Source organism: Oncorhynchus mykiss, chromosome 11 (genome assembly GCF_057628025.1).
Source record: "Oncorhynchus mykiss isolate SJ-2025 chromosome 11, ASM5762802v1, whole genome shotgun sequence".
Lineage (NCBI taxonomy): Eukaryota > Metazoa > Chordata > Actinopteri > Salmoniformes > Salmonidae > Oncorhynchus > Oncorhynchus mykiss.
This window is the reverse complement of record NC_143032.1, coordinates 37,257,640-37,545,997: the sequence shown is the minus strand read 5'-3', so window position 1 is coordinate 37,545,997 and position 288,358 is coordinate 37,257,640. Positions and strand designations below refer to the sequence as shown.

General features: G+C 42.2%; 5 protein-coding genes across 23 annotated transcripts; 1 reads left to right on the top strand and 4 right to left on the bottom strand.

Annotated features, from left to right (window-relative positions):
• Positions 1-999: 999 nt before the first annotated feature.
• Positions 1,000-26,100, bottom strand: LOC110535654 (poly(U)-binding-splicing factor PUF60). Of its 8 annotated transcripts, none has more exons than XM_021620783.3 (12): positions 25,986-26,078; positions 22,553-22,637; positions 22,172-22,267; positions 21,950-22,039; positions 21,310-21,360; positions 15,707-15,868; positions 15,450-15,542; positions 13,717-13,930; positions 13,385-13,617; positions 8,565-8,730; positions 3,087-3,346; positions 1,000-1,689 (listed from the first exon to the last, which is right to left on the bottom strand). In XM_021620783.3, exons 3-12 carry the CDS (start codon positions 22,250-22,252, stop codon positions 1,390-1,392), a joined length of 1,650 nt encoding a protein of 549 aa, XP_021476458.1. In that variant the 5' UTR covers positions 22,253-22,267; positions 22,553-22,637; positions 25,986-26,078; the 3' UTR covers positions 1,000-1,389. The 8 variants fall into 8 exon arrangements, with proteins under 8 accessions (XP_021476458.1, XP_090046131.1, XP_021476457.1 ...); XM_090190005.1 differs by having other exon boundaries at positions 13,427-13,617; XM_021620782.3 differs by lacking the exon at positions 22,553-22,637 and having other exon boundaries at positions 25,986-26,100.
• An 804-nt stretch (positions 26,101-26,904) lies between these two features.
• Positions 26,905-106,514, bottom strand: LOC110535653 (nuclear receptor-binding protein 2). 2 transcript variants are annotated; one of them, XM_090190008.1, is made up of 17 exons: positions 106,374-106,514; positions 46,948-47,070; positions 44,741-44,842; positions 43,572-43,661; positions 40,732-40,772; positions 40,429-40,523; positions 40,129-40,152; positions 39,940-40,026; positions 39,710-39,765; positions 35,138-35,233; positions 34,586-34,718; positions 32,150-32,303; positions 31,834-31,969; positions 31,655-31,708; positions 31,401-31,464; positions 30,489-30,544; positions 26,905-30,388 (listed from the first exon to the last, which is right to left on the bottom strand). In XM_090190008.1, exons 1-17 carry the CDS (start codon positions 106,377-106,379, stop codon positions 30,308-30,310), a joined length of 1,398 nt encoding a protein of 465 aa, XP_090046134.1. In that variant the 5' UTR covers positions 106,380-106,514; the 3' UTR covers positions 26,905-30,307. The 2 variants fall into 2 exon arrangements, with proteins under 2 accessions (XP_090046134.1, XP_021476456.2); XM_021620781.3 differs by lacking the exon at positions 106,374-106,514 and adding an exon at positions 104,370-105,018.
• Positions 106,515-150,591: 44,077 nt separating this feature from the next.
• LOC110535652 (uncharacterized) lies at positions 150,592-153,099 on the bottom strand. Its single transcript, XM_021620780.3, has 4 exons — positions 151,786-153,099; positions 151,533-151,637; positions 151,280-151,381; positions 150,592-150,956 (listed from the first exon to the last, which is right to left on the bottom strand). The coding sequence occupies exons 1-4, from the start codon at positions 151,978-151,980 to the stop codon at positions 150,873-150,875; spliced, it is 486 nt and encodes a 161-aa protein (XP_021476455.1). The 5' UTR covers positions 151,981-153,099; the 3' UTR covers positions 150,592-150,872.
• A 402-nt stretch (positions 153,100-153,501) lies between these two features.
• Positions 153,502-258,969, bottom strand: LOC110535651 (anion exchange protein 2). 8 transcript variants are annotated; one of them, XM_090189979.1, is made up of 25 exons: positions 257,592-257,654; positions 235,332-235,414; positions 225,805-225,861; positions 206,592-206,782; positions 183,910-184,078; positions 182,268-182,503; positions 178,212-178,336; positions 177,041-177,240; positions 171,979-172,115; positions 169,869-170,049; positions 167,347-167,482; positions 166,778-166,979; positions 165,820-165,928; positions 165,310-165,494; positions 164,743-164,956; positions 164,348-164,554; positions 163,925-164,073; positions 162,996-163,190; positions 162,233-162,469; positions 161,765-161,854; positions 161,406-161,572; positions 160,916-161,169; positions 160,453-160,622; positions 158,899-159,072; positions 153,502-157,457 (listed from the first exon to the last, which is right to left on the bottom strand). In XM_090189979.1, exons 4-25 carry the CDS (start codon positions 206,649-206,651, stop codon positions 157,377-157,379), a joined length of 3,678 nt encoding a protein of 1,225 aa, XP_090046105.1. In that variant the 5' UTR covers positions 206,652-206,782; positions 225,805-225,861; positions 235,332-235,414; positions 257,592-257,654; the 3' UTR covers positions 153,502-157,376. The 8 variants fall into 8 exon arrangements, 7 of the variants coding, with proteins under 7 accessions (XP_090046105.1, XP_021476453.3, XP_021476449.3 ...); XR_016484463.1 differs by lacking the exon at positions 235,332-235,414 and having other exon boundaries at positions 163,925-164,065; positions 257,592-258,967; XM_021620778.3 differs by lacking the exon at positions 235,332-235,414 and having other exon boundaries at positions 158,883-159,072; positions 257,592-258,969.
• LOC110535650 (uncharacterized) lies at positions 242,401-287,829 on the top strand. 4 transcript variants are annotated; one of them, XM_090189984.1, is made up of 17 exons: positions 242,401-242,658; positions 266,045-266,151; positions 266,308-266,453; positions 269,228-269,385; positions 271,019-271,186; positions 271,380-271,833; positions 272,258-272,359; positions 273,465-273,546; positions 276,357-276,580; positions 276,835-277,077; positions 281,958-282,056; positions 282,598-282,791; positions 282,988-283,162; positions 285,441-285,597; positions 286,216-286,369; positions 286,520-286,631; positions 286,835-287,829. In XM_090189984.1, exons 2-17 carry the CDS (start codon positions 266,078-266,080, stop codon positions 287,005-287,007), a joined length of 2,715 nt encoding a protein of 904 aa, XP_090046110.1. In that variant the 5' UTR covers positions 242,401-242,658; positions 266,045-266,077; the 3' UTR covers positions 287,008-287,829. The 4 variants fall into 4 exon arrangements, with proteins under 4 accessions (XP_090046110.1, XP_090046109.1, XP_021476448.1 ...); XM_090189983.1 differs by lacking the exon at positions 242,401-242,658 and adding an exon at positions 263,974-264,419 and having other exon boundaries at positions 273,468-273,546; XM_021620773.3 differs by lacking the exon at positions 242,401-242,658 and adding an exon at positions 264,178-264,419.
• The last annotated feature ends 529 nt before the right edge of the window (positions 287,830-288,358 follow it).

The window sequence follows — 288,358 nt, the reverse complement described above, 5'->3', positions numbered from 1 at the left end:
TTGTGGACTACAGGAAAAGGAGCACCAGGCACGCCCCCATTCTCATCGACGGGGCTGTAGTGGAGCAGGTTGAGAGCTTCATGTTCCTTGGTGTCCACATCAACAACAAACTAGAATGGTCCAGACACACCAAGACAGTTGTGAAAAGGGCATGACAAAGCCTATTCCCCCTTAGGAAACTAAAAAGATTTGGCATGGGTCCTGAGATCCTCAAAAGATTCTACAGCTGCAACATCGAGAGCATCCTCCTGTCGGTTGCATCGCTGGCTGGAACGGCAATTGCTCGGCCTCCGACCGCAAGGCACTTTAGAGGGTAAAGCTGCCTGCCATCCAGGACCTCTACACCAGGCAGTGCCAGAGGAAGGCCCTAAAAATTGTCAAAGACCCCAGCCAGACTGTTCTCTCTACTACCGCATGGCAAGTGGTACCGGAGTTCCAAGTCTAGGACAAAAAGGCTTCTCAACAGTTTTTACCCCCAAGCCATAAGACTCCTGAACAGGTAACCAAATGGTTACCCAGACTATTTGCATTGTGTGCACCCCCCCTTTAAGCTGCTGCTACTCTCTGTTTATCTTATATGCATAGTCACTTTAACTATACATTCATGTACATACTACCTCAATTGTATATAGCCTTGCTACTCTTATTTTCAAATGTCTTATTACTGTCGTTTTTTTTTTTACTTACCTACACACACCTTTTTTTCACACTATTGGTTAAGCATTTCACTGTAAGGTCTACTACACCCGTTGTATTCGGCGCACGTGACAAATAAACTTTGATTTGATTTAATGCATTTCAATTGACTGCTATGAACTTTAACTCAGTAAATCCTTGAAATTGCTGCATGTTGCATTTATATTTTTGTTCAGTACAGTTAAGTGTTTGTTAATTGTTTCAACTGATATGATTTAATGTTCTATTGTAATGTCAAATATGGAATATTAGTATTTGAAAGGATTTTTCCATCCCAAACCCATAAGAAATTCACAACAGACATTTGCATAGTTGAAGAATTTATTTGTGTGAGGAAACTGGAACCAATGGCTCTAAAAACAATGTTTAAAGAGTCCTGACAATGTTAGAAGAGCAAACATTGGCAAACTTAAGAGGGTAAAACCTAATCATAACTTCTCACTTTGATTACAAAAAAGCTGCAAATAATACAAAAAGAAATCAAGTCTTCACAGTAGGTGAAAAGACTAAATCCAAGAGGTGCAAACATTCCTTTCTTAACCAATCCCTCAAAAGAGACCATTAATAATATTAACATCAATAAAAAAAAATACAAGTTAAAAAGAGTCTCAAATCTCTAGCAGCAGTGAGAGCGGCTGAAGTGAATTTGAGCAACGGGTATGGGAAGGGGGTTGGGCGACCATTTCAGACAGTTTATGCGGAGAGGTCGCTGCTGTTGAAGCGCTCTTGGTCGTAGACCTCTGCGATGACCTTGCGACCCCCGAACCAGCGGTCGTTGAGTGCCTGGATGGCCTTGTTCATCTCCGAGGCCATGGAGAACTCCACAAAGATCTTGACGATGATCTCGGCATCTTCCTCCTCGCCCTGCTTCTCCTGGTAGATGATGACTCGGTTGACGGCACCAAACTTGCCACACTCCTCAGTTACCTCACCCTCCAGGTCGTCATCGATGTCCTCTGGCCCCACCATGTTCCGTAACACCATCACCGTAGACTGGGGACGAGTACGACAACATGTCAATATGTATTCCAATCCAAATCACACTACAGCAAAAAAATATAAAATTTTCAGTGAAAGTACTGCACCTTTTGTGAAATTTATGCCACGAAACAAGGCAAATATCACAGAAGCAAACTGGTAAGGGCCCAAAAAGGTTACCTTTTTTTACCACAGAAACACATTTAAAATCGGTGAGAAGTACAAGAAAACATTTATTTGCGTCCTGTTTCCCTTTTCTATACGTTCTGCACATGTGCTACACAAAAAACTGTTTCTGATATTTACACCTCTACTCAATACAACAGATTGAATTTACCTTCAGTGTTCACTGTATAATAGAATAGGCTTCTGCAGAAAATGGCTGATTTGCTCATATCCAAAAGCCTACATGTGATTGGGCAGGCGGAATGTAGTAAGAAATATAAATGCATACTGTCATTGTGGCAGTAAGTGGAAAAAAACTATATGAAACCATATTTAGCCTACATTACTCCATAGACCAGGGGAGCAACTTTGGTTTTAGAAGTCGGGGGGACATAACACTCCAAACAGCCTACCAGATTGCTCGGAGGTGTCCGCATGGTCCTAAAGCACACCGTTGCCTCGTTTAGTATCACATTCCAATGATAAAACTGAGGGGGGCTAATATGCAATTTCAGAATGTGGGGAACACATGAACCCCCCCCGTCCCCAGTGAAAGTTGCGCCCCTGCCTTAGACCGTATATTACGCTCTCCCTCCCACACACACTGCTCCAAACTTTGAAAAGTTAGGAACAAAAAATATTTCTGATTAAGCTTAAAATTACATTGAGGTGGCCTCCCGGGTGACACAGTGGTCTAGATATAAAGGTGCAAGCATGGCTGTCACTGTTTTTCCTTTATGGCATTTCTCTATGACTACATGACAGCAAAGTCTAGTCAGGATGGTCTGTGCTCTTGGTTGTAACAGGCGAAATGAATAGACACAATTTGTCTACTTCACTTGCACTGCGACCCACTCCAATAATTAAACAAACAGAAAACCTATCAGTCTGCACACCCCAGCTTGTTATCACGGCTAAATTACATTTTAAAACGGATGGAGATGCGCAGAAAGAGCGGACGGAGACAGATGGATATTGGACGAAGCACTCATTCTGATGACTCTGATATTCACTTTGTAGAACCGGTAGGGATGCATTCTGTCCTCAGTCAATTATTTCGATATGAGAAGCATATTCCTCGGATCTACACAATTCACGTGGATGGCCTATAAGCCAGGTAGGTCGTCACTGTAAATAAGAATTTGTTCTTAACTGACTTGCCTAGTTAAATAAAGGTTAAATAAAAATAAATAAAAAGCAACAAGTTTGCATCCCTGAAATATCTTTATCTTCATGTCTGGTCTTACTTCTGATTTCCTCAGCAGTTTCTGCATGACCATGTGTCTGGCGCTGCTGCCTGAGATACTCATGTGTTCTTGGTCGCTCAACATCTCCTGGCCTGTTCCGTCCTGCAGCATCTCCTTCTCCTCCTGCTTCTTCTTCTGCAGTTCTTGCAGAGAGGGGTTGGGCTGGGCTGGGTTGGTGATCACAGGCGGTGAGGCCAGCACAGGGTTGACCAGGCCCACCTGGGGCAGCACTGGCAGGTTTGGACGCACTGGTGTCACACCTTCAGGGACATGAGAGGGACAATTACATGCGTCAGCCATACAAATATGCACAAGAGTACACCAAATATTAGGAACACATTCCTAATATTGGAGTTGCACCCCACTCCCCCCATTTACCCTCAGAACAGCCTCAATTCGTTGGGGCATGGACTTTACAATGGTTTGAAAGCATTCGACAGGGATGCTGGCCCATGTTGACTCCAATGCTTCCCACAGTTGTGTCAAGTTGGCTGGATGTCCTTTGGGTGGTGGACCATTCTTGATACACACAAGAAACTGTTAAGCGTGAAAAGCCCAGCAGCATTGCAGTTCTTGACAAAAACTGGTGCGCCTGGCACCTACTACCAAAGCCATACATACACAATCGATGGCTCAATTGTCTAAAGGCATAAAAATCCTTATTTAACCTGTCTCCTCCCCTTCAGCTACACTGATTTGAAGTGGATTTAACAAGTGACATCAATAAGGGATCATAGCTTTCACCTGGATTGACCTTTGTCAGTCTATGTCATGGAAACAGCAGGAGTTCTTAATATTTTGTATACTCAGTGTTAGGGCTGACCCCTTTTAGTTGACTTGGCGATTGTTTTGTCGATATGCTGTTGGTCAGCCAATAATTGTTTGTCCAGTTAAAATTAAAAATGTAATAATTATGGCACATCTTGATTGACGCCTGTCTCAGTGGACTAATCTATTACGGAGGCCGTTGGGACGACACACCAGTATCACCAGTAGTATATGTACTGTTAATTCCCATCATTTGTAATCTACAATGTTTGTTTGGTTACCGTAATTTCTGTTAATGCATTCAATATATTAATATCTTTTACAGTTCTCATTGTCAGAGTGGACACATTTGCAGAGCGCACAACCTATGCTACACTTGTGAGAAACAAGTTTTGGTGTATTTCATTCCATCTACGAGTTGTCAATTGATTCATTGTGTTTTGTTTTGAGCACTACTGTCAATGTTGATTAAGGACGCGCCCCTGATTATGGAATAGAAGTTGGCCTAGGCTACCTGGCCTGGGCGCAAATGTAGGCTTATAAATGGGCCCATTTGGAGATCTGATAGTTTTTCTGATTGTCTTAATTCACCACCACTACTGAGCCGTGGAGCTTCTCAGTGATATTTTCATCACCTAAAACAAAAAGTAAACTAAGTGTTTTTACATCCATTGAGAATGACAATAGTTCCTCAATGTAGCCCATTTGAAAAATATTTCCAGCTCTCCCCCTTTTGATAACCACTCAGTTTGAAAGGGGGAAAAAAACGTAATTCTCTGATCCGATGGAAACATCATAAAATAGGTCTACCTGATTACTTCTTATCCCTTGCACAAATATCCTACAGCTGTGTCTGTCTGGAGCTCACTGGAAACTGAGTGTCCAAAATATTTTATATAATGTTGCAAGTTTGTTAGTGCAAGCTTCAGGCTGGACCAAGTCGATAATTAACACAATGTTTCAAGTTCATTGCAGACAGGCCATGTGTAGCCAATGTGATCTATTTTTATCATATTTTCTACCTGCAGGCTGCAATGTTTTATTTGTTGGCTCTATGTAGACTGGCAACTATGTAAAAACAATGGCAATAAAAGTAATTTTTAGATTTGAATAGTTTTCATTTAGATATAATCTTTATTAATCACACAAGTGAATCTGAGATCTGACTTTATTATAAAATTAATGAAACTGTTGCATGAAAATCATAACTGGCACGCAGATCGGTAGAAATGGTAAGATAAATTGGCACTCCAAATGGAAAAGCTTACCAACCCCCTAGTTACTGGCAACTTCGGGATCGTAATAGCAGAATCTGCGAAGGCCAGCAGCAGCAGGTGATGGTTTGGGAACAGGTTTATTCCTTCTGGTTAGGCTTGATATCTGGCTCCCTCGAGTCATTTGTGTGTGTTCATTATTTTGTTTAAAACATCAGACAAGCTCAGTAGCCTACATATAGTTCATTTTATTAAAACGCATAGGGTGTGTCTATATATGGGAAAATACATGTTTGAACATTTCGTTGAGTCGTTTGGTCGAAAAAAAACAACTCATGATCGACCAATATTTTTTGGGGTCGGGGACAGCCCTACTCAGTGTACATCTCCATTGATATAGTTTCTATGAGACATAGTATGCATGAATTTCCCTTCATAAGAGTCAAATCTTCTGTTGCAATTCCCTTGTTTCTCTTATCGGTCTCATGTCAACCTATTTGTAGTCAAGATTTTACAACACAATTTAATGACCAGGTTCAGATGGAAAAAAACAGTAACCTGATTAACCAGATAATTCCCTCAACATTGTTACACTGAGTAGATAAAGGACACACTTTAAATCACTCAAACGATCCTCTTATTCTCTAAAACAGGTATTCCCAAACTGGGATACTCCTGCCATCGGGGGAACTCCAAATAAAACTGTGATTCACTTTTTTTCCTTTCACATTTTCAAACAGTCCATTTATATTTTCCAACAGGGGCTATACATTTGGGTGAGGTTTTGTTCTTGCCCAAGTAGCCTCATTTCACTGCCAAAAATAAAATGAAACCATCTAGTGTTCAGCGAAATAACAGCACAATGTCAAATACAGGTAGCCTAGTCAAATAATTAACATCTAATCACATTAACTGTTACTCACTCGCGGGAATTCCACTAACGGTCTGTATGTTGCCAAACGTAGCTGCTGCTCATTCTGTTTGCTCAAAAATGTATAAATAGTTAAAAAAGTAAGGCCCACGTCCATAGAGACACATACCAGCTCTACTGGTAGTATTGCTACTACCAGCAGTACTACACCTGCACCTGTCGACAACAGAAGTTGTTCTTTTTCCACGAGCACATCCAATGCTAGCATCAGTAATTCTACATTTGTTGTTAGCCCAGCTTGCATGGACACTGACAGTTGTGAATCTGATGCCGTCAAAGAGCTACTGCCCCCTTAACCAGGAAAGCACTGAACAGACAGGGACTTGGACCATTGAAGAGGCGCAAATATGATGAGAACTACATTGATTTGGGGTTCACTTATATTGGGAGTAGTGCCATTCCTCAGCCACAGTGTGTTATATGCGCAAAAGTACTAATCTGAACTCCATGAAACATTCACTCTTGCGCAGACATTCAGAAATGAAACATGCCAATTTGAAAAATATGCCACAGGAGTTTTTTTGAGCAAGAATTAAGACAACTTTTGAATAGTAAGACATACCATTAATAAGAAGGGGCTAGATGCGTTTTATAATGGTGAGCTACCGTGTGGCTAGGACAGGCAAGCCCCATACTATCGTGGAGGACTTAATTCTACCTGCTGCCGCGGATATGGCTGGGACAATGCTGGGGGAAAAGGCCCCAAAAAACTATACAGACAATGCCTTCATCAAACAACACTGTTTCACAACACACCAGTGACATGGCAGGAGATGTTTTGAAACCATTACTGCTTCACATACAAGCCAGTGAATTCTATGAGTTACAGCTGGATGTGTCAAAAGACGTGGCGGGCCTGGCACAGCTCCTGGTACATGTCCGTTACGTTTATGGGGGTCAATTAAGGAAGACATCCTCTTCTGCAAACCAATGGAAACCAGGACAACAGGAGAGGATATTTTTAAAGTACGGAACAGCTTTGTGACATCAAATGGACTTTGGTGGTCAAGATGTGTTGGTATCTGTACTGATGGCGCAAAAGCCATGACAGGGAGGCATAGTGGAGAAATAACACGCGTGCAAGCAGTTGCTCCTGACGCCACTTGGGTACACTGCAGCATTGTCCCAGCCATATCCGTGGCAGCAGGAATAATTAAGTCCTCCACGATAGTATGGGGCTTGCCTGTCCGAGCCACACGGTAGCTGACCATATAAAACGCAAACCCTTCTCACCGAGAGGCTCTTGCTGCCAAGGGAATGCCTTACAGCTTGAAAGACGTTTTGGACACTAGTGAAAATGGTTAACTTTTAAAGCAAGGCACCTGAACTCTCGTGTATTTTCTGCACTATGCAATGATATGTGCAGCGACCATGAAACGCTTTAACAACATACCGAAGTGTACTGGTTATCAAGGGGCAAAGTATTGACAAGTTTTTTTTAATTGAGTTCCGAGCTTAAGGTTTTCTCACTGACCATCATTTTCACTTGTCTGACCGATTGTATGATGACGAGTTTCTCACACAACTGGCCTATCTGGTTGATGTTTTTTCTTACCTGAATGATCTGAATCTAGGATTACAGGGACTCTCCTCAACTATATTCAATGTGCGGGACAAAATTGAGGCTATGATTAAGAAGTTAGCACTCTTTTCTGTCTGCATTAACAAGGACAACACACAGGTCTTTCCATCATTGTATGATTTTTTGTGTGCAAATGAAATCAAGCTTACGGACAATGTCAAATGTGATATAACGAAGTACCTGAGTGAATTGGGTGAGTAATTACACTGGTACTTTCCCGAAACAGATGACACAAACAACTGGATTCGTTATCCTTTTCATGCCCTGCCTCCAGTCCACTTACCGATATCTGAACAAGAGAGCCACATCGAAATTGCAATAAGCGGTTCTGTGAAAATTGAATTTAAATCAGAAGCCACTGCCAGATTTCTGGATTGGACTGCGCTCAGAGTATCCTGCCTTGGCAAATCGCGCTGTTAAGACACTGATGCCCTATGTGAGAGTGGATTCTCGGCCCTCACAAGCATGAAAACAAAATACAGGCAGACTGTGTGTGGAAAATGATTTAAGATTGAAACTCTCTCTAATACAACCCAACATTGCAGAGTTATCTACATCCTTTCAAGCACACCCTGCTCATTAACCTTATTCACAATTTTCGATGAAGATATAAAGTTTTATATCTAAGATGGCGAAATAAAAGAGCAAAATTATTGATTATTATAATATTATTATTTGTGCCCTGGTCCTATAAGAGCTCTTTGTTACGAGCCGGGTTGTGACAAAAACTCACACTCATTCCTATGTTTAATAAATGTATTGCATAGTGTGTGTGTGGCAGGCTTACAATGATGGGGGAACAAAACATTTGAGAGTGCGCCGACCCTGGTGCTAGAGGGGTACGCAGCTGGAGGTTGAATGTTTGAAGGGGCATGGGACTATAAAAGGTTTGGGAACCACTGCTCTAAAACATTCAAACAGACCTAAGTGAGTGTGTAAGTCAGTGGACAACACCCTTTGTACTGACACATCTCAATACACACCTGTGATCATTCCGGGGGCCTGGGCAGCCATGACTGCCTGAGGGATGCCCATTTGTCCCATCGAACCCATTTGTCCCATCGAGCCCATTTGTCCCATCGAACCCATTTGGCCCATCTGGTTTGCCCCAGCCATCGCCCCCAAGATGGACGCCCCGGTCACAGCCTCCTTGAGAGAGGGGCGGGACGCATTAGCAGGAAAACACAGTGAGGTGGCACAGTCAGACTTCATACAGCATGTATAGTGTTCTACTCTGCATCTCACCAGACAATATTCTATCAGTAAAAGTTGTTAATATGTTATAATATAAACATCCACTAAACTCCCAAGACTACTATTTATTACTAAACAAAACTATGACTAATGTCAGTGCCACTGCCAGATATAGCAATGGGACTGCATGCTTGAGCAGTGAGACTCCAGGGTGTAATTAGCTTACACGCCCAATTAGTTTACAGGAGGAGCTTTAGCATCTCAGTATTATCCTAGTACATTAAATGACAAAAGCAAGGGCCAGTCACAGGACATACTTTTTAAGAGATCTTTACCTTTCAATACGATTCGAATCTAGATACATGGGCTCCGATACGATATGTTTTAGTTTGAAATGATTCAATACAATTCGGTTTGTTTAGAGAACGAATTGGTTCACTAACGTTCGTTGCATAAACACTAGGGCCGGACAATACCAGTATCGCTATACTCGTTAGTATCCGGGCAAGGAAACAAAACAAAGTGGATTTAACTTCTTGAGGAAACCCCTAGTGTTAGGAGATCAATATGTTGTTGAGCAAAAGCACACAATATTTTACATACAGCAGGTTTTTAAAGGACCAAAGAATTTGGTCTGTTTCGTGTTTACATTTTTGCCATGGAAAAAAATACTGCGATACTGAGTGGCGCAGCGGTCTAAGGCACTGCATCTCAGTGCTAGAGGCGTCGTTAAAGACCCTGGTTCGATTCCACGTTGTATCACAACCGGCCGTGATTGGGAGTCCCATAGGGCAGCGCACAATTGGCCCAGCATCGTCTGGGTTAGGGTTGGCCGGGTTAGGCTGTCATTGGAAATAAGAATTTGTTCTCAACTGACTTGCCTAGTTAAATAAAGGTTAAATAACAATACATTTAAAAATTGCTAACTTCTGTGTGTGTGTTTGTCAGCGTTGCCGGTAATAGCCAGCTTTTGGCCGATAATAAAAAGTCAAAACATTTCATTGGCACTGGGAGAAGAAAAAAAATCGAATTGCAAAATAATGCTTTTTAGCCTATTAATTGATGGAAATACATTTGACTGGTCATGCTTATCAGTGTATAGGTTAGTTTGCATAATTGAGTAGAATTTAATTAGCGAGTGTGTGCAGTATATTCGTTATGTATCTTATTTATCTCGTATACAGCATTCAGAGCCTTTGAGCAGAAAATCTGTCAGGCAGCGTGAGCGTGCCTGCTACAGCATCTCAAACAGCAAATTCATAGTTGACGGAACGCAGGCTTCATCAGCTCGTCACACCACTTTGTAATTAGCTGGAGGCATTATGCATTTTGAAAACATAGTTAATGGTTTGAAACCTGAGCGTTTTACTACATATTATGAGGCATGTCTTACCTTGCTTCAAAGTAGCCTAGCCAAATTCAGATCATTTATTTTATATCAACTTTCTTTAATTGTCCAGTAGCCAAAGGCACAACCTTAGGTCATATAAGAAACCAAAATGAGTTGTTGCATATTAGATCTCCTCTCTTTCTAAATTTCAATAAATAAATGTAGAAAGTTATTCTAACATATTCAAAGTGGACACCAGAATTCAGTAAGAATCACCGCATATCGTTGCATCCTGGAATGGCACGTTCTGTTAATATGAATTACCTTAACCTAAATGTGATTTATGTTATTCTGAGCACCGTGTGTGGACGCCCAAATCAGGTTACGCACTCAAACCATATGGGTCATATTTCTCAAGTGTCCGGTAAATTAAAATGCTTCCGGTCAAATGTACAGCGCAACATTTTCCTAACAGAAACCCTGGTGTGTGTGTGTATAAATGATGTCTATAGTCCTGAAACTCAACTCTGGACCACGAAGCCAGTTCCACTGCTTTCTTTCATTGTTCCCCTCTAAATCAGTGACCGATTTAGGCCTGGAACCAGGGCATAAAATAAACACCCGCCACCTGCGGGTAGCTTTAGGTATTGGCAGGTAACGGGTAGCTTTAGGTATTGCTCAATTTGCAGGGCTGTAGAGTGCGAGCATTACGTTCGCAAATAAAAACAGTCAAAAGTCTGTATGAGCACATGTGCGAGTTGCGATTTATAGCAGAAAAATTCTGCAGTAGTTGTTTTCACATTTTGCTGTTGTTTTGTTTCATAGCTGCTAAATCCTCTGCCTGGCAGGGGAGCTGTGCGCACTGAGTAAAGTGCTGATAGAATTGTTTTTGGAGGTGCTGCCCACAGGCATAACAGTTGGTCTAATTTTCTTAAAAGTCTACAAAGTGAGACTTTGTCCACTTCTTTCTTGGCTATTTACATTTTGTTCACAAGCTCAGTTGTTTTCAACATTAGTTTGAGTCTGTTGCTTCACCTAATAGCAAAGATACCACCAAGTCAGATCCCAAATCTCAGACACATCTGACAAAACTCGAGTGGCCTGTTACCATGGTAACCCCCCGCCCTTAAAGAGGCAGCTGAACACGGTCTCATTTGGATTTTGGTTCGAAAAAAATTTCACTGCAAACCGGCGATTCGTAATGTTTGAATAGATGCATGCTATGTTGTTTGAATAGATGCATGCTATGTTTGGATCGTTTGGGGTCTGCGGACCGATGCACTTGTATCTTAATTAAACATCAGAATCAGGGACCGATGCAAATTGGTGAATCGTTACATCCCTAATACTTTTGCAACTAGGTTGAGCTCACATCACAACACAAGCAGATATGGCACAGCACATTTTGTTGTGCAAACACACAGCAGTAGAATACATTAGAATGCCCTGCAAGGGTTATGCATTATAAATTCATCAAATATTATATCAAATTCTAGAACTGCAGGATACATCAAAATAAACACGGTGTACAAAACATTAAGAGCACCTTCCTACATTGAGTTGGACCACCCCATTTTGCCCTCAGAAAATCCTAAATTCTTCAGGGCATGGACTCTACAAGGTGTCGAAAGCGTTTCACATGGATGCTGGCCCATGTTGACTACATTGTTTCCCACAGTTGTGTCAAGTTGGCTGGACCATTCTTGATTCCCGCAGGAAACTGTTGAGCAAGAAAAACCCAGCAGATTTGCAGCTCTTGACACAAACCGGTGCGCTTGGCACCTACTATATTTTGATGAAATACATTTTTTAAATATATAACTATCATGCCCGTTCAAAGGCACTTAAATATTTTGTCCATTCACCCACTGAATGGCACATACACAATCCATGTCTCAATTGTCTCTAGGCTTAAAAAGCCTTCTTTAACCTGTCTCGCCAGCAATAAGAGATCATAGCTTTCACCTGGATTCACCTGGTCAGTCCATGTCATGGAAAGAGTATTCTTAATATTTTGTACACTGAGTATGTTACTTAAAGCACACAGAAAATCAGAAAAGTAAGGTTTATACACAAATTACATGTATCTTTATTGTATTAAAACTTTACTGAGTACATTATTAATTATGGTTACACCTAGCTACCTACAGTACCAGTCAAAAGATTAGACACACCTACTCATTCAAGGGTTTTTCTTTATTTTTTACTATTTTCTATATTGTAGAATACTAGTGAAGACATCAAATCAATGCAATCACACACATGGAATCATGTAGTAACCAAAAAAAGTGTTAAACAAATCTAAATATATTTTATATTTGAGATTCTTCAAAGTTGCCACCCTTTGCCTTGATGACAGCTTTGCACACACTTGGCATTTTCTCAATCAGCTTCTTGAGGTAGTCACCTGGAATGCATTTCAATTAACAGGTGAGCCTTGTTAAAAGTTAATTGGTGGAATTTCTTTCCTTATTAATGCGTTTGAGCCAATCAGTTGTGTTGTGACAAGGTTGGGGTGGAAAACAGAATATATCCCTATTTGGTAAAAAACCAAGTCCATATTATGGCAAGAACAGCTCAAATAAGAAAAGAGAAACGACAGTCCATCATTACTTTAGGACATGAAGGTCAGTCAATCTGGAAAACTTCAAAAAGTGCAGTCGCAAAACCATCAAGCGCTATGATGAAATTGGCTTAGACTGGTGGAAATCTGTGAGTCGAGATTTGAGACCTCCATGTCTGTGAGACGCAGAGTAGGTGAACGGATGATCTCCACTTGTGGTTTTCATTGTGAAGCATGGAGGAGGTGGTGAGATGGTGTGGGGGTGCTTTGCTGGTGACAGTGTAGATGATTTCTTTAGAATTCAAGGCACACTTAACCAGCATGGCTACCACAGCATTCTGCAGCGATACGCCATCCCATCTGGTTTGCACTTAGTGGAACTGTCATTTGTTTTTCAACAGGACAATGACCAAACACACCAACAAGTGTTCAGAATATGTGAGAACTCCTTCAAGACTGTTGGAAAAGCATTTCAAGTGAAGCTGGTTAAGAGAATGCCAAGAGTGTGCAAAGCTGTCATCAAGGCAAAGGGTGGCTACTTTGAAAAATATAAAATATTTTTTGGTTACTACATGATTCCATATGCTTTATGTCATAGTTTTGATGTCTTCACTATTATTCTACAATGTAGAAAATAGTAAAAATAAAGAAAAACCCTTGAATGAGTAGGTTTGTCCAAACTTTTGACTGGTACTGTGCATCAGAAGTATATTTACCTGGAAGGCCAATAGATCCCTTTGGAAGGGAATCATACTTGCCTGGGCCGTTATCTTAGCGGTGGCTGCTGCAGCAGCCACGGCTGCAGCGGGGGGCAGGCCACCAGGCTGGGTGGGGGTCAACATGGGCATGGGAGGGGTCACAGCCTTGCCCACCCGCAGGTACTGGCCCCCCAGGTCAAACAGGTTCATGGAGGACACTGCGTCCAGGGACGACTGGGGCTTGTCATACTCTGCCAGGGAGAGAGGGGGGAGAGGAGTTAGGAGGAGGACAAATACACAGCAACAGCACATCCCGAGGGCCGCCACCCGCCAGGGGCCTCTCTGCTCACCGACGAAGCCAAAGCTCTTGTGTCTTCCTGTGGTGGGGTCCCTGGCTAACGTGCAGGACTTGATCCTCCCGAAGGCCTCAAAGACGCTCTTGATGTCCTCGTCTGAGAGGTCGGGGTGGACGGAGGCAACGTAGATCCGGTTGTAGGCGCGTGCCTCCTCTGCCAGCTGGTCGATGATGGGTTGCGCCTGACCAATGTTACCTGGCCGCCCCACCTACAGCACAGATACCAGCACAGGGCCAATGAGTGGGGTGTCACAGCCACTGACCAAGCAACGCAACACCCCGAGCTCCAAAACCACTTAACACCTTCAACTCAGGACAACGCAATTACACTGCTTTTCAAACTGTAACACCAGTGTTACACGAGTGTATACTCACTTATGTTATACTAGGGAATCTGGGCTGACAGTGAAGCATGTGAAGAGCAGAATTAACAACCTCTGCATAATCAAAACGGTTGCTTTGTGAGAAGTTGCTCAAGTTAGCCATTGTTATGCAAATGCCAGCTGAAAAGTACCAGTGGCCTGGCTGTAGGCCCGCGGGAGCCATGGCCCGGTAAGACATGGGTGCCAGCCCACATAGACGTAAACAGAAAAGTCTGAGCCTTTGGGGTCAATCCTGTATGGAAATGCTCTATTAGAGATCTAAAGGAGCCGCTTTCTCTTTGTAATTGCCGCCTAATGTATTCTTAGCCAAGTTCACACTAGCCGTGCTAAACTGCATCTGTCCACCAGGGCTAAGGTAATAAGAGTGATATGAAATGTGACAACCTGCACTAGTCTAGAGACAATGTCTTCTATCGACACACTATTTTCTTTAACTCTCACTCTTTCTAGACCATAACATACCAACAACTTATTCACTTCAAAATCATCAACTGAAACGTACAATAGAAATCATGAAACTAAAAGAAAAGTATAGCCTATCTGAAATTCATGAAGATAATTATACTGTAAAAGCTGCTACTATGACTTGTTCACTCACTCAGGCATGTTTGACCAACACTAAAAGAAAGGCCTGTTCAGATTGCCTTAAGCCGGAGCTGCAGCTGAGGATCAACTAGTGGAAATAGCTATAAATTAACAAGACCCGTGGCTGGCACTACACTGTCAGGGACTGACATGTCTCAGAGGTATCTCCTCTAACAACTGTCATCTATAGGTTAGTGTCTGAAGCGTCTCTTTGAGCGGCTATGTAGTATATGATCTGTGCTCCAGGTGGGGCGGCCAAGCAACACCAACCAGGCGCAGCCCATCATCAGCACATCTCGGACACAGAGCAACGCATCATCACACGTTGCCCGGGTATCCTAGAGGAACTGGTCACTAAAACAATGTGGTGATGACATCATGGAAGCAGACGACAGAGCATACGTTCACAAAAACACACACCCGCGCACACACAAACATGTGCGCACACACATGCAACCACACACACACCTTTAAATGAATGGACACACATACAAGCAAAGAAAGAAAATGAAATGAGTGGCTTTAAATACACAGAATTAGAGATACTACCAATTAGTGATTCACCCAGAAATAGTTCAGTTACACACAAGGAGATAAATGAGAAAAGGGGATGTCCGAACTGTCTCCATGCATCTTCGATAGAAAATATTAAAAAGTTGATAGCAGGAGCACCGCTCGTTCCAGGGGTATAGAGGGGGGGGGGGGTTCTGAGTGGTCCATTTCCACAGCGCAGGACAGGCTGCCTCTCCAGGCCACTCACCTTGATGTTCCTGCCCCCGAGCATGACCGAGTTCATCTGCTCCAGAGCCAGCTGTGCAGCCTCCGGGATCTCATACTCCACAAAGGCAAAGCCCTGCACGCACAGACAATAGACCCATGAGACAGTTACAAACACGAGCATGCCAAATTCTCCAGTTGTGAATCAAAAGTTTCATTCATATGATTAATGCAGTTCTAATTCTAACCCTATTGCAATTCTGTGTGGCGATGTAGTTTGAGCATGCTCTATAAACTGACCTTGTGCTTCATTGTAACTGAGTCCCATGACATGTCAATGCTCTTGATGGGGCCGAAGGGGGCAAAGGCCTGTCTGATGGTGTCCTCCCCGAGCTCATAGTATATGGAGCCCACATACACCCGGCACATGATGGCTAGAGCACGCTGCCGCTGAGCCGCCACCTGGTAACCACGGAGAAAAACACACCATGATGCTTAAGGGGCCAAAGAAAGAAAGAAAGAACACACAAAATCAAATCTAGATGTGTTTGGATAAACTGTATTTTTGTTATTTTATTTTTTACATTGAGGTCTCATTATGTAAATCACTGGGAATATTTAAAATTCTCTATTGTATTTGCTTTTCCCAACAATAGACATACAGGCCAATGTCAGGGATGGATGCAATCTGGGCATATGCAAAATAAAGAGTCCTGAAAAATGGATTTGTGACTATTGCTATCTCTACTGAACAAAAATATAAAACGCAACATGCAACCATTTCAACCATTTTACCGAGTTACAATTCATATAAGGATATCAGTCAATTTGAATGAATTCATTAGGCCCTAATCTAGGGATTTCACATGACTGGGCAGGGGCACAGCCTTGGGTGGGCATGGAATGGCATAGGTCCACCCACTTGGAAGCCAGGCCCAACCACCAGGGAGCCAGGCCCACCCAATCAGAGTGAGTTTTTCCAGAAATACTCCTGTTTTATCAGCTGGCCAGGTGGCTGGTCTCAGACAATCCAATCCCACAGGTGAAAAAGCCGGATGTGGGGGTCCTGGGCTGGCGTGGTTACACGTGGTCTGCGGTTGTGAGGCAGGTTGGACGTACTACCAAATTCTCTAAAACGACATTGGAGGCAGCTTCTGGTAGAGAAATTATCATTAAATTGTCTGGCAACAGCTCTGGTGGACATTCCTGCAGTAAGCATGCCGATTGCAAGCTCCCTCAAAACTTGAGACATCTGTGGCATTGTGTTGTGTGACAAAACTTCCCATTTTAGAGTGACCTTTTATTGTGTCCAGCACAAGGTGCACCTGTGTAATGATCATGCTTTTTAAATAAGCTTCTTGATATGCCACACCTGTCAGGTGGATCGATTATTTTAGCAAAGAAGAAATGCTCACTAAAATGGAAATAAACAACATTTGAAAGAAATAAGCTTTTTCTGCATTTCTAGGATATTTTATTTTAGCTCATGAAAGATGGGACCAACACTTTACATGTTGCGTTTATATTTTTGTTCAGATAAACAATTTTGTAAATGCAGATACAGCTACATAACTTTAAAAAATCTGTATCATTACTGTATTTATATGCGTGAAAGCAAAAGTGGTGATGGACATGCATGCCCCTCACTAACATTTAGCCCTTGAAACTGACCTGTAGTCCAGGGGTGTATATGAGATGACATTTCAACACGGACAACAAACTAAATCAACACCTACAGTGCCATGAAAAAGTATTTGCCCCCTTTCTGATTTTCTTTCTTTTTGCATATTTTTGATACTGAACTGTTATCAGATGTTCAACCAAAACCTAATATTAGATAAAGGGAACCTGAGTCTACAAATACTTAACTTTGTTTATGAAATATGTAATTGTTGTGTTATTTGTTCACTCAGGAACCCTTTATCTAATATTAGGATTTGGTTGAAGATCTGATAACATTCAGTATCAAAAATATGCAAAAGTTGAGAAAATTAGAAAGGGGGCAAATACTTTTTCACAACACTGTATATCAGTTGAAAAGCATCCATACAAAGATAAAAAGCCTGAGGAAAGCATTTCACACTTACGTCTCTAAGGGGAGGGAGGGATGGGTAACCACTGAAAGCAGTTTACTGGTTCCTTTTACTCAAGCATAGCTGCGTTATCACCCACAGGCGAACTAGGCGAACTAGTAACAGCCTAATCTATTGCATAAGAGAAAAGTGATTTCCTATTTTACAACATCAAATTTGAGATTGCCAAAAAGGTATTCCGGTTTGAGGTCTCTCATTTAAGTTATTGAAAGAGACTGCTAACCCTCTTTAGCCCCACACCAAAGCTGGCTTTCTCAGTGTCAATCAATGCAAAGTAACATCATATTTATAAAGAAGACATGAACTTCCCTGCATTGATATTTAAAACCACATTTGCATAACGATTTCAGGCTATAGAGCAAAAAGCCACAATAAATGTTCTGCTAACAATCCCCTAATAAAAGGTTTGTATTGTGCTCAAATATACTACATTGCCAAAAGTATGTGGACACCTGCTTGTCAAACATCTCATTCCAAAATCATGGGCATTAATATGGAGTTGGTCCCCCCCTTTGTTGCTATAACAGCCTCCACTCTTCTGGGAAGACTTTCCACTAAACGTTAGAATATTGCTGCAGGGACTTGCTTAACTCAACCACAAGAACATTGGTGAGGTCGGGCACTGATGTTGGGCGATTAGGCCAGGCTCGCGTTCCAATTCGTCCCAAAGGTGTTTGATGCGGTTGAGGTCAGGGCTCTGTGCAGGCCAGTCAAGTTCTTCCACACCGATCTCGACAAACCATTTCTGTATGGACCTCAAACTCGAAAGGGCCTTCCCCAAAATGTTGCCACAAAGTTGGAAGCACAGAATCATGTAGAATGTCAATGTACACTGTAGCGTTAATATTTCCATTCACTGGATTTAAGGGGACTAGCCCGAACCATGAGAAACAGCCCCAGAACATTATTCCTCCACCAAACTTTACAGTTGGCACTATGCATTCGGGCAGATAATGTTCCACTGGCATCCGCCAAACCCAAATTTGTCCATAGGACTGCCAGATGGTGAAACACGAACGGCTCCAGAGTCCAATGACGGCGAGCTTTACACCACTCCAGACGAAGCTTGGCATTGCGCATGGTGATCTTAGGCTTGTGTGCGGCTGCTCGACCATGGAAACCCATTTCAATGTCACTCCCGACAAACAGTTCTTGTGCGGACATTGCTTCCAGATGCAGTTTGGAACTCGGTAGTGAGTGTTGCAACTGAGGACAGACATTTTTACTCGCTTAAGCACTCAGCGGTCCCGTTTTCTGAGCTTGTGTGGCCTACCACTTTGCGGCTGAGCTGTTGTTGCTCCTAGACGTTTCCACTTCACAATAACAGCACTTACAGTTCACCGGGGAAACTCTAGCAGGGCAGAAATTTGTCAAATTGACTTGTTGTAAAGGTGGCATCCTATGACGGTGCCACATTGAAAGTCACTGAGCTCTTCAGTATTGGCCATTCTACTGCCAATGTTTGTATATGGCTGTGAGCTCGGTTTTATACACCTGTCAGCTACGGGTGTGGCTGAAATAGCCAAACCCACTCATTTGAAGGGGTCCCCTCATACTTTTCACCATGCAGTGTGTATGAATTCAAAACAAATCCCAAATTTCCATTATGAATCTCTTTCAGTTTAAAAAACATTGACTAACAGCTGTTGCCACTAGTGGAAGTACTTCAGGGCATTTCTTCTGAAATGGTGCAGTGGGCAGGGCATTAAAGGTGTAATATGCAGAACTCTACCTGCCATTTCCAGGTTGCAAAAATTCAAAAAGTTTGCCTAAATTTCAGCTTGTGAGACAAAACAAGCAATGTAAAGAGTAGTCGTTGTACCATTAAAACGCTGTGAAATATACACTGCTCAAAAAAATAAAGGGAACACTTAAACAACACAATGTAACTCCAAGTCAATCACACTTCTGTGAAATCAAACTGTCCACTTAGGAAGCAACACTGATTGACAATACATTTCACATGCTGTTGTGCAAATGGAATAGACAACAGGTGGAAATTATAGGCAATTAGCAAGGTGTTGACCACAGACCACAACTCAGTTCCTATGCTTCCTGGCTGATGTTTTGGTCACTTTTGAATGCTGGAAGTGCTTTCACTCTAGTGGTAGCATGAGACGGAGTCTACAACCCACACAAGTGGCTCAGGTAGTGCAGCTCATCCAGGATGGCACATCAATGCGAGCTGTGGCAAGAAGGTTTGCTGTGTCTGTCAGCGTAGTGTCCAGAGCATGGAGGCGCTACCAGGAGACAGGCCAGTACATCAGGAGACGTGGAGGAGGCCGGAGGAGGGCAACAACCCAGCAGCAGGACCGCTATCTCCGCCTTTGTGCAAGGAGGAGCAGAAGGAGCACTGCCAGAGCCCTGCAAAATGACCTCCAGCAGGCCACAAATGTGCATGTGTCTGCTCAAACGGTCAGAAACAGACTCCGTGAGGGTGGTATGAGGGCACGACGTCCACAGCCCAACACCGTACAGGACGTTTTTCATTTGCCAGAAAACACCAAGATTGGCAAATTCACCACTGGCACCCTGTGCTCTTCACAGATGAAAGCAGGTTCACACTGAGCACATGTGACAGACGTGACAGTCTGGAGACGCCGTGGATAACGGCTGCCGGCAACATCCTCCAGCATGACCGGTTTGGCGGTGGGTCAGTCATGGTGTGGGGTGGCATTTCTTTGGGGGGGCCGCACAGCCCTCCATGTGCTCGCCAGAGGTAGCCTGACTACCATTAGGTACCGAGATGAGATCCTCAGACCCCTTGTGAGACCATATGCTGGTGCGGTTGGCCCTGGGTTCCTCCTAATGCAAGACAATGCTAGACCTCATGTGGCTGGAGTGTGTCAGCAATTCCTGCAAGAGGAAGGCATTGATGCTATGAACTGGCCCGCCCGTTCCACAGACCTGAATCCAACTGAGCACATCTGGGACATCATGTCTCGCTCTATCCACCAACGCCATGTTGCACCACAGACTGTCCAGGAGTTGGCGGATGCTTTAGTCCAGGTCTGGGAGGAGATCCCTCAGGAGACCATCCGCCACCTCATCAGGAGCATGCCCAGGCGTTGTAGAGAGGTCATACAGGCACGTGGAGGCCACACACACTACTGAGCCTCATTTTGACTTGTTTTAAGGACATTACATCAAAGTTGGATCAGCCTGTAGTGTGGTTTTCCACTTTCATTTTGAGTGTGACTCCAAATCCAGACCGCCATGGGTTGATACATTTGATTTCCATTGATCATTTTTGTGTGATTTTGTTGTCAGCACATTCAACTATGTAAAGAAAATGTATTTAATAAGAATATTTTATTCATTCAGATCTAGGATGTGTTATTTTAGTGTTCCCTTTATTTTTTTGAGCAGTGTATTTTCAATAACCAAAAATATTATATTTTCAGTTGTTTGAAGCTGGTGTACAAAACCGAAAGTAAAAGATGCTAAAACTAAACTTAAGAATGGGAAGCATAGAAATAGTGCACATAGAACAGATCTACCGCTTCTTAGACTTGCTTTCAATGAGAATGACAGATGTATAACTCACACACACACACACACATATATATACACACATATATAAAGTTACATTTTGCAGATTTAACCAGACTGAATTAAGCAGACTCAGCACATCGTATAAGAACTTGTTCCTCATAATTATAATATTTATAAACATGTCTTCTTTTGAAATATTAGTTATTTGGTCAGCTGCAATGGCTAGGATGGAGCCCAGAGTGGCCGATCAAAAAAGGGTAACAGTCCTTTGTATCATGAAAGCGCACAGAGAAAAAAGTGTAATAGTCTATTGACCGATTGTAAAGGTGAGAGAGGATCTCCAAAGCCCATTGTCACTGCTGCCATCTGAAAGACAGTAAAGATGAAAAAGATACTGAAAAGTAGGTTAGATATATATTTAAGCTTTGCTTTTTCAAATGTTGTTCCTTTGCTATACATCAGCTTTTAGTGACATTACACACTCCCCATAAAAATCTTTCAGGACTGTTTGACTTTCCCTCTGCCACCCACTTCAAATCTTCCCCAAAACCATTTCACAACATCACCCCACAATCAAAACCCCTATGTGAAAACAAGTGCAAAGCATTCAACATGTTTAACAAAGTCTTCATGCTGATCTTCTCTAGCTGAAAAAAAAAGAGGCAGAAACAAGAGGACAAATATACCCACCCTATCATCGTAAGCAGACAAACATACTTTATAAGCTGTGCTATGTTTTGTGCTACTAAACAATAAAGTAATGTTTCATACCTACAAAGCTCCCAGGGCAGATAGTCATATCGAATTACTATGTAACAATCTTGCTAATGGTCCAAGTTACTCTTAGATATGAGCATTTAATTGAGTGGTTGGCGTTAAAGAGATAAGAACATATGGTCAACGACACGTAGAGTTAAGTTGCAGTTGTAAGAGTATAGAATTCTGCACGTCTCACCTGTAAGTTGGTAAGCTGTTGTTGCTGATGAGCAATGGTCTGCTTCACTAAGGCACTCTTAATGCTCTGCTCCATCGCATACTTCTTTGCCTGAAGAAAAGTCATTCAGCATGAAAGAAAAGGAAACGCGAGAGAATAATGCAACCGCAGGCAAACTGACTAATGGAAAGACATTGCATATACACCTGTATTTAGTCATGTACATGTAATAAGTAGGCTCACCCTTTGGAGTGCCTCCTGCTGCTCTGGGGTGAGAGGCGGCAGGCCAAGCTTCGCGCCTGTGCCCTGTCCATTCTCCATCATCAGAGCTGTCCCTCCCTGAAGAACCACAGCAGTGAAAAACATTAATATGCATATGAGCATCCTCAGGAGACATGAACACTTATTAATTGGAGAAATGAATGACACTTGCTGAGCACTGCAAATTTGGTAGGCTACATCTCTCTCCTACTATGATCATAATAAGGATCATTTATGTACAGATTGGGAATCATCACAGTGCATATTTCGTACTGGGGGGGGGTCAGATAATCTCAATATCAAAGACCAGTCATCAGTGATTGGGACGCTCAAGACAAGCGTGCATAGAGAAGAGCTCCTTACCTACAACCTGCTAAACGCTGGGACCTCAGAGGCAGGATAACCCAGGGGGAAGAGTGAATGGGAAGCCTTAACAATTCAAAAAAGTCTGAGAGAGAGAAAATGCCTTCAGACTAACATGATAGCAGCTGCAAGGCGGTAAGCTTGGAATCGTTTATTTGCACCAAGTATGAACTAAGCTAGCTAATTTTATACAAACTTAGCTAACTTGCAAACTAGATCGCTATGTAGCTAGTTAGTTACTAGTAGGGGTGTAACGGTACACGTATTCGTACTGAACCTTTCAGGTAACTCGGTTCGACCCGCACTGTGAACCCAAATAAAGACTTAAAAATGTATATATTTACAAAATGTAAAAAAAATATGCCTTGAGTAAATCTGAGCTAAAAAACAACATTGCAGGCTATATAATCACAATTCAAATCTTAATTGCTGCATTTCAAACTGCCCTTTTGTGAGGCGCAGCTGGGAACTAGTTCTGTACGATGGTGTGTGCGGGGTTGATAAACCAGAATTGGAGGATCCTCCATCATTGTTTAAATCTCAATTTTGGTTAAATGTTGGCTTCCCAGTAGATTCAAACACTGATGGAAGGAGAGTTGGATAAAACTTTAACCGTATGTCGCCACACTCAATGAGAATAGCCTATGCAGCTGTTGACACATTTAGGCTGATATCATCCCCGTATACCGGTACAAGAAAGAAATGCAAAGAAACACCACAACATCCCCTCCCCTCTGCATCCATGCAGACCTTCATGCAACCCAAGCACACCTCCCAAATAAATTGCACGAGCGATAAGTAAGCTATGTTTATTGTTTTTAGTTTATAGCCGCGGACATGCGCCCATTCTCCATGGTTGAGAATAGGGGGTTTCAGCACCATGTTAATAAACAATGATTCGGTTCAGAAAATGTGACTTTTGAATTTATCGGACATTTGAGAAATTTACCAGAACCCATATGCATTGGGTAAGTAACCTGATTAGGGAGTCCACCCACGGTGCTTAGAATAACAGAAATCACATTTAGATTATGGTAATTCATATTAACAGAACATGCAAGTCGAAGATGCGGTCCTTCTTACATAATTATCCGCATGTACTTTTTCTCAGCCAACAAGACGAGTAAGTAAACGAACAGCAAAATCACTAGCCTATGTCAATCTACTATCCCCCATAGTAGAGAAGTTTCCTTACTTATCTACAGCTTGTTGAGAAAGAAATAGCCTATTCCAAACCGACTGGGACAGCTGAGGGACACTAGATCCCAAACTCATACAACTAGCAGGCCTAGGCTACATAAAGCAAAACTTTAAACGCAATGAGTCTGATGCAACAAATCAGAATATTTAGCCTAAAATGTTGATAAACTATTATTTCTTCACATTATAAGCGCAGCAATATGCAGTAGGCTACGTGTGAATGTTTGTTCCACAATGCAATTAGCGGGAAAACACTTGTCAAAAGCGCACCACACATGCGAGCAGTTTCATGTGACAGATGAAAATATCTGTTAGAAATTTAGAAAGAGAGATCTAATATGCAACAACTAGCATGGGATGCTAATATGACGCCCTGGACAATGACAATGAAAGAAAGTTGATATAAAACAATTGCCTCCACGGATATGGTCTGAATTTGGCTAGGCTACTTTGAAGCAAGGTAAGACTTTGCTGTTTGAGATGCTGTAGCAGGCACTCTCACACTGTCTGACAGATTTTCTGCTCAAAGGCTCTGTATGCTGTACACGAGATAAATAAGATACATAACGAATATACTGTACACACACGCCCATTATGATTTTCAACCCATCACAAGACGCACAGCCAGGAAGGCTCTGTGACGGTGTCACTCGCGCCGTTACACACAGAGCTAGATATGTACAGTAGCCTAGGCATCTCTTTCGTGCCACATCTCCACCAGAGTGGAATAGGCTATTAGAAAATGTTTGGCTCCGCTAAATATATTTTGCCAATATCATAATGCCCCTCGTCCCTCGTCGTAGCACGCCAGCCAAATGCGCAGCGGTCCATTACATGGCCGCTTGGGGGCGATAACATCATCTATGTATGGAAAAGCACCGAAAATTATTTCAGACCTCTCCTTTGCACTTCACCAATTTTCAGTCACCCTTTTGGCTGATGGTGTTATGGACCTTTTTTGTTGTTGGAACAAGTGGCTTAAGCTTTCGGACAAGTAAAAAAAAATCTGTCTTGTCCCAAGAACAAATGGCTAAAAAAGTTAATATCAAGCCCTGCCGCATACTAAACATTGATAGCCCCTTTCCCATCACATTACCCCAGAGTGGGAGATGTACCTTGCTACAGATACCCCTTTACCCATCAACCCAGAGTGGTAGATGTACCTTGCTACAGACACAAGCCGTTTATGCGTCACGCATCTGGCACTGGTGCGTTCTCGAAGATGGAAGTGAGAATTTACCACATACAATTGGGAAAAAATGGACCTCCAACTAATTCCTATTGGGAAACGTGTCTATCATCCTGAGCACCCACCTCCCACATGGTGACCTCTGTCACCTACTAACGAAATGGCCTCCAACAGCATTTTCTGTAATTAAATGCAACGCAACATTATTTATAAAAAACAATTTATTAATGTGGTTTTTGAACTCTATAAATTGGTTACAATCATGAAAGTTGTACTTTTAGTTTATGGTGGCAAATTGACCATTTTCCAATGGACAATTCTCGATTTCAAATCACATGAATGCATCCAACTGGTAACGTTAAATTCCCACCTCCCACAGTTACAAACGCAGCATCAGAGTGGAAACCTGAGGCCCACATAACAACCCTGTCACAACAGACAATGGCAGGAACATTGTGGATGGCATTTAATTTTCCCGCTGTACCGAAACGTGATAACAAAAACGCAATAGTACGTACCCAACCGTGGGTTTGGTGAATCGTTACACCCCTAGTTACTAGAAAATGCGACGCGTAAGCAAGTAATACGCTTGCTTGTTAGCTAAATTGCTACACTTGAGTGGGTGGAGCTCAATCGTAAGTAACGTTAGGATAGTTGAGGCGAGCTAACGTAACTACCTAACTTGGTCGTTGCATCTTCTTTAACATAGCTACCTAGCATATCACTATTTTAAATCATGCATTGTAATTCCAACAAGGCAGTCTAACATACTAACATCTTTACCAGTGAGCTAGCAATTGCTTTATTTTATTTTTTTTTAGCTAGAAAGCATTAGTCTAGAGCCAATTGTCGCAGTAGTTAGCTAACTTAGCTTGCTAGTAGTTGATAAAGGCCGCATGCCTACATTCAGGTTTTGTGAATTAAACGTGGTTCACGGGAATAAACCAATAATTCCTACAATATATGTAGGTTCACAACTATGAGAAACAGGACGGGGACAACAATAACTGAGTTCATATTTAACTTATTTAGCAAGTTATTTACCGCAATCTCCGTCACCGCCATGAAGCACACCTACTTGAATAGGCCCTCCACCAGTTTGCGAGTACCGCGAGACTTGCAGGACAAACACTAAACCCGAGACCGGCGAAAGAACGTCGCGAGAGCTTGATTTCAGGTCTGTTCAGGCACAGTTCAGGGTTGCAAGGTTTGATTTGGTCGTTATTTTGCCCATTTGACTAAAGTAGACATGTGCTTCAAAGTACAATGTAGTGCTGATGTAGCCATACAATTGGTTTACATTCATAGATGTGTTTGTCATAGTCAGCAAAGGTTAAAGGGGCAATCTGCATATTCAAACAATAAGTCGCTACACCGCCCGTTTTGGTAAATGTGGGCCAAGCTGGGGCCAGTTACATTAATGTTATTGTTGTCATCGTTTTCTTCACTGCATTGCAGACATTAGCAGGAAAAATACCATGTTCATAATCATCATCGTTGCCACTGTCTAATAACGGATGTAAAAAAAAAAACGATAGTAAAAATTTATGTAAAAATTATTTCATACTCCACATTTAGGGGGGCCAAAAATCGTTGTCACAGGGGCACTTTTTACTGTTGTTTTTATATCTTTACTCAACTATTGTTCACCTAATACCTTATTTGCACTGTTGGTTAGAGCCTGTAAAGAAGCATTTCTACACCTGTTGTATTCGGTGCACGTGACAAATAAACTTTGATTTGATGAGGCAAGTTATATTCTCAAATAAAAAATGGATGTAGCAATCACAGATTGACCCTTTCAATAAAACTTCTTTCACTTGTGTGACCTCCCCCTGGTCACTGTCTGTCTGCTGTCAGGCCCCTCGAACTTATCTGTGTCTTAAAGTTGAAATGTTTGTCAGGACCCCAAGACCAATAATATATTGAAAAAAATAATAATAATCTTCAAACAGTCTCACCATGGTGTGACAAAACATTTTTTTATCGTCATTCATTGCAGTACAATAATTTACAGAAGGATAAGTAGAACACGTCCAGTACTATACAGAGCCTACATAAATTCAACAGAATCCAGACTGAGGAGAAAGTGATCACTACAGAAAAAGACTGATGGATGGATGAATGGGCATACATTTGTCTCGAGCAGGTCCCCCCCTGGAGTCAGTCAATGACTAAGGCAATCTTGGAAAAGCAAAGCCTGAACAGTTTCAGCTATTATTAATACATGCATTGCAGATTATGAGACCAGATAAGAGCAACAGTAGCACCACTAAGCATTCACACTTCTGTTCAAGGTAAACACATTTATCTACACAATATTCTACCGATAACTCTTCTCTCAGAAATGTTTCCCTCGAGACTAGCTGATAAAAGGCTGGACATTTTAAGAGAAATGAGCAGATTATACAGGACTGCAATTGTAATGGGGCCACAGCTTTACAGATGTACAAACACATGTAATATTGTTAACAGATGCAGACACTGAAGAACATATATTGTTCAAGATTGATTAAGAAAAGTTATGTTTTTCTCCTCCCTAAAAACACGGGCAACTTCTTAAAGCCATCCATAATTTACTAAATCCACTTAGACCAAAATCCCTTATTACTTGACTCTTGCTTTCTTTAAAAGGCATTGGAGATCTGTTAATCTCTTGTGGACAGTCTACTGGGTTAACTGAGATTAGGGATCAGTGGACATAAAGGCTAAATAGCACATATATTAACGCAGAATTCAGCTTCAACCTACTGTACATAAGTATATAACGCTTTCTTGTATTGTGTACTGTAGTTGTTATCTTAATTTGACCAGTTTTGTCACAGGAGTAAAATGATCCTGCAGCAGGATTTCATTAGGCTAATATATATATTTTTTCAAATAGGAAATTAGTTTTGATAGGCTATAGTTTAGGTGTAGCCTATGGCTACATTTCGAATACACTTGTATGTCGTAGTGGAGACCAATATCAAGTGTTATTAAGCTATTGAAAATTACGGTTGTTGATGTACATTAGAATACATGTACTACTGCGACATTCAATCTGGTGCTTTGGCATTTGAGCGAACGAGAGAAAAAGATAACCCGCAGTTTTCAGTGAATTTTTGTAAATCACAAGTCTCATTTGAATTTCCTGTGGTGCAGGAAGATTCTCAGCGACAACAGAATGATCAAATTAAGATACAGATATTGTATCATTCAATAAAACAGCAACTAATTGCTCCCAAATAATTGTATTATGGGCTTTATTTCTTCTGAACTATTTATGAAAACCCTCCATTTATATTCTTGTTCTAAAATGTCTCAATTGGAGTGGAGTATATTAAGTACACATTCTGTGTTTAGCTGCAATTCCTTTTCTAGAATGTATTTAAACAATTCTGCTGTGGCCCCTCTTCACATTCACAATCTGGTTTTCAGAATAAAGGAAAATAAAAGTATATCACTCTGTTGACATCAACACAATAGCCTGAATTGTTGACTGTCTGGAGGAGTTTTTCATCTTATTCTGAAGTCGCTTTATGTTGCTGTGTAATGTGTTATGGGTTTTGTACATGGTAGGTTGCCATCACAGGCACTTTGCAAGTCTTTGGCTTACAGAACACTTTCACAGGGAAAACCCTTAAGAGCACTACAGACTAAAAGAGAGGCATCATCTCATTGCTCATTACTACTAATGCATGGAGAGTCATTCAGGCTAGTAAACGATTGGTAGAATGCACTGCGAGTTTGTTTGAAGACCATTATACACCATTAAAACTTAAACAGAAAAAGAGGTCTGTGCAACGCCAATGCTGTTCATAGAACTAAGCAAACATAAATAAGTGTTAGCATGTTTAGCATTACCAGTGCATGTTGGACGGTTCTCATCTTTGTCATCAAAGTTACTCTCACTAGACATGTCTACAGTAGGTATTTCTGGGGCTTATAAAACTAGGGAGTCATTTTATAAAAAAATCTTATTTTTTAAGATTATTTTCTAAAAACAATGAACATTTCTGGAGTTATAAACTATTAATTAAAGTATTGTAAATTAACATGAAAACATAGCTGTTTTATTTGTTTGTATCGAATTAACTATGTCCATCCATCATTGGAAATGTCTCTACTGGCAGTACAGTAACAGTAGTGACATCATGGAGGAACAAAGTCATGAAGACATTTTAAGGCATTCCACTGCATTGTGGGATAGCTGAACATACAGTGCATTTGGGGAGTATTCAGACCCCTTGATTATCCCCCACATTTTTTTACGTTACAGCCTTATTATAAAATGTATTATAGTTTTTACCCCTCAATCTACACACAGTACCCCATAATGACAAAGTAAAAATAGGTTTTTAGAATCTTTTGCAAATGTATGAAAAAAACAAAAAACTAAAATATAACATCTACATAAGTATTCAGACCCTTTACTAAGTACTTTGCTGAAGCACCTTTGGCAGCGATTACAGCCTTGAGTATTTTGGGTATAACGCTACAAGCTTGGCACACCTGCATTTGGGGAGTTTCTCCCATTCTTCCCTGCAAATTCTCTCAAGCTCTGTCAGATTCGGTGGGGAGCGTCGGTTTGGCCGGGTAGCCAGTTTTAGGAAGAGTCTTGGTGGTACCAAACTTCTTCCATTTAAGAATGATGGATGCCACTGGGTTCTTGGGTACCTTCAATGCTGCAGAATTTATTTTGGTATCCTTCCCCAGATCTGACACAATCCTGTCTCGAAGCTCTACGGACAATTCCTTCGACCTCATGGTTTGGTTTTTGCTCTGACATGCACTGTCAACTGTGGAATCTTATATAAACAGGTATGTGCCTTTACAAATCATGTCCAATCAATTGAATTTACCACAGGTGGACTCTAATCAAGTTGTAGAAAAATCTCAAGGATGATCAATGGAAACAGGATGCACCTGAGCTCCATTTCGAGTCTCATCTCAAAGGGTCTGAATACTTATGTAAATAAGGTATCTGTTTTTTATTTTTAATACAAATAAATATTTTTAATGCTAATATTTCTTTAAACCTGTTTTCACTTTGTCATTATGGGTTATTGTGTGTAGGTTGTAGTTAAACAAAAAATCAATTTTAGAATAAGGCTGTAACGTTAAAAAAAACTTTCCGAATGCACTGTAGCCATGATGTCTTCCAACCAGAGATGCTTCCTGTCCCTCTCAATCCTGGCCTATCCTAGCCCTCTATGGGATGATCCCACCAATCATCAGCCCCAGTCCCAATCCCTCAAACCCTCACTGGACCTGACCCCTCTGATCCTGGCTGAGGGATCCTGCCTTCTGGCCCCTTTCTCTTTCTGTTCGAGTGGTCAATGCATGAGGCCCCTCTCTGAGCCAGTTTTCATAACGGACCCTTCTCACTGTGTGGTTCCAGAGGCTTTGCCCTTGTGTCTGGTGAGCGCATCCTCAAGGAACCCTGCCAGCTTCTCACAGTCCTCCTGCATGGGGTTACACAGGGTTAGCGGTCAGATCATTACAGGATATTGATTATAATGATTAAGGCCATTTGCAATAACATTACGCAAAAATAATACCTACCTCACTTATGAAAGCGTAGTGAACAAGTTCATTGGCAAGGTCTTTGGAGCTGTCATCTGAAAGATTCATTCAAAATGGTTGAGCCTCATTAAACAGTATGTAATAAACACTATTGGTGTGCATGGCCAAAGAGCTCTATTTTCATGTCATCCAACAAATGTAAACGCCTGGAGTTTACTAAATGGTATTGGCAACGGTGCTCTGGTCAGATGACATGAAAATTGAGCTATTTGTTCAAGCACACCAGTGGTGGGTTTGGTGTCCAAAATAAGAATGCCTATGCAGAAAATAACCCCATACCTACTGTTAAAATATGTTATGGGGCTATTTTGCTTCCACTGGTCCTGGGGCCCTGTGGTCAATGGCATAATGCCGTTAAGGTCAACGGCATTATGAAGTTTACCCATTACCAGGACAATGTAGCCCAAAACCCGATTGCCTCAAATGGATCTTCCAGCAAGACAATAACCCCAAGCACACATCAAAATCCTAAAGAAGTGATTCATTGACCACAAAATCCACATTTTGCAATGGCCATCTCAGTCTCCAGACTGGAACCCCATTGAAAACCTGTGGTTTGAATTGAAGAGGGCAGTCCATAAGCACAGATTAATCATATCAAGGGTCTGCAAAGATTTTGTATGGAGGATTGGTTTAAGATCCCACCCAATGTGTTCTCCAATCTCATAAAACATTTGAGGAAAAGGCTCAGTGCCGTTATCCTCGCAAGGTGAGGTATTGAAAAAAGGGGTGTAAACAAAATCTTGTTCTCTGAGCAATTGTGTATTATAATTGTCACATTTTTTTGAGCATACAATAGAGCTCAGTATTTGTATTTACTTTTTGCTCATCTTTATCAAGAGTGGCAATAAATTAACTGTATTAACAGATAAAGTGTCCATTAGAACTCACTTGGAAGGATGTCACAGCTGAGTTGTCGATGGAGCTTGTCATCCATCTTAAGAAACAGAGAGAGCTAAGGAGAGGAGAGAGGAATACATTTCATTAACACAGAATATGCTTATCCCCAAATGCAAATAGTTGTGGGGATCCAAGGACAGAAAAAATAAGTGGGGGGGGGGGTTTGTCATGTCAGTTATGGTAACTGCAAAAGACCGCCGTGAGATGGACGCCATTACTTAAAAGAAGATTATAATCAAACTCACATGAGTTTTGGTCCCTTCTTCATTTGACTCCAAGTTACAGTGCATCTGAATCACCTGCAACACACCATCAGACCGACATTGTATTAGAGTGATAAGCGTACTTTAACTTGCAACACTGTCTCTCTCACACAGACATAAACAAATAGAATGAGATACAGACATACACACACAGACCTCACCTTTCTGCTCTCTGTCTCTTGGGGCTCAGGGGTGGGGGTCTTTACCGACTCCACCTGTTCATGGGACAGGGAGAGGGCACGGGGGACGGGGTGGGGCCGCGATAACGCAAAGTTCATGAGGGGGTATATCCCATTCCTAAGGAGGGGGATTCAGAATGAAGTCAGGAGCCACAGGTGTGTATATAATATCCTTTACAATGAACCTTCACAATGAACAAGGCAGTCTTCTCAGGTTTTGTCCTAAATTGCACCTTATTCTCTATATAGTGTTCTACTTTTGAACTGAGCCCAATGGGTGAGTGGAATTAGCCCTTACTTGACGTCCTCCAGGAACTTGTCCAGCTCCAAAGGGGACACATGGGAGTACTTGAGCTGCACACCAGGCCGGTCGCCATGTTTGATCTCCGCCATGAGACCGTTGGGATCAAAGGACTTGGTCTTCTCCTCCACACAGTTCTCTGGGAGCAGGTCTGGGTAGAGAAGGGAAAGGGAGCTTTACATGGATTCCACACCAGGGTGTCTATTAGCAAATGAAATAGAAAAATGTTTCCACTTCCATTGTAACAAAAGATACATTCCACAAAATCTACATAATTTTTCAGCTGTCATGTGACAAACATGGAAACATTTTCTCTCTCCCACAGAAATGGCTAGCCTGGATACCACTCTGTTTGTGTCATCATGCCACTCCTTGTCATACCAAACAGACTGGTTCCCCCGGCCCAAAAAAAGTGATTCCTCATGAAACCCAGACCAAAAAAAGACCATGATTTGATGGATTTTCACAACATTTAATCCAAAGAACGGTCCTGTGGAGGAAGGAATGTTGACATATATTTGACAATTGTATCTAAAACCATAATTGAGAAATAATTCATAAAAATTGGCATATTTCTGACATTTTGGCCTTACCCAGGCCTTTTTTAAGACTCCATAATGTTTAATTTGTAAGAGCTACATAGCAGAATTTGGTGTCATATGAAGCTTTACCACTTTCGCTGTATTGTGAGTAGTATTTTGATTACGATAATTGTTTTTTTTCATTCATTTATGAATATTGAAAAAAAAACATTTTTGATCATCATTTTTCACTATATTGTTGAATATAATATACTCAGGGCCTCCCGGGTTAAGGGCGCTGTACTGCAGCGCCAGCTGTGCCATCAGAGTCCCTGGGTTCGCGCCCAGGCTCTGTCGTAACCGGCCGTGACCGGGAGGTCCGTGGGGCGACGCACAATTGGCCTAGCATCGTCCGGGTTAGGGAGGGCTTGGTCGGTAGCCCGACTCCTGTGGCGGGCTGGGCGCAGTGCGCGCTAACCAAGGTTGCCAGGTGCACGGTGTAGCCTCCGACACATTGGGTTGGATGCGCGCTGTGTTAAGAAGCAGTGCGGCTGGTTGGGTTGTGTATCGGAGGACGCATGACTTTCAACCTTCGTCTCTCCCGAGCCCGTACGGGAGTTGTAGCGATGAGACAAGATAGTAGCTACTACAACAATTGGATACCACGAAATTGGGGAGAAAAAGGGGGTAAAAATTAAAATAAAAAATAAAAAAAGAATATAATATACTCTACAGGCATATCAAATCAAATTGTATTTGTTTATTTGTCACATGTGCCGAATACAACAGTGAAATGCTTGCTTAAAGACCTTAACCAGGGTAATGACCAATGTAGTTTTAAGAAAAAAAAGTGTTAAAGTATTTACTAAAATAAACTTAAGTAAAAAAAACATTTAAAAAAAAATACAAATAATTAAGGAGCAACAATAAAATAACAGTAGCGAGGCTATATACAGGGGGTACCGGTACAGAGTCAATGTGCGGGGGCACAGGTTAGTCGAGGTAATTGAGGTAATGTGTACATGTAGGTAGAGGTAAAGTGATTATGCATGGATAATAAAGTTTTAGAGTGGGATCTCTGCTACTTTTATAGTTATGATCCAACTTGTAAGCATTACCAACAGAGTGAATATGAAAATGGATTCAAAATGTTCGCCCCCTACTGGCGATTTTCAGGATGTGCAATGATACAAGTAAAAGGAGGGTTGTGATTGGTTACATTACAATTTACAATACAATTTCATGTATAAAATGGGTCATAACTTTAAAACTAGCAGAGGTCCCACCCTGGAACTTTGATATGCCCGTAGAGCATATTATGTTCAACAATATAGTTAACAATTATTAAATAAAAACATTAGTTTTTTCAATATTCATATTTTTCGATATTCGTAAATTAATGTAGGAAAATGATTGAAATCAAAATACTACTCATATTATCGAACAAGCAGTAAAGCTTCATCTGACACCAATTTTGGTTTGTAGCACTTACAAATGAAACATTACGGCGTCTCAAAGGAGGCCAAAATGTAATAAATATGCCAAATTTGACAGTCCCCGATCGAGCAGGGGGTTCTAAATATAGAACGTTCATAGCTGTGTGATATAGATTGGGACCTACACACTTCCTTAAACCTAAAAAAGAAAATAAGTAATTTTGGGTGGAAGTCAAACTTTCTTTGTCGGAGACAGACACAAAACACATGAATACAACCAAGAAAAAGCGCCCAATTATGCTTTTCGATACAAATATCAAATCCTTCCTCCAATTCTATGGATGAAATGTCGTGAACATCCCCAAAATCATGGTATTTCTTTGTCTGGGTTTCGTGTGGAATCACTCAAATGGCAATTCCACATGTTGCATGCGGTGTGCTTTGGGGCTCCAGAGGAGGACTGAGGAAACACTCACACTGGTTGCTGATGAGGCAGTGGGCAGCCAGAAGCTTGAGGGAGTGGACCTCAAACAGCACGCGGTGGAATAGCAGGTCGTGAGCTGTGGGCCGCTGCTTGGCTTCATGACGTACACATGACTGGGTGAACTCCTATAAGAGGGAGTGGAGCCAAGTTAAAGCTATGTAGTGGTTAGGGTATGATAAATGTAAAGTATGTCAAAACTCTGTCTGGTTTCCTGGTCAGGTCACGTAGTCAAGTAAAACTCCTGTCCCTATTGACAGCGGCAGGTAGCCTAGTGGTTAGAGAATTGGGCCAGTAACCGAAAGGTTGCTGGATCGAATCCCCGAGTTGACAAGGTAAAAATCTGCCGTTCTGCCCCTGAACAAGGCAGTTAACCCACTGTTCCCCGGTAGGCTGTCATTGTAAAATAAGAATTTGTTCTCAACTAACTAACTAAATAAGTTTGTTTTAATCAGAGAAAGACGAATGTGGTCATGTGTTTTTGTGCATTTGCCCACTGTTGCTAGGCTATATTTGGACCATAAATGGAAACATGAGTGAAACTCACTCTCATGAGGGGATCCTCCAAAGACTGGCCTGCGTTGGTGATGGCCTCCTTGGACACAACAGCATCCCCATTAGCCTGGATTTCCAGGACAGCCATCTATAAATAAAGGAGATTATGTTAAGAATGGACATCAGAAGCGGTGCATGGGTAAAATCCCCAGGGAAGCCAAGGCAGGTTGTAATATGGCTTTTTTCCCCTATGTGTTGTGATACAGTTGAAGTCGGAAGTTTACATACACCTTAGCCAAATACATTTAAACTCAGTTTTTCACAATTCCTGACATTTAATCGTAGTAAAAAATTCCCTGTTTTAGGTCAGTTAGGATTACCACTTTATTTTAAGAATGTGAAATGTCAGAATAATAGTAGAGAGAATGATTTCTTTCAGCTTTTATTTCTTTCATCATATTCCCAGTTGGTCAGAAGTTTACATATCAAATACTAATTGAGTGTAGCATTGCCTTTAAATTGTTGAACTTGAGTCAAACGGTTTGGGTAGCCGACCACAAGCTTCCCACAATAAGTTAGGTGAATTTTGGCCCTTTCCTCCTGAAGCTGGTGTAACGGAGCCAGGTTCATAGGCCTCCTTGCTCGCACACGCTTTTTCAGTTCTGCCCTAACATTTTCTATAAGATTGAGGTCAGGTCTTTGTGATGGCCAACCAATACCTTGAGTACATTGTCCTTAAGCCATTTTGCCACAACTTTGGAAGTATGCTTGGGGTCATTGTCCACTTGGAAGACCCATTTGTGACCAAGCTTCGACTTCCTGACTGATTTGCTTCAATATATCCACATAATTTTACTTTCTCATGATGCCATCTATTTTGTGAAGTGCACCAGTCTCTCCTGCAGCAAAGCACCCCCACAACATGATGCTGCCACCCCTTCGCGGTTGGGATGGTGTTCTTCGGCTTGCAAGCATTTTTCCTCCAAACATAACGATGGTCATCATTGTTTGTACAGATGAACGTGGTACCTTCAGGCATTTGGAAATTGCTCCCAAGGATGAACCCGACTTGTGGAGGTCTGCAATTTTTTTTCTGAGGTCTTGGCTGATTTCTTTAGATTTTCCCATGATGTCAAGCAAAAAGGCAATGAGTTTGAAGGTAGGCCTTGAAATACATCCACAGGTACACCTCCAATTGACTCAAATTATGTCAATTAGCCTATCAGAAGCTTCTAAAGCCATAACATCATTTTCTGGAATTTTCCAAGCTGTTTAAAGGCACAGTCAACTTAGTGTATGTACACTTCTGACCCACTGGAATTGTGATACAACTGTAAACAATTGTTGGAAAAATGACTTGTGTCATGCACAAAGTAGATGTCCTAACCGACTTGCCAAAACTATAGTGTGTTAATAAGACATTTGTGGAGTGGTTGAAAAACTAGTTTTAATGACTCCACCATAAGTGTATGTAAACTTCCGACTTCAACTGTAATTGCGTTGTTTGCTCTATAACCTGCTAGTTCATATGTCTTGACACTGTGATATATAGGTCTAAGGCCGAGACAATAAGAAGACACAATGGCAGAATAAATTCAACCACACCTTTGTTTCATCACAAAACCAAAGAGCAACATCTGTCCGGTGAATGCGTAAAAATATATTGCATGTAGCAAACCGTTACATGACATACAGCAAGGTCAAGCAAGTTAAATCTTCCGACATTTTCGGACTACTAAACAACCATTGCTTTATAACCAAGGCGAGTTACCAAGTTGCAAAGAAAACAGGCGCTGCTCCCACTATTCCAGCACCATTTCAACATCATCTCATCACCTATGCTTAGTCTAATACAGTGACAACTAAAAGATACCAAAAACAATTTAGTCCAATCAACATAAGCTACATGATGTGGCTATCCATGGTAATGATTTATGTGTGTGTGAGACTCTACTTGCAGAGAAATGCCAATTACCATCCTCCTCATTTCATGTTGCCTAAACAGTCTATGACTCTGTGATACAAGCTTTTAGTTTTTGTTGTCCTAGGCCACCTGGCTAAAACGCTTGCTCGCTAGCCTAACTTCCCTTTCATGCGCAATGATGCGCCAGGCCAGCTAGTTAGCATTAGCCTAACATTTCTACATCTAGCTACATGTTGAACTTACATCCTCTCAGGCCAGGGGCACAATGTATGAATTTATGGTTTGATCAGAATCACCGTTATAATCATTGGCCAGTATGGAGAACTAAGTAATACCACCAAGTCCAAATCCCTATCTCCATCCATGACTAATTTAGGAAAGGGACAATTTTAGCTAGCTAGCTACCGGAGGATAACGACAACTTCTAATGTGATGTGATTGGTCTGAAGCTAAATCCAAACTGGCTTCCCTTGGCATTCATGAATACACACCACTGAGGGACATGAGCGTATATGTATGGTCTGTGTGTTGTGTTCTGTTATACACAGTGTCTGAAATATTAGGCAGAGCGAGGACATGTGTGCACTGTGCTTATGAACACAACTTGAAGACAATGCAACACATCTATATTATAATACACTAAGCAGGGTCTACTCCTACAATTTTGCACAGATGTTCTTAAAAGAAGCGCATCATCCTGTTACATGGTACTGGCAACTTAATATTCCGCAATGTTTTGTATTATTTACCCAAAATGCTCATTGACTTGACATTCCAAATGACCATTAAATAAAGCCCCGGGTGACTATTTATATCAAGCTTTATTGGGTTTGACAAAGATTTACATTTAAAAAATAAAAATGGCATTATGGCAATGCCATGATGACGCCATTTTGCTCCCAAGGCAAAGCCTGTAAAAGCATGGGTCCAGCCGCTCAGTGTGTATAACAATAATCATGCAACAGTAGGCTATTAAACTAACCTATTCTAAATTGATCACAGATCATGACATTTACCCGAAAGAATTTGGCTACATTTAGCCTAGATACACTACAGTTCAAAAGTTGTGTCACTTAGAAATGGCCTTGTTTTTGAAAGAAAGCAAATTTTTTGTCCATTAAAATAATATTCATATTGATCAGAAATACAGTGTAGACAATGAGTTGCAAAGAAAAAGCCATATCTCAGACTGGCCAATAAAAATAAAAGATTAAGATGGGCAAAAGAACACAGACACTGGACAGAGGAACTCTGCCTAGAAGGCCAGCATCCCGGAATCGCCTCTTCACTGTTGATGTTGAGACTGGTGTTTTGCGGGTACTATTTAATGAAGCTGCCAGTTGAGAACTTGTGAGACGTCTGTTTCTCAAACTAGACACTCTAATGTACTTGTCCTCTTGCTCAGTTGAGTGGGAAGCCCCAGGTGCACCTCTTTCTATTCTAGTTAGAGTCATTTTGCGCTGTTCTGTGAAGGGAGTAGCAGACAGCATTATAAGAGATCTTCAGTTTCTTAGTAATTTCTCGCATGGAATAGCCTTCATTTCTCAGAACAAGAATAGACTGACGAGTTTCAGAAGAAAGTTATTTGTTTCTGGCCATTTTGAGCCTGTAATTGAACCCACAAATGCTGATGCTCCAGATACTCAACTAGTCTAAAGGCCAGTTTTATTGCTTCTTTAAATCAGAACAACAGTTTTCAGCTGTGCTAACAATTACAAAAGGGTTTTCTAATGATCAATTAGCCTTTTAAAATTATAAACTTGGATTAGCTAACAACGTGCCATTAGAACACAGGAGAGATGGTTGCTGATAATGGACCTCTGTACGCCTATGTAGATATTCCAGCCGTTTCCAGTTACCGTAGTCATTTACAACATTAACAATGTCTACACTGTATTTCTGATCAATTTGATGTGATTTTAATGGACAGAATATGCTTTGAATGGCTTCTGTTAATTTTCATAACCATTGTCATTAATTCTATAATACTAATATTTATAATATCTATTTTTTTAAAGATTTTCCATTCACCCTTGAGAGGATTCTGTTTCCACTGCGTCGGTCATACTCAATGACAATTAATAATGCGTAAGGACAAAAATTTGACCAAGTCTGCATATACCTTCCTGCCCTAGTCTTCTCTCATGTGGCATTTTCCAGAGCTCGAACATTCAAATACTTATTTGTCATTCAAACAAACCTCAACCCAAGGTAAATTCCAAAGGAAATACATTACCCAAAATATTGTTTTGAAACATGCGCTGTAAAGCAGGTCTGTTGCAAGATGTGTGTTATGTTTGTGTGCCTGTTCATGGCAGGCACTTGGGTATCAGAAGCCACTACTGTAGTGGAATTCACAATGCTATAGGCCCTGTTACCTTACCACTGTAATGTACCCTTTTTCCTGTGTAAGTCTACATATGAAAAACTTTAAGAGAGCTATTAAAAAAAAATGAAGAGCAAACTCTCCATTTCCTGATGGTAATCTTTTCTGTGGCAAGGATTGTCAACAGGCCTACACATTTCAATAACTTAACAATACAATTGTTTTATAGACACAAAGTTCAGATTTGCTAGCAGTGCTTCACTGTCCTAAAAGACTAAATTCATTGATCAGAATTAAATAATTGTCTTATCGTCCGTAAGGACGGAGAGTAAGGTTTATAATACATGTATCAACTATTGCAGCTGGGTGCTCACCTCTAGAGCACAAATCCCGAAGGAGAAGATGTCAATGGCATAGTCATCCTCAGCCGCTAGACACAGAGAGAGAGAACATTTATTCTAAAATGACATGTATGATATTAACTGCCTAGTCACAGCGTCGTGGGAAACTCCGGAGTGAAACTGGCAACTAATAAAAGCATGAAGACCAGACATACAGTACATATACTGTATCAGAATCGAGGAAGGCTCAGTAAAACACTCACAGCCGTATTCAGGAGAGAAGAAGTGCAGGTTCCTCTGCTCGTCTCGGTGTGCACGGACTTTACCATGAACACTGGCCTCCGGAAACACTGAGAGGACAAGACAGACAGCTAGAAAAATATAATCCAGACCACACAGAATATTGTGACGTTCAGAGAATTAGATGTGCGGCACACTTATATGGTTCTTACCATTAACAAACAACCGGTGCCATACTGTGGATAGGAAAGAGCAGGGTATCCAGTATTAACTTCAGATGCATAGATAGAAGAACAATGATAATACATATTTGGGCAATTGTAGTACACACAATGCACAGTATAGGGGTTTGCTAGCATGCAATGCTAACTGTTACTGCTACCATTTATTCAGATGAAGCTCTCAAATCACAATTGAACTGTTCCTAATGCATGTTACCACAGGGTTAGGTTCAGGTTATAGCTAGGTTAGGGTTAGGATTAGGATTAGGTAGAAAGTCTGCGGTGTAAGACCTGAGCCAATCTTGATGAGGCCGTTGTGTTGGATGAAGATGGTGTCACAGGTCAGGTTGCCATGGATGATGGGCGGCTCACAGGAGTGCAGGTAACTGGGGGTAAATAAGATGGCAATTGAAGATCCATTCACTTGACTGAACACTTTGGCCCTGGAGAGCTGCTGGAACATGATCTGTAAAATCTGGTATGTTAGTGCTGGACTGGAACAAGAGTTAAAGACCCCAGTCCTGGATTACTAGTTCAGACTGCCATTGGATATAAATCGTGGGGATGAGAGAAAGAGAAAGTTATTGGTCTTACCTGAGGGCAGAGAGAATTTGGGTACACCATCTCTTCCAAGCCTGGAATGACAGAGTGAACAGCAGACACTTAAAAAGTACAATATGGTTTAAGTATGCGGGAACAGTAAACTTACAGTTATGACTGCAACTACTGTTTCCTGAAGGAGGGAAACGAGGTACAACACAGCTATGGGGAGTTGGCTCGCTAGCACCCTCTACTGAATAACATTAGAATCGCGCCTGACAAGGATTCATCCTTTCAATTCAGTACCCCACTTCAATGAACTAGGCAGCATGGGGCCGAACAGGTGTTGTACCTTGTTTCCCTCCTTCAGGGAACAGTAGTTATAGTCATAATGGAACATTCCATTTCAGTCGGTCAACTCGGTACAACACAGCTATGGGGATATGAAATCACGCCCCAAGTGGACACCCAAATGAAATGGCCTACCCAGAATTCCAACCCGACAGGAAAACCTGTGGTACTTGGGTATTGTGCAATCTGCCAATCTGCCCTGCCTAATGACCTTCTCATGCCCCAGTTGAAAGCACGATATGGGCTACACTGGGGGCAGTGACATCCAAGCGATAGAACTTCACAAAAGTGCGTGGTGATGCCCAACTCACCACAGCACAAATATCTCCTACAGGCAGCCCTTTAAACAACACCCCAGATGCCACCAGACCCCTGGTGTAGGTAATGATTGCCTTTATCTGTCATATGACAGAGCAATAGCCTCCATAATCCATTGGGAGAGACGCTGCTTAGAAAGTCCTCTACCACAAGCCGGATTACCAAAACAGACAGTTGGTCGCACAAACTGACACCCCTGGTCCGCTCAATATACCTGCGTAATGCCATTACCGGCCATAGGGCATGTAACTTTCGTTGCTCCTCAGAAGCAAACAGAGGAGGCAGGTATGGGAAAAAGTTCAAAAAGCTAGAGACCTGTAGGACATAGTCATGACCTTAGGGGTGAAGGCTGCATAAGGATGCAAGCAGGTTCGATCCAGGGCAGCCTGAGCATGCACCCAGCCGAGACATACAAGACAACTCTTGTGAGTATCATTCAAAGACATGGTGAAACCGCATGACTGTGGGCAAGGTTGTGACCGGCTTAACAGACTATGTCGACTCGTTCGTGCCAGTCATTTTACTTACAACCAGGGTTGGGGAGTTACATGTAATCTGATTCCCAACAAAACTGAATCTGTTATGTTACTAGTGATCAGATTACAGATACGTTTGAAAAATGTAATGATTATATCTTCAGAAAGGATGGTTGGGAGAAAAAAATACACTGACACCTGTTTTCTCAATGATATTCAATTCAGCATTGAAAATAGGCGCAAGTTTAAGTTTGTTACACCTGAGCGAGTTTAACCACAAGTCAGAGACCACTATGACGATGACACCAAATGCGTTTGATGGATCCTTTTTTGTCTTCTTCTAATGCCTTTTAAGAGGAAAGTTATCCAAAAGTAATGGAAACTAATCAGATTACATTACTGCTTTTGGGTAATCCAAAAATGACATTACTGATTCAAATTTTGAAAAGGTAACTAGCAAATGTAATGGACTACATTTAAAAAGTAACCTAACCAACCCTGATTACAACAAGTTAGCGAGGCTAAACAGGCAGAATAATAAACAACAAATTGAAAGGAAACTTCACAAAACTAGTTCCCAAACTTTAACAAACAATGTCCAGAAGGACGAGTGAGCCTGATAAATGTCACATTCCAATGTTTGTTTAAGAATTGCCTGTATTGTTCTGCTCAGCTCAAGGTGAAGAGCGGAAGAATTGAAGGAGTGAATCACGTTCATTGGCCTTGCCAAGCTTGATTCTAATGTTCTTCAGTAGAGGGCGCTAGTGCACAAACTCCCCCATTGCTGTGTTGTAAGGCAGAGTGGGCTACGTTTAACCATTTTTTACATTCGCATCTCTCCGTCAAGGGAAATATAGTGTTCTTTATAACAAAGATATTTACATATATTTCAGGATGTTGTGTATCACTGGAAATAATCAGAATTCATGTAAACATTACAGTTTTAAAAACATAGCTTGTCCCCAAATTGGCACAAACTTACCCTGGGTATGGGGTAAGTTGAGCAGCAGGACAGGGTAAGTTAATATTACCACTACCTTTTTAAAAACCACGTCTATTTTTATTTCCCAAACACAATTCAACACAACCACAATCGCTTTTTTGCCTTTAAATAATTGTAAGCATCTTTTAACACAGGCTTAACACCTAACAAACACTTAACATAGGCCAGGCCCTGTTGTTACCTCATATCCCAGCAACAATGCCTTGCATTACGCCTGGGAAGAAAACACTTCAATTTGCTCAACTTGCCATTGGCTCAACTTACCACATGGCCATTGGTTCAACTTATTCCAAGCATTCTGTCTATATTAGCCCACACAGCTACAAGGATGCACTTTCAATCTAGATTTAGGACTTCATATTGAAGCTTATAGAGACCCCAACTGATGTATTGAACAATCTTTAAATGATCTACTTTGGTTTAGATAAAAGCATCATGAAACCTCTAATATAATAAATACATTTGACTTGGTGAAAATCTATTTATTTGGACCTAACTTGCTTACCACTTTTTCCATACTGATCAGGCACGTGCTCAGTAGGGCACAAGGTAGAAAAACGTTTTCAAACGGAGAATGTAAATCTGTGTTCTTATTGGACAGTTCAGGTAGTACCTCCCCGTTTCAAATGTTTTCTCCCTACTGAACACAACCCAACTCATGGTACTGTGGGAATCAACAAGTATGTCATTAACTGACTAGTTTCACAGATGTCAAAGGGTATTTCCCCTATGGGAGAGACACTGACCTTGACATTCATGGTCTTGTGGTTTTTCTTGGTTTTCTTGAGAAACTGCTTTAGGCTTCCTGAGGACATGTACTCTGTGATAAAGATGACCTGTCCAACAGATTAGCAGAAAGAGATACTATCAGTTTGCAGACCAAACCAAGAGATGAAGGGAGAGAAACATTTCCCAAGAGTGAGTGAGAATGATCTATTATGAAAATAAATATAAACGCAACATGGAACAATTTCAAAGATTTTACTGAGTTAGAAGGAAATCAGTCAATTTAAATAAATCCATTAGGCCCTAATCTATGGATTTTACATGACTGAGCAGGGGTGCAGCCATGGCTGGACTGGGAGGGCATAGGCTCACCCACTTGGGAGCCAGGCCCAGCCAATCAGAATTCGTTTTTCTCCACAAAGGGGCTTTATTACGGACAGAAATGCTCCTCAGCACCCCTCTTTCCCTCCTCAGATGATCCCGCAGACGAAGAAGCCGGATGTGGAGGTCCTGGGCTGGTGTGGTCACACGTGGTCTGCGGTTGGAGGCCGGTTGGACGTACTACCAAGTTCACTAAAAACGACATTGGATGCGGCTTATGGTAGATAAATTAACATTAAATTCTCTGGCAACAGCTCTGGTGGATATTCCTGCAGTCAGCATGCCAATTGCATGCTCTGTCAAAACTGTGTTGTATGACAAAACTTCACATTTTAGAGTGGCCTTTTATTGTCCCCAGTGTAACAGTATAGCTTCCGTCCCTCTCCTTGCCCCTACCTGGGCTCGAACCAGGGACCCTCTGCACACATCGACAACAGCCACCCTCGAAACATCGTTATCCATTGCTCCACTAAAGCTGCGGCCCTTGCAGAGCAAGGGAAACAACTACTTCAAGGTCTCTAACTAGCTAGCCATTTCACACCAGTTACACCAGCACAAGATGCACCTGTGTAATGATCATGCTGTTTCATCAGCTTCTTGATATGCCACACCGGTCAGGATTATCTTGGAAAATGAGAAATCCTCACTAACAGGGATGTAAACACATTTATGCACAACATTTGAGATAAATAAGCTTTTTGTAAGTATGGAACATTTCTGGGATCTTTTATTTCAGCACATGAAACATGGGACCAACACTTTTATATGTTGCGTTTATGTTTTTGTTCAGTATAGATAGCAGACATACCCGAGCTTGACTCTCTCTCATGTCCAGCCAGTACTTATGGAACTTCACTATATTTGGGTGCTCAACCTGCATCAGGTTCTCAAACATCTCCTTTATCTTTTCCTGAAAAACAGATGGGGTGGGGAGAGGTTTGAGTACATACACTACCAGTCAAAAGTTTGGACACACCTACTCATTCAAGGGTTTTTATTTATTTTGTATTATTTTCTACATTGTAGATTAATAGTGAAGACATCAAAACTATGAAATAACACATATTTTTTTATTTATTTATTTCACATTTATTTAACCAGGTAGGCAAGTTGAGAACAAGTTCTCATTTACAATTGCGACCTGGCCGTGGGATATGGAATCATGTAGTAACCAAAAAAGTGTTGAACAAATCAAAATATATTTTATATTTGAGATTCTTCAAAATAGCCTCCCTTTGCCTTGATGACAGCTTTGCACACTCTTGGCATTCTCTCAACCAGCTTCATGAGTCACCTGGACGGCATTTCAATTAACAGATGTGCCTTGTTAAAAGTTAATTTGTGGAATTTCTTTCCTTCTTAATGTGTTTAAGCCAATAAGTTGTGTTGTAACAAGGTAAGGGTGGTATACAGAAGATAGCCTTACTTGGTAAAATACCAAGTCCATATTATGACAAGAACAGCACAAATAAGCAAAGAGAAATGACAGTCCATCATTACCTTAAGACATGAAGGTCAGTCAATAAGGAGAATTTCAAGAACTTTTAACAAGGCAGTCGCAAAAACAATCAAGCACTATGATGAAACTGGCTCTCATGAGGACCGCCACAGGAAAAAAAGACCCAGAGTTACCTCCTCTTCAGACGATATGTTCATTAGAGTTACCAGCCTCAGAAATTGCAACCCAAATAAATGCTTAATAGTTCAAGTAACAGACACATTTCAACATCAACTGTTCAGAAGAGACAGCGTGAATCAAGGCCTTCATGGCCGAATTGCTGCAAAGAAACCACTACTAAAGGACACCAATAAGAAGAGACTTGCTTGGGCCAAGAAACACAAGAAATTGACATTAGACCAGTGGAAATCTGTCCTTTGGTCTGATGAGTCCAAATTTGAGATTTTTGATTCCAACCACTGTGTCTTTGTGACGCAGAGTAGGTGAATGGATGACCTCCACATGTGTGGTTCCCACCGTGAAGCATGGAGGAGGAGGTATGATGGTGTTGGGGTGCTTTGCTGGTGACACTGTCCGTGATTTATTTAGAATTCAAGGCACACTTAACCAGCATGGCTACCACAGCATTCTGCAGCTATACGTCATCCCATCTGGTTTGCGCAAAGTGGGACTGTCATTTGTTTTTCAACGGGAGAATGACCCAACACACCTCCAGGCTGTGTAAGGGCTATTTGACAAAGAAGGAGAGTGATGGAGTGCTGCATCAGATGACCTGGCCTCCACAATCCCCCAACCTCAACCCAATTGAGATGGTTTGGGATGAGTTGGACCACAGTCTGAAGGAAAAGCAGCCAACAAGTGCTCAGCATTGTGCGAACTCCTTCAAGACTGTTGGAAAAGCATCCCAGGTGAAGCTGGTTGAGAGAATGCCAAGAGAGTGCAAAGTTGTCATCAAGGCAAAGGGTGGCTACTTTGAATAATCTCAAATATAAAATATATTTTGATTGATTTAATACTACATGATTCCATATGTGTTATTTAATAGTTTTGATGTCTTCTCTATTATTCTACAATGTAGAAAATAGTAAAAAAATTCAAGAAAAAACCCTTGAATAAGTAGGTGTCCAAGCTTTTGACTGGTACTGTATGTACAGTTATAGATGGTTCGCCAAAATATGCACTTATAATTCATTGACTTCTACTTCCATTGGTGAGCTTTCTCTGGAGAATGAAAGTACATAGAATGGAACCAGAGGAGGCTGGTGGGAGGTGCTATGGGAGGACGGACTCATTGTAATGGCTGGAATGAAATAAATGGAATGGTATCAAACTCATCGAACTATGGAAACCATGTTTGACCCCGTTCCATTGATTCAGCCATTACAATGAGCTCGTCCTCCCACCAGCCTCCTCTGAATGGAACATATAGCCATTGACAATCGAAACCCTGTCTGCATCCCAATTGGCACCCTATGCCCCATATAGTGTCCTATGAACCCTTGTCAAAAGTAGTGCACTATATAGGGAATAGGGTGCACAGCTTCTGTCTTACGTACCTCCTGTGCCTTGAAGACCTTCCTGTCATTGAAGAGCACCTCATTCCACACCACCTCCACTCCCTCCTCTGTGTCCATGGCCAGTGAAGCACTCTCGACACCTGGGACATTACCTTGACTGATCTACAGGGGGAGACAAACACACACAAGAGATCTCACAAGCGCTGCATATGCAATAACTGAGGAGGAACAAGCATAAATATAGCATGTGTCTTGTTCCAGCCATAACTTACTACATGTAGCCATTATCGTGAATCATGTAGATGTTTCGGAGCCAGCCATGCTCTCTATGGCTGCAAAACATCACAGGAGATTTAGAATGACCCTGCATGGGGAGGATTGCCAGCCGTTTTGCAAAGCTGTGCATCCCCATTTTAAATCCTGAATGGATACCGGTTTTCATTCATTAAATGGGCAGATATGGATCTTATGTAAACAAAAATTCTATAGCACTGATGTCCCATAACGTCTGACTGCTAAAAAACCTGCTGCCCCGACCATCTGTGTCATGGTGACGCAAAAAGACAAGGGGAGCGAGGATCAGAGATACTTCCGGAGTGAAGAGATGGATTCATGAAAAGGCGAGACAAGGGGGAGGGGGGATGGGACTGAGAACAAAAGAGAGATTGGGAGAGAGGGGATGAGAGAGAAATTGGGAGTGGGGGTGAGCAATAGGATGTGAGAAAGAAGGACAAAGCCAAATAGAGAGAGAAAGATTTGGGCGAGGGAGCCGACTGCCAGGGGCATGTGGTGCTATCAGACTTATGAGGACACTGAGTCAGGGAAAAGGCCAGACTGACTCCGAGCGGAGCAGCAGCACTGTTTGTGTCTGTGTTCCAGAGCCTGGCAGAGCAGACAGAGACAGACAAGCCCTGGGCTCCCATTCCTTCCGCCTCAGATGAACAGTGAGTATGCATTAACACAGCACAGATGACTGCTCAGCCCAGAATACAGCCAGCAAGAGAATAGTCAGTCACACATTGCAGCGCAGAGCTAAGCACATGAGATAGCTTATCCCAATCCCTTTTCCCCTGATGTACAGATAACACAAAAGCGGCAAAAGTAAGGCCCACAGTGGTCGAACCTGTTCTTGACAGATACAGGAGGGCTGCCCTTCCTGTCTCTATAGAGTCAGAAAAATGTTGAACAGTACAAAGATCAGCTGTTACCGTGAAACCCTTAGAAAACCTGACAGGTTCAACGGCTACACATCTACTGCAGTATTCAATTGTACGATGCACCCAAACCCATTCCACTTGTTAATACCCAGACGTCTCTTAATGATCCTGAGCAATAGGATGTGAGAGAGAAGGGCAGAGCCAAAGAGAGAGGAAGATTTGGGCGAGGGAGTCGACTGCTAGGGGCATGTGGTGCTACCAGACTTGAGGACACTGAGTCAGGGAAAAGGCCAGACTGACTCTGAACGGAGCAGCAGCAACACTGTTTGTGTCTGTGTTCCAGAGCAGCACTGATCTTTTACAGGATATGCTGTGTTATGCCTCGTGTAAGATTTACATTAAACTTAATAGCATTTACAGAATCGGCATAAACCATACTTGATCATCACCTCTTCTCAAGCCACCTTGTACAGGAGGAAAATAGTCCTGCTGCAGGAGGATTTGAATGGCTGAAGAAATATTTAGAATCGGTGCAAGTTGGCAGCTGAAAGTGGTGTTTGCATACAATGCAGCAGTTTGCCCTACAGCCAATTCTGTCGAATCAAAATAATTTGCAAAAAACAGTCCGATTTCAACAGAAATATGGCTGAGACGCAAAGAAAGTTCAAGGAGAGGGGCTACAAGAATGATCAGATTAATATTGCCATTGAGAAAATTCAAAACAAAACGAGACATGACCTTTTTCAAGGTCAGTCTCGCAAAAAGACGCATTCTTGCGTTCTAACTACCCGCTATTCAAAGTGCTCTGAACAAATTAAGGGACTTGTTCACAAACATTGGCACATCCTAAAATCCGATGATAGTCTCGGTAATGTGTTTTCGGACCTTCCCTTGGTCGTATTCTCGCTGGGTAGAAATCTCAGAGACCAATTGGTAAACTCTGATTTACCACCCCAAGATATTCCTGAACAACGTCTATTTGCGCCCCTACTGGATGGAAATTACAAGTGTAATGGCTGTGCTCAATGCAATGGCACTTATAAATGTAGATCCTTCAAAACACCCACAAACAGGGAAATCGATCCCAATAAAAGGTGTTATTATGTGCTCCACTAAGGCAGTTATTTATCTTATAACTTGTCCTTGTGGTAAAAATTATGTAGGTAAAACAAAGCGCGAATTAAAAGTACGTATCTCAGAGCATCGTAGCACCATTAGGTGTAAAAACTTTACTTATCCAGTTGCGGCCCACTTCTTGGAGGCAGGCCACTCGATTTCGTCTCTGCGTTATATTGGCATCGAACATGTCACCCTCCCTAGGAGAGGGGGTGACCATGATAATTTATTGTTAAAACGAGAGGCTGCCTGGATCTTTAATTTAAAGACCCTTGCTCCCTTCGGTCTCAATGTAGACTTTGATCTGAAGCCATTCTTGTGATTATTGTGACTTTGCCATTGTAATTGTGTGTAAACTTGTAGTCAAATTAATATATGATCGTATGCTATCCATTTGTTTGTATGCTGTTCTTTGTATGACATTTTGATATTTGATTATTGACCAATGATATTAGGCCACTCCTGGCCATGATTACAGACACCTGTGTCTTTTGACACTATATAAACGAGTCATCCCGCAGTGTTTGTGATTATACCCTGATGAAGATAGCTTGGCTGTCGAAACGTTGGTATTACATTTTTGCATCTGAGCTCCAAGAGTGTGCGGCTCTCTTTTATTTTATTTTCATGCATACAATGCAGTACCATACCTAGAAATAAGTTTTGTCCAAATCGGATTTTAGGTCCTATATATTTATTGACTATTATAGGAATCCTATTAATTCAAATGGCCAATTTGGGTGCAATCAATTAGCTTAATGTCTCAGAGATCACATTTTATCTCAATAAAATAATGTTGTGGGAATGCACATTTTCTGTTTCTAACAGAAACAATTTCAGAACAATCTTTTTCTTGTGCTTTTTGAGGTGGAATGCCCCAGTCTGTGCTCGTCAGCAAAACATGATAGGCTTGTATAATATAATGATCACAAAGGATAATGACAATATAGGCTAGGTCTAACAATATGCCATTTAGCAGTGGGAGGATTTTAACATTAACACATGGGTGTGGCAAAGTGCCAGATTATAATAATAATGAATTGAATAATAATGACCAAAACATTGTCGTTTGATTAAAGAGACAGGGTTGGCGCAAATGGTGAAATTAGCTGTTCAACAAACTGTTAAATTAGCTGTCAATCAACTGATGGCCCCAACTCTGCTCAGCCATGGAAACAAAAAGTAATCTATCGGTTTTCACACCTTTCATTATGTGTCAATGGATAGGCAAATGGGAGGCCTTCAGAATGTATTGGAATATAATAAAAATAACAAGTGGCCCATACCATCGATAGCACTAGATTATCGCCAGCTGATGTCTCGTTAATCCATCAACATGCTCTAAATTCAGGTGCACAGCTGATCTAAATAGTAACCATTATTGGTCACCTCATTACCAAATCTTATTTTATTGGTCACATACACATGGTTAGCAGATGTTATTGTGAGTGTAGTGAAACACTTCTAGATCCGACAGTGCAGCAGTATCTAACAGGTAATATCTAACAATTCTACAACAAAACCTAATACACACAATCTAATAAAGGAATGGGATGAGAATATATAAGTATAAAATATATGGATGAGCGGTGACAGAGGAACTAAGATGCAATAGATAGTAAAGAATAGATAGTGAAGGATACAGTATACAGTATATACATATGAGATGAGTAATGTGAGATATGTAAACATTATTAAAGTGACAAGTGTTCCATTTATTAAAGTGGCCAATGAAATCAAGTCTGTAGGTAGGCAGCCACCTCTCTGTGCTAGTGGTGGATGTTTAACAATCTGATGGACTTCAGATAGAAGCTGTTTTTCAGTCTCTCGGTCCCAGCTTTGATGCACCTGTACTGACCCCGCCTTCTGGATGATAGCGGGGTGAACAGGCAGTGGCTCGGGTGGTTGTTGTCCTTGATGATCTTTTTGGCCTTCCTGTGCCATCGGGTGCTGTAGGTGTCCTGGAGGGCAGGTAGTTTGTCCCTGGTGATGTGTTGTGCAGACCGCACCACCCTCTGGAGAGCCTTGCGGTTGTGGGCAGTACAGTTGCCGTACCAGGCAGTGATACAGCCCGACAGGATGCTCTCAATTGTGCACTTGTAAAAGTTAGTGGGTGTTTTTGGTGACAAGACACATTTTTTCAGCCTCCTGAGTTTGAAGAGGCGCTGTTGCGACTTCTTCACCACACTGTCTGTGTGGGTGGACCATTTCAGTTTGTCGATGATATGTACACAGAGAAACTTAAAAAACGTTCCACCTTCTCCGCTGCTGTCCTGCCGATGTGAATAGGGGGGTGCTCCTCCCTTTGTTGTTTCCTGAAGTCCACGATCATCTCTTTTGTTTTGCTGACATTGAGGTAACACCACACTCTGAAGGATATGGCACGTCGTTGTTGGTAACCAAGCCTACCAATGTTGTGTCGTCTGCAAACTTGATGATTGGCCATGCAGTCGTGAGTGAACAGGGAGTACAGGAGGGGTCTGAGAACGCACCCTTGTGAGGCCCCAGGTTTAGGATAAGTGGAGTGGAGATGTTGTTTCCTACCGTCACTACCTGGGGGCGGCCCGTCAGGAAGTCCAGGACCCAATTGCACAGGGTGGGGTTCAGACTAGAGGTCGACCGACTATGATTTTTCAACGCCGATACCGATACCGATTATTGGAGGACCAAAAAAGCCGATACCGTTTTTTTTTGTAATAATGACAATTACAACAATACTGAATGAACACTTTTATATTAACTTAATATAATACTTAAATAAAATCTATTTAGCCTCAAGTAAATAATGAAACATGTTCAATTTGGCTTAAATAATGCAAAAACAAAGTGTTGGAGAAGAAAGTAAAAGTGCAATATGTGCTATGTAAGAAAGCTAACGTTTCAGTTCCTTGCTCAGAACATGAGAACAAATGAAAGCTGGTGGTTCCTTTTAACATGAGTCTTCAATATTCCTAGGTAAGACGTTTTAGGTTGTAGTTATTATAAGACTATTTCCCTCTATACCATTTGTATTTCATTAATCTTTGACTATTGGATGTTCTTATAGGCACTTTAGTACTGCCAGTGTAACAGTATAGCTTCCGTCCCTCTCCTCGCTCCTCCCTGGGCTCGAACCAGCAACACAACGACAACAACAACCATCGAAGCAGCGTTACCCATGCAGAGCAAGGGGCACAACTACTAGAAGGCTCAGAGCGAGAGACGTTTGAAACGCTTTTAGCGTGCGCTAACTAGCTAGCCATTTCACTTCGGTTACACCAGCCTCATCTCGGGAGTTGATAGGCTTGAAGTCATAAACAGCGCAATGCTTGACGGACAACGAAGAGCTGCTGGGAAAACGCACGAAAGTGCTGTTTGAATGAATGTTTACGTGACTGCTTCTGCCTATCAGTCAGATACTTAGATACTTGTATGCTTGTATGCTCAGTCAGATTATATGCAACGCATATAGATAATATCTAGTAATATCATCAACCATGTGTAGTTAACTAGTGATTATGATTGATTGTTTGTTATAAGATAAGTTTAATGCTAGCTAGCAACTTACCTTGGCTTACTGCATTCGCGTAACAGGCAGTCAGTCTCCTTGTGGAGTGCAACGAGAGAGAGGCAGGTCGTTATTGAGTTGGACTAGTGCTGTAAGGTTGCAAGATTGGATCCCCGAGCTGACAAGATGAAAATCTTTCGTTCTGCCCCTGAACAAGGCAGTTAACCCACCTTTTCTAGGCCGTCATTTAAAATAAGAATGTGTTCTTAACTGACTTGCCTAGTTCAATAAAGGTATATAAAAAATACATTTGTTATGAAAACTCGAAATCGGCCCTAATTAATCGGCCATTCCGATTAATCGGTCGACCTCTAGTTCAGACCCAGGGCCTCAAGCTTAATGATGAGTTTGGAGGGTACTATGGTGTTGAATGCTGAGCTATAGTCAATGAACAGCATTCTTACATAGGTATTCCTCTTGTCCAGATGGGATAGGGCAGTGTGATGGCGATTGCATCGTCTGTGGACCTATTGGGGCGGTAAGCAAATTGAAGTAGGTCTTGGGTGACAGGTAGGGTGGAGGAGACATGATCCTTGACTAGTCTCTCAAAGCACCTCATGATGACAGAAGTCATGTAGTTCAGTTACCTTAGCTTTCTTGGGAACAGGAACAATGGTGGCCATCTTGAAGCATGTGGGGACAGCAGACTGGGATAGGCATTGTTGAATATACACCGCTCCCTAAAAGATGATGTTGGAGTATTCTTATTCCCGCTTGCAACCAAATTATTTTAAGATACCTTCGCCCTCTGTTTGGTATTATCATCAGAACTACTTTTTGAAAGACCAAGGTTGATTTATCTATTTGACAAGCATTACGTACAATTGAAATAAAGCATTTCCTTGTTTATCACAGCAAATCTACTGTGGCAATTTACCTGACACTTTGCATGAATGGAACTGTTATTATTTTATTTGTTTCCTATTTATGCTATCCATTAATCTAAAAGTCTAAGCCGTTGGGGGGAATTGTTTAAAGATGTCATACCATGGATCATTTAGCTATTGGATTTTGAATTTTAGCACCCCTTTAGGTATTCCAATAAAATATTAAATTAGGCTTTTACTACTATAGCTCATAGAAATGCATTTGAATAACTGGCTAAATAGAATATTTTTTTAAATCATAAGGAATAAGGTTTTGAAGTGACTGTCCTTATTCTAGGAGACATGAGAAAGGTAAGGAAATATTTGACACATATTTAACCCTATATTTTGGGGGGCAAAAAAACTACCTCAATACTTCCATTCGTTTGTATGGGTTACCTTCAGACGCTTCTGGGGGTCATAGAGCAAAGTGGAGAACACCACCGTGTTCGTGAGAGTCTCCCCTTTCCATAGAGTGGTCATAACAGGTTGTAGGCAAAACGTTAAGACGTTTCCGTGAGAATACCAATTTTTGTGATGTCTCATGGTCTGACAAACACCGCTGTAGCTCGGCACCTCCCGCAGCAGAAGGCCGACATTGGCAGATGCGGTGGATTGAGACGCAGTCAACGCAAATCTCTAGCTCTGATATATCTAGCTTAAACTGACTGATTTTATGGGGATTTTTTTATTATGTGTAACTAAAATCAGTCGATTGAGTTATTTGGGCCAGAATCCAATGCACACATACAGGGTAGGCTTATATGTGCATGCTGAAGGCAGTAGCCCTAACCGCTAGACTATCCCAGGCCACGATTGAACTACATTTTGACAGTTGATTTGTAACCTTAGGTTCACTAGAAACCTAGGTGTAGCCTATTGTTAGGCTGCATTTCCGAGAAACTTGACACTTGTATGTTGTAGTGGAGACCAATATCTATCTTGTGTTAGTTATTAAGCTACTGTATAGAAAACAACGTTTTCTGATGTGTTTGGATGCATTTCAGATACATTTGAATGTAGCAGATTTATTCATATTCTGTCCGCTGCTTTAGCGTTTGAGCGAGTAAGAGAGGGAGGGTGATTTTGATAGCTGGCGCTGGTCCAAATGACATCTCTATGTCTTCAATGAAAGTGTTAGAATTCTTTTGAAAGAGGGAATCTGAGGTAAAACGTTATGTCTAAACAGTGATGCGATGCTATTTCGTTTTGAGTGTCTACCATATGAAAGCTATTACTTAAGTGCTTACTGTGCAGCCGTATTCATCGACTTGGCCAAGGCTTTCGACTCTGTCAATCACCACATCCTCATCGGCAGACTCGACAGCCTTGGTTTCTCAAATGATTGCCTCGCCTGGTTCACCAACTACTTCTCTGATAAGAGTTCAGTGTGTCAAATCGGAGGGTCTGTTGTCCGGGCCTCTGGCAGTCTCTATGGGTGTGCCACATCAATGATGTCGCTCTTGCTGCTGGCGAGTCTCTGATCCACCTCTACGCAGACGACACCATTCTGTATACTTCTGGCACTTCTTTGGACACTGTGTTAACAACCCTCCAGACCTCCTTCCGTGGCCTCCAACTGCTCTTAAATACAAGTAAAACTAAATGCATGCTTTTCTACCGATCACTGCCTGCACCTGACCGCCCGTCCAGCATCACTACTCTGGACGGTTCTGACTTAGAATATGTGGACAACTACAAATACCTAGGTGTCTGGTTAGACAGTAAACTCTCCTTCCAGACCCACATGAAACATCTCCAATCCAAAGTTAAATCTAGAATTGGCTTCCTATTTCGCAACAAAGCATCCTTCACTCATGCTGCCAAACATACCCTCGTAAAACTGACCATCCTTCTGATCCTCGACTTCGGCGATGACATCTACAAAATAGCCTCCAATACCCTACTCAATAAATTGGATGCAGTCTATCACAGTGCCATCCGTTTTGTCACCAAAGCCCCATATACTACCCCCCACTGCGACCTGTACGCTCTCGTTGGCTGGCCCTCGCTTCATACTCGTCGCCAAACCCACTGGCTCCAGGTCATCTACAAGACCCTGCTAGGTAAAGTCCCCCCATATCTCAGCTCGCTGGTCACCATAGCAGCACCCACCTGTAGCACGCGCTACAGCAGGTATAGCTCTCTGGTCACCCCCAAAACCAATTCCTCTTTTGGCCACCTCTCCTTCCAGTTCTCTGCTGCCAATAAATGGAACGAGCTACAAAAATCTCTGAAACTGGAAACACTTTTCTCCCTCACTAGCTTTAAGCACCAGCTGTCAGAGCAGCTCACAGATTACTGCACCTGTACATAGCCCATCTATAATTTAGCCCAAACAACTACCTTTTACCCTACTGTATTTATTTATTTTGCTTCTTTACACCCCATTATTTATATTTCTACTTTGCACATTCTTCCACTGCAAATCTACCATTCCAGCATGCCACCATGGCCTTTTTTTTTGCCTTTACCTCCCTTCTCACCTCATTTGCTCACATTGTATATAGACTTATTTTTCTATCGTGTTATTGACTGTATGTTTGTTTTACTCCATGTGTAACTCTGTGTTGTTGTTCGTGTCGAACTGCTTTCCTTTATCTTGGCCAGGTCGCAGTTGTAAATGAGAACTTGTTCTCAACTTGCCAACCTGGTTAAATAAAGGTGAAATAAAAAATAAATAAATAAGCTTTCAAGTTATAATTGAATTTACTATTAATATCTTAAATAGTAATTACGTAGTAGTAGTAGTAGCAGCACAGTAGACATTTTCATAGGCACCTTCATAAAATGCAAGAGCTTACACATACTGTAGTTATAAACGCATTTAAAATGGCCTCTTTCACCACGGTGTTACCACATTGTTGATCAACAAGCCCACACCCAATCCACAGACCCACCCTGCTGTGCCCACTGCCATAAATATACAGCCCAGATGACTGCAGCCTGCCACATTGGCATCCTCCCAGGCTGCTTTGGCCCATACTCTGCCCACCTAGCGCTGCGTTCTACCCAAGGTGCGTAGGCGATTGGCATTGGCACATGATGACTTGACCGCATAGGCCTTACGTGAGGTCGCAACACAGTGTTGACCGCACAAGATGCTTTTAATATCACTGCTATGTCTGTAGAGAAAACCAATATCTGGGGTATAAACAGTATACAGCCTATCAATTTCATAGTTAAAATGTTCTTGTTAACACGGTTGGCTTTATCTATTACACAACTGAACCTGCAGTGTGGTTCCAATACTCTCCAACTTGAAGTACGGAGAGCCCTAGTCTAAAGGGGCTGCAGGGAGATTACATTATAAATAAGAGCGAAGTAAGAACACAATGCTCTGACATAGTGGCACTAATGGGGCGGCTGGCTGGCTTGGGGATTCCATGGTCTTTGAGCTACTATAAAGCATGTCTACTGGGGCTACACAGGGACTCATGTTTGGATGCTGTTGTTTATTTTCCCTCTGTTACGAAACAGTTAGCCCCCTGTGCTTGAGTGTGCTCCCTGGGGGTGTTTGTTGGGGTGGTGGAGTTTGGTGCTCAGTCATGGTAGGGTGAAACTAGTAAACAGGCTGTGATTGGTTGCTGAAGGGTGGTGGGTTAAGGTTGGGTTCAGGTCAAAAATACACAAACATTAATGTTGATGTTTTGGTGTTTAAAAAAATATGATCAGATAATGATAATAATTTCAGTAAATCTGTCTGTTGTTTGTAAAGTCTATTTAGTCCGATAGATATGGGCAATTCACAGTAACAGAATGACACTGAGACTATGATTTTTCACTTTAAAAGTATGTCAAACAAAAAACATTGATTGCAAATTTAAACAAACCATACAACTCTGTGCACAATGACTACTTTAAAAAATGTAAACAGAAAATGTTTGTCGGTTACGACGCCATACTGCAGTCAGGTCAAGACCCTGGAGAGGACGACACACAGATGAGCTTCCCTGAGACGGTTTCTGACAGTTTGTGCAGAAATGATTTGGTTGTGCAAACCAACAGTTTCATCAGCTGTCCAGGATGTCTGGTCTCAGACGATCCCGCAGGTGAAGCAGGATGTGGAGGTTCTCTAATACGACGTGGAAGGCGGCTTACTGTAGAGAAATTAACATTAAATTCAGCAACAGTGCTGGTGGACATTCCTGCAGTCAGCATGCAAATTACACGTTCCCTCAATACTTTGAGACATCTGTGGCATTCCCATGGTAGCCAATTCAGTTGCAATTATTCTGTTACAGATTTTGGGGTCATTCTGTTACTGATTTGGTAATAGAATAATGTGTTTTATTCACGTAATATATCATAAACCAAATTGTTATCAGTAAAACACTAACTAATTTACTTGTGAACTTTCATTAACCTTCCTCCTCATGAGGGATTTAAATTTGAAAATATCTTCAAGATATGTGGGTTTTTGGTAACAGAATGACACTAGGCATTATTTCTTAACTTACAGAAGGCACATCATTTCAACAAAATGAAATATAAATGTTGATATTAGTTGGCAGGGGTCTTAATATTAGTGTTTTTATGTATTTCTAATACCTTTTAAGACTTTTTCTGGTAGATGGTTTCTAAGCCCTTTTCGGTCTGTTTGACCTGAAATCAAAACATTTGTTTATTACAAATGTTTGGGATGGAGAATGGTAGAAACATTGCCGTAATTTCTCACAAATATAGACTCTTAGCTTTCATTTGTCACCAAATTTGATATGCTCCTATGAACTTCACATGTTAATGCTCATGGGGCTTTTTACATGGAAATACCCATATTCAAAATGCTTGTTTATTTATTTATTTTTGTCATTTAGGAAACGACTTATCCAGAGCGACTTACAGGTACAATTAGGGTTATACGCCTTGCTCAAAGGAACATCGACAGATTTTTCACCTAGTAACTCTTGGACTTGAACCTTAACCACTATGCTACCTGCTGCCCTATTTACATTCACTGTACCAGTCCATTTCCTAATACTAATAAACAAGTAAACTGGTCAGATACATTTTAGATAGCTTTGAGTTATATTAGTATGTCAAACAAATGTAATGATCAACAGTAAGCTGATTAAAAATGATGTTGTTGAATCCATAAGCAGTCAGCCACAGGTAATCCACAGACAGTCAGCCACAATCCTTTGGCCGGGGGCGCAACCTAGGCCGCAGGAGGGGGGGGGTGAGAATGGGGTCAAAAATGCATACTAAGCATTTCACACCAACTCCGGATACACTTATAGTAGGCATAAATTGGCTTGTGGATGTCCATCTCTGGCTCTGCTCCAAACCCTAACTGGAGGAAACCAGGGCTGAGTCGCAAATGGCACTCTATAGCCTATAGTGCACACTTTTGACCAGAACTCTATGGGACCTGGTCAAAAGTAGTGCACTATAAAGGGAATAGTTTGCCATTTGGGAGACAGCAAAAATGACTGAAGATCTGATCTCAGGCCTTCCTGAAAATAACCTGATTATAGATACACTGCCGGGAAACCCAACACTAGAGACAGCACCACTACACACTAGAGGTTGATCGATTATGATTTTTCAACGCCGATACCGATTATTGGAGGACAAAAAAAGCCGATGACGATTAATCGGACGATTTTTCAAATGTATTTTTAATAATGACAATTACAACAATACTGAATGAACACTTATGTTAACTTAATATAATACATCAATAAAATCAATTTAGCATCAAATAAATAATGAAACATGTTCAATTTGGTTTAAATAATGCAAAAACAAAGTGATGGAGAAGAAAGTAAATGTAAAAGTCTTCAATATTCCCTGATAAGAAGTTTGAGTTATTATAGGAATTATAGGACTATTCCTCTCTATACCATTTGTATTTCATTAACCTTTGACTATTGGATGTTCTTATAGGCACTTTAGTATTGCCAGTGTAACAGTATAGCTTCCGTACCTCTCCTCGGCCCTACCTGGGCTCGAACCAGGAACACATCGACAACAGCCACCCTCGAAGCAGCGTTACCCATGCAGAGCAAGGGGAACAACCACTCCAAGTCTCAGAGCGAGTGAAACGCTTTTAGCGCGCACCCCGCTAACTAGCCAGCCATTTCACATCGGTTACACCAGCCTAATCTCGGGAGTTGATAGGCTTGAAATCATAAACAGTGCAATGCTTGAAGTACAGCGACGAGCTGCTGGCAAACGCACGAAAGTGCTGTTTGAATGAATGTTTACGAGCTTGCTGGTTCCTACCATCGCTCAGTCAGACTGCTCTATCAAATCATAGACTTAGTTATAACATAACACACAGAAATACGAGCCTTAGGTCATTAATATGGTCGAATCCGGAAACTATCATCTCGAAAACAAGACGTTTATTCTTTCAATGAAATACGGAACCGTTCCGTACTCTATTTAACGGGTGGCATCCATAAGTCTAAATATTCCTGTTATGTTGCACAACCTTCAATGTTATGTCATAATTCCGTAAAATCCTGGCAAATTAGGCGGCCCAAACTGTTGCATATACACTGACTCTGCGTGCAATGAACGCAAGAGAAGTGACACAATTTCACCTGGTTAATATTGCCTGCTAACCTGGATTTCTTTTAGCTAAATATGCAGGGTTAAAAATATATACTTGTGTGTATTGATTTTAAGAAAGGCATTGATGTTCATGTTTAGGTACACATTGGAGCAATGATACACATCGATTATACGCAACGCAGGACACGCTAGATAATATCTAGTAATATCATCAACCATGTGTAGTTAACTAGTGATTATGATTGATTGTTTTTATAAGATAACTTTAATGCTAGCTAGCAACTTACCTTGGCTTACTGCATTCGCGTAACAGGCAGTCTCCTCGTGGAGTGCAATGAGAGGCAGGTGGTTAGAGCGTTGGACTAGTTAACTGTAAGGTTGCAAGATTGGATCCCCCAAGCTGACAAGGTGAAAATCTGTCGTTCTGCCCCTGAACAAGGCAGTTAACCCACCGTTCCTAGGCCGTCATTGAAAATAAGAATGTGTTCTTAACTGACTTGCCTAGTTAAATAAAGATGCAATAAAAGGTGTAAAAAAAAAAGAAGTAAAAAAATAAATAAATAAATCGGCCAAATCGGTGTCCAAAAATACCGATTTCCGATTGTAATGAAAAGTTTAAATCGGCCCCAATTAATCGTCCTTTCTGATTAATCAGTCGACCTCTACTTGTAACCCTGGTACTTGAAGAAGTACAACACACTGGACACAGCAGACAAAGAGAGAAGAGTAATCACGCTTTCATCTGGATCACAAATGGGAGGGGGGGAGTATTCCATTAATTCAAATGGTTGAATTAAGTGGCTCTATACTGTCAACGTCTCCCAAATCCCCAAACTGTTTTGTGTTTGGGAAATGATGAGGAATCTTGCCGTCTCCACTTCCCACTCAAGCTCGCAGGAGCAAAGGCAACACCAACAAGGCTTCCCAGTGTGTTTTGATTGTAATGTGTCCAACAGCTCTGTGTTATGGTACAGCTTTGTGTCTACTGACTCAGGGCTTAAGATCTTTCATCCTGCCTTGCTCTCGTACATTCCATCCTTGACATGGCCTTCAAGAAAATGATCAGGTGAAACTTGAGAGATTGTCTATCTATGGGTGAAGTTGACAGGGACAGAGTATTCTTTTTGGACAGGTTTAAAAATCAAATGGCCAGCCGTGCTGCCCTGTTCTGAGCCAACTGCAATTTCCGTAAGTCCCTCTGTGTGGCACCTGACCACATGACTGAACAGTAGTCCAGGTGCGGCAAAACTAGAGCCGGTAGGACCTGCCTTGTTGATAGTGTTGTTAAGATGGTAGAGCAGCACTTTATTATGGACAGACTTCTCCCCATCTTAGCTACTATTGTATCAATATGTTTTGACCATGATAGTTAGTCACCTCAACTTGGTCAATATTCACATGATTTATTACAATATTTAGTTGGTTTAGGGTTTAGTGAATGATTTTTCCCAAATACAATGCTTTAAGTTTTTGAAATATTCAGGACTAACTTATTCCTTGCCACCCATTCTGAAAGTAACTGCAGCTCTTTAAGTGTTGCAGTCATTTCAGTTGCTGTAGTAGCTGATGTGTATAGTGTTGAGTCCTCCGCATACATAGACACACTGGCTAATGTTTTGTACACTCAGTGTATTTATTGAATATGATCTGAATCCTATGAATAAAAAATTGCTTATTTGGGTGCAATCAATTAGCTTAATGTCTCAGAAATCGAATTATATTTCAACAAAATATTTCTTCAGGAATGCTAATCGTATCTGTTTCCAACTCCAGAAACGATTTCAGAAGTATCTTAGGTGTCGAAATCCTCCAGTTCTTCTAACAACATGCGGGATTAAACAGCCCAAAACACTAATAACTGAACAGGGGAGACCAAGACTGTGTGTTCTATAGGTTGCTTTTTATAATACTGTAGTGAACAGCGGGGTAGGGAAGCGAACCCGGCATGAAATGGAAACACCCTACGTATCAAGCCAACAGGGTTAAGCCACTTGGTGAGAAATGTCAAGCGGCTCATATAGCGAGGGTCGGTACAGTACTTAGTCGGGTTTCTTCCAATCTAGGGGGTGCTGTGTAGCCTGATAAGAGGTCATCCACCTGCTCAATTCATACCAGCATCTCAAAACAATGAGGTGAAGGGAATGTGTGTTTAAAAATGCATTATCCATTAACAATTGTTTGTTGAAAAGATTAGGGAGAGCTATATTTCAAACTGATTTCTGAGTTGCTAGGTCAAGCAATATGGAAATGAACTATCTATGCTCAGTTGGGGATGGTTATATAAAAATGTATATTGACAAACTGTTGATAAACTGTTTAATTTTGTAAAGAAAAATGTTAAATAAATCAATAGCCTGGTTAACTTTACCAAGTTGCAGGACATTTTAGCCCAAAACCTGTTTGTCCCTGCCAGGAGGCTGACACTTGGCCACAAGTGGATCTTCCAGCAAGACAATAACCCCAAGCACACATCAAAATACACAAAGAAATGGTTCATTGACCACAATATCAACATGTTGCAATGGCCATCTCAGTCTCCAGACTTGAACCCCATTGAAAACATGTGGTTTGAATTGAAGAGGGCAGTCCATACGCACAGACGAAGGATATCAAAGATCTGGAAAGATTCTGTCTGGAAGAATGGTCAAAGATCCCCCCCAATGTGTTCTCCAATCTCATAAAACATCTTATAAAAAGGCTCAGTCTCATTATCCTCGCAATGGTGCTGGAGTACTAAAACCAGGGGTGCCAATAATCTTGACCCATATCTTTTTTAGATTTTTTTTTTTTATTACTTCAGCAATTGTATTATTATAAAATAATATAATTGTTTTGAGCATGGAACATACAGTGGGGCAAAAAAATATTTAGTCAGACACCAATTGTGCAAGTTCTCCCACTTAAAAAGATGAGAGGCCTGTAATTTATCATAGCTACACTTCAACTATGACAGACAATGAAAAAAAAAAATCCAGAAAATCACATTGTAGGATTTTTTTATGAATTTATTTGCAGATTATGGTGGAATATAAGTATTAGAGATTTATGAAGATCAATGTGACTTTCATGCTCTGAGAGGCCAGGTACAACGCAATATTATGGAGATCATGTTCACTACATACCACTTTTAGCGGCATTTGCCAATCACCACTTAACGTGACGAACTAGATCTTTCTCTAATGCAGGCAACAACACTAAATCAAATGGGTGTTTATGCCTTCCAAGACCGTAAAATTTCATGAGAGAACCAGAAGCAGGGCCTTTATGATTATTACATTTGGGTGGAAGTCAGACACTGCTCTGCAGTTGGAGCCCTTTCAGGCTAAATATATTCATTTGCACCTCGACAATGCTGGCAGCAGCCAGTTGCAAGAATAAAATACAAAAATGGCAAGTTTACAAAACAAAGATGAATTGCTCAAAAATGTGTTATTATTTATGAACACAAACAGTCAAACTCCAGGAAGAATGATTAGAACTGGGTGAGACTTCTACACGGCCCAGTCAGTCGATCGGTCCGGCAGCCAGGCTAATGGGATGAGTGCTTGCTTTGACCTGAATCTGGCACCTGTCCCACTACTTAAAAACATCTGAGATTTACTTTGTTCCCGGAGAGGCTTATTAGAGCCTGGCAAAGTCCACCCATGTACTCAAGTTCTCCATAAAGAGGGGTAATTGCTGCCCACTGGATTATCCAATTCATGTTTGTAAAATTACACTTATTGCCTGTTTAAAAAGGCCACTACGGAGGAGGAGGAACAACAGGGTCTGAGTCTGAACCACTTGCAAAACCTCAGAGGCAAACCTCAGAAGTCAAACAAGTTCAGCACTGTGCCAGGAAGAGAAAGTAAGAGGTAACACGGGGTGAAAGCCTACAGCTTGGCTTGGCCAGTTTAGCAAAGACAAGTTTGCACTATTTGACACAGTGGCCAGTTACTGTAAGAAGAGCAGCTTGGACAGAGTTTTGGTGACGTGCAAGAAGTGAATGTTGGTCACATCCAACTGGCATTATCTCACACCCATCTTATCTTTCAAAATAAAGCAAGCACACGCCTAAAATCTGACAATATGTTACAGTCCATTAGAAACATAGACAATAATGTAAACGGTCTGCACAATATCTGATAAAGGAAGGAATGTGCTCCATTCTTATTCTCTTGTGAAAATTAATGAAAGCGTGCTTGGAGCCAACCATCGATCCCATAAAAAAAAAAAAAGATTTAAGCCAGGCACTCACTTGAATATTGTTTAAAATGTTCTTTCTCGTGTAAGCGGACTAAATAGAAAACACATATCTGAGTGCGTCTAGGTAAGTATTTAACTTTTTTTGTTATATGGTTGTAATTAGTTTAGTAACTCGTGTTGAGCTTGTTATGTTGATCCTCTGCAGAGAGAGATGGAGACACAAAGGGAGGGAGACGAGGGAGAAAAAAGAGACAGTTGAGGGAGTGAGTGTGTCCTTTGGCAGTGTAGTACTTGTGCTCATGATTGATGGGTATCCGTTGTATCCCTTACCCTGGGAGGCAGTGTGATGAAAGGGGATACCTAGTCAGTTGTACAGCTGAATGCCTTCAACTGAAATGTGTATTCCGCATTAAACCCAACCCCTCTGAATCAGAGACTGAGTAACACACTGGACTGACAGCTTGGAGTTTGACTGGCTGTTAGGCAACATTTTGACCGAAGAGCACTATGACTTCAGGTTGTGTGAGAGATGCTTAAAGTGTCCATTAATAAGTTTGCATAATTTTTACATTTACGTCATTTAGCAGATGCTCTTATCTCGAGCGACTTACAGGAGCAATTAGGGTTAAGTGCCTTGCTCAAGAGCACAGACAGAATTTTCACCCGGCTAGGTCGGGGATTCGAACCAGCGACATTTTGGTTACTGGCCCAACGCTCTTAACCGCTAGGCTAACTGACACTATGAAATGCAATGGAAGACAAAGCATGCTCAAAATGCCAAACAACTGCATGTTGGCCAAAGAGCACTATGATTTCAGATTGTGTGACAGAGGACTGTCCATTCAAATTAGCAGAATGAAAGGCAAAGCAGGATCAAAGTGTCTGTCCAAGCACGGGCCAAGGGGTGTACGCTACTACAATCAGTCTTTTATAAACATCCAATGCCAATTTCCCTGAGCTGTCCACTAAAGGAGCCTACTGCACTAGTAAAGTTATGTCTCACCAGTTCATAGCAGCAGGCCATTCACAGAAGCCAAAGCATGTTTAATTAACGAACAGTCGATTGGTGTTGAGTCACATTTTACTCTCTACTCTGGTCCCTGCATGCAAAAGACCTGCTTACTTCTCACCAGGCTGCAAGAACAAGACACACATTCAAATTAGAAAATGAAAACCTCTTATAATCCCTTGAGCATGGATCACAGGAGTTATTTATATTGAGGCGGTGGTTAGATTTGTGCCGCCATGGCAAAGATTATGGACAACAATGAGAGAGAGGATGAACTTGGAGGGCACTGAGGGACTACCAGGCAAATAATAAGGTTAGATGTTCATTGTTCATATCCCTGACCTGACAGTCTTCTGTTAGTTTCACATTTGCCTTGATTTGTGTTTAGGGTAGGAAACCTTATCAAAATAAGAGGTCAAAAACACCATTGGTTCTTGGGTTACAGTTGCATGGCATCTCTAGCTTTAAGAGAGTCTGGTTTTACTCCGGGGAAAAAAACATAGTTGAAGCAGGAATGTTAATGTGTTGTTGGCCTTGTGGACATTTTTGTTTGGTTTTGGAATGAATGACCCATGACCAACATGATAGATCCTACTGTGAACCAGGAATAGAATATCAAAGCCCCCAAGGCCACTGTGAGGAGGCAGAGTTCGAGACCTTGCCCCTTCTTGTAGACCCCTGAATCATCTCATGCTGTCGGTTGGGGAGGGTGATGAACTTTGGGTTCAATAATGAGACTGCAAGGCTGTTTTTCCTCTGACTTGTAATGGTTCTGAACCCGTTGCTATGCTTTGAAGCCTCTTGGCTATAATCTTTCACAGTGCTTTTCCTCTTCAGTCTATAGCTATCACTGAACACAGCGTATCCTAGGCTGTTTCACCCACCACTGTACCTAATACGCGACTGTGAGCTTCCAATGCAGCGAAGCAGAACACATTGAGCTCTTATCCCCGCATTTCCCTGACACCGTGAGTCATAACCTGAATTCTCAGAGTTTTGAAAGAGGGCCTCAGCTGTGAGTATATATTTTTAAACCTGCATATTTAGTTAACTTCTTAAGGTATAGGGGGCAGCATTTTCACTTTTGGATAAATAGCGTGCCCAATTTCAACTTCCTGCTACTCATGCCAAGAATATAAGATATGTATAGTATTAGTAGATTTGGATAGAAAACACTCAAGTTTCTAAAACTGTTTGAATCATGTCTGTGAGTATAACAGAACTTATGTAGCAGGCAAAACCCCGAGGACTAACCGCTCAGAACTTGTTTTCAGTTCCTACCGCTTCCACTGGATGTCACCAGTCTTTGGAATTTGGTTGAGGTTATTCCTTTGTGCAGTGAAGAAGTACGGCCATCTAGGAAATGGGTAACACTGTTGAGAGTTGAAAAGTAGCGTTAGTTCCCTCTCGTCCTCTATTGAAAACAGACAGACCCGTCTTCAATTTGATCGATTATTAACGTAAAAAAAATACCTAAAGTTGTATTACAAAAGTAGTTTGAAATGTTTTGGCAAGGTTTACAGGCAACTTTTGAGATATTATGTAGTGACGTTGCTGTTTTCTTCTGGATCAAGCACGCCAAATAAATTGACATTTTGGATATATATGGACGGAACTAATCGAACAAAAGGACCAATTGTGATGTTTATGGGACATATTGGAGTGCCAACAAAAGAAGCTCGCCAAAGGTAAGGCATGTTTTATATTTTATTTCTGCGTTTTGTGTAGCGCCTGCAGGGTTGAAATATGCTACTCTCTTTGTTTACTGTTGTGCTATCATCAGATAATAGCTTCTTATGCTTTCACCGAAAATCCTTTTAAAAATCTGACATGTTGGCTGGATTCACAACGAGTGTAGCTTTAATTTAGTATCTTACATGTGTGATTTAATGAAAGTTAGATTTTTATATAATTTTATTTGAATTTGCTGAGGAGCATTTTCCCTGGCTTTTGGCCAAGTGGGACGCAAGCGTCCCCTATACCATAATAAGTTTTAAAAGTAATTAATGTTAGCAGGCAATATTAACTAGGTAAATTGTATCACTTCTCTTGTGTTCATTGCACTCGGAGTCAGGGTATATGCAACAGTTTGGGCCGCATGGCTCGTTGCGAACTAATTTGCCAGAATTTTACATAATTATGACAAAACACTGAAGGTTAAGCAATGTAACAGCAATATTTAGACTTAGGGTTGCCACCCAGGACGGTTCCGTATTTCACTGAAAGAATAAACGTTTTGTTTTTGAAATTATAGTTTCCGGATTCGACCATATTAATGACCAAAGGTTCGTATTTCTGTGTTTATTATATTATAATTAAGTCTATGAGTTGATATTTGATAGAGCAGTCTGACTGAGCAGTGGAAAGCAGCAGCAGGCTTGTAAGCATTCATTCAAACTTTGCTGTATTTGCCAGCAACTCTTAACAATGCTTGAATCATAGCACTGATTATGATTTCAAGCCTATCAACTCCTGAGATTAGGCTGGCAATACTAAAGTGCCTATTAGAACATCCAATAGTCAAAGGTATATGAAATACAGATTATATAGAGAGAAAATCGACACGTCATAATTCCTATAATAACTACAACCTAAAATGTCTTAACTGGGAATATTGAAGAACTGGGAATATTGAACCACCAGCTTTCATGTGTTCTGACCAAGGAACTTAAACATTAGCTTTTTTACATGGCACATATTGTACTTTTACTCTCTTCTCCAACACTGTGTTTTTGTATTATTTAAACCAAATTGAACATGTTTCATTATTTATTTGAGACTAAATAGTATAATACATAAATAAAATCTAAGTTAAAATAAGTGTTTATTGTTCATTCAGTATTGTTGTAATTGTCATTATTACAAATATATATATAACAATTGTCCGATTTAATTGGTATCAGCTTTTTTGGGTCCTCCAATCATCAGTATTGGCGTTGAAAAATTATAATCGGTTGACCTCTCCAAAAGGAGACCCACTCCAAAAGGCTTTCGGAGCCATCATCGACTCAGTGGGTTTTGTCCAACATGTCTCCGGACCTACTCACTGCCACAGTCATACTCTGGATCTAATTTTGTCCCGTAGAATAAATATTGTGGATCTTAATGTTTTTCCTCATAATCCTGGACTATCAGACCACCATTTTATTACGTTTGCAATTGCAACAAATAATCTGCTCAGACCCCAATCAAGGATTATCAAAAGCCATGCTATAAATTCTCGGACAACCCAAAGATTCCTAGATGTCGTTCCAGACTCCCTCCACCTACCCAAGGACATCAGAGCACAAAAATTGGTTCACCACCTAACTGAGGAACTAAATTTAACCTTGTGTAATACCCTAGATGCAGTCGCACCCCTAAAAACAAAAAACATTTGTCGTAAGAAACTAGCTCCCTGATATACAGAAAATACAAAACAGAGATGCTAGTTCTAGGTTCTAGAATAAACTACTGCAATGCTCAACTTCCCAGCTACCTAGATAAAGCACTAAATAAACTTAGTTAGTGCTAAACAGGGCTGCTAGAATGTTGTCTAGAACCCCAAAATTTGATCATTTCACTCCAGTGCTAGCCTCTCTACACTGGCTTCCTGTTAAGGCTAGGACTGATTTCAAGGTTTTACTGCTAACCTACAAAGCATTAGATGGGCTTGCTCCTATCTTTCCGATTTGGTCCTGCCGTACATACCTACACGTACGCTACGTTCACAAGACGCAGACCTCCTTACTGTCCCTAGAATTTCTAAGCAAACAGCTAGAGGCAGGGTTTTCTCCTACAGAGCTCCATTTTTATGGAATGGTCTGCCTATCCATGTGAGAGACGCAGACTCGGACTCAACCTTTAAGTCTTTATTGAAGACTCATCTCTTCAGTAGGTCCTATGATTGAGTGTAGTCTGGCCCAGGGGTGTGAAAGTGAACGGAAAGGCACAGGAGCAACGAACCGCCCTTCCTGACTTCCTGCCTGGTCGGTTCCCCTCTCTCCACTGGGATTCTCTAACCCTATTACGGGGGCTCCCTAGGAGGGGTGCGTCACTTGAGTGGGTTGAGTCACTGATGTGAACTTCCTGTCCGGTTGGCACCCCCCTCGGGTTCGTGCCGTGGGAGAGATCTTCATGGGCTATACTCGGCCTTGTCTCATGGTAGTAGGTTGGTGGTTGACAATATCCGTCTAGTGGTGTGCTTTGGCAAAGTGGGTGGCGTTATATCCTGCCTGTTTGGCAGGGCCACAGTGTCTCCCGACCCCTCCTGTCTCAGCCTCCAGTATTTATGCTGCAATAGTTTGTGTCGGGGGGCTAGTGTCAGTCTGTTATTTCTGGAGTATTTCTCCTGTCTTATCTGGTGTCATGTGCAAATTTAAGTATGCTCCCTCTAATTATTTCTCTCTTGGAGGACCTGAGCCCTAGGACCATGCCTCAGGACTACCTGGCCTGATGACTCCTTGCTGTTCCCAGTCCACCTGGTCATGCTGCTGCTCCAGTTTGAACTGTTCTTCCTGCGGCTATGAAACCCTGACCTGTTCACTGGACGTGCTACCTTGTCCCGGACCTGCTGTTTTGGACTCTTTCTCTACCGCACCTGCTGTCTGGAACTCTGAATGCTCGGCTACGAAAAGCCAACTGACATTTACTCCTGAGGTGCTGACCTGCTGCACCCTCTACAACCACTGTGATTATTATTATCTGACCCTGCTGGTCATCTATGAATGTTTGAACATCTTGGCCAAGTTCTGTTATAATCTCCACCCGGCACAGCCAGAAGAGGACCGACCACCCCTCAGAGCATGATTCCTCTCTAGGTTTCTTCCGAGGTGCCGGCCTTTCTAGGGAGTTTTTCCTAGCCACCGTGCTTCTACAGCTGCATTGCTTGCTGTTTGCGGTTTTAGGCTGGGTTTCTGTACAGCACTTTGTGACATCGGCTGATGTAAAAAGGGCTTTATAAATACATTTGATTGATTGATGACTTTTGCTCTCTTAGTTGCGACACTGAGTATATTATTTGGAGCATATTTTAATGAGAGAAGCACCATTCCATTTGAATTGAACAAGATGGATGTCAACATTTAATAGGCTTAACCATTGCAGAGTAGAAAATTGGAGGCCCAGTGGGAAAGCTCTACTTCTCCTACCATTAATGAAAATTGGGAGATAAATAGATCAGTGGATGCACTATTCTTTAAGGGCCAGGTGCAGTCAAAAATGTGATTTCCTGTGTGTTACATATATTTCCACACTATGAGGTAGGAATAATACTGTGACATTTTGAAAAATATGATAATGTCGTTTTAGTGTAAGAGCTGTTTGAAAAGACCGCCTGAAATGTCAAACTGATTTGGTGGGATGGAGTTTTGACCAATGTTCTCTCAAAAACAAATTCAGCACTGAGCAAATTTCAGGTCTGCTGATCGCAAAATGAGACTTTTGAAAAAAACATGCAGGGCTTGACAATAACTGGTTAATCCACTTGTCCTTCAGACAAGGAGGTAATTGATAATGTTGTTGAGTTGTTTGATGCAAGAAACCACTTTACAAAATAAAATGCATTATTATTCCCATACCATTATTACAGACAATCAGACAAATTATGCTACCCTCTGCCTATTGGCTACTTAACTTATTCAAGCCTGTTATATAAAGGTTAAACCAATTAAATAAAAACACCTGTCTCTAAATAGAACACTGCCCCTTTAAGACAAAAAAAAGCTCTTTACCTGACTGTACATGTTGTGTGCTCTTGTAGGAAGCAATCACTCACCTATTGCTGACTACATGCAGCTCTTGCTTTGATCGCAAAACAAGTGCATCTACTCACGACCACAGCTATATAAACAGTCCAGTTCAAAGTAAATGGCACAGATCCATATATGGCGATGGTCTATTTGCATATAGGCCTACTGCAGCTCGGTTTGGCTATGCCGGACTGGTCTGTGTAGAGCATGGACCAGAGTATGTGAGCGGAGCGGAGCTGGAGCGAGGAGCGGAGCGTGCCCAATTTGAATGGAGCTTGGAGCGAGATTCCCAAAGGCTGACAAGGAGTGTCAGGCCAGTAGCACTCACTTCACGAGCTCAGGCCAGTAGCCCTCACTTCACGAGCTCAGGCCAGTAGCCCTCACTTCACGAGCTCAGGCCAGTAGCCCTCACTTCACGAGCTCAGGCCAGTAGCACTCACTTCACGAGCTCAGGCCAGTAGCACTCACTTCACGAGCTCAGGGCAGTAGCACTCACTTCACGAGCTCAGGGCAGTAGCACTCACTTCACGAGCTCAGGGCAGTAGCACTCACTTCACGAGCTCAGGGCAGTAGCACTCACTTCACGAGCTCAGGCCATTAGCACTCACTTCACGAGCTCAGGGCATGCCCAGCCCAGCATGCATTTCTAGTCTACTTGTGTGCTGCCATCTTTAGCCCCTTGCTTTAGATGCTGTCATGGAGTTAGCTAAATATTTTTTATAAAGAAACTAATAAAATACACAGGTGCTAAATCAAAATGACTTACAAACATGAGGACCAAGAGAGAGAGTGCAGTGATGTAGTGTCCACAACTAAATAATCATTGTGGAATCTGAAAATAGAAGTATCCCAAAAGCATGATGGTGTACTTACTATGCGCACATGCTAAAAGAAAGGAACGAGGTGGGTAGATAACTACCCACTGTAGGAAAAAGTGTATATATAAACTAAAAATCAGATCTCTTAAACGTTTTGTTAATTTTTGTTCAATTATCTATAAAATTATCTATATTATCTATACATACAGGCCCTAATTGATTTTGGCCCAATAGGCTTGGCATATTTCCACGTTCAAGGAGTTTTCTGTTTTGATTGGGTTATTTTGCCTAAAACCCTTTAGGCCTACCGATATCATTTCTAAAAGACAACTGCATCCTTGCCCAGCCTTGCAAGAGTGGCCTGAAGGGTGTTTAGCATCCCCAGTGGCTCTGCAAGTGTGCAGCTCTCCAGACACCAAACTCGTGTTTCTAAAAGTGAATTCAACGGCACTGAGCCTAATAAGGCATTTTTCAGTTTTATTTAATTAGTAAGTCACAGCCTATATGCGCAATTTATAGACTATAATGATTTAATACAATTAAATGTTGTTTAAATGCTGAGGTCTATGTCCCTACCAGCCTATTATGTCGCACTCGCAAATGGTTCACAAAGTATTTCTTTGTAGGCTATAGCCTTAGGCTCCCTGTCTGGCTCCTGACCTATATGCTGTTTAATATGACATGTAGCCTATTTGAAATGTTCGCATCTTACATTCACCTTTTCTTGTTTATACAAATACTTTTCATTGAAATCCAGGTGGTTTGGTTTCAATACTTCAAAACCAAATGGTAGGTCCAGGTAGTCACAAAAATAGATGGGTGTTGGTTAAATTGGGATTTTAATGAATGGGGCGAATTTGGAGTAGCATTTTTTCCCCCCTATTTTTTAGCAGAGTGGTAGGAAAGGACATGGAGAGCAGGAGCTTGCACACCGCTCTGAGCTGGATTCCAACCGGCTCAACTCTGCACACATACTCTGGTATGTGTCCTGCACAATAGAATTGTACTCCGATGCGTTCTGCCTTTAACAAAATATCGTGCATAGTTACATTTTGTTTCGGTATGTTGCATTGAAAGTGGCTAATATTGCGTTGATTCGATCACAATTCCCACAGTAAAGGGAAACGTTGATACTGTTAACTAACAGGGAAAACTCTAGAAAGTTGAGTTTAGTTCAATCTTGTGCTTCTCTCCTTGGGCTGGGGGGGAGCTGCGTGGCAGTCTCGGGCTACTGTGCGTGGGCGCACAGCTTATAGAGGGAACATTGATCGTGGCATCATTGGACCATTGGACTTTTAAATTAGGCAAATCGTAATGGCTCTGTCAGTAGTAATATGCACTTTCTAGATTTATCCCTACTCAAAGTTTACTTATCGGAATGAAGGAAGCGATCGGAAGAATATTAATCAATCGACATAACAAAACAGGGCTAAAATCAACGTTTCACCACTGAAACGAATTACACACCGGTGGCACCCTCAAACTGCCAAGTGACACTGTGACATGGATCCAAGGTGGCAGGGAAGTCATGGGATTTCGACAACAATGACATCTACAGAGGAACCTTGCAGAATGCTTGCGGCATGTCACCTATTCCTAAAGGGTCGTGTCTACACTTGACACTTACAGTGCATTCGGGAAAGTATTCAGACCCCTTGACTTTTTCCACATTTTGCTACATTACAGCCTTATTCTAAAATGAATTCAATAGTTTTCCCCCCCTTATCAATGTACACACAATACTCCATGACAATTCCAAAACACATTTACATAAGTATTCAGACCCTTTACTCAGTACTTTGTTGATGCACCTTTGGCAACAATTACAGCCTCGAGTCTTCTCGGGTATGACGCTACAAGCTTGGCACACCTGTATTTGAAGAGTTTCTCCCATTCTTCTCTGCAGATCCTCTAAAGCTCTGTCAGGTTGTATGGGGAGTGTCGCTGCACTGCTATTTTCAGGTCTCTCCAGAGATGTTTGATCGGGTTTAAGGCTGGGCTCTGGCTGGGCCACTCAAGGACATTCAGAGACTTGTCCCAAAGCCACTCCTGCGATGTCTTGGCTGTGTGCTTAGGGTCGTTTTCTGTTGGAAGGTGAACCTTCGCCCCAGTTTGAGGTAGGTTTTCATCAAGGATCTCTCTGTACTTTGCTCCATTCAACTTTTCTTTGATCCTGACTAGACTCCCAGTCCTTGATTGTGAAAAACATCCCCACAGCATGATGCCGCCACCACCATGCTTTACCGTAGAGACGGTGCCAGGTTTCCTCCAGACGTGACGCTTGGCATTCAGGCCAAATAGTTCAATCGTGGCTTCATCAGACCAGAAAATCTTGTTTCTCATGGTCTGAGTCCTTTAGGTGTTTTTTGGCAAACTCCAAGTGGACTGTCATGTGACTTTTACTGAGGAGTGGCTTCCGTCTGGCCACGCTAACATAAATGCCCGATTGGTGGAGTGCTGCAGAGATGGTTGTCCTTCTGGAAGTTTCTCCCCTCTCCACAGAGGAACTTTGGAGCTCTGTCAGAGTGACCATTGGGTTCTTGGTCACCTTCCTGACCAAGTCCCTTCTTCCCTGATTGCTCAGTTTGGCCGGGGGGGGGTCAGCTCTATGAAGAGTCTTGGTGGTTCTAAACTTCTTCCATTTATGACTGATGGAGGCCACTGTGTTCTTGGGGACCTCCAATGCTGCAGAAATCTTTTGGTACCCTTTTCCAGATCTGTGACTCGACACAATCCTGCCTCAGAGCTCTACGGATAATTCCTTCGACCTCATGGCTTGGTTTTTGCTCTGACATGCACTGTCAACTGTGGGACCTTATATAGACATGTGTGTGCCCTTCCAAATCATGTCCAATCAATTGAATTTACCACAGGTAGACTAAAATCAAGTTGTAGAAACATCTCAAGGATGATCAATGGAAACAGGATGCCCCTGAGCTCAATTTCGAGTCTCATAGCAAGGGGTCTGAATACTACAGTATCAGTTTTTTAAATTTGTTATACATTTATTAAATTGTCTAAAAAACTGTTTTTGCTTTGTCATTATGGGGTACAGTAATGTGTGTACATTGAGGATTTTTTTTAATCCATTTTAGAATAAGGCTGTAACGTAACAAAATGTAGGAAAAAGGCGTCTTGAGTACTTTCCGAATGCACTCTACATGTGACTTATGCAATCAGAATATGAAGATAGCATTGAGAAAACAGGTGTAGGCACACAAAAGTTACTTTGTTGTCTGATTGTGTTCAGATCTGGCTCACCACTTCAGTAAGGTGGTCAGGGATGCACTGTGTGCGGATTTCTCCTCCGTCTGGACGCAAATCAGGCTACCAAAAGCGCATACAATGGGCGACGTCATCAGCACTTCCACAAGACTCCAGGAAATGCGTGTTTTGGGACCGAGAGGCACCTTTTCATTATAACGTTGGAGGAAATACGTTACTAGCGTGTTAAGAACGTGTTTGCTCAACTCATAAATGCTAGCCAGCTAGCTATAATTTATAAAAGCTATTTTTTTCTTGGCTAGAGTTATGCTAATCCCTTTAGTGTTTCTTGCTAGATGCTGGCTAGCTAGAGGTTAGCGTCAGAAGTTTGCTAGTTATTGTTGCTTTGTTATTATCATATTTTGCCCATTCCACCGTCTGTAGAATGCATACTGGCATTTGAATATAGCGCAGGAAAAGGGAATCCAGACACACTGTGGACACGGTTGACACATTTAAATGTAGGTGTAGACCCATGACCTGTTCGGAATTCCATTACCAAAACTGTATGATCAGAATACTTAAAGCTGCATGAACTGTCAAGTTTAGACACAGCCAAGGTGTTCTTTTCATGCCAGCTCCCCTGTCGAAGGGGGGCGCGACAAGACTCAGGCGGCCCATTTCGTATGACCGTTTGGTATACAGTGACCCCAAAGGGTCTCATCAATGAATGCTCTCACATTTCAGAAATAGGTCACAAGTTCCATAGGGGCCATGTGGTCAATAGCCTAATCAACTCCTCTGTGACCATAACGTCCATGCTCATGACCTACCAGGGGAATATAGGCCTAATCGGTTCAGATATTACACTAGCACAAACGAGCTATCCGTTAGTTGACCATATAGTGTGCAATATATTAAACATTACAAGTCAAACCAATTTAAAGAACAGCAAAAAACCTGCTGCATTTGTCAAATAAGAGGAACACCACCCCTGTTAATGACAGACTCTAAGAGGTTGTGTTGGACACCATCTGGTCTGTTGTTTGCTTTGACGGAGCTCCTGCCTCGTTCAGATCTCAGCCCTATGACACTGAGGGATATGGAGTCACACCGTGTCCTGGCAACGGGATCTAGCCACACTAGTGCACCTGACAGACAATATTCTTAGCCAAGGCCAGGCCAGGAGGCCTGGAAACACCATGTGTTGTGCTGTGTGACAGTGTGACAGCCTATTGTAGACACTGACTGGCCATTGTTTGGATAGCAGCTTGTTTCAGCATAAGACCGTAATAGGCCACTTAGCAAGAATGATCACCAATGTCAGTTATTTTGTTCATTCTTTTTTTTTTATTGCGTTTATTAACACCATTGTGTTTGCTGGAGTATGAATGTGCATTTCAGCATATCTTCTGTATGTTTGCTGAAAGGCAAACACATCTGTAGTTTCATGAACGTTTGTGACAAAAAGCTGTTCTCTGAGAGAAACTAATTTATGTGGCAACAAGGTTTTATGAACTACTCTCATGTCTGACAGACCCATAAAAGGAGGGCCATAAAACATGTTTTCATACACTACAAAGGTCAATTACATTCGTACAGAAAGATAATGGTTAACGCATAGAACACACAAACTTCAGTACAGAGCTTCCTTATAAATGAAATGTGAGTGCCACTGAATGTTTGGTATAATCTTTTGTCAATACATTTTTGCTTTTGTAAAGTATGCCTTCTGTGTGGACTGTGGGGTATCAATTGAGGCGTACACTGCACAGGTTTGTCAAGGTGAGATGGGGGGAAGGCATTATTATATGTAAAGCGGCCATCATTCTAGATGAGAAAACCTGTCTACACACAGATAAGAATCTGAATTTGGTCAGCCCAGCAAAGACGAACCAACAGGTCTTGTGGTAACGGTAGCCAGACGAGCTACACTTTTAGTAATGTAGGTTGGCTCAGTGGGTTGTTATGATGGATCAGGTTTAACTGCAGTCTTACTCTAGATCACATATGTCAGAGTCAAGGCCCGCGGGCCACATCCGGCCCGCAAGAAGGTTTTTTACGGCCCCTGGGATGATCTTGATTTATTATTAGAACCGGCCCGCAGCAAGCCGGCAGCCCGCAGATCTTTTACACGCACCAATACTACATTTCCCACAATGCAAAGGTGACGCACCGAGCAGTAGGCTGCTTCATTTCAATATTTATTGGCACAGCAGTCGTCAGCATCACAGTAAAATTAACTTTCAGATACCCATCAAAAATGGCAAAACGGAAGGTGGATACTGAGAACCGGGGGTTTCAAACAAGGTGGGAGTCGGAGTATATGTTCACGAAGGTAGCTGGAAAACCTGTGTGTCTTCTGTGTGGAGAAAGTGTGGCGGTACTGAAAGAGTATAATCTGAGACGACATTATGAAACGAAACACGCGGACAAAAACAAGAATATGGACATGGAACAAAGGCTACAAAAGGCAGAGGAATTAAAACGAGGCCTCAAATCTCGACAGGCTCTGTTCAAAAAAGCCAAATCACAAGGCCAGGCTGCTGTCAAGGCCAGTTTTATTTTGGCAGAAGAGATCGCTAAATCAGCCCGGCCATTTACGGAGGGGGATTTCATCAAAAACTGCATGATTAAAGTTTGTGACGAAGTTTGCCCAGAAAAAAGGCAACTCTTTTTAAATGTGAGTCTGAGCAGAAACACCATTGCCGAGAGAGTAGACCAGTTGTCCATCAATCTAAAAGAGCAGCTTGTGAAAAAGGGAAAAGATTTTATTGCATATTCCTTGGCTGTGGATGAGAGCACCGACATTTCTGACATTGCCCAGTTGTCAATTTTCATCCGCGGAGTGGACTCCAACCTAAGCGTGACAGAGGAGTTTTTGGCTTTACGTCCTATGCATGGCACAACTACGGGGCATGATTTGTATGAAGAGGTGTCAAGATGTGTAAATGAGATGGAGCTGCCTTGGGAAAAACTCGTGGGTTTGACAACCGACGGAGCACCTGCGATGTGTGGACACAGGAGCGGACTGGTGGCGAAGATACGGGAAAAGATGCAAGAGGAAAACGCGACAGGTGAGCTGACAGCTTATCATTGTATCATACACCAGGAAGCGTTGTGCGGTAAAGCCTTGAAAATGGAGCATGTAATGAGCATCATCACGCGCACAGTTAACTTTATCAGAGCCAAAGGTTTGAATCACCGCCAGTTCAAGGCATTTCTGACGGAGTTAGAAACGGAGCATGGTGATTTGCCTTATCACACAGAGGTGCGATGGCTAAGCCAGGGAAAGGTGCTTCAAAGATGTTTCGAGCTTCGTGAGGAGATTTGTCTGTTCTTGGACAGCAAAGGGAAAGACACAACACAACTCCGAGACGAAATGTTTCTGTGTGAAATGGCTTTTCTGTGTGACATTACGAGTCATCTGAATGCAATAAACTTGCAGCTGCAGGGTCGGGATCGTGTCATCTCTGATATGTACAGTACAGTGAAGGCATTTAAAACCAAACTGACTCTGTGGGAGACGCAGATGCGGAAAGAAAATTTGAGCCACTTTCCCAGCTGCCAGACCATGAAAGAGAAGCTCTCTACCAGTGCGTTCCCGAGCACACAGTTGGCTGATAAAATAGGTATGCTTGCCGCTGACTTTCGACGCCGATTTGCTGACTTTGAAGCACAAAAAAGCAGGTTGGAACTGCTCGGTAACCCATTTGCTGTTGACGTGGAAAGCTCACCACCAAACCTCCAAATGGAGTTGATTGACCTCCAATGCAATGATGCACTGAGGGCAAAATATGCGGCAGTGGGTGCTGCGGAGTTCGCCCGTTTCCTCCCCGGCACAATGCCCCAGCTGCGCATCCAGGCTGCTCAAACGTTGTCTATGTTTGGCAGCACATACCTGTGTGAACAACTGGTTTCTTTGATGAACCTGAACAAAACATCACACAGAAGTCGACTTACTGCTGAACACCTCCACTCAATTCTGAGGATTTCTTCAGCTCAGAGCCTTACCCCGAACATTGATGAACTTGTGGAAAAGATGGGACACCACCAAGTATCACCCTCAACCTCAAACAAGTGAACATTACTGTGCAATCACATATTTAGAGTTTTTACTCAGTTCAAGTTTAAAAGTTAAAATTTAATATTTGTTTTCACTGCATGTTACTTCTCCTTAAACAAAGTGTTGTTTTTGATTAATAGATTTTTGCACTTTATTTTTTTGTATTTCAATCCAATTATATTTTAAAAATATTTCAGTTGAGTGGATGATAGAAAATTGCTATTATTGTTTTTTCTTTGAAGTAAATTTAGCCCACTTTTGCTAAAATAGAAAATATAGTCTACTGATGGTGCCTTGAATACCGGTTTCTTTCATTTAATGTTCATGTTATGGGGATATTTATATAAAGGAAATTTGTCTTTTGTGTCTGTTGAAAATTAAAGATTACTGACAGAGCCATAAGAAAATATTGCTTTATTTATCTGATCATATTGTAATATATTTGTTAGGTTTTCAGTAGGTTCAATTAGGTTCACTAGACTATATGCGTCATTTAAAAATGTTTCAATGAACATTCGAACAGTCCGGCCCTCGTCTTGTAGCTGATTTTTTTATTTGGCCCTCCGTCCATTTGACTTTGACACCCCTGCTCTAGATCTTCATTAAGTAGGAGGTCCTCCTTTAGAATTGTATCCAATAGGGCTAACCAGCCAGATGTATACAAGCAATTCTGGAGCATTAGGCCGATACTTTCAGCATTTTATATTGATGCTGGCCATTTCCACAGTAACAGAGTGATGCAAAGACTCAGATTGTTCCCTTTAAAATGTATGCCAAACAAAAACCAATGACTGCAAAGTTAAATAAACCTTACAACTCTATGCACAAGGACAACTTTTAAACAATTTCCACTGAACATTTTACAACAACAAAAAACACATTTACGTGAACAATCTGAGGGTGCACAAAGTACGTGAGGATAGCTGGGGGGGTGGTTGGAGAATTTAGCATTTTTCAAACACCTGAAACATCTTTTTCCTAGTCATTATGCTTAGTGGGATTTAGTTATTGCTTGCTTTTCTAAAGGTTAACTAAAGCCAGCTTCATAAAATTGATAGGTGGCTTGTAGTATTACAGAAAAAATAATAATAATTGAGGGGGCATGTGCCTCCTAAGGCATGATGCCCTTGAGTGCAGATGCAAAGTTTGGTAACAGAATGATGACACCAACAGCACAACTTTGCATCTGTACCGCTCTTCAAGTAAATGTGTTCTTGTAAAATGTTCTGTGTGTCACGCTCTGACCTTAGTTCTTTTGTTATGTCTTTGTTTTATTATGGTCAGGGTGTGAGTTGGGTGGGTAGTATATGTTCCTTTTCTTTGTTGTGGTTTTGTGTTTGGCCTGATATGGTTCTCAATCAGAGGCAGGTGTCGTTCGTTGTCTCTGATTGAGAATCATACTTAGGTAGCCTTTTCTCACCTGTGTTTTGTGGGTGATTGTTTTCTGTTGAGTGTTTGTATCTGCACCAGACAGAACTGTTTCATTCGTGCACTTTGTTGTTTTTGTTCAGTGTTCTATTACTTTATTAAAAATATGGACACTTACCACGCTGCGCATTGGTCCTCACCTCCTTCCACCGCCAACGGCCGTTACACTGTGGTAATTGTTCAAAGTAGTCAATGTACATAGATGTGTATGGTTTGTTTAACTTTGCAATCATTTATTTTAGTTTGACATTTTAAAGTGAAAAATCTGAGTCTCAGCATCACTCCGTTACTGTGGAATTGCCCCGATTGCTTTTCATTTTGTCTAAAATCCATGTGTTCCTCAACTCATGTCAGACAAAAGATAATCCAACAGACTCTCCCTGAAAGTGTACATGTAATTCAATCTGATTAAATATTTTTTCAGTTTAACAACCTGGAAAAATAACAATCAAATGGGCTCTGAATATGAGATGAGGGGGGGATTCATTTCTGTTATGTGCTTTTGCATAACAGTGAGTGTCTATTTAAGACATGACAGGGTTGACAAGAGAGAAACCCAACGGTCCTGTGCTGCTTTAGACAAAATGCAGCCATGTGAACAGGTGGAACCGCGGGTTGTGTCCCTCCAGGGGACATCGGCGTGGCTGTCATTCCACGTAGAGCAGCTGTTGCCCTGTCCAGGCGACAAAGTCGAGCGGGCGTTGTTGGATCATTAGGAAGTGGCGGTCATTAGAGAGATCCCTTAAAACAAGCCAGCTGGGACATGACAGGGGTTTACAAGGGCCAGCTACGCACGTGGCTCAGACTGAGCTGAGGGTTTGGTGGCCATTAGGATAATTGTTTGCTTGAGGACGTGTCAGTCACAGTTACCACATGAATGTGATCCACGTATAGTATTGTAATATATCACTTAGGCCTACTGTATGGTACGATAACTGTAAAGCACAGCTAAAGATGTTGCTGACAATACTAGTTTTTAAGAGACATCAACCTTGACAGGCATGTCAAGCATGCACCTTCTAATAAGTTGCCATGGAGAAGCAGTAATTTGCATAAAGCCGTTGGTGCACATTGTTGGCACCTATTCCCCCCTCTGTCTCAAAACAAAGACCTGCAACAGTGAGCAGTGACATCTGTACAAAACTATGCAAATATTAGTCCTTGTCAATCACCATTCTTACACAGTCTCTCAACAATCCACTGGGTCCTTCCGTCACTGCAGTCCCATCTTCACTGCTACCATTGATGTAATAATGGAAGCATGGGGTGACTGACAATCTGTCTCTCTCTTGGGAGGAATAATGCAAGCATGGGATGATGGACAATGTGTCTCTCTAGGAGGGATTATTTGGACAAAAATCCCGCTTCCTTCCGTCTCGCTCTCCAGCCCCCCTGGGGTTCAGTGGTGAAAGGGCTTTGGGCTGCAGGTGATAATCTGACCAGCTAGGCCACAAGTAAAAGGCCCCACACTTACAGGTCCAGGTAGAGTAGAGTTACTCCACCATTGTCCGTGAGCTCATTTAACCTCCATGGTGCAATGAAATGCCTAGTCTGCATCCATAAATGGCACCCCTTTCCCTATAGCATGCACTACTTTTACATAGGCCTCTGGAATGTAAACTCCTTTCAAATGGGATGATAAGAACGTGTTTTATCTTGAAAAGGGATGGGATTCTGTGATGACCTTCGCCATGTTTCTGAGGTCCATCTGGCTGTCCTCGTGTAAGGGCTACACAAACACCCAAATCAGACACTATGATTGCCCCATGTAAACAGAGTACCACGAAGCTTTGAAATCAAGCTGCCAAGTTGGCGACTACCTAGCTGGATGCCAGTCTGTTTCTGCTAGCTTGCTAACTTCTTATGGAATTGTCATGTTTAGCATGACAATGAATGAAAAGGAATTGGTTGGTAAGATAACAGACAGTTCTGGGACCAGGCTAGTGACTACCTCTAGGGGTTTGCAATGATGTAGAAATTGACAGCAAAAATGTAAGAGAAATTGCTAATAAAAACACGACACATAATTGACAAAGCGAAAACCAAGTGGGGGAAAAACAAAAATGGGTAAAAATATTACCTCAATAGCGTCTCTCTGCCTGCCACAGAATGACAATGTCTCTTAAGGGTCGTTCCATTTGAATTCAATACATTTTTGACCGCACGCCTTTTGAGTTGAACAAAACACTCCATACATATTTGCCCATGGTAAAATTGGTCAGAAAGTGACTTTTTCTACATAAAATGCCAAAACATTCAGAAGATAGAGGTGCTCAAAGTTTATGTCAATGTTTGGGCAAAATAAAGGCCGGTCCAGACGTCTGTGGACGTTGAAATCAAGGCTGGTTGAGACCGGACCAAAATGAGGTTGTCCAGACTTTTCAGACTATTTCTTTGACCACCAGACAACAGAAAGAAAACAGATTTCAACTGAACATAACAGTATGCCACTGGAATAGAGGACAGTAACAGACTCAACTGTGGTTTGTGACTACTATGATTTTCCTCATCCATTTTTCAGAAATTCTGTTAAAGATTTGGTAACAGAATTTTGCGTTTTAATCACTTAATAATTCATAAACATAATAGATATCTGTCAAACACTATAACTAATCAAACTTTTGTGAACTTTCATTATCCTCCCTCATGAAGGATAGAAATGAGAAAATATCTTAATGTGGATTTTTGGAAACTGAATTTCAAGGCACAAGACAAAGTTTCTTAAACCTACAGAAGGCATATTAGTTGGCAGGGGTCTTTGGGTCTACACCAAACTGGAAGTCTTCTGACTAGCTTGGAAAGACAGTACTGTGCAGTACCGAAGAGCCCTTACTGCTGCTCGATCATCCTATTTTTCTAACTTAATTGAGGAAAATAAGAACAATCCAATCCAATTTTTGATACTGTCGCAAAGCTAACTAAAAAGCAGCATTCCCCATGTGAGGATGACTTTCACTTTAGCAGTGATAAATTCATGAACTTCTTTGAGGAAAAGATTATGATTATTAGAAAGCAAATTACGGACTCCTCCTTAAATCTGCGTATTCATTCAAAGCTCATTTGTCCTGAGTCTACACAACTCTGCCAGGACCTAGGATCAAGAGAGACGCTCAAGTGTTTTAGTACTATATCTCTTGACACAATGATGAAAATAATCATGGCCTCTAAACCTTCAAGCTGCATACTGGACCCTATTCCAACTAAACTACTGAAAGAGCTGCTTCCTGTGCTTGGCCCTCCTATGTTGAACATAATAAACGGCTCTCTATCCACCGGATGTGTACCAAACTCACTAAAAGTGGCAGTAATAAAGCCTCTCTTGAAAAAGCCAAACCTTGACCCAGAAAATATAAACTATCGGCCTATATCGAATCTTCCATTACTCTCCAAATTTTTAGAAAAGGCTGTTGCGCAACAACTCACTGCCTTCCTGAAAACAAACAATGTATACAAAATGCTTCAGTCTGGTTTTAGACCCCATAATAGCACTGAGACGGCACTTGTGAAGGTGGTAAATTACATTTTAATGGCATCGGACCGAGGCTCTGCATCTGTCCTCGTGCTCATAGACCTTAGTGCTGCTTTTGATACCATCGATCACCACATTCTTTTGGAGAGATTGGAAACCCAAATTGGTCTACACGGACAAGTTCTGGCCTGGTTTATTTCTTATCTGTCGGAAAGATATCAGTTTGTCTCTGTGAATGGTTTGTCCTCTGACAAATCAACTGTAAATTTCGGTGTTCCTCAAGGTTCCGTTTTATTTTTTTTATTTTTTTATTTTATTTCACCTTTATTTAACCAGGTAGGCAAGTTGAGAACAAGTTCTCATTTACAATTGCGACCTGGCCAAGATAAAGCAAAGCAGTTCGACACATACAACGACACAGAGTTACACATGGAGTAAAACAAACATACAGTCAATAATACAGTATAAACAAGTCTATATACGATGTGAGCAAATGAGGTGAGATAAGGGAGGTAAAGGCAAAAAGGCCATGGTGGCAAAGTAGATACAATATAGCAAGTAAAACACTGGAATGGTAGATTTGCAATGGGAGAATGTGCAAAATAAAAATAATGGGGGTGCAAAGGAGCAAAATAAATAAATTAATTAAATACAGTAGGGAAAGAGGTAGTTGTTTGGGCTAAATTATAGGTGGGCTATGTACAGGTGCAGTAATCTGTGAGCTGCTCTGACAGTTGGTGCTTAAAGCTAGTGAGGGAGATAAGTGTTTCCAGTTTCAGAGATTTTTGTAGTTTGTTCCAGTCATTGGCAGCAGAGAACTGGAAGGAGAGGCGGCCAAAGAAAGTTTTAGGACCACTATTGTTTTCACTATATATTTTACCTCTTGGGGATGTTATTCGAAAACATAATGTTAACTTTCACTGCTATGCGGATGACGTACATTTCAATGAAACATGGTGAAGCCCCAAAATTGCCCTTGCTAGAAGCATGTGTTTCAGACATAAGGAAGTGGATGGCTGCAAACTTTCTACTTTTAAACTCAGACAAAACAGAGATGCTTGTTCTAGGTCCCAAGAAACAAAGAGATCTTCTGTTGAATCTGACAATTAATCTTAATGGTTGTACAGTCTCAAATAAAACTGTGAAGGACATCGGCGTTACTCTGGACCCTGATCTCTCTTTTGAAGAACATATCAAGACCATTTCAAGGACAGCTTTTTTCCATCTACGTAACATTGCAAAAATCAGAAACTTTCTGTCCAAAAATGATGCAGAAAAATTATTCCATGCTTTTGTCACTTCTAGGTTAGACTACTGCAATGCTCTACTTTCCGGCTACCCGGATAAAGCACTAAATAAACTTCAGTTAGTGCTAAATACGGCTGCTAGAATCCTGACTAGAACCAAAAAATTTGATCATATTACTCCAGTGCTAGCCTCTCTACACTGGCTTCCTGTCAAAGCAAGGGCTGATTTCAAGGTTTTACTGCTAACCTACAAAGCATTACATGGGCTTGCTCCTACCTATCTCTCTGATTTGGTCCTGCCGTACATACCTACACGTACGCTACGGTCACAAGACGCAGGCCTCCTAATTGTCCCTAGAATTTCTAAGCAAACAGCTGGAGGCAGGGCTTTCTCCTATAGAGCTCCATTTTTATGGAACGGTCTGCCTACCCATGTCAGAGACGCAAACTCGGTCTCAACCTTCCAAGTCTCTACTGAAGACTTATCTCTTCAGTGGGTCATATGATTGAGTGTAGTCTGGCCCAGGAGTGGGAAGGTGAATGGAAAGGCTCTGGAGCAACGAACCGCCCTTGCTGTCTCTGTCTGGCCGGTTCCCCTCTTTCCACTGGGATTCTCTGCCTCTAACCCTATTACAGGGGCTGAGTCACTGGCTTACTGGGGCTCTCTCATGCCGTCCCTGGAGGGGGTGCGTCACCTGAGTGGGTTGATTCACTGATGTGGTCATCCTGTCTGGGTTGGTTGGCGCCCCCCCGGGTTGTGCCGTGGCGGAGGTCTTTATGGGCTATACTCAGCCTTGTCTCAGGATGGTAAGTTGGTGGTTGAAGATATCCCTCTAGTGGTGTGGGGGCTGTGCTTTGGCAAAGTGGGTGGGGTTATATCCTTCCTGTTTGGCCCTGTCCGGGGGTGTCCTCGGATGGGGCCACAGTGTCTCCTGACCCATCCTGTCTCAGCCTCCAGTATTTATGCTGCAGTAGTTTATGTGTCGGGGGGCTAGGGTCAGTTTGTTATATCTGGAGTACTTCTCCTGTCCTATTCGGTGTCCTGTGTGAATCTAAGTGTGCGTTCTCTAATTCTCTCCTTCTCTCTTTCTTTCTCTCTCTCGGAGGACCTGAGCCCTAGGACCATGCCCCAGGACTACCTGACATGATGACTCCTTGCTGTCCCCAGTCCACCTGGCCGTGCTGCTGCTCCAGTTTTAACTGTTCTGCCTTATTATTATTCGACCATGCTGGTCATTTATGAACATTTGAACATCTTGGCCATGTTCTGTTATAATCTCCACCCGGCACAGCCAGAAGAGGACTGGCCACCCCACATAGCCTGGTTCCTCTCTAGGTTTCTTCCTAGGTTTTGGCCTTTCTAGTTTTTCCTAGCCACCGTGCTTCTACACCTGCATTGCTTGCTGTTTGGGGTTTTAGGCTGGGTTTCTGTACAGCACTTTGAGATATCAGCTGATGTACGAAGGGCTATATAAATAAATTTGATTTGATTCTTAATATTAGTGTTTTTATGTATTTTAGAATACCTTAAGACTTTCTGGTAGATGGTTTCTTGACCCCTTTTCCATCCATTTGACAAACATTCAAAGCCCTTGCTTATTCCTCATTTTTAGGATGGAAAATATTAGAAAGATTTATATATGCCTTAATTTAAGAAAAATGTTGACTTAGCTTTCATCTGACATGCTCCTATGAACTTCACATATTGCTGCTCATTTGTATTTTTTTACATGGAAATGACAGTAATCAATGAGTGGGAAAAACACTGGGGAAAATGGTGGGCCGTGGTGTGTGTTGTTGGCCAAACTTGTCTGTCATGTGAAGTATCCTGTGTCTGAGAGCGGGAGGGAGGTCAGGCATTTGTGTGAAGCACAGTGTACGGGCAGAGGAGGCAATTGCATCAATTGCACCATTAGGCAGAGGAGGCAATTGCATCAGGCCTCACATCATCAAGGGGCCTCGTGAGCTAGCTCGTTGATGATGTGCCATCAAGGGGCCTCATTCTGTCTTGCTTCAGCAGGTTGATTCAGCAGTAGCATAATCTGTGGGAAGCTTCAAAGTTGCAAAGGAAACAGGGAGGGATGGTTTGCCTGGCTACTGTACCCATGTTAATGAGGCCATGTTTTTTTCAAAAAATGAATTAATCCATACAGCAGAATAATAATGTATAATAGATGTTGGGTTGTCATTTGAAATACGTGCTACACCAGAAGTTAATGGTTATATGTAGGAGGAATGTATATGGTGGAGTCATGTATATGGTGGATATGAGCCATGGGCTTAGAGAGTTACTAAGTAAGGGAAAAGGCAATCAAATGGTTACAGTCACTGATAAGGGTGGATAGCTGTGGATTAGTGAGGAATGGGGGCCGAGGTCAGGTCACATGAAGAGAGAAGGAACCGTTTATTACCACATCACTTAACTTCCTGCCTAGGAACAAAGATGTAGTGTTTAGAGAAAAGGAGGAGACTCCGTCTAAAGGGCGTATAAATATATGCACTGGTGGAAACAGGTCTTTGTCTTTTCAGCTGTTTGACCCATTGGGTGAATAAACTTGGTTTGAGCTTTTCCTAGTTTTCTGTTAGTTTATTTAGAACCTAACATAGATCAATAATTTCTTAACATACATATATTTAATATCAATACCCTATAGATAAGGATTTCCTTTGACTACATATTCATAACTCATTCATTACACATCTATAAGCATTTAATGCTATGCGAGAGCTCATATTTTGGTATCTTAATAGATGCACCATTAAAAAAATATTGGCTGTGTCCTTCTGCCATACCAGTGATAATGATTATGCCTAAAGGCCAAACCACATTTAGAAAGTTATGCTGATATATAGACTTCACAATCCCATTTCCCATACCGGCCGGTATAGACCCCTGACTTACCATCTCACTGAGGTCAACAGTGCATGAAGATCACCACAGGGTTGAATACTCAGGGTAAATTTTACAGATCAAATCAGGTAGTTGAGGGTAACTCTTTTGTAACTCATTAACAGCCTTCCTCCATATCACAATTAAGTTAATGGTCTATAACACACACATGAAGCGGTCTATAACACACACATGAAGCGGTCTATAACGGTCTATAACACACACAGGAATGGTCTACAGTGTATGTATAAATTACATGCAGTCAAACTAAAGTCCAACCTTCTGTATTTTTCCATTCATAAAGCATTTACGGTTAACATTAAATTGTCTATGTATGAATTATACACAGTCAATGTACTGTCATTCCAATTTGACCATTCATAAAGAATGTATAAAGCATTTATAAACATGCCCCACTTATCAAAATTAATAGGACAGCACAGAATGTTAAAGGAAATATGAACATTATATTAACCTTTTCCAGACATAGAACAGAAAACAATGGAAAACAAATAATCCTACTATTAACATTTTTATGTTTGACTATTCTTAAATAGATTTAACAAATCAAAGAATTCAAATTCAATTCCCCATTTCAGAGTAAAAAGAACTAACACGGGGTGGTAAAGGAAGCTAGCATTTCCCTCTCATTCCTTAATGTAGCTAGCTAGCAAACAGCTAGCTAAGCCCCTGGCAATGTCAATACATTTTCCAACTAGGTCAATAAAACATTACAAAATCATCATAAAAGCTAATACAACCATCAAACATTTAGTTAAGAATGGTATCTATCTCACTATAAGAATTACATTGCACTTTTGCATATTACAAACTGGACAAATTAAGATCCAGAAACATCATGAATTTATTTTTCTTTTGGCTACACAGGATGTCACTTCCAGGGGATCTCTCGAATAGACAAAAAAACACACAAAAAATGTAACATTTAGATAAACTTTTTGTTATTTCATGACTGACATTTAGCTAAAATAGCAAAGATAGCAGCCAGAAGAACACTGGGCTGTCACCCGGAAGTGATTACACACTGGCATCTCATCTAATTCTCAGCAGTCCAAACAAAAGCAAATGGTTTCTGTCTCTTAATTTGTCTTGTTTTAAAAAAAACATTGTAATGTGTCAAAGACAATGTAAATAGTGAAATAACATTGTTAACTAAATGTTTCATGAATTTTATGATGATTAAAGTGTTGACATTCTGCCAGTGGCTTAGCAAGTTAGCTAGCAGCTAAATTAGTGAATAAGGGGGAAATGCTAGCTAGCTTTACCAGCCTGTGTCAGAATGTTTTACTAGAGTTGTGGACTCGAGTCACATGACTTGGACTCACGTCTGACTCAAGTCACAAATTTGATGATTTGAGACTTGACTTGTAGTCTCAAGACTCTGGATTCAACTTTGACTTGAGACTGATGATCAAGAATATGAACCGTTTACTTTGCAAGCTCACGAGCAAATGGGGCATCAAGCAACAATTACTAGCACTGGCCTTTTGGTATGTCCATTTTTGCTTGAAATGTATAATTTACTCATGAAGCTTGCATTTGGAATTTGTTGTTCATTTATTATTAACCCTACTGTGGCGATGATGCACCAAAGGCGCTTTGTTCTCTTGATGAAATGTTTGCTTGCACATGTTTAAATGTATATGTGGCAAATCTATATTCCATCTAATCCTACAATTATCGTTAGCATTTCATCCAGTACCGTTTATTGCAACACTTAGACATTTCTGTTTCATGTTTGATACATTTCCATTTCTTACCCTCTGAGTGGGTGCAATGTTTATAGCAAGACACATGAGGTAAAAGTTCAATGTATGGTTTCCATTGTTCATATTTCCCGAGTATGTCGGAGTGTGTCTGTGTCATTCTGGTTGTGCGTAATTGTGCGCATAGAAAAAGGCTACAGGGCCTGCATGCCACGCATAGGAGTCAGCACGTTGAAGAAAAAACTATTGTTCCATGTATGAATGGTGATTAAATATCATTAGGCTAACAATCATTAAGCTAAGTCTGATTAAGCCAATGTAACAATGCGTGTAGAAATTGCCTTTTACATTGTAGAACCAGTTTATTGATTGAAATTACCAATTGCCAAGATTAGATTGGTCAAATGGGAGCTCAAACAGGTACAGTTGAAGTCGGAAGTTTACATCCACTTAGGTTGGAGTCATTAAAACTTGTTTTTCAACCACACCACAAATTTCCTGTTAACAAATGTTACGTTCCCCAGTTTCTGTGTTGTGGTTTTGTATGTGTGTGTTTCAGGATGGCTTCCTGAAATTCCCCCAAGCAGGTGATTGGTCGGCCACATCGATGATTGGAGAGCTGACTCCGCACCTTCGTCAGGATAAAGCTGTATCCCATTAGACACCTTCTCCAGCTACATAAGCCAGTGCTCTGTTGCTTAGAAGAGAGCTGAGGGTTATATCATATGTTGGTTGTTTCTCAGAAAGAGATTTGATATGTACTATGTTAGTTGTTGCTGAGAGAGCTGATTGTTATGCCCTGAGTTTTATTATCAGTTTTTGTTGTGAAGTATATTGTATTTTTCTGTTTCATTTGTTCCCAGGGGGGAGGGGAAGGCACCTAGGGAGTGCTTAGGCATGAGGCTCGCGGGCATACATAACCCGTAGTATTCACTGTCTATGCGCACTAGGTAAGACCTGGGTGGACCACCCCCATGTATTTTGGTTAGTGCACCAGGTGGTGCTAAGTTAGGTAAGTAGTGGGTAAGCATTTACTTTCATTGCGTTGGTTCCGTCCAGCCCCTTTTCCCCATATTACCGTATGAAGGAAAAAGTAAATTCTCTGCTTTTTGTCATCCTTACTTGCACCTACAGTCCCATACATCTTTCACTCCACGAAGAGTTGAGTTTTAGCAGGTTTTTGCTTTCCCTCTTCCTAGAGGCGTACGTAACAACAAACTACTTTGTGCATGACACAAGTACTTTTTCCAACAATTGTTTACAGACAGATTATATCACTGTATCACAATTCCAGTGGGTCAGAAGTTTACATACATTAAGTTGACTGTGCCTCTAAACAGCTTGGAAAATTCTAAAAAATGATGTCATAGCTATAGAAGCTTCTGATAGGCTAATTGACATCATTTGAGTCAATTGGAGGTGTACCTGTGGATGTATTTCAAGGCCTACCTTCAAACTCAGTGTCCCTTTGCTTGACATCAAGGGAAAATCAAAAGAAATAAGCAGAGAAAAATAATTGTAGACCTCCACAAGCCTGGTTCGTCCTTCCGAGCAATATCCAAACGCCTAAAAGGTACCACGTTCATCTGTACAAACAATAGTACGCAAGGGAAAAAAACCTGGGACCACGCAGCCATCACCCTGCTCAGGAAGGAGATGCATTCTGTTTCCTAGAGATGAACGTACTTTGGTGCGAAAAGTGCAAATCATTCCCAGAACAACAGCAAAGGACCTTGTGAAGATGCTAGAGGAAACGGGTACAAAAGTATCTATAACCACAGTAAAACGAGTCCTATATAACCTGAAAGGCTGCTCAGCAAGGAAGAAGCCACTGATCCAAAACCTTAATAAAAAAGCCAGACAACGGTTTGCAACTGCACATGGGGACAAAGATCATACTTTTTGGAGAAATGTCCTCTGGTCTGATGAAACAAAAATAGAACTGTTTGGCCATAATGACCATCGTTATGATTGGAGGAAAAAGGGGGAGGTTTGAAAGCCAAAGAACACCATCACAACCGTGAAGCACAGGGGTGGCAGCATCATGTTGTGAGGGTGCTGAGGGTGCACTTCATAAAATAGATGGCATCATGAGATAATTTTCCTATCTCAAAGCTTGGTCGTAAATGGGTCTTCCAAATGGACAATGACCCCAAGCATACTTCCAAAGTTGTGGCAAAATGGCTTAAGGACAACAAAGTCAAGGTATTAGAGTGGCCATCACAAAGCCCTGACCTCAATCCTAAAGAAAATGTGTGGGCAGAACTGAAAAAGCGTGTGCGAGCAAGGAGGTACTACAAACCTACTCAGTTACTCCAGCTCTGTCAGGAGGAATGGGCCAAAATTCCCCCAACTTATTGTGGGAAGCTTGTGGAAGGCTACCCAAAACATTTGACCCAAGTTAAACAATTTATAAGCAATGCTACCAAATACTAATTGAGTATATGTAAACTTCTGACCCACTGGGAATGTGATGAAATAAATAAAAGCTGAAATAAATCACTACTATTATTCTGACATTGCACATTCTTAAAATAAAGTGGTGAACCTAACTGGCCTAAGACAGGGCATTTTTACTTGGATTAAATGTCAGGAATTGTGAAAAACTGAGTTTAAATGTATTTGGCTAAGGTGTATGTAAACTTCCGACTTCAACTGTACATATAAGCACTTGGCCCCTCCCAGGACCATACAATTATGGGAGACTGTGTAGTCTTGCCCTCCACAGTGCATTTGGAAAGTATTCAAACTCCTTCATTTTTTCCACATTTTTCCTTATTATAAAATGGATTAAATAAAACAATTCCTCATCAATTTACACACATTACCCAATAATGACAAAGCAAAAACAGGTTGTTAGAAATTGTTGCAAATTTATTCCAAATAAAAAACATACCTTATTTACAGTGCATTCGGAAAGTTACATTACATTTTGTTACGTTACAGCCTTATTCTAAAACGTATTTAACTGTTCCCCCCTCTTCAATCTACACACAATACCGCATAATGATTAAACAAAAACAGTTGTGTTGCAAATGTATTAAAAATAAAAAACTGAAATATCACATTTACAGAAGTATTCAGACCCTTCAGTCAGTACTCAGTACTGATGAAGCACCTTTGGCAGCGATTACAGCCTTGAGTCTTCTTGGGTATGACGCTACAGGCTTGGTACACCTGCATTTGGGGAGTTTCTCCCATTCTTCTCCACAGATCCTCTCAAGCTGTCAGGTTGCATGGGGAGTATCACTGTTGAGCTATTTCCAGGTCTCTCCAGAGATTTTCGATCGGGTTCAAGGCCGAGCTGTGCCTGGGCCACTCAAGGACATTCAGAGACTTGTCCTGAAGTCACTCCTGCGTTGTCTGCTTAGGGTCATAGTCCTGTTGGAAGGTGAACCGTCGCCCCAGTCTGAGGTCCAGAGCACTCTGGAGCAGGTTTTCATCAAGGATCTTTCTGTACTTTGCTCCGTTGATCTTTCCCTCGATCCTAACTATTCTCCCAGTCCATGCCGCTGAAAAACATCCCCACAGCATGATGCTGTCACCACCATGCTTCACCGTAGGGATGGTGCCAGGTTTCCTGCAGATGTGACGCTTGGCATTCAGGCCAAAGAGTTCAATCTTGGTTTCATCAGACCAGAGTCTTGTTTCTCATGGTCTGAGCGTCCTTTAGGTGCCTTTTGGCAAACTCCATGTGGGCTGTCATGTGCCTTTTACTGAAGAGTGGCTTCCGTCTGGCCACTCTACCATAAAGGCCTGATTGGTGGAGTGCTGCAGAGATGGTTGTCCTTCTGGAAGTTTCTCCCCTCTCCAGATTAACTCTGGAGCTCTGTCAGAGTGACCATTGGGTCACCTCCCTCACCAAAGTCCTTCTCCCTCGATTGCACAGTTTTGCCGGGCAGCCAGCTCTAGGAAAAGTCTTGGTGGTTCCAAACTTCTTCCATTTAAGAATGATGGGGGCCACTGTGTTCTTGGGGACCTTCAATACTACAGAAATGTTTCGGTACCCTTACCCCGATCTGTGCCTTGACACGGTCCTGTCTCGGGAGCTCTACGGACAATTCCTTCGATCTCATGGCTTGGTTTTTGCTCTGACATGCACCTTATATAAACAGGTGTGTGCATTTTCAAATCATGTCCAATAAATTTACCACAGGTGGACTCCAATCAAGTTGTAGAAACATCTGAAGGATGATCAATGGAAACAGGAAGCACCTGAGCTGAATTTCGAGTCTCATTGAAAAGGGTCTGAAAACGTAGGTATTATTAAGGTATTAGAAATTACATTAAATTGGCCTCCAGGTGGCACAGTGGTTAAGGGCGCTGTACTGCAGCGCCAGCTGTGCCATCAGAGTCCCTGGGTTCGCGCCCAGGCTCTGTCGTAACCGGCCGCGACCGGGAGGTCCGTGGGGCGACGCACAAAACCCGTCGTCCGGGTTAGGGAGGGATTGGTCGGTAGGGATCTCCTTGTCTCATCGCGCACCAGCGACTCCTGTGGCGGGCCGGGCGCAGTGTGCGCTAGCCAAGGTTGCCAGGTGCACGGTGTAGCCTCCGACACATTGGTGCGGCTGGCTTCCGGGTTGGATGCGCGCTGTGTTAAGAAGCAGTACGGCTGGTTGGGTTGTGTATCGGAGGACGCATGACATTCAGCCTTCGTCTCTTTCCTAGCCCGTACGGGAGTTGTACTACAACAATTGGATACCACGAAATTGGGGAGGAAAAAGGGGGAATTTTTTTTTTTTAAATACATTAAATTGACTGCATAGAATTCAGTTTGCATTATTAAAACATGCAAACTGCCACTGATCTATAATTACCATTAAATGCTTAGATATAAATGCTTTATGAATGGAAAAATAGATTACTTTCCTTTGAGTTCATAGAATTTATACATAGACCAGAGTTCAGGTGGGCCTTTTGCACTTCAGCCACCAAAGGGAAAGGAGGGGTGTTCAATAACAAAATTACTAAAATCATGAGAAGGGCTTACAAAGAAACACTTCCAAAAGGACTAATTCGAGGTAGAAAGGAGTTGGAGCACTCAACAACAAAAAAGCTGAGATGGATTAAAGTGAGCGAAAATAAATCAATTGTACAGGATGTGAATAGGCGACTGACGTTTCGACATCAAGCTGACATCTTCCTCAGAGTGACCTGACCATTGCACTTAGCTCTTGTTTATAGCCTAGTGGCCCATTGAGACACAACAATGTAAGAAAATAATCATTAGACACTCTGGATGCTAAGAGGCTAAACTCTGATTTTTCACTATCCTCATTTCTATAATGTTGTTGCGTAGATTTGACCTGTCTCTGGATTCAAAGATACCCAAATGTCACCTGAATATTTGGACATTGCCTATTTATTTGACCTTTATTTAACTAGGCAAGTCAGTTAAGAACAAATTCTTATATACAATGACGGCCTACCGGGGAACAGTGGGTTAACTGCCTTGTTCAGGGGCAGAACGACAGATACTTACCTTTACCCCTATTAACAAGACACACCATTTCTCTTATTATTAGCATTATTTTGTGCTGTAATTTGCCATTTACCTTGAACCATATTATCATTATTATCTTCTTAGATTCTAACATTTGTTTAACATTAATTTTCTTTAGTAGAGAAGTAGTGGTTTCCCAAACTCGGTCCTGGGGCCTGCCATAGATGCACGTTTTGGTTTTTGCCCCGGCACTACATAGCTCATTCAAATAATCAAAGCTTGATGAGATGGTTATTTGAACCAGCTATGTAGTGCTAGGGCTAATGCCTAAACGTGCACCCATGGGGGCCCCAGGATTGAGTTTGGGAAACCCTAAGAAGTAATTCAACCCCCTGTCAATGCATGTTAGAATCACCTTTGGCAGACACCTTTGGAATCACCTTTGGAAGTAAGTCTCTAAGAGCTTTCCACACTAGCATTGTTACCCATTATTCTTTTCAAAATTCTTCAAACTCTGTCAAATTTGTTGTTGATCATTGTTATTGAACCATTTTCAGGTCTTGCCATAGTTTTGACTTAAATATGCTATAAAATCTAACTCGGCCACTCAGGAACATTCACTGTCTTCTTGGTAAGCAACGCCACTGTAGATTTGGCCTTGTGTTTTAAGTTATTGTCCTGCTGAAAGGTGAATTCATCTCCCAGTGTCTGGTGGAACCAGGTTTTCCTCTAGGATTTTGTCTGTGCTTAGCTCCATTCCGATTCTTTTTTATCCTGAAGAACTCCCCAGTCCTTAACGATTACAAGCATACCCATAACATGATGCAGGCACCACTATGCTTAAAAATATGGAGAATGGTAGGCTTGGGTGGTATACTGTATATACCGGGGTATTTTGAAATAGCCACAGGATAGATTTTCAATGACGTCAATACCATTAAAACAATTTCTTTTAAGTTTTTCACAAAATGTTTATATTTGTAGCTACCTTTTAAGTAAATACCTGCAGTCAAATTGTGCAATACATTAGGAGATAAAGCAGATTGCATTCTTAATTTCACCGGTCACATTATTTCACATTATGAAGCATACCGTAGTTCCCCAGAACAGTTGTGAGCCAATCACGGGTTTGTTCGTAAATAGCACAACAGGAGAAAGCAGGAGCAGGTGAGTCCAGCTATGTATTGTCAGGGGTCACATTTTATATTGAGTCAACAGTGTTATTTGCTTCAATAAACTGATCAGGGACGTGCAACTATAGTTTTCCTTCACATAAATTACATTAGTGCAACACATTCGGCAGTAAGTTGCTTCATTTTCATCAGATGACAACAGAAGTGCAAAGCTATTTGGTTGTCAGCCTCACAACTAAATTAGTTTACAATGAAAAAGCAAGGTATTTTTTAGCAAAAACAATGCATGGCCATAATATTTCAAATGTTTGTCATTAAAAAAATGTGGCCAGTTACATTTCCTAATGTTTTGTTTAAGCTGGCATTTTACCTGAGAAAGGTAGGCTGGCACACTGATAAAAGCACCAGAGAAAAGTAGCTACACATCAGTCAGAGCACTGTCTGCTGATAGAATGCCCTTCGTGAATTATCATCCGAGTGGAAAAGTGCAAACGAAGCACAAAATTTGTCTGATGCTGAGCAGAAGTTACAATAAGAAGAATTTTAGTTCTGTGTAGATTTCCTGTGTGAAAAACGAAGAATTATGCATTAATGTGACCCCTAAGTTTAACTTGCTAGTTATCTAAGTAAGTGGCTGAATTAATAAGGTGACGGGGCATCGTATTGTGTTAACCTTCTGCTGTGTTGGAGAAGTCAAAGCCCTTTGGATGAGTTATCTGTACAGCTGCCACTGCTATCTTTTGATTTCCTTGTGTTTTTTCTCCTCTCTGTTCTCAGCCAGTCTGCTCCTCCCCCATCTTCTCCGGTGTACACGTCCACCATCTTCTCTGAGCAGAGCAGGCAGACCAAACTCAATACTCCACACAGTCAAAGCGAGTGTATACATGCTGCTGCAGAGCCAGTACTGTTCTTCCTTCAGACAAGCATACATCAAAACTTTGTTCATTTGCACAATGTCTCTCATTCACATCGCTTGTATATGTCCAAACTCACAGAACATGCCATTCAATAGCTCCTACCTGTATATGTATAACTTTATGAGCTTACCTGTCTTCGCAATTTGTTGATTTAAGTTAGCATATTTAGCTAGCAGCCTCCATGGAAATTCACTATTACTTGTGCTATTTTTGTTAGCATTCTGGTAAGACGCCCAATGGGCGTTTTTTGCGTAATACTGTAAATCCCAGGATGAGAGAAGGATGGTATGACAATATGCAAATCTGGCTACCGCCCAACCCTAGAGAGTGGTACTTAGTAATGTGTTGTATTGGATTTGCCTCAAACAAAACACGTTGTATTCAGGACACAAAGTGAATTGCTTTGACACATTTTATTGCAGTATTACGTTAGTGCCTTGTTGCAAACAGGATGCATGTTTCGGAATATTTTTATTATGTACAGGCTTCCTTATTTTCACCCTTGTCAATTAGGTTAGTATTGTGGAGTAAGAACAGTGTTGTTGATCCATCCTCGCTTTCTTCTATCACAGCCATTAAACTCTGTAACTGTATTAAAGTCACCATTGGACTCATGGTGAAATCCCTCAGTGGTCTCCTTCCTCTCTGGCAACTGAGTTAGGAAGGACGCCTGCATCTTTGTAGTGAATGGGTGTATAGATACACCATCCAGTGTAATTAATAACTTCACCATGCTCAAAGGGATATTCAAGGTCAAGTCACCTGTTCGCATCCTGTCCACTGGACTAAAGTGAGATAAAATAAACCAATCCCTACTTTGTTGTTGTGTGCTCTAACTTTCTACCTCAAATTAGTCATTTTGGAAGTTTTTCTTGGAAAGCCCTTCAAATACATAGACCCAACTTAGGCCTAATTGTGATGTGGCGGAGGGCTGTTAATGAGTTACGAATGAGTCGATGACCCTCAAACTACACAATTTTATTCAACAAAATGTACCCTGAGGATTCAACCCTGTGGTGATCTTCATGCACCATTGGCCTCAGATAGAAGAATAAGGTAAGTCATGGGCCTATACCGGCAGGTGGGGAGAATGGGGGTAATACAGGCCATATATCAGCATGATTTTCTAAATGTCATTCGGCCTTTTGGCATTTTTACTAACACTTCTATGGCAGAAGTACACTTGTGAGAACAGCCATAACGATGACACTACGCTCTCATTATAATGATGCATCTATTAAGATATCTAAATATGAGCTCTTGCATAGCATGACATGAAAGTGCTATAGATATGCTATGGATATTTTTCATTAACCTTTCATTATGCGGTTGGGACCTGTTAAACCACATTCATGAAATTCTTATAGATGTGTAATAAATGTGTTATATGATCCAAGTTTCTCATAATAGTAGAAATAAGTGTCATTAATCACCCACGGACTGGTTCACAATAATGGAATATTCCACCCTGACAGAGTTACCATGCATTGTTTCCCGCGATAGGATTGGAAACGTGACTTTTATTGAAATTAAGCTGCAGCAGTGAGGCGCTTTCAAAGCAGGGCAGAGAAAAGGACAAATAAACTAGACTTATTTTTAACTGAAAAATGTCCTAAGTCGATGCATTTTTTAGGAAAAAGACAGGTGCTGCTGATTATACTGCCATCGTCATTGAGGCAGAGGACATGTATGTGTAGCCCATGTATTTGATGCTGTCTGGCCAAAAAGAGTTTACTCCTCTTTTTGCCAGACAGCATCAGATACATGGCCTACATATAGTAAGACAGAGGTGTGCTGTTCCGTTCGCTCTGAAGTTTTTTCCGGAATTGAAGAAGAGTTGGCATTGAACTTTGAATTGAAGGAGAGTTGGTAGGTGCACAGTGCACAGATTATTATTGTCGCACCGGTCGCACCGGTCAGGATTGGGGTTGATTGATGCTCAATGTTCAATTAAAATCTCCCTACCATCATAACTAAGCCAATATGACAGCAATGTCAATGATAATTCACAAATCACCTTGATTGGAAGTACACAACACACTCCCTGCCTCTGTCATGAGCAGTCCGGCCGTTACCGAGAACTACATTAGCATTAGAAAAAAAAGAAAATGTCTTGCCCCAACCTGGCTCAATATCTACGTGTTGGATAAGAACAAGATTAAAGCGTCCATAAAGTGACCATTAGACTTGCCATCTTTCAGACTGCATACATTTGTGCAACAGCTTTAATTACACTTCTAATGTATCGCTCTCAAGTGCTCATTCCTGTCTATTAAGAACCAACGCTGTGGTAACTTTTGTAGCATTTCTGACAATGCTAACATCTTTTTTTAGCCGAAGCTCAGTTCTAAATCCGGGACCAGCAACTCAGTTGCTGCCCAACAGTACAGCTGTTTGCACCAGGCTGCCAGGCATAATAAGTGTATACGAACAAACCTAGGCTACTGTAGCTAGCTAGCTATATGGTGGTATTCAAGCTGAGGGTAATCAATAAATGCAAACAGATATTTTCATTAACTACGTAGGTAGCTCGATAATATGAGCTTGCTTGCCCAAAGTCCAGCAGCTAGCCTCTGTAGCTAGCTAACACCAGTCAGCTGAATGCTAGTTAGCTCATTTTCCCCCAACATCTGACACCCCCTAACTTCAGACACTCTCTAGTGGCTTGAGGGTGAAATCACCTCAAGCTCAACATTTAAATGAACTGGAAAATAACGGTAAGTTTGCAACTAAAGACACCCTTCAAGCTAGCTGACCACCAATTTTCATTGCATTTATATACAGTGACTTGCGAAAGTATTCGGCCCCCTTGAACTTTGCGACCTTTTGCCACATTTCAGGCTTCAAACATAAAGATATAAAACTGTATTTTTTTGTGAAGAATCAACAACAAGTGGGACACAATCATGAAGTGGAACGACATTTGTTGGATATTTCAAACTTTTTTAACAAATCAAAAACTGAAAAATTGGGCGTGCAAAATTATTCAGCCCCTTTACTTTCAGTGCAGCAAACTCTCTCCAGAAGTTCAGTGAGGATCTCTGAATGATCCAATGTTGACCTAAATGACTAATGATGATAAATACAATCCACCTGTGTGTAATCAAGTTTCCGTATAAATGCACCTGCACTGTGATAGTCTCAGAGGTCCGTTAAAAGCGCAGAGAGCATCATGAAGAACAAGGAACACACCAGGCAGGTCCGAGATACTGTTGTGAAGAAGTTTAAAGCCCGGATATGGATACAAAAAGATTTCCCAAGTTTTAAACATCCCAAGGAGCACTGTGCAAGCGATAATATTGAAATGGAAGGAGTATCAGACCACTGCAAATCTACCAAGACCTGGCCGTCCCTCTAAACTTTCAGCTCATACAAGGAGAAGACTGATCAGAGATGCAGCCAAGAGGCCCATGATCACTCTGGATGAACTGCAGAGATCTACAGCTGAGATGGGAGACTCTGTCCATAGGACAACAATCAGTCGTATATTGCGCAAATCTGGCCTTTATGGAAGAGTGGCAAGAAGAAAGCCATTTCTTAAAGATATCCATAAAAAGTGTTGTTTAAAGTTTGCCACAAGCCACCTGGGAGACACACCAAACATGTGGAAGAAGGTGCTCTGGTCAGATGAAACCAAAATTGAACTTTTTGGCAACAATGCAAAACGTTATGTTAGGCGTAAAAGCAACACAGCTTATCACCCTGAACACACCATCCCCACTGTCAAACATGGTGGTGGCAGCATCATGGTTTGGGCCTGCTTTTCTTCAGCAGGGACAGGGAAGATGGTTAAAATTGATGGGAAGATGGATGGAGCCAAATACAGGACCATTCTGGAAGAAAACCTGATGGAGTCTGCAAAACACCTGAGACTGGGACGGAGATTTGTCTTCCAACAAGACAATGATCCAAAACATAAAGCAAAATCTACAATGGAATGGTTCAAAAATAAACATATCCAGGTGTTAGAATGGCCAAGTCAAAGTCCAGACCTGAATCCAATCGAGAATCTGTGGAAAGATCTGAAAACTGCTGTTCACAAATGCTCTCCATCCAACCTCACTGAGCTCGAGCTGTTTTGCAAGGAGGAATGGGAAAACATTTCAGTCTCTCGATGTGCAAAACTGATAGAGACATACCCCAAGCGACTTACAGCTGTAATCGCAGCAAAAGGTGGCGCTACAAAGTATTAACTTAAGGGGGCTGAATAATTTTGCACGCCCAATTTTTCAGTTTTTGATTTGTTAAAAAAGTTTGAAATATCCAATAAATGTCGTTCCACTTCATGATTGTGTCCCACTTGTTGATTCTTCACAAAAAAATACAGTTTTATATCTTTATGTTTGAAGCCTGAAATGTGGCAAAAGGTTGCAAAGTTCAAGGGGGCCGAATACTTTCGCAAGGCACTGTATCTATATCTATATCTATATATATACACATACACGCACACATGTAATACACGTGTGTATATATAAATATACACACACACACACACACATTTTGTGGGACACGCTGTACTTTGGTCAAATTGTCACGCTGCTACCTTACAATGCATGCAATGGGCTTCTGCAAAACTAGACAGCTAGCTACTCCATAGTCCAAGCTATGGTAAGAGCTAGCCATATTTCACTGTCAGACAGAACACAACTCAAACTGCTGAGAAGACAAATTACTAGCTAAAGTTACATGTAAACAAACAGCACCTCTGCACTGAATCCTGTGTGAAGAGGTCGAAATAAAAGTTACAATAGCACTACCAATGACAGACTTCGGTTGCATTTTTTTAAAATCAGGCTTTGCATGTGGAAATGTTGTATAATACACCTTTAACTAGAGACTTCCCCTTAAAACCAACGAATCCCTTTAAAAACAGGCCTGTGGGGCATCAATTTGAGTCAGAAGCATTCATTCTAATGTCAATTGACTACAAGGTGTAAATAAGCTCATTTTGTTCATAAAGTCAGTCTTGTCTAAAACGGAGTTTGGAACATCAGTAAGTCACAACGAGTAAATGAAGGTTGGGTTTGGATTACGATTATGTCAAAAAAATCATGCCCCCCTTTGCCAAACTCCAAGTGCAAATCACCCCTTGTTTAATCGCCCCCAATGCAAAAGATCGCAGCCCTATAAGGATTGACCAACTATGGTTTGCATGCCCTGCCAAAAGACCCTATCATGCAGAACAGGTGTTTGGAGTTTGTTGGTCCCCAGTGCAGTGGTGGTAAGTATACAGGTAGCTAGACCGTAAACTGCTGGTTATGTATATTTGAAAAGTTGTATAAAGAAATACCAGGGATGATAAATTGGCCCAGCATCGCCTGGGTTAGGGGAGGGTTTGGCCGGCTGGGATGTCCTTGTCCCATCGCGCTCTAGTGACTCCTTGTGGCAGCCGGGCGCATGCACGCTGACTTCAGTAGGCAGCTGTACAGTGTTTCCTCCGACACATTGGTGCGGCTGGCCTCCCAGGTTAAGCGAGCAGTGTCAAGAAGCAGTGCAGCTTGGCAGGGTTGTGTTTCAGAGGATGCAAGGCTCTCGACCATCGCCTCTCCCAAGTCTGTACGAGAGTTGCAGCGATGGGACAAGACTTTAACTACCAATTGGATTTCATGAAATTGGGGGGAAAGGGGGCGGGGAAGTACCCAAAAAAATTGCATTCCTATTTTTCTTCTGTGTATGTGTATATTTCTACACACACAACACCTTCCTAATATTGAGTTGCACCCCCTTTTGCCCTCAGAACAGACTCAATTAGTCGGGACATAGATTTTTCATGGTTTCGAAAGTGTTCCCCAGGGATGCTGGCCCATGTTGGCTCCAATGCGTCCCACAGTTGTGTCAAGTTGGCTGGATGTCCTTTGGATGGTGGACCATTCTTTTTACACACGGGAAAACAGCAGCATTGCAGTACGAAACACACTCAAACTGGTGTGCCTGGCACCTACTACCATACCCCATTCAAAGACACTTAAATATTTTGTTTTGTCCATTCACACACTGAATGGCAAACATACACAACCCATGTCTCAAGGCTTAAAAATACTTATTGAACCTGTCTCCTCCCCTTCATCTACACTGATTGAAGTGGATTTAACAAGTGACATCAATAAGGGATCATATCTTTCACCTGGATTCATCTGATCAGTCTGTCATGGAAAGGTGTTCCTAATGTTATGTATACGGTGTATAGATCATTGTATGTATTTTTAGATATGGCCTACAGTAAATGTGTATTATTGTAGCGTCACCATCTTTACTGAAAAAATAAATACAAATACACACAATGTTAAGCTACATATTCATTTGAAGGCGTTAATGAGCTGCCCATTGATCAGCACAGCAATTAATAAAACAGGACTGTGTTTGCAAAACACGTCAATATTACACAGGTAAGCTAAAGGTGACAGAAATCAGGCAGACAGACCGTGTCTATAGTCCTCTATATAGGAGTGACTGTGTCCAACACACCGACACCTGGTGTTATGTTGGGCACCTACTGACCCAGGTTTGAATCCTAAGCAACCTGAATACACATTGTTTAAAGTACAATAGACCAACATACCTACAGTAGTTGGTTAAAGCTGTGTGCTGGAAATGGTTGGTTAACGCTGTGCGCTGGAAATCTTTGGTACAGCATGGGTGGAGTAGACTAGGCATTGTGGCTATGTTCTGGCCCCTGACCATCTATTACTACATAAAATAAGGCCGCAGCTGAATATAGTTGCCTACCACTACTATGGAATGCATCGGCTGTACCTGCTGCTACAATACAGAGTACAGACAGGAAGGCACCATCCGACAGGCATCACCATCCAACCCCAATGATTATTAGATTCGTTACGATGTAGACTATAGGCCTATCGGGGAATAATGTTCCAGGCAATCATGCTCCAAACAGAATTATGTTTTTCTTGTCTCCCCTTTAACTGTCAATATGTGTATCCCACAAGTTGAATCGCTGCCACCGGAGCAACCAAACAGATAGACCAACCTGCTCTTTTCGCTTTTGCCAGCGACCGCATGGGCTTTCCTCCAGGATTTCACTCTCATCTTCACTCTCCTCCTCCTTCCCCTCGGACCCTGAATTGCTCTCCGGGACAGACATAGTCATTGTATTCCGTTTTTATTGTTATTTCCCAGTTGGTTTCACTCGAATGTAGCGCAAATGTCTATGTAGTCTAGAATCCCGACGACACAGCTATAGTAAAGAGCTCAACACATCTTGCTGTGAGCACAGGGGTAAACCTTAGCAGTCAAAAATAAAGGTTTCATTAAAACACCTTCAAAATGTACGCCTGATAAAGTTCAAATAAAAAGCTTCAATAAATGATATAATAGTCGTGTTAATAGGTTAACCGAGGGGAAATATTATAGTCCAGTTTGGCGCGCTCAACTGCATGCAAAATAGATTGCGAAATGTTGCTCCTACTATCCGTATTCACAGATGAAGAGCTAAATCATGTGTATGGAAAAAATATGTAGGAAAAAAGTTGTTCTTCCGTTGCCTCCTTTTGTTTCGTTAATTATCTCTCCCATTGACCGTATAAAGTATATATTTTTTTACATCTCCTAACACCATGCGTCATTGTTGTTGTTGGTTAATTCGCTTCTTCTTCTGTGAATTTTATATGGCGGTTGGCAACCAACTTTAAGTGGAACTATCGCCACCAGCTGGACTGGAGTGTGGACCACAGACAGTGAAGGTCTAAATCCTACCCAATAATCAAATCTCCAGAAGAAAAGAAAATACATAATTAAATACTACAACTCCCGAAGATTTCCCCGGCAGTTCACTTAATCCTGGCTTTTCAACCCCGTTACTCCTCAAATCCAATAACAATCGCTCTCTTTCCCTCACATATTTCTGGCACTGAAATAGAACATGTTCCACTGTCTCCATCTTCTCCTGACAATGATCTTACGCAGGTGTCTTCCCTTTCTCTCCCTGTTCCACAACTCTTGCCATTTGTTTTTAACCACTGTTCTTATTAACCTCTTGGCTTCTACTTTACGGATGTATGATTCTATCTCAACATTAGGATGTTTAAGAGCCTGCTTGGCTATAACATACACATCCTCATTCCCCTCTACTCCCACATGAGCTGGTACCCAAATACCTCCACCTGTTTCACCCCATACAAGCACTGCAAAATCTCATACAATACATCCTGTCTGCTCTGAGACATACATTTATTTAAGATCATCTGTGCTGCACAAGAGTCAGAGCAGATTGAATCCAAGATGGCGTAGCAGTCAGACGTCTTTGTCCTGTCATGTCCCTTGTATATATCTTTTACACCTTTTTCTTCGCATATCTTTTTAAAATATTTTCCTAAACCTCAACTTCTAAATACTCTCCTGCAACCCACCTCACCCAATGTGGCGTGGATCTATTTTTTTCCCTAAAGTATTTCTATTTACTTCGGATCTGGAATCCCTCAACTGAAGCTAGCCAGCTAACTACCTACCAGCTATCAGTCAGCAAACCACTGCTAGCAGTCATCAGCTAACGGAAAGCATGGAAAGCTCTCGCCAGTTCGAACAACGTGACTCAAACAAGAGCATAACGGACCTATTGTTTGTTTTTTTCCCCATATCCCCGGATTCCTACTGCAAACTCTGAACATTTTCATCTGGATCTTCGCAACTAGCTAACCGCAATCCCGGGTGACTACTCCTGGCTAGCGTTTCGATCCCGGAGCAAGCACCAATTAGCCTGAAGAGGCTCCTGTGCTACCACCGAAGTCCACTCCTGGGCTACAATATCCGGACCCCTTCTACTGCCGGTACAAGGCACGGAACCCCGCTGATCCTCTACAACTGGAATACCGACATAATCTGTCCGAGGATTCCAACAGGTCCCTCAGGCGCGACGCCCGCCGAAGGCCCATTCTGCTAACTGCGGTCAACTAGCTACCTAGAGCTACTTGGAACCCTACTAATTCCACGACTGGTCTATCGACATCACCCCGCGAAGAGGCAAAAACAGACTTACCCCCATCGCGACGTCCCCCAAAGGCAAACTTCCTAGCACCGGTCTGTTAACTTCTAGAAGGCGTGCCCCGGTCTGCTAACTGTTAGCCCCGGTCTGCCATCTGCTTGCTTGCTAATCCGGTCTGCTAACTGCTAGCTTGTTTAGCCCCGGCCTACTAACTGTTAGCTTGTTAGCATCGGCCTGCTAACTGTCTGAATCGCCGTGTCCCCAGTCAGCCCAACCACTCACTGGACCCATATGTTCACTTGGCTACGCATGTCTCTCTCTAATATCAATATGCCTCGTCCATTACTGTCCTGGTTAGTAATCACTGTCTTATTTCACTGTAGAGCCTCTAGCCATGTTGTTCCACTTCCTACATATGCGATGACATCACCTGGTTTAAACGTCTCTAGAGACTATATCTCTCTCATCATTACTCAATGGTTAGGTTTACCGCCAATGTACTCACATCCTACCTTACCTTTGTCTGTGTGGGCATTCTAGTTTTCAATTTCTTTGTTGGCCGGGTATTGTTCCCAATCAGAGGCAGCTGTCTATCGTTGTCTCTGATTGGGAATCATACTTAGGCAGCCTGTTTCCACCCTAGTTTGTGGGATCTTGTCTTTGTATAGTTGCTGTTTAGCGCTACAGAGCTTTACGTTCAGTTCGTGTATTGTTGTTTTTTGGTGTCATTTGAAAATAAAATAAATGTAAGCCTACCACGCTGCACCTTGGTCTCCTTCTAACGACGGACTTAACAGAAGATCCCACCACCAATGGACCAAGCAGCGTGGTCAGGAGGAGAGGACACAATGGAAACCCGAGAGGCAGCCCCCCCAAAACATTTGGGGTGGGGCAGATGACGTGGGATTCGGTGCTGAGGGGTGAGTCCGAGACCGAGGAGGAATTCTTGGACGGTTTGAGCGAGGAGTGGTTGGCAGTGGAGCGGGACGAAAGAGTTTGGAGGGGTTGGAGTCGGGAGCAAGACAGTCACTTTGAGGAGCGTGTGACCCTTCAGGCACCATACTTTGCGGTTACACGTACTGTGTCTCCGGTACGCATCCACAGCCCAGTGCACTCTGTGCCGCATTTACCGTGCTAGAGTGGGCATTCAGCCAGGATGGATTGTGCCGGCTCAGCACTCCTGGTCTCCGGTGCGTCTCTTCGGCCCAGTGCATCCTGTGCCAGCGCCCCACAGTTACCGTCTAGGGTGAGCATCCAGCCAGGACGCGTTGTGCCAGCTCTACGCTCCAGATTTCCAGCCGCCTCCATGGCCCAGTATATCCTGCGGCAGCTCTACGCACTATGCCTCCAGTGCGTCTTCACAGCCCAGTGTGTCCTGTGCCAGCGCCCCGCACTTGCCGGGCTAAAGTGAGCATCCAGCCAGGACGGGTTGTGCCAGCACTGCGCTCCAAACCTCCGGTGCGTCTCCACGGCCCAGTATATCCTGGCCGGCTCCACGCACCAGGCCTCCAGTACGTCTCTCCAGCCCAGTGCGTTCTGTGCCAGCTCTACGCAACCGGCCTCCAGTGATGATCCATGGCACGAAGCCTCCAGTGATGATCCATTGCACGAAGCCTTCAGTGAAGATCCATGACACGAATCCTCCAGTGACGATTCATGGCCCGGAGCATCCAGTGACTATCCATGGCCCGGAGCCTCCAGCGACGGTCTGCAGTCCTGACACTCTGGCGACGGTCTGCAGTCCGGAGCCTCCGGCGACAATCCACGGTCCGGAGTCCCTGGCGACGATCTACAGTCTGATTCCTTCGGCGACGATATACGGTCCGGTTCCTCCGGCAATGATCTATGGTCCGGAGCCCCCGGCAACGATCCACGGTCCTTAGGGGCCTCCCGAGTGGCGCAGTGGTTAAGGACGCTGTACTGCAGCGCCAGCTGTGCCATCAGAGCGACGTTGGGCGACGCACAATTAGCCTAGCGTCGTCCGGGTTAGGGAGGGCTTGGTCGATAGGGATGTCCTTGTCTCATCGCACACCAGCGACTCCTGTGGCGGGCTGGGCGCAGTGCGCGCTAGCCAAGGTTGCCAGGTGCACAGTGTTTCCTCCGACACATTGGTGCGGCTGGCTTCCGGGTTGGATGCACGCTGTGTTAAGAAGCAGTGCGGCTAGATTGGGTTGTGTATCGGAGGACGCATGACTTTCAACCTTCGTCACTCCCGAGCCCGTACGGGAGTTGTAGCGATGAGACAAGATAGTAGCTACTACAACAATTGGACACTACGAAATTGGGGAGAAAAAGGGGTAAAATTCAACAACAAAAAAACACAAAAAAACGATCCACGGTCCGGTTCCACAGAAGCGGAGGGATCAGCAAGTGGAGAGGGGTCTACACCCCGAACCGGAGCCGCCACCGAGGCTAGATGCCCACCCGGACCCTCCCTCATAGAGTCAGGTTTTGCGGCTGGAGTCCACACCTTTGTCACGCCCTGACCTTAGAGAGCCTTTTTATTTCTCTATTTGGTTAGGTCAGGGTGTGATTTGGGTGGGCATTCTAGTTTTCAATTTCTTTGTTGGCCGGGTATGGTTCCCAATCAGAGGCAGCTGTCTATTGTTGTCTCTGATTGGGAATCATACTTAGGCAGCCTGTTTTCCACCCTAGTTTGTGGGATCTTGTCTTTGTATAGTTGTTGTTTAGCGCTACAGTGCTTTACGTTTGTTTCTTGTTGTTTTTTGGTGTCATTTGAAAATAAAGTAAAATGTACGCCTACCATGCTGCACCTTGGGCTCCTTCTAACGACGGACTTAACACACACCTACACATTCAAGGGTTTTTATTTATTTTATTTTTAGTATTTTCTACATTGTAGAATAATAGTAAAGACATCAGAACTATGAAATAACACATATGGTATCATGTAGTAACCAAAAAAGTGTCAAACCAATCAAAATATATTTTATATTTGAGATTCTTCAAAGTAGCCACACTTAAGCCACCCAAAGTAGCCACCCTGGTGCAATTGTTGAGTAAATGAGCTCATGGTTGTGTGGGGGTATGGGTAGAGTGTGTGTAGGTGTATGCGTGTATCCCACAACTGTTGCGAAGAAGTAAAAGATGTTAGGGACAATAGAGGATGATCCACAGCTATATATAATACAAATTGAGGTGAGGGCGATGGAAATGCATTTGGCAGTTAATCTACTTCAATTCGGTAAATGGCACTGTGTGCTCTTTTCAAAGGATGGATCCCAGTCGGTTATGGGTTATGGGATACAGGGGGTCGAGGGTGGTCTGCCGGGCATTGGAATGACAACCCAACTCAGGATGAGGAGGGCTTTTAGCAGGTGGAATAGTAGGGACCAATTGTTTACTTAGTAGACAGGCAAAGATCATGGTACAGCTATATAGACACTCAATCATCATGTTACTTTTTAATGGTACGTTTACAAACATATATTTTGACAAAAATAATTGAAAGTTGTGTCTCATTATGATAGGTGGTGAAATAAGTATAGCCAGTTGTAATGGCCTAGCAGATAATAAGAAAAGACAATCAGTATTTACCTGGCTAAAAGAGAAGGAATATAATATATATAACGTATGTTGTTTACAGGAAACCCATTCAACAGTTTTAGATGAAGTTTTGTGGAAAAAGAACTGGGGGGGCGAAATATACTTCTCCCATGGGCAAAGAAATTCAAAAGGGGTGATGGTTTTAATTAACAACAATTTTGATCCAAATGTGCAAATTGTCCAAACAGATTATCAAGGTAGATGGATTATTTTAAATATGTTATTGGACAATAAACAGATATGGCTTATTAACCTATACGGTCCGAATAATGATGATCCAAGCTTCTTTAAAAATATATATAAGAATCTATCAACTCTACAAGCAACACTAGACTCTATTATTATGGTGGGAGATTTTAATACGGTCTTAAATACCTCTATGGACCAGAAAGGAAATCACACTACAAACTATCACCCTCAGGCACTTAAGGAAATCATTAATGTCATGGATATATTGGAATTAAAAAGTGTTGATAAGGGACAGAATGCGGTTGGATCATCACATAATTGGCATATATATTACTCTTACAGAATTTCCACGTGGGCGAGGATATTGGAAATTTAATCAAAGCCTACTAGATGATACATTGTTTAGAACTAGGACAGAAGAATTTATAACTGACTTTTTCAGACATAACATAGGTACAGCAGATACCCTTACTGTATGGGACACTTTTAAATGTGCCTTTTGAGGCAATGCAATTCAGTACTCATCTATAAAACAAAAGCAATTTAGATCAAAAGAGTCCATATTAACAAAGGAAATTGAAGGACTAACAGTACAGTTAGATAGCAATAAAAACGGTACTATAGAGGCACAGAATAAGTTAGAGGAAAAACAAAAAGAAATGGAGGAACTTATTCAAGAAAGATCCAGTGTAATAGATTATAAAAATAAAGTGAACTGGATGGAATATGGGGAAAAATGCACCAAATTATTTTTCGATCTTCAATATAGAAATGCTACCAAAAAATGGATTAAAACTTGTAATAAATGATGGAGTCACGCATAATTCACCAAATTATATTTTGAAATAGGAAGTAAAGTACTTTAAGAATATGTTTTCATTTCAGACTCCTCCATCTCCACTAACTGAAACTAATTGTATGGATGTTTTCCCTAATAATAATGTAAAAGTAATATCTGTACAGAAAGACTTATGTGAAGGCCAAATTACAGAGGGGGAACTGCTTGAGGCAATTGGGGACTTTAAGGATGGGAAAACTCCAGGGCTGGATGGCATACCAGTGGAAGTATACAAAACCTTTTTTGGTATACTCAATGGACCATTATTGGCTTGTTTTAACCACTCCTATATAAATGGTAGATTATCAGACACGCATCAAGAAGGTCTGATATCATTATTACTGAAACAGGACCCAAGTGGTATATATAAAATATATATATATATATATAAAAAATTGGAGACTTCTTACACTTCAGTGTTGTGATACAAAAATTCTAGCAAAATGCTTGGCACATAGAATTAAAAAAGTATTGTCAGATATTATTCATCCTAATCAGACAGGTTTTTTACATGGACGATACATTGGAGATAATATAAGACAAGTACTAGAAACAATAGAACACTATGAAATATCGGGGACACCAGGCCTGGTTTTCATAGCTGATTTTGAAAAGGCTTTTGATAAAGTACGACTGGAGTTTATATATAACTGCCTAGAGTATTTCAATTTTGGGGAATCTCTTATGAAATGGGTTAAGGTTATGTATAGTAACCCTAGGTGTAAAATAGTAAATAATGGCTACATCTCAGAAAGTTTTAAACTATCTAGAGGAGTAAAACAAGGTTGTCCACTATCGGCATATCTATTTATTATTGCCATCGAAATGTTATCTGCAAAGATCAGTTCAAACAATAATATTAAGGGATTAGAAATCCGTGGCTTAAAAAATAAGGTGTCATTGTACGCTGATGATTCATGTTTTCTTTTAAAACCACAATTGGAGTATCTCCAGGGCCTCTTTAATCTCTGGATTAAAACCAAATTATGATAAATGTACCATATTACGCATTGGATCACAAAAAAATGCACATTTTACATTACCATGTAGTTTACCAATTAAATGGTCTGACGGAGATGTGGACATACTCGGTATACAAATCCCAAAAGAAAGAAATGATCTCACTCCAATAAATGTTTATAGAAAGTTAGCAAAAATAGATAAGATCTTGCTACCATGGAAAGGAAAATACCTGTCTATTTGTGGAAAAATCACCCTGATTGTCTCCTTAGTTATATCATAGTTTACCTATTTGCTTATGGTTTTGCCTACACCTAGTGACCTGCTTTATAAATTATATGAACAAAAAATATTATATTTTATTTGAAATGGCAAACCAGATAAAATTAAAAGGGCCTATTTCTATAACGAATATGAATTCGGTGGGCAGAAATGATTCAATATTAAAGCATTAGACCTCTCACTAAAGGCATCAGTCATACAAAAGTCATACTTAAATCCAAACTGGTTCTCTAGTCAATTGGTATAAACGTATCATCCTATATTCAGGAAGGGCCTTTTCCTCTTAATTCAGATTACACCTGCTCACCTTCGGTTGTTTGGAAAGGAAATAATCTCCAAAATGTCTTTATTTTTTAAACAAGCCTTAGAAAGTTGGTTGCAATTTCAGTCTAATCCACCTGAAAGGACGGAACAAATAGTACAACAAATATTGTGGTTAAATTCAAATATACTAATTGATAAAAAACTTAATTTAACTTAATTTATCGAAGAAATGTTTTAAAAAAGGTATAATTTTAGTGAATGATATCATAAATAGGACTGGTGGAGTTATGTCACACATGCAGCTAACACAGACATATGGAAATGTCTGCTCTATCCAAAATTACAACCAATTAATTCCAGCATTACCACAAAAATGGAAGAGGCAAGTAGAAGGGGAAAAAAGTAAGGAACTTGTATGTCGGCCCTGTATTAAAGAACATAAATGGTTAAAGAAAAGTGTGATGAATTAAAACATATACCAATTTCATTTAAGGACCAAAAAACTGACAGCTGTGCCATATAAATTGCAAAATAGTTGGGAAGAGAAACACAAGCAATGGACATTAGACTGGTGGAAATCTGTCCTTTGGTCTGATGAGTCCAAATTTGAGATTTTTGGTTCCAACCGCCGTGTCTTTGTGAGATGCAGAGTAGGTGAGCGGATGAGCTCCGCATGTGTGGTTCCCACCGTGAGGCAAGGAGGAGGAGGTGTGATGGTGTGGTGGTGCTTTGCTGGTGACACTGTCTGTGATTAATTTAGAATTCAAGGCACACTTAACCAGCATGGCTACCACAGCATTCTACAGTGATACACCATTCCATCTGGTTTGCGCTTAGTGGGACTATGATATGTTTTTCAACAGGACAACGACCCAATACACCTCCGGGCTGTGAAAGGGCTATTTGACCAAGAAGGAGAGTGATGGGGTGCTGCATCATATGACCTGGCCTCTACAATCACCCAACCTCAACACAATTGAGATGGTTTGGGATGAGTTGGACCGCAGACCGAAGCCAAAGCAGCCAACAAGTGCTCAGCATATGTGGGAACTCATTCAAGACTGTTGGAAAAGCATTCCAGGTGAAGCTGGTTGACAGAATGCCAAGACTGTGCAAAGCTGTCATCAAGGCAAAGGGTGGCAATTTTGAATAATCTCAAATATTTGCATATTTTGATTGTTTTACAATTTTTTTGGTTACTATATGATTCCATATGTGTTATTTCATAGTTTTGATGTCTTCACTATCATTATTCATTATTCTACAATGTAGAAAATAGTCGAAATAAAGAAAAAACCCTTGAATGAGTAGTGGTGTCCAAACTCTTGACTGGTGCTGTATATGACGCCCTTCTATCTGCCCTCCCACTCCATTCCTGACAAGCAACGCATCAATAGTCTTTCCTTTGACAACTACTCTGTTAATATGCTCCACCCATGTCATTCGAGTGTCAGACCTGACCCCCAGGAACCTAAACCCTCTCACTCTCTCCAGACACCTTCCATACAGCTTCAGGTATATTTCCTCCCTAGCCTTCCTTCTAGATAAAAGCAGTATTTTTTCTTAACAGAAAACTTGAAGCCCCACCTGAGGGACCACTGCTCAACTTCACTAATTGCTTCTTGAACTCTTCTGGCTGTATGGGCAATATGAAAATCGGTGGAGTGGTTCCTGGGAGAAGATTAATCCAACAGCCATATGGTCGCGGCGGTAGCAAAGTGGCCCAGGCCTTACTGAACACCTCCCGGAGGTCCTGGTACTCAGCAGGAATGGCGGAGAGGTCCGGGGCAACTTTCGAGCTCCCTGGAATATGTCCTGGGGCAGGCAGGCTGCGCTGACTTCATGCAATGAACGTGGCAGAACGGGCTCTAGCTCATGATGGCACCGGCAGACCAGTCAATGAGGGGATTGTGTCATTGGAGCCAGAAGAATCTCAATACCACGGGAACCTGAGGAGACTTAATGAGCAGGAATTGGATCGTCCCGCTGTGGTTCCCTGACACACGTAGGTTGATGGGGGTGGTATTGTGGGTGACCCAGCCTATAAAGCGCCCTTCCAGTGCTCTATTGCCCATGGGAATGGAGAGGGACTGAGTGGGGATATCTAGCTCGGAAGCCAGGGTAGCGTCCATAAAGCTGTCATCGGCCCCAGAGTTGTTGAGTACCTGGAGAGATTTCGACTGGTTCCCCCACAGCAACATGACATGAAAAGGGATGTGATTAAGGGGAGAGGAAAAGTTCTCTGTGTGGCCCACCAGAGTACTCGCTCTTACCGGTGAGCCTGGTCTTTTAGTGGACATGTGGAAACGAAATTACCAGTAGTCCCGCAATACAGGCAGCTCTTAGTGTGAAGCCTGTATAGCTGTTCAGCTGGAGACAGCCTAGCTCTGCCTAGTTGCATGGGCTCAGGAGGAGGTGGATCAGCAGTTTTTGGAGGCTCCCATGGGAACTCTGGTAGCCTTGGGTTCTCTCGGCAATGGAGCCGTTGGGGACTTCCGGGATACCTCAGAGGCGAGGTGGAATCCTTGGACGGGTGAGTGAAATCTCCTCTCCTATCCTTCCTTTGTTCCTGTAGTCAGCCATTGATCTGAATGGTCAAGGCGATGAGCAAGTTGAGATCCGTCGGTAGTTCCTGACCAGCAAGCTCGTCCTTTACTTCCCCTGAAACTCCATGCAGGAACATGTCGAACAGTGCTTCTGGGTTTCAGGCACTCTCAGCTGCCAACGTGCAGAAATCCACAGCGTAGTCTGCCACACTGCGGAGCCTTGCCAAAGCTAGAGTGACTTCCGGGCAGCCTCTCTCTCAGACAATGGAGCATCGAGAACCTTCTTTACCTCTGCCACAAACTCCTCTAGACTGAAGCATACAGGCGATGAGGTACGCTATCTTAGAGGGGTCCGAGATGAAGGAGGAGGACTGCAGCTCGATGATGAGTGAACACCAACAGGTGCCAGACTCTCCATCGAAGCACTCCGGGGAGGTACGAGGGGTTCCAGGGAAACCGGGGTGAACGGGAAGGCGGCGCTGCTAACAGCCGGGTTACTAAGGGGTTAAAAAGATACCGTTGTGGTAGACTGCATCGTAGACAACCCACGAAATTGATCCAGCAATGTGTTCAATGCTTGGTCGTGGCATTCGGCCAAGGTTTGGAACCCTTTCATAAGACCACGAAGCAACTCCTTGTGCCTTCCAATGGTGGCTCCTTGGAAGGAGAGGGCGTTGCAGAGCTGGTCCGAGTCTGCTGGGTCAGTCGTGGCCAGTTCGTTCTATCACGTTTCAGGTATGACCCAGATACAGACAGTGTCGAAGAAACAAAAGTTCATTTCTAATACAGGGGCAGGAAAACGACAGGTCAAAGGCAGGCAGGTGTCAGTTATCCAGAGAAGGTGCAAAGTGTCCAGAACCTGGCAGGCAGTCTCAGGGTCAGGGCAGGCAGGGGTCAATAATCCAGTGAGGTGGGGCAAGGTATAGGCAGGGCAGGCAGAGGGGTCAAAACCGGGAAGGACTAGGAAACAGGAGCAAGAAACAGACAGGAGCAGGGGAACAAACACTGGTAGGTTTTACAAACAAAATGAATTGGCAACAGACAAACAGAGAACACAGGTATAACTACACAGGGAATAATGGGGAAGATGGGCGACACCTGGAAGGGGGTGGAGACAAGCACAAAGACAGGTGAAACAGATCAGGGTGTGACACAAACAATAGTCAGGCAGGAGCCAAAACTCTTACTACAACTCATCAGATTAAATTGGACATGTCAGAAAACTGGTGTCACTATTAAAAGCATTGTCCCCCATCTAGTGGACATTTTGGCAGAATTTTGTAAAACATTTTTTTTACATAGATCCAATAAAAAATTAAGTGATTAATCTACTGGCAACAGGCACTGAGTCATGATCGATTTATTTCACATTAAGCCCAAAAGTAGAGAGTTAAATGTATGTTTGGTCGCAACACTTGACCTCATTTGATGTCTTCCACTGATCATTTGTTGAAGACCAAGAAGACCAATCATGTCTTATAAATATTCCCAGATATAAACCCATTCACCTCTATAATCACAGTCTTGCACTTTTTTTGGTGCACAATAGCTGAGGAGAGCCTTTGAGCCAGCACTCTGCCAAACCCTCTCATTGCTAATGAGATTTAGGCTACTCTTAGCACGAGAAACGACTGGGTGGGACAATGTGGTGTCTAGACGAGCCATGTGTCTGGCTCGTTAAGAACGGCACTTCAGAGAGGCCTGTGGTAACAAAGAGGAGGGGCTGCCAACAGAATGAACCTCGGCCTCTACATTTCAACAGAGCTATTCAACTGTTTTGTGCGCTATGCACTGTGCTAAAAATATCTGCTCATTGAAACAATTATTCATTATTCTTATCTGCCAGATTCTGATGTGTTCACAGCTCTCAGATTCCCCAATGTGCTCAATAGATGCCACATTGTTTTCTCCTCACATTCATGGCAAGAGGATACTTAAAAATTCTATGATAATTTCTGGTTGTTCCCATTTATGTTACCCCTATTCCTTTTCATTGACAGATAGATCAGGATAATGCAAGGAAAATACATTCAGAAGACAACATATATATTTTTTTACCATGCTCTTTATTGAACATAGGTCAAGGAAGACAGTCATACATCACAGATGGCAAGTGTGGCTATTATCAGCATGAACTTATCCCCGGTAGAGATGCAGGTGCTCTGCTGACTGCTTGAATCCCTTAGACTGAGCAGAGGACCACACCTCCTCTCCGTCTCTCTCCACCACCATGGTGCCATCATTACACAGCCATATGCGGCACATCATTACACAGCCACCGGACGCCGGGCACTTGGTCTGCCATATTATCTTGTTGTCCTTCTGGTACATTACAAAGTTGCAGTCGTCTTGCATGCACAGGCGATAAGGCGTCGCGCTGGCCAGCGGTGTCAGAGTTCCACATGGGCTTCCTGCCATAGATCCCAAAGTTGCCATCCTCCTATGTAGAGAAATATAATGAATACATTGATTTAACTCTCCAGTTCCAAAGCCATGGGCAGTGGTGGAAAAAGTATTCAATTGTCATACTTGAGGAAAAGTAAAGATACCTTAATAGAAAATGACTCAACTAAAAGTGAAAGTCACCCAGCAAAATACTATTTGAGTAAAAAGTCTAAGTATTTGGTTTTAAATATACTTAAGATCAAAAGTAAAAGTATAAATCATTTCTTATTCTGTATATTAAGCAGACCAGAGGGCACCATTTTCTAGTATTTTTTTTTTTTAACGGATATCCAGGGGCACACTCCAAAACTCAGACATAAGTTACAAACAAAGCATTTGTGATTAGAAGCAGTAGGGATGACCATGGATGTTCACTTGATAAGTGTGTATACTGGACCATTTTCCTGTCGTAATGTAACGAGTACTGAGTACTTTTGGGTGTCAGGGAAAATGTAAGGAGTAAAAAGTTTTTACAAATCTTTCGGAATGTAGTGAAGTAAAAGTAAAAGTTGCAAAAATATAAATAGTCAAGTAAAGCACAGATACCAAGAAAAACTATTTAAGTAGTACTTTCTGGTATTTTTACTTTAGTACTTTAGACAACTGGTCATGGGAAAAGTCTTCAATGGACTCCAAAAATAACATTTTCAAGTAGGCCCATAGTATTTTTCAAGTTCTAGACACATACATGGAAGCAAGCTTTCCACGTGTGGTTGTTGGACATAAGGTAGTCTCCCTTACGCATCTCGTCATACTTGGACATGTAGTTTCTGCTCATGACTCTGAAATTAGTCATTCGTTCAGCAGAGATTAAAAACAACCAGCTGGGCACAAACTAGTTAAATCAACGTTGTTTCAAAGTAATTTCTCAATTTATTGAGACGTGGAATCTACCTGGAAAATACATTGGATTTGAAAAAAGTCATAAAGTGTTGTTTTGTGGGCAACATTTCAATCGCAGGATATTGTCATAGTGCACTATTCACTTTTGCCATTGGCTGGAGTGTTGTGATGCTGTTGCGTCCGACTGATTTGCTTCTGCCAATTAAAGTGTGCCTGTTCACTCATCTCTGCTCTCCTGCACCTGACTCCAGTTGACCAGTTGCGCGCCCAGTCTGACATAAACCAATTTTCAACATGACAAACCTTGTTATAGATTATATCCACTATAAGAAAACAAAAACAATAGGCTGGGCAGCAGCATCTACTGGAGAGTTGATCTATCTACAGCTATCCATTCTGGATTTTAGCCAAACCCAATGCTGCTTAGCTTTGATATTTGTCACCGCACTAGCGCACTAGTCACACAAATAATGTACAACAATACAATAGCACGGGTTCAAAACAATACCCGGAAAAAAACAGCCTGCCGCGTCACACAATAAACGTAACGAACAATCACACACACAGACATGGGGGGAACAGAGGATAATATACACGTAGAGTAAGAATAATTGTTGAGAAATCTCCACTTAATAGATTCACTGTTGCTATCGAAGTCATTCCAACGGGTACTTTCAACAAATCAAATGAAATGTAACCATATTTTATCAGTAATATATCAGTCAAGCTTTGGTTGATTTCCTGTGGTGTAAAGTACTTAAGTAAAAATACTACTTAAGTACTACTTTACTTTACTCTTTATATTTGATATACTTTTACTTCACTACATTCCTAAAGAAAATTATGTACTTTTTACTCCATACATTTTCCCTGACACCCAAAAGTATTCATTACATGATGAATGCTTAGCAGGACAGGAAAATGGCCTAAATCACATACCTATCAAGAGAACATCCCTGGTCATCCCTTCTTCCTCTGATCTGGCGGACTCACTAACCACATGCTTCGTTTGTAAATTATGTTTGTGTGGGAGCGTGCCCCGGGCTATCCGTAAATTGAAAAAACAAGAAAATAGTGCTGTCTGGTTTGCTTAATATAAGGAATTTGAAATGATTTATGCCTTTACTTTTGATACTTATGTATATTTTAGCAGTTATATTTACTTCCGATACTTTAGTATATCTAAAACTAAATACTTTTTGAATTTTACTCAAGTAGGATTTTACTGGGTGACTTTCACTTAAGTCATTTTCTATGAAGGCACTTTTACTCAAGTATGACAATTGGGTACTTTTCCCACCATGGTTGATTTCAAATGGAATCTACAAGATAATAATGATATGTTGGAATCACATCTCAACTAAAAATAAAATGTAAATAATAGGATTAAATCAAGTCAAACTGCATATAAAGTGCATTTAAAGTTTGATTTGATTTAGTGCTATTCTTTTACTTAGATTTTTGGTTGAAATGGACACGTGAATCCAACACATCAGTTATACATTTGCAGACAAACTGGAATTAAAGCCAGACCTCAGTGGCACAGAAGGAGCTATCCAAGAAGAAGATCTCCTTGTTGATATATGGTTGCACTGACAACCAAACACAATTCAATTACTTCTGCAAGACAGTAAATAGCCTAATGTTAAAGATATCTTACAAACTTATGTAAAAGTATTTATTCAACCTTAAAATGAGTTACACATCCATCCATTGACACATTTTGAGGTTGCTGTAAAAATAAATGTGTTTTTATAATCATAGAAAGTGTGCATTTTCAGGGTCGCAGGTCAATGGAATTTTCACAATTGCTATAACAATCTGGTCCGAATCTCAACCAGCATTGATTACTTGCACCATGTACTTTAACGTAATCTCAACTACGATCAAGGTAATTTAGTTGTGTTGTGATGAAGCACAGTGATGACACATTAAGTTGTTGTATAAATAAACAACATATCTGACATTGTATTCCCATTTGAACTTTGTTGTGCTTTTAAATGGTTGAAAGCGCAGTGATAACACACATAGGTGAATAAAACGAAATAAAACATCTGACATTGATTTTCCATTGGAATTTGGTTGTGCTTTTAGATGATTGAAAGCACAGTTTGGAATATCATTGATCAACGCTTCTAAAATATTACCCAATTCTCAACGTTGACCCCTGTATACCACTCAGTACTTGTATGGGAGACTGCTGGGGGAAAGACCTTATGTACTGTATATGATGACCACATTACCTTGGTATAGTTGCTATAGGGACAACTTACTGTAAGTTCTGGATGTGATATTAAATCAAGGTTCTGACTTTCTATGGTCTAAAAAATAAATCCCATGGTGCTTATCGATGGAGTAGGAGTCCTCCTGGCTAAATTCCCAGTCTGACCCCTCACAACAATATAACCATAATGCCAAGCTTCACATTGGCCCAATCCCTCTTCACTGAAAGGCAATGTGTGATGAATACTCAGGTGCAAAATGGTAACCTGGAGGATGATGAAATTTGTTTGTACCTTTCTCAGAATTACACAATATAGTCTGAGTGGCATAAACCTGGCATAGCAAACAAGGACATGCTGATCCGACTTGTGTTGATCAGATATTAATCTCAGAGTGGCATAAGGGCTCCGGAGTGGCGCAGCGGTCTGAGGCACTGCATCAATTCCAGGCTGTATCACAACCAGCCGTGATTGGGAGTCCCATAAGGCGGCACACAATTGGCCCAGCGTCGTCCAGGTTTTGTCTGGGGTATTCCGTTGTTGGGGTAGGTTCCTTGTTCATTGTCGATCATTGGCTTATTGGTGCAATCAGACAACATCTTCTTTAAGTAAATCAATCAAACCTTTATTAATGCAATTGCAGGCAGAAGTTGACAACGGAAACACAGCACATATGTTTCAGAGTAAGTTCTGCAAAATAAAACAGGTCAAAGTTGCTTTAATATACTTGCAGTCAACCCCTAGTGGTTTAACTGCCTACGTCAACACCTTCTACTCATGAGACCAAGCCCATGCATATACAGTTATACAAACTTGCAGGAGAAAACAATAGTCCCGTGTTTTCTAAGGGCTCAGCAGTAATTTTCCACTCCCGTGTGGCTTACAGCGGCGTGTCTGACTTGTCTCTTATCTATTTACTCCCCTGCAGGGGTCTATGAATCTCTTTTAGCCTTGAGGCGCTTTCTCACAGACACCCTGTTTTAACTGCAATAACTCACACATCTCTCAGACTGTTTCTTATAAGAGGCAGAGACTAGAAAATAACTGTGGACCAGTATTAAACCTTATAATGCATATATTGCTAATCTGTGGTCCAGGATCCTATAAATGTAGTGGGGGAGGGGTCTTATAGCCCTTCCCCTTCTATTAATACAAGATAAGCATAATCAATTATTATAACACATCAATCATTTGGTGCAGAACCTAACATGACCCCAAGGTGACCCCGAATCACCATCATTGTAAATACGAATTTGTTGTTAACTGACTTGCCTGGTTAAATAAATAAATAAAAAGAAAGACCTCATTCATAGAATGCCCATAAATACATGAACACAGAGCCACTGTACAGATCTATTAGTGGAGTGAACTTTTAGCTCACTGTACTGTTTGTTTTAGAGGTTATTTCAAAATGTGACTCCTGTTGTAATAACATATTAAAACATGTAATGACGCATTCACGGACTGTTGTTAAACATACTGATAACCCATGAATATACACTGCTCCAAACCCTTTGGGATGGGCTACAAAGACACAGAACTCTGTCAAGAACCAATGTGATACAGACAACAGGCTGGAGAGGACTGTCTATCACCTACGAACAACCAACCAGGAGCCAGGACTACTAGAATCTACCTACGTCATTTCAATGTATAAATGTACTGCCCAAATATGTGTTACGCCCTCTTTTTCCGAAACCTCCCTAAGAGTGGACGATAGGAGCCGTGCTGCACGTTTGCCAGATATTACTATGCTAGATTAAAATGCCTCAAATATACCGTATCCGCCTTGTCCAGAGTCTCATCTTGGTCTCGTTTCTCCTATAACTAATCATTGACAAATTGGTAGCAGAGGATGGTTGAAATCCATGAATTCGGTCCATAGATTTGATGAGAGAAAAGACAAGTTGACGACAGATTCTAGAAGGACGGGCGACCTGTCTACAGGAGCCATCGGGGATTCAACTCGCCTCAGGAAACTGACCAAAGAGCTCGACATTATAAAGGTACGCAGAACCGGTTTAATCGAATTCTGCATATTATAGTATAATCAATATCCAAATTATGGTCAGAAGTACTGAGTGCGTGAGTATGAATTGCCGTTAAATTTATGAAAATTGTTTCGATAACCAAAGGCATTTGCATAATGATATCTGTGTAAATATATTGTTCAAATCTGATTCAAATAGTCCTGCAACAGTAATAAAATTACTGGGTGTCGTGGTGAGGAATTGGAGGACAGAATGTGATATGATGTGATATATTGTTTAAGATTTAATCCAAATAGGCTGGCAGTAGTTGATATGTAAATCGACTAGGTGTTACGGTGAAGGATTTGATAACAGAATTTGATGGAATGTGATGCACTGTTTTAATCGGGTCCAAATAGGCTGGCAATTTTCGATTTGGCAATCGTTTAGGTGTTACGGTGAGGGATTCGATAACTCAGTGAAATGAAATATGAATGAGATGATGAAATGTTTTGTTAATTGATCGAGACGTATATTTAAGACTGTAACTAGTGGAGTAGCATCCCACTAGGAGCAACAGTTAACAAGCTAAATAATTGGACTAGGAGTGAAGGAATTAAACCTGATCTCTCCAGATTGATGTCACTGATTCACCGTTCCATGAGACCGAGGGATACTGACCACCGGCTCTAAATTTGACCGCCGAGTCAAAAGTTTGGGCGGGGCTGTGCGGCCGCCGTGCCGTGTAACGAATTGATTTCTGTTCTCTTTGTGCTGTTGGGGTTGCCTAGAATTAATTTGACAAATATTATAGAAGGCATCTGAATGCATTGACATTGACCCAAAAGTAGGCGTTTGGGACACTAACATTTCGGCAGGCAGTAGAAATGTGTGAACCTGTAAAATTACTCCAGTAAAATACCCTAGACGCATAATTATCTCGCGAATATCCCTTTGCGATATTATAGTACAGCAATTCTACAAAACTCTGTGTGCACGAGGGTGAGACACGAGAGATAAGTCTGTGTGGGCACCAGGGATACATCGCTGGTTTCGACCAAGTGACGGGCTAAGTGCACATAGTTGCGGAGGGCCATAGTGCAATGTGCAACATTTAGTTGTTTTTAATTGTTTTACATAATTTTTTATCGGACCCAGACATAGTGAATCGTCAATATGGCCTCAATTACCGTTCCCAAACTCAAATTCAATGAATATTTAGATCAGAGAATACAGGAAAGGGCAGGAGGAAAACAGGAATATAAAACAATAAAGAAGATATGGGGGGAAATTAGGCTAAGAGAGTGAGGCAGAAAATAATAGCAGCCATTTTTTTTCAAGAAAAAAGGAACGAAGGAGAGAGAGAGAGTGGAGGCGGAGCTGAGAATAGGGACATGGGCAATAGAGGTGAAAAAAAGGACATGCCCACAAAAGAAACCTGATATGATGGGGGTGCTTGCTGGGGCCTCAGATGACGTCAGAGAAGGCACAAACAACAACCACAACACACCACCACCCACCGTGACCACCCCATCGGCCCCGCTCTCTCTATACCTGCCACTGCCACAGGAAGAGAAGACTGAAGTGCCACCTCCCTATTCACAAAATCCATTCGCATACCTCCCACACAACCCATTTAAAAACCCACACCACACCAGCAGCCATACAGGCCCCGGTCTTCATGGTGAAGGGAGGACAGCTAAAAGGGAACATGACTGTGGGGATTCAAGAAGGCCACCTCGTCTGTGAAGAAAGGCCCGATTGCTCAAGCCCCACAGCACTACAAGGCCCAGGTGGGTCCCTGCTGAACTACCCACAAGGAAGGGAAGGTGGATCTCAACCGGGCCTCCTAAAGAGAGAAGGCCACGATCTTATTCAGTTCTCCTCTACTCCAAACACAGACAATTAGCTGAAATCATAGGCTTGACACAAGCACTGAAAGGAGCAGGAAGGGGCCTACCAACTTCCCCTACGCCCAGCAGTTGATCCACGCTTCGTTGAGTGCCAGTCTGGGAAGACCGCTTTGATGGGACAGATGCCCAGCCTACATGGAGGAGCCTCTACATGGATACACTAACTGCAATGAAAATACTACTACCCAAAGCCACGAACACAGGATGAGGAGGAGGAGGAAGAGGACCCCCTCCTCTACAATACAACCACCCAGGGCCCAGCCACATGCAGCAGCAACAGCAAGATTACAACCAACCACAGTTTCAAGGTATGGCAGGGAACACCATGCCCTGGCCATAAAAGATGCCCACACTGTCTGAAACCCCAGAAGTGTACTGGCCAAAATGCCTACCCACAGGGCCTGCCACCCCTCACATCCAGTTTAAGTTCAACCAACTGAAAGCTCAAATCTACACTCTGCACCCATATAAGACTCCCCAAGCTGAGATCCATTGCACACTCAATGCAACAGAAACTGATGACTGCCTCTACACTGCAGACTGGGACGAAGACAGGATGCACCTGACCCCTCCTATCAGGTGTTGTACCATTGTGTGTGGCCCAGAGGGGGTGGCAGCACCGGTCATCCTACGATCAAGGAACCTCCATGCACCCCTGGCCTGGACGGCTGAAGCATCAACAGCCATAGCACTCCTGAAAACAGATCTATCAGCGGCAGCAGCTCTGACTGCACCTGACTACAAGAACAAGTTCCATTTGGATGTTTCTGAAAGGGAAGGATTCACCTCATCCGTCCTATTCCAGAAACAAGAGGGGGAGAGACGGGTCTTGATGCACTACTCTTCTAAACTTGACCACATTGAGGTAGAACAGACAACATGCTCCAGATACGTTGCTGCAGTAGCAAAAGCTATTGAAAAAACAGCTCACAGCCATCATCCCTCAACCAGCATCGGCCAAATTAGCTGAAATCATCGGATTGACGCAGGTCCTCATCAGAGGAAAAGGAAAGACTGTGAATATCTATAGAGACTCAGCCCATGCCCATGAAGCAGTCCACACTGATGGACCCAGAACTTTTATGAGAAGCACATGGCCCACACACACACGAAGGCAAACTAAAGACCCTCCAAAAGACCCTCACATAAAAAATATGACTGACTTATTTATTTTATGATTTATTTTGTGACGAATGCAATGTTGGTGACAGACACAACCCAAAGAAACCATATCAAACACCAATGGGCTCATACCCATTACCTAATGCATGATTTCAGGTTATTAGCATAGAATACACAGACATGGGGGCGGATAAGGTGGTTAATGGGAAACAATACCTATTAGTGATGGTGGATAGGTTTTCCAAATGGGTAGAGGCAATTCCAGCGGCGGGGGAGGATGCGAAGTCAGTTATAGGCCACAATCCCAAGATCTCATGGAACGCGCAAGTCAAACGTATGTGCCGGGTCGAAGTTGAAATGGGTCGAAGCCCTGCCCCTGGCGTTGATGGCCATGAGAGCCTCACCAGGATCAGGCACCCATCTCTCTCCTCATGAGATAATGACTGGTAGAGTCATGCCTGGCCCACCAAGGGAGGGAGGTCATATGCCCGCCCTTGATGTGCAATAAATTGTAATGTCTAATTATGTGAAAAAACTGACGGTTCTCTCTGCAGCACTCTCTACCCAGGTTCACAAGGTACCGGAGGGGGAGCTGCCGGGGGACACGCCACCACTGAAGGTAAAACTTGGAGACTGGGTAAGGGGAAAGGTCCACAAGAGAAAGTGTCTGGAACCCAGGTGGACTGGTCTGTACGAAGTGAAGGAGGTTACTTCACACTCAGTCCAGGTCAAAGGTAAATTGGGCGCACCTTGGCACCACCTCACACATTGTACACCAGCTCCAACCCCTTCCCGCACACTGACGGAAGTCAGAACCGACCTAAGTGGTCTACATTCGGCCCCAAATCTTGCACCTCCTTAGTCAGGGAAAATGGGAGGTTCAACCCCATATTCACTGACTAAGTCACACCGTACTCCTTGGGAACGGTTGGGGATCTCCGGACCACTGTTTGTTATTTTTCTTCTCATGGGAGGAGTCACTGTATGTACACTCACATGGCTTATAAACCAACAGATGCACCCACTACAGATGCACCCACTACAGACTCACACACTGAATTCTACTCTGCCAGGTGAAACTAACTCTCTCTCTTTTCCCTCTTATCTACCACAAGACCATACCGTTTCTAGGCGTGAGGTGGGAGTCACTAAGTGCACCCCCCAGGAGTTGAAGAGCACCACCTTGTGTTTGCCTTTCAATGCCACCACCACCGTTTACCTGCCTTGGGGCCTTTTGGGTCATGCGCAAAATAGTTTGGGGCTGCCTGCCTGGACCTATTCCAGTTTTAACTGGTATATAACCAAAGGGGGATATGGTGAGTGGTCTTGGAAAAACTTGGTGGCAGAAACGGGGCATGACTGGTCCAGCTATTCCGAGGGACGGGTTGTTCTTGCCTGGCGCAAACGGCTTACATTTTCACGCACTGGTTTTCAACTAAAGCTGATTGTACGACCTGGGACCACTATGGGGTGTCAGGTTTTTACGTTGGCCCCATATGTAGATACCGACAGGGCTGAAGTCCATTTCACACTATATATCTGTGTTACGCCAGAACCACAGCCTACTTCTGTGACGGTGCGTGACGATATGGCAAAGCCACATACCCTGCCCCAGCACAGGGATGGGTGGGGTTCTGCTGTTTTAGTGGTCACCACCCCTACCCCGGATGAGAACATTCGGGTTGCTACAGGTATCTCAGGTTTGTCTAACAATTGGCTATTATTGACCGAACAAGCAGCCAATACAACCCCCACTAGTTGTGTAGTTTGCATGGGTGCCCGACCATTGCTCCGCATTGTCCCGGCTACTGTCGAGATCGGATGTTTAATGCCCCTTATGGACCAAGACAATCCGACTGGTAATTGTTTCTTGTGGGATGCAGTTTACCCTGTTGTCTCCGCTACGGACAGGGCACCAGTATTTTCCTCTGATGTTGCCAGGGCCGAATTCTCCTGTATTAACATGACAGGGGGTATACTACAGTTAGGTTTGCTCCCTGTTGGTTGGTGTACAAATACTATCGTAGTAGTTGGTGTTTTTAAGCCAGTGATCAGGGCTGACATCTGGTGGTGGTGTGGGGGACCTCGGCTTTTTGACAGACCTCCCAATAAGGCTACGGGTACTTGTGCGCTTGTGACACTTCTACTGCCTATCTCTGTTTACCCTATAGGTGTGGGTGATTTGGTGACCCGGATACAGGCTGTGGACCCACAGTTTCTGCCTACCAGAACCAAGCGGGAAGCAGCCCTGACTGTTGGGGATCCCACATATATTGATGCTATAGGTGTTCCTCCCTGATGAGTACAAGCTGGTGGACCAGGTCGCCGCAGGTTTTCAATCATCTCTCTGCTGGTGGTGCACTGTGAATAAAAATGTTGACCGCATCAACTATATACATTTCAATGTCCAAAAATTAGGGAACTGGACTCAACAAGGTTTTGAGGCCGTACATGGTCAACTGGCGGCTACCTCCCTTATGGCTTTTCAAAATCGCATTGCCGTTGACATGTTGCTGGCTGAGAAGGGTGGTATATGTTTTATGTTTGGGGAGCAATGTTGCACATTTATCCCCAATAACACAGCCTCTGATGGCAGTCTCACTGTTGCGTTAGAAGGACTACGTACCCTGAATGGTAAAATGAAATCCCACTCTGGGGTTGATACCAGCAAGTGGGACTCCTGGATGGATGCATTTGGTAAATATAAGGTCCTGGTCTCTTCTATTCTGGTCTCTATCTCTGTGTTTGTTGCAATACTAACCCTCTGTGGCTGTTGTTGCATCCCATGTGCCCGCTCCCTGCTTTCTCGAGTCATTACTTCTGCTATTGCACCAAATAATGACCCTGCACTGATGTCCCCCCTCATACAGCAGGAGGATCCTCTGGTGGAGTTTGAAACATGCACATATGAGTAATTTTCACGTCTCTTTGGAGACGTGAAGAGGGGGACTACAAATTTCCTAAAATGTCCTATTCTATTTTTCTTACATTTAGTTTTTGTCACGTCTAGTAGACGTGAAGAGGGGGTGTTGTAATAACATATTAAAACATGTAATGACGCATTCACGGACTGTTGTTAAACATACTGATAACCCATGAATATACACTGCTCCAAACCCTTTGGGATGGGCTACAAAGACACAGAACTCTGTCAAGAACCAATGTGATACAGACAACAGGCTGGAGAGGACTGTCTATCACCTACGAACAACCAACCAGGAGCCAGGACTACTAGAATCTACCTACGTCATTTCAATGTATAAATGTACTGCCCAAATATGTGTTACGCCCTCTTTTTCCGAAACCTCCCTAAGAGTGGACGATAGGAGCCGTGCTGCACGTTTGCCAGATATTACTATGCTAGATTAAAATGCCTCAAATATACCGTATCCGCCTTGTCCAGAGTCTCATCTTGGTCTCGTTTCTCCTATAACTAATCATTGACACACCATGTTCACTCATTTACGCTAGACCTGAGTGGCTTTATGTGTAAAATGATGTAGAATATAGATGGATTATGCTGGTGTAAAGGCTACCAGGATGCTTGTTTAGCAAGTATCACTTCCTCCTGATATGGCTCCCACCAAGGCTCAAACCCAGCACCTCTGCTATCCTAGCACACGTGACCACCCTCCCAAAGCTTCTTACCAGTTGTGCCACATGAAAAGCTAGCTATTTGTCAGCGCAAGTGGGGAAATTTCAGGCTGAGGAGTAAGTTTCACACACCCACATGTGCTACATTCACCCCTCAAACTTATTCAACAGCGACCCCAGTGTGGAGCTGAGCGCAACTGTAGGCACTACTTTAAAGGACCCCACATGAAAAACCCACTACAGTTTACTATAGAATACTTTTGTACTTACTATAGAATTCTATTGTAAACTATAGTAGGGGAAAGGGGGGTATGTTGAGCCATTCTTATGCATTTAGCATACCTACATCAAGGGAACAAATATATCTACATATATTTCAGGTTGTGTAACCCTGGAAATTATCAAAGGAAAAGGGGTCTCTTGGTATGGGGTTAGTTGAGCATACCCAGTGCAGGGTAAGTTGAGCTGCCATGTGGTAAGTGGGTGATGGTGTCCTGTGACAGTGGTGGAGTGTGTGGGTAGGTACAAGTTTAAATCATAGAATGAGGGTGTAGTATATTGTATATCTTAATTGTATGCCTACATTCAGATATACAGTGCCTTGCGAAAGTATTCGGCCCCCTTGAACTTTGCGACCTTTTGCCACATTTCAGGCTTCAAACATAAAGATATAAAACTGTATTTTTTTGTGAAGAATCAACAACAAGTGGGACACAATCATGAAGTGGAACGACATTTATTGGATATTTCAAACTTTTTTAACAAATCAAAAACTGAAAAATTGGGCGTGCAAAATTATTCAGCCCCTTTACTTTCAGTGCAGCAAACTCTCTCCAGAAGTTCAGTGAGGATCTCTGAATGATCCAATGTTGACCTAAATGACTAATGATGATAAATACAATCCACCTGTGTGTAATCAAGTCTCCGTATAAATGCACCTGCACTGTGATAGTCTCAGAGGTCCGTTAAAAGCGCAGAGAGCATCATGAAGAACAAGGAACACACCAGGCAGGTCCGAGATACTGTTGTGAAGAAGTTTAAAGCCGGATTTGGATACAAAAAGATTTCCCAAGCTTTAAACATCCCAAGGAGCACTGTGCAAGCGATAATATTGAAATGGAAGGAGTATCAGACCACTGCAAATCTACCAAGACCTGGCCGTCCCTCTAAACTTTCAGTGAAGACTGATCAGAGATGCAGCCAAGAGGCCCATGATCACACTGGATGAACTGCAGAGATCTACAGCTGAGGTGGGAGACTCTGTCCATAGGACAACAATCAGTCGTATATTGCACAAATCTGGCCTTTATGGAAGAGTGGCAAGAAGAAAGCCATTTCTTAAAGATATCCATAAAAAGTGTTGTTTAAAGTTTGCCACAAGCCACCTGGGAGACACACCAAACATGTGGAAGAAGGTGCTCTGGTCAGATGAAACCAAAATTGAACTTTTTGGCAACAATGCAAAACGTTATGTTTGGCGTAAAAGCAACACAGCTTTTACTTGCTTTTCTTCAGCAGGGACAGGGAAGATGGTTAAAATTGATGGGAAGATGGATGGAGCCAAATACAGGACCATTCTGGAAGAAAACCTGATGGAGTCTGCAAAACACCTGAGACTGGGACGGAGATTTGTCTTCCAACAAGACAATGATCCAAAACATAAAGCAAAGTCTACAATGGAATGGTTCAAAAATAAACATATCCAGGTGTAAGAATGGCCAAGTCAAAGTCCAGACCTGAATCCAATCGAGAATCTGTGGAAAGAACTGAAAACTGCTGTTCACAAATGCTCTCCATCCAACCTCACTGAGCTCGAGCTGTTTTGCAAGGAGGAATGGGCAAAAATGTCAGTCTCTCGATGTGCAAAACTGATAGAGACATACCCCAAGCGACTTACAGCTGTAATCGCAGCAAAAGGTGGCGCTACAAAGTATTAACTTAAGGGGGCTGAATAATTTTGCTCGCCCAATTTTTCAGTTTTTGATTTGTTAAAAAAGTTTGAAATATCCAATAAATGTCGTTCCACTTCATGATTGTGTCCCACTTGTTGTTGATTCTTCACAAAAAAATACAGTTTTATATCTTTATGTTTGAAGCCTGAAATGTGGCAAAAGGTCGCAAAGTTCAAGGGGGCCGAATACTTTCGCAAGGCACTGTAAATACACAACGCAGAGGATGAGAGGACTAAAAACTAGAGTACTAATGGTCAATAGCGAATTGTAAATAGGAGTTGGGTTTCAGTTCAACATCTGTTCAGAATCTGTGGAATGTCACTCCTGAACGTGCGCTACGTGTGCCACGTTTTCATTGGTCTGTACATTGAGTTGGGGGCAGGATATTTGTTATTTGGCCATTGGTCAAGTTGTACTGCAAGGACTTCTGATTTATCAACCCCAGGCTAGAGTGGGGGGGTTATAAATGGCATCCTGTTGCTTTGTTTGGGGGGGGGGGGGGGGGAAGCTGAGGACAGGGGAGACTGAATACCTGAACGTCTACCTCCCAGCATAACATCTTGATTTGTCCCCTCTGAATAAACCTGTTTTTCTCCCCCTGATTTGCTTTGGAGTTTGTTTTATAGAAAAATAACATAAATTGCTAACATTAGTGTGACGTGACAAGTGAAGCTGAATCCCTTTGAGAAGTTTTGTCTGGACATCTGGGTGCTGAGATGATTGGAATCATCTTCTCAGTCATCGTAGCAATTAACATGTTTTTCACTTCAATAGTAACTGCAATTTCCGTTGAATCAACGTGGCTGCTTCTTCTTCTGTTTGGCTGGGAGGTGGACTGGAAAAATGCACAATAGTAGCCACTAAATATTCTTTCTCAGTTCATCTTTCCTTGACCCCCACCTTCTCCTCCAATTTGGTCGAGAAGGAGGCAATTAGATGCGAGAAAATGCGAGACACCACGGGAAGACAAATGGAGACTACTCATAGAAGATGCTACCGTAGTGACATAATAGAGAGTCAACGTACTCCTGCCTTGAAATCGACCCCACAGCTATTTCAATGACAATATGATTTAAACAAGATGTTAGTTTAAAGAGATTGGATGTGATCTTAAATATATTGAATTAGAATTTGTAACATCATACACATTTCAGGATATTTATTTTTTGATGTTGAGATGTTTTATTTCTTTTGCATGACGTAACATATCATAGGAGGGGTCCAGGTTGGCGCCCTCTCGGGTTCGTGCCATGGGGGAGATCTTCGTGGGCTATACTCGGACTTGTCTCAGGGTAGTAAGTTGGTGGTTTGCGGATATCCCTCTAGTGGTGTGGGGGCTGTGCTTTGGTGGGGTTGTATCCTGCCTGATTGGCCCTGTTCAGGGGTATTGTCGGACGGGGCCACAGTGTCTCCCGACCTCTTCTGTCTCAGCCTCCAGTATCTATGCTGCAATAGTCTATGTGCCGGGGGGCTAGGGTCAGTCTGATACATCTGGTGTTATTCTCCTGTCTTATCCGGTGTCCTGTGTGAATTTAAGTATGCTCCCTCTAATTCTCTCTCTCAGGACCTGAGCCCTAGGACCATGCCTCAGGACTACCTGGCCTCATGACCCCTTGTTGTCCCCAGTCTACCTGGTCATGCTGCTGCTCCAGTTTGAACTGTTCTTCCTGCGGCTATGAAACCCTGACCTGTTCACTGGACCTGGACCACTACCTTGTCCCGGACCTGCCGTTTTCGACTCTCGCTCTCTCTCTCTGCCGCACCTGCTTTCTCGAACTCTGAATGCTTGCCTATGAAAATCCAACTGACATTTACTCCTGAGGTTGCACATTCTACAACCACTGTGATTATTATTATCTGACCCTGCTGGTCATCTATGAACGTTTAAATATCTTGGCCATGTGCCGTTATAATCTCCACCCGGCACAGCCAGAAGAGGACTGGCAACCCCTCAGAGCCTGGTTCCACTCTAGGTTTCTTCCTTGGTTCATGCCTTTCTAGGGAGTTTTTCCTAGCCTCCATGCTTCTACATCGGCATTGCTTGCTGTTTGGGGTTTTAGGCTGGGATTCTGTATAGCACTTTGTGACATCGACTGATGTAAAATGGACTTCATAAATATATTTGATACATTTGATTGACTGTTTCAAGGTCTCAGCTTGGAGAGAAGAAGCTTTGTGAGGTATTGGTCAGTCACATGCATTAAGCAAAAGTTAATGATGAATTCATTATGAATAATGATACTGTAAATTATGCAAATATTGTTAGTTGTCTTTGGGAGGACGTAACATATAAGAAATTGATGAGGTTGTTCTAGGATTGCAAATGGAGGGTATATTACTGAAAACGTTTTAAGTTTACAAGTAAACTACTAGAATTTTGGTAGCTTTCGAATGTTTTATTTAATTTTAGAAGATGACATCTAGTAGCCTTTTTGGGTACTTCAGACTTTCACAGGCGTCTGTAATTATCTATGGCCATTTGTGTGGCTTTATCGCACGTAAAATATATAAAATAATCAAATAAGATGATTTTAAAATATAATTTTTATGACAAAGCTGTAAAAGATTATCCTAAATATAAAGCACCAACTTAGTGAATACCAGTGGTGTTTAATATGAGGGTTTCAGCATTAAATATCCTTCATATTTCTTTACACTTATTTTATTGTCAATGTCTTGGTTGTACATGTTTTGGCACCAAACTGGTGGCAGTTCTGAAAAAAGGCAATAGTTGGAAGAGTTGGCTATTTTCTCTTGAACGGTCTATCCACTAGAAACTCATGGACAATATGGACACTCAAAATTGCCATAGATTACCTGTTAATTACCAAAATTACAGAATACATTTCCGGTAGCTTTGCAACCAACCATACTCGTGAGCGGTCCTTTCAAAACTGCTGGCTGAAATTATACAAAAACTCCGCTGCATCACTTTTGTTGACAATCCAAAATGAACACAAAACAAATGGATTGTTTTATTGGTTCACAACACTGTATACACATTTTTACATTAAACGTTATGATTGCCCTATTCAGACACTATATGTAGGCCTACTGCAGTAGTGTAGCCCACACAAAAAAAAGCTTCAGTCTTTGTGATTCATTTATGTAATGCCGTGAGAGTCTTTTGAGCTCCAGATGTCAACCCCGTCCTTCTCCAGCACAAGGGTGTTGCTGTCTTTAAGGTGGATCAGGCACATCTTGCAGAGGTGTTGGTGTGCTAGATGGCGACGTCCTTCTCTGTGTACATCACCAGGTTGCAGTTGTCCTGCATGCACAGGCAGTGGGGGTTGGGGCTGGCTGTATCTGAAGACCACATGGGCTACCAGCCATAGGTCACAAAGTTGCCATCCTACTACAGAGATAGTACAGTAATGTTTTTTTTATTTTAATCTTTTTAAATTTCACCTTTATTTAACCAGGTAGGCAAGTTGAGAACAAGTTCTCATTTGCAATTGCGACCTGGCCAAGATAAAGCAAAGCAGTTCGACAGATACAACAACACAGAGTTACACATGGAATAAACAAACATACAGTAGAAAAAGTCTACATACAGTAATATTATAGTCCAGTTTGTGCGCTCAACTGCGTGCAAAATAGATTGTGAAATGTTGCTCCTACTGTCAGCATTCACAGATGAAGAGCAAAATCATGTGTATGGAATTTTTTTTATAGGAAAGAAGTTTTTCCGTTGCCTCCTTTTGTTTCGTTAATTATCTCTCCCTATGACGGAAAAAGTATATATATTTTTTTTACATCTCCTCCTGTTGTTGTTGTTGGTTAATTCACTTCTTCTTCTGTGAATTTTATATGGCGGTTGGCAACCAACTTTAAGTGGAACTATCGCCACCAGCTGGACTGGAGTGTGGACCACAGACAGTGAAGGTCTAAATCCTACCCAATAATCGAATCTCCAGAAGAAAAGAAAATACATAATTAAATACTACAACTCCCAAAGATTTCCCCGGCAGTTCACTTAATCCTGGCTTTTCAACCCCGTTACTCCTCAAATCTAATAACAATCGCTCTCTTTCCCTCACATATTTCTGGCACTGAAATATATTTACATTTTATTTTTATTTCACCTTTATTTAACCAGGTAGGCAAGTTGAGAACAAAGTTCTCATTTACAACTGCGCCCTGGCCAAGATAAAGCAAAGCAGTTCGACACATACAACAACACAGAGTTACACATGGAATAAACAAACATACAGTCAATAATACAGTAGAAAAAGTCTATATACAGTCTGTGCAAATGAGGTAGGATAAGGGAGGTAAGGCAATAAATAGGCCATGTTGGCGAAGTAATTACCATAAAGCAATTAAACACTGGAATGGTAGATGTGCAGAAGATAAATGTGCAAGTAGAGATACTGGGGTGAAAAGGAGCAAGATAAATAAATACATACAGTATAGGGATGAGGTAATTGGATGGGCTGTTTACAGATCGGCTATGTACAGGTGCAGTGATCTGTGAACTGCTCTGACAGCTGGTGCTTAAAGTTAGTGAGGGAGATATAAGTCTCCAGCTTCAGTGACTTTTGCAGTTCGTTCCAGTCATTGGCAGCAGAGAACTGGAAGGAATGCCGGCCAAAGGAAGAATTGGCTTTGAGGGTGACCAGTGAGATATACTTGCTGGAGCGTGTCCTACGGGTGGGTGCTGCTATGGTGACCAGTGTGCTGAGATAAGGCGGGGCTTTACCTAGCAGAGACTTGTAGATGACCTGGAGCCAGTGGGTTTGGCGGCGAGTATGAAGCGAGGGCCAGCCAACGAGAGCGTACAGGTCGCAGAGGCAGCTAGTATATGGGGCTTTGGTGACAAAACGGATGGCACTGTGATAGACGGCATCCAATTTGCTGAGCAGAGTGTTGGAGGCTATTTTGTAAATGACATCACCAAAGTCGAGGAGCGGAAGGATGGTCAATTTTACGAGAGTATGTTTGGCAGCATGAGTGAAGGATGCTTTGGGGCGAAATAGGAAGCTGATTCTAGATTTAATTTTGGATTGGAGATGCTTAATGTGAGTCTGGAAGGAGAGTTTACAGTCTAACCAGACACCCAAGTATTTGTAGTTGTCCACATATTCTAAGTCAGAACCGTCCAGAGTAATGATGCTAGTCGTGCGGGCAGCAATCGGTTGAAGAGCATGCTTTTAGTTTTATATGCATTTAAGAGCAGTTGGAGGCCACGGAAGGAGAGTTGTATGGCATTGAAGCTAGTCTGGAGGTTTGTTAACACAGTGTCCAAAGAGGGGCCAGAAGTATCCAGAATGGTGTCGTCTACGTAGAGGTGGATCAGAGAATCACCAGCAGCAAGAGCGACATCATTGATGTATACAGAGAAGAGAGTCGGCCCGAGAATTGAACCCTGTGGCACCCCCATAGAGACTGCCAGAGGTCCGGACAACAGGCCCTCCGATATGACACACTGAACTCTATCAGAGAAGTAGTTGGTGAACCAGGCAAGGCAATCATTTGAGAAACCAAGGCTGTCGAGTCTGCCGATAAGAATGTGTTGATTGACAGAGTCGAAAACCTTGGCCAGGTTGATGAATACGGCTGCACAGTAATGTGTCTTTCGATGGCGGTTATGATATCGTTTAGGACCTTGAGCGTGGCTGAGGTGCACCCATGACCAGCTCTGAAACCAGATTGCATAGCGGAGAAGGTACGGTGGGTTTCGAAATGGTCGGTAATCTGTTTGTTAACTTGGCTTTCAAAGACCTTAGAAAGGCAGGGTAGGATAGATATAGGTCTATAACAGTTTGGGTCTAGAGTGTCCCCCCCTTTGAAGAGGGGGATGACCGCGGCAGCTTTCCAATCTTTGGGAATCTCAGATGATACGAAAGAGAGTTTGAACAGGCTAGTAATGGGGGTTGCAACAATTTAGGCAGATCATTTTAGAAAGAGAGGGTCCAGATTGTCTAACCTGGCTGATTTGTAGGGGTCCAGATTTTGCAGCTCTTTCATAAAATCAGCTATCTGGATTTGGGTGAAGGAGAAATGGTGGAGGCTTGGGCGAGTTGCTGTGGGGGGTGGAGGGCTCTCGATCGGGGTAGGGGTATCCAGATGGAAAGCATGGACAGCCGTGGAAAAATGCTTATTTAAATGATCAATTATAGTGGATTTATCAGTGGTGACAGTGTTTCCTAGCCTCAGTGCAGTGGGCAGCTGGGAGGAGGTGCTCTTATTCTCCATGGACTTTACAGTGTCCCAGAACTTTTTTTTAGTTTGTTCTACAAGATGCAAATTTCTGCTTGAAAAAGCTAGCCTTAGCTTTCCTAGCTGCCTGTGTATATTGGTTCCTAACTTCCCTGAAAAGTTGTATTTCACGGGGGCTATTCCATGCTAATACAGAACGCCACAGGATGTTTTTGTCAAATCAGTCAGGGCAGTCAGGTGAGTCAGGTCTGGAGAGAACCAAGGGCAACATCTGCTCCTGGTTCTAAATTTGTTGAATGGGGCATGCTTATTTAAGAAGGTGAGGAAGGCACTTTTAAAGAATAACCAGGCATCCTCTACTGACGGGATGAGGTCAATATCCTTCCAGGATACCCAGGTCGACTGTATGTGTGTCTATCATAAACCAGCTATTTAACAACCTGCACCTGTCTTGATGTTCCCCAGAACCAAAGCCAATTGAATGTAGCCTACCTTATTTTGGGTACATACATTGATAAAATTTGAGTGCTAGACACCTGTCTAACTTTCACACTCATCATTACTCATGATCCATTCAGGGCTATCCGTAATCATGGTGGTATCCACATTAATGAAGAAGTGCTTATAAACATATTATATTCTTATTTACAATAAAAGTGACTTCAAAATGACACAAAACATTCTTTACCATTAATTTCTATTGGGTACAAAATAATCTGAAACACAACCAAAACACACAGCAAATGCATCCAACAAGTTTGAGTCACTAGCTTGATGTATTCATTGTGTGCTAGGAATATTGGACCAAATACTAAACCTTTGACTACTTTAATACACATACAGTACCAGTCAAAAGTTTGGACACCTACTCATTCAAGGGTTTTTCTATATTTTTTACATTGTAGAATAATAGTGAAGACGTCAAAACTATGAAATAACACATATGGAATCATGTAGTAACCAAAAAAGTATTAAACAAATTCTTCAAAGTAGCCACCCTTTGCCTCGATAACAGCTTTGCATAATTGTCTGTAGAAAATAGTAAAAATAAAGAAAAACCTTTCAATGAGTAGGTGTGTCCAAACTTTTGACTGGTCTTTGTGGTTAAATCTGTGTTTGCAATTCACTGCTGGAGTGAAGGATGTTACAGATAATTGTACTGTATGTGTGATGTACAGAGATGCCATAGTCATAAAACAATCATGTTAAACACTATTATTTTACATGGAGTGAGTCAATGCAACTTATTATGTGACTCGTTAAGCACATTTTTATTTCTAAACTTAGGCTTGACATCACAAAGGGTCAAATACTTATTGACAAGACATATCAGGGTAAAATGTGTAAAAAATGTGTAAAAAAAAAAAAATACAATCAAAAAAGTTCACTTTGACATTATGGAATATCGTGTGTAGTAGGCCAGTAAATCTCCATTTAATCCATTTTAAATACAGGCTGTAACACAACAAAATGTGAAAAAAGTAAAGGGGTATTAATATTTTCTGAAGGCACTGTATGTGAAGAAGTGTAGTATCACACATTCCAAAATGAACAGCATGACACACCATGGGTCAGTTCTAATTCTTTCCCTCTACTTTGTACTTTGAGTGAAACCCCTGTGGCAAATCAAGCTTGTCTAGAGCCTTGTTTACATCTGGCCCTAACGTGAGTTTCGTGATCTGATCAATATGAGTGGTGTTATTTTGGAGTCACTTATATTATAAATAAGAATATAATATGTTAATGTGAATGCTACCATGATTGCAGATGTTCCTGAATGAATCGTGAATAATAATGAGTGAGAAAAGTTACACAGGGTCAAAGTCAAAATCCTTCTTGAAAAATGGCCCCCGGAAAAGAAGGCAGATGTTTTACCTGCCCCCAACCGATTGTTCTTTTGTTTGTTTATTTGCGTTGTTAGTAAATTATATATTTTTTACTTATTTTGTACATAATGTTGCCGATACCATCTCTTACTCTGAAAATAACTTCGCATCAGGACTGTGATTACTCACCACGGACTGGCAGAATCCTTTTTTTCCTATAATGAGTCTGACGAGCCCGACGCGAACGATATACTGCTTTCTTGGGAGCAGGCCCAGATCCCCGTGATTTTTGTGAAGAGGCGGAGAAAAAGGGGTCGGAGGGGGGGCTGCCCTCTGAGAATTCGTAGGCGATCGAATAGACCCTCACTTCCTTCCGTTCTGCTAGCAAAGTGCAATTTTTGGACAATAAAATAGCTGACCTAAACAGAAAATTAAACTACCAATGGGACATTCAAAACTGTAATATCTTATGCATCACGGAGTCGTGGCTGAACGACGACACTATCAACATACAGCTGGCTTGTTATACACTGCACTGGCAGGTTAGAACAGCGGCGTCTGGTAAGAGAAGGGGAGGTGGACTACGTATTATTGCAAATAACAGCTGGTGCACGATATCTAAGGAAGTCTCAAGCTATTGGTTGCCTGAGGTAGAGTATCTCATGATAAGCTGGAGACCACACTATCTACCTAGAGAGTTTACCTTTATTTTTCGTAGCTGTTTACATACCACCACTGTCAGAGGTTGGCACTAAGACAGCATTGAATGAGCAGTTTTTCACCATAACCAAACAAGAAAACACTCACCCAGAGGCGGCACTGTTGTCCTCACAGTGACCGTACGTACATACCCCAACCAGAAGCCATGGATTACAGGCAACATCCATACTAAGCTAAAGGCTAGAGCTGCCACTTTCAAGGAGCGGGACTATAACCTGGAAGCTTATAAGAAATCCTGCTATGCCCTCCGACGAACTATCAAACAGGCAAAGCGTCAATGCAGGACTAAGATCGAATCATACATTGATGCTCGTCGAATGTGGCAGGTCTTGCAAATCATTACAGACTACAAAGGGAAGAACAGCCAAGAGCTGCCCAGTGACACGAGCCTACCAGACAAGCTAACCTACTTCTATGCTCGCTTCGAGGCAAAAAACACTGAAACATGCATGAGAGCACCAGCTGTTCCGGAAGACTGTGTGATCACGCTCTCCGAAGCCGATGTGAGTAAGACCATTAAACAGGTCAACATTCACAAGGCCAGCTTACCGGGTGGCGCAGTGGTCTAAGGCACCGCATCGCACCATAACAAACCTGCCACTGGGCAGCTCTTGGCTGTGCTTCCCTTTGTAGTCTGTAATGATTTGCAAGACCTGCCACATTCGACGAGCATCAGAGCCGGTGTTGTATGATTCGATCTTAGTCCTGTATTGACGCTTTGCCTGTTTGATAGTTCGTCGGAGGGCATAGCGGGATTTCTTATAAGCCACCAGAGATTCAGTTTTTCACAATTCCTGACATTTAATCCTAGTAAGAATTCCCTGTTTTAGGTCAGTTAGGATCAACACTTTTTTTAAAGAATGTGAAATGTCAGAATAATAGTAGAGAGATTTATTTATTTAAACTTTTATTTCTTTCATCACATTCCCAGTGGGTCAGAAGTTTACATACACTCAATTAGTATTTGGTAGCATTGCCTTTGTTTAACTTGGGTCAAACGTTTTGGGTAGCCTTCCACAAGCTTCCCACAATAAGTTGGGTGAATTTTGGCCAATTCCTCCACACAGAGCTGGTGTAACTGAGTCAGGTTTGTAAGGCCTCCTTGCTTGCACACGCTTTTTCTCATGATGCCATCTATTTTGTGAAGTGAACCAGTCTCTCCTGCAGCAAAGCACCCCCACAACATGATGCTGCCACCCCCATGCTTCACCTTTGGGATGGTGTTCTTCGGCTTGCAAGCCTCCCCCTTTTTCCTCCAAACATAACGATGTTCATTATGGCCAAACAGTTCTATTTTTGTTTCATCAGACAAGAGGACATTTCTCCAAAAAGTATGATCTTTGTCCCCATGTGCAGTTGCAGACCGTTGTCTGGCTTTTTTATGGAGTTTTTGGAGCAGTGGCTTCTTCCTTGCTGAGCGGCCTTTCAGGTTATGTCGATATAGATAATAGATATAGATAATTTTGTACTTATTTCCTCCAGCATCTTCACAAGGTCCTTTGCTGTTGTTCTGGGATTGATATGCACTTTTCGCACCAAAGTACGCTATCTAAAGGAGACAGAACGCGTCTCCTTCCTGAGCGGTATGAAGGCTGCGTGGTCCCATGGTGTTTATACTTGGGTACTTTTGTTTGTACAGATGAACGTGATTGCTCCCAAGGATGAACCAGACTTGTGGAGGTCGACAATTGTTTTTCTGAGGTCTTGGCTGATTTCTTTAGATGTTTCCATGATGTCAAGCAAAGAGGCACTGAGTTTGAACGTAGGCCTTGAAATACATCCACAGGTACACCTCCAATTGAACCAAATTAGCCTATCAAAAGCCATGACATCATTTTCTGGAATTTTCCAAGCTGTTTAAAGGCACAGTCAACTTAGTGTATGTAAACTTCTGACCCACTGGAATTGTGATACAGTGAATTATAATCGAAATAATCTGTCTGTAAACAATTGTTGGAAAATTGACGTGTTATGCACAAAGTAGATGTCCTAACCGACTTGCCAAAACCCTAGTTTGTTAGCAAGACATTTGTGGAGTGGTTGAAAAATGAGTTTTAATGACTCCAACCTCATTTGTATGTAAACTTCTGACTTCAACTGTATGTATTCACCTCTTGCTATGAAGCTCCAAAATAAGAACTGGTGCAACCAATTACCTTCATTAGTCACATAATTAATTAAATAAAGTCCACCTGTGTGCAATCTGTGTCACATGATCTGTCACGTGATCTCTGTATATATACACCTGTTCTGAAAGGCCCCAGAGTCTGCAACAACATTAAGCTAGGGCACCACCAAGCAGGCGGCACCATGAAGACGAAGGAGCACTCCAAACAGGTCAGGGACAAAGTTGTGGAGAAGTACAAATCAGGGTTGTGTTAAAAACAAAAAAAAAAACTTTGAACATCCCACGGAGCACCATTAAATCCATTATTAAAAAATGGAAAGAATATGGCACCATAATAAAACCTGCCAAGAGAGGGCTGCCCACCAAAACTCACAGACCAGGCAAGGAGGGCATTAATCAGAGAGGCAACAAAGAGACCAAAAATAACCCTGAAGGAGCTGCAAAGCTCCACAGTGGAGATTGGAGTATCTGTCCATAGGACCACTTTAAGCCATACATTCCACAGAGATGGGCTTTATGGAAGAGTGGCCAGAAAAAAAGCCATTGCTTCAAGAAAAAATTAAGCAAACACGTTTGGTGTTCTTCTAAAGGCATGTGGGAGACTCCCCAAACATATGGAAGAAGGTACTCGGGTCAGATGGAGCTAAAAGGGAGCTTTTTGGCCATCAAGGAAAAACCTGTGTCTGACGCAAACCCAACACCTCTCATCTCCCCGAGAACATCATCCTCACAGTGAAGCATGATGGTGGCAGCGTTATGCTGTGGGGATGTTTTTCATTGGCAGGGACTGGGAAACTGGGCAGAATTGAAGGATGACGCTAAATACAGGAACATTCTTGAGGGAAACCTGTTTCAGTCTTCCAGAGATTTGAGACTGGGACAGAGGTTCACCTTCCAGCAGGACAATAACCCTAAGCATACTGCTAAAGCAATACTTGAGTGGTTTAAGGGGAAACATTTAAATGTCTTGGAATGGTCTAGTCAAAGCCCAGACCTCAATCCAATTGAGAATCTGTGGTATGACTTAAAGATTGCTGTACACCAGCAGGAACCCATCCAACTTGAAGGAGCTGGAGGAGTTTTGCCTTGAAGAATGGGAAAAAGGCCTCCCGGGTGGCGCAGTGGTTAAGGGCGCTGTATTGCAACGTCAGCTGTGCCATCAGAGTCCCTGGGTTCGCGCCCAGGTTCTGTTGTAACCGGCCACGACCGGGAGGTCCGTGGGGCGACGCACAATTGGCCTAGCGTCGTCCGGGTTAGGGAGGGATTGGTCGGTAGGGATCTCATTGCGCACCAGTGACTCCTGTGGCGGGCCGGGCGCAGTGCGCGCTAGCCAAGGTTGCCAGGTGCACGGTGTAGCCTCCGACACATTGGTGCGGCTGGCTTCCGGGTTGGATGCGCGCTGTGTTAAGAAGCAGTACGGCTGGTTGGGTTGTGTATCGGAGGACGCATGACATTCAGCCTTCGTCTCTCTGGTCTTATTTCTTGTTTGTTTGGATCCTGGACTTGATGATTGGCTACCCCCAGGTGATAAGGGTCGTCGTTGTCGGTGATCAGGCCTACCACTGTTGTGTCATCGGAAAACGTATTGATGTTGTTGGAGTCATGCCTGGCTGTGCAGTCATGAGTGAACAGGGAGTATAGTAGGGGACTGAGCACAAACCGCTGAGGGGCCCCTGTATTGAGGATCAGGGTAGTGCCTGTATTGAGGATCAGCGTGGCAAACAACAACACATTTGCCACGCTGATCCTCAATACAGGGGCCCCTCAGCGGTTTGTGCTCAGTCCCCTACTATACTCCCTGTTCACTCATGACTGCACAGCCAGGCATGACTCCAACAACATCAATACGTTTTCCGATGACACAACAGTGGTAGGCCTGATCACCGACAACGACGAGACAGCCTTTAAGGGAGGAGGTCAGAGACCTGGCCGTGTGGTGCCAGGACAACAACCTCTCCCTCAACGTGATCAAGACAAAGAAGATGATTGTGGACTACAGGAAAAAGAGGACCGAGCACACCCCATTCTCATCCACGGAGCTGCAGTGGAGCAGGTTGAGAGCTTCAAGTTCCTACGAACATGGTCCATGCACACCAAGACAGTCATGAAGAGGGCATGAAAAAACCTATTCCCTCTCAGGAGACTGTAAAGATTTGGCATGGGTCCTCAGATCATCAAAAGGTTATATTCTACAGCTGCACCATTGAGAGCATCCTGACTGGTTGCACCACTGCCTGGTATGGCAACTGCAAGGCACTAAAGAGGGTAGTGCGAACGGCTCAGTACTTCACTGCGACCAAGCTTCCTGCCATCCAGGACCTCGATACCAGGCAGTGTCAGAGGAAGGCCCTAAAAATTGTCAAAGACTCTAGCCACCCTAGTCATAGACGTCTCTCTGCTATAGCACGGCAAGCGGTACCAGAGTACCAAGTCTATGTCCAAGAGGCTTCTAAACAGCTTCTACCCCCAAGCCATAAGACTCCTGAACACCTCATCAAATGGCTACCCAGACTATTTGCATTGCCCCCCTCTTTTACACTGCTGCTACTCTCTGTTGTTATCATCTATGCATAGTCACTTTAATAACTCTACCTTCATGTACATATTACCTCAACAAACCCAACAAATATTGACTCTGTAACAGTACCCCCCTGTATATAGTCTCGCTATTGTTATTTTACTGCTGCTCTTTAATTACTTGTTACTTTTATTTTTTATTCTTATATAAAACTTTTTTTTAACTGCATTGTTGGTTAGGGGATGTTAAGTATGCATTTCACTGTTGTATTCAGCGCATGATAGTTTGAACGTAGGCCTTGAAATACATCCACAGGTACACCTCCAATTGAACCAAATTAGCCTATCAAAAGCCATGACATCATTTTCTGGAATTTTCCAAGCTGTTTAAAGGCACAGTCAACTTAGTGTATGTAAACTTCTGACCCACTGGAATTGTGATACAGTGAATTATAATCGAAATAATCTGTCTGTAAACAATTGTTGGAAAATTGACGTGTTATGCACAAAGTAGATGTCCTAACCGACTTGCCAAAACCCTAGTTTGTTAGCAAGACATTTGTGGAGTGGTTGAAAAATGAGTTTTAATGACTCCAACCTCATTTGTATGTAAACTTCTGACTTCAACTGTATGTATTCACCTCTTGCTATGAAGCTCCAAAATAAGAACTGGTGCAACCAATTACCTTCATTAGTCACATAATTAATTAAATAAAGTCCACCTGTGTGCAATCTGTGTCACATGATCTGTCACGTGATCTCTGTATATATACACCTGTTCTGAAAGGCCCCAGAGTCTGCAACAACATTAAGCTAGGGCACCACCAAGCAGGCGGCACCATGAAGACGAAGGAGCACTCCAAACAGGTCAGGGACAAAGTTGTGGAGAAGTACAAATCAGGGTTGTGTTAAAAAAAAAAAAAAAACTTTGAACATCCCACGGAGCACCATTAAATCCATTATTAAAAAATGGAAAGAATATGGCACCATAATAAAACCTGCCAAGAGAGGGCTGCCCACCAAAACTCACAGACCAGGCAAGGAGGGCATTAATCAGAGAGGCAACAAAGAGACCAAAAATAACCCTGAAGGAGCTGCAAAGCTCCACAGTGGAGATTGGAGTATCTGTCCATAGGACCACTTTAAGCCATACATTCCACAGAGATGGGCTTTATGGAAGAGTGGCCAGAAAAAAAGCCATTGCTTCAAGAAAAAATTAAGCAAACACGTTTGGTGTTCTTCTAAAGGCATGTGGGAGACTCCCCAAACATATGGAAGAAGGTACTCGGGTCAGATGGAGCTAAAAGGGAGCTTTTTGGCCATCAAGGAAAAACCTGTGTCTGGCGCAAACCCAACACCTCTCATCTCCCCGAGAACATCATCCTCACAGTGAAGCATGATGGTGGCAGCGTTATGCTGTGGGGATGTTTTTCATTGGCAGGGACTGGGAAACTGGGCAGAATTGAAGGATGACGCTAAATACAGGAACATTCTTGAGGGAAACCTGTTTCAGTCTTCCAGAGATTTGAGACTGGGACAGAGGTTCACCTTCCAGCAGGACAATAACCCTAAGCATACTGCTAAAGCAATACTTGAGTGGTTTAAGGGGAAACATTTAAATGTCTTGGAATGGTCTAGTCAAAGCCCAGACCTCAATCCAATTGAGAATCTGTGGTATGACTTAAAGATTGCTGTACACCAGCAGGAACCCATCCAACTTGAAGGAGCTGGAGGAGTTTTGCCTTGAAGAATGGGAAAAAGGCCTCCCGGGTGGCGCAGTGGTTAAGGGCGCTGTATTGCAACGTCAGCTGTGCCATCAGAGTCCCTGGGTTCGCGCCCAGGTTCTGTTGTAACCGGCCACGACCGGGAGGTCCGTGGGGCGACGCACAATTGGCCTAGCGTCGTCCGGGTTAGGGAGGGATTGGTCGGTAGGGATCTCATTGCGCACCAGTGACTCCTGTGGCGGGCCGGGCGCAGTGCGCGCTAGCCAAGGTTGCCAGGTGCACGGTGTAGCCTCCGACACATTGGTGCGGCTGGCTTCCGGGTTGGATGCGCGCTGTGTTAAGAAGCAGTACGGCTGGTTGGGTTGTGTATCGGAGGACGCATGACATTCAGCCTTCGTCTCTCTGGTCTTATTTCTTGTTTGTTTGGATCCTGGACTTGATGATTGGCCACCCCCAGGTGATAAGGGTAGACAACAACACATTTGCCACGCTGATCCTCAATACAGGGGCCCCTCAGCGGTTTGTGCTCAGTCCCCTACTATACTCCCTGTTCACTCATGACTGCACAGCCAGGCATGACTCCAACAACATCAAAACGTTTTCCGATGACACAACAGTGGTAGGCCTGATCACCGACAACGACGAGACAGCCTTTAAGGGAGGAGGTCAGAGACCTGGCCGTGTGGTGCCAGGACAACAACCTCTCCCTCAACGTGATCAAGACAAAGAAGATGATTGTGGACTACAGGAAAAAGAGGACCGAGCACACCCCATTCTCATCCACGGAGCTGCAGTGGAGCAGGTTGAGAGCTTCAAGTTCCTACGAACATGGTCCATGCACACCAAGACAGTCATGAAGAGGGCATGAAAAAACCTATTCCCTCTCAGGAGACTGTAAAGATTTGGCATGGGTCCTCAGATCATCAAAAGGTTATATTCTACAGCTGCACCATTGAGAGCATCCTGACTGGTTGCACCACTGCCTGGTATGGCAACTGCAAGGCACTAAAGAGGGTAGTGCGAACGGCTCAGTACTTCACTGCGACCAAGCTTCCTGCCATCCAGGACCTCGATACCAGGCAGTGTCAGAGGAAGGCCCTAAAAATTGTCAAAGACTCTAGCCACCCTAGTCATAGACGTCTCTCTGCTATAGCACGGCAAGCGGTACCAGAGTACCAAGTCTATGTCCAAGAGGCTTCTAAACAGCTTCTACCCCCAAGCCATAAGACTCCTGAACACCTCATCAAATGGCTACCCAGACTATTTGCATTGCCCCCCTCTTTTACACTGCTGCTACTCTCTGTTGTTATCATCTATGCATAGTCACTTTAATAACTCTACCTTCATGTACATATTACCTCAACAAACCCAACAAATATTGACTCTGTAACAGTACCCCCCTGTATATAGTCTCGCTATTGTTATTTTACTGCTGCTCTTTAATTACTTGTTACTTTTATTTTTTATTCTTATATAAAACTTTTTTTTAACTGCATTGTTGGTTAGGGGATGTTAAGTATGCATTTCACTGTTGTATTCAGCGCATGAGACTAATAACATTTGATTTGATTCCAAGATCATACCCTCAAGACATGCTAACCATTACCAATAACAGGGGAGGTTAGCATGTCTTGGGGTATGATCTTTGGCACTCTGTAACTACCCAGATGGTGGTCCTCTGTAGCTCAGTTGGTAGAGCATGGCGCATGCAACTTTAAAATGGAGATAGCCTCAAAGGTGCTGCCAGTGCTGTGACACACACCATAATGGCACAGATAAAGTTGAGACCTCTATCTCTATGGTGTCAATTGTTTCGGTTTGGACAATATCGACTTGTTTTCTACCTTAATACATTCCCATTGCTAGCATATGGATAGGTAGCTTTCATTTGGACATCCCAGCAAACATATACTTGAATCCCAAAACTATCCTTTACTTATTTCTTTCAATATTATATGTTTGGTAGTGACACTTCTTAAAAATACATGAAGATATACCAACTCCCTCACACCAAAATGTTTGCAGACAGACTACTCACCATGTGGTCATGCTAGAGAGGATTGTGATCCCGTCATCTATAGTGATATTTGTATGGGTGTGGCTTAAAGCACATTCATTCTACAGTATTTTAATGTATGTTTCGGCAGTGACATAAAAAAAGTAGGACAGCATTTTTTTGGGGGGGGGGAAGATGTTTAAAAATAAACAAAACTACTAATTAGATAATAATAATATAACAACTTAAGATGTTCTATAGAAATAGCGTTAAAAACATTTCAATCTTGAATTGCTTTATTTTCAAACATGAAGTTCAGGAGTCAGTGTTTGGCACCGCCATCTCTCAATACAAATAGGTGTATAAACAATTACATTGTACTATATTAATGTAGCAGTATGTTTGTTATTGCTTTGGATTTGATTAGAACATATCATGCATGATGTAAACAAAATTAGTTGTAATTCTGTAATTCATGGGTAGAATTACCCATGTAAGCAGGAACCTAAACCAAGGCAACGGGACTGATCTTACAGCTGGGCTGAGAGTCAAAATGAGCCAATTTATTTCCCACGTCTTACTTTCCATACTTTTGTTGCATGTGAATGCCCACGGATTGAGCCCTGCATCCCTGGAGACTGTCATCTTCCTGCGGCTGCTCATCCCTGGAGACTGCCATCTTCCTGCGGCTGCTCATCCCTGGAGACTGTCATCTTCCTGCGGCTGCTCATCCCTGGAGACTGCCATCTTCCTGCGGCTGCTCATCCCTGGAGACTGCCATCTTCCTGCGGCTGCTCATCCCTGGAGACTGCCATCTTCTTGCGGCTGCTCATCCCTGGAGACTGCCATCTTCCTGCGGCTGCTCATCACCCGAATTCCATGTCGCAGTGACCTGCACAAACTCAAAGGGCAGTGTTTTTTTGCAGTATGGGCAGAGCATATCTTTGCAATGTCCTTGTTTGGAACTGGATCGGGGTAACAATAATATCTGTCCCTGGCATTGGGTCAGAGGGCCCCAAGGGCATGGTCTCTGGCCATGTGGACTTCATTACAACTGTTATGTACTGTAACTTACCACCACTAGAATTGCTTTTCTCAAATGAATAGTGTACAATGAATAGTGAGTGATGCAATGATATGTTCTAAATCTTCTATATATGCTATTACCTAGAAAACAAGGTCTCACAACACAACAGAGTCTAAAGGTTGATTCTCAGTAGTCAGCTAGCCTAGTAGTTAAGTTGTTTGTTTCAATTGGCAAAGGGAAGCATGAAATCAATATGGTAAAGGCTCACCACTTAGTTAACAGATTTCGGTCATTATTGTGTAATTTAAAAATAATTTCAGTGTAGCTGAGATACTAAATATTACACTATATACAGGTGTACATGTACATTTTGTAAGTTATTATTCAATATGTGTAAATGTTATCAGAATTTACTTAAAGGGCAATTCCACCACTTTTCAACCTGATATTCATTATCTCCAGCACCATACCAGTGTGTGAAAATGGCACATTTCTATGTTCTGTGGCTAAAAAAATAAGGCCCTAAATTCATAATGGCTGACATAATTGAGTAGGATTAAAAGTAACACACATTTCATGTCAGGGCGTGGGAATTTTCCCGCTCCCCGCGTCACAGCCAATCTCAGCGTTTTGAAAATCTGTGTTATTACATCTTTCATTTTGATGACATCAAATTGCTATTTTTAACTACTACAAAATGTACAATTGCGCCGTTTTCACACATGTCGACACTGGTTATGGGTTAGGGTTAGATTTTTTTTAATTGTGATCGTGGCACAAAATAGAAATAACACCAGTGGGTTGTAAATGCAGTTCATCTTCAATTCTGTCTTATTAACCATCTATTCTATGGTATTTCAATCTTGGTGACGGAGAGTAGAGGCTCCGCTGGTGTAGCTTATCTTGCGACAGTACTGTAGTCGTCATAGCATGACATGAAAAGGTCATCATTTCAAACACATTTAAACACTTGTCATTTAGAAATAAATAATTTACGGCTTGGGGGTGTTTCTCAATCTCTCCAGCAAATGTTATGTAGCAAACTCCAAAGTCCATCAGTGGCTGTTAGAATATGCACAACATATGGATTAACATTTCCCCTGGCACACTTGGTGGCTTTCAGGTAGAAGTTGTGCTAGATGTATTGCACCTTAAACTCAGAATGAAATAACATTTTATATTAAACAAATCTTGTCTGTGCTACATTGTTCAGTTAGTAACACCCTATGGACGATAGACACACTTCTTCCACCGGTATAAACATTAACGAGACTCAAAAACACATATTGCTCAGGCCTAAGGAATCACAAGTCCAAGCTTAAAACAGGCTATCAACCAACTGTCCTGATTGTTTTTCTTGGCCTTCCTATAGAGAAATGGGAGACACTGTAACATCTAGAGGAATTTCCCCTATCATGTCTACCTATGTGCTATTTGGAAAAGAGAACACCAACGACTTGAATTATTTTTTTCTGAATAAAACTTTATTGAACATAAATGTACCACATTCAACTGGGATATTTCAGAGGTAGAGGAATAGGAAACACGAACGTAGCATGCATGAAGTGAACACTTGGAGCTCAAGCCTAAGCGTGTTTAAAGTAATTAGAAATAGTATGAAGGTGAATACAGAATAATGAACACAGAATACAGACAAAATGAGGCTCTCTTTCCAGACTAAATCCAGATGTATTGTGCAATAGCATTATTTCGTCATGGCACAGAACTAACATGGCCCCTTTCACTTTAAGATTTTGAAGCCAGGAGAGTAGGGGCTCCACTGTGGTAACTCATTGTATTACAGTGTTCTACTCTTGTTGTCATCATATCCTGAAATTCACAAGGGGAAATAAACAGGTTAATATTCTGCTTTAATAACATTCACAATATATATTTGTCTTCAAAATCAACTTTTACTCAATAATGTGATGGAACAAATCCCTGCAATTACTGTCCGTTTCTGAATTAGATAAGAGTTCACCTCGTGATGTTGTCCTTAATCTTTATAGGAACTAGTTTATAGACAATTCTATAATTTTCTTCATGAAAATTCTAACATTTTCTTCATAATCATATTTAGTTATAGAATTTGACTGGTGAATGATTGAAACAGTTTAGTGTCGGGGGAAGGGACAACTAGCGATCCAACAAACCTCTGTAAGTGCTGGTTTGTGGACACAGTGGATATACGGTTTTGGATCCTTCTCAATCTCTCCAGCAAAGGTTTTGTAGCAGACTGAACAGTCTATCAATGGCTGTAGAAATACACACAATATGACAGCATTATATGTAGATTACAATTCCATGCTGTAGACTTAGATGTGTATAATTTATGGGATTTGTACGAAAGCCGTAAGGTTATTGATGATTCAGCTCAACTGTGCTGAGACAGTTCCAGGTACTCACTCGGTCATTCCTGAACTTGCATTGCGTGGAGTCAACCGTTCCCTTTGGGCACTTGGTGGCTTTCAGGTAGAAGCTGTGATAAATGTAGCTCACATCAAATCCAGACTAGAGGAAGAAAATGTATATCATTGAGTAGACTAAACAACCATAAACATTTACCAGGTCTACACAAAACGCAGTCTTGTCACAGTCCTCAGAAAAACAACCTTCCGGCAATAGAAACCTCAATGGTTTTCGGCACAAGGTTTTTTACCTCTATGTCGGACTTCAGGAGACTCTTGAAGAAGAGAAAATGGTGTTTGACTCCAGCGTGAGAGTTGAGTTGTTGCAGAGCCAGATCCACTCCTTTCCTGTAGTTATCGGGGAGTTTATTATAAGCCTCCTGAGCCTCAGTAGAAGACAGCAGGACTCCAGCACTAACCAACAACAGCAGTAGTAGAGCAGCCATCTTCCTCCCAGTGTGTGCGGAGCAGCCTGACTGAGGTTATTGTTCTGTATGAAGACCACCCACTCCACTACAGGGAGGAACACTAACTCAGACAAACAAAAGGGAAAGAGCCTCGAATGTGTTTTTGGAGAGGGATTGAGCAATCAAGGATAATGTGCAGGCCTGGGTCATGCGCTGTTTTTGACCTAGTTACAAGAAGGAAGTTGGTTTCAACATGAGAATCTGGAAGTTTCAATTTCTATATTTCAACATAAATCGTTTTGTATTAGCCACAGCATACATGAAGTGAACATGTATCTGCATGGTAAAAGGTATTTTATGTATTATCCTGTAACTTTTAACTGTACTCATCTTGTTATGAATAATACAGTGGGGCAAAGAAGTATTTAGTCAGCCACCAATTGTGCAAGTTCTCCCACTTAAAAAGATGAGGCCTGTAATTTTCATCATAGGTACACTTCAACTATGACAGACAAAATGAGAAAAAAAATCCAGAAAATCACATTGTAGGACTTATGAATTTATTTGCAAATTATGGTGGAAAATAAGTATTTGGTCAATAACAAAAGTTTCTCAATACTTTGTTATATACCCTTTGTTGGCATTCTTTGTCCTCAAACACGACGAGTTGAGTTTTTACTAAAAAGTTATATGTTGGTTTCATCTGACCATATGACATTCTCCCAATCTTCTTCTGGATCATCCAAATGCTCTCTAGCAAACTTCAGACGGGCCTGGACATATACTGGCTTAAGCAGGGGGACACGTCTGGCACTGCAGGATTTGAGGCCCTGGCGGCGTAGTGTGTTACTGATGGTAGGCTTTGTTACTTTGGTCCCAGCTCTCTGCAGGTCATTCACTAGGTCCCCCCGTGTGGTTCTGGGATTTTTGCTCACCGTTCTTGTGATCATTTTGACCCCACGAGGTGAGATCTTGCGTGGAGCCCCAGATCGAGGAAGATTATCAGTGGTCTTGTATGTCTTCCATTTCCTAATAATTGCTCCCACAGTTGATTTCTTCAAACCAAGCTGCTTACCTATTGCAGATTCAGTCTTCCCAGCCTGGTGCAGGTCTACAATTTTGTTTCTGGTGTCCTTTGACAGCTCTTTGGTCTTGGCCATAGTGGAGTTTGGAGTGTGACTGTTTGAGGTTGTGGACAGGTGTCTTTTATACTGATAACAAGTTCAAACAGGTGCCATTAATACAGGTAACGAGTGGAGGACAGAGGAGCCTCTTAAAGAAGAACTTACAGGTCTGTGAGAGCCAGAAATCTTGCTTGTTTGTAGGTGACCAAATACTTATTTTCCACCATAATTTGCAAATAAATTAATTACAAATCCTACAATGTGATTTTCTGGATTTTTTTTCTCATTTTGTCTGTCATAGTTGAAGTGTACCTATGATGAAAATTACAGGCCTCTCGTCTTTTTAAGTGGGAAAACTTGCACAGTTGGTGGCAGACTAAATACTTTTTTGCCCCACTCTATATTTTGGTTGAATTGTTAAAGAACACTACAGCAGTGATGTTTAATAGAAATTGACTTTATTGGTCATCAATATTTTAACTATTTACACTACCGGTCAAAAGTTTTAGAACACCCACTCAAGGTTTTTTCTTATTTTTATTTGACTAAACTATGAAATAACACATATGGAAGAATCATGTAGTAACCAAAAAAGTGTTACATCAAAATACATTTCTGCAGCAATACACCATCCCATCTGTTCTGGGCTTAGTGGGACTATCATTTGTTTTTCAACAGGGCAATGACCCAACACACTTCCAGGCTGTGTAAGGGCTATTTGACCAAGAAGGAGAGTGATGCATCAGATGACCTGGCCTCCACAATCCACCGACCTCAACCAAATTGAGATAGTTTGGGATGAGTCGGAGCACAGAGTGAATGGAAAAGCAGCCAACAAGTGCTCAGCTCGTGGGAACCCCTCCAAGACTGTTGGAAAGCATTCCAGGTATAGCTGGTTGAGAGAATGCCAAGAGTGTGTAAAGCTGTCATCAAGGCAAAGGGTGGCTATTTGACAAATCTTTTGCTTTGTTTAACACTTTTGGTTAGTATATGATTCCACGTGTTACTTCATAGTTTTGATGTCTTCGCTATAATTCTACAATGTAGAAAATACTGAAAATAAAGATAACTTGAAAGACACTTGAATGAGTAGGTGTTCTAAAACTTTTGACCGGTAGTGTATGTACACTGAACATAAGCAATGACCACCCAGAATGCTTTGTTTCTTTTAAAATGGAACTGCATTATAGCAATGTTTCCGTGGGCACTGACAATCATGTACAGAACATATTTCCTCCATCCATACTATTTTCCATAAAAATAAAAATAAACTTATTTTGCACCCCACCATTTTGTCCATGGTCATCAATTACTGCAACATATTTTAAAACATCTGCACAACACCCTTCAAACACTCAAGACAACACATTATGCCACATTACAATACATGAGGGATCAGGACCTGTATTCATGAAGAGTGAGTAGGAGTGCTAGGATCAGATCCCCTCTGTTCATATCTTATTCAGTAGGATCTAAAATGGAAATCTGATCCCATCATCACTTCTACTCTGAGACGTGTTGTGAATGCAGGCCTTGATCTATGGGCATTCTAAAAGTGAAAACAAATTGAACTTGAGTGACATACTGGAAAAAATATATATGACGGCTATGACGGAGTCAGGTGATAAATGTCACAATCACATATCGTATACATTCACGTGCAGCTGTAGATCAATTCAGACACAAATAAAGGACTTCGAATGCGTTTACACCGTCAGCCGGATTCTGATATCTTTTCCACTTATTGGTCTTTTGACCAATCAGATCAGCTCTTTTGCCAATAGTTGAACAAAAGATCAGAGTTGGGCTGCCTGTAGCCATAGACCGTGGGAATATGGAGCCAAGTATAGCTTAGCTGAGGTGCACAGAAAGAGACATTTCTGAACTTTTACTGTTGAAAGGCAATATCCCAAGTATAAATACAGTAAAGTACACACACTAAAGGATAAAAAAAAGGTTAAGGAGTTGGTCTGAAGGGGATTAGTGAGGTCTTCGGCCTCCCCCTTGCTAGAGAAACAATAAAGAGGCAAGAAAGAACAAAAGACAGACCTGAGGTCCAGTCTTCACAATCAATGACTGCATTTCAGGTAAAAAAAAAGTATATTCATAGGTCTAACTCCAGACATCCGTATATATTAGAAACATCTTTAAAAAGGCTTTAAGCCATTCCCCTGGCATTAATCTTAGTAAACCCAGAACTTAAGTCGTGCGTAATTGGTCAGATGTTCAATTAAGATCTGGGTCCATAAGTGTTAAGAGAAGAGATAGAACGAGGATCAGAACCAAAAACAAAAGAACTCTACCCTTTCTCTCTACAGGCAAGTATATGAGCCAAATGTCCCTGCTCCATCCAAAATATGCTAACGCCTGCAAAAATCAGGATTTGTCCAAATAACCATTGACAAAAAACCCAAGCACTGGAACTAATGCTGCAGATCTCACACATCCAGTTGTATCATGACAGATCTACAGTATGATTTATGTTTACGTAGTCTTTCCACAAGAGATTACCCTGGCATGGGTGATCTAAAAACTTTGGATAATTTTTATAATAATCACTAATACTACTTGAAATCAAAATCAAAATGAAAATGGAATGTTGTGAGAGAAATGGTCTTGACCCGCTGAACCACTTTGCCCACCTCGGAAACATCATAAACCTGGTGGCAAGTAACAGGTGCGATAACACCCACATTTGATAGTTCTGACCAAACTTGAAACATTTTAAATGGCCGAGATTTGGCAAGAAATAAAACCACTCACACACAGGAAAATACAAATAGATTAGTGCCCCCCCCTCAAAATACTGACTAGCTTTATGCTGGTAGGTAGACCACTTTAACATACACAGTGAGAATGCAAAAGGTGAAGGTGAACCCCATAGATGCACGTCGATAACTTTCAGAAAGGGATTCAGCAGGATATACTTTAGATGACCAAATATGTGAAACTAAACAGCTCCTTATTAGAACAATACTACAAGAAGTTTACTGTACTTGCCGAAAGTATCACGATGTTTAGTGTATATAGACAGTACTTAAGAAAGGTCTTGAGATTGTGTAGCACTTGAGAGATGTGATCCCATTTCAGCTTTTATGGAGGAAATGCTAACGAAAAATAAATAGTTGGGGAGTTATTTAACATTCAGTACAGTACTTTAAAATCATTTGGTACTACAATGTGTACTTTGGTTATATTTCGTCTCCCTCTGCTGGTAAACTTCAGCCACCACAATGGCAGCATAAACACTAGAGGAGGATGATGAATGGATGAAAGCAAATAAACTACACAATAACATAGATATGCACATCACGACTTCACAAGACTGCTGTGATTGCTGAGCAGTGTTGTAATGACTATTGGTAAAACAACCGGGCTAACACTACCTTAATATCAGTCTGAGGTTGGAGCAGTTTGTGTCCCCTTTGCAATCGTTTGGAAACATAAAATCACACGCCTTCCTTTTTAGCTAATGGAATTGCCGGGAGAGAAAAATCTAAGGAACCTTACATTTTTTTTTTACAAAAATACACAGCATAGTGTTTTGATAGACACTAAGTCAAATATAAAACATTCAATATTATGCCTTAAAAAGTGCAGAGGGCTTAGAGGTGCTCTTGAAGGAACAGCTGTTAAAAACAAAAGCAACATAATTAGGTTTCTCTGTCCAGCCATCATGTCCTTCATAAGGCGCTTAGTGAGCTAAAAGAGCTAAACATACAAAGTGAAAGCACAATATGTTAAATATATTGACTCAAGGAATGTATCCCATATATAATCCTCCGCACATTCAATGTGAATCAGCACAACCTGTCAGGGTTGAAAAACAAATAATTGTGTACTAAACTACCTACCATACACGGTCACTGGAATAAACCTTGAAAATACACATCTATAAAAACACAACTGGATTTGAACCCCTGAACCGCCCCAAAAAGGCAAATATGTTGAAATATTTTAAAACATGGATGATGAACAAAATAAATATGCTGAACCGATTGGACCTTTCAGTCTGTATTCATACCTAATGCCACAAAGTGCTCTCTGAAGGGTTACGACCCCTAACCCCTTCAGAGGACAGGAAGTTCCCCCTTATAATGTGTCTCCATTTCCAGCTGTGTGTCATCATGAGAACGCCTGAACGTTGAATCTACTTATGTCACCCAATTGAACTCTGTCCCAGTGAATGAGATTGACAGGGGGTTATGAGTGATCCTTTGGGCAGGCATTTCATTGGCTGGTTGATTGATTGGCAGAATGGTGTGGACACAGAGAAGAATACAGTGGTTGGTAGGTATATGATGGTGTGGGTCACACAGGCATGTGCATCTCTGAGTATTCATCATGGACCTCTCTCTCGTCAAAGACGGGCTCTGCGTCATCAGCATCGAGCTATGAGAGAGGAGAGCAGACTGTTAGAGCAAGGCAGTAGCTGTACCGTTAACCCCACCTCTGACGAGTACCTTAAACAACACTCACGGCGCCGCCCCCTCCCACCAGAAATGCCACATATCCTACTGCCACGGACTTTGCTGATAAATACTTTGTTGAGGGATAACGTACTTGATAGGATTGTGATATGTTGTCATCTCACCTAGCTATCTTAAGATGAATGCACTTATAGTAAAGTGCGCTGTATAAGAACGTCCGCTAAATTACTCAAATGTAACTATGATTGATTGTTTTAAAATGGGTAGATAGATATGCCTTTCGTCAATCAAATTTCACATGTACTGCGCTTTTTACAGGGTACTTATTCACAAAGTCAACCCAGTGCTAAAAACCACTGAAGAAGAACAAGCAGAGCAGACAGTCATGAAGGATAAGTTATTTTTTTACAACTAAATCAACATTTTTGATGCAAATGGCATATTATAGACACTTTTTTTGAGAAACATACCCCCAAACAACGAATCACTTCCTCATCCTTACTGTGCAGTATACGGGAGCTCTGAAAAAAACATGAATAAAGGCTCCAAAAAAACCCAAACACGTTATTTTAGAAACAGAAAACTTCCCGGTATAGTGATGCAGATCTTGTACACATGAAATTGTGTCATTCCGAACTTTAGTCAGAACTCTCTACTCCATTTTGTTGCGACTCGAACGATACCTGTACAATGGACGGAGAGGTGACTGCTAAAATGAAGGAAACACTTGAGTAAATGGGGGATACAAAATATATTAAAAGCCTGTGCTTCCACACAGGAAGTTCCAGACACTTGTTGAATCTATGCCAAAGCGCATTGAAGTTGTTCTGGCAGCTAGTGGTGGCCCAACACCCTACTAAGACACTATGTTGGTGTTCCCTTAATTTTGGCAGTTACCTGTAGCAGCAGGCTACGTGGAGAATCGAACAGCTGGATAAGGGAAACGTCTTGAGGCGCACAAAAAGGGAATATAACGTTGCGGATAAAGTTAGGAATGACAATTTCATGTGCACATCTAAAGACCTGCATCACTATACTAAGAGCATTGGCATATCTAAAAGGACATATTTGGGTGTTTTTGGAGCCTTTGTTCATGTTTTTTCAGGAACCCCATAGGTGTTTGGTGAAATCACAAAAAAGGTGTCTGGACTTTTCTATAACATGCCATTTACATCAAAAATAGAGATTTGGTTGTAAAAAAAAAACAACTTCTCCTTTAAGAGTAAACTCCATAAGTACTATGAGGACCTCTCCTGAAACATCCTCGGGGGAGAGAAAGGGGATACATCTCAAACGGCACCGTACTCCCTGCACTACGTTTGACCAGGGCTCATAGGGTGAATCCTAGTGAAAGGCCCTAAAGCTAGTGTATGGGCCTAGTGCGCACCTCTGGGCCAACTTACACACTGCATCTCACGGGTGGTGAAGATGCGCGACAACAGGAACATCTTGACGGGGACGGTGAGGATGAGGACGAAAGGGAAAGCCAGAGAGGCCACGGTTGACATGACGGCCCACAGCGCCGCCAGACACACCAGCTGGATCAGTGTATACAGGTGCATCCGCAGCGTTTTCACCTGGGGGACACAGTTACTATCAGTTAAGAAAGTGGATTACCGTAATACACTCGAAAGGGGACAATGAAAATCATGAGTATGTCATTCCTAATATTGAGTTGCACACCCTTGTGCCCTCAGAACGGCCTCTATTCGTTGGGGCATGGACTCTACAAGGTATCGAAAGCATTCCGAAGGGATGCTGGCCCATGTTGACTCCGATGCTTCCCACAGTTGAGTAAAGTTGGCTGGATGTCCTTTGGATGGTGGACCATTCTTGATACACACGGGAAACTGTTGGGCGTGAAAAACCCAGTAGAGCTGCAGTTCTTGACACACTCAAACCTGTGCGCCTGGCACCTACTACCATACCCTGTTCAAAGGCACTTAAATATTTTGTCTTGCCCATTCACCCTCAATCGATGTCTCAATTGTCTCAAGGCTTAAAAATCCTTCTTTAACCTATCTCCTCCCCTCATAGGTTTCACCTGGTCAGTCTATGTCATAGAAAGAGCAGGTGTTCCTAATGTTTGTATACTCAGTATATGTATACAAACTCTGGTACCCACTTGAGCAAAATAGCCTCTATGAGTTTATATAGTGCAGGGATGGGCACGGGTAAGCCCATGGATCAATTTCCGAAAAAATGTATTATAATAATCTTACGTCAGTCACTTAGTCAGTCATTTAGCCCATATCAGCTATTTTTGTATTGGTAAGTTAGTCTAGCCAGCTCTCTAAACTTGTAGTAATCATGGTTTATTTACCAAATCGCATTTGCTCAGGGGCCTTAACCTCCAGGGGGGCCCCATTGATTTTGTAGATATCATATTAACATGGCTTAAATCAGGGCAAAATGTGTAGAATGGCAGGAAATAAGCTTAAAAATGTCAAATATCTCTCTACCCTATGGCAAAATGTGTAGAATTACCTGAACTGAACTCTGAAATGTATTTCCCCCCCCCTCTGCTTTTAAGGGGAGGGGGGGGGGTAGCTAAAAATGTTTGCTCGCAAGGTGGTGGGCCCCCCAAAAACATTTCGGCTAGGGCTGGCTCTGACAGCATGTGTGGGTATGGATGTGGGTATGCAGACCCACATCCAGACCCACGGGTATGCAGACCCACGAGCCACTGCGTCTCATGATAAATTCCGATTTGTTTTGTGTCTCCCACCCCCATCAAAGTTTCCCATCCTTGATATAGTGGATTATACAGGAAAGGCTCTATTTGAAAGCCCTGTCCCATATCTGTTTGTGATGTTTTGACAACTCCTACTGTCATTTTTGACCATAGGAGTTTTCATTAGAGCACAAACTGATCTGGGACCAAGCTATCTATTAGACGGATTAGGGAACCAGAGCCACTGCTCTGTTTACTCTCTGTGACTCTGAGCTGTGGTCACCTTGCGGACGTAGGTGTGGTCGGGGTGGTACTTGGGGGGCATCAGCAGTAACATTAGGCGCTCGGTGAACTGGATTCCATTGAGTGACATCACGCCCATGTAGAGGAAGATGCCAAACAGCACAGCGATGGGGATCTGACGCAGCAGGTCTCCGATCACTATGGAAAGGCCTGGAAGACGAGGGAGTAAGAGTTAAGAGATATTACTGCAAACATGACTGCGTCTCAATACTCAATACTAATAGTTTCCTCTTCTAGTAGTCGGAGGTGAAATAACTACACAGGTGAAAGCAAAGTCACCATAAACAAAGTCACATATTCCCTTATATGTTTTGTTTTTATCCTGTGTCTTCAGATCACTGCAGAAGGGAAGGAGTCAAGTGGAGGAAGCTACGGTAAACTTTTGAGAAGCACCAAACATCTTCCAGTCTAGTCTATTCGACATCTATCCAAAAGACACTCACCTACTAAGATGGCCACCAGCAACCCTGTAACCCGCTGCTCCTTGACCTCCTGGATGCGGGGCTTGTCGCCGGGGGCGACCGCCTTACTCATGACGGTGAGGGCGTTGGCGTGCGTTACAGAGCGCACAGTGGCAGCGGCCATCCAGGGCAGGCCGAACAGGGCAGAGGTGCCTCCCAGCACTACAATCACCAGCAGGTCCAGGTGGAAGCCAGAACCCTTCACCAGCATCCGCTCCTTTTTACTCACTATCAGACTGAGTTAGGGAGGAAGACAGGTAGTAAGAGAGGAATGGAAGAAAGAAAGGCAGATGAGAAGTTGAGAATGAGTAAATCAACTTGCCAGGATAAAAACATACACAGTATATAATGTAATGTCTTCCATGATTTCCAGTATTTCCCGCAGTTCGTATCCAATTAATTTTGCTACTAAGGGGGAGCTCATGATGGAACACAGGGGTGCTGGGTACTGTAGTGTGACAGTGTGTCTCACGTGGTGATCTGTGTCTCCATGAAGATGAGGATGAAGACCAGCAGGGCGGGCAGCACACTGCCAAACATCATCCAGATGGGGAACGGGGTGTACATGCCTAGGGGGTTGATCACCCAGCCACGCTTCTCAGGACTGGTCACAGAGAAGCCACTGGGCACGCTCAGTTTCTACACAAGGTCAGGGGTCAGGGAAGTGATGTGTTTTAGAGGGTGATGACATAACATGCACTAATATGTCGTCAAAGTAACTAGTTCTTTATAATTTCTCAGTATGACAGTAGTTAAGCTTATTAATCTAGACAATACAATGAACAAACTAATAAAGGGCTTTGGAATTATATTAATTGCAGTACTACTCACCTGTGTGTAAGTGTCACGTATACTGTAGTCCACTAGGACCATGATGAGGATGGCTATGGGGACCCCGAAATCTCCAATAATCCTACGGAGCTGAACAACACAAAATAGTTAGGTGTAGGCAATGCATAACACACAGCCCATGATGGGACACTGGGGAGTAAAGTTCTGTGATTTTACAATAAACTATGTTCTAAATAATTAAAGTGATACTTCGGGAGTCTGGCAATGAGGGTAGTTGGCATTGGTTCACGAAACTACCTCAAATTCCTTCATACTGGACACAGAGACATACAAATGTTATCCACGAGTTCATCTGACTCTGGTGAAGTAGATAAAGGGCCTCATTGCCAAAATCCCAAATGATCCTTTAAGTTTGTATTGAATTGAAATACACCCTGATAACCCTATTGTGCTTAGAGTGAGGATGACATGAGCCCCTTCACCTCATAAAGTGTACCAGTGTCTTACCTTGCCAGGGAAGAAGGCACTGTTTTTGAACTTGCGCAGGTAGAATGCAATGAAGAAGGTTCCAGACATGAGTACAAGGGAGAGCAGTGCTGTGTTGGGTTCCCCTAGGACCTTCACCGACACCACCGAAATAGTGCTGTTGCCAAGCAATAGCTCCAGGGTGCTATTCTCCATCGTTGCGTTCTCCGCCGTGCTGTTGTCAAGGTAACAGCGCTGCAGTGGGTGCTCCATGAAAATCTGCCCGGCAACACAGGAAAAAATGGGTTCACATTAAAGCACCGCTTCACACACACACACACACACACACACACACACACACACACACACACACACACACAGAGATCACTTCAACACGGCTTCAGAGGGATTAAAATGTACATACCTGTAAGGTCCCAGCAAACAGATTAATCCAGACACAAATTATCCCTTGAAAGTCTTGTGTTCGACAAAGGTCTAAAAATAGTAACATTCCTGAAATCATAAGCCCAGATAAAAGTTGGGCTGTCTGTCCCTTTCACTTTGTTCTCGGATCAGGGCCACTCAACCACAAAAGATTTTCTTAAGAGTGTACCCGTTAGGAAAACATACTCGTTTTGACCCCATGTTTTGAGAACAGTCCAATCTAAAGTCAGTTCCATTTATTATCAGTAGTCAGATTGGATCCCCTCTCTACAACGTAAAGTGCTTTTAGCACTTACAAGGGCACTAAATCATTTCTATCAATTTCAATACTATAGTTAACGGAGTGTCAAGTGTACAGTACCTTGCCTATCTTGGAGAAGGTCTCGAAGATGAAGATGAGCGAGATGAGGAAGGAGAAGATCTCCTGGGTGAAACGTGAGACAAAGCGGACCAGGAAGCTACCTTCCAAGGCCACTGTCGTCACCACGATGATGATGAGCCAGAAGCCGATCCACACCCGGCCCGTCAGGTACTCTATCCCGTTCCCCTTACAGAACTATGGACACACACAGAGAGAGAATGGTAAGGAAGCAATTAAGACAAAACTGAGTATTGAGTTCTGACACTGATGGAAGAGTGGCCACGCATACAGGTCAACATCAACAGCAGGAAAATACAAAAGGGAGTCTTATGTAGGGCTGGGTGGTATACCGTATTTTACTATGCCGGTATTGATGCATGGACTGGTTTGGGGTTCTCTTTACCTTCTATAACGGTATTTGAATGTTTGGTTTGTTAAACGTGATACGTGGTGTGTAACGTCCAATTTTATAGTTTACTTTACTCTTTTAGTTTATCCCTCTCCGCTCTCTCCATGCTGCTTTCCACACAGACCTAGTCCCATCCCATCACTCAAGGAGCGCATGTTGTTGCTTGACCACGAGACACTTTTGTTCAGTCTGCATGGTCAATGCAGCACGTGCAACAATGTTGACTACGATGCTGTTTCCACTTTGATTTTAATATAAATCCACAAGCTTCTATAATTATACAATTAACTCGTGTTAGCCACTAATGCTAATCGATAGTTAGCTGGATAGCTGAGTCAGCAAAAGTACTGAGTCAACACAAACTGATATATATATATAGATCTAGAGATAGATGGATCTAGAGATAAGAGTAGGGCTGGGCGATATGGCCAATATATATATATATAGGCCATATCGCCCAGCCCTACTCTTACGAGGTAGTCAATAATGTAATCTCACATCTCAGTTTGAGGTAACTTACAGAGTAGAAGGCCTCTTCAAAGACGAGCAGGGGTCCGGAGAAGCCAACCACCAGGAGCGGCTGGGCCCCCAGGAGGCAGAAAAGAACACCCTGCACAGCTGTGGCCACGATCAGCTCAGACACACCAATCAGACCCTCAGTCTTCTCACCTACCACAAGGCACACAGTCAAGAACCCACACAGGCAACATTCAGAGAATGACCTAAGAAGGTTTTTTAAAAAGCTACGAAATCCATTCTCAGTACATATTCAATATAGCTCCAATGCCTACTTTAAACACATGCTAAGTGTCTGGTTGTGTGTTGATAGGGGTAGATGGGTAGTTGCGGTTAATGTTTCCGTCACTTTCTTAACTTACACAGGGACATTTCTGTAAATGTACCAGAATTTGCTAGCTGGCTGCATTTAACCCCTGGGACTCACCCAGGAGGCCTCCGAAGGTTATGGCGGGGGAGAGGGCAGCGAAGTAGATGAAGATGATGGCCGCAGCGCACTGGGCGTTCAGCGCGTCCTTGAAGTCACTCACGTACTTTGGGTAGCGGCGCTTCACGTCTCGGATTAAGCCTCCGAAGGGGCGTCCAGTACGCTGCAGGGGGTCGTCTCCCGGCTTCCCGGGGGAGAGGAGGGCCTCTGGAATACATAAACATAGACCGATTTCAAATACTGGACTAGAAAAGTGACGTTTCTTTGGAATCTTTTTTGCATTTAAAAAAAAGGAAACTTTCAAAATATTATCATCCGGCTCCATGTTACGGTCTGAGAAGCTAGGAAAGTTAGGACATCATTTTTCTGTGAACAAAATTGTGGGATTCCCCCACCTTTTTCCTTCTGGCTCTTGGGCTCCTTGGCCAGCAGGGCTCCTTGCTCCTCCCGCTTGCGAAGCATCTCCTTCTGGAAGCGTGCCACGGAGCGTAGCAGCTCCTCACCGCCCATCTCGGAGGGTGGCAGAACGATGCTGCAGTCCAGGAAGCCGTTGATGGCGTTGAGCAGGTCCTGGCGGTCGTCCGCCAGGTAGGCCGACTCATGGAAGTGCTGCGCGGGAGAACAGGAAAAACACTGGAGTTATACTCATTGTCCTACAGTATGTGAGCCTTCATAGAACAAAACAGGTTCACTCTGTGTTTGGATTTTCTTTTTTGCATTCAGAGTTGTGTGCGAAATTAAATAACCATAATATGTAGTATGACCATAGTAATAAAAACATATAGAGATGGTTTCCAGGACACAGATTAAGCCTAGTCCTGGACTAAAAAGCATTATCAATGCAGATTCTCATTGAAAGTGATTTTCATCTGTGGCCAGGAAACTCGGCCCACAGATGTTCTACTAAACCTAAATCAATTGACTCTTGCTCTCCTCTCGCCTTCACAGTACAGCGCACTGACCTTGTCAGACATGAGTGTGGAGATGGAGCGTCCGATTTGGTGGTAGTCCATGTTGGTGCTGGGGGGACCCAGCAGGACAAAGATGAACCTGACTGGCACTGGGACCTCCAGGACAGAGTCTAGCTCCTCCGCCTCCTGCAGCCGCACAAAGGCCATGGTGGGCTGCTCCAGGAAGTCCACGCTGCCTGGAGGAGAGGAAGGGGGGACAGAGGGTTATAGGGCATGCTGTTACACTGCACAGAGTGGGAATGCTTGATATTAGACTACTGTTTCAGATGTTATTTGACCCTGGCCGTGACCCCACTCACCGAGTGTGTATCAGGGAAATTTGGGACATGCAAACCCATCCCCAAAGAAAATAGAAAAAAAAAATAATAACGTGTCAAATAGGACAAATATAAGTACCCGAAGAAGAAGAGGTAGTAGTGGTAGTAGGTTATTTGAAAAAGGTAACAGGAGATGCTTTCTGGTACTTCTGGTTCTTAGATGAATTAAAAAAAGACCACTCACCCACAAGGACAACAGTGGCCTCAGCATTCTGTGGAATCTTCTCCAGCAGCTTGAGCTCATGCTTGGACTTCGACCTGTGTATGCCGATATTTGGAGTAGACTCCTTCTGCTGCAATACCAATCAGGACAGACTTAACCCAGGCCATGGTAACTCAATGTGACAGACTGCCCCCTCCACAAAAAATTATCCAATGAAGATACTTTTTACATGATAGCTCAATATCCCTGTGTACACAATTTGCGCACACACACACACACACACACACACTTACCTACACTCTTTAGCAGTAGAATAATCTGCCTAATACATTCCTCACTACGTATACACAGCACTGTTGAATACTTGTTTCTGATTGGCTAGAAGGGCATTTTAAAATGGACATTAAAACCAAATAACGGGACAGTTGGAAAAGCTATCGGGACACATTGCAAACATGATGAAATATGCACCCAAAGATGCAGACCACACTTGTTACAAATTACAGAAAGCTAAACCGACAACCACACAAACAGAAATGGGATACATTGTAAACACAGGTCCAATGAGGAAAAACTTAGCTAGCTAGTATTGATTTGTTTTTACAGACATTATGGATGTATCCAAATGAATGTCAATAGAAAAGAGCTTAAACAAAATGCTTTTATTCTGGATTCAAAGGATGTGACTTTGTTAGCCGTAGCTAGTTGGGTAGCTAGCAAGCAAGGGACAAGAATGTCGCCAGCGTGTATGGCAACTGAACATATAGAACGAACAACATAAATATCAACCAAAAGACTGGGGTGCTTCTCTAGCAACCAAAAGAGTAGAATTTTTTTTTTTTTTTTACTCTTAAATGTGCGCTGTATTTTTTATTTTTTTGGTATACACGGGATACATGCCTCAGTTCTGTACATTACCTTGGAAAAATAAACGTCAGCATTTACTCCTTACATAAAATCAACACTATACTGTAGCTACCTGCAGGTCGTTCTTCTCCATGTCGATACGTGTCTCCTGCTCCCCTGTGCTGGCCGAGCCCATGAGGGGGTCTGTGACGGAGGGCTCTGGATGGTGGATGTGGTTGGAGCTGTGTTGCTGGGGCAGCAGGTTGCCCAGGCTGGCCGCCGAGATGTTCCTGGGGAAGGGGTTGTGGCTGTGCTCCTTCTCATCGCTTGGGTGACTGCAGGGCGAGGGAGGTAAAGGCACATAGAGGTTGAGCAGGAGATGCATATGTCGCACCTTGCCCTCTCGCACGCTATCAAGCAAGCAGGCGGCGGGACCAGGCAGAGACATCGCAAGTTTAACATTGTGTAAATTGACATGCTGAACTAATAACGCTATTTCATCTGAGGTCAAAATGGTAGACAAACTACAGAGAGTTTTTATTATACTTTTCCTGTTGAAAAACAATATCCAGAGTTTAAAGTGTCCACACACTTAATTGACACAAGTATTCCGTACTTCCATACTTAGGTTACTAGATACTCAACAAGTATTTTCCACTGAGCTGTCCTGGTTGGTGTTTAGGTGTAGTGGTGGTGGCGTACCTGTGTTTGAGCAGCAGGGCTCGGAGCACGTTTGCGCGGTCCTCAGCCTTGATCTGGTCTGAGATGATCATCTGCTCTACCACCTGGTGGGCAATGCCAGGCAAAGTCTTCTGGTCCAGGTCCAACAACACCGCCCCTGGTGGCAGAGGGCACACATGACACTGAGGTCACAGCAGGGTGGGCACACACAGACACACTCACACAGACACACACTCCCACACACGTACACTGAGTGTTCAAAACATTAAGAACAGCTTCCTATTGAGTTGCACCCCCCCATTTTGTCCTCAGAACATCCTCAATTCATCGGGATATGGACTCTACAATTCCACAAGTATGCTGGCCCATGCTGACACCAATGCTTCCCACAGTTGTGTCAAGTTGGATGGATTTCCTTTGGGTGGTGGACTATTGTTGATACACACACAGGAAAGTGTTGAGCATGAAAAACCCAGCAGCGGTGCAGTTCTTGGCACAAACCGGTACACCTAGCACCTACTACCATACGCTGTTCAAAGGCACTTAAATACTTTGTCTCGCCCCAAAAAATACACTGCCTTTACAAAACATTACAGATTGGCCAGGTAAATCCAGGTGAAAGCTATGATCCCTTATTGATGTCACTTAAAATCAACTTCAATCAGTGTAGACGAAGGGGAGGAGACGGATTAAAGAAGGATTTTTAAGCCTGAAGACAATTGAGATATGGACTGTGCATGTGTGCCATTCAGAGGTGAATGGGAAAGACAAAATATTTAAGTGCCTTTGAACGGGGTATGGTAGTAGGTGCCAAGCGCACTGGTTTGAGTGTCAAGAATTGCAGCGCTGCTGTGTTTTTTATGCTCAACAGTTTCCTGTATCAAGAATAGTCCAGCACCCAAAGGACATCCAACCATCTTGGCACAGTTGTGGGAAGCATTGGAGTCAACATACATGTATACATACATAGTACCAGTCAAAAGTTTGGAGAATACCTACTCATTCAAGGGTTTTTCCTTATTTTTACTATGTTCTATATAGTAGAATAATAGTGAAGACATCAAAACTATGAAATAACACATGTGGAATTGCATAGTAACCAAAAAAAGACAAACAAATCAAAATATATTTTATATTTGAGATTCTTCAAAGTAGCCACCCTTTGCCTTGATGACAGCTTTGCACACTCTTGGCATTCTCTCAACCAGCTTCATGAGGAAGTCACCTGGAATATATTTCAATCAAAGGTTGTGCCTTGCTAATTTGTGGAATGTCTTTCCTTCTTAATACATTTGAGCCAATGAGTTGTGTTGTGACAAGGTATAGTTGGCATACATAAGATAGCCCTATTTGGTAAAAGACCAAATCCTTATTATGGCAAGAACAGCTCAAATAAGCAAACAGAAATGACAGACCATTACTTTAAGACATGAAGGCCAGGCAATGCGGAAAATGTCAAGAACTTTGAAAGTTTCTTCAAGTGCAATTGCAAAAACCATCAAGCACTGAGTTGAAACTGGCTCTCATGAGGACCGCCACAGGAAAGGAAGACCCAGCGTTACCTCTGCTGCAGAGGATAAGTTCATTAGTTACCAGCCTCAGAAATTGCAGCCCAAATAAATGCTTCAGAGTCCAAGTAACAGACACATCTCAACATCAACTGTTCAAAGGAGACAGCATGCATTCGGCCTTCATGGTCGAATTGCTGCAAAGAAACCACTACTAGACTTGCTTGGGCCAAGAAGCACGAGCAATGGACATTAGAACGGTGGAAATTTGTCCTTTGGTCTGGAGTCCAAATTTGAGATTTTTGGTTCCAACTGCCGAGTAGGTAAACAGATAATCTCCTCATGTGTGGTTCCCAACGTGAGCATGGAGGTGGTGGTGTGGGGTGCTTTGCTGGTGACACGGTCAGTGATTTATTTAGTATTCAAGGCACACTTAACCAGCATGGCTACCATAGCATTCTGCAGCAATACGAGATCACATCTGGCTTGCACTTAGCGGGGCTATCATTTGTTTTTCAACAGGACAATGACCCAACACACCTCCAGGCTGTGTATGGGCTATTTGACCAAAGAGGAGAGTGACGAGTGCTGCATCAGAGGACCTGGCCTCCATAATCACCTAACCTCAACACAATTGAGATGGTTTGGGATGAGTTGGACCGCAGATTGAATGAAAAGCAGCCAACAAGTGCTCAGCATATGTGGGAACTCCTTCAAGACTGTTTGGAAAGCATTCCAGGTGAAGCTGGTTGAGAGAATGCCAAGAGTGTTCAAATCTGTCAAAGCAAAGCAAAGGGTGGCTGCTTTGAAGAATCTAAAATGTTGGTTACTACATGATTTCATGTGTTATTTCATAGTTTTGATGTCTTCACTAATATTCTATAATATAGAAAATAGTAAAAAATAAAGAAAAACCCTTGAATGAGTAGGTGTGTACAAACTTTTGACTGGTACTGTATACATTTAATGGTGGCGGCAACGATTCATATAGGGGAAACACTGCACACAGTCTTCTCTCTCTAAACTCTCTCCTACCATGGGAGATGGTCTTGCGGAGCTCCAACAGGCTGCGGAAGGAGAGCGAGGCCACGTGGGGTTTGCCCCAGCGGTCCGTCTCCTCCTCCACGTCCTCCTCAAACTTGATCCAACGGGCCGTCTCCCGCCACTGCATCTCCTGGTTCTTATCTATGATAAGCTCGTTCAGCTCCACAAACACCTGAGGGGGACACAGGCTGAATTTAAAGGGATAGTGTACCCAAATAACATTGGTTTCTTCAACCCTCTTAATCACTCTATGGACAAGATAAGAGAGCAATCCATGCTTTATTTTTTTATATATTTTTTTATCTGGCCGGTGGCCACTTTCTCCAACGGTTAACTTTTAAAAAATCATGTTTGTCCAAAAACCAATGCAAGTCAATATTTTTCAGTGTATGCCCATGGACATCCAGGAGTCTGAATCGTAAATGTTCAAACCAGTATCTCCTTCCAACCAAGTTACCATTGAGCCAATCGGATTAGATTCAGTGAGGATCTGAATAACTGATCTTTCAGGGGAAATTGTTTTCAGTATGCTTAATGTGGCTGTATCCGCGTCGGATTGAATTCTTCTACAAATATTGCTTTAGAATTAACGCTAGCTCTTCTCAGGCTCATGCTGTTTCTTTAAAGACAGTCAAAAAGTATTCTAAGGATCAGAAAACACATCCAGAGAACTATATGTAATTGTATTCTAGTTTCACTTTCCAAAGTGTGAAGTGTGAAAGTAGTTCGCACTGGTCCTTGAACCTATTGACTTCTGAAAACCATGCAAGGTGCATCAGACCTGGATTCAAATGTTACTTGAAATCATTTAAAATACATGATCATCTGTGCTTGATTGAGCTTGCCTGGCTTAATGGACCAATAGAAAAGTCTCAAAACTGCAAACCCGTCCATCTGACATCAAACGCTCAAAGTATTTTAAAGATTTTAAATAGTACTTGTTCCCAAGTCTGCGCTGCATGTTGACGTCAAACAGAAACACACTCACCAGTGTTACTCGGTTATATTAAGAACAACTATGCAATGAAATTATCCACAATGCCAAAACACTTCTCAAATATAGGCAGTGGTAAATAGCCTAAGCAACAGGCGAATGCAACGTTTCAGTGAAAACCATTTTTCATGAGCTCAACAGATGCTCTGTTTAAATTTGTTTTTTTCTCACACATCACAAACTGTGATGAGTAAAAATACAGTATAAATACAGTAGATACTATCATCAGTAGAAACACAGTATTACACCCTACAGCCTTATCACTTCCCAAAAGTCTGGTTAAAGAGAAACCAATCTAACGCCATGCTCATGAGTTAGTGATACCCAACCAACCATTACCTGTTTCAGTACCAAGCCAACACAACTAATGATTATCGAGTAACCATACTGCACCTACTCTCATGTGGAGACACGTTGCTACATGCACACACTGCTGGAACATGCATTTGACCGACTGAGCCGCCTCACCTTGTGGGGCCGGGCCATTTGGCTGAAGTAGTCCAGTATGACCATGCCGTCTGGCTGGGAGGCAGAATGATAAGTTACAGAACCACTGGTGGTAACGACTGGAAGGAGCGAGAGGGTGGAGGTGGTGTGGGCTTAATACACTGACGACTAAACACAGACCCGTGCACAGAGCAGGGGACCCTTACATCTCCCCCCCACACACACAGTTTACCCTGAGAGGAACCTGTTGTTTACCTGCTGGGGACCTATGCGTGTGTGTTAATAGAACATGGCTCCCTCTCTCAGGGAGAACCCGGTGTCTCCTTACCTGAGCTCTTCTCTGCCCCTTTCTATTGGGTGTGTGAAAGGAAAGAACTCATTCATTAATTTTTTATTGTGTCCTGCCCACTCTCCCATCCACAAAATATACTGTAGCGGATTTTCCAGTTGATGTTCCAATTTTAGTTTTATTTATTTAAATATGGACCAAGAAGCAATTAACCATATTTACATTCAAACCATCCTTGCCAAAAACATCAGCAAATCCATGAAAACCATCTGATGAATAAAACTCAATCATATCTGAAACAAGGGATGTGACAATGTGTCCCAACATCAGCAAAGGAGTGGATACTACAGGTTGTATTTTCCGTCGCTCACCTCATGTGGGGTCCGGTCCTTTTTTTGGCTGCGTGTGCAGGGCTCCTTGTGGTCCTTGCCGACATGCACCACTTGGCCTTTGGTGCTCTTTCTGACCAGGTGTCTCCGTACCCCAGGGACATCCTCAAAACGATGGCCTAAGGAGAGAGAGGAGAGGTGAGTGAAAAATCATAGCCAGAGATACAGAATGAGCAATAGTGAGAGAGGGTGTGGTGGTGATTGTGATCCCAAACACTAATAACAGTGTCAACATTACATTATCAAGTATTACAACATTGTAGTGTTGCAGCTTTTTCCCAAGACAGTGGTCTGCCCAACACTGAGCTCTTGGCTCTGCAATGACCTCCACCATCCCGCTACTAGATCACATCTCAGAGACCCACAGTCACAGAACAGGCCGTTGCTTTTGTTCACCTGGCAATGCTGTGGGGTTGGGTTTAGGCTTTAATATTTTCGCAATATTTTACAAAAATGTTCCACCCCAAGATTTGTTAAAATTTCTCTCCCAGGTAACCCGGTATTTCCCGCCAAAACCACAAGTGTCATTCTAAACCATACACAGCATATGGATTTGATTCGTGTTTTGAGAGGCATGAACATTCAAGCCTGATGCTGCCTGAGACCTATATTAAATACATGTTATGAGCCCAATCCCAAAAAAAGGCCAAATTATTGTGCTGTTATCCAATACATAGGCTACCGTACATTACGCACGACAGAAAAACACAAAAGCCCATAGATGTATGCGGTCTAGGGTAAATAAATTAAACAAGCTCCACTAATCTTTGAGTGTGTACTGTAAACATGTATTGTATTATAATGTATCATATGGACTGGAATTTCTGGGTTAGATTTTTTTTCTCCAGACTACCTCATCTCATCTCTGTACCCCACACATACAATCATCTACAAGGTCCCTCAGTCGAACAGTGAATTTCAAAACAGAGTCAACCACAAAGACCAGGGAGGTTTCCCAATGCCTCGCAAAAGGAGGGCACCTATTGGTACAGTGCCTTCAGAAAGTATACATACCTCTTGACTGAAAAACCCAGTCCTTAACGATTACAAGCACACCCATAACATGATGCAGCCACCACTACGCTTAAAAAAAAATATGGAGAGCGGTACTCAGTAATGTGTTGTTCTGGATTTGCTCCAAACATAAGACTCAGGACAAAAAGTTTGTTTTATTCACGAACAAAAGCGTAATTAATAACTTCACAATGCTCAAAAGGCATATTCAAAGTCTAGTAAAACAGCAAAACAATCTCCAAATATGTGCACTTCTTCGCGAGACATTGGAGAACCTCCCAGGGTTATGATATTACTTCGCAAAGGCACAGAATATACAGTTTTATATTTTTTGGGTGACCGGACCAAATTCACTTAGAAATGGGTAATAGATCTGTCATTCTCATTGAAAGAAAGTCTAAGAAGCAGTAGGATCTGTTGTATGTGCGCTATTTCTATGCTTCCTGTTTTTTTATTTTTTTTTATTTTCAGTTTTGCACAACAGCTTCAAACAGTAGAAAAAAAACAATATTTTGGGTTATGGAAAATATATTTCACAGCTGTTTAGATGCTATAACGATTCTATACTTGCTTGCTTTGTCACAAATTAAGCAAAAATGTTAGCAACCAGGAAATGGTGAAGCTATTTCTGCATAGTCCATCTTTAAAGAATTCCCTATTTCATATAAAAAAAAATAAAAAAAGTGTTCTCCATACCGTGCTATTGGATTGTCATCAACGCAGAAATACTAATTACATTTTTGTAAACTTAAGTTTACAATATTATTTTGAAAATAAAGACACAGTTACACAGCCTTTGGCCAAGTTAACTGCAGACAAACACTTCTTGGAGCCATCAATGAGCTTGCTGCAACATTCTACTGGCAATTTGGCTCACTTTTCAGCAGCAAACTGCTCTAATTCTTTAATGTTTGCCCTCCAACTGCTGTTTTCACCTCTTGCCATAGGTTATAAATGTGATTCAGATCTGGACTCTTCGGTGGCAACTCCAGAACAGTCCAGTGTTTCTTCTTGAACAATTTCAGGGTGCTTTGATGTGTGTTTGGGGTTGTCCTGATGGATGATCCACAACCTTCATTAGACAAACGGTTGTTGGACTGATGCACTCCAAAAACACAGAAACCTTTTATATTTTATCCAACTCATTTGTTGGCTGTTATATTGGCCAAAGGCGGTGTAACCAAGTACCTGCTCCGGTGTGCCAATAATTTTGTCCATGCCAGTTGTCTTTATTTGCTAAATAAAAATTGTTAACTTAAGTTCACAAAAATAAAATGGGTTCTGCAATGGTCAAAACCCAATAAGGTGTGAATTTCAACTTGTATTTTTTTATTTCACCTTTATTTAACCAACTGTGACCTGACCAAGATAAAGCAAAGCAGTGCGACAAAAACAACAGAGTTACAAGTCAACAAACGTACAGTCAATAACTGTAAAGAACAGAAATAATAGAAAAATCTATGTACAGTGTGTGCAAATGTAGAAGAGTAGGGAGCTAGGCAATAAATAGGCCCTAGAGGCGAAAATAATTACAATTTAGCATGAATTGGAGTGATAGATGTGCAGATGATGTGCAAGTAGAGATTCTGGGGTGTAAAAGAGCAAGAGGGTAAGTAATTATATGGGGATGAGGTAGTCGGGTGTGCTATTTACAGATTGGCTGTGTACAGGTACAGGGTAAGCTGCTCTGACAGCTGATGCTTAAAGTTAGAGAGGGAGATATAAGACTCTAGCTTCAGAGATTTATGCAATTCATTCCAGTCATTGGCAGCAGAGCTTTAAGGAAAGGCGGCCAAAGGAAGTGTTGGCTTTGGGGATGACCAGTGCAATATACCTGCTGGAGCGATATTCGAGTGATAGGCTGTTTTAAAACTCTGCAGTAGCAATTTTTAAATAGGATCTTAATAAAAAATAAGGTGACCCCTGAAAGCCAGACAGATGTGTAAATGACATGCATATTCAGATATTAGTCCTAATATTACTGTAGCATAGGCTATGCTACAGTAAATGTACCTGTCACAAGAAAAAAAAGTTACCTGCTGATGAGATGATACATGCATTGTGAACTGCACTCCATATGAGATGCGCTGTCTGTCCCCACCCTGAGTGTTGATGATTGATCATGCAGATAGCAGAGCAGAGGAAGTCGTAAAGACAGATTTGGACATTGCATATAATTTAACAGTTCTATTTCACTTCAAGCTGTTCATATAAATAATTTATTATAATTTACCGGTTTCTCACAGTTATTTATCCCGGGAAACGGGAGTGGGTTTGGGCCGGAAACCTCAGTTACCTGGTTCCCGCTATTAAACCCTAGTTGGGTTACCAGGCTTGCCGCAAACCAAGGACAGTTTAGATAACAAGGCTGGATGAAAGCGAGCTGGTTGGCTACATCTCAGAGGGAATGCGGCAACGGGTGTGGATGATCCTCTGAGGTAGGAACCAACCTTACCTTTGTCAGTGGGCTCCTTCCCTGTTTGAGAAACACCCTGGTCGTTGAGCACCTTCATCAATTCATCACCTAAAACTGAGGGTGTATAAAAATGACAGCATTTCTCCTGAAGAACAAGTTGTCCTGTACGCCCTTCGAAAACTCGGCGAGTGAAACTGGAGAGGAACGAAGTATCATCTTCTGTCATTTGAGCCTCTTGTTCATTATCTGGGTTTCACTGTAAGGTACCTTGTCAGACCTTGGGGCTATGTCTACTGGAACCGTTCGTCCGCCTTAGAGGCTTCACAATGTGCCGGACTCCAGTTGTGCGTGTGTGGTTGTCTGGGAAGTCCTGGAGTGGGACTTGGCTCAGGCAAGGCTGGCACTCTTGAAGGAGAGGCGCTTGGTGGTGGGCATAGTGCTGGCATGGGAATGAGGAACCGTGACCTCTCCAATCTCAAGCACAAGTCTTTGCGTGTCCAGGAATGTAGTTAGGGGAAAAAAAGCATTCCTTGACCCTCACCTGACCTGGTTAGGGTAGAAAGTGTCCAAGCGCATTAACTAGCAGAGGTGCTAACAGGAGGGTTGAACAAAAGAGGAATGAGACAGTGATCTAATAATTCTGATCGTTGAGCAGCGGCCAGCCGCAGAGGCACTTTCCCAGGCTGCTTTGCAGTGCTGGGAAGCAGATAAAAGAGGATCCACCCGAGGAGACTCCTGATGCGGTCAGGGACCCTGACAAAGGCCACACCCTGTATGTCACGTAGCCCAATGTTGGCACTGGACCCACATCAAATCATCTTCATGCAATTCAGCGTCTCTCATGTTTTTTCCCCCAGACGACTTAGCTCTTCCACATTGTTTTATTGGCACTTATGACCCAGGGGTTGTGAACCAGAGGGGCAGCTTTCTCAATTAGCCACCGGGTTGACTCGGGCCTGGTTCCAGGGGCCTCAGCTTAGAGCGGGAACAGGCTAATTTAATTAGAGGACTTCGCTCCTATTTTGTCAGTGTCCACCACACTCTCTGATAAGCTGCCGCTGTCCGCTGAGGGGTCGACCCCCTGACGTAAATCACCCCGGTTGCCACTGGAGCTAGGGACGTCACAGGACTTTAATGTACCCCAGTGTGTTCCCTTCTTTCTTTCTGTTTAGGGCATTCTGACCTTCAGTGGAGCCAGACTCTTCTCTTCACACAAGCACACCACAAACAGGCGCAGATACACAAAGAGCAAGATATTAAGCACTTGAAGTAAAATGTAAAAATACATCTTTAAAAGTTAATCTGGCACAGTAGTCTGAGTGAACACGAAGGTCAGGGAGAGTTTAGATTCTTAGGTCAGGGAGAGGTTAGTTCAGAGTACCGGGGTTCTGAATAAATCTCCCAAATGACAAAACAGCCCTTAAAAATGTACAAGTACAAGAACTTTAAATATAACATGTTGTCTAAACAAAGAGAGAACCCGCATGTCGTCTTGGCTCTGAATTAAATTATACAAACAACCGTGGAATTACAGTAAGCACTAAAACATTGCTTCAGTGAGAACAAAAGCTCAACATGAAGTGACCGAGGTTGGCAATATTCCTCAAGACTCACTTTTGATCCCATCCAGGTCGGCGGAGGCCAGTGTCTGCGCCTCGCTCTCGTCCGTGGGGATGCGCTCGTACTTAGCCTGCTCGGTTCCAGTCATGTTGCCGGTGCACCGGCGCTCCTGCAGGTCGTAGCTGCGGCTGGCCACGCGGATAAGAGGGGTGGGGTCGGATGGGTCACTGCTGGACGAGGCCGGACAGGGCTTTCTGGGAGAGGAGAGAAAGAAATTAGAGTTAACATTAAGGTGAACAAAATATTAGACGTGAACCTGGAGTGAGCTACACAACATAACTTTTACATCTAGGAGACTGGGCCAGAAAATGACAAAAATGCACATTTTCTAAGCTACAAAAGGAGAATGGTTTGTCGGTCTCCCTCTACACTCCGTGGAACAAGCACATCAAACATACAGAAAAGCTCAATTCACAGGAGAAGAAAAAATACTTAATCAAATGAAACCCAAGTCTGAATGCTATCGATAAACTAAAAGATTGAAAACTCCTACTAAGAATTCATCAGTCCAGGCGGATCCTTCCGAAACCTGAAAAACACTCAAGGTCTCCAAAAAGCTGTTAGTTTCAGAAAGCAACTATATTCCAAAGATCCCTCTGCAGTCAGAATATTTCACTTGGGTGACACCTCTACCTTCCAATGTGTAGTGTGCAGTTTTAGAAGTAGTAGTAGGAAGTCCACAGAGTGATATTACAGCAGACTTGAGAAAGGAGATGAAAGGAGAGCCCACAAAGCTATATCCCAGACAAGACAAAGCACTAATGTGTCCTGAGACTAAATGCCATAGGTGGAGGGTTGAGAGGAGAGGTGTGTTAGTAGGAAGGGTCGGAATTCTCTATGGAAACAGACAGGTGAAATATGGCTCTTTGTTCTTGCTGGAGGAATCAGGCCCTATTAGATCAGAACCCTGCAGGCTGCCTGGATGCCTGGGACATGGTAACGTAAAGTGGGCGACACACACACACACACAAATCTCTCTCATCCAATCAGCGAAGGAGAACGCCTCAAAGCGAGCAGTATCAGGCTACGTGCTATAAAACAGTCCTTCCTGTGTTGTGCCGCAAAGGAGGATGAGACACTTCAACTGCCAAAGATTCTCACCCGATCACATCATTTTGGTAATAATGGAATGAAAATGGGGGTGGACTTAGAGAGGTGTACTCACTCCGTGGAGGTGGCATCTTCAGGGTCAGTGCTCACGGCAGACTGGGGAACAACCTCCAGCCATCGGGCAGGGCAGGGTATGTCTGTGGTAGGTGTGGCCAGGTGATCTTCATCTGACAGAAAAAACTATGAAGGAGAGAGGCGGCACACATGAGACCTTGGTGCAACTCAATCTTCTAAATTCCGGTAGTGTCTGAGTGGAGTAATATAGAGTGTGCAAAGCTGTCATCAAGGCAAAGGGTGGCTATATGAAGAATCTCAAATATAAATTATATTTTGATTTGTTTAACACTTTTTTGGTTACTAAACTCTAAAAAAGAAGTGTCCTCTCACTGTCAACTGCGTTTATTTTCAGAAAACATTTGTAAATATTTGTATGAACATAACAAGATTCAATAACTGGGACAAACTGAACAAGTTCCAAAGACACGTGACTAACAAATGGAATAATGTGTCCCTGAACAAGGGGGGGGGGGGTCATAATCAAAAGTAACAGCCAGTATCTTGTGTGGCCACCAGCTGTATTAACTACTGCAGTGCAGCTCCTCCTCAAGGACTGCACCATATTTGCCAGTTTTTGCTGTGCTGATGCTGTGACACACCGCCCCAGACCATGACGGATCCTCCACCTCCAAATCGATCCTGCTCCAGAGTACAGGCCTCAGTGTAATGCTCATTCCTTCGACAATAAACGCAAATCCTACCATCACCCCTGGTGAGACAAAACCGCGACTTGTCAGTGAAGAGCACTTTTTGCCAGTCCTGTCTGGTCCAGCGACAGTGGGTTTGTGCCCATAGGCGAAGTTGCTACCGATGATGTCTGGTGAGGACCTGCCTTACAACAGGCCTACAAGCCCTCAGTCCAGCCTCTCTCAGCCTATTGCGGACAGTCTGAGCACTGATTGAGGGATTGTGCATTCCTGTTGTAACCGGGGCAGTTGTTGCCATCCTGTACCTGTCCTGCAGGTGTGATGTTCGGATGTACCGATCCTGTGCAGGTGTTGTTTCATATTGTTGGTCACTAAGGACGATCAGCTGTCCGTCCTGTCTCCCTGTAGCACTGTCCTCGGCGTCTCACAGTACGGGCATTGCTATTTATTGCCCTGGCCACATCTACAGTCCTCACGTCTCCTTGCAGCATGCCTAAGGCACGTTCACGCAGATGAGCAGGGACCCTGGGCATCTTTCTTTTGGTGTTTTTCAGAGTCAGTAAGAAAGGCCTCTTTAGTGTCCTACGTTTTCAAAATTGTGACCTTAATTGCCCACCGTCTGTAAGCTGTGTCTTCACCGTTCCACAGGTGCAGGTTCATGGTTCATTGAACAAGCATGGGAAACAGTGTTTAAACCCTTTGATCTGAGAAGTTATTTGAATTTTTACTAATTATCTTTGAAAGACAGGGTCCTGAAAAAGAGACGTTTACATGTTTACATGATTCCATATGTGTTATTTTATAGTTTTGATGTCTTCACTATTATTCTCCAATGTAGAAAATAGTAACACCGGAGTAGGTGTTCTTAAAAACTTTTGACTTGTAGTGTATAGAAGGCTCTTTCTAGAGCTCCGACCTGAAGATCACCGACGTCATGATTCAACCTTGTTTTTTTTAATAGTTTCCAGTTGTCTTGAAAGCACCATAAATCCAGAGAATGCCAGACTTTGATGACAATTTGCCCACAATGAGCGCCACGCCATTTTCCTGAACAAGTGAGCATAGCACAACAATGTGAGTCCAGACATGTCTTGTATGCTGCTGCATAAATGATGTAATATGCCAGGGAGATATGTATACTGTAGCTAAGAAAGTAATACTAAGTCTATGTAGTGTAGTAAGCTGTTAGTAGCCCATGTGCCTCACCCTAATCATTTGGTCCCTTTCCCCCCTCATAACTTAGCTTGGCGGTGCACGTGAAGCCGATAACGTGTTTTAGAGAAACGTCATTGAATATTTTAAGGGTTTTCATTGTCTGCTTGTATGCCCCCTTTAGATATCCTATGGTTCTGACGGTGTACAGGGGGAATACTGTAAGAACGGCCAATGTTGCGAATTCTGTCACTGTACATTTCAAAAAGGCTGAACAAATAGTTATATTGAGTACATCAGTCTTAGCTCGCTCATTAATGTCGTCATCGAAATTACGGCTTGCCTGTTAAGCGCTCATCGTTCCCTTCTGCCATCAGTTGTCAGTAGAAACCACATTTGTTTAAGCAAGTAGCCATATCAGCTATGTTTTATAAAAAGGAAGTAAATGAGGCTGAATTAACTGTTTTGCTGCCAGACAAGGCTCCGCTAATAGCCAGGTGTAGCGTTGGTAAGGATTCACTCCATGGTGCTGAAAAGAAAGCTGCTGTTGGGACAGCTTTATGTAGGCCCTAACGGTTTGTGGGCATTGTTTAGTATTGTGTAGTGGCTTTGCTAGCATGCATAAAGAAATCAACATTTAGAGTTTGCCCCACCATGACTTACGTGTTAAAATTGACACTGCCTACAATACAATCCTCAAATGTGAATTGCCATTACATCTGGAGAGAAACATAACTGGGGCATGTATTCCAATGTGCTACAAATTTGCATGTTGGGAATGTTGTGGTAATATTAGATAAAAGTTATCTAAATGTTCTTGAAATAAGATCTCCAAAGGTAAAATGTTTATTGCATGAACTTCAACAGAATATTTTGTTAAACCTAAAACAAATATGCTATGAACGTCATAAAAACTGACTCATTACATTCTTACAACATTAAGGGAATGTCCTGTGCAACCCAACTTAAACATTGTATGAATGTCATCGCAACTGAGCATATTTTGTTTTTTGGGATCCTCTCTTCTAATGTACCCTCCCTCTTTCCACAACCGACACTGAACAAAAATATAGACAACATGTAAAGTGTTAGTCCCATGTTTCATGAGCTGAAATAAAAGATCCCAGAAATGTTCCATATACACAAATTTGTTTCCATCTGTTAGTGAGCATTTCTCCTTTGTCAAGATAATCCATCCACCAGACAGGCGTGGCATATCTCACTCACCAGACATGTCACCCATTGAGCATGTGGGACGCTCTAGATCACCAGTTACCGCCAATATCCAGCAACTGCGCACAGCCATTGAAGAGGAGTGGGACAAGATTCCACAGGCCACAATCAACATACTGACCAACTATGTAAAGGAGATGTGGTGAGCTGCATGAGTCAAATAGTGTTCACACCCGATACAGACTGGTTTTCTGATCCATGGCCGTACTTTTTTATTAAAAGGTATCAGATGCATATCTGTATTCCCAGTCGTGAAATCCACAGATTAGGGCCTAATGAATTTATTTCAATTTCCTTATATGAACTATAACTCAGTAAAGTCTTTGAAATTGTTGAATGTTACGTTTATGTGCACCCTGATACAAACAGTAGCCGAATGTCAACAACTGGACAGTTTTAGTGTTTTGGGAACCTATATGTTGTCATATCACCCACAATGTTCCCACAACCTTAATAAATGTTTTAGGAAATTGTATAACATAACACATGTGTTCTGGGCCTGTTCTTGCAACAGGCAAATGGTTTTGCAACCTAATATAAACATTGAAATAATCAGCACAACTGGGCAGTTTGTGTGTTTCGGGAACATACTGTATCTCTTGTCATGTCTACACAATGTTCCCACAATCAAATTAAACATTCTGGGAGCCTTTAAAGAACCGACCAAATGTGTTCTGGGAACATTCTCACAACATCATGCGAATGTTTTTTGCACCCTAAAATTAACATTGTAGAATCAACTGGAGTTTTTGTGCTTTGGGAACATGTGTTTTGTGATGTCCCCACAATGTTCTTACCAGACTGCTCCCACTACCTTATGAAACATTACGGGAACCTTTAAAGAAAATATGAAATGTGTTCTGAGCACGTTCTTGCAACATCAGGCAAATGTTTTATACAAACATTCTAGAATCAACACCACTGGACAGTTTTTGTGTTAAAAGAACATTTGCCATGACCTGACGAATGTTATGAAAACTTTGACAGAACCAGTTTTGATTTGCATAGGTGTCACTAATTACCTGCACATCTTCTTTGACGGTGTCACAATATGTCTCAGAGAGATGGGTGTGGCTCTCTCCACCCTCTTCCTCATTATCTTCCTCATCCTCTCCTTCCTCAATAGAGGTGCTGCTGGTGGGGCCTGAATTGTCCTTGCGGTCGCTTTCCTTTTTCTTCTTGCCGCTCTTTTTCCTCCTCCCTTCGAAGTGCAGCTTGGACAGGGGATGGTGCATGTGGTGTGAGGAGTGACGGTGGTCTGCAGAAAGATTCAGTGGTTATAAAGAGTGTGGTTTATGGAGTTAAAATAATTTGTGGTTTTCAGAGGGACTAATTTAAATCAAAGAATCAACTGTTTTAAATCTACGATTCACAATAATTATGGTATCCCCATCACAATTTCTGCAAAAGTGCACTATATGACCATAAGTATGTGGACACCTGCTCGTTGAACATCTCATTCCAAAATCAATGGCATTAATATTTAGTTGGTCCACCCTTTGCTGCTATAACAGCCTCCACTCTTCTTGGAAGGCTTTCCACTAGATGTTGGAACATTGCTGCGGGGACTTATTTCCTTTCAGCCACAAGAGCATTAGTGAGGTCGGATACGGATATTGGGCGATTAGGCCTGGTTCGCAGTCTGCGTTCCAATTAATCCCAAAGGTGTTCGATGGGGTTGAGGTCAGGGCTCTGTGCCGGTCAGTCAAGTTCTTCCACACCAATCTTGACAAATAATTTCTGTATGGACCTCGCTTTGTGCATGCTGAAACAGGAAAGGGCCTTCCCCAAACTGTTGCCACAAAGTTGGAAGCACAGAATCATCTAGAATGTCATTGTATGCTGTAGCGTTGAGATTTCCCTTCACTGGAACTAAGGGGCCTAGACCAAACCATTAAAAAAACAGCCCTCCTCCAACCAACTTTACAGTTGGCACTATGCATTGGGGCAGGCAGAGTTCTCCTGGCATTCACCAAACCCAGATTCATCCGTCAAACTGCCAGATGGTGAAACAGGATTCATCACTCCAGAGAATGCGTTTCCACTGCTCCAGATTCCAATGGCGATGAGCTTTACACCACTCTAGCCAATGTTTGGCATTGCGCCTGGTGATCTTTGGCTTGTTTGCAGCTGCTCTGCCATGGAAACCCAGTTCATGAAGATCCCGACGAACAGTTCTTGTGCTGAAGTTGCTTCCACAGGCAATTCGGTAGTGAATGTTGCAACCAAGGAGAGAACATTTTTACGTGCTGTGTTCTCCAGCACTCGGCGGTCCTGTTCTGTGAGCTTGTGTGGCTTACCACTTCGCGGCTGAGCCGTTGTTGCTCCTAGATGTTTGCACTTAACAATAACAGCACTTATAGTTGACATGGGCAACACTAGCAGGGCAGAAATTTGACAAAATTACTTGATGGAAAGGTGGCATCCTATGACAGTGCCACGTTGAAAGACACGGAGCTCTTCATTAAGGCCATTTTACTGCCAATGTTTGTCTATGGAGATTGCATGGCTGTATGCTCAATTTTATACACCTGTCAGTAACGAGTGAGGCTGAAATAGCGAAATCCACTAATTTGAAGAGGTGTCCACGTACTTTTGTATATAAAGTGTATATGAACCACCTAAGTGTGAATGTCCTGTGTGTACAAGTGTGTGCGTGTTTACACTCAAAGTCCTCCTCGCTGTAGGTGCGGTGCTGCTCGTCAGGGATCCTGGGGGCAGGGCTGATGATCTGCTGAAACCTCTGGACTCCCAGGGCTTTGTTCAGGTCCCCTTCATCCTCCTCATCCGCCTGCTGCGCCCCTTGCTGGGTTGAGGCTGGCGGCGCCTCCGGCTGAGAGAGGTAGAAAGGGAGGAGAGGGTCAGATTAGTCATGGGAGACATAGGGAATAAGATACTGGCTCCCTCTCGAGTCCTGTGATTTCTCGCATCCCATCTTCTAGTCTCTTTTCAATTGGAGAAGATCAAAAGGTTCCTCCCATCTTCTCCAATGGATTTTGAAAAGGTGAAAAGAGACAAATGAGAGGAATCAAGGAAAACATTTAATTGAGAAAGAGCCATGATATTATAGGCCCCATTCAGAAACAACACCTAGCCACTTGTGTAAATCTGGAAGGTTTGGATAGAGGTAACCAGCATGGCAGAAATTCCATCTAGTCTACCCCGTTAAGTTAAAGCTACTACTAAATTGCTAATACATATCAAATTCTTTCAGATCAACATGATGTGCGAAGGTTTTTTATGGACAGGAGAATTATCCATTTTAGCCTACCATGTTATTCAGGTTTGCTATATGGAGGTTGTTTGCTGACACCATTCATGCTTATGTCAAATCCATGTAACCTCACATCCCAACTGACACTAGAGGGAGTTCTAGTCATTCCAAATGTGTTAAAATCCACAAAAAAGACATGATTGTGGTCTTCTTGGGTTCCAAACAGTACAGTAGCTTTAAACTCAACATAGTGATTACCCTACAAGCTCTGTCCAATGACTTGGACAGGTTGGGGTCTATGGATGGTCGAGAGTAGTTAGTGGTATGATGGACAACCCGGGGAGTTAAGTCAGTACTTCCCAGCCCTCTCCTATGAGACCACCAGATGTTTCACACATTTGTTGTAGCCCTGCACTGACACACCGGTTTCGATTAGTTAACTAATAATCAAGCCCTTCACTAATTGAATAATGTGTGCCAGTTCTGGGCAACAACAGATATGTAAAACTTCTGGTAGTCTCCGAGGAGAAGGCTGGGAAACCCTGAGGTACTGTAAGTGATCTCTTTTCCCCAGCAGCAGGGTGCTAGATCATGCTGCAGACCTCATCTGCTGGGGGGGGGGGGGGGGGGGGGGGGTTGTGATAAGGACGGGATGCAGTGGAGCAGGTGAACTCAATCCCGACAAAAGAGGGGGATCCTCTCCTCTCTCCAGCTTTAAGGCAAAGCAGATGTTGCCGTGGCTACAGTAGAGATCGTGCAGCTCCTGACAGAGTGGAGTACGCTCCCTCCTGTGACACTGGACAAACAGTTGCGGCCCCATGCCTCATTTGACGCCCCTTCAAACCCTTTCTCAGGCCATTTAACACGTCATCGGTAGATCAAATTCTCTCCGGCACTCGAGGGGGACAGAAGAAATTCCACCTCATGCTCCTCATCCTCATGCTCCCTGTCGGTCTATATGACTGGAGTCTGGAAAATGGGGTTTTGCCTACACATCATTCCTAGACCAAAAGACACCTAGAAAAATATCACTCCATGGAGTGATAATGGCCATTTTCTACCTTTCATAAAAAAATGGTTAGCAATGGGGCTGCTGCATGTGTCAAATATAGGAATGAAAGAAATTCAATTTACAGCACTGGCTACTTTTTCACAGCACTGGCTACTATACTATGGAGTTACTGTGTGAACTACCTACAGTAGTAAATGCACACATACCACAAAAGGGTGTAAAAAAACAGACTCTCTTTGACAAATCTCTGACAGTGTCTGTGATAGAGTGTGAGGGGCCCCTTCACAAACATTCAATGTTGACCCAAGGTGACACTCCTCAACTGTCAGAAGGTCCATTCAGACCATTCCACAAGAATTTGCTCAGGTAGGCTGCATGGGCCTCACCCTTACCTTAGTCACCTCTGTCAAACACAGATCACCAGAGTCCTATTGTTCTTTAATGGAGTTCAAGTGCCGGTTTGAGAGCTGTTTTCTGTCAGTCTCCAGTTTTTGGACCTGAAAGATACAAATCTAAAATCTTGCAGTTTTTTCCAGTCTGTAGTCCTATCGAATGCATTCAATACCTGAATGCCAGTTGATGGGCAGTTCATCCAAGAATAAACAAAGTGCTGCCGATCTCATCCACGTGTTAAAATAAAGCATCCTCAGTATTTTACCCCTTTTTTCTCCTCAATTTCGTGGTATCCAATTGTTAGTAGTTACGGTGTTGTCTCATCGCTACAACTCCCGTACGGGCTCGGGAGAGACGAAGGTCGAGAATCATGCGTCCTCCGAAACACAACCCAACCAAGCCGCACTGCTTCTTAACACAGCGCGCATCCAACCCAGAAGCCAGCCGCACCAATGTGTCGGAGGAAACACCGTACACCTAGCGACCTGGTCAGAGTGCACTGCACCCGGCCCGCCACAGGAGTCGCTAGTGCGCTATGAGACAAGGATATCCCTACCGGCCAAACCCTCCCTAACCTGGACGACGCTAGGCCAATTGTGCGTCGCCCCATGGACCTCCCGGGCGCGGCCGGCCGCGACAGAGCGTGGGCTCGAACCTAGAATCTCTGGTGGCACTGCGATGCACCCGGGAGACCCATCAATCAGTGATCTTTTTAACAATCAAGTTCACCTGAAAAATAGATCCCCCACGCACTAGGAACTCCAGGAGAAGTGAAGACAGGTTTCACCAATTGCTGTACACTCTCACATCACTTCACAGTCAATCTCTAAAGCTGTAGAGGATGTGTGAGGGATTGCCAGAAGGGTGAAACTATTTTCCACAACCAAAAACCTGTGCATCAACAAACCCTGGACGGTCGGGCTAAACCACTGCAACACTGAGGAAAGGTGAGCCCAGCCAAGGCAAACCGAAATAAATAAAATCGTAACAAAAAACTCCTATGACAGCAAAAAAACAAACAACCCAGCAATAGAAAGACTAAAACAAAATTCTCTCTTTCGTCAGTTATTTGAGGGACTTACCTCACTCATGGTGCAATAGGAAGAGTTGAGGTATGAATAGAGTCAGGATTGGTGTTTCACAGACAAGTGGCAATGCCCTCGTCTATGGCAACACTGTTGCCCTCTGAATCTCAAAACCTCCATAAAACACATGTATGAGCAGAGAGCTGTCTCCCGTGCCCACCTTGGCCGCGTGATGCCCTAATCGTACGTACCCATATCTCCCAGCCTGGCACTAACCTATCTCCTATGATTGTGGCATAGTAGAATAAACAAGACTCTGCGTTCATTCTCTCTGAGGACAAACCAAATGCACTTAAAGGGCAAGCAGTGTTTGAATGGCACTCAGGTATACACTATATGACCAAAAGTATGTGGACACCTGCTCATCGAACATCCCATTCCAAAATCATGGGCATTAATACAGAGTTGGTCCCCCCTTTGCTGCTATAACAGCCTGCACTCTTCTGGGAAGTCTTTTCACTAGATGTTGGAACATTGCTGCGGGTATTTGCTTCCTCTGCGCAGGCCAGTCAAGTCCACACCGATCGACAAACCATTTCTAAATGGACCTTGATTTGTGCACGGGGCATTGTCGTGCTAAAACAGTTGCCACAAAGTGGGAAACAGAATCGTCTAGAACGTCATTGTATGTTGTAGCGTTAAGTTTCCTTCACTGGAAACAAGGGGCCTAGCCCAAACCATGAAAAATGCCCCAGACCATTATTCCAGACCACCAAACTTTACAGTTGGCACTATGCATTGGGGCGTTCTCCTGGCATCTGCCAAGCCCAGATTTGTCCGTCTGACTTCGATGATGAAGCTGATTCATCACTCCAGAGGAAACGCTTCCACTGCTCCAGAGTCCAATGACGGCGAGCTTTACACCAGCCGACGCTTGGCATTGTGCATGGTTATTTTAGAATTGTGTGTGGCTGCTCGGCCATGGAAAACCATTTCATGAAGCTCCCGAAAAAGTTATTGTGCTGACGTTGCTTCCAGAGGCAGTTTGGGACTCAGTAGCGAGTTTTGCAACCGAGGACAGAACATTTTTACGCTCTACGTGCTTCAGCACTCTGCGGTCCCATTCTGTGAGCTTGTATAACCTACCACTTCATGGCTGAGACGTTGTTGCTCCTAGACGTTTCCACTTCACAGTAACAGCACTTATAGTTGACCGGGGCAACACTAGCAGGGCAGAAATTTGACAAACTGACTTGTTGTAAAGGTGGCGTCCTATGACGGTGCCACGTTGAAAGTCACTGAGCTCTTCAGTAAGGCCTTCGACTGCCAATGTTTGTCTATTGCATGGCTGCATGCTCAAATCTACACACCGGTCAGCAACAGGTGTGGCTGAAATAGCCTAATCCACTCATTTGAATGGGTGTCCACATACTTTTGGTGATGTACTGTGTGTGTAAATATTGACCAATGTGCTTTAGAGCCTAAATCTCTGTCAGAGAGGCATTGGAGTGGGCGGGGGTTGCTAGGGCACGACAGTATGTGAACATCTAGAACATTGTAAATAAAACAGACTCCAACCGCAAGAGAAAGACAATTACAGAGAAGCAAGGAAACCATGTACATATAGGAGTGAAATGTTTGAACTTTTTTTTACACAAACTTCCTCTCAGCCTAGTACTGTAGAAAGAGAGGGCATGCATTGAACATGTGCCACATAGGCAATTGAATAAGCAATGTTTTTCCCCCACATGATTTACAGTCACATATTTACATGAAGCAACTTCATTTGTCCACAAATAGATCAGATAGAACACCTGAATGTCCTGAACTGGTGGCTTCCTGTAGGAGTTGTGGTACAACTAATAACTCATTACTCAGTGCTAATGTTTTGGGGTTAAACACTGGACATGTTCGGACCACATGGATTGTTAGAGGACAACACCACACAATGGCTCTGTGACATTGGGAGACTTGAAAGCGTCAAATTAAAGTGCATTGGCATGTGCATCTGCACTAAGCAAGGACTGCATCTCATGAGTCATCGCATTTGAAGGTACTGAGTGCTCAGATAGGAGGAAAACAGTCCTAATGTTGGAAACAAGCAGCGTTATGTTGTCATCCAGAATCACATGTTTCTTTTCCAAGCTATAGCACACAATATTTGTTAAACATGAGTTTTTTTTTTTAAAGATCAAAAAGTTGATCAAAAAGTCTGCTGTGTGTTTTCCTTTTTGCCATGTTTAATCAGATATTGTAGTATCGCGATACTGGTATCGTGACAATCCTACGATCGTAAAAGTGACCTCCACAAGTAAGGAACAAATAGAGGTTGGTGATACTGTAGATACCATGTACACTCACTGGCCTGTGGTTCTCATAGCATTATTATGGCTGTACTGGAGGTTTGGGGTAGCCTGCCCACAACCTGCCTTGGTTGTCATAAAAATATCATCAAAATAAACATTGAACCACACACACACACACACACACACACACACGTAAGAAGAGAAATCAAATCTGCCATGGTGGAAAATGTAAAAGATATATAGAGGAAGTGTTCTAATATCTAATTATGTGGTTACACCTTTACATTGCAGAAAACCGGGCCCTTGCAGAAAACCGGACATGGGCCCTTAAGTCCTCAAAATGTTATACATCTGCACCATTGACTTGCTGCATCACTGCTTGGCATGGCAACAGCACAGCCCTCAATCGCATGGCGCTACAGGGGGTGGTGCGGACAGCCCAGTACTTCCCTGGGGCCTAGCGCCCTGCCATCCAGGACCTCTATATAAGAGGGTGTGAAAGGAAAGCCCAGAAAAATCACTCCAGCCACTAGGGTTGCACATTTTGGGGAATATTCAGGTGGAAACCTTCCGTGGAAATTAACGGGAATATATGGGAATTAACAGAAATATATGGGAATTAATATTAATACCATTTAAATGTAGATGTTTTTTGCATTGGATACAGTGCCTTGCGAAAGTATTCGGCCCCCTTGAACTTTGCGACCTTTTGCCACATTTCAGGCTTCAAACAAAGATAAAACTGTATTTTTTTGTGAAGAATCAACAACAAGTGGGACACAATCATGAAGTGGAACGACATTTATTGGATATTTCAAACTTTTTTAATCAAAAACTGAAAAATTGGGCGTGCAAAATTATTCAGCCCCCTTAAGTTAATACTTTGTAGCGCCACCTTTTGCTGCGATTACAGCTGTAAGTCGCTTGGGGTATGTCTCTATCAGTTTTGCACATTGAGAGACTGACATTTTTTCCCATTCCTCCTTGCAAAAACAGCTCGAGCTCAGTGAGGTTGGATGGAGAGCATTTGTGAACAGCAGTTTTCAGTTCTTTCCACAGATTCTCGATTGGATTCAGGTCTGGACTTTGACTTGGCCATTCTAACACCTGGATATGTTTATTTTTGAACCATTCCATTGTAGATTTTGCTTTATGTTTTGGATCATTGTCTTGTTGGAAGACAAATCTCCGTCCCAGTCTCAGGTCTTTTGCAGACTCCATCAGGTTTTCTTCCAGAATGGTCCTGTATTTGGCTCCATCCATCTTCCCATCATGCTGATTCCCATGATGCTGCCACCACCATGTTTGACAGTGGGGATGGTGTGTTCAGCTGTGTTGCTTTTACGCCAAACATAACGTTTTGCATTGTTGCCAAAAAGTTCAATTTTGGTTTCATCTGACCAGAGCAACTTCTTCCACATGTTTGGTGTGTCTCCCAGGTGGCTTGTGGCAAACTTTAAACGACACTTTTTATGGATATCTTTAAGAAATGGCTTTCTTCTTGCCACTCTTCCATAAAGGCCAGATTTGTGCAATATACGACTGATTGTTGTCCTATGGACAGAGTCTCCCACCTCAGCTGTAGATCTCTGCAGTTCATCCAGAGTGATCATGGGCCTCTTGGCTGCATCTCTGATCAGTCTTCTCCTTGTATGAGCTGAAAGTTTACGGGACGGCCAGGTCTTGGTAGATTTGCAGTGGTCTGATACTCCTTCCATTTCAATATTATCGCTTGCACAGTGCTCCTTGGGATGTTTAAAGCTTGGGAAATCTTTTTGTATCCAAATCCGGCTTTAAACTTCTTCACAACAGTATCTCGGATCTGCCTGGTGTGTTCCTTGTTCTTCATGATGCTCTCTGCGCTTTTAACGGACCTCTGAGACTATCACAGTGCAGGTGCATTTATACGGAGACTTGATTACACACAAGTGGATTGTATTTATCATCATTAGTCATTTAGGTCAACATTGGATCATTCAGAGATCCTCACTGAACTTCTGGAGAGAGTTTGCTACACTGAAAGTAAAGGGGCTGAATAATTTTGCACGCCCAATTTTTCAGTTTTTGATTTGTTAAAAAAGTTTGAAATATCCAATAAATGTCGTTCCACTTCATGATTGTGTCCCACTTGTTGTTGATTCTTCACAAAAAAATACAGTTTTATATCTTTATGTTTGAAGCCTGAAATGTGGCAAAAGGTTGCAAAGTTCAAGGGGGCCGAATACTTTCGCAAGGCACTGTATTTTTACCATATCATATGGAGACAGAAACATAAACCTTTTACCTTATCATAAGTAGACATAATTGCAAATTATTAAATCCTTCCAATAGACATTTTAAAAAACTATTTGGTTACGAATTGAACTTTAAATGAGTTGACTCTTACCATGGGATGATTTCACTGTACAACAAAAGGGAATATTGAATGATCACCAATGATCCATCGAATCTCCCCAAAAAAGTTTTCAACATATATCTGTAAACCTAAAGCTTTGGTTGTCTTCCTCTCAGGCTTACATGTCTTCTCCCTGGACCTCCTCAATGTCCACCTCTTGAACATCAGACTTTGGCCTCATCTTCACTGTCACTTTCCAACTTTGCTGAGGATGGCTCCTTGTCAGGCTCAAAAAGCATAAAATTTGCCTGGATGGCCACCAAATTTTCAACCCTTGTATTGGTCAGCCTGTTGCGTGTGTGTTCCCAAACAAGGACCAGTTGCGCTCTGAGGCGGCTGATGTTTGTGGGATTTGGAGGATGATGGGCTCTTTCCCTTGTTGCCTCTCAGATACACAAAGTCCCTTCCACGAGGTGGCTGATGAGATATGTTGAAACGCCTGCAACATTGCATCTCCATTCCAAGACATTGCTTGGAAGTGTACTTCGCCAGAACCAAGAACCTTGCCCTCATCCAGGCCAAGGTGGCGAGACACGGTAGTGATTACACCATAGACCCTGTTGATCTCTGCACCAGAAAGGATGCTCTTGCCAGCATACTTGGGGTCCAACATGTTCGCTGCGGTGTGCATGGGCTTCCGGCAGAAGTCTTCACTACAGTTTCCTCTGCTTGGAGCAACAGTGAAGTGGGCAGGGCAGCACGGATTTCTTCTGAACATCAGACAGGATGCCATTGTCTCCCTCAATCCGTGCAATGGCTACTGCTATAGGTTTCAGGAGTTTTAGGCGGCTTACCACTCTCCCAAAATACATCATCCAGGAGGATCCTCTTGTTGGGGCTCTCCATATCAGCAGACTGTGATATGGCCATTTCTTGGAGACCCCTTCCCCCCCAGGAGACTGTCAAACATGATGACAACATCACCCCAACGGGTGTGGCTGGGCAGCTTCAATGTGATGCTCTTATTCTTCTCACTTTGCTACTATAACTTGATGACCCTTCACATAGCGAACCCTTTCCTTCGGCCTCTTGTAGAGTGTATCCATTGTTTTCAGTGCCATGATGTCCTTGAGGAGCAGATTCAATGCATGAGCAGCACAGCCAATGGGTGTGATGTGAGGGTAGGACTCCACTTTAGACCAAGCAGCCTTCATGTTCGCAGCATTGTCTGTCACCAGTGCAAAAACCTTATGTGGTCCAAGGTCATTGATAACTGCCTTCAGCACATCTGCAATGTAGAGACCTGTGTGTCTGTTGTCCCTTGTGTCTGTGCTCTTGTAGAATACTGGTTGAGGGGTGGAGATTTAGTTAATTATTTCTTGCCCACGAACATTCAACCACCCATCAGAGATGATTGCAATACAGTCTGCTTTCTCTATAATTTGCTTGACCTTCACTTGAACTCTGTTGATCTCTGCATCCAGCAAATGAGTAGATAAAGTATGTCTGGTTGGAGGGGTGTATGCTAGGCAAAGAACATCCAGAAATCTCTTCCAATACACATTGCCTGTGAGCATCAGAGGTTAACCAGTTGCATACACAGCTCAAGCAAGACATTCATCAGCATTTCTCTGACTGCGTCCCTCCATTGAGTCAAAACAACTGCCGAATCCAGGAGGACCATGAGGTGCTATCGATAAGGTGTCTCATTTTCACCTTGAATAGAAGTAGAGGGACTTTTGTCAGAAGTTGCTTGTTGTGAGCGCTGAGGGAACATTATGCACTTGCCCAGATGATTCTGCATCTTTGTTGCATTCCTTACAGTATTTGCAAATGTACACAGCTTTAACTTCTACATTAGCTGCAGTGAAATGTCTTGAAACATCCGATAGTGCCTGTGGCATTTTCCTGTAAAGATTAGAATGTTTAAAAAAAGAAAACAATTTAAAATAAAAAAAATACAATTCCATGTACAGATAAATAGTTAAGCAGTTAAAATGAAACATGTATGGAAACAGGTGAATTAACACTCCTCAGTTAGCAGGGTCAGGCAAGCTAAAACCCACATGGTAGCAAAAACTAACTAGCAGAAATTGTTAACAAGTTAGAAAGGATTTAAACACACTTTGCTGTAGGCTACTATTTATTAGTTAACAAAAAATTATGTTGTATAAAATATATTCACCCCACCCAGTATTGTAATCAAAACTTACCAGAAAGCATGTAGACCTTGGCTCAGACAGTGTAGTAGTGTGGGCTCAATAGCATCTCACTCGTGTGCAAGATCTTGAGATTCAGCTGTACATGTGATGGAAGAGTATACTGCACGTGATGGAAGAATGCACTGTGCATGCAGAGGGTTGCAATTCCATTGAATTGGGGATAGTTTAACCAAAATATGCCACACGACCTAGAATTGCCTTGTGTAACCCACATAAAAAGTTCACTGTTATAAGCTAACATTTTTGATGAATTTAAGCAAAATTCCCCAAATTCCCGGGGTTAACTTCGCATGGAAAATGTCGACCCTTTTCAGCCCTGTCAGCCACCCAAGCCATAGACTGTTCGCTCTGCTTCCGCACTGCAAGTCTTACACAAAGTCTGACACCGACAGGCTCATTAACAGCTTCTATCCCCAAGCCATAAGACTGCTAAATAGCTAACACAACAGCTACACAGACTGAGTTGACCCTTGTATGTTATTTTTGCACTTTGTATGCACACTTACAGGAATGTCCAAACTCGCGCACACTGACACTCCAACACACACGTATACTGACTCCACACACACACACAGCTGCTACTCTGTTTATCATATATCCTGATGCCTAGCGACCTCACCCCTATACACAGAGGTAGCTATCACTCCAGGATCCCTGCACATTGGAAAAATGGGATTGAAACTGACCCTGTATATACAGACTGTAGCTTCTCACTTATTTCTCGTGGGTTTTGTTCTAGATTATCTTATTTATAGTGATAAATCAATATTGCATTGCATACATCGATAACTGCATTGTTGGGAGCTTGCAAGAAAGGTATTTGAAGGTGCTTGTGCACATGCCACAAAAATGTGAAAATCAATCATTCAAAAAGTAAAGATCAATTTTACCAGAGGGAAAAAATATATATGTCTAACGCAGATTTGCGGGACACTCTTAAGGGGGTACCCACAAATTAAATCACCATGAGTAAGTAACTGAAATAAACCCCATTTCGTCTATGAAAACATTTGTCATGGAAAATGGATGCTATGCAGTATGTATCAGAAAAGAGGTCATTAACACTAAATAAATTCATAGGGACATGTTTGGTGTGCAGCATAATGCCACAGGTTGGGAACCACTGCAGTAAACCACAATAATACAAATAGTTTAGGCAAACTGAAATATTAATCTCAGTAATGCAATATACTATCTACAGTCTGTTAAATGTACACAGGTTTGTTACATGCAAAGTGTGTAGGCTAAATCAGTACTCAGCTGGCCACCTACACATAGGCTACAGAGAGGATTATAGGAGCCGAGAGGTGGCCCAAATCCCACACAGCCAGCAACACTCAGGCCTGTTGATTATTGAGTAATTTCATTCCTGTAGCAACAGGCCTGACAAGGATATCTAGGGAAGCTATGGAAGAGTAATGCCCTGAGTGTAAATATACAGTTGAAGTCGGAATACACATACACCTTAGCCAAATACATTTAAATTCAGTTTCACAGTTCCTGACATTTAATCCTAGTAAAAATGACCTGTTTTAGGTCAGTTAGGATATCACCACATTATTTTAAGAATGTGAAATGTCAGAATAATAGTAGAGAGAATGATTTATTTCAGCTTTTATTTCTTTCATCACAATCCTAGGGGGTCAGAAGGTTACATACACTCAATTAGTATTTGATAGCATTGCCTTTAAATTGTTAAACTTGGGTTAAACATTTCGGGTAGCCTTCCACAAGCTTCCCACAATAAGTTGGGTGAATTTTGGCCCATTCCTCCAGACAAAGCTGCGGTAACTGAGTCAGGTTTGTAGGCCTCCTTGCTCGCACACGCTTTTTCATTTCTGCCCACAAATATTTTATAGGATTGAGGTCAGGGCTTTGTGATGGCCACTCCAATACCTGGACTTTGTCCTTAAACTATTTTGCCACAACTTTGGAAGTATGCTTGGTGTCATTGTCCATTTGGAAGAGTCATTTGCAACCAAGCTTTAACTTCCTGACTGATGTCTTGAGATGTTGCTTCAATATATCCACATCAATTTGCTTCCTCATGATGCCATCTATTTTGTGAAGTGCACCAGTCCCTCCTGCAGTGAAGTACCCACACAACATGATACTGCCACCCCCGTGCTTCACGGTTGGGATGGTGTTCTTCGGCTTGCAAGCCTCTCCCTTTTTCCTCCAAACATAACAATGGTCATTATGGCCAAACTATTTTTGTTTCATCAGACCAGAGGACATTTCTCCAAAAAGTACAATCTTTGTCCCCATGTGCAGTTGCAAACTGTAGTCTGGCTTTTTATGGCGGTTTTGGAGAAGTGGCTTCTTCCTTGCTGAGTGGCCTTTCAGGTCGATATAGGACTCGTTTTACTGTGGATATGGATGCTTTTGTACCCGTTTCCTCCAGCATCTTTACAAGGTCCTTTGTTGTTGTTCTGGGATTGATTTTCAATTTTCGCACCAAAGTACGTTCATCTCTAGGAGACAGTACGCATCTCCTTCCTGAGATGTATGACGGCAGCCTGGTCCCATGGTGTTTATACTTGTGTACTATTGTTTGTACAGAATGTGGTACCTTCAGGCGTTTGGAAATCGCTCCCAAGGATGAATCAGACTCATGAAATAATCCATCTGTAAACAATTGTTGGAAAAATTACTTGTGTCATGCACAAAGTAAATGTCCTAACAGACTTGCCCAAACTATAGTTTGTTAACAAGAAATTTGTGGAGTCGTTGAAAAACGAGTTTTAATGACTCCAACTTAATTGTATGTAAACCTCCGACTTCAACGGTATATGACCACTCTTCTCAGTGGTATGACCAGGTAAACAGGCCAACATGAATTCCACAGTTGCTTTTCCTTCACCTGTTGGGCTTTGAAGTGGCTGATTAAACCCAACTGTCCTACGAACACTATTGGACAAGTTTAACAAATAAGCTTAAGTACAGACAACAAGGACAATACTGAGGTTACCCTACATACATCACATGTTATTGAGGGGTAGCCCATCAATGCTGAAGCTTCCCTTCCCACACGTATAATGCGATAGTGATGACGTAATACTGTGATATCCCTTGCATGATCTTGCTGATTATAGCCATAAGAGAGAGATAAGGCTGTGAGTGACATTGGATGAGTCATATATTGACATGAAGAGGAGGAAGGGGGTTGGGGTGCGGGGACTCTTAATTCTAATCCTTTTATGAGGGACAAAAACGAGGCTGATGTCATGCCAGACACCTTTCTTGAAATTTGTAGCCTCTCCGCGGTCACTTCTGGGGAAGTGTGACTCACCACATGATGGTGGCATCAATCCTCTTACTGTGTCCCAAATAGCACCCTATTCCCTACATAGCAGTGTACTATATAGGGAAGAGGGTGCAATTTGGGGACGATTCACATGCCACTTCTAGCTGTCCAACATTATTCACACAGAGTTAATGGTTTCCGATCTGCTGGCAGCCGAAGGGTAGCTATCAGTTACAGTGCCTTCAGAAATAATTCATACCCCTTAACTTATTCCACATTTGTGACCCGTTTCAGGAAACTGGGCGTTTGTCACGGGTCACTACTTTTTGGCAGAAATGCCTCTGGAACATGTGAACTTTCATGTGGCTTAATAACAAACTTGTATGCCATCTGTAAATACGGAATACAATTGTTAAATTACAAGACTAGTTGGTTTAGCCACAGACAGATACAGCAACCTTCCCGCTAGCCATGACTGGCTGAGGTGGGCTGGACATGGAGAGTTGAGTTCGGATTGGTCTGCCACATAGCACGCTTCTGTCTATTCGAGCTGGTTAGTATGTGTAGGTAATCCTGTATAATGCAGCTTATATATATATATATATATATATATATATATATATATATATATATATATATATATATATATATATATATATATATATATATATATATATATATATATATATATATATATATATATATATATATATATATATATATATAAAAAAACACACACACACACACACACTGAAAAAGCTTGTGCGAGCAAGGATTATATATAAATAAAATAAATAAATAAATAAAAGCCCGCACAAGCTTTTTCAGTATATACAGTGGGGCAAAAAAGTATTTAGTCAGCCACCAATTGATTGGGAGAATGTCATATGGTCAGATGAAACCAAAATATAACTTTTTGGTAAAAACTCAACTCGTCGTGTTTGGAGGACAAGGAATGCTGAGTTGCATCCAAAGAACACCATACCTACTGTGAAGCATGGGGGTGGAAACATCATGCTTTGGGGCTGTTTTTCTGCAAAGGGACCAGGACGACTGATCCGTGTAAAGGAAAGAATGAATGGGGCCATGTATCGTGAGATTTTGAGTTAAAACCTCCTTCCATCAGCAAGGGCATTGAAGATGAAACGTGGCTGGGTCTTTCAGCATGACAATGATCCCAAACACACCGCCCGGGCAACGAAAGAGTGGCTTCGTAAGAAGCATTTCAAGGTCCTGGAGTGGCCTAGCCAGTCTCCAGATCTCAACCCCATAGAAAATCTTTGGAGGGAGTTGAAAGTCCGTGTTGCCCAGCAACAGCCCCAAAACATCACTGCTCTAGAGGAGATCTGCATGGAGGAATGGGCCAAAATACCAGCAACGGTGTGTGAAAACCTTGTGAAGACTTACAGAAAACGTTTGACCTCTGATACCCTTTGTTGGCAATGACAATGTATTGAGATAAACTTTTGTTATTGACCAAATACTTATTTTCCACCATAATTTGCAAATAAATGCATAAAAAAATCCTACAATGTGATTTTCTGGATTTTCTTTCTCATTTTGTCTGTCATAGTTGAAGTGTACCTATGATGAAAGTACAGGCCTCATCTTTTTAAGTGGGAGAACTTGCACAATTGGTGGCTGACCAAATACTTTTTTGCCCCACTGTATATTTTATACGAGATTCTTCAAAGTAGCCACCCTTTGCTTTGATGACATCTGTGCACACTTGGCATTCTCTCAACCAGCTTCATGAGGTAGTCACCTGGAATGCCACTCCCAATCTAATTTAAGAGCTTGAGAAAAAAATCTCCAAGAAAAAAAAAAAAGGGAGAAAATTCCCAAATCCAGATGCGAAAAGCTAATACAGACATACCAAAGACGTAACTACCGCCAAAGTGGCTCCTACAAAGTTGACTCCGGGGGTGAATACTTATGTAAATTTTATATTTCTATATTTTATTTTCAATACATTTGAAAACATGTCTAAAAACATGCTTTCACTGTCATTATCGGGTATTGTGTGTAGATGGTTGAAAAAAAAATAATTGATCAATTAAATGTGGAATAAGTCAAGGGGTATGAATACTTTCCAAAGGCACAGTATCACAGATGCATTAAGATTACAATGAGAATGAAATCGTCTTCGGTTCATGTACGCACAATGGCCTGTCAAAGGGCTGTAACAAGACCATCACAGATGCCTTGGAAGTGGACAGTGCAACAAAACTGCTGAAGCACATATTGGGCTAAATATACACCAAAAATTGTGAGGCAAATAGGAATAGGAAGGTAAATTATATTCTATTGTGTTCACTGTGACTGGAAAAACATCAAGTTAAGTGTAGGCCTATTTACTATATTTTTGCCTGAAGGTATTACGTAAACAAAATCTATAGGGTACTGCAGGTTCAAATTGTTTAGACTTTAAAACCAATATACTGCACCTGGTATGTAGACATAGAACAGGAAATGAGTAGTCTTTTCATATCCACACAAATGGAGGGGGGCGCTCCCAAAGGGATCAGTGACTCTTACAATGTGTTCGACTGGTTAGTCTTGTATGTTACCCTGTGTTACTCATAACTCACCTTTGCTGCTGTGTACAGAAACTCCATCAAAATCCAACCGCGTTTTCACGCCACTTAATCTTTAGCGACCGAAAAGTAAAAAATAACCGTACACCTTTTTTCAACCTCGTCTCATATCGGTCAGTTGCCCAAGTCACATGACAATGGGCAGTGCATCGCGGCAGGAAAAAGACATCACCCAGTTTCACATTGACAGACCCTTCCAAATAGGATTATCTCAACTCCCCTTAAAAACACACAGCACACTGACACAGACACACACTCCCTTTCCCCTAGCATACAAGTATGTGTACACTCGTTTGAAAAGTGAATTATTAACTAAGAAGGGCAAGGATGTGAGGAAAATGGCCAATGAAAGCTTCAGCTATAGCAAACAGACTTATCTTTTGTGACAATGAGTCATCTGCAGCCATTAAGTTGTAAACACATACATTGGATAGCAACTAGTGCATGTAGTGACAACCGTCTGTGAATCCACTGTGTAAGAGATTGTTAAGAAGCTTCATAGCTGCCAACAGTCTGCCTGAGATAGATTGAACTAACTGCACTGGGCAAAATCTGATTCCCCAACAGACTGTATTCAAATCCCAGCCCTCAACAAGCGATTTGTTTTTGGAATGGAAAAGGTTTGGAGAGCTCAGATTTGCCAAGGTTAAATGAAATGTCAGTGAAATATCACAAAAACAGTAAATGCTTCACTCTAACCGAAATAGGGTAGATAACTGTAGGCCATAATAATCTATTACCATAATACCATTAGATACACATCCATATCACATTACAGTACATACAGTCGTGGCCAAAAGTTTTGAGAATGACAGAAATATTAATTCAAAGTTTGCTGCTTCAGTGTCTTTAGATGTCAGATGTTACTATGGAATACTGAAGTATAATTACAAGCATTTCATAAGTGTCAAAGGCTTTTATTGACAATTACATGAAGTTAATTGTCAATAAAGACCTCTGCAATCCGCCCTGGCATGCTGTCAATTAACTTCTGGGCCACATCCTGACTGATGGCAGCCCATTCCTGCATATTCAATGCTTGGAGTTTGTCAGAATTTGTGGGGTTTTGTTTTGTCCACCCGCCACAAGTTCTCTATGGGATTATGCTCTGGGTAGTTTCCTGGCCATGGACCCAAAATACAGATGTTTTGTTCCCCGAGCCACTTAGTTATCACTTTTGCATTATGGCAAGGTGCTCCATCATGCTGGAAAAGGCATTGTTTGTCACCAAACTGTTCCTGGATGGTTGGGAGAAGTTGCTCTCGGAGGATGTGTTGGTTTCATTCTTTATTCATGGCTGTGTTCTTAGGCAACATTGTGAGTGAGCCCACTCCCTTGCCTGAGAAGCAACCCCACACATGAATGGTCTCAGGATGCTTTACTGTTGACATGACACAGGACTGATGGTAGCGCTCACCTTGTCTTCTCCGGACAAGCTTTTTTCCGGATGCCCCAAACAATCAATGGGGATTCATCAGAGAAAATTACTTTATCCCAGTCCTCAGCAGTCCAATCCCTGTACCTTTTGCAGAATATCAGTCTGTCCCTGATGTTTTTCCTGGAGAGAAGTGGCCTCTTTGCTGCCCTTCTTGACACCAGGCCATCCCCCAAAAAAGTATTTACCTCACTGTGCATGCAGATACACCTGCCTGCCGCCATTCCTGAGCAAGCTCTGTACTGGTGGTGCCTCGATCGCGCAGCTGAATCAACTTTAGGAGACGGTCCTGGCGCTTGCTGGACTATCATGGGCGCCCTGAAGCCTTCTTCACAACAATTGAACCGCTCTCCTTCTTGATGATCCGATAAATGGATGATTTAGGTGCAATCTTACTGGCAGCAATATCCTTGCCTGTGAAGCCCTTTTTGTGCAAAGCAATGATGGACAGCACGTGTTTCCTTGCAGGTAACCATGTTTGACAGAGGAAGAACAATGATTCCAAGCACCACCCTCCTTTTGAAGCTTCCAGTCTGTTATTCGAACTCAATCAGCATGACAGAATGATCTCCAGCCTTGTCCTCTTCAACACTCACACCTGTGTTAACGAGATAATCACTGACATGTCAGCTGGTCATTTTGTGGGGGGGGGGGGGGGATTCAGTTCATTTGCATGGCAAAGAAAGACTTGGCAATTAATTACAATTCATCTGATCACTCTTCATAATATTCTGGAGCATTGGCAAATTGCCATCATAGAAACTGAAGCAGGAGACTTTGTGAAAATTAGTGTGTGTGTCATTCTCAGAACTTTTGGCCACGACTGTACAACTATTTTTTCTCTATTTTTTCAAACGTATGGGCGATTCACAATGCACAGTAAATATATACACTACTGGTCAAAAGTTTTAGAACACCTACTCATTCAAGGGTTTTTCTTTATTTTTTTTTTACTATTTTCTACATTGTATAATAATAGTGAAGACATCAAAACTATGAAAAAACAAATGGAATCATGTAGTAAACTAAAAAAAGGTCTTAAACAAATCAAAATATATTTTATATTTGAGATTCTTCAAATAGCCACCGTTTGCCTTGATGACAGCTTAGCACACTCTTGGCATTCTCTCAACCAGCTTGAGGTAGTCACCTGGAATGCATTTCAATTAACAGGTGTGCCTTCTTAAAAGTTGTGTTGTAATTAGGTAGGTGGGGTATACAGAAAATAATCTTTTACCAAATAGGGCTAAGTCCATATTATGAAAAGAACAGCTCAAATTAACAAAGAAACATGACAGCCCATCATTACTTTAAGACATGTTGGTCAGTCAATACGGAACATTTCAAGAACTTTAAAAGTTTCTTCAAGTGCAGTTGCAAAAACCATCAAACTCTATGCTGAAACTGGCTCTCATGAGGACCGCCACAGGAATGGAAGACCCAGAGTTTCCTAAGTACATTCAAGTTACCAGCCTCAGAAATTGCAGCCAAAATAAATGCTACAGAGTTCAAGTAACAAACATCTCAACATCAACTGTTCAGATGAGACTGCATGAGTCAGGCCTTCATGGTCGAATTGCTGCAAAGAAACCACTACTAAAGTACACCAATAAGAAGAGACCTGCTTGGGTCAAGAAACACGAGCACTGTACATTTGACCGGTGAAGATTTGTCCTTTGGTCTGGAGTACAAATTGGAGATTTTTGGTTCTAACCACCGTGTCTTTGTCAGACGTGGTGTGGGCGAATGGATGATGCCGCATGTGTATTTCCCACCGTAAAGCATGGAGGAGGTGGTGTTATGGTGAGGGCGTGCTTTGCTGGTGACACTGTCTGTGATTTATTTAGAATTCAAGGCACACTTAACCAGCATGGCTACCACAGCATTCTGCAGCAGTACGCTATCCCATCTGGTTTGGGCTTAGTGGGACTAGCATTTGTTTTTCAACAGGACAATGACCCAACACACCTCCAGACGGTATAAGGGCTATTTTGTCAAGGAGAGTAATGGAGCTCTGCATCAGATGACCTGGCCCCACAATCACCCGATCTCAACCAATTGCGACGGTTTGGGATGAGTCGGACCGCATAGTGAAGGAAAAGTAGCCAACAAGTGCTCAGCATATGTGCGAACTCCTTCAAGACTGTTGAAAAAGCATTCCAGGTGAAGCTGGTTGAGGGAATGCCAAGCGTGTGCAAAGCTGTCATCAAGGCAAAGGGTGGCAACTTTGAAGAATCTCAAATATATTTTGATTTGCTTAACACTTTTTTTTGGTTACGATATAATGCCATATGTGTTATTTCATAGTTTTGATGTCTTCACTATTAGTCTACAACATAGAACATTCAAAAAAATAAAGAAAAAACCTCAAGTAGGTGTGTCCAAACTTTTGACTGGTACTGTAAATGTTTTATGTTTCATCTAAAAAAGTATTGTTGTACAATTAAAAAGGTCAAATACACTGCATTTCAAACAGTCAGCAATAATATGATGAATTCAGGGCTGGTGAAAGATATACCTAGGCTAAATATTAGCCTTCCACAAGGATAAGACCCACTAAAAATGTAATTATTCTATCAAAATGATTACTGAAGTCGGTCTATGAAAATGCCCTTTATTGTTACAAATGTAAATAGAACCATTCATAATGCAACCTCACTAACAATGACTAACTTCTTGTAGCAGGCATTAGGCTATAGAACATTAACACAGGTCTCATCAACAACCTCAAGACCATGTGCTAGTGATAAATCAGCTAACCCTTATATTACTTATACTTGGATCGATTTGCTAGCTAACAAGGTTGAACAGTTGAATTGTTATGAAGACACCCTTCTGTTTGTCTCTAACTGTTTGACAAGCATGTTGGCCTGTCCGCTTTGTTCAGATGTTGAAATTAAGTGGCCTACCTTATTTCGCAGAATGAGAATGAGTTGCGAATTCTTTATATCAATGTGTTTTATGCTTACTGCACATTTATAAAACACAGACTAGACAGCTAATATAACAGTCTTTGGCTAAAATGCTGCTTGCGTTACTTGGTACCCCAATGCCAGCGCACCACAAACTGAACATTCATTTTCCAGATTCAATGTTTATTGATACTCTCGCTTTAGTAGTGTCTGCACGCAATTTGAGTAGTTGAGACATAAAATGGGTATCGTTAGAAAAGTTAACTTCTCCTCTATTAAAGTAAAATAATGCAATGTGTGTGTCCATATGACTGATTCTGTTGGACAAAACCTCAAATGCAAATAGAGATGTGATCTCTCAACTTTGTTGGCGTGTGAGGCATGGTGACGGGCTTGGTGTGTGAGTAACCATAGAGAAAGAGGTGTAGCGAGAGATTTCACTCTGGCTAAAAATCTGTCCAAAATAAGGCCAATGCGTTTCTAAGGGTTTACTTTGGACCTAAGCCTGTCGCCTGCCTTCCCGCCTTTGGGACAACGACTCGCATGGTTTAGGGTGGAGACATGCATCTCATCATTACATACAGATCCCTCATGTAAATGGGAAGGTGCACACACTACAGAAGAGGAGACTATACCAGAACAAGCGGACAGAAACACTCATGAAAACAAAAAATAACAAAACCTTGATTCTTGCGATACAGGCATTTGCAATATCACGCAAAAACATACATTTGAATTAATCAAATAAATTAGATTTATCGCCCAGCCCTACGTACAACTTTCAAAAAGACTCCACCCCACAATTGTGTGTTGCGATTCGTTGCCTTGCGGCTACAAGCACCCTTACAGTCTTTCGGTTTGTGCAAATAGTTTGTTTATCTATGTACATGTTTTACATTGCACCTCTGCACTTCTCGACTCAGACACGTGTAGTAGTGCCATTGTATTTCAACTACAGAAGTACTGATGCATTCTAAAACAGGGAGGTACAGATGTAGGATCTTAATTTGACCAGTATTGTCATAGCAAAATAATCCTGCAGCAATAGGATTTGAATGTTTAGTCCATATTGTTACTTGATCGGTGGTTAGGCTATTAGCTTGACAAAAGTAGGCTACATGAAAATACAGTTAATATAACTGTGTGTTAGTGGAGGTTTTCAGTGAATTTCATGTAAATCACAAGGCTTATGTGCATTTCCAACAGTAAAGGAAATTCTCATCAACAAAAAAAGAGTGAACAAATTAAAATCCTACACCTGCATTCAAGATATAAGCACAAGTCCTTCTAAACTTAATGGTTTATGTCTTAGGGAGTCCACCTCCCAAGAAGCAGTAGGCCAGTCCTGGGGGTTGTCTGGATTGCTACAGCCACATGATTGTGTAACATGGGATAGGAAGCAGCGGTCTGAACACTGAAAGAAATGCCAAGCTAAGGGAAAGCAGGCATTTCCTGATGTGGCAGAACAGCTGGTGACGGTCTAGTATCTACCTCTCTTGCACTGTGTGTGGGGGTGCATGCGTTTGAGTCTACTGTATGTGTGCATGCATACATGCATGCATAAGTGGGTGGGGGAGATTTTTTTGGGTCACGGTCAAAAATGTACCCTTGACGATAGATGTTTGTCTATTGTGGAAAGAAGGTTCAAGAAATGCTATTATACCTCAGTATCCGATCTCAATTAGTCATACAAAGAAACCATAGCGGATGCATATTTGTTTCTCATTGATTGCCCAAAAACTTAAGGCATTTTTTTATGAATGATCCCCACAGACTCTCAATGTCGCCCATAGCAACTTACTCATCCTCTTAATATGATGTTATTTTGAGAGGCCCCCAGGGAACTGGAATGTAGTTTTAGCCATTGACCTAGGTCCAAGGCCATCTGGCTTCTCAGCCTGAACCACCTAGATGCTTTACCACTGGGCTTCTAACAGTACTGTACGGATGCCAATGAGTTGGTTGGAGTGTCCATTCTGGCCAGCATAAACTGGGCACCAGAAAGGCCTGGAAATACAACAAGATATTTCGATCCTAGTACAGCCACATTTCTAAATACACGCTGACGAAAACATTCTTGGTTCCCCAATCCCGCCTGAAACGGGAGTATAAGGGTATCAGGCAGTTCTCAAAAGGTGCCCAAGGGAAACCGTTTAAAAAACACTTAATGTTACAGTTCAGAAGTCACAATTTATTTTTTTAAATCCTTAAATCTGTCAGGAGCCAGAGGATTTAATCCCTTAGTGAAGGTATGGATTTGTACATACCCTGCTCTGAGAGGAATGGCACAATCCCAAATATACACTCTCATGCCTAAACACAGTGAACTGGAGAGGCTGACGAAGCAGAACTTGAGCATAGAGAGAACATGTGTCACGAGTAAAAATACACAAGGGTGTTTGGCAATCACAGCTGAAAGCCTTTCTGGCAGAGAACCACTGCAATTTGATAAATATATTAGTTTAGTTCAGCAAAAATGAATAAAAGTCAGGAGCAATAACATCCCTGAACGTAGACATGCATTTCCTACTGTTGTCAATGAGTCGATTACACGTCTCTTGCTTTGAATTCGTTTGTGTTATGCGGTAGACGTTAGTTAGGATGACCTAATTGGGCGGACTAAATGAATTTAGCGTGAATGGACTTACGTTGTGGATGACTGATTCCATGGCGTCGGTGACATTGCTGGGTGTGTTGGGGTTGCTCATGGCTCCTCTTCTCTGTGGGATGGATGCAAGTGCTGTGGCTCTGTCTGGAGAGCTAACAGGGTAAGGGGAGAGATGTGGCTTTAGCCCTTTTCTTTCTCACCTGGACTCAGACAGCTTTTGGGCAGCATAACCTGGGAAACACAGAAAGGTAGACGGGTTTAAAGATTGAATCTTAAAATGGTGAAACCGCCAGGTCCGTTTGGATGCTCCTCACCTCAGTTTAGCCAACAAAACCAAAACATTGACAAAAGGGGAAATGGAACCTCTGTTCGCCCCCAGAGCCTAACACAGATACCATATTTTCCCCCCAGTTTTACAGTGCCTTCAGGAAGTATTCAGACTCCTTGACTTTTTAAAATTTTGTTACATTACAACCTTATTCTAAAATGGATTAATACCCCATAACAAAGCAAAAACAGGCTTCCTGACATTTTTGCTAATTTATTAAAAAAAAGTTTATATTACATTTTCATAAGTATTCAGACCTTTACTCAGAACTTAGTTGAAGCACTTTTGACAGCGATTATAGCATCAAGTCTTCTTGGGTATGATGCTAGAAGCTTGGCACACCAGTTTTTGGGGAGTTTCCAACATTCTTCTCTGCAGATCCTGTCAGGTTGGATGGGGAGCATTGCAGCACATATATTTTCAAGTCTCTCCAGAGATGTTCGATCGTGTTCAAGTCCGGGCTCTGGCTGGGTGCCACTCAAGGACATTGAGACTTGTCCCAAAGCCCCTCCTGCGTTGTCTTGGCTGTGTGCTTAGGGTCATGGTCCTGTTGGAAGGTGAACCTTCACCCCAGTCCAAGGTCCTGAGCACTCTGGAGCAGGTTTTCATCAAGGATATCTGTACTTTACTCTGTTCATCATTCCCTCGATCCTGACAAGTCTCCCAGTCCCTGCCGCTGAAAAACATAACCACAGCATGATGCTACCACCACGCTTCACCGTAGGTTTCCACCAGACGTGACGCTTAGCATTCAGACCAAAGAGTTGATTCTTGGTTTCATCAGACCAGAGAATCTTGTTTCTCATGGTCTGAGAGCCATTTGGCAAACTCCAAGCGGGCTGTCATGTACCTTTTACAGAGAAGTGGCTTCCGTCTGCTCACTCTACCATAAAGGCCTGCTTGGTGGAGTGCTGCAGAGATGGTTGTCCTTCTGGAAGGTTCTCCCATCTTCACAGAAGAACTCTAGAGCTCTGTCAAAGTGACCATTGTGTTCTTGGTCACCTCCCTGACCAAGGCCCTTCTCCCCTGATCGCTCAGTTTGGCTGAGTGGCCAGCTCTAGGAAGAGTCTTGTTGGTTCCAAACCTCTTCCATTGAAGAATGATGGAGGCCACTGTGTTATTGGAGACCTTCAAAGCTGCAGAAATGTTTTGGTACCCTTCCACAGATCTGTTCCTCGACACAATCCTGTCTCGGAGCTCTACTGACAATTCCTTGGACTTTATTTGCTCTGACATACCCTGTCAACTGTGGGACCTTATATAGACGTGTGTGCCTTTCCAAATGTCCAATCAATTGAAATTACCACAGGTGGACTCCAATCAAGTTGTCGAAACATCTCAAGGATGATCAATGGAAACAGGATGCACCGGAGCTCAATTTCAAGTCTTATAGCGAAGAGTCTGAACAGCTATGATTTTTGACAAATATATTTGCAAACATTTCTAAAAAAAATCTGTTTTCGCTTTATTATAGGCTAGCGTGCAGATTGCCGAAAAAATATATACAGTTGAAGTCGGAAGTTTACATACACTTAGGTTGGAGTCATTAGCTCATTTTTCAACCACTCCACAAATTGCTTGTTAACAAACTATAGTTTTGGCAAGTTGGTTAGGGCATCTACTTTGTGCATGACACGTCATTTTTTCAACAATTGTTTACAGACAGATTATTTCACTGTATCACAATTCCAGTGGGTCAGAAATGTACATACACTAAGTTGACTGTGCCTTTAAACAGCTTGGAAAATTCCAGAAAATTATGTCATGGCTTTAGAAGCTTCTGATATGCTAATTGACATCATTCCTGTCAATTGGAGGTGTACCTGTAGTTGTCTTTCAAGGCCTACCTTTAAAAACTCACTGCCTCTTTGCTTGACATCATGGGAAAACCAAAAGAAATCAGCCAAGATCTCAGGAAAAAAAATTGGACCTCCACAAGTCTGGTTCACCCTTGGGAGCAATTTCCAAACGCCTGAAGGTACCACGTTCATCTGTACAAACAAAAGCACCCAAGTATAATGGGACCACGCAGCCATCATACCGCTCAGGAAGGAGACGCGTTCCGTCTCCTAGAGATGAACGTACTTTGGTGCGAAAAGAGCAAATCAATCCCAGAACAGCAGCAAAGAACCTTGTGAAGATGCTGGAGGAAACGGGTGCAAAAGTATCTGTAGCCAGGGTAAAACGAGTCCCATATCGACATAACCTGAAAGGCCGCTCAGCAAGGAAGAAGCCACTGCTCCAAAACCGCCGTAAAAAAAGCCAGACTATGGTTTGCAACTGCACATGGGGACAAAGATTGTACTTTTTGGAGAATTGTCCTCTGGTCTGATGAAACAAAAATAGAACTGTTTGGCCATAATGACCATTGTTATTTTAGGAGGAAAAAGGGGGAAGCTTGCAAGCCGAAGAACACGTTCCCAACCGTGAAGCACGGGGGTGGCAGCATCATGTTGTGGGGGTGCTTCGCTGCAGGAGGGACTGGTGCACTTCACAAAATAGAAGGCATCATGAGGTAGGAAAATTATGTGGATATATTGAAGCAACATCTCAAGACATCAGTCAAGAAGTTAAAGCTTGGTTGCAAATGGGTCTTCCAAATGGACAATGACCCCAAGCATACTTCCAAAGTTGTGGCAAAATGACTTAAGGACAACAAAGTAAAAGTATTGGAGTGACTATCACAAAGCCCTGACCTCAATCCTATAGAAAATGCGTGGGCAGAAATGAAAAAGTGTGTGCGAGCAAGGAGGCCTACACACCTGACTCAGTTACACCAGCTCAGTCGGGAGGAATGGGCCAAAATTCACCCAATTTATTGTGGAAGGCTACCCGAAACATTTGACCCATGTTAAACAATTTACAGGCAATGCTACCAAATACTAATTGAGTGTATGTAAACTTCTGACCCACTGGGAATGTGATGAAAGAAATAAAAGCTGAAATAAATCATTCTCTCTACTATTATTCTGACATTTCACATTCTTAAAATAAAGTGGTGATCCTAACTGACCTAAGACAGTGAATTTGTACTAGGATTAAAATGTCAGGAATTGTGAAAAACTGAGTTTAAATGTATTTGGCTAAGTTGTATGTAAACTTCTGACTTCAACTGAATTTATTCCATTTTAGAATAAGGCTATAATGTAACAAAATTTAGAAAAAGTAAAAAGGGTCTGATTACTTTCCGAAGGCACTGTATGTTAAAACATTTTTTTTTATCAGACTGTCTCCACAGCGACTTACATTTTGTGCATTCATCTTAAAATAGCTAGGTGAGACAACCACAAAGTAGTACATTTAAATCAGCAAATTCTTGCCGAAACGCATCACATTTCTGCAGAAACAGAGTTCGCCCTTTTCCTTATTCTCCCGGTTAGTCACCAGATGAAGTATCCTGGGGGTAAGGAATGTTTTTACTTATTAGCAATGTCAGTCCTAAACTCAGGAGTAATCTTGTTTGCAAAACCCATAGGTCGTGGCAGCATCCTTCCTTCTTTGGTTAGGATAGGAAGATGGTAATTCCTCCGATTCCCTCAGGCTGAGGTTGTCTGAGTTACTGCTAATAGCGGCACAGGGCTCTAACTATGATTTGTCAGGTCTGTCTATGTGTTACTGTGTCCCTGTCAGGAAGGACTCCAGTACATCTATACTTCCTAACTACCTCCCAATGTCATTATCACTACAGTCTGATAAGGGCCAGATAAGGGCTTGCTACTGTGGAGGAGGATGTGATAAGTGGTGGCGCGTGGCTGGAGCCACTCATTCTCCCCCTGCAGGTGGACCAATGTTTAGATTTTTAATACATTCTAGGGCTGCAAGATGCGAATCTAATGATGATTTGAAAGAAGTTGCATGAAAGGCATGAGCTCTGTTTGGTTTCTTGCACAGGCTGCACATACTTCAGGTCTCTCATTCACAATTTGACAAGCACTTGATAATGCCTCGAATTTCCCGGAGGCGTCGCCTTTGTGCGGCCATAACACCCCTAAAAAAAACATACATGCCTTTTGCAGCCAGTGGCCGTTGTACCCTTGGGCTGAATATAATAATTAGAATTCCTTCCACAGGTTGCTTGCTCCGAAGAACCTCTCACTCACATGGCTCCATGACTTAAATCAATTCTTATTAGCCAATGCCCGTTACTTGATTGGGTCCATAGGCATCTCAGCTCCGAAGTAGGCTACAAGTGAAGACAGACAAGTCAGGGACGCAGCTGCGGGCCTCCTTATCCAATTCCGAGGTGTATATTGAAGATATTGGAAGAACTGTCCACATTTACTTTGTCAGCAAACAAGATGAGTAGGCCCAACAAACAGCAAAAACTGTTGTCAATCTAATATGTCAATCTACAATCTCCCATAGTACAAAGGTTGATCTATTTTACTGGTCAACTTGTAGTTCTGTGCGAGAAAGAAATATTCCAAACAGTCTGGGACAGTTGAGGGATGCAATAGATCCCAAATTAATACAACCACTCGCATCAAATTTATTTTTTTAGAGCAGGCTGATTCAACAGATCAGAATGTTGTAAACATAGGCTATTTCTTTACATTATAAGCGCAGCAATGCGCATACTGAAGTAGACAATGTGCGCGATTGTTCTAAAATGCAAACAATTAGCGGGAAAACACCCTTCGCAAAAATGACAGCAAATGCAATTATGCATGTAATGCTTTATTATAAAAGATGCATATTTATGGTGAAACTTCTTCCCCAAACTTGAAACCTAACTCATAGTCTACACTCCTTGTAAAGAAGATTCATTTGGGGAGGCAGGGTAGCCTAGTGGTTAGAGCGTTGGACTCGTAACCGAAAGATTGTTCAAATCCCCGAGCTGACAAGGTACACATCTGTCGTTCTGCCCCTGAACAGGCAGTTAACCCACTGTTCCTGGGCCGTCATTGAAAATAAGAATTTGTTCTTAACTGACTAGTTAAATAAAGGTTTAAAAAAATAAAAAAAAGTGGTTAATTTTAAGTTATTAGTTGTGATACAACCCGTATCAAAATAAATAGGCCTATGGGCTAGGCTACACGAGGTGTGCGAATGATTTTATATATATATATTTTTTTTTAAATCGCAAAACGCAACGAAATGACATTTTTGGCCGATACCAAAAATATATTTTCCTTGCCAAAAAAACGATGCCGATAATGGATATTTCAAATTTTAGAGGCCTTTCAAGCATTCTAATACAGTTAAATAACACACACACACACACACACACACACACACACACACACACACACACACACGCGCAGCTGTCGAAGGCACTGCATCTCAGTGCAAGAGGCGTCACTACACTCCCTGGTTCGAATCCAGGCTGTATCACATCTGGCCGCGATTGGGAGTCCCTTATGGCGGCGCAAAATTGACCCAGCGTTGAAATCACACTGGATGTATTATACATTAGAATTGCTTTGGGGGCATACTTGTTTCACTGCACAGCCTTACCTATGGAATGTGGCTCAATGGCAGTCTACTCCGTGACACCCAGAGAACGTTAACATCATAGCTCTTATTGCGGGACTCTGAAACAACTGAATTGAGCTACATTTATTGTCAACCTAAGTGTATTGAACACTATTCCAGAGGGAAAACAATACTGCGTGGGATGTTGGAGTATCATAACTCACAGGAGGACGTTGGGGAAAAAAATATATTGGGTATGGAGTAGACTGATACCCCATTTCATTGATCCCCAATCCTTCGGTAAAGCTGTACAGTGCAATATGAATGTCAACACACACATTAGGCTAGGATAAGAGCTACGACGCTAATATTTGCGTAAACTCTTCACAGTTGTGATCTGTGGGTGTCACCGAGTAGACTGATACCCCATTTCATTGCTTCACATTCCAATCTTGTTTAACATGATCTAGTCAAAATATGTCATGATTCCACCAATTGTAACCTTCTGCATCACTTTCAAAGAGGTACTTTTATTTTGAAGGCAAACCACAAATTCCACTATTGTGCCTAGCTTCACAACATATAACCCGATCCGGCTGAGCCTCACTCGGCAGGTGAAGCTAGCTGGCTACTTATAACGTTAGCTTTGGGCAACAGGGTTAAGCTAATTATTTTCAATAGGCAAACAAGTGGCTACCTAGCTAATGTTAGCTTTGGGCAACAGGGTTAAGCTAATTATTTCCAATAGGCAAACAAGTGGCTACCTAGCTAATGTTAGCTTTGGGCAACAGGGTTAAGCTAATTATTTTCAATAGGCAAACAACAAGTGTCTACCTAGCTAGTATTAGCTAGGTAGCCACTTGTTTGCCTATTGAAAATAATTAGCTTAACCCTGTTGCCCAAAGCTAACGTTATAAGTAGCCAGCTAGCTTCACCTGCCGAGGATTCCTAAATCATTAACAACAACAACAACAACAACAACTACAGTTTCTACTGGTCATTGTTTTCAGGCTGGTTGTATTGGTGCTAGCTAGGTACCAAGCTAAAGCTAGCTAGCTAGCTAGCTAGCTACCCCAGAAGTTGCGGTCTATCAAATAATGCTTTATTACTAACGTGGAATTGTAAACACATCGTTAGTGGCCGGTGTCTGCAGACTTTTTTGTACAGCTTTGACAGTGCTAGTGATCGTAGTGGTGGCGCCTGGCTTGCACGTGCAAATTCAGAACACACAACATTCTATAAATTAACTGTTATTTGACATGTCAAATTAAAAGTTAATTTAACGTGTCAAATAGTGTTTTCTGACATGCATCTTTTTTGACACGCAAAGACCCAAACAGCGTTCCATAGTATGTCGTGAAGCTAATAGCAGTGACGCTATTACTATGCAACTCCGGTAGGGCAACATCTGAAAAATAGCGCACTTGGTAGTGTGGGTAGTGTGTAGGTGCTCGACCAGTCGCTAAAGCTAACATCACCCACGACAGAGAACATTTGACTGTCAAGGGCAATGAATTCCATTATCGTGACGTTAATGGATTTCGCCGTTGAGTTGTCTCACTGAAATCTTCTTACTCTTTCAAATTACTGCTCGACTTGTTGACTGCTCGAGACACACAGCAGACATTGTGGGCTAGGTTAGGAATGCTGTGTTGCACGTGTAGGGAAAACATTTACGTGGCGTCATTACGTCATGTACCCATGTTATTCAGGTATGCACGTCAGCTTTGACATCGGTTTTCCACATCGGCTTCAAACTAGACATCGGGCCGATACCGATGTTGGCATTTTTAGCTAATATCATCCGATTCCGATAGGTTCACCGATATATTGTGCATCCCTTTAAAAAAAGTCATGCACGGTTTCTTGCCTTACTACACACAACCTGGGCATCATTCACAAGTGACAATATACAGTTGAAGTCGGAAGTTTACATACACCTTAGCCAAATACATTTAAACTCAGTATCACAATTCCTGACATTGAATCCTAGTAAAAACTCCCCATCTTAGGTCAGTATCACCACTTTATTTTAAGAACGTGAAATGTCAGAATAGTTGAGAGAATGATTTATTTCAGTTTATTTATTTCATCACATTCCCAGTGGGTCAGAAGTTTACATACACTCAATTAGTATTTGGTAGCACTGCCTGTAAATTGTTTAACATGGGTCAAATGTTTTGGGTAGCCTTCCACAAGCTTCCCACAATAAGTTGGGTGAATTTTGGCCCATTCCTCCTGATAGAGCTGGTGTAACGGAGTCAGTTTTGTTGGCCTCCTTGCTCACACACACTTGTTCAGTTCTGCTCACAAGTGTCTACATAGCCAGGGGCTAAAAAAATAACTTGGTTATATTTGTGGCGCTTGACCCGCTGCAAGTCCCCGCCTCTCCCATCTGGGTGATTGAAAGATGAACTGAGGTCCACACTCCAATGCAGTTGTTATTGGTTATGCAACTTAAAGTTGGTTGCCAACTGCCAAAGTCCAAATAAGACAAAGCCTGAAGGAGGGGAGATTGTGGATTAATTAGTAAACAGAGTTTGCTAGAAACAGATTAAAGGTTAGAGGACCTTGTGCATTTTAGATAAAATAACAACCCAATGATTATATCCCAGGACAAATTAGCTAGCATCAGCAAGCTAGCGAGCTACATTTCCATAAATGTTTAGCTTCATTGGGATAGGGGGCAGCATTTTCACTTTTGTTTGAAAAGCATTCCCAGAGTAAACTGCCTCCTACTCAGTCCCAGATGCTAATATATGCATATTATTAGTAGTATTGGATAGAAAACACTGAAGTTTCTAAAACTGTTTGAATGATGTCTGTGAGTATAACAGAACTCATATGGCAGGCAAAAACCTGAGAAAAATCCAAACAGTAAGTGGGAAATCTGAGGTTTGTAGTTTTTCAACTCAGCCCCTATTGAAGATACAGTGGGATATTGGTTATGTTGCACTTCCTAAGGCTTCAAACTAGATTGTTTGATGCTTCTACTATGAAGCAGCGCTGAATGAGAGGGGAATGAGTCAGAGGTCTGCCAGCAGCCATGAGCTCAGTCACAAGCATTCACATGAGAGGTAGCTCCCGTTCCATTGCTTTTCTACAGACAATGGAATTCTCCGGTTGGAACATTAATGATAAAAACATCCTAAAGATTGATTCTATACATCGTTTGATATGTTTCTATGACCAGTAATATAACTTTTTGGAGTTTTCGGCCGACCTTTCCGCTGGAAGTTGCACGTGAGTTTCGATTAGTTTACCAAACGCCCTAACAAAAGGAGGTATATGGACATAAATGATGAACTTTAGCGAACAAATCAAACATTTATTTTGGAACTGGGATTCTTGGGAGTGCATTCTGATGAAGATCATCAAAGGTAAGTGAATATTTATAATGCTATTTCTGACTAATGTTGACTGCGCAACATGGCGGATATTTATTTTGGTTGGTTTGGGCTCTGAGCTCCGTACTCAGATTATTGCATGGTATGCTTTTTCCGTAAAGTGTTTTTGAAATCTGACACACTGGTTGCATTAAGGAGAAGTTTATCTAAAGTTCCATGCATTACACTTGTATTTTCATCAACATTTATAATGAGTATTTCTGTAAATTGATGTGGCTCTCTGCAAAATCACTGCATGTTTTGGAACTACTGAACATAACACGCCAATGTAAAATTAGATTTTTGGATATAAATATGCACTTTATCGAACAAAACATACATGTATTGTGTAACATGAAGTCCAATGAGTGTCATCTGATGGAGATCAAAGGTTAGTGCTTTTTGAGACTCCTCTCTTTGGCTGGAAAAATGGCGTTTTGATATTTCAACCTGCGTGTCCTGATTGCGTCTGGTGTGAGCAAAATCAACATGCGTACGCGAGCGCTCTGGTCAGCATGTTAGGTGTAACATCAAAGTCTGGTACAATCATTGTGCTACATAATATGCATTTATGATGAGTTTTTGTACCCATTTCAAGATACTTGGTAGCAAAGATTAAACCACTGATTGCATGAGGGAATCAGGTGCTGGTGCATGCTGCATGACCTACTCTGAATAATGTTTCCTAATATATTCCTGTTCAAGAGAATACCAACAGAACGCTTGACACTTAATTCCTTTTTTAGTTCCAGATGGTCTACTCAATGGCTTCAGTTTAGAGAACTTGGCGTGAGTTAAACATTGCGTCTGTGCGTCTTTGTTGAAGGAGAGATGCAGTTTTTTCAAACAGCTAGAGCTGAAGAAACATATGCATCCCTAATGGCACCTCATTCCATTTATAGTGCACTACTTTTGACCAAGACCCATAGAGCTCTGGGAAAAAGTAGAGCATTATGAAGGGAATAGGGTGCAATTTCAGGACTCATCCCGGTTTACTTTGGGCCATTGAAGTGTCACCGTTTGAAATAATGTCTGTCTCGTCAAAAGCACCCTGGTTTCCGTGGCAATGGTGATCAAAGTCACGACACGCATTACTGAACCCGGGGCATAATCATATGAATGACCTTGTTTACAAGAGAGGCCCTAAAGAGGTAGCCTGGCTTTTAACTTATTACAATCAACTAGAGTGATTAGGCCTTGCCAAGTGGTGTTTGGAAATTGTGGGCTGGAGAGTGAATGTTTTGTCCACAAATGTTTATTCTCCAAATCATAAGTGGACTTCAATAGGGACAAGGAAAGACAATGACATCAGGCTGTGTATGTATCAAGCATCTCAGAGTAGGAGAGATTATTTCAGTTTTGCCTTTTAGATAACAATGAATAAGATTACATGAACATGGGACCTGATCCTAGATCAGCACTTCTACTCAGAAGCTTGATACATACAGATTCAGAAATATGAGAATAATTCCACATACCAGGTATCTTTAAGGTCAACAAGCCAATTGCATTGTGACTAGACAACTTCTCTTAATGACATGTCACACAGTTGTGGACATATTTAATCTCTCCCTATCCCAGTCTGCTGTCCCCATATGCTTTAAGATGAGCACCATTGTTCCTGTACCCAAGAATGCAAAGGTAACTGAACTAAATGACTATCGCCCCTTAGCACTCACTGCTGTCATCATGTAGTGCTTTGAGAGAATAGTCAAGGATCATATCACCTCCACCTTGACCATCACACTAGACCCACTTCAATTTGATTACCACCCCAATAGGTCCGCAGATGACGCAATCACCATCACACTGCCCTATCCCATCTGGACAGGAGGAATACCTATGTAAGAATGCTGTTCATTGAATGTTGAGCTATAGTCAACACCATTAGTACCCTCCAAACTCGAGGCCCTGGGTCTGAACCCCGCCCTGTGTAATTGGGTCTTGGACTTCCAGACGGGCCGCTCCCAGGTTGTGAAGGTAGGAACAACTTCTCCACTTCGCTCATCCTCAACACTGGGGCCCCACAAGGGTGTGTGCTCAGCCCCATCTTGTACTCACTGTCCACCAATGACTGCGTGGCCAAACAACTCCAACTCAATCAGTTGCAGACGACACAACAGTAGTAGGCTTGATTACCAACGACGAGACAGCCTACAGGGAGGAGGTGAGGCCTCGGAGTGTGGTGTCAGGAAATAACCTCTCAATCAACACCTACAGCACCCGATGTCACAGGAAGGCCAAAAAGATCAAGGACAACAACCACCCGAGCCACCGCCTGTTCACCCCGCTACCATCCAGAAGGTGGTCAGTACAGGTGCATCAAAGCTGGGATCGAGAGACGGAAAAACAGCTTCTATCTCTAGGCCATCAGTTTGTAAAATAGCAATCACTAGCACAGAGAGGCTGCTACCGATATAGACTAGAAGCCATTGGCCACTCTAAAAAAACGAACACAAGTGACTTTATTAAAGTTACTTTAAAAAGGTTTATATACCTTGCATTACTCATTTCACATACTGTATTCTATACAATCTATTGCATCTTAGCCTATGTTGTCCTAAATTGCTCATCCATATATTTATATATTGTTATTCCATTCCTTTACTTAGATTTTGGTGTATTAGGTATTTGTTGTTAAATTGTTAGATATTACTTGTTAGATATCGCTGCACTGTCAGATCTAGAAGCACAAGCATTTCACTACACTCGCAATAACATCTGCTAAAACAAGCCTGCTAAACACGTGTATGACAGGATGGCTGACATGTTACGTGCTCCTAACCAACTGTGATATTATGTTAGTTTGCAACTTATTTTGTACATAATGTTGCTGCTACTGTCTCTTATGACCGAAAATAACTTCTGGACATCAGAACAGCGATTACGCACCTCAAACTGGAAGCTTTTTCCCTTAACGAATCCAACATGAGGATATACTGCTTTCTCGGGAACAGGCCCAAATCTCCGTCATTTACGTGAAGAAAAGGCAGAGAAAAAGGGGGCCTAGGTCAGGCTGCCTTCTGAGAATTTGTAGGCGAGTGAGTAAACACCCACTGCTATCCATTCTCTTGGCCAACGTGCAATGGAAAATAAAATAGATGACCTATGATCAAGATTATCCTACCAACGGGACATTAAAAACTGTAATATCTTATGTTTCAACGAGTTGTGGCTGATCGACAAAAAGGATAATATAGAGCTGGCAGGATTTTTTTGCACTGGCAGGACAGAGAAGCTGTGTCTGGTTGACAAGGGGTGGGGGTGTGTGCATTTGTCAATAACAGCTGGTGCGCAATGTCTAATATTAAAGAAGTCTTGAGGTATTGCTCACCTGAGGCAGAGTACCTTATGATAAGCTGTAGACTGCACTACTTACCAAGAGAGTTCTCATCTATATTATTCCTAGCCGTGTATTTATCACCAGAAACCGATGCTGGCACTAAGACCGCACTCAACCAACTGTGTAAGGCTATTAGCAAACAAGAATATGCTTATCCAGAAGCGGCGCTCCTAGTAGCCAGGGACTTTAATGCAGGCAAACAAATCAATTCCGCCTAATTTCTACCAGCATGTCACATGTGTAACAAGAGGGGGGAAAAAAAAAAAAAAAAAAAAAAAAAAAAAAATGACCATAACTCTATTCTCCTGATTCTTGCTTACAAGCAAAATATAGCAGGAAGTACCAGTGATTCGCTCAATACGGAAGTGGTCAGATGACGAGGATGCTACGCTACAGGACTGTTTTGCTAGCACAGACTGGAAAATGTTCCAGGATTCATCCAATGGCATTGAGGAGTATACCACCTCAGTGCATTGACGACGTCGTCCCCACAGTGACCGTACGTACATATCCCAACCAGAAGCCGTGGATTACAGACAATATCTGCATCAAGCTAAAGGCTAGAGCTGCAGCTTTCAAGGAGCGGGACACTAATCCGGACGCTTATAAGAAATCCCGCCATGACCTCAGACGACCATCAAACAAGCAAAGTGTCAATACAGGATTAAGATTGAATCCTACTACACTGGCTCTGACGCTTGTCGGATGTGGCAGGGCATGAAAACTATTACGGAGTGCAAAAGAAAACCCAGACGCGAGCCTAACAGACGAGCTAAATGCCTTTTATGCTCACTTTGAGGCAAGCAACACTGAAGCATGCATGAGAGCACTAGCGGTTCTGGACGACTGTGATAACGCTCTCGGTAGCCAATGTAAGCAAGACCTTTAAACAGGTCAACATTCACAAAGCCGCGGGCCAGACGGATTACCAGAACTTGTACTTAAAGCATGCGCGGACCAACTGTCAAGTGTCTTTACTGAAATTTTCAACCTCCCTGACCGAGTCTGTAATACCTACATGTTTTAAGCAGATCATCATAGTCCCTGTGCCCAAGGAAGCGAAGGTAACATGCCTAAATGATTACCGCCCCATAGCACTCACTTCGGTATCCATGAAGTGCTTTGAAAGGTTGGTCATGGTCCACATCAACAGCATCCTCCCGGACACCCTAGACCCACTCCAATTTGCATACCTCCGCAACAGATCCACAGATGACGCAATGTCAACCGCACTCCACACTGCCCTTTCCCACCTGGACAAAAGGAACACCTATTTGAGAATTATGGTTCATTGACTACAGCGCAGCATTCAACACCATAGTGCCCACGAAGCTCATCACTAAGCTAAGGACCCTGGAACGAAACACCTCCCTCTGCAACTGGATCCTGGACTTCCTGAAGGGCCACCCCCAGGTGGTAAGGGTAGGCAACATCAGGTCTGCCACGCTGATCCTCAACACTCCTGCTTCACAACTCCATCATTAAGTTTGCTGACGACACAACAGTGGTAGGCCTGATCACTGACAATGACGAGACAGCGTCTAGGGAGGAGGTCAGAGACCTGGCAGTGCGGTGCCAGGATAACAACCTCTCCCTTAATGTGAGCAAGACAAAGGAGCTGATTGTGGATGACAGGAAAAGATGGGCTAAACAGGCACTCATTAACATCGACGGGGCTGTCGTGGAGCGGGTCGAGAGTTAAGTTCCTTGGTGTCCACATCAACAAATTATCATCATGGTCCAAACACACCAAGACAGTTGTGAAGAGGGCACGACAACACCTTTTCCCCCTCAGGAGACTGAAAAGACTTGGCATGGGTCCCCAGATCCTCAAAAAGTTATACAGCTGCACCAGAGAGCATCCTGACCTGTTGCATCACCGCCTGGTATGGCAACTGCTTGGCATCTGACCGTAAAGCAGTACAGAGGGTAGTGCGTATGACCCAGCACATCACTGGGGCCAAGCTTCCTGCCATCTAGGACCTAAATACTATGCAGTGTCAGAGGAAGGCCCCAAAAAAATGTTCTCTCTGCTACCGCACGGCAAGCAGTACCGGAGGGCCAAGTCTAGGACCAAAAGGATCCTGAACAGTTTCAACCCCCAAGCCATAAGACTGCTGAACAATTAATCAAATGGCCACAGGACTATTTACATTCACACTCCCCCCCCCCCATTTGTTTTGTACACTTCTGCTACTCGCAGTTTATCTATACATAGTCACTTCACCCCTACCTACATGTACAAATTACCTTAACTAAGCTTTACCCCTGCACATTGACGCAGTACCCCCTAGTATGAAGCCTTGTTATTGTTATTTTATTGTGTTAAACAAAAGTTAAATTATTTGGTAAATATTTTCTTAACTCTTTCTTGAACTGCACTGTTGGTTAAGGGCTTCGGCGCATGTGACAAATAGTATGATTTGAATAAAATTTGATACGAGGCGAACAACTAGGTCAAGCTGCCCCATAAAAAAAACCTTGATGTAGTTAAATATTACTTTCTTAGACTGCGTCCAAAAGGGCACCCTATTCCCTCTATAGTGCACTTAGTTGTGTGCTATGTAGGGAATAGGATGCCATTTGAGATGCACTCTTAATAAATCTAGACCCCTGCTGAGTAATAGTTATTTTTTCCCACTGTTGATCAAAGAACATGGAACACACAACCATGGGAAACGGCTTATGCACCCCGAGGCAGGAGACTAATAACCATTATGATAATATGATCATAGTAATAATATAAATATTACATAGCGAAGAACAGAAATTATAGCAATCACAATGAAAGGAAATCCATGTGGAGCCAAATTGGGGCACTGGAAAGGCCTATACTAGGCATTTCTTCAGGGATCTGATTTTCAGCCTGACAGTCTGAGGACAGACGCTGGGAGACGAGAAGCAAGTACAGGGAGTGAATATTTAATAAATAACAGACATGAAACAAAACACGGACAGGTGAGTCCAATGAAGCACGTAATAATGGTGACAGGTTTGCGTGATGTGGGGCAGCCTGGCACCCTCAAACGCCAGAGAGGGGGGTTGTGGGAGCAGGCATGACACAATCAGCCTACAAGAGATTTGAATAAGGGAAATGGATACCCTTAAGAGTGATACAGTAGATAGCAATTGATCCTGGCGGCGAGGTTGTTACCACAGTAACATAACCTTAAGAAATATGTTAAGTCTATTAAGTGGCAATAGAGGTGGATGAGGAGGAAACCCTTTACACAAGTGAGCAAGTGAGAAGATGTCTCCATTTCCTGCTTGAGGCTTGGTCATCTCGCTCGGTGGCCTTCGTTGCAGCCTTCTGCACTCTTTCCCTTGCGGAGCAGCACTGAGGGGAAAAAAATCTCTGTGAAGTCATCACCTTCTCTAATCTATGTTTAGTCAAGTCATCAAAATGTATGCATACATACAAGGACTGGGAGAAGCTGGTAAAAAAAAAAACAGGAAGGAGGTAAGTGGCAAAGACTGCTACAGTGTGAAGGCCTGTGATACGTCATAACAGCTGATTGGTTAGAAATTAATTTATTCAATTTGAGGGATTTTCCCCCACTTCTAAGGAACAAGACGACTCAAACATATAATAACAAGAAAAGCCTCCACCATAAAGGCCTGATTGGTGGAGTGCTGCAGATGGGAAACCTTCCAGAAGGACAACCATCTCCACAGAGGAACTCTGTGAGAGTGACCATCGGGTTCTTGGTCACCTCCCTGACCAAGGCCCTTCTCCCCCGATTGCTCAGTTTGGCCGGGCGGCCAGCCAGCTCTAGGAAGAGTCTTGGTGGTTCCAAACTTCTTCCATTTAAGAATGGAGGCCACTGTGTTTTTGGGGACCTTCAATGCTGCAGACATTTTTTGGTACCCTTCCCAGATCTGTGCCTTGTCACAATCCTGTCTCAGAGCTCTACGACAATTCACTCAACCCCATGGCTTGGTTTTGCTCTGACATGCACAGTCAACTGTGGGACCTTATAAGACAGGTCTGTGACCAATCAATAGAATGTACCACAGGTGGACTCCAATCAAGTTGTAGAAACATCCCAAGGATGATCAATAGACCTAAGATCAATTTCGAGTCTCATATTAAAGGGTCTGAATACTATTGTAAATAAGTTATTATTATTTATACAATTTGGAAAAATGTCAATATTGGGTATTTGTCATGATTGCTTTATAAAGGTAGTATGTGTAGACGGATTAAATAAAATACAAATCATCAATTTTAGAATAAGGCCGAAACGAAATGTGAAAAAAGTTAAGGGGTCTGAATACTTTCCAAACGCGCTGTACTTCAATCAAAAGACTGCATTTCAGGAAAAGCCGTTTCAATTAGAAATAAAACCTCCAGATAAAAATGCCATTCCAGAAATACACAATTATAATGTGGAAACCTCAATGACAAAATCAACAGCACACAGTGTGTTGTAAAATCTGTGAATTCAATGTAAATTTTTTTTTTTTTTTAAATGTATAAACTGCCTTGATTTTGTTGGACCCCAGGAAGAGTGGCTGCTGCTTTGGCAGCAGCTTATGGGGAACCATAATAAATAAATAAAGTATAGGTTACTTAAGATTTGATGTAGCCTATGCTCAAGCTTTATTAGCGTAGGCGACTCCTGTTTCAAGGACTGGGTTTATCTTTCTCGAAACAACTTGTTTTAAGATAGGGCTTTACAGGGTTAGCCTATAAGATGCCGGCTATCACTTCTGCTCAAGTTTGAGCTGTCCCTCAGATAAAACTGTGTGTAAATATTTGTATGAACATAACAAGACTCAACAAATGAGACAAACTGAACAAGTTCCACAGACATGTAACAGAAATGGAATATTGTGTCCCTAAACAAAGAGGGAGGGGGGTCAAAATCAAAAGTCAGTCAGTATCTGGTGTGGCCACCAGCTGCATTAAGTACTGCAGTGCATCTCCTCATGGACTGCACCATATTTGCCTGTTCTTGCTTTGAGATGTTACCCCACTCTTCCACCAAGGCACCTGCAAGTTCCCGGACATTTCTGGGAGGAATGGCCCTAGCCCTCACCCTCCGATCCCACAGGTCCCAGACGTGCTCAATGGGATTGAAATCCATGCTCTTCGCTGGCCATGGCTTTACACTGACATTCCGGTCTTGCAGGAAATCACACACAGAATGAGCAGTATGGCATTGTCATGCTGGAGGGTTGATTGCCTGCAATGGCAACAAGCTCAGTCCGATGATGCTGTGACACACCGCCCCAGACCATGACGGCCCCCCACCTCGATCCCGCTCCAGAGTACAGGCCTCGGTGTAAACGCTCATTCCTTCAACGATAAACGCAAATCCGACCATCACCCCATGTGAGACAAAACCGCGACTCGTCAGTGAAGAGCACTTTTTGCTAGTCCTGTCTGGTCCAGCGACAGCGAGTTTGTGCCCATAGGCAACATTGTTGCCGGTGATTTAAGTCAGGTCCTCACCAGACAACAGGCCTACAAGCTCTCAGTCCAGCCTCTCTCAGCCTCTTGTGGACAGTCTGAACAAATTCAGGTACGTTTATCCCCATTTAATTTGCTGCCATTTAAGAAACATTTGAACAGAATCGGCAGAATGAATACACCCCTGATCACGCTCAAACACAGACCACTTTCGTAAAAGTCACACTGTACAAACATGATCATTTTGCTCGTTGTATTACTCCTTCTTGCATCTATGGGCTCTCCTCCTCACCTTTTTCCTTTGTTTGTGGACTTCAGCTGTCTGTGATCAGGTAAGAATAACTTTCCAAGCCAAACCCTCATATCATAACCGCTACACACACATACCATTGTCACCATATTAACTAACGTCATAGTCAACATAGCTACTAGAACTAAGTGGTTAGTAAAACCGATACAATCATGCAGTACAGTGTACAGTCAGCAAGCAGTTTAAAACTAAAAAGTCGCTAGAAAGGCATAAGATCGGCTTTGGTCTTTGCGCAAGCTGTACAATCTACATCAGTCTCTCATTCACAAGCACTTGATAATGCCTCGAGTTTCACAACAGCATCCCCTTTGTGTGGCCATAATGCACAAAAAATAAATCCATGCCTTTTGAGGGCAGTGGACGTTGTGCCCTTCTCCCTGAGGGATGCACGCTCCATCACGTAGCCTGTGAGAAAGAACGGATCCCAAGTGAAGACAGCCACGTCGGGGACGCAACTGCGTGCATCCTTATCCAATTCCGAGGTGCATATTGAATATACGAGAACTGTCCACAATGACTTTGTCAATATTAGGAAAGTTTAAAAAAATATATAGTAAGCCTAGCCTATAGGAAACGGATTCTCTTTACACTACAGGCCATCACTCGGTTTTCTCACGCAATTGCATAGCCTATAGAAATGTTCCGCAACATGAGCTCATGGCCTCTCATGAAGTGTGATTCGATTTTCAAATATATTTGCATTGATATCAGAGTAATTAAAGGGACAATAGAGTGCTGAGTACGTGGCAGTCAGCAAGTTTGGTAGGCTACTAATGAGAATCAGCAGCAATCAGAGCTTGGAGAAGCCTAATTACCGGGACTAAACAGTCACATGGAATTTGACTGCCTTCATGACTCTTTTGCCCTCAGAACAGCCTCAATTCATCAGGGCATGGACTCAACAAGCTGGCCCATGTCGACCCAATTGTGTCAAGATGGTCAAATGAAAAAATCAAATGAAAACAGAGAAAATCGGACAAGTTAGGTATGAAGACGTCCAAGTCACCACTGAGGCTGTAGAGAGAAGGACAAATTAAATTAAATCTATACTGTACCTTTGTCTGCTTACTGCAGGGGAGCCACCGCTGACATCGTGATGCATCTGAATGCCGCTGTGAGGGGGGGGACCAGGAACCAGACAAAGTGAAAGAAAGAAAAAAGAGGAAGAGAAATAAAGTTGCAATTAGAGCACCATTACTGGTTGTGTTGTAGTTATCCCAGATGCTCTCTCTCACACTAGCAGGCACAGACTGACAACAGCAGCCTTCCTCATCAAGATAATGTTTCCTCCTGGAGCTGACAAGTAGCCATGTGACCGGAGTCAGTGACTCGACAATGAGTCAGAGACTTGACACACACACACCCCTATTAACACATTTTTAGGCACAATTGAATACCTTATAGGCCCTAAACTTAGAGGCAATTTGCAGTTCAAACAATAATAGTGGTTACCCAGGCGCTGTTTTGGTAAACAGGTGAGGGATGGGGCTGGAGAAATGACCATCTATGATATCAAAAATATAGTTTTAATCATGTTGAGGCTGTACAGTGTTTGGTTTACAATTGCATTGTTTACAAAGTAAAACAAGCTTACATGATTGGTTCTAATGGGATACGACAGTTGAACTAAGCCCATGAGGCATTTAAGTTATTTACTTATACCATTGGTTCTTGAAGTATATAAGTAAAAAATGTATGTGCATATAAACATTATACCAGTAACTGGAACTTCGCAAAAATAACAGAGAACACTTATTTCCTTGTAATAGAACAAGGCCAGAGTGATGGAGTCATTTAGCTAATCTTGTGTGAGGAAAACCTTCACCTTCCCAGCAGACTAATATACAGGATAATGTGACCCTGTATCAGGAAATACCTGATACATCAAATCTTATTCGTCACATTCGGTAAATACAACTGGTGTAGACTACAGTGAAATGCTTGCTTAAAAGTAACATGTGTAATAAGATCAAATACAAGAATGTCGCCATACATACATACATACATACATACCAGATCTTTAAAAAAAAATTAAACTAGGCAAGTCAGTTAAGAACAAATTCTTGTTTTCAATGACGGCCTAGGAACAGTGGGTTAACTGCCAGCCCAACACTCTAACCACTAGGCTATGAGGTACAAGATATGAGGTACAGTGCCTTGCGAAAGTATTCGGCCCCCTTGAACTTTGCGACCTTTTGCCACATTTCAGGCTTCAAACATAAAGATATAAAACTGTATTTTTTTTGTGAAGAATCAACAAGTGGGACACAATCATGAAGTGGAACGACATTTATTGGATATTTCAAACTTTTTAACAAATCAAAAACTGAAAAATTGGGCGTGCAAAATTATTCAGCCCCCTTAAGTTAATACTTTGTAGCGCCACCTTTTGCTGCGATTACAGCTGTAAGCCGCTTGGGGTATGTCTCTATCAGTTTTGCACATCGAGAGACTGACATTTTTTCCCATTCCTCCTTGCAAAACAGCTCAAGCTCAGTGAGGTTGGATGGAGAGCATTTGTGAACAGCAGTTTTCAGTTCTTTCCACAGATTCTCGATTGGATTCAGGTCTGGACTTTGACTTGGCCATTCTAACACCTGGATATGTTTATTTTTGAACCATTCCATTGTAGATTTTGCTTTATGTTTTGGATCATTGTCTTGTTGGAAGACAAATCTCCGTCCCAGTCTCAGGTCTTTTGCAGACTCCATCAGGTTTTCTTCCAGAATGGTCCTGTATTTGGCTCCATCCATCTTCCCATCAATTTTAACCATCTTCCCTGTCCCTGCTGAAGAAAAGCAGGCCCAAACCATGATGCTGCCACCACCATGTTTGACAGTGGGGATGGTGTGTTCAGCTGTGTTGCTTTTACGCCAAACATAACGTTTTGCATTGTTGCCAAAAAGTTCAATTTTGGTTTCATCTGACCAGAGCACCTTCTTCCACATGTTTGGTGTGTCTCCCAGGTGGCTTGTGGCAAACTTTAAACAACACTTTTATGGATATCTTTAAGAAATGGCTTTCTTGCCACTCTTCCATAAAGGCCAGATTTGTGCAATATACAACTGATTGTTGTCCTATGGACAGAGTCTCCCACCTCAGCTGTAGATCTCTGCAGTTCATTCAGAGTGATCATGGGCCTCTTGGCTGCATCTCTGATCAGTCTTCTCCTTGTATGAGCTGAAGGTTTAGAGGGACGGCCAGGTCTTGGTAGAATTGCAGTGGTCTGATACTCCTTCCATTTCAATATTATCGCTTGCACAGTGCTCCTTGGGATGTTTAAAGCTTGGGAAATCTTTTTGTATCCAAATCCGGCTTTAAACTTCTTCACAACAGTATCTCGGACCTGCCTGGTGTGTTCCTTGTTCTTCATGATGCTCTCTGCGCTTTTAACGGACCTCTGAGACTATCACAGTGCAGGTGCATTTATACGGAGACTTGATTACACACAGGTGGATTGTATTTATCATCATTAGTCATTTAGGTCAACATTGGATCATTCAGAGATCCTCACTGAACTTCTGGAGAGAGTTTGCTGCACTGAAAGTAAAGGGGCTGAATAATTTTGCACGCCCAATTTTTCAGTTTTTGATTTGTTAAAGAAGTTGGAAATATCCAATAAATGTCGTTCCACTTCATGATTGTGTCCCACTTGTTGTTGATTCTTCACAAAAAAATACAATTTTATATCTTTATGTTTGAAGCCTGAAATGTGGCAAAAGGTCGCAAAGTTCAAGGGGGCCGAATACTTTCGCAAGGCACTGTAGATACAGTGCCTTCAGAAAGTATTCACAACACAATACCTCAATGTCAAAGTGGAATTATGTAAAAAAACAAACAAAAAAGTTTACACATTAATTTGAAAAGCTGAAATGTCTTGAGTCAATAAGTATTCAACCTCTTTGTTAGGGCAAGCTTAAAATTCAGGAGTAAAAATGTGCTTAAAAAGTCCCATAATAAGCTGCACAAATACTGTCCTAGATAATTTTGTACAGGGATGAGGTAGTCATTAAATTATCTGTAATAATCCCTCACTTGAGGGGTGAATTTCAAACAGATTCAACCAAAGACCAGGGAGGTTTTCCAATGCCTCGCAAAGGGCGAGTATACTAAGGGCAAAGGGCACAATACTAACCTAATTGACAGCGTGAAAAGAAGCCTGTACATAATAGAAAATATTCCAAAACCTGCATCCTGTTTGCAACAAGGCACTAATGAAATAATGCAGCAAAGCAATTCACTTTTTGTCCTGAATACAAAGTGTTTTGTGTTGGTTATTTAGCATCACTCTCCATATGGTCAAGCAGAATGGTAGCTGCACCATGTTATGGGTATGCTTGCAATCGTTAAGTACTTGGGAGTTTCAGTAAAAATAATTGGTTTATGGAATGGAGCTAAGCACAGGCAAAATCCTAGAGGAAAACCTGGTTCAGTCTGCATTCCACCAGACACTGGGAGATGAATTCACCTTTCAGCAGGCCAATAACCTATAACACAAGGCAAAATCTACACTGGAGATGTTTATCAAGAACACCGTGAATAGTCCAGAGTGGTCGAGTGACAGTTTTGCCTTAAATCTACTTGAAAGTCTACGGCAAGACCGGAAAATGGTTGTCTAGCAATGATCAACAACCAATTTCACAGAGTTTGAATTATTTTTTAAATAATAAAATGCGCAAATGTTGCATAATCCAGGTGTGGAAAGCTCTTAGAGACAAACAAAGACTCACAGCTGTAGTCGCTGCCAAAGTTGCTTCTACAAAGAATTGACTCAGGGGTGTGAATACTTACAGTACCAGTCAAAAGTTTGGACACACCTACTCATTCCAGAGATTTTATTTTTACTATTTTCTACATTGTATAATAATAGTTTTGATGTCTTCACTATGAAAGAACACATGGAATCATGTAGTAACCAACAAAAAAAAAAGTGTTAAACGAATTAAAATGTATTTTATATTTGAGATTCTTCAAAGTAGCCACACTTTGCCTTGACAGCTTCGCACACGCTTGGCATTCTCTCAACCAGCTTCATGAGGTAGTCAGTCACCTGGAAGGCATTTTAATTAACAGGTGTGCCTTGTTAAGTTAATTTGTGGAAGTTCTTTCCTTAATGCGTTTGAGCCAATCAGTTGTGTTGTGACAAGGTAGGGGTGGTATACAGAAAATAGCCCTATTTGGTAAAATACCAAATCCATATTATGGCAAGAACAGCTTAAATAAGCAAAGAGAAATGATAGTCCATCATTACTTTAAAGACATGAAAGTCAGTCTATCTGGAATTGCCCACACACGACAACTGCAATGAGTCGTTTTCACATCCTCAAAGGATATTGGGCAATGATATCCTGGCAGATCAAATTGCTTCATTTTAGATTAGATGATAGCAGCTAATATCGGGGAGGAAATTCTACATTTTAGAAATGGGGTTATAGAGAAGTAGCTTTTTCTATATGCCATGGATGTCATTTTGGTATAACTTATTGCTTATGAGATGCGGAAATAACTGCTATCAGGTTACATTGTAGCCCAGAGGCATTACCTCCATGAAGAGAAACAGAACTATCAATCCGCTTAAACTTCAAACAATTCCACATAAAATCAGCTAAGGGAGTGGATTATACAAGTTTTGAACAATGTGTAGCAATTTGAATCTGAACACTTATCCACTTGGCAGTCGGTCAAACAACAAGCATTCCACATTAGCTTATATGAGATTTAGTGCTAAAGAAATGCCTGTGACCATGGGTAACAAAGCCCTATGTTAACATGCGCACCTGTGTGTGTGTGTATATTGGTGTCCATGCATGATTGTTTGTCTGTAAATTATGATGTGCTCACAGGGAGTCTGTCAAATGACAGTCTTGGGGAAAGAAACGCAAAGCAAAAGCCACCAAAAGCTAAAACTAGAGGCCATTTTAAAGACTGGGATTTTCCTCTGTTCCGATGGATCTCTGGAAAAATCATTTATCCATTGGGACTGTCGTCAGTCCTATAAAAAGCGGTGTGAGCTTCTTTGGATCGTGGCGGACGATGAGCATCTGAGCATTGGAAGCGGTTTTACCTTGGTCACCAGATAGTATCCTAATGCTCAGATTATTTCCAATTGAAACTTTCTTACTCTGCAACACAGCCAACTTCACTCTTCCTCAGTTCCAAAAGAAAAACAGCATACATACTGTATTTGCTAGCGGAAATAGTCGTTGTGGTGGTGTTTGCTTGACACGATACTAATGAGTATCGTGATACTGGTACCACCTCGGGCCCTAGCAAAAACATGAACATCAAACCAACAATATCAATAAACTAGTCTAAATAACAGATTAAAAGTCCTTACTGAAGCAGATTCACTCCTGCTTCCCGTCATTTCAATTACTGTTAATTAACCATTTCTTTGATGTGAGCTTGGGGTTATTGTTTTGCTGGAAGATCCACTTGCGGGCAAGTTTCAGCCCTCTGGCAGAAGCAACCAGGTTTTTGGCTAAAATGTCATTGAACCTGGTAAAGTTCATGATGCCGTCAAGTTATTTAATAAGGGCCGCAGGACCAGTAGAAGCAAAACAGCCACATAACATCAAAGATCCACCACCATATTTTACAGTAGGTATGAAGTTATATTCTGCTTATGCATCCTTATTTTGATGCCAAACCCACCACTGGTATATGGCCAAAGACCTTTATATTCATATAATCTCACCGGAGCACAGGTTCCAATCCAAGTAACCAAGTAACCAAGGTTCCAATCCAAGTAAATGCAGTTTTGCAAACTCCAGGCATTTACATTTGTTGGTTGCTCTAGGGATGTAACGATTCACTGATACGCATTGATTGGTCCCAATTCAAATGTTTAAGATGCATTGGTCCATGGACCCCAAACCGATACAATTGTAGCATGCATCGTTCAGAAAAATCAATTGAAGCGGTACAAATCTCAGATTCACACATATATTACCGTCTGCCTTCCAAAAATAGCTCATATTTTCTGACAACTGATAAGCGCTGACCAAAGCAAGGTAGGCGACCTGTTCCTGATCTTGCACATTTGCGGACAGCTTCTGCATTAAAATGCTAAAATTGAACATGGTTGGTTAGCTCCCAGCACTGTGGGATTGTTGGCACTATTCATTGTTCTTTAACTAGCTAATGTTAGCTGGCTGACTCGTTAGCTAACGTTGTGAACTTGCACTTTGTTTACCTAGCTAGGTAACGTAAACTCTCCCCATTCCGTACAAATGTGTGCAACCGCAACATTCAAACGAGTCTACAAAGAAAACTAATGGGACTTTAGCGACTGTGGACTTCAAAATCAGGGGTGTGAACTAGGTTTCTATTCAAGCGTTGATCGACATGGTAATGGCTCTATAGTATTGGAGAAAAGTTGAGACATGTCATGTCGTAATGTACAGCACGCATAAAGCAACTATTTCTGTTTTACAATCTCTCCATCAGGACTATATAGCTAGGTGTCATCTAAAATAATCCTAATTTATAAAACAGTTCTTATTTGATTAATGGTGGTCGGACCCATCTATGTGAAGCTAGCCACAATAAGGATTAGCCACAATAGTGGACTTTGCGGTTAGCCTTCAAAATAAGTGTCATCAACAGTGACGCAAATTATTACAAATAGTAGAATTATGCCATAATTGAATAGCTCATGCTAAACGAGGTTGGAATGTTATATAAAATCTACAAAAGACAATGACAAATCTGTTGACATCACACTGGATGTATTATACATTAGAATTGCATTGGGGGCATACTTATTAAACTGTACAGCCTTACCTATGTATTGTGGCTCAATACACCCTGTGTATTGAACACTATTCCCGAGGAAAAACAAAACTGCGTGGGATGTTGGAGTCTCATAACTCTGAGGAGGACGTTGGGGAAAAAATATGATACCCCATTTCATTGATCCCCAATCCTTCGGTAAAGCTGTAGTGCAATAGGACTGTCAATACACACATTAGGCTGACTGAGGTGATTTCACACAGTCACAGTCCCGCGATAAGAGCTACAGTGCTAATATTTGCGTATCATAACTCAGAGGAGGACGTTGGGGAAAAAATATATTGGGTATGGAGTAGACTGATACCCCATTTCATTGATCCCCAATCCTTCGGTAAAGCTGTACAGTGCAATATGAATGTCAACACACACATTAGGCTAGGATAAGAGCTACGACGCTAATATTTGCGTAAACTCTTCACAGTTGTGTTTTGTGGGTGTCACCGAGTAGACTGATACCCCATTTCATTGCTTCACATTCCAACCTTGTTTAACATGATCTAGTCTAAATATGGCATGATTCCACCAATTGTAACCTTCTGCATCACTTTCAAAGAGGTACTTTTATTTTGAAGGCAAACCGCAAGTGCCTCTGATCTTTTTTTTTTTTAACCTTTATTTAACTAGGCAAGTCAGTTAACCTCTCTAGGGTATGTGGGACGCTAGTGTCCCACCTGGCCAACATCCAGTGAGATTGCAGAGCGCCAAATTCAAATACAGAAATACGCATTATAAAAATTCAGAAAAATATACAACTATTAACCTTTCTCGGGCAGGCGTTCCGCTGAAAAGGCAGTGCGCAAAATTCAAAAATATTTTTTTGAAATATGTAACTTTCACACCTTAACAAGTCCAATACAGCAAATGAAAGATTAACAATGTTTATCTACCCATCGTGTCCGATTCAAAAATACTTTGCAGCGAAAGCACAACATACAGTGGGGCAAAAAAGTATTTAGTCAGCCACCAATTGTGCAAGTTCTCCCACTTAAAAAGATGAGGCCTGTAATTTATCATCATAGGTACACTTCAACTATGACAGACAAAATGAGAAAAAAAATCCAGAAAAATCACATTGTAGGATTTTTTATTAATATATTTGCAAATTATGGTGGAAAATAAGTACCCAAACGGCGTTCCATACTTAGCTCCGGTGTCTACATAGTACAGTCAGTGGCAAGAATGTATGTGAACCCTTTGGAATTGCCTAGATTTCTGCATAAATTGGTCATCAAATTTGATCTGATCTTCATCTAAGTCACAACAATAGACAAACATAGCGTGCTTAAACTAATAACACACTATTGTATTTTTCTTGTCTATATTGAATACATTTTAAACATTCAGTGTTGGTTGGAAAAAGTAATGTGAACCCCTTAGCTAATGACTTCTCCAAAAGCTAATTGGAGTCAGTCAGTTAACCTAGAGTCCAATCAATGAGATAAGATTGGAGATTTTGGTTTTTGGGCAACTTCCCTGCCCTATTAAAAAAAATGTTTTGGAGTTTACTATTCACAACAAGCATTGCCTGATGTGGACTATGCCTCGAACAAAAGATCTCAGAAGACCTGAGATTAAGAATTGTTGACTTGCATAAAGCTAGAAAGGGTTACAAAAGTATCTCTAAAGCCTTGATGTTCATCAGTCCACAGTAAGACAAATTGTCTATAAATGGAGAAAGTTCAGCACTGTTGCTACTCTCTAAGAGTGGCCGTCCTGCAAAGACGACTGCAAGAGCACAGCGCAGAATGCACAATGAGGTTAAGAAGAATCCTAGAGTCAGCTAAAGACGTACAGAAATCTCTAGAACATGCTAAGATCTCCGTTGACGAGTCTACGATGCGTAAAACACTAAACAAGGATGGTGATCGGAGGACACCACGGAAGACGCCACTGCTGTCCAAAAAAAACATTGCTGCACGTCTTAAGTTTGCAAAAGTGCACCTGGATGTTTTTTTTTTTTTTTTTTTTTCCCCCTTTATTTAACTAGGCAAGTCAGTTAAGAACAAATTCTTATTTTCAATGACGGCCTAGGAACAGTGGGTTAACTGCCTGTTCAGGGGCAGAACGACAGATTTGTACCTTGTCAGCTCGGGGGTTTGAACTTGCAACCTTGTTGTCAGCTCGGAGGTCCGTGGGGCGATGCACAATTGGCCTAGCGTTGTCCGGGTTAGGGAGGGCTTGGCAGGTAGGGATATCCTTGTTGCGCACCAGCGACTCCTGTGGTGGCCGGGCGCAGTGCGCACTAACCAAGGTTGCCAGGTGCTTCCTCTGACACATTGGTGCGGCTTGCTTCCGGGTTGGATGCTCGCTGTGTTAAGAAGCAGTGCGGCATGGTTGGGTTGTGTATCGGAGGACGCATGACTTTCAACCTTTGTCTCTCTCGAGTCCGTACGGGAGTGATGAGACAAGATAGTAGCTACTAAACAATTGGATACCACATTGTGGAGAGAAAAAAAAAGACTCCGGTTACAACAAATGTTTTATTCAATTAGTTACTTATTCAATTAGTTGCTTATGTTTTTTTGTGTTTTGTGGGTGTTATTTTAGCAGCAAGTGTTTTTGGGGGCTGTTCAAAATCTGAGTGGCTTGTAGATTTTTAAATGGCTTGTAGATTTCTAAATCTACTAGTGGCTGGTGAAACAAAGTTCATTTTATGCACTGATTACATTAGTTTAATTTGACTACAATTATTTCAATTGAAGTCATCTCATCTCTAAGACTTAATATTTATGACTGAATAACAACTGAATAACAATCACTTAGATCATGTATTTTCATGTAGAGATACCTCGAAGCAACTGCTCTCCATCCCTCTCAGTCGAGCAGTCTTCGGTCTCTTCTCTCCCTCTGTCTGCCCCACACTAACCTAACCTAGTAGGTGTAAAAGAAACACAGACCGAACAAATAGGCACGCAATGGACAATGGTTATTGTAGTTAATTACCCCATTTTCTGTTTTAAACTACATAGAATATTGGCCTGTTGGAAACTTCATCGCACAGTTTGTGCTTGATCTGATTCAACTCTAGAGAAATTGAGCGCACAGGAAAAAATGGAATACAAGTAGTTGAATCGACATTGGTCAATTAGTTGTTTAAAAGCAAATTACACTATTAGTTTGTCTGCAAACAGCTAGTTTGTCTTTTCTAAGGAAGTTGTGGCTAAAATACATTGTTAGCTACTAATGCTAAAATCACTAGGTAGCTGTAAAATCAGAACCAGCACAAATGTAGCTAGCTAAAATACAGCCTGATACCAGTGCAGGTGTAAGCCTAGATCAGTTTGTTTGTGCAATGGTATCTTCTAAATCAGAGAGGAAAAAGCAAAACATGAATATGCTAGCTAGCTAGAATATGCTAGCTAGCTAAATATAACATCATATACGGGGTTTATGACGGTCATAAATACCTCTTCCCCCCTTTTCTCTACCCGACTGAGGTAACATTTGCAAAACCCTTGGTTAACATAGAGATTCTGGGAACATCAGTAGGTGGGGGGGAAATGAACTATATTCTGGTAATCCGAACAATTGAACATATGCGGTGGTACTTAATGAATATGATGTCAGTTCGGTTGTCATCTGAGACATTCTCATCAATGACAAAATGACAAACTCTACAGTGGAAAGTCTACACATCAGAGTTATCGGATTCAAATGGAATTGTTGTTCAATTTAAATGTATGAATATTAAATTATTTGTGATTTTAGCTTCAAAAATGTGAGATGTGGGATTTCATAAGATAGGGCTGCTCACTCATTGGCCCGCCCACGTGAAGAGAGGTTGTAAACTATGAAACACACCCCTTTTCTACCTTCCTATATAAAGCCTTGACGACAATAGAACTTCCTGTTCAGTGGATATAGGACGACGGTCCTATGTCAGAATGGTTCAGATAATAACTACAGAACGAAGCCAACGTCAGCGTGAGCTTTGGTTGCGAATGGTATGAACTTTGAACTCTTATTCACTACAGAAGTGATACCTCCTAGCCGTTGAGTTAGCAACCGCAGCTGCAAACGCAGGTTAGGAAGGAACAGACAGAGTAACCCGTCTACCACACAACGACGTTACTACAACGTATCCAATTGACCACAAGAGACATTCTTCAAAGGACTTGGTTGGGCAACACGGCCTTCCATCTACCACCAACCTACCGAAGCGCAGCTCAGAGTAAATATTTATTGCATTTTTCTTTTCCAAATGGGCGGTAATTTAGAATGCATAAGATACTGTATTTACGATAGCACAGCTTCGCCTTTGTTCCTCAGTCTTCCCGCTCCTTCACTCAACCCAGCCCCTTTTCTTTTGTGTAACAAGCTGTCATATCTGTTCCGCCCGCTAGGGAAGTTTGCCTTTATGACATCATTTGTAATCAAGTTATGATTTAATTATGTGTAATTAGTTAGTGTTAATGTAATTTAATTATGCCTATGTGCTTTCATCAATTGAAAACCCTTAATCTATTTTATGAGAATTTCTAAGATTCTTGTTTGCATAAAATAGACGCAGACCAGTCTTTCAATAATAGGTAACAGAATTTATTCTCGGAGCGCGCTCCCACTTAATCACGAGCAACTGTTTATATACAGATCATGACGTCATTTCATTGCTTTAACAGAATCCCCTCTCGACCGGGACAAAGTGAGGTGAAAAGTTCATTCTAACTTACTAACACACTCCCAGATAACTTTTGACCCCTCAACATTATCGATCACCACTGAGCTGACAGTTCTAATTAACAGAAAACTTGATACGATTGATATGGACTGCTATTGATGTAAAATATTACTAGGTCTTTAAGAGTTTATTCGGAAGACAGCTCTATAAATATTAATTTGTGGTGCCCAACTCTAGTTAATTACATTTACATGATTAGCTCAATCAGGTAATAGTAATTACGGAGAAATTATTTCATAGAATAGCATGTCATATCACTTAATCCGGCAGAGCCCAAGACACGACAAGGCCTACATGGTTTAGGTACTAGTAATCGTTGTACACGAACGATCATGTTCTCTTCTGGCCATTACACACATCAGCAATGGCCACTATGAAGCCTAATCTCTCAGATCATGAACAATTTGCATTTGTATGGTTCAAGCTCTGGTCAGTGCTACAGCAGCTGTTGCATACCAATGTTTAGTCCTGAATACAGACCATACCGCTATACAAATGTCAGTGTGGATGACTCCTTGCTATGTTATTCAGTATATCCACTTAACCCTAGCGTAGTGCAGTGTTGTCATACCACAGGCACTGCCCCCTCAGATTTGTCTTGTTTTTACATTTTTCAGATGTTTAATTAATTACTAAACAATTAAGCCCATGTTTTATCATAATTACTTACAAACAACAACAAAAATCCATCATCGGTATTTTGCTGAGGGGGCACACTGACTGGTTCCTTCCAAGGTGCATAGAGCATAAGAGATGCCTAGGCAGGATGCTAGATACTCTAGTGGATGCAGTATCATCAGGGGAGGAGAGTGACACACTGCGGTTGATTTGATTTTAGCTGCCAGTGACAGGCAATAGGTATGTTTGTAAATGAATCTGATCAAGCTATGTAGCCTATTGATTCCTTCTTGATGAATAAATCAAACAAATGTTTTTTTCCTCCGTAATACTAGCCACCTAGCAATTTTATGAAGTTGGCTTTAGCTAACCAGCTAGATTGGGAACCCATCTTACAACCTCATAAAACTAGATACAAAGCCATTTCAAGCTATCAATCAAGTTAGAGTAGCTTGTCTTATCGATCTTGGCATTGCCAAACTTTAGAAAGCAAGCAATTACTAAATGTACTGAATAAGACAACATTCCTTTCAATATTTCACCCGCACAGATGCAGAGAAGCATATTTAGTTTCTTAAAAACTTTTTTTTAAAGAACCACCAGTCAGGAGGAAACAGACACCTCAAGGGTTTGCTTAGATATGCAGAAAAGTACTTGCTTTAAAATGACAATTTAACAATTAAATGCTTAGATAACCTACGGAGAAGAATATATATATTTATTTTTTTTACATAGTATTGGGAGTACACCGATTATTAATTTTCAACACCGATACAGATTGAGGACCCCCAAAAAAATCCGATATATATATATATATATAAAAATCGGCCGATTTAATGAGTGTATATATATTGTGGCAAAGAAGGGGGTCGAGTGATAAATGGCAGATATGTGAGAGCAGAACTAATAAACGGGCTCTGCCCGATCACTAAAATGGCCACCCGTCAGAACTACAGATCACAAAATGGCCGACCGCAAAAACTACAAGTCCCAGAAGCAAGGGGAACCCTCAGTAGGTGGAGCCGACACACAGATAAAGGGTCAAGAAAAACCAGGAAGAGAGAGAGAGTGCTGGAAGGATCTATGAACAATAGAGAAAGAGACAATAGAGATTGGCTGGATTTACCGTGTATGAGCTGGATTGTTTTGGACTTACCTGTTGGCGTTTGGACCTGGACCTACCGAGAACCCGATTCGTGTACCGAACCCTGCTATCCTTGACCTCGCCTACGGCCTGGGTGGACCAGGACGGAGAAACAAACACACAGGTACTGTCCTGTTCGAAATAACTAATTCTTGGGTGATTTGGTGACAGTTTACCACTTAATTTGTGACAAACGCTCCTAACCTTGAAGTTATGCCACACGAATGGCATATTTGAGAAGCCAACAACCCTGACCAAGCAGGAAGAAGCATGGGGCCTTCAACCAAAGCCAAGAAAAGAGGTTTCCCAGGGGACAACATCACAGGTGCTAGTAGGGGAGGAGGAGGATGAAGTGGCAAACCTCGCTGATAACGAACAGCCCGGTACTAGTGGGGCTGGGGTCGATCTGAATCCAGAGGACGACGATCTAGAACCAGCAGACCTGGCAGGGTCCTTGACTAATTTCGGGACGGCCCAAAACCAGGATCCAACCCTGCAGCAAGCCAGAGCAGATGTGCAGGTCGTAGATGGTACTCCCATAAATGTTGGGATGATGCCTAATAGTTTTCCCCACTTCATCATGAAAAGGTGTTTGGTGTACAGAGTCTCGAAAATAGGGGTTGATGTGGTGGAACAGTTGTTGGTTCCCACTCGGTACAGGAGGACAGTACTGGATCTAGCTCATGGGCACATTCTGGGTGGACACCTTGGTATTGATAAAACCCGAGACTGGATTGTAAGGAGGTTTTACTGGCCAGGAATTCAAGCTGAAGTGGCTCGGCATTGTGGAGAGTGCCCGGAGTGCCAGTTAACAGCTCCCCGACCAGCTGTTAGAAGCCCGTTAGTGCCACTCCCCATAATCGAAACGCCATTTGAGAGGATAGTGATGGATTTAGTGGGCCCACTACCCAGATCCGCCAGAGGGCACCAATACATTCTGGTCATTCTAGATTATGCCACTCGCTACCCAGAAGCCATTCCCCTTCGGACGATGGCTTCCAAAAATATCGCAAAGGAATTAGTGCTCTTGTTCACCAGGGTAGGGGTTCCAAAGGAGATCCTTACCGACCAGGGGACCCCCTTTATGTCCCGCCTTATGGCGGACCTTTGTAAACTGCGGCAGGTGAAACAGTTGAGGACATCGGTTTACCATCCTCAGACGGACGGGCTGGTTGAGAGATGAAGTCAATGCTCAGGAAGGTAATCGATAAGGATGGGAAAAACTGGGATTGCATGTTGCCATATCTGATGTTTGCCATTAGAGAGGTTCCTCAAGCCTCGCTGGGGTTTTCTCCCTTTGAGCTGGTATATGGGAGGCATCCCGGGGAATCTTAGACATCGCCCGGGAAACCTGGGAGCACCAATCCACCCCGTATACTAGTGTCATAGAGCACGTCACGGCAATGCAAGACAGGATAGCCACAGTCATGCCCATTGTCAGAGAGCACATGAGACAAGCACAGGAGCACCAGCGGCACACTTATAACCGACAGGCTACCCTGAGGGAATTTCAACCGGGAGATAAGGTGTTAGTGCTGATCCCCACGGTAGAGTGTAAACTACTAGCCACATGGAAAGGACCATATGAAGTACTGGAGAGAACAGGAGAAGTCAATTATCGGATCCGACAGCCAGGTCGACGGCCACAGGAACAGATTTATCACATAAACCTGTTAAAAGCATGGAGAGAGAGAGAAACACTAATGGTCACATACCCCACACACACTCAGGAGACAGCCGAAGTAAATATTTCACCCACTCTGTCCCCAGCACAAGTACAGGAAGTAAAGACCCTGATCCAGAAAAACAGATGTGTTTTCAGAGGTACCTGGCCGAACTGAGGTTACGGCTCATGATATCGTTTCCCTACCAGGGAGAAAAGTGAGTATGAGGCCATATCGGGTACCCGAGGCTCGACAGGCCGCGATTAGAGCAGAGACAGAGAAAATGTTGACAGCTGGAGTGATCGAAGAGTCACATAGTGAGTGGTCTAGCCCAATTGTGATGGTCTCCAAGCCCGATGGGTCTTTGCGGTTCTGTAACGACTTTCGGAAGGTAAATGAAATCTCCAAGTTTGATGCCTACCCCATGCCCCGAGTAGATGAACTACTGGAGAAAATTGGTAATGCTCGGTACATTACGACCCTTGATCTGACAAAAGGGTACTGGCAAATTCCTCTGGCCCCCTGGGCCAAAGAAAAGACAGCCTTTGCAACCCCTGCCGGTTTGTTTCAATACACTATCATGCCATTCGGCTTACACGGGGCCCCAGCCACCTTTCAACGGCTCATGGACAAAGTCCTAAAACCGCACAAAGCATATGCCGCAGCTTATTTAGATGACATGGGGATCTACAGCACAGATTGGGAATCCCACTTACCCCGGGTACAGGCAGTGTTAGACACCCTTAGAAAGGCAGGGCTCACGGCAAACCCTGCCAAGTGTTATGTGGGGTTAGAGGAAACAGAGTATCTGGGATACACTGTGGGAAGAGGGTTAATCAAACCCCAACGTAAGAAGGTGAAGGCAATTAGAGAATGGCCAAAACCAGTTACTACCGGAAGTTTATCCCAAGTTATGCCACAGTGGCCGCCCCACTTACCGACATGACTAGAGCCAGAGGGCCAAACATTGTCAAATGGGATGAAAGGGCCACCAAAGCATTTAGGACATTACAGGAGGCTCTCTGCTGTAATCCAGTGCTGGTGGTACCAGACTTTGAGAGAGAGTTTGTGGTTCAGACGGATGCCTCAGAGGTTGGCTTGGGAGCAGTGCTATCCCAAGAGGTAGAAGGGGTGGAACACCCCATCCTGTTTTTAAGCAGGAAGCTGGAACCACGGGAAACCAACTACTCAGTCGTTGAGAAAGAGGCGCTGGCAGTAAAGTGGGCTCTGGAAAGCCTGAAATACTACCTGCTGGGGCACCACTTCACCCTCATCAGTGACCATGCCCCACTCACCTGGATGCATAGGGCTAAAGAGAAGAACGCTCGGTGATGCGGTGGTTTTTGAGTCTCCAACCGTTTCATTTTGACTTGAAACACAGAGCAGGGAAGGAAATGGGAAACGTGGATGGGTTATCCCGCATGCACGCATATTTTGCTGCGGTAGCCCGACCTAGGGGGTCGGATCTAGGGGGAGAGATGTGTGGCAAAGAAGGGGGTCGAGTGATAAATGGCAGATATGTGAGAGCAGAACTAATAAACGGGCTCTGCCCGATCACTAAAATGGCCACCCCTGTCAGAACTACAGATCACAAAATGGCCGACCGCAAAAACTACAAGTCCCAGAAGCAAGGGGAACCCTCAGAAGGTGGAGCCGACACACAGATAAAGGGTCAAGAAAAACCAGGAAGAAGAAGAGAGAAAGAGAGAGAGAAAGAGAGAGAGAAAGAGAGAGAGAAAGAGAGAGAGAAAGAAAGAGAGAGAGAAAGAGAAAGAGAAAGAGAAAGAGAGAGAGAGAGAGAGTGTGTGTGTGTGCTGGAAGGATCTATGAACAATAGAGAAAGAAACAATAGAGATTGGCTGGATTTACCGTGTATGAGCTGGATTGTTTTGGACTTACCTGTTGGCGTTTGGACCTGGACCTACCGAGAACCCGATTCGTGTACCGAACCCTGCTATCCTTGACCTCGCCTACGTCCTGGGTGGACCAGGACGGAGAAACAAACACACAGGTACTGTCCTGTTCGAAATAACTAATTCTTGGGTGATTTGGTGACAGTTTACCACTTAATTTGTGACAAACGCTCCTAACCTTAAAGAAGTTATGCCACAATATATATATAAATATATATATATGAATATAAAATAATGACAATTACAACAATACTGAATGAACAATGAATACAATTATTTTAACTTAATATAATCAAAATCAATGTAGTCTCAAATAAATAATGAAACATGTTCTATTTGGTTTAAATAATGCAAAAACAAAGTGTCGGAGAAGAAAGTAAAAGTGCAATATGTGCCATGTAACAAAGCTAACGTTAAAGTTCCTTGTTCAGAACATGAGAACATATGAAAGCTGGTGGTTCCTTTTAACATGAGTCTTTAATATTCCCAAGTAAGAAGTTTTAGGTTATAATTATAGGACTATTTCTCTCTATACCATTTGTATGTCTTATACCTTTGACTATTGGATGTTCTAATAGGTACTTTAGTATTGCCAGCCTAATCTCGGGAGTTGATAGGCTTGAAGTCATAAACAGCGCTGTGCTTGAAGCATTGCGAAGAGCTGCAGGCAAACGCAGGAAAGTGCTGTTTGAATGAATGCTTACGAGCCTGCTGGTGCCTACCATCGCTCAGTCAGACTGCTCTATCAAATCATAGACTTAATTATAATATAATAACACAAATACGAGCCTTAGGTTATTAATATGATCAAAACTATCATTTCGAAAACAAAACGTTTATTATTTCAGTGAAATACGGAACCGTTCCGTATTTTATCTAACGGGTGGCATCCATAAGTCTAAATATTGCTGTTACATTTCACAACCTTCAATGTTCTGTCATAATTATGTAAAATTCTGTCAAATCAGTACGCAACGAGCCAGGCGGCCCAAACTGTTGCATATACCCTGACTCTGCATGCAATGAACGCAAGAGAAGTGACACAATTTGCCTAGTTAATATTGCCTGCTAACATGAATCGTTTAACTAAATATGCAGGTTTAAAATATATACTTCTGTGTATTGATTTTAGGTACATTCGTGCAACGGTTGTGCATTTTTCGCAAATGCGCTTTTGTTAAATCATCCCCCGTTTGGCAAAGTTGGCTGTCTTTGTTGGGAAGAAATGGTCTTCACACAGTTCGCAACGAGCCAGGTGGCCCAAACTGCTGCATATACCCTGACTCTGTTGCACAGAAAGCAAGAGAAGTGACAATTCCCCTAGTCAAAATAAATTAACGTTAGCAGGCAATATTAACTAAATATGCAGGTTTAAAAATATATACTTGTGTATTGATTTTAAGGCGTTGATGTTTATGGTTAGGTACACATTGGTGCAACAAAAGTGCTTTTTTTGCAAATACGCTTGTTAAATCACCCGTTTGGCGAAGTAGGCTGTGATTCAATGATAAAGTAACAGGTACCGCATCGATTATATGCAACGCAGGACAAGCTAGATAATCACTACTAGTTTGTTAACATTGATTGTTTTTTACAAGATAAGTTCAATGCTAGCTAGCATCTTACCTTGGCACTCGCATAAAAGGTAGTCAGCCTGCCACGCAGTCTCCTCGTGGAGTGCAATGTAATAATCAGTGTCCAAAAATGCTGATTACTGATTGTTATGAAAACGTGAAATCGGCCCTAATTCAAATCAGCCATTCCGATTAATCGGTCGACCTCCAATTTGGAGTAATGATTATGTCTCTAGATTACAGGTGTTTATGGCTCGGTTTCAGGTGTTTGAAAAATGCACAATTCTCCAACCACCCCACATCCATCCTTACGTACTTTGTGCCCCCTCTAAAATAATGGGCGCATGACGCCCCTGGTACTGTAGGTAAAATTCTAATCATTAGCGAACAAAATGATCAAAACAGTTGTGCCAAAATTTTGTGGATCCAGCCAGCATAAATGCTCAGCGAGCTAAGGTGTCAATGTTGGTCCACTGGAGAACATCACAGGTTGCACTGGTACTATAAAAAGGTCAATGTTCTCACGAGATAATGGTAAATGTGAAGCTTTTTGATCTACACAAAATAGTCCATGTCAAAGTGGAAATATATTTTTTTACTAATAAATAGAAATTCAATAACTAAAATAATAGTTGAATATGCATGAATATTCACCCCCATTTGTTTAGGCAAGCCTAAATTAGTTCAGGACTAAAATTTGGCAAAACAAATCACATAAGTTACATGGAGGTGTTTACATTATTATTATTTTATGACTACTCCTTCCTCTGTCAAATACTGAATTGGTAGATGGGTAACAATAACAAATGAGACATTGGACAGGTTAATAATTATACTATGGATTTATTTAACCACCCAGACAGATCAAAGATGCAGTTGTCCTTCTGAACTGAGCTGCAGGACTGGAAGGAAACTGCTTAGGAATGTCACCATGAGGCCATTTGTGATTTTAAAATAGCTACAGAGTCCAATAGCTGTGATGGGAGGAAACTGATGCTGGATCAACAACACTGTAGTGACTCCATAATAACCTAAATGACAGCATGAAAGTAACTATAAATATATACAGAATCAAAATATTCCAAAACATGCATCAAGGCACTAAAGTAATACTGCAAAAAAACAGCTAAGGAATATACTTTTTGGCCTAAATGCAAAGCCTTATGTTTAAGGCAAATCCAACAACACATCACAGAGTAATGGTCTAATTTTCATGCCTGGTGGTGGCTGCATCATATTATGGGTATGTTTGACATCGGCAAAGACTGGGGAATTTTTCGGAATGGGCTAAGCACAGGGAAAATACTTGGATGTTTCAGACTGCTTTATACCAGACACTGGGAGAGGAATTCACCTTTCAGCAGGACAATAACCTACAAAACAATTCCAAATCTACACTGGAGTTGCTTACCAAGAGATTCAATGTTCGAGTGGCCAAGTTACAGTTTTGACTGAAATCTGCTAAAACTTATGGCAAAACTTGAAAATTGCGGTCTAGCCATGATCCACAACACCTTGACAGAGCTTGAATAAGTTAAGAATAATGGGCAAATATTGCACAATACAGGTGTGCAAAGTACTTATGTGACATACCCAAAAAAGACAGTAATCGCTGCCAAAGGTCTTTCTAAAAATGTATTGACTCGGGGGAAAGTAGTAAGGGTGCTAAACAGTATGTGGTTATATATATATATATATATAAATAATTAGACGCCCCAATGGGGTTTAAAACAATGACTGTTGGCCAAAGAGTAGGCTATCCAAAGAGTTAAGCCAAAGTAATTGTAACACTGCTTATTTGATGCCTGCTGAGTAGAGAGCAGTTTCAGCTATTTTGAGTGATTAGAAATGAAAAACAGCATTGATATCACATTTGTTATGGATATGATACACCTTTTTTAAAATGGTTTCTCAAACCCTTTGGAGAAGTAAAAGAGATGTGTTTATCTTTACAGATAAAATACTGAGCCAATTCATTTGTGAAGGAAAGCTGAAAGGAAAATAAACAAATAGTGACAAGAACTCGTGATAAGAACGCAGGAGGGAGGTGTTCTCCCGCCTTTCCTTCTGGATGATGAAGCAATACACAATAACATAGCCTATGTGAAGTGCTCCAATAAGCCCCGTTGGTGGTGCATTTACATTGTTACACAAAGTCCAGTGTTAACTGATCATTTCACAAATGGAGCTGCTTGATTTCCTCCAGTGAAGCCAGAGAAAAACTAACCACAGCTCTGAGATCACGACCGCAGAGAGATATGTTCCTACAGCATCCTGGTGTGTTCTTGGATCAGTGGATGACGACCATTCAGCTAATGATTTTCTAGCTCCTAAACAGACATACTTTTTCTTAAAATCAAACGTTCCGTTTCCGACGCCTGGAGTAGACTTTCTCAGCTGGACTGTGAATCAAATATGACAGAGTACGTGCTAGTGGGTGGGGTGGGTAGGTGAGAGGAAAACTCATCTTTTTAAAAAGGTCAACTGCCTTTTAGGCAGGCCTTAATACTTTTGCATAACTCTGAAGATTTAAACAGATGCAAACAACTCAATTAGATTGTTCAGATCCTAAATTAGCTGCCTAGTGCCTACACTCGAATGTCACTGACATTTAAAAAAAATGTTTAGGCCTATCACGTGGCAATACGTCAGGCATCAGAATCGATTGGGCCTCTGCGATAAACCTCAACGTTTTTTGGTCATCTCAAGTCCGATTAAAATTACATTTTAAGATATACAGTTGAAGTCGGAAGTTTACATACACTTATGTTGGAGTCATTAAAACTAGTTTTTCAACCACTCCACAAATTTCTTGTTAAACTATAGTTTGGGCAAGTCGGTTAGGACATCTACTTTGTGCATGACACGTAATTTTTCCAACAATTGTTTACAGACAGATTATATCACAATTCCAAGCAAAAAGGCACTGAATTTGAAGGTAGGCCTTGAAATACATTCACAAGAAACACCTCCAATTGACCCAAATGATGTGAATTAGAAGCTTCTGAAGCCATGACATCATTTTCTGGAATTTTTCAAGCTGTTTAAAGGCACAGTCAATTTAGTGTATGTAAACTTCTGACCCACTGGAATTGTGGTACAGTGAATTATAAGTGAAATAATCTGTCTGTAAACAATTGTTGGAAAAATTACTTGTCATGCACAAAGTAGATGTCCTAACCGACTTGCCAAAACTATAGTTTGTTAAACCAGAAATTTGTTGAGTGGTTAGAAAACAAGTTAATGACTCCAACCTAAGTGATAGATATATATATATATATATATATTAGATATCTATCTATCTCTATATCTATATATATATAGTTTTTCGCTACAATAACTGCTACCATAGCGCAGACTGAGATCTGTGTGAATTTATATTGGTGCCCACACTTGGTCTTAGGTGGATGAGCCTCAATCTCCTTAATTCATTTTCATAGGTATAAATGATTAATCTATAGAGTGGTTATGCAGACTTAAGAGTCTACATTGGAGAGTTGAAATCACCTGCATGTTAACTAGTGGGGAAACCCCCTTTTGGAACTTTACATGTCTATTTTTCAGGTGTAGAATAGTTTGGGTTCATATAGTTTGTTTAGGCTCAGTGAGAATGAGGAGAGTTCAACCCATGGGGAAAGGTACCAACCACCCTGTCTTTACAGTAGGATTCAGTCTGCATATTGGTTGGTCAAAGTGCAATGGCAGGTAAGACTGTCATTTACACCCAGAAGTAAAGGTGTGGCAATTCTTGAGAAAAAAAAACCACCCACTTAAGGTGTTGAATTGTGTGAAAGATAAAATGTGGTTGTTTTGTTATAATTAAAAAGCACTTTACATGGGCAGGGCCTTTTTCACCACCCTGATTTCCTCACTAAGGTATTTCTAGACTTGTTAGAATTAAAAGCAGATACACTGCAGTGGTTAAAGTAGATTTTACTTGTTTGTTGAACACCCTTATTTGACAAGTTTCCCTGTAGCATAGTTTCACCCTCTCCTCAAGCTAGGTTGCTTTTAAATCTATTTGTGATCATCTGGGGTATGCTGATGTCTGGAGTACCTTTCATCCCTCAAACAGAAAGTTCACCTTTTTCTCTGTACCTCAGATGTCAGACTAGAAAATATTACTTTTTTTATGCCCAGGACATGTTTTCAGTTGGTTTTATCTGCTAATATAGGAAGCAGTCATATCTGTTCATGGGGAGGTGATCCTAGACATAAAACTCAACTTTAAAAAGTTAAGGATTTCTCTTAATCAACAGATAACCCCTCGCTCCTTCTGTAAAGCATCAGACCCCTGGCATATTATGTCATACTTAGCCACTAAGAGGCGGGAAAAAACGTGAAAAGCAATAAACGTTAGAGGGTGAATTGGCAACTAAAGAGAAGGACTAAATTCCCACTCCTGCATGCCCTATCAAAGTAAATATCAATACTTAGACCAACGTTTGACTCCTAACACAGGACGCTGAAAATAACATTTGTCAGGCAAAAGCTTTACGAACATGGCAATATAATATTTGGCATACCTAGCTTGAGAGCGCAGACTCCCAGTCAATTGCTACTATTACTGATTCTGATGGCAACCATGTGAAAATGGCTTAACGAGTCATTTAGGACATTTTATGCAAATCTGTATGCCTCAGAAATGACAAATGACGCACCCAAATTAACAGAGGACTTCTTTTCTAAGATTGAGCTCCCTACTATTTCCAAAGAACTGAGTATGTTCCATGTGTTGGACCTAATTCCTATATTTAAACTGAGCTTTTGTGCTTAATTTCTGTCTATGTTCGTAAAATAACAAAAACATTTTTTTCTTTGTTACTGTATCTCTTAATACGGGAGAAAATGTACATTTCAATAAAAAAAAAACGTTTAAAAAAAACCTATTACAACAAGTGCCCAAGGACCAGTGGAAGCAAAATAACCCCATAATATCAAAGATCCATCACCATACTTTTCTGACCATAGCACTGCCTGGAGTTTGCTAAACAGCATTGGCACATGGATTGGAATAGGTGCCATGGTCAGATGACATGAAAATAGATCTCTTTGGCCATATACCAGTGGTAGGTTTGGTGATGAAAGAAGAATATATGCAGAAAAGAACCTTGCAAGGGGAGGGCGCTGAAGTACAGTGCCTTGCGAAAGTATTCGGCCCCCTTGAACTTTGCGACCTTTTGCCACATTTCAGGCTTCAAACATAAAGATATAAAACTGTATTTTTTTGTGAAGAATCAACAACAAGTGGGACACAATCATGAAGTGGAATGACATTTATTGGATATTTCAAACTTTTTTAACAAATCAAAAACTGAAAAATTGGGCGTGCAAAATTATTCAGCCCCCTTAAGTTAATACTTTGTAGCGCCACCTTTTGCTGCGATTACAGCTGTAAGTCGCTTGGGGTATGTCTCTATCAGTTTTGCACATCGAGAGACTGACATTTTTTCCCATTCCTCCTTACAAAACAGCTCGAGCTCAGTGAGGTTGGATGGAGAGCATTTGTGAACAGCAGTTTTCAGTTCTTTCCACAGATTCTCGATTGGATTCAGGTCTGGACTTTGACTTGGCCATTCTAACACCTGGATATGTTTATTTTTGAACCATTCCATTGTAGATTTTGCTTTATGTTTTGGATCATTGTCTTGTTGGAAGACAAATCTCCGTCCCAGTCTCAGGTCTTTTGCAGACTCCATCAGGTTTTCTTCCAGAATGGTCCTGTATTTGGCTCCATCCATCTTCCCATCAATTTTAACCATCTTCCCTGTCCCTGCTGAAGAAAAGCAGGCCCAAACCATGATGCTGCCACCACCATGTTTGACAGTGGGGATGGTGTGTTCAGCTGTGTTGCTTTTACGCCAAACATAACGTTTTGCATTGTTGCCAAAAAGTTCAATTTTGGTTTCATCTGACCAGAGCACCTTCTTCCACATGTTTGGTGTGTCTCCCAGGTGGCTTGTGGCAAACTTTAAACAACACTTTTATGGATATCTTTAAGAAATGGCTTTCTTCTTGCCACTCTTCCATAAAGGCCAGATTTGTGCAATATACGACTGATTGTTGTCCTATGGACAGAGTCTCCCACCTCAGCTGTAGATCTCTGCAGTTCATCCAGAGTGATCATGGGCCTCTTGGCTGCATCTCTGATCAGTCTTCTCCTTGTATGAGCTGAAAGTTTAGAGGGACGGCCAGGTCTTGGTAGATTTGCAGTGGTCTGATACTCCTTCCATTTCAATATTATCGCTTGCACAGTGCTCCTTGGGATGTTTAAAGCTTGGGAAATCGTTTTGTATCCAAATCCGGCTTTAAACTTCTTCACAACAGTATCTCGGACCTGCCTTGTGTGTTCCTTGTTCTTCATGATGCTCTCTGCGCTTTTAACGGACCTCCGAGACTCTCTCAGTGCAGGTGCATTTATACGGAGACTTGATTACACACAGGTGGATTGTATTTATCATCATTAGTCATTTAGGTCAACATTGGATCATTCAGAGATCCTCACTGAACTTCTGGAGAGAGTTTGCTGCACTGAAAGTAAAGGGGCTGAATAATTTTGCACGCCCAACTTTTCAGTTTTTGATTTGTTAAAATAGTTTGAAATATCCAATAAATGTCGTTCCACTTCATGATTGTGTCCCACTTGTTGATTCTTCACAAAAAAAATACAGTTTTATATCTTTATGTTTGAAGCCTGAAATGTGGCAAAAGGTCGCAAAGTTCAAGGGGGCCGAATACTTTCGCAAGGCACTGTATTGAAAACAGGGGTGGCAATAATTGACCCTTTGTAAATAAATTGTATTTATTTATTATCTCAATCTTTCTCTGAACAATTAGATTGGAATATATATATATATATATTAATTAGGAGCATAAAATAGATTTATTTTATATACAGTATTTTTTGCTCATCTTTATCAAGGGTGCCAATAATTTGACTTGACTGTACATGCCTAGAATCATATCTCATGATTAAATGAATTCAACATTGGGCCCCCACTATGACATGTTTATGGATGGATGTGTGTGTGCCGGTAGATCGACTGTCTTGGTGTACTAGCAGGGCAGGGTCTTTCAAAAGGAAATGTTATTTGATATAAGACAACATATTGTGGGCTAATAGGAACGCTATCAGAAAGGGCTCTTACTCTATGCCAATCCCATTTGATCAGGAGACTGTCATGAAGCTGCAATGTTGTGAGTGTGTCAGCAGCTATGGATGACAGACGTAAACCTACATGGGATAATGTACAGTTATGACTATAACTGCTGTTCCCTAAGTAAACCCATCGAACAATCAGAGGCTGTGTGTGGGGGTGTGTGGTCAGGGGTACGAGGCGTGCTCTTTCATTTATGTGGAAACATGTCCATTCTGTTGTAAACCAGTTATTGCCTCATACTGCCATAATGACTCAGAAATTACTCTTGCAGCAAAACTACACACCCCAGATTCTAAAGGCTAATGGCAGGAAGCATGTCTCCTTAGTTCCCATTAAAACCATGCCCCACCTTCCACAGGTGATTAATTAAAGGCACAGATTCAGACCTCTCAGAGTTCCAACCCCACAGGACAACCTGCGGTACCCGGGTTTGCCTAATGACCCTCTCCTGTCCCAGCTACACTGGGGCCAGAGACATCCAAGCAATAAAACATCAGTGTGTGGTGATGCTCACCACAGCACAAATATCTCCTCGTCTTCAAGAGTCCAAAAGGTTGGACCAGTTCCAAAAAAAAATGGACATGGGGCTTTCCCACCCAGACGAGAGATGACTGAATCAAATCAATTAAAAAGACCCATTCCGAACTGAGAAATAGACCTGTTCCATATAGACCTCCCTGGATCCAGACCTAGTCCGATCTGAATGAGGAAAGCGGCAGTCATTTAAGTTACTTTATTAACCGGAGCTGATAAAGCGTGACAGGAGGGAGAGAGGTGCCCATCTAGCAGGCGAGGAGCAGCCATACTGTGAGTGACTGACAAGGGGAGAAAGAGACAGCAACCAACCAAGCCGACTCACACTATTGTAGACTAATAGCTGCCATAGCTAGGTTCTTTCACCAAATAGAATTACATATTACCTGTCTTGACTGCATCAAACCAGGAGAAGCTAGATACACTAGCTAACGTTTGCTAGCTAGGTTAATTGAGGCACAGTGCATGCACTTTCTAATCCTAGTTACAACTAAAAACAACTCCATTCAGAATATTAAGTAGCAGCCTACCTGTTGTCTCTTGGTCATTGTAGCCTATCCTTCTCCTTTAACTTTTAATTCCGTAATTTAAATTCCATCTTCCAATGATTAGATATTCCCTAACTTTTGCCACACACAAAGCGAGGCTCTATGGCTGTAGCCTATTGGCTCTTTGACTCAACAAGCTACACGTGCCACGGACCAAAAGCAAGAGCAGCATAAAATAATAAATGATTCTCTCTCGCTGTCCAGATATGTCAGTTAAAATTACACATACTTGAGACCAGTGACAATCATATCAGACCCAGACCATTATTGAGAATTCTGGATCCGGACCCGGCTCTCGGGTACAGGTGGCTCTGTGAAGACCTCTACTACAAACAACTCTTTAAAACAACACCCAAGATGCCGCCAGACCCCTAGTGTGTGGGCAAATACACCATTAGGTCATTCCTGCCTTTTGCTGTCATAGGCCAGAGCAATAGCCTCCACAATCCATGAGATGGATAAGCAAAACAGACAAAGCTGGTCACACAAACAAACAGACACCCCTGGTCCACTAAATGTATATGCTTAACGCTTGCACAGGACACAGGACACCTCAAGCAAACGAAGGAGGCGAAAAGCTCAAAAGCTAGAGACCTGTAGGACTTAGTCAAATTACAATCCTCTAGGACTGCCGTTCAGAAGAAAAACCATGCCGCGCAGAGACAAGAGATTCAACTTCACGGAGTTCGCCCCATTAGGTTTGCACTATATACAGTACATTCGGAAAGTATTCAGACCCCTTGACCTTTTCTACTTTGTTGTTACAGCCTTGTTCTAAAATTGATTAAATTGTTTATCAATCTACACACAATACCCCATAATGACAAAGTGAAAACAGGTTTAGAAATGTTTGCAAATGTATGAAAAATAAAAAACAAATCATATTTAAATAAGTATTCAGACTCTTACTTAGTACTTTTTGAAGGACCTTTGGCAGCGAGTACAGCCTTGAGTCTTCTTGGGTATGAGGCTACAAGCTTGGCACACCTGTATTCTCCTATCCTTCTCTGCAGATCCTCGCAAGGTTGGATGGGGACAACGACCCTAAGCACACAGCCAAGGGACAACAACCCACAGCACACAGCTAAGACAATGCAGGAGTGGTTTCAGGACAAGTCTCAATGTCCTTGAGTGGCCTAGACAGAACTTGAACCCGAGCGAACATCTCTGGAGAGACCTGAAAATAGCTGTGCAGCGACGCTCCCCATCCAACCTGACAGAGCTTGAGAGGATCTGCAGAGAAGAATGAGAGAAACTCCCCAAATACAGGTGTGCCAAGCTTGTAGCGTTATACCCATGAAGACTTGGGGCTGTCAAATATGCCTCAAGTCCTCAACTGTCAGCTTCATTAAATAGTACCCGCAAAACACCAGTCTCAACGTCAACAGTGAAGAGGCGACTCCGGGATGCTGCCCTTCTAAGCAGAGTTCCTCTGTCCATTGCGTGTTCTTTTGCCCGTCTTAATCTTTTCTTCTTATTGGCCAGTCTGAGATATGGATTTTTCTTTGCAATTCTGCCTAGGCCAGCATCCCGGAGTCACCTCTTCACTGTTGACGTTGAGACTGTTGTTTTGCGGGTACTATTTAATGAAGCTGCCAGTTGAGGACTTGTGAGGCGTCTGTTTCTCAAACTAGACACTAATGTACTTGTCCTCTTGCTCAGTTGTGCTCAGAGGCCTCCCAGTCCTCTTTCTATTCTGGTTAGAGACAGTTTGCGCTGTTCTGTGAAGGGAGTAGTATTCAGGGTTGTACGATATCTTCAGTTTCTTGGCAATTTCGCACATGGAATAGCCTTAATTTCTCAGAACAAGAATAGGCTGACGAGTTTAAGAAGAAAGTTATTTGTTTCTGGCCATTTTGAGCCTGTAATTGAACCCACAAATACTGATGCTCCAGATACTCAACTAGTCTAAAGGACAGTTTTATTGCTTCTTTAAATCAGGACAACAGTTTTCAGCTGTGCTAACAATTACAAAAGGGTTTTCGAATGATCAATTAGCCTTTTAAAATTATAAATTTGGGTTAGCTAACAACGTGCCATTACAACACAGGAGTGATGGTTGCTGGTAATGGGCCTTTATTTACACGGTGCACATTATATATATATATAAAAAGCTTTCCAGCTACAATAGTAATTTACAACATTAACAATGTCGACACTGTATTTCTGATCAATTTGATGTTATTATTTCAATGGACAAAAAAAGTGATTTTTCTTCCGAAAACAAGGACATTTCTAAGTGACCCCAAACCTATGAACGGTACTGTACATGATTTTGTTTACAAGCTAGGTTGTCTTTCCATGTTTGAGTTTCAACTGCTAGGGAAGAGAAGACAACGTGTCTACTAGACAGAATCAATCTGAAAAGGCACAAACCTGTCGAGTCGCAATGCCACGTTAACCTTTTTTCCTCATCTGTCATATTTTGGTTCAGGCTCAGGTCACAAAATCAAATCATTAAACAATATACTACTTACTAGTAATACTTTTATTGTTTTAGAAACATTATACAGAATACACATGTTTTTGTTGTTGGTGTAATTTTTGCAGAAAAAAATATATAGTTAAAAAAAACACACAAAAAAAATCTGCTTGCCACAGTGGCTGGTGGACCAAAAAGTAAAAATGTATGCCCTGGTGGTGGAGATGTTGCCTACCCTCACCACCTGGGGTCACCCCTCAGGAATTCCAGGATCCAGTTGCAGAAGGTGTTCAGTACCAGGGTCCAAAGCTTGGTGACGAGCTTGGAGGGGCCAATGGTGTTGAACACTGAGCTGTAGGCAATGAACAGCATTCTCACATGAGGTATTCTTATCTAGGTGGGTGAGGGAAGTGTCAAGTGCAAAATAGATTGCGTCATCTATGGATCTTTTGGAGCGGTATGCAAATTATAATGGTTCTCGGGTATCTGGGATGATGGAGTTGATGTGTGCCATAACCATTCCTCGAGTTATTTTAGATTATTTCTGACTGTTCTGAGAAAGGTCTTATGGGATTATGCGAGCACACTCGTTCGGTATACCTGAATTTGGTGAGGCGCCAGCCGAACTGAAGCATGCTGACGCCTTTAGAGTTCTTGGGAATAGGAATGATGGTGGTCAGCTTGAGACGTGGGGATTACAGACTGGGACAAGAAGCGGCTGTTCTACAAATGCTCTGAGAACGCACCCTGGAATAAGGTCCGGCCCCACGGCTTTACGAGTGTTGACCAGATTAAAGACCATACTCGCGTCTGCCTCGGAGAGCGAGATCACCCAGTCCACTGTGTCAGCGGGGACCCTCATGCACGCCACTGTATTATTTTTGTCAAAGCGTGCATATGTAACGGATGTGAAACGGCTAGCTTAGTTAGCGGTGCGCGCTAAATAGCGTTTCAATCGGTGACGTCACTTGCTCTGAGACCTTGAAGTAGTAGTTCCCCTTGCTCTGCAAGGGCCGCGGCTTTTGTGGAGCGATGGGTAACGATGCTTCGTGGGTGACTGTTGTTGATGTGTGCAGAGGGTCCCTGGTTCACGCCCGGGTATTGGCGAAGGGACGGTCTAAAGTTATATTGTTACACATAAAATGCTGAGTTCGTCTGGTAGAGGCATCGTTGGGCAGATCACTGCTGAGGCTTCCTTTGTAATCCGTAATGGATTAAGTGCGGCCCTACGGCCACATGCCATAGGTCCGCACTTAAAACGCATAATTTTTCCTTGCAGTCAAAATAAGCTCCCTGACAGTCTAGCCTTCGTTTCGATAAAGCAAGCTGGACAGAGTGAAAAGGCTATAAAATATAGTTCCATGATCATTTCTCCAGTTTCGATTTGAATATAGTTTTTTTTTGTTTAGTTTAGTTTATTAATTCAACCATTTTAAAAACAAGCGCACACAAAAGTTGAAAAAGACATACATGCATTCAATCAATCTGACCAACATGGAGGGGATTTTTTTTTATTTTTTTATAATAAAAAATAAAATAAAAATCGACATTGAAATGACTAGCTTCTGAAGGGGAAGCTCCAGATAGCCAAGAATAAGCTGATCAGGGTAGTAATGAAGGTGACTGTTCGATAAGTTTGACGATAAGCTAACAGTACACCTAAAATGTACAGTTGATAGGATGCGTGTAATCAAATGAAAAATCTTCAGAACAAATTTGGCTGAGTGAGCTTCCGACATACCTCTCCTTCTAAGGGGATTTCCACAAAACACTATAATTAGTATAGCCATTGTAGCTTCACCCTCAGATTGGGTGCTAGCAAGCCGTCTAGGTAGTGCTTGGTATCAATAGCCAATTCAGTAGGGGCTGGAAGCTAATAGTGAGCTTTGATTGGTCAATAACATTGCAATATCGCAGAGTATTTGCATAAAGTTCAGCTTTCCCCAACTTTGGTCACGCCCTGTTCACGCCTTGTCGCCCGTGCTCGCCCCGCCCACTTCAAATCCCTCCATTGAAAATGAATGAGCCACCGGTGTTTCATCGCCCCCATCGTTGTTATGTGAAAATGCACTGTTACTTTCCCCAAAAGCCAAATATGGTGTAATTGCAGACCACAATTCGGGGTGTTTCTTGATATTAGGAAAAGCCCACCGTCATTGGACAGTCTCAGTGTTATGAGATTGATGGTTTCTTGCCACAGATTTGTTTACGTGGCAAGTTAGGTGAATAAGCGTGGCAAGTTAAGAAAAGAGTTAGGGTTAAGCTTAGCTACAATTATTGTCAACATCTGTTGTCCCCGACTGAAAAAAAGCGGCCATGGACCAATGGGTGTAACTTGATATCAAGAAACGCCTATATCAGAAAATGCCCCTAATTGCGGTCCGCAAATTACACCCTAATCCAAAAGTTGACTTGTCACATGGCTTTAACTATCATATATATTATTTATTTTTTACTCTAAAGCTAATTCACGTCTGTAGTTAAATGTATGCAATAACGTGCCGAAATTTATATTTTACCAACGTTTTAAATTGATAACTTTATCGACAATACCATTCAGTCATCCCCATTATTATCTGGCTAGCATTGATAGCTAAACGTTTCCGTTACAACCATGCCAAGTGACAGCATAGCTTGCTGCTAGCTAGCATTGCCTGTCAAATCCCAACGTGTCTGAGTGTTTTAGAAGATAACGCGCTAACAAAAACTTTCTCAGCATAACAAGGTCATTTTTACAGATTTACAAACAGTACATGTCATTTATCTAGTTCCTGCTTAGTTTAGTAGACTTACCCAACTCCGCCTCGCCTCCCGCTGCCTTGTGTGGACGTGCTGAGGTAGCTATGGATGCACTAACAAGCCGACTAAAACAACTCCACGATTTACAATGGAGTTGAGCAGCAGCGACTAGTGTAGGCGGACTGGAGTTCAGACGTCACATAAAGTTACGTTTTTACCTTTATTTATCAGGGAGTCAAACTGAGACAGAGCTCTCTTTTACAGATGAGACCTAAATTACACGCATCAAAATATAAATATAAACTGCAAGCAGGAAAAAAACACGGTCATAAAAAGCAAACACGTTCATCAGTAATAATTTCCTCAATCTGCTAACTTTCTGAATTGCCCTAGATGCACCAAAACATCAAATGTAATCACATTTAGAAAATTGTTCCACAAATACGGTGAAAGAAAGACAAATCAGCTTTCAGTTAACTCCGTAAAGACCAAAGGAATTTCCAGAGTTAGCCATCACTGAGACCGGGTGTAGCAAGTCATTTGTCTAAAGTTGAGTAATGATGTTAGGTACGGTGGGACTATTTTGTCAAATGACTTCCTTTTATAAATGAAAAAATAGCAATGTATCAACCGAACTAAGTCACATCAAAGAGAGCCAACCAACTTTCTGGTAGAGAATGCAGTGATGAGTACCATAACTGTCACCCATAATAATGCGTAGTGAGCTACGAAGTGGCAGCTGCGTTCATATAGATGATGTCGCGATAGCTAAAACTGATAGGAACGTGGACTGAATCATCTCCTAATAGTAGGGTGCTAGGAGGTAACTATCATAAATCACAAATAAAGCTATCCCCAGTCAAATTGGACCACAACTCATGAGCCCACCTCCTGCACTGCTCACACCTAATCCAGTCCACACCTGTGACTGAAAATAGGGGGAGAGATGCCAATTGAAATGCTCTCTCTCTCTTAAAAACGTAGCTAGCTATCTAGCTTAATGACAAAGTGCTTGGTAAAATAGCTAAACGGCTATAAAGTAACATTAACTAAAGTTATCAGTCACTAGTGGTAACATCTACAACTGCAATTAAGTTACGTTATCTTTTTAATGCATTTTACCTCAGACGATCTGGTAGTAAGGTTGCTAGCTAAAACTCCTAGCAGTTTATTACGCTAACTAGCTAGCTGGCAAGCATTTACTGCTGGTGAAGTTGCTAGCTAGAAAGTTAGCATTAACTAGCGCTAACTGGGCTAGTCATTGTCTAAATAAGAGGAAGAAACACAAGGGGTAACTAGCCCCTGGGGGATTGCCCCCAACACACTCACCCAACATATTACTACTTTACTCAAGAATTACTACATTCTTCTCTTTAAACAAGTGGATTACTTATGTTAACGCTTTCCTATTTAAAAAAAACAACATAATTATAGATCTATCTTCATTGGAATATATCTACAACTTTTTCAAAATTATCAAAAATTTGATAAACGTACCACAAAATCGTTTTATTGAAGTATCTTAAAGTTGTGACGACAGAGTACATTTTTTTTGTTGAGCACAAGCAGTGGCGGCCAGGGAAAGTGTTTGGAAAATCATTTGAAATCTTGAGGTCTTAATGTGAATTACAGGGGGGCTAGTTACCCTAATATCCTAATAATAATATTATGTTTGGGGGGGGGGGGGGCTTATATTTCTCCTGTTGCATATCCCGACTACCCCTGAGACACACGCAGTTTAGCGAGAGGCATGACCTATTTCTGTAGAAGAAGCCCATTTTTATTCTCAGCTTCTTAACTCAGAAATAAAACAAATTAAAGACCACTTTTCATCTGTCCAGGTGCCCATATATTTGTAAGCAGGGACACAATCAATATGGACACCATCCAAGTACATATGCTTAAATCATTAGAGTTATTTTTATACGCTCTAGAAAACAACATGCTTAGTTTTACCTGCATTCCTTACTAATTTCAGGTCAAAAAAGTATTTATGCAATACAATGAAGGCAGACTGAAGTTCAGATAGAGCCTGCTCAATCATGGGTGCAATAGCATACACAGCAGTATCATTGGCATACAAGTGCAGGGTACAATTTTTTACAAGCAAGTCAATATTGTTAATGTAAACAGTAAAGAGTACAGGACCCAGAATCGACCCCTGCGGGACCCCACTCGTAATATCCAGGAAACCTGATTTAACAAACATCAGTAGATAGAACTACATTTGTATCTGTAAAGTCATTGTTAAACCAGTTACATGCAGCCTGGTCTAGGGCCAATTGAGGAAAGACTAATTGTATGGATAAAAAGCAACATTGAGCTGCCCTCTTCATTGACCTTTCAAAGGCCTTCGATGCTATGGATCACTCACTCCTAATTCAACCACATCATTTAAAAATAGGGATGGAGCAGAGATAGTACTATAGCATTGTCTAAAACCCGACTGATGTACATGTAGAATACCTTTCAAAGAAAATAAAGATCTTAGCTGAGAATGAATCAATGATTATATACTGAACAAAAATATAAACACAACATATTGTAGCGACCATGGGTTTATAAGCGTGGAAATCGACTCTGCCGCTTGAGCATGCTTTTGTGGCACAGTCGATAGCGCGCTGGACTTCGGGCTAGAAGGTCGAGGGTTTGAGACCTGCTCCCTGCCTGTTTCAATACATTGGTGTCAGAAGTGGGATGTGGTCAACAAGGTGTTGGTCCAATATGTATCATGAGCTGAAATAAAACATAATATAAATTTTCCATGCGCACAAAAAGCTTTTCTCTCAAATTCTGTGCACAATTTTGTTTGCATTCGGCATTTGGCATGCTGACTGCAGGAATGTCCACCAGAGCTGTTGCCAGAGAATGTAATGTTCATCTCTACCATAAGCCGCCTCCAATGTCGATTTAGAGAATTTGTCAGTACGTCCAACCGGCCTCACAACCACAGACCATGTGTACCCACGCCAGCCCAGGACATTAACATCTGGCTTCTTCACCTGTGGGATCGTCTGAGACCAGCCAGCCGGACAGCAGATGAAACTGTGGGTTTGCACAACAAAATAATTTCTGCAAAAACTGTCAAACCTTCTCAGGGAATCTCATCTGCGTGCTTGTCGTCCTCAACAGGATCTTGACCTGACTGCAGTTTTATCGATGGCAATTTGAATACACAGAGATACCGTGACGAGATCCTGAGGCCCATTATTGGGCCATTCATCCACCTCCATCACCTCATGTTTCAGCATGATAATGCATGGCCCCATGTTGCAAGGATCTGTGCACAATTCCTGGAAGCTGAAAATAGCCCAGTTTTTCCAATGCCTGCATACTCACCAGACGTCACCCATTGGGCATGTTTGGGATGCTCTGGATCGAAGTGTACGACAGCGTTCCAGTTCCCGCCAATATCCAGCAACTTCTCACAGCCATTGACGAGTGGGACAACATTCCACAGGCCACAATCAACAGTCTGATCAACTCTATGCGAAGGAGATGAGGGAAATGATGGTCACACCAGATACTAACTGGTTTTCTGATCCACGCCCATAAAATTTTTTTAAGGAACCTGTGACAAACAGATGCATATCTGTATTCCCTATCATGTGAAATCAACATATTATGGCCTAATTTATTTATTTTAATTGACTGATTTCCTTATATGAACTGTAACTCAGTAAAATCTTTGAAATTGTTACATGTTCCGTTTATATTTTTGTTGAGTGTAATATTTTAGCTCCTCAAGAAAGTTTAGAAATAGGGCAATAATTATTTAGGCCACAAGGGTCATCACCTTTGTGAAGGGGGAGTACATGGACCGCCTTCCAAACCTTGCCAGATGCCAGAGAGAAAGAACTTGCTTAGGAATTTGTATGCTTCAGTGCATTTAATGTTTTCCCAAATTTTGAAGGATCACCAGCAGAGTCAAAGATGGAGCTTAGTAAGTATTTTGATTTAGCTTTCTTAATCGAGATACATCTGTTTCTGGCTGAAAGATAAAGATTTCATCACCCAAATATAGCCTGCATTTACATATTTTGTTGTGATGGCCCTACCACTGGTGTCTTTTTTCCTCCCATTAAACGTGAATTACGTGATCATCCCAAAACAAAACTGGATATTTATAATTATATATCATGAATACATTAGCCAAGACATCAGAGGCTTATATTTCACGATTTGAGTTGAATTGTCTGTAGTAGTGTATATGTCATCATAGATCAAGTCCACTGTTATTGTTTTTGTGACAAGTAACAGTTATTCATACAGGAGACACTGCACTAACTAATAATATTTTCTTCCAGTCAGCGCTGTGCTGTGCAAAAACTATGGTAACAGGAGAATAAAAGTGACACATTCTTTTTTTAAGAATCATAAGCTAGCTGCTGTTTATTGTAAATTATCATTTTCTGACTGTCTTGTCTTCTTACATTGCTACAGTTACAGTATAATAACACTGGTGGTTTAGGGTTGATTGATATTTGGGAGTGTTTCCCACGGCTATCAGCAGTTTCGATAGGTTCATATCATGTTCTATAACATAGCCGTTTTCCGGTTACTAATCTTTCCTTGACCGGCAAGTCAACAACAGGTTTAGCACAAGATAGCGAGTATGCCCGAATGGTTTCCAGACTTGGAGATGGAGTTAGGGGAACCTATTGAGGTCAGTAAGAACGTAGACAGGAAAAAAATGGAAGAAAGTGGACATATTAAGAGTAAATATGGAGTGCTGCAGAAGGAAATTGAACATGATAAGTGTGAGGATGAATGAATTGCGGTGGCAGGTGTGGTGAAGACCGCAGAGTTTGAGCCTCGTCCCGATGGTGATAAAGATGTTTTTTTGTCCTGTGGGAGTGTGATTTTTGGAGAGAATGGATTCTTGCATTCTGGCTGATCCATATGTGGTGTCAGGTTGGGTCAGTGAAAGTGACTCAAAGTGGAATCGTGTGGATTTTTGTCTTTCTTCGGTCCAAAGGGAGCATGCACTCCGCACCACGACTGGGGACAAGAACCGTGACTTGCTTTCCTCTCCGGAGCAGGGAGCAGTTGAAAGGAGTGATAACTGGAATGGTGTTAAGGGGGGCCAATTGAAGTTGAAGGTTGTTGGTGTGTCTGATGCCTGCCGTTTGATGTGACGCAGACCCAGTGGAGAGCGTGGTGAAACAGAGAAGACACGGTCTGCACTACTGTGTTTTGATGCAGAGTTTTTACCAGATAAAATCAAGTTAGGATGTGTCAGTTATCCCGTGAGAGCTTCCCGAATGCATTACAGTGTTTTAGGTGTCAAGCTTATTTGTCATGTGGCAGCCGGCTTGTAGGAGGGAGATGTGAGAAGTGTGCCGGAGGACATGAGACAAAGGAATGTGTAGTATATCTGAAAAAAGTTGTGTATGTAAACTGTAGGGGTGCCCATGGTGCTGGAGATCAGAGGTGTCTGGTGAAAGAAAGGCAGGTTGAGGTTGCCAGGATAAGAGTAGTGCAGAAGATGTCATATGCTGAGCTGGTGAAGAGAGTAGTAGAGGACGATGGGTCCAGGGTGAGAGATCCTAAGAGGAGCCCTGTGAGTAGGCTGAGACCAATAGAGAGTGATAGGAATAAAATGTGCTTAAGGTTGCTTTTTTGGGTGTTCATGGCCATGGTTGTCATTTGTACCGCAGGATATGGAACGTAAATCACAGAGGATAGATGTTGTGGTGGCAGCTGGAGAGAAGTACTTGGTTGTACGAGATCGCAGAAGAGTTCCAAGATGTTTTGAATGATAGTGTCCCGTCCTCCTTAGGCTGCTGGCCTGGCAACTAGCTCTTGCAGTCTCACATCAGAATTAGACGTTCATCCATGTTTCTTAAACATCACATTTAGAAGTTATTGCAAACGTCACATTACGAAGTGTATAAGGTTAAGTTAAGGCACTAACTCCAAATGTTTTATGTTAGGGTTAAGTTTGGCATTAACTCAGAATGGTTAAGGTAAGTTTTAAGATTTGGGATCTATAAAACAACATTCTATTGCTGGATTCAAACGTTAGAATCAGAGGCAGATACTTACGCCATCTCCATTGCCCCTAGTGTCGGTTTTCCCAGATCATCTCCTAACGTCCTCAGACATGGATGGATGCCGACTTGTATCACGTGTGACCTGGCTGGACCTGGAGTAGGATTGGATAGTGGTGAGGTTTTAATGGGTGTAGGGTTAGTTGGTAGGGCAATTTTTTCATAAAGTGTAATGAATTCATACTACAGAATAGTAGGCTGACACACAGCAGTAGGTGGCGGTAGGGCAGAACGTCGGCAACAACAGGGCCTAGTATACACTAGCTTGGGTAAAAAGGGTCAGGGCTATACAGCGGGTATCCTACACGGAGGCATGTGAAATTGTTGAAGGGGCGAGGGTAGCTGAAGATATGGCAGAGGATGCTCTGCAGACTGGAGATTCTGAGTGTTGTTCAACAGTTGAGGAACACTGGACATAATAGTATCTGCGGCTGAAAGGTTTTTGTGATTCCAGGAATTCACTGCCAAAACATTGCAAAGAATGCTGTCCAAAGATGCTCTTCCTTCTCGGGCCCCAGAGTTTGTAGGGATGGGCGTTGGCAGTTGAATCTGAATAAAGGAGTACATTGAGTTTTTTTATTTTGTTTATTTTGTTAATTATTTGGTCTGATATACAGCCAAAACAGTAGGTGGCAGCATGCCCATAAGCATTTGCTTGTGGATCGCAGTCATATCGAAGAAGACCCGTACAGTAGGTGGCGGCATTACAATAATACGTGTAGTCTTCGATAAAACTTTAAAGAAGAAGAAGCTAGGGCAAAAATAATAACAGTGAGGTTCATTAGAGACCCGACGAATCACTGAAACGGAAAGTATGGATTCCACTCCGGTAAGACTCAGCTAGACAATTCTAAAGAATAACAATTATGACTTGACAACTATAAGATAACAGTTGGTACAGTAAGTAGGAGCTAGCTGGCTGGCTGATACATCAGACTGTTAACATTGTCTTCCACTCCGATTCTAAAAGGGACGACTAGGTACCTAAAGTTAGCTTGCTTCGTTAGCACACCCTCCATTGTAAATTCCCGTAGCAGAAGTTAGCTTGCTAGCATGACTGTAAGCTAGCTAGTTGGTTATCTACAGCAGTGGTTCCAAAAACTGTGGGTCGTTCCCCCAGGGGTTGGCACACACCAAAAAAAACATGTAACTTTGTTATTTTAAAGGAACTCAGTCCGGCTTTAAAGTTACTCTTGAAAGTTATGTATAGTAGAATTTCATCATCAGTTCCTCTTGCCTTTTTAGTCATTGCCTAACGTTATATTAGAGCAATTGTCCAGATCAGCTAGCCCAAGTCATCTAACGTTTTTTAGCCCATAGATATGTTTTTTTTTTTGTCGCTCAAATATCACATGAATCCACATTAGACATGGCAAAATGTTTAGAATGGCAAGAAAATTAGCTTTCAAACTGCTAATTTCTGTACACCAACAGGAGGGGTGTGAACAGTTTGTCATGAGCAGCGCTTTTGTGTCCATAAAAATAGGCGTGCACCGAAAGTTCCGCAGTAGGGGGCTCCGAGTGAAGGAGTTTGGGAACCCCTGAAGATACAAAGCCAAAGAGCCCTGTTTAGTTTATTTAACTAGGCAAACCAGTTAAGAATAGATTATTATTTTACAATGAAGGCCTACCAAATCCTAACCCGGACGACGCTGGGCCAATTGTGCGCTGTTCTATGTGACTCCCAATCACGGCTGGTTGTGATACAGCCTGGAATCGAACGAGGGTCTGTAGTGGCGCTTCAGAGATGCAGTGCCTTAGACCGCTGCGCCACTCGGGAGCCTGAGGTTAGAGTGAAATAAAATACCCAGACTTTTATAATTTCCCTGAAGAAGGGGAGTATAGACCGAGTGATTGACTGTCATCATGCCACTTTGAAGTTTCTAATCTAGAGAGATAACTAGCTAACGTTAGTGCTAACCAGAACCACATGACTGGTGCTAACTACCAGTGCTGTGTAATGTAATCAAGTAAGAATCTAGCTAGCTATCTATTTGTTTAGCTAAGTTCAAGAGCTCTTAGCTAACTCATGGGCATTGGAAGTAAACAATACAGCTAGATGCCAATTAAACTAGCTAACTAGTTGAAAATACATGGGAAACTGTTGCGCTTCATCAGACCTAGAAAACAAGCTTGTCTGACAGCACAGCATTTCCCCATCATATCTAACGTTAGGCTAGATAGCTTCAATCAGCTGCTGTCTTTGGTCTTACTTGCGAAAAAATCAGAGACACTCCTCATCAGTCACACTTCACTTCCTTGAGGCATCAGTGACACTGTTAAGTTGTTACCTACTGCTTTGTCTTTGTAGGGCATCTTCTCCTGATTTATCTGCTCAAATACACCAGGGGCACACTTTGCAGGGCAAGAGTCTGTGCATACTGTACATGTATGCTCGCCTTTTCTTAGGACTGTTTCCTGTTTCTCACACCCTATGGCATTGTTGTGTTGCAGACTATTGGGGAGTTGTTCCGTACCCTGTGTGAGATGGGCTTCAGTGAGGAGCAGATCCAGTCTGCCTTGCAGGCAGGACACTTCTCTGTGCCTGATGCAGCTGAATGGTGAGTCCTCCCAACCCATAACCCTGTTTTAATGGACAGGCAAGGAACTATGTTTTCCAATGTCAAACAGGATTGGTAACTGACACATGTTGTCAATAACTGAATGTCAAATATTGAACGTTGTTTTTCTATATTTTCTCAATGTGTTTATGGAAGGCTCTTACAAGGTGAAAATCTGAGGCACAAGCTGGTCAAAAATCCATCCCAGCCAGTTGCAACACCTTTTGCTGCATTCAACCCTCCCAAAGATGTAGGGAGCTCTTGCACATCACAGGCACAGACATCGCCCGCTGACAGTAGAGGTATGACACACCATTAAGAGTCATTAGACATTTGTTTTCCATGGTTGATTGCATACTGTAATGTAATAGTCCTGTGTTTATTGTGCACAATTGACCCCTGCTCAGTCATTTACCCCTTTTTTCAAATACCTATCTTGTACAACTTATAGCAGCAGACTGGCTTTGCCTTGTTTGTAGCCTAATTTATCAGACTGTGGTAGCAGGTACAGTGCCTTGCGAAAGTATTCGGCCCCCTTGAACTTTGACCTTTTGCCACATTTCAGGCTTCAAACATAAAGATATAACATTTTATTTGTTTGTGAAGAATCAACAACAAGTGGGACACAATCATGAAGTGGAACGACATTTATTGGATATTTCAAACTTCTTTAACAAATCAAAAACTGAAAAATTGGGTGTGCAAAATGATTCAGCCCTCTTAAGTTAATACTTAGTAGCGCCACCTTTTGCTGCGATTACAGCTGTAAGTCGCTTGGGGTATGTCTCTTATCAGTTTTGCACATCGAGAGACTGACATTTTTTCCCATTCCTCCTTGCAAAACAGCTCGAGCTCAGTGAGGTTGGATGGAGAGCATTTGTGAACAGCAGTTTTCAGTTCTTTCCACAGATTCTCGATTGGATTCATGTCTGGACTTTGACTTGGCCATTCTAACACCTGGATATGTTTATTTTTGAACCATTCCATTGTAGATTTTGCTTTATGTTTTGGATCATTGTCTTGTTGGAAGACACATCTCCGTCCCAGTCTCAGGTCTTTTGCAGACTCCATCAGGTTTTCTTCCAGAATGGTCCTGTATTTGGCTCCATCCATCTTCCCATCAATTTTAACCATCTTCCCTGTCCCTGCTGAAGAAAAGCAGGCCCAAACCATGATGCTGCCACCACCATGTTTGACAGTGGGGATGGTGTGTTCAGCTGTGTTGCTTTTACGCCAAACATAACGTTTTGCATTGTTGCCAAAAAGTTCAATTTTGGTTTCATCTGACCAGAGCACCTTCTTCCACATGTTTGGTGTGTCTCCCAGGTGGCTTGTGGCAAACTTTAAACAACACTTTTATGGATATCTTTAAGAAATGGCTTTCTTGCCACTCTTCCATAAAGGCCAGATTTGTGCAATATACAACTGATTGTTGTCCTATGGACAGAGTCTCCCACCTCAGCTGTAGATCTCTGCAGTTCATTCAGAGTGATCATGGGCCTCTTGGCTGCATCTCTGATCAGTCTTCTCCTTGTATGAGCTGAAGGTTTAGAGGGACGGCCAGGTCTTGGTAGAATTGCAGTGGTCTGATACTCCTTCCATTTCAATATTAGCGCTTGCACAGTGCTCCTTGGGATGTTTAAAGCTTGGGAAATCTTTTTGTATCCAAATCCGTCTTTAAACTTCTTCACAACAGTATCTCGGACCTGCCTGGTGTGTTCCTTGTTCTTCATGATGCTCTCTGCGCTTTTAACGGACCTCTGAGACTATCACAGTGCAGGTGCATTTATACGGAGACTTGATTACACACAGGTGGATTGTATTTATCATCATTAGTCATTTAGGTCAACATTGGATCATTCAGAGATCCTCACTGAACTTCTGGAGAGAGTTTGCTGCACTGAAAGTAAAGGGGCTGAATAATTTTGCACGCCCAATTTTTCAGTTTTTGATTTGTTAAAGAAGTTGGAAATATCCAATAAATGTCGTTCCACTTCATGATTGTGTCCCACTTGTTGTTGATTCTTCACAAAAAAATACAATTTTATATCTTTATGTTTGAAGCCTGAAATGTGGCAAAAGGTCGCAAAGTTCAAGGGGGCCGAATACTTTCGCAAGGCACTGTATTAGTCTGAGACAATGCTATACAAGCCAGAATGCAAAATACTCTACTTGTTGTCTGTGCGGTTGGTCCTTATGACTCTAGAAATGTATATTATTAATCAAACTTTTCAAAACGCTTGTACTGCCGTTGAGATTTCATCACCTGGTACATGCGCAAATCCATGTAGAAGCCTGCAAGACTTTGGTTAGTATGCATGCATCGTGTGCGTGTACTTAACTCTTGTGCGCGTGCCTCGGCTGATGAACAAACGATCGTGGGAGCAGCACACAGAAACCTGTGTTTTTGAAGTCAGTTTAATGATACTTTCCATTGGTTATTTTGTTGAAACTTTCCAACAACGATGGGATCAGCGGACAACCGGTAGAGTAAGTCCAAATGAAATGTATTCAGCATTCTGACTTGTGAAGGGACTGTTCAGAATTTTACAGACAAGAATGGACTCTTCAGTCCACACTCTGGAATTTGGGGGATGCTACCTTGTTTCCAGCTGCAGATATAAGGGAACTTTCTACAGGACAAGCCATTCTGTATAATTTGCAGGAATTAGCCAAGCTTTTTGTTTCCAAACTAATCTCTCTCCCTCATCTTTCCAAGAATGCTTATTTGTTATATAGTGATTCCATTTTAGTACACCCCAGACACATTTTTGTCTTATAAATTGTAGCCTTGAATGTATTACTTTACTGACGCTTGAGGCTAAACACCCCCTACTCTGTGCATAGCAGCTAGGTATTTCACCCTTTATTTCAGGACAGTTCTTTCTGTTTCCAATGTTTTTTTTTAAGTATTTTGTAAGTTTATTGGATAGATCGAGGTGAAAGGAGAGCGTGTTGAAAGAGAATTGAGATGGATTTGAACCCGTCCTGGCAGCGGTACAACATACAGTACATGTGCTTCAGAGGCAGCGGCTGAGACCACTAGGGCCACTCTGTTTCTTATGTGTGCCTGAAGGCCCCGTTTCAGTCCTGGGACCCCCACAGCCCTCCAGTCCATCCACAGACACCCCGCCATTGGAGTCCCGTATCAGGCAGGACAAGAGTGACTTCCAGGAGCAGCTGAGGATGCGTGTGGCCAACGAGGCCAGGAATGAGAGGAGGCAGAAGAAACAGGTCAGCAGCACCTGCCTGATTTGATCAGCTGAGACACACTGAGCGCACACACACATAAACACACTCAGCATAGCCACAGGGTGGTACTTGCTAGTGTTACATACTTCAGTGCACACAATTGATACAGAATATTGGTTTATTCAAATCATTGAGACTATATCTTCAGCCTTTTTGCAAACAAGTCACACTCAGATATGACATGTTACCTGACGTACAGTACAGTACCAGTCAAAAATTTGGACACACCTACTCATTCCAGGGTTTTTCTTTATTTTTACTATTTTCTACATTGTAGAATAATAGTTTTGATGTCTTCACTATGAAATAACACATGGAATCATGTAGAAACCAAAAAAGTCGTAAACAAATCAAAATGTATTTTATATTTCAGATTCTTCAAAGTAGCCACCCTTTTCCTTGATGATAGCTTTGCACACGCTTAGCATTCTCTCAACCAGCTTCATGAGGTATTCACCTGGACTGAATTTCAATCAACAGGTCTACCTTGTTAAGTTAATTTGTGGAATTTCTTTCCTTCTTAATGCATTTGAGCCAATCAGCTGTGTTTGACAAGGTAGGGGGGTATACAGAAGATGGCCCTATTTGGTAAAAGACCAAGTTCATATTATGGCAAGAACAGCTCAAATAAGCAAAGAGAAATGACAGACCATCATTACTTTTAAGACATGAAGGTCAGTCAGTAAGGAACATTTCAATAACTTTGAAAGTTTCTTCAAGTACAGTTGCAAAAACCATGAAGCGCTATGATGAAACGAGCTCTCACGAGGACCGCCACAGGAAAGGAAGACCAAGTTACCTCTGCTGAAGAGAGTTCATGAGAGTTAACTGCACCTCAGATTGCATCCCAAATAAATGCTTCAGAGTTCAAGTAACGGACTCCTCTAAACATCAACTGTTCAGAGGAGACTGCGTGAATCAGGCCTTCATGGTCGAGTTACTGAAAAGAATCCTCTACTAAAGAAAACCAATAAGAAAGTCAAGTGAACCAGTGTAGAAATCCATTGGAACTAACCTTCCATGGCTGAGGTGATGGTGTGAGGGTGCTTTGCTGGTGACACTGTCGAATTCAAGGCAGACTTAACCAGCATGGCTACCACTGCATTCTGCAGCGGTACTCCATCCCATCTGGTTTTGCTTAGTGGGACTATGTCCCAAAACACACCTCCAGGCTGTGTAAGGGCTGTTTGACCAAGAAGGAGAGTGATGGAGTGCTGCATCAGATGACCTGGCCACTGCAATCACCCAACCTCAACCCAATTGAGAGGGTTTGGGATGAGTTGGACCGAAGAGTGAAGGAAAGGCAGTTCTTAGCGTAAGTGGGAACTCCTTCAAGACTGTTGGCTAAGCATTCCTCATGAAGCTGGTTGAGAGACTGCCAAGAGTGCAAAGCTGTCATCAAGGCAAAGGGTGGCTACTTTGAGGAATCTCAAATATATAATTTGATTTAACACTTTTCTTTTTGGTTACTAGATGACTCCATATGTGTTATTTCATAGTTTTGATGTCTTCACAATTATTCTACAATGTAGAAAATAGTGAAACTAAAGAAAAACCCTTGAATGAGTAGGTGTGTCTAAACTTTTGACTGTCACTGTATGTGTTGTTCCCTCAGGAGCGTGAGCTGGTACTGAAGCGTATTGCAGAGGACCGGATAAGCTTGCAGAAGAAGAAGACCCAGCCGAGCACCCCCACTGAAACCATGTCCCCTCCAGGCAGCAGCCAAGGCCAGAGGCTGGGGGGTACTGTCCAGACCAGTGTGGAACACAACTGCATCCTCATGGTGAGGCTATACCCTCCTCCTCTGGCAATGTTTACATATGCCTAGCTGCGTAGGTAGACTTCCGTCTTGATTGTTGACTTGAGAGCATCCCTATTGGTTTATTGTAGAGGCGTGCATGAATTGTGTAGCCTAGCGTAGATGGAGATTGAGGTGGTATGATATAATGGAGGTTTCACCCTCTGTGTCCCTGTAGATCCGGCTGCCCTCTGGGGAGTCCATGAGGGAGCGCTTCCCGGCCGACGCCCCTCTGCGCAGTGTGGTGGAGCACATCTCTGGGCGCCACCCCTCCCTGGCTTCCTTCTCTCTCCTCCAGGGGTTTCCGCGGAAACGCTTTGGGGAGGCGGAGTTGGCCTGCTCCCTGCGCTCCCTGGGCCTCATGCCCAATGCTGCCCTCTGCATCCAGACCACGCCCCCAGAGACACCCCAGGACCCACCCAGCCCAGCTGCACGCCTCTTATTGGGCCAGGAAGAGGTGGTGGTTCCACCTCCTGCGCCTCCCCAGCCACAGATACCAGTGCTGGAGGAGGGAGGGATGGAGGATCCCACTCGGCCCCCACCTCTGCCTCACCTGTTGTGGGAAGAAGCAGTGGGCTACGCAGGCATCCCCGGTGTTGGTCCCCCAGTGACCGGACCTTCTCACTCCTGGGGTAAGATTTGCGCGTGGCATATGGAGATCCCATTCAGAATGTAATTTATCCACTCACAGCCATCTTCAATATCCTAGTTGATGACTTTGTCAGATATTTTTCTACCTTCAGAAATGTATTTTCTTGGAGTATAAATGGTTATTCTGTACCCTGTAACGCTGCGCAGGCAATTACATTATGGACCCACTAGTTAGAGGCATCACTTTGTGATGATACCATTACAGGCACTTGAGTTTCTTTCAGGCGTTCTCTGGGTTAGCTGAATGTGCAGTTTCCCATAGGTTCAGATCTAGGATCAGCGTCCTGTTTCCCAATCCTAACCTTAACCATGAGTGGGGAAAATGTGAAACTGACCCAAGATCAGCATCTAGCGGCAACTTCACTCCACACAAGTTTTGATGCTGTTTTTTTTTTTTACTGACAGGACGTGGCCAGAAGCTGAATCCTGGTGATGCAGAGGAGGCTGCCAGCTCAGAAGATGAAGAGCTGCCAGAGGGGGGGAGAGAGCCACCCTTCCCCTTCAATGGTACTGCCCCCTCTGTTTGGAATTGACTCGTGCCCTGCCCCTGACTCTTAGCCCTTCCTCTCTTTCTTTTCTCTTTCCTCTGAACTATGTGTCCTTTGCAGTCTAAAACAGATGACCCCTCTTACTCTCTGCAACAGTTGTTGCACAAATGACCATGGCTTTGAACTTGATGACCACTGCAGCCCCATTTGCAGTAGGATTTAATCTACTGTCCCTTGGGAATCTTTTTTTATTTATTTTTTTAAAAAATTTTTTTACAGCAGATCAAGTGAACCAGTGTGTAGAAATCCATTGAACTAACCTTCCATGGCTGCGGTCATGATAGTGAGCCAACTGGGCAGTTAATGATGTGAGATCTCCTTTCTATCTACTGTACCACTTTCGCCGGTTGGCGCTGCACTCATCAACAACAACAAAAAGCTGTCTCTCTGAGGTATTCTGACAGACAGTAATCCGTGTGTGACACTTGAGTTTGTGAAGTTCGTTGCCGGGGATTTCTTTTTACAGTCACAGAGGAAGATTGTGACTGTTGAGAAGATGTTGGTGAGAGGCACGTGATCGCCTATGTCTTGAAGACATTCATTCAGATTGTTAAATAGCTTTGATATTTTTCTGAAGTAATTCAACCTGTATGGCTGTTAGAATTAATAGATTTTTTGATGTGAGTGTTGAGTGTTTCTGTATTATAAAGGCCTTAAGTAATAACTGTGGTTAAAGGCACAGACAATTTTTTTTTATTTTTGTCTGTTTTTATATTTCTACACCATGAGGTGTACTGTGACAATTATGATAATGCACTTTTAGTGTAAGTGTTGTTTGAAAAGCTTTATCCCACTGTTTTAGTGGTGACATCACCAGGTGGTAAATTGACCTATAATAACGAGTTCATAACCTCTCTGGCAATAACAGCTAGTTTTCCCCTCCCTACTCAGACCACGCCCAGACAATCCCAGCAAAATTCTTGCTTGAGAAATTGTTCTTTGCTAAGAATCTTGTTGTTTTTGACCATTTTAAATGAACACCAATCACAGTAAGGTACTTAATTGTTACCCAGAAATGGTTTGATATTAAGATAAACATTTCTGCATTGGACCTTCAACTCCAGCAGGTATGCCCCGGTTACCATTCTTCCCAGAGAACCGGATGGAGCCCAGACACCACTGGCCAGACCAGGGGAACAGACTCCGGTGAGTGCCCAGCCTAAACCTACCCTATATCATAGCCATGCTATCGCCTCCACAGGAAACTCAAAGTTAGTCACGCGCAGTCATTATATACTTCTTACACAAAGAACTGCTTGCCTCTCCTAAGGGATTCTCACAGCCTACATGTCTAACTGAGGGAAGTGATGAGTGCTTTAAAGCCTATTCAGCTGCAAGAAGATTTCAACCTTGCGCAGGCCTCTGGTGCTCGAAGAGATAAGGAGCAGCAAATCACTCCTTTGTGCTCTGTGAGAAGAGGAAAACTAGACAGTCATGGAAAATTACCAGGTGAATAGCACTATACAACTCAACCATTTTTACATAGCATTTAGACTATAACAAAACCATTTTTACATAGAATTTAGACTATAACTATGTCCTAGCCGTGTCTGAATCCTGGCTTAGGAAGGCCACCAAAAATCCTGAAATTTCCATCCCTAACTATAAAATTCTCCAGCAAGATAGAACTGCCAAAGGGGGCGAAGTTAGCCTGCAGAGTTCTGTCATATTATCCAGGTCTGTGCCCAAACAATTCGAGCTTCTTCTTTTTTGTTTCCAGAAACAAGTCTCTCACCGTTGCCGCTTGTTATAGACCCCCTTCACTCCCCAGCTATGCCCTGGACACCATATGTGAATTGATCACCCCCCATTTATCTTCAGAGTTGGTACTGTTAGGTGACCTAAACTGGGACTTGCTTAACACCCCGGGCGTCCTACAATCTAAGCTAGATGCCCTCAATGTCACACAAATTATCAAGGAACCTACCAGGTACAACCCCAAATCTGTAACCATGTGCACCCTCTTAGATATCATCCTGACCAACTTGCCTTCTAAATACACCTCTGTTGTCTTCAACCAGGAGCTCAGCGATCACTGCCTCATTGCCTGCGTGTGTAATGGGTCCAGATAGAGTTCAGTGTGTCAAATCGGAGGGCCTGTTGTCCGGATCTCTGGCAGCCTCTATGGGGGTGCCACAGGGCTCAATTCTCGGGCCGACTCTTTTCTCTGTATATATCAATGATGTCGCTCTTGCTGCTGGTGATTCTCTGATCCACCTCTACGCAGACGACGCCATTCTGTATACATCTTGCCCTTTGGACGCTAACAAGCCTCCAAACAAGCTTCAACGCCATATAACACTCCTTCCGTGGCCTCCAACTGCTTTTAAATGCTAGTAAAACTAAGTGCATGCTCTTCAACCGATTGCTGCCTGCACCCTCCTGCTCGACTAGCATCACTACCCTGGACGGTTCTGACCTAGAATATGTGGACCACTACAAATACCTAGGTGTCTGGCTAGACTAAACTCTCCTTCCAGACTCACATTAAGCATCTCCAATCCAAAATGTAATCTATAAACGGCTACCTGTTTCGCAACAAAGCATCCTTCACTCATGCCGCCAAACATACCCTCGTAAAACTGACTATCCTACCGATCCTTGACTTCGGCGATGTCATTTACAAAATAGCCCCAACACTCTACTCAGCAAACTGGATGTAGTCTATCACAGTGCCATCTGTTTTGTCACCAAAGCCCCATATACTACCCACCACTGCGACCTGTATGCTCTCTTTGGCTGGCCCTCACTACATATCCGTTGCCAAACCCACTTGCTCCAGGTCATTTATAAGTCTTTGCTAGGTAAAGCCCCGCCTTATCTCAGCTCACTGGTCACCATAGCAGCACCCACCCGCAGCACGTGCTCCAGCAGGTATATTTCACTGGCCATCCCCAAAGCCAACACTTACTTTGGCTGCCTTTCCTTCCAGTTCTCTGCTTCAAATGACTGGAATGGATTGCAAAAATCTCTGAAGCTAGAGTCTTTTTTTTTTCTCCCTCTCTAACTTTAAGCATCAGCTGTCAGAACAGCTTACTTATCACTCTACCTGTACATAGCCAATCTGTAAATAGCACACCCAACTACCACATCCCCATATTATTACTTACCCTCTAGCTCTTTTGCACCCCAGTATCTCTACTTGCACATCATCTGCACATATATCACTCCAGTATTAATGCTAAATTGTAATTATTTTTGCCTCTATGGCCTATTTATTGCCTACCTCCCACTCTTCTGTATTTGCACAAACTGTACATAGATCTTTCTACTTTTCTTTTGTGTTATTGACTGTACATTTGTTTGAAACTTTGTTGTTTTTGTCGCACTGCTATGCTTTATCTTGGCCAGATCGCAGTTGTAAATGAGAACTTGTTCTCAACTGGCCTACCTGGGTAAATAAAGGTGAAATAAAAAAATAACAAAGCCATTTTTACATGCATTTAGACTGTAACAAAAGCATTTTTTGCCCCAAGAAAATGTAATGGGTAACTATAGAAAGTGGATTTTTTTTTTTGGTCAACGTGGAGTTTTGATCAGCACTGCAACGCCTTGTTATAAACTTGCTTGTTGAACACGTAGACGTGTGCCGAAGGTCAACCGTAAGAGTTGATTTGATGTGTTGGCATGCAGACTTCAAATTTGGCATGTAGGTTTGATGGCACGCTGCCTGAGGAAGGTCCCAGGACCAAAACATTGCTACTATGGACCTGCTCTGTAAATACGAGAGTTTTGTCACATTTTAGCCAGTGTGCACTTGCACATTACCCGTCATGGATTTAAAGCATTGGATTGGTGTAAGGATTGGCTTGAGGAATTTTCCACCGTTGTTAAATCCATGAGTGGGAGTGTGCAAGTGTACACAAGGGTGGAGAATCTTGATGCAGCCTTGTGCCCTTTTGTTGAATTAGTTGACTTGATGTGAACATACAAATGTGTGTGTGTGTCTCTCTCAGGGAGGGTGTGGTAGGTGACCCAGCAGTGGAGCCAGAGGAGGCTGCAGGTCGCATGGTGCCGGGAGCAGCGGGCCAGGCTGCAGTAGAGCGCCTCCAGAGAGCCGCCCAGGACGACCCTCAGGCCTCCCAAGGCTACCCGTCACCGCCCAAGAGACCCTTCAGAACGCCCAGTGTCCCCTCCCTTTGTGTCATGGCCACCCGGGCCACCGTCAACCTCATGACAGGTCAGAGAACAACTTTAAAGTCCAACACTGTTATTTGCACTCAAACATTGTTAAAGGGGCCTCACTGCTAGCCAAGACAATGACCTAGCCAAAAGACTGTTGTCCCAACCATCTCACCTCAGAAATGGTCAGAATTGTACATACAATGATATTGGTTGTGGTTCATTGCAGTTGTGTAAAAATTCCTGAGCAAGATCACAGAAAAATGTCATGGCAGGAAAGCTGCATAGAAAATGCATTTCCTTTTCTCTCAGCTCCCAGCATGCAGTACAGCAGCAGTCTGTCATGTCTGACCCCTGAGCTGGCAGAGCTCCTGCTCAGTCACATGTCCCGTGAGAGGCTCCTTCGCCCACGCACCCTGGAGCTCTTCTTTGGCTGCCCAATGCAGAAATTTGTCCTCAACTGCTACCCGTACTCTACCAATGAGCTACTCCGGCAGCTACGGGCCTTCACAGCATTGAAGCACCTGAGCCTGGTCAACTCTCCTCTCATCACAGGTACACCTTTTACCTTGACAGCATTGGTACTGACTGAGTATGCATTCCAAATGGCACCCTATTCTGTATATAGTGCACTACTTTTGCTATATGGCAACACTATTGTCAATGCCACATGAATGTCAAGTTAAGGAATACAGATGGGTCGGGTCGTACCACCAATTAGTTGCCTTTTTGAGAAGTGTAAAAAAAACATTTTGATTTCACCTAATTTGAACATTCTGTCAAAGAGCACATGTTCCACTTAATAAAAACACATGTTTTCCCATCTCGAGGCTAAATACAAAAATGACTATAGTAAGTGCCTATTGAAGATGCACTATGCAGAAATCGCTCCGCAATTTCCTGGTAGCAAAAATTCTATTTAGTTGGCTTAATTTCAGTTTGTGACAAAACAAGTAAGTATAGTGTAGAGAATAATTTTACCATCTAAACCGCTATTAAATATATTTTCCATTTTATTTTCAGCTGTTTCAAGCTGTGTACAAAACCGAAAGTAAATGCCGCAAAACAAAATTTAAGAATGGGAAGCATAGAAGAGACTTCTTAGACTTGCCCAAAATGTCACATATTGCAACTTCAAGTGCCAAATCAAGTAACAAGGTTGACTGTACAAGGGTTGACGTTTTCATATTAAATCAGCTGTAAATCCCCTCATGTGTGAGTGCAACAGGGATTGGCAATTGAATACAAGCTTCATCCTCCAAAAAAGTGTCTACCTTGTTTATCTATGAGTAAAAGGGCTGCCGTGTTCTGCTCGGCCAGCTCAGTTTTTTTCTTATTTTTTTGACTATACTGATAACGCAGTAAGAACAGGTAGAGGGCAGAACACACATGGATCCCCTACCAAATCAACCCCCCCCCTCCCAATGCTCTAACAGAGCCCCACTCCAAAAACAGACTTTGAAGCAGGCATGGTAAAAAAAAAAATACAAGGCTATTGTAAAACAAACTTAAAAAAATAGTAAAATAATGATCCAGTGGAGTTGTGAAATTAGCTGGGTTCATGTATTCTACATGTTTCTAGGATAGGAAAGGTTGCCAGATATTATAAAATGGAATTGCAGAACCCTTAACGGAGTAGTGTATTTTCTCAAGCTTGAGATGTTGCATAACTTCCTATATCCAATGGTTAAGAGTAGGAGGAAATCGATCCTTCCACTTAAATAGTATGAGACGTCTAGCTTGAAGAGTAGTAAATGCCAGCATTTTCCCCATAGAACTGTTTAGAGGAGCCTCCTGTGGTGCCCCTCTGAATAATGCAATAAAGGCAGAAGGTTCTATAGGTGTCTCCAGTATCTTAGAAATCTCAAAAATGGATATCCAGAAACATGTCCAAAACATGTGCAAAAAGTAGCAAGAGCCTGCTTACATCAGTCACAGGTGGGATCTAAATCTGGTGTAATCTTGGATAATTTGACTTTTTTTTTTAAAACAATTTTAAATGGAATTACAGCATATAGATGAAGAATGTATTCTCTTATGTATACTCTGCCAAGTTTCATCTGAAAGTTCACATTAATCCTCTTCCCATTGGTTCTTAAAAATTCAGAGACTCCAGATTGTGTGAGTTTAATAACGTATAGATCATGCTTATGCCCCCTTTGATATTAGGGTTCACTTTAAAAATAGAATCCAGAAGGGTGTTAGGTGGGCGTGGTGGGAAGTGACTAGAATATGAAGATGCTAAACTACACAATTGCAGGTATCTAAAGAAATGGGATCTAGGAATATTAAACTTTTGTACTAAATGTTCAAATGGATGCAAAATCCATATCAATATACAAGTTGTTCAGTGAGGAGATCCCTTTCCAGAGCAGAAATGAGATGCCTGGTCTAATAATGATGGAGAGAATGTATGGTTCTTTAATAATGTGGCAGAAGTTAAATTCACTGAGACCAAACGATCGCCTGAACTGTTTCCAGATTTTTACAGAATGTTTCACAATCGGGTTTTTAGTGTATTTGAAACAGGCTCAGCTAATGCAAGTTGAGCAGAGTAAGGCATTTTAAGTCGGTGGGGCCAAAGTCAACCATTTCTGGCCTTTAACATTGGGGATTTCAGTCATCCAATATAGATTGATTATTTTATTAGCTGCCCAGTAATAATATTTTAAGTTCGGAAGTGCTAGACCACCCTGGGAGCGAGATCTCTCAAATATTTCAATTTCTGTGTATTCATTCTGAAGGGCACATGACTAAAATAAGTTTGCATGGCAGAAGGATTAATAATGATAAACTTTTTAGTGGAACCTGGATCTCTCGAAGACCAGTTACAGGGTCATAGAGTGAAACTATATGAAACTATATGCTCTTAAGCCCCCTCTTCGAATACCTTTTGATAGTGGTGTTATTACGTATTGCTATGGCTAAAGGTTCAGTTGCGATGGCAAACAGCTGAGGGGATGGAGGTCAACCCTATCTTGCCCCACGTTGACGTTGGAAATGGGATGAAAGGTTATTTGTGCACACTGCAGCCATAGGGGAGGAGTAAAGGACTTTGATCCAGGACATAAAATTGGGAGTGTGAACTAGATAATCCCACTCCACCCGATCAAATGCCTTCTCGGTGATAACAATATCTCTGGCGTGTCAGATGAATAGGAATTATAAAGACATCTGATGTTGAAAAAAAGAATGACGATTTTTAATGAAACCAGTTCAATCTGTAGAGATAATGGAGGGAAGGACTGGCTCAAAACGGCAGGCAATCATCTTAGAAAGTACATTTACATCGCAATTCAGTAAAGAAATTGGCCTATTATGAACCACGCAATATTTAGTTTTTTTCCTATTCAGAATAAGTAACATGCATGCTTGTCTCATTGTCAAAGGTAAAGAGTTTGAGGAGAATGATTCCTCAAATACGGAAAGCAAGAGAGGAGAGAGTTGATCTGAGAATTATTTTAAAGGATTCGCTCAGAAATCCGTTGGGTCCGGGCGATTTACCACACTGCATAGATTTAATCACCAACACAATCTCTTCTACAGCTGCTGAGTTAAAAGAACAGCTCTATCTCAGGTTCACCTGTAGGAATATCTACGTTCTCAAGGAAGGTGCCGAGTAAGGTAGCATTACCAGCGCATTCTGAAATGTATAAATGTGAGTAAAAGTTCCGAAAGCATGAATTGACCTCTAAATGATCAATACATTTGTTACCCGGCTTGTTAGTTTTCAGGTATTGTTTTAATTTGCTGTTCTCTGATGCAGCTGGTGTGCTTAATTTTTTTTCTTCTTCTTTCGAGATTTACTTATTAGATTTTCAGCTTATCGAGTTGGAAGAAGACCAAACTGTCTGAAGTGTCAAACGTTGTTTTAGTAAATCTGTGTGAAAATGCCATATCCAATATTTTATTTGTAAGTTCCCCTAGGTGTTGAATATTGCACTTCCTTAATCTTGTGCTGTGCAAAATAATTTGGCCCCTTAGATAAGCCTTCATTGATTCCTATACTGTTGGAGGAGACATTCCAGGGGTTTGATTAAGATCGAGAAATGGCTCTATTTGAGATTATATAAAAGCATCAAAGGTTTCTTCTGATAGCAGTAGTGAGTTAAGCTGCCAAGGGCGATTTAATTAGGCTGTGTATTTGGTATAAATTAATTCATAGTAAGAGGAGAATGATCTGAGATGACTATAGCTTGGTAAAGACACTGATAAGTGGCAGAAATCAATTGTCTAGGAAAAAATAGTCTATACGTGAGAAGGTCTTATGAACTGGCGAGATAAACATTTTTTAAAACTCAGTCTGGGTTTTGACTGACAGCCGTTAATAAACTTGAGCACCGCTCGTGACAAGGAGATGCCCCGAGCCCTCCCGCTGTTTGGGATACACAGTGAAGGAAATGCTGTAAATCAAGAGGAATCAATGTGTTCTGAAAGATGAGAGGATTAGTCATACAAGCAAAGACTCCATTCTATGCTCATCAAAATTTACAATCTGTTTATCTGATGTGCCTTTTTGAAAGCCTAACACTGTACAATTGTATTTTATAACTTAGCTCGCCATGTTGGCAATCAAATACGCTTTCAAATGATGCCCACCTGACCCAGATGGCAAATTATAATGGAACATGTTTGGATTGAGTAAACAACAACAGTAATTGCGTATTGGTGGGGACGCAGGGCTGTGTTCCAAACACAAAAAAATACAATTGTACTTGCTTCAGTTCCTCAATGGCAAAGCTAGGAAAGCAACAACAAAAAACATTTTAGTGGAAGGCTCTTTCCTTGAGTGCATTGAAATGACTTAGAAACACTGTTTGGAGAGGTGTGTGTGTGTGTGTAGGGGCCACTTGAAAACACCAGTTAGGCCTCTCACTCAAACTCTCGTAATTGTTTTTTCTTATCTTGTGTACTCAAATGTAAATTAATATTCTTATTATGTTACTGAATGTATCCAGAGTGCTTTCGGATTTCGTTCTTGACAAATGCTGTGAAAAGAACACTGAATGTAAAATGCACGTCAAATGAACAGTTTAGTGTTTGGATTCAGTCTTGTGTCAGGTGTCAGGTGAACTGTTGTGTCCTCATCTTTGGTCGGATAATTTCCTCATCTCCAAAAGTGTTCTCTTTCAATTGCAACCATGGTCATGCAAATGCTTTTCATAGTTCCTTTGTTAGAAACATAAAAATGTGGCCCTATCCAGATAGGCCAATTTCCACGAGAGTATAGGGTTAAAGCGCTCTTCATTTAATATAACAGGCTTTCAATATTGGTACACATTTTCTACTTCAAATATCAAAAGGCACTTTTTTTTTTGTGGAATGACCCAAATATCGTGGTGAGCTATCACTTTAAGAACCATATGGCCTGTTATCTTTGCAGCATGGTTGCTATGATACTGAAGGTTCTCTCTCTTTGTCTTCCTGTTTTCCAGACACGGGCCTCTCTGTGTTGTGCAGCTTACTGAAACTGCAGCACCTGAACCTGACCTCATGTAGCAAGCTAACTGACTCCTGTCTGCAACACATCACAGGTGAGGCTCTTCTCTAACCCTGGGTTGTATTCACTAGGCACCAAACTGAAGAAAACAGACTGAAACTGGGAGGGGCTATGCCTGCACTTGTCCAATATGAAACGTTTGTGAACTAATGAATAAGACCCTGGCTACAGCATGGAATGCCTGTGGATGAATGAGGTTTTTAATGTGGAATAGAGGTCAAGGGAGAAGGAAAGGGCAAGCTTTGTAACGCTGAAATTATTTAAGCCCCCCCTTAATAACCTAGTAGCCTGCTATGACCCCATGCAAGAACACTAGATCAAAGCATAAGCTGTATTTTAAACTGATTTAAAGTCATCCAAAGTAAACAAAAATATAAAAAAAATTAATGAATAAATGAATTTGGGGAGCATAGTATGGCATGATTGGGGTTTCAACTTAAATGATTGAATTCATAATTATAGGTAAGTGTCAACCATTTTAAATTCCCAATAGTTCAACTCCTGTATAAAGTAATGAACAATTGAGGAGGACTAAGTGTTTTTTTTTATCTCACCCTGTACCCTTTGTCTCCAAGGACTGAAGAGCCTGTCTTTCCTGTCACTGGACCAGACCAAAGTAAGTGACGTAGGGATGGTGCTCTACCTGCAGTCTGCTCCTTCGTCACTCACCCAGCTCAGTCTGAACCAGACCTCGGTCACAGAGGCCACCTTGGCAGCACTGCCCGCCTGTGTGCCACAGCTACGACTGCTCAGCGTCAAACACACCAAGGTAGCTCTCTCACTCTCATTCTCGCGTTCGTACACATTCACTCTCACACACACACACACACACACACAGCCACAATAGCTCTGCATTTCAACACACAAACATACACTCATACAGACAGAACAATTAGGCATCAACAACCAACACTGGTATAAGTTGTTTCACTCAGCATAATGATATCTCCTCCTCCTCCCGTCAGGTGAGAGATGTGTCGGCCCTAGCGGCCCTCCCCAGCCTGCAGACCCTGTACCTGGATGGCACGGGGGTGAGGGAGGGCTCTCTGGAGTGCCTGGCTGTCCACTCCACCCTCTCTGCCCTTAGCCTGGCAGGCATCTCTGTCGCAGACGGCAACCACGCCCTCCAGATCATTTCAGGTGAGCTGTGTGTGTGTACTGCAATTGGTCATATATTTGTATTTTTTATTTACATTTGCATCGTCTGTCGATGATGTCTGACAGCCATCGTGATGTCACAACAATGGTTTAGCATACTTGAATTTGACTGCTCCACCGGAGTCTTGCAGCGCACGTCAGCGCAGCGAGCATTCAGCAGAGCAACATGCCATGGGACCTATTCCCTAATTGCCATAGCCTGAATGTTCAACACATACAGTGCCTTGCTAAAGAATGCAGGCCCCTTGGATATCTTCACATTTGATTGTTACAAAGTGGGATTAAAATCAATTAATTGTTATTCGTTTGTCAACAATCTACACAAAATAATCTGTCAAAGTGGAAGAAAAATAAGATAAATAAAACATTTGTGACTAAAATATAGTCGTTGTATAAGTATTCAGCCCCTTTGTTTAGGCAAGCCTAAATTAGTTCAGGAGGGAAATTTGGCTTAACAAATCACATACTGAATTGATAATTTTTTTGATTTGTTTGTTTTTGTGGCTAACTCTTCCTCTCTCCCCCATACATACACTACCGTTCAAAAGTTTGGGGTCACTTAGACATTTTTGAGAGAAAAGCAACAAAAAAAAGTCAATTTTTAAAATAACATCAAATTGATCAGAAATACAGTGTATACATCGTTAATGTTGTAAATGACAATTGTAGCTGGAAACGGCAGATTTTTTTGTCTGTGTAATATCTATATGGGCGTACAGAGGCCCATTATCAGCCACCATCACTCCTGTGTTCCAATGACATGTTGTGTTAGCTCATCCAAGTTTATAATTTTAAAAGGCCAATTGATCATTAGAAAACCCTTTTGCAATTATGTTAGCACAGTTGAAAACTGTTGTTCTGCTTTAAAGAAGCAATAAAACTGGCCTTCTTTAGACTAGTTGAGTATCTGGAGCATCAGCATTTGTGGGTTCGATGTCAGGCTCAAAGTGGCCAGAAACAAATAACTTTCTTCTTAAACTCGTCAGCCTATTCTTGTTCTGAGAAATTAAGGCTATTCCATGCGAGAAATTGCCAAGAAACTGAAGATATCGTACAACGCTGAATACTACTCCCTTCACAGAACAGCGCAAACTGTCTCTAACCAGAATAGAAAGAGGAGTGGGAGGCCTCTGAGCACAACTGAGCAAGAGGACAAGTACATTAGTGTCTAGTTTGAGAAACAGATGCCTCACAAGTCCTCAACTGGCAGCTTCATTAAATAGTACCCGCAAAACACCAGTCTCAACGTCAGAGGTGACTCCGGGATGCAAAGAAAAAGTCATAGTTGCAAAGAAAAAGCCATATCTCAGACTGGCCAATAAAAATAAAAGATTAAGATGGCCAAAAGAACACAAACACTGGACAGAGGAGCTCAGCACAAGGTGCACCTGTGTAATGATCCTGCTTTTTAATCAGTTTCTTGATATGGCACACATGTCAGGTGGCTGGATTATCTTGGCAAATGAGAAATGCTCACTAACAGGGATGTAAACAACATTTGAGAGAAATTAAACATGAAAACATGAAACATGGGACCAACACTTTACATGCTGCGTTTCTATTTCTGTTCAGTGTGTCTATAGTTACTTTGTGAAATCCCGTCACTTCCTTTTTGTTGTCTGAAACTGTCAAAGTAGCCTAATGGAAGAAAGAATGTTGCAAATGCATTTACCCAGATGATCAGGATGAAATAACAATAGCCTACAAGGCTATAATATTTATTTTTAAAAGGTAGGCTAATACAACTGATATCTGTGTACTTTTATGAGCAACAGAAACACAGCCCTACCAATTCTGCAGCCTAGACTATATTTAAAAAAATTGAAAAATCTAACAGTTTAAATAAAACAATGATTTGTAACAATTTAACAACAATTTAAATAAAAATGACATTATTAACAAATCACAGTTCTGGTATAACCAATGTGTCCTTCAAATTGCATTGTTACCGCCTATTGACCCCTCCATGATGTTTGAACATGACCATCACCAAACCCTAGCATGTACAGCAGGACTATTCAAATCAGGGCCTCAAGGTTTGCAGTCCTGCTTTTGATTAAAAATCAATCAATGTTATTGATTTAATGTCATTAATTGGCCAAAGTCCAGTCTCCTGTTTCCCGCGGTCTAGTACCTGATTTAGAGGGGAATATTGCGGCAGATGTTAGTGTTTTGTATGACCGGTACTATATCATTTTTATGTACTGTATTTACTAAACTATTATCTCTCTTTCTGTCTGTACCCCCCCCCCCCCCCCAGGTCTCCGGCTGACCCAGCTGACCCTGCCTGGACGCCACTCGGTGACGGACACTGGCCTGACCTTCCTCTCCAGACTGTCCCTGCTGTCCGAGTTGGACCTGACCGACTACACACACGTCACTGACCACGGGGTCACCCAGCTGGCCACCATGACCAGGTCAGATCACTCTCATTACATTTTCTGCTTCCCAAATGGAACCCTATTCCTTTTGTACTATTGTAGTACACTACGTAGGACAGCGTTTCCCATGTTTTGGTTGTGCACATTTTGGTTTTTCCCAAGTTTTGATTATTTGAATCAGCTGTGTAGTGCCGGGGCAAAAACCAAAACGTGCATCTATGGCGGGCCCCAGGACCGAGTTTGGGAAACGCCGATATAGGGATTATGGTGCCATTTGGGATGCACACATTATCCGCTTTAGGTGTCTATGAGACTAATCGTTACCACAGCCAGAGGCAGTAATTAATCCCCCAATTTTGGGGGGGACTAACCAGCTATGTTAGTGCTGAGATGGAACAAGAACTTGTACACTATTGCTCACAAGGACTAGGATCACTTCTCTAGCTGATTCACCAGCATCGCCTACAGTTGCCTCTAACATTGTTGTAAATGAAGGAGTGCTGGGTCGTATTCATTAGGAACCAAACACAAGAAAACAGGGTGTAACTCCCTGTCCAATAAAAAAAAATGCTTGGTTTTCTTTCCGTTGCAAAAAGGTTTTGTTACAGTGAGCATTAATGAATAAGACCCTGATAGAAATGCTCCTGTCTCCAGACTGAAGAGGCTGTCTCTCAGTAACACCCAGGTGACAGACATGGGGCTGCCTTCCCTGTGCAGTCTGCAGGAGCTGCTGGAGCTGTGTCTGGACCGCACAGCCGTCACCAGCCGAGGAGTGGCTGCCCTCGTCACCTGTCTGCCGCACCTGCAGGTACGGAGCACACATGTAACCCTATAGACAACTATTGTATCAGTCGATAAAACTCTACAAATAAGGTAATAGAGCTAACAGAGCTCCGTTATAAAACTTTTGAAACTACATACTATGATTAGTGGCATTGATGTTTTCTTTATGTTCCAGGTATTAAGCTTGGCCAGTACTCAGGTGGGTGACACGGTGATGAGGAGAGGTCTGGTCCACTGTGCTCAGCTGTTCAAGCTCAACCTCAGCCGCACACGCATCACTGACCACGGTAAGGTCCTGCTCATTATCCACAATTACTACCATTGAATTCCAGCATTAATACTCATGAAGTAAGGGAATCCCTATTGTGACCATGGTCTCTTTTTCAATGATGCCCTGTGAATCCCAATTGAGGTTTAGAGATGGAATACCAGCATTTAGAGCTGGAAGGAATTTGACATACGTTCTTGTTGTGTGTTATGTTTCCTTCAGGACTGAAGTTCCTGAAGCGCATGCGTCTGAGCCAGGTAAATCTGGAAGGCTCAGGTGTGACCCCCTCGGGCATCTCCAACCTCATCGCCTCCTGTCCCCACATCACCAGCATTCGGGCCAGCCACACGCGGGCCATCCCACCTGACCAGGTCTCAGACGACGACAATCAGTAGAGAGACTAAGTATTGAGGTGACCCTCCAGCCCTTTCTGCTGAGGCTCGGGACCGCTAGCTAGTAGCTACGACTGTGCTCGGTGGTCTTAGTCCCAAGTGTCACGCTGCACCTAGCTGACTGGCTCAGCATAGTCTGGGTGACGATTATCCCAGCTCTGTCTAGATGCACTGCTTCAACTGCAGCTAGTGGCACTAATCGCTCAATCACAAGCCCACTGTTATTGCTTTTGAAACCTTAGAAGGGTGCCTTCTTATACTTCTAAAACGAGAGCCTCTAAAGCAGTGTTTCCCAAATTCAATCCCGTTTATTTTCTCTAGCACTACACAGGTAACTAAGATTGGGGCTAAATCAGGGATAACACCTAAAATCCAAGATTTTTCTGCCTGAATTCTCGAATGAATCAGTTAACACTACGAAGGTACATCCATGTGATTTGCTACTAAAGAGGGCTATGATGATGATCCAGTTCCAACAGTTACCTCCCGTTCTGTAATGTTGTTAAATTACATTTTTTGGTGGTTTAAGCCAAGGCAGCATTTGGCTAACCAGCAACTGGAAGGCTTAGCATTATGCTAGTGGTTGTAGAGGTTGGCTTCTCACATTTAGCAGTGGGCTATGATGTGTGTTGCATATTGAGTGTTTGGGTTCAACAGCAAGAATCCAAAGCAGCGATCAGTTCATAAATAGTTTTGCTTCTCATTTTGTTTACACAATGTAAAATACTGTTTATTTTCTTAATGTAAATGGTTTTGGATAATAGCACTGTATTCCCTACATTCTCAAAGGAAAATACTAAATTAATAAAAAACGGCATTTTGAATGTGTTTTATTTATTTAAAGAACTCCCACTATGGTAAATATTAAATTGTCAATTCATCAATTTATTCAGACACTGTTTGCCATATAACGTTTGATAAAAATAAGACATCCTTAAGGCTCTTGCACTTTGACATGCTTCTGGTGAAATCAGCCATTTGGAGTGCAGACTGAGCTGGAAGCAGGTGTGTGAAATTGCCCTTAGACGCTGTTCTTGGGTCAGTTTAGCATTTTCTCCACTAATGGTTAGGATTGGGGAAAGAGGAATCTTCTCCTAGAGCTGTACCTAGGGGAAACGTCACCCCGGCGCGGGTGAGGAATATTGTTCCACCACACATGCACTTGGAGGCCAAGTCCATGATGGAGATTGGGTTTACTAGCTCAGATTGCAGGGGCTCTAGATGTACTTGGTTGTCAATCTTTGATTTCAAATATTTGTTGTTCGCCAGGAAGTCTGTTCAATTTGGTGATGGTTTGCTTCTCACACACCCAGATCTCCTGAGCCACCTGGGGGGGGGGGGGGGGGAACAAACA

What these genes read in the sequence shown, in the direction of transcription:
- LOC110535654 (XM_021620782.3), bottom strand. Translation starts at nt 26,006, where the DNA reads ATGGCGGTGACGGAGATTGCG. An exon ending in AACAGCTTACCAACTTACAG is followed by an intron (nt 21,361 to 21,949) that starts GTGAGACGTGCA and finishes ACTGTCTTTCAG; the next exon opens with ATGGCAGCAGTGACAATGGG. An exon ending in AACTGCTGAGGAAATCAGAA is followed by an intron (nt 1,690 to 3,086) that starts GTAAGACCAGAC and finishes ACTCGTCCCCAG; the next exon opens with TCTACGGTGATGGTGTTACG.
- LOC110535653 (XM_021620781.3), bottom strand. Translation starts at nt 104,489, where the DNA reads ATGACTATGTCTGTCCCGGAGAGCAATTCAGGGTCCGAGGGGAAGGAG. An exon ending in ACAAGACCATGAATGTCAAG is followed by an intron (nt 40,773 to 43,571) that starts GTCAGTGTCTCT and finishes CTGTCATTCCAG; the next exon opens with GCTTGGAAGAGATGGTGTAC. An exon ending in ACTACGCTTTCATAAGTGAG is followed by an intron (nt 30,389 to 30,488) that starts GTAGGTATTATT and finishes AACCCCATGCAG; the next exon opens with GAGGACTGTGAGAAGCTGGC.
- LOC110535652 (XM_021620780.3), bottom strand. Translation starts at nt 151,980, where the DNA reads ATGGCTGCTCTACTACTGCTGTTGTTGGTTAGTGCTGGAGTCCTGCTG. An exon ending in TCCTGAAGTCCGACATAGAG is followed by an intron (nt 151,638 to 151,785) that starts GTAAAAAACCTT and finishes TTCTTCCTCTAG; the next exon opens with TCTGGATTTGATGTGAGCTA. An exon ending in GCAAGTTCAGGAATGACCGA is followed by an intron (nt 151,382 to 151,532) that starts GTGAGTACCTGG and finishes GTATTTCTACAG; the next exon opens with CCATTGATAGACTGTTCAGT.
- LOC110535651 (XM_021620774.3), bottom strand. Translation starts at nt 206,651, where the DNA reads ATGAGCAACCCCAACACACCCAGCAATGTCACCGACGCCATGGAATCA. An exon ending in GCCCTGCTGCTCAAACACAG is followed by an intron (nt 166,980 to 167,346) that starts GTACGCCACCAC and finishes CTCGCCCTGCAG; the next exon opens with TCACCCAAGCGATGAGAAGG. An exon ending in ATGGAGACACAGATCACCAC is followed by an intron (nt 161,170 to 161,405) that starts GTGAGACACACT and finishes TCCCTAACTCAG; the next exon opens with TCTGATAGTGAGTAAAAAGG.
- LOC110535650 (XM_021620773.3), top strand. An exon ending in GACCAGGGGAACAGACTCCG is followed by an intron (nt 273,547 to 276,356) that starts GTGAGTGCCCAG and finishes TGTCTCTCTCAG; the next exon opens with GGAGGGTGTGGTAGGTGACC. An exon ending in CGCCCTCCAGATCATTTCAG is followed by an intron (nt 283,163 to 285,440) that starts GTGAGCTGTGTG and finishes CCCCCCCCCCAG; the next exon opens with GTCTCCGGCTGACCCAGCTG.